The 288358-nt window shown below is 46.5% G+C and overlaps 4 protein-coding genes and 1 pseudogene across 8 annotated transcripts; 1 reads left to right on the top strand and 4 right to left on the bottom strand.

Moving 5' to 3' along the window:
- Window positions 1-24543: 24543 nt before the first annotated feature.
- Window positions 24544-25563, bottom strand: LOC136124877 (protein ARK2N-like; annotated as a pseudogene).
- Window positions 25564-66676: 41113 nt separating this feature from the next.
- STMN4 (stathmin 4) lies at window positions 66677-85567 on the bottom strand. Of its 4 annotated transcripts, none has more exons than XM_065878776.1 (6): window positions 85509-85567; window positions 73936-74014; window positions 72699-72794; window positions 71338-71546; window positions 70332-70523; window positions 66677-67287 (listed from the first exon to the last, which is right to left on the bottom strand). In XM_065878776.1, exons 2-6 carry the CDS (start codon window positions 73946-73948, stop codon window positions 67228-67230), a joined length of 570 nt encoding a protein of 189 aa, XP_065734848.1. In that variant the 5' UTR covers window positions 73949-74014; window positions 85509-85567; the 3' UTR covers window positions 66677-67227. The 4 variants fall into 4 exon arrangements, with proteins under 4 accessions (XP_065734848.1, XP_065734847.1, XP_065734849.1 ...); XM_065878775.1 differs by lacking the exon at window positions 85509-85567 and adding an exon at window positions 71963-72043 and having other exon boundaries at window positions 67228-67287; window positions 73936-73948; XM_065878777.1 differs by lacking the exon at window positions 85509-85567 and having other exon boundaries at window positions 67228-67287; window positions 71338-71543; window positions 73936-73948.
- Window positions 85568-113287: 27720 nt separating this feature from the next.
- TRIM35 (tripartite motif containing 35) lies at window positions 113288-132431 on the bottom strand. Its single transcript, XM_065879566.1, has 6 exons — window positions 131997-132431; window positions 120253-120348; window positions 117731-117961; window positions 116172-116194; window positions 115289-115407; window positions 113288-113865 (listed from the first exon to the last, which is right to left on the bottom strand). The coding sequence occupies exons 1-6, from the start codon at window positions 132429-132431 to the stop codon at window positions 113288-113290; spliced, it is 1482 nt and encodes a 493-aa protein (XP_065735638.1).
- An 11908-nt stretch (window positions 132432-144339) lies between these two features.
- Window positions 144340-272301, top strand: PTK2B (protein tyrosine kinase 2 beta). 2 transcript variants are annotated; one of them, XM_065879825.1, is made up of 31 exons: window positions 144340-144441; window positions 209800-210040; window positions 235426-235604; window positions 236160-236247; window positions 237430-237509; window positions 246299-246361; window positions 246566-246620; window positions 247058-247198; window positions 247620-247694; window positions 248299-248400; window positions 249139-249256; window positions 249803-249842; window positions 250271-250317; window positions 251220-251270; window positions 251827-251924; window positions 252660-252744; window positions 252973-253073; window positions 253317-253432; window positions 255085-255185; window positions 255365-255454; window positions 256585-256789; window positions 259653-259761; window positions 260965-261030; window positions 261669-261794; window positions 266347-266493; window positions 266716-266751; window positions 267120-267144; window positions 268497-268543; window positions 269116-269253; window positions 269512-269592; window positions 271238-272301. In XM_065879825.1, exons 2-31 carry the CDS (start codon window positions 209837-209839, stop codon window positions 271451-271453), a joined length of 3030 nt encoding a protein of 1009 aa, XP_065735897.1. In that variant the 5' UTR covers window positions 144340-144441; window positions 209800-209836; the 3' UTR covers window positions 271454-272301. The 2 variants fall into 2 exon arrangements, with proteins under 2 accessions (XP_065735897.1, XP_065735898.1); XM_065879826.1 differs by lacking the exons at window positions 144340-144441; window positions 261669-261794 and having other exon boundaries at window positions 209837-210040; window positions 271238-271453.
- A 1814-nt stretch (window positions 272302-274115) lies between these two features.
- Window positions 274116-283923, bottom strand: CHRNA2 (cholinergic receptor nicotinic alpha 2 subunit). Its single transcript, XM_065878588.1, has 6 exons — window positions 283851-283923; window positions 282718-282869; window positions 282236-282280; window positions 279470-279579; window positions 275413-276421; window positions 274116-274241 (listed from the first exon to the last, which is right to left on the bottom strand). Exons 1-6 carry the CDS (start codon window positions 283921-283923, stop codon window positions 274116-274118), a joined length of 1515 nt encoding a protein of 504 aa, XP_065734660.1.
- Window positions 283924-288358: the final 4435 nt, after the last annotated feature.

Raw genomic sequence — 288358 nt, 5'->3', positions numbered from 1 at the left:
TGATCTTATTGATAAGCTCCCAGTGGGGACCCTCAGCAGCTGGCCTACTGAGTGCGTATCAACAACCACATATGTGGATGATGACATACTGACACCCAATTTCACTTTTATATCAAAACAATAACTCCATTCTTGAAAACATTCTTCATTCTTAACAAAGTGACTTTGTTTTCTTCGTAAACAAGTGGGTTTGAAATCATATCAAACCACTACATAACATCTCTGCTGCATTGCTCCAATTCCAGCTGGAGATTTCTCTATCTTCAAGGGTTCCAGTGATTAGATTGGGTCCACCCAGACAATCCAAGATAACGTTCCCATTTTAAGGCCTATAACCTTAATGACATCTGCAAAGCCTCTTTGCCATGTTCACAGGTTCCAGGGGTTAGGATGTGGTGCATCTTTGGGAGGCCATTACTCAGCCTACCACACTGAATAGTTTAACTGGAAGGTATAAGAGTAATTTATGGGCTTCCCTAGTGGCGCTGTGGTTGAGAGTCCGCCTACTAATGCAGGGGACACGGGTTCATGCCCCAGTCTGGGAAGATCCCAGATGCCACGGAGCGGCTGGGCTCGTGAGCCGTGGCCACTGAGCCTGCACATCCGGAGCCTGTGTTCCGCAACGGGAGAGGCCACAACAGTGAGAGGTCGGCGTACCGCGAGTAGTTTATTAAGCCTATAAACAGCATTGGAATATTTAAGAGGAATTAAGGGTTCTCATAAATTGAACTTGCTAGATTTACAAGTGATATTTAAATAAATGCTTGCCAATTTTTTTAGGTCATAGAACACAAAGAAAATGATAATAGTTGCACAGTAACCTGTGATATAGGGATTTATAATAAATATATATATTTTGGTCTTCAGCCGTGGTTCCTGACTCACAGCTCCCAAAACCCTTGGAATTGCCTAGGCAGTAAGAGCAATGGGAGCATCTTTTGTTACAATATATATATATATGTATTTTTTGCCCTAAAATCGCTTCAGGGACTCAAAGATGAAATGAGTGTCTTATTATTCAAGTCCCTTTCGATCACAGCTGAGTTTAGGTTAATGAGATGGGTTTTGGAAATCCCCTCAAGTTGGAGGGATGGTTGCCAGGGGAATCAACCATGTGGTTAGAGGACTGGAACTTTCAGTTCCACCCCTAACTTCCACTGGAGGGTGAATCAATCACCAGTGGTCAATGATTTAATCAATTGTGCCTACATAATGGAGCTTCCATAAAAATTCCAAAAGACAGGGTTCAGAGAGTTTTCAGGCTGGTGAACCAGAATGCATTCGTATGTCAGACCCCAAACTCCATGGAGACAGAAGCTCCTGCATTCAGAGTCTCACCCCGTGTATCTCTTCATTTGGCTGTTCATTCGTATCCTTTAATATTCTTTGTAATAAACCAGTAATCTAGTGAGTAAACTGGTTCCCTGAGCTCCGTGAGCCTCTCTAGCAAGTTAATCAAACCCAAGATGGGGTCTTGGGAGCCTCTCATTTATAGCTGCTGGGTCAGAAACAAGGTAACAACCTGGACTTATGAGTGTTGTCTGAAGTGGGGCAGTCTTGTGGGATTGAGCCCTTAACCTGTGGGATCTAATGCTAACTCCAGATTAGTGGCAGAATTGAGTTAGATCTGCGGGACACCTTGTAAAGGTTCGTGCAGAACTGAGTGAATCGCTTGGTGGTGTGGGAAAAAACACACATTGGAAAACCCCAACCCAAGCAAATCCCCTTTGGTGTGTGGCTATGGTTGTTCCCATTTCAGCTCTTGCACTAAAATGATTCTGTTCACTTTTCTTATATTCAGTCTGTAAGTCCTTCCAATGTCAAAACCAACTCCTACCTTCTATGACCCCCCCTTTGCTTTCATTTTATTCAAGATTGAGATGATTTCTCTTCATTCCAAATAATCCAATTCTTAGCTGGGAAGCAGCTGACAACTTCCCGTAATAAGTAAAAGTCAATCCCACCCAAGTAAGTTTTCCGTGGGCTCCTCTCTCTCCAAATATCAGGGCTCCATGGTCACTGGATGGCCAAGACCGCCATGACAAACACATAAGTCATTCCCAGGGAGATTTAGTCATCCCTGGCTTTTAAAGGAAAAACGACTTCTCTTTTGTACTCTACTACCCTACCACACTCACAATATTCTGACACCAAAGGTGTGGGTTTTCTACACCAAGCAATCAGTGACACCAGCTGGGTGTGCTACAATTCAACTCAATTCTGACACTATATACATCAGATTCCACAGGTTAAGGGCTCAGTCCCACAAGACTGCCCCACCCCCCTTCAAATGCCAATCGTGAGTCCAGGTTGTCGCCTGTACTTCTGGTCAACAGCTATAAATCGGAGGTTCCCACGACCCTCTCCAGGTTCAATCATTTGCTAGAATGACTTATAGAACTCAGGAAAACAGTTTGCTTATGACATTCCTTGTTTATTATAAAAGGATATATCTCAGGAACAGCCAGATGGAAGAGATACAAGAAATGGGGGGGCAGAGCTTCCAGGACTTCTTCAAGTGTATCACCCTCCCAGCACCTCCCCATGTTCACCAACCTGGAAGGTCTCTGAACCTCCTGCTTCAGGAATTTTTTATGGAGGCTTCGTTACATAGGAGTGATTGATTGAATCATTGGACATCATTGATTAAACTCAATCTACTGCCTCTTTCCCCTCCCCAGAGGCTAGAAGTTCCAACTCTCTAATCATGTTTGGTTCCCCTCTGGCAACCAGCTTCCCCTCCTACTTGGGTGGTTATCTGGGGCCTTTCCAAAAATCATCTCATAAACCAACTCTGGTGTGGTTGATAGGGGCTTGCTGCGAATAACAGAAGATGGTCTTTTAGACTTTGCTACTCAATCTCATCACTTAAGAAATTAAAAGCATTCTAAGAGCTGTGTTCCAGAAGCAAAGGGAGGAAGACTAAATATATATTTCTTAATATAATATCAGAGGCGGAAATCCCAGTATGGTGAGTTCATAGCAAGGAAGGATAATAGAAGAAAAAGTACAGGGGAGATTTAGCTATTATTATACTTATTTAATTTATTTATTTAAAAAATAAATTTATTTGTTTTATTTTATTTATTTTTGGCTGCGTTGCGTCTTCCTTGCTGCAAACGGGCTTTATCTAGTTGTGGTGAGCGGGGCCTACTCTTTGCTGCGGTGCACTGGCTTTTCGTTGCGGTGACTTCTCTTGTTGCAGAGCATGGACTCTAGGCGCGCGGGCTCAGTAGTTGTGGTGCACGGGCTTAGCTGCTCCACGGCATGTGGGATCTTCCTGGACCAGGGCTCGAACCCGTGTACCCTGCATTGGCAGGCGGATTCTTAACCACTGAGCCACCAGGGAAGCCCTATACTTATTTTAGAGATGAGAAAACAAACTTAGAAACCTGCTCAAGATTATATATCCAAGATTACACCAGTAAGTGATGAGGGAACAATTCAGCTCTGGAGCTTAAGCCCTTCATACAACTGTACCTCTGGAGGGTGGAATGATATTGTAGAATTGTAAGACTAAAAACACAGGTTGAGACCATATCTGAAGGGCCTTGTGAAATGTGAAATAAAATGGAGTCACTTATGTCGAGTGGTTTTAAAGTGGACCTGGAAGGATATCAAAGAGTGGACCTTACACACGTCCTCTGAACTGGACCAAACCACAAATATTCCAAGGACTCTGCAAGAACACCTGCAACTTGTCACAGCAACAGACTTTTTTTTACCCCCCTCTAGTGGTAGCTTCAGCAATTGATCATATTTAGCCCAGACTAGCTTCTGCCTCCAACTCCAATTAAAATTCTTCATAATGCAAACCTCTCTTTTTCTTTCTTTCTTTCTTTCTTTTTTTTTTTGCGGTACGCGGGCCTCTCACTGTTGTGGCCTTTCCCGTTGCGGAACACAGGCTCCGGACGAACAGGCTCAGCGGCCATGGCTCACGGGCCTAGCCGTTCTGCGGCATGTGGGATCTTCCCGGACCGGGGCTCAAACCCTTGTTCCCTGCATCGGCAGGCGGATTCTCAACCACTGCGCCACCAGGGAAGCCCTGGGGTCTCTTTTATAAGAGCACTACTCCCATCCATCAGGGCTCCACCTTCATGGTGTAATCACCTCCCAAAGACCCCTCTTCCAAATACTATCACACTGAGAATGAGATTTCAACATATGAATTGGGGGAGGGGGGGACATAAAGTCTGTACCAGTTGGTTAATAAGCAGGACTAAAAAGAGTCATTCTTCTTATGCTTGTCACTTGGCCTTCATACCCTGGCTGTCAGCCATCAGTATCTGCCATGCTGAGGATCAATGGACTAAAAACTGCCATGAGGACATTATCTCCGTGAGAGAAACATCATTTTACTGTTCCACTATGCATATATATAATTTGATTCATCCACGGCAAACATGACACCAATGGCACTCAGTTCAAATGAGCCTTGATGAAAATCCAATGACTTATGCAGTGGAATCCTCTGCCAATAACATAAGATGCTGATAACTTCCTGTTGCTCATCAATTCCTTGTCTCCATATCTGACTAGTAATTAATGTGAAGATGGTTCTGCTCCCTGCTGAGAACACAGGATGCACATTTGCTAGAGGCTTCAGAACTATTCTAATAAGTTTCTGCTAATAGACAATAGCTATCTTAACATATTTAATTATATTTGCTATAAAAGCATGGGATGTGCAGTACTTAATGTGCACTATTTTAGTTTTCGCAAGCTTTCCCACGAACAGCAACCAAAATTAAACGCCTATCACATCAATTAGTAATCACTTGTCAGATCCACCAAAAATTGTATTTTTCCATAATGGTAGCCTGCTTCAGAACTCCTGCAGGGAGTTCCTATAAGACTATCTCCGTTCCCATCCTTTATTTCCTTCTGCAGAAAAAAAGCGTTGTGGGGTTTCTTTAATATTTTTTTTTACAGCAAATTAGCTTGCTTTCTCAATAACTGAATACTCATAACTGAGTTCCATGATAAAACAATTCTTGCTGTATGAAAGAACAAAGTCAAGGAAAAGAAAGAAAGAAACAAATGTGAGCAGAAATTAAAAGGAAGAGAGGGCTTCCCTGGTGGCGCAGTGGTTGAGAGTCCGCCTGCCAATGCAGGGGACGTGGGTTCGTGCCCTGGTCCAGGAGGATCCCACATGCCGCAGAGCGGCTGGGCCCGTGAGCCATGGCCGCTGAGCCTGCGCGTCTGGAGCATGTGCTCCGCAACGGGAGAAGCCACAACAGTGAGAGGCCCGCGTACCGCAAAAAAAAAAAAAAAAAAAAGAATTCCCCCTCAAGAGGGAACAAGAAGTGTGGGACAGGTGTATCCATGGAAAAGTTCTGAGAAGGTATCTGAATCCCTAACAGGGATAACAGAAGGTATTTCTCTCCTGAAGCAAATCAATGAAGACTGGAGGAGGTGAGTGTTTCTTCAAATGCAAAGACAGCAATGTGAGACTGCTAAAGAACATGAAAAATCAAAGAAACATGACACCAACAAAGCAACATAATAATTTTTCAATAACTGACCCCAAAGAAATGGAGATCTGGAATCTACCTGATAAGGAATTCAAAATAGTTGTTTGAAGGAAGCTGTGAGCTAGAAGAAAACACAGAAAGATAACTCAAAGGAATCAGGAAAACTATACTCAAATAAAATGAGTTTAACAGAGAGATAAAAATCATTAAAAGGAACCAAACAGAAATTCTAGAGCTGAAGAATACAATAACTGAAATGAAAAATGTAACATTAAATGCACCAACATTCAAATTATAGGGGTCCTGGAAGAAGAGAAAAAGAAAGGGACTGAGAAAATATTTGAAGATTATAGTTAAAAACTTCCCTAATATGGGAAAGGAAATAGTCAAGTCCAGGAAGTGCAGAGAGTCCCATACAGGATCAATCCTAGGAGAAACACGCCAAGACACATATTAATCAAACTATCAAAAAGGATCTCATTCAGATACGATGGAGAAATTATAACCTTTACAGGCAAGGAAAAGCTAAGAGAATTCAGCACTACCAAACCAGCTTTACAACAAATGCTAAAGGAACTTCTCTAGGCAGGAAACACAAGAGAAGGAAAAGACCTACAATAACAAACCCGAAACAGTTAAGAAAATGGTAATAGGAATATACATATTGATAACTACCTTAAATGTAAATGGATTAAATGCTCCAACCAAAAAACATAGACTGGCTGAATGGATACAAAAATGTAATACAGGACTTCCCTGGTGGCGCAGTGGTTTAGAATCTGCCTGCCAAGGCAGGGGACAAGGGTTCGAGTGCTGGTCCGGGAAGATCCCACATGCCGCAGAACAACAAAGCCCGTGAGCCACAAAACTACTGAAGCCTGTGCTCCTAGAGCCTGTGCTCTGCACCAAGAGAAGTCACCGCAATGAGAAGCCCATGCACCACAATGAAGAGTAGCCCCTGCTCACCTCGACAATGAAGACCCAATGCAGCCAAAAATAAAATAAATTAATTAATTTTAAAAAATGTAATACAGGAACATCAACAACAGACTGAATCAAGCAGAAAAAAAAATATGTGAAGCTGAAGACAGATCATTTGAAATTACCCAGTTTGAGGAGAACAAAGGAAAAGTCAATAAAAACTAGTGAAGTAAGCCTATGTGAATTACAGGACACCATTAGAGAAACAATCTACAGAATTATTGGAGAACCAGAAGGGAAAGAGAGGGAGAAAAGGATAGAAAGCTTATTTAAAGAAATAACGAATAAGAACGTCACAAAGCAGGGGAGAGATTTGGATATCCAAGTTCATGAAGCTCATAAGTCCCCCCCCCAATTTCACAATATTATATGTTAATCATATCATAATAAAGCTTGAAAAAAATTAGTCAAGAAAAATAGGGCAATATATTATAATTCTCCTGCAAAAATTAAAGCTTCACAATAAACATAAACACATTGCTGATTGGAAGGGATTCACTGAATCAGGTCTACAACAAGAACAGAAACAGGCAAGAACAGGAGTCAGAAGTTAAGGGCATCCTTTCCTGGAACTACTACAGTAGTATGCAGCAGGAAATCTGTCATAATTTAATCAATCCTTCAGGCTTGTAGTTATTGCCATGTTAAAGTGTGTGTTTGTGACCCTGTCTGCATCTTTGTAAATTAAATAAACATAAGTAAATGTACATTCATAGAATATTTTACAAATCCTATTAGTGGTGTTCCAAGAAACAAAAAATTTTAGAAGCAAAATAAGTGCTGACATTGGCAATATTGACGTGGAATTCTGTGTAGAGCTGTTAATCTTGCCAGGCCATCTGAATGTTAAACATTTCATATTGGACTTAGCAAAGTGAGGTCAGTGGTGACACTGACAAGAACATTGTTGGTGGGATAGCAGTGGGGGAAACCTCAAATGAAGGCAGTCTTATTGAGGAATTGTAGCTGTGATTATGGGCAACTTTTTTTTTTAGAGTTTGCTGGAAGGAGAGTCTAGAAAATGTATGGTAGCTGGAAAGGTATGTGGGGAGAAGAAAATACACAGTATTCGCCTTCATCTCTTTCCTCCTTTCTAACACAATTCTGGTTTTGCTGAGGACTATACTCCTCGCCCATCTCCAAAGATGGTCCTCATTAAGCTGACTCAGTAGTGATAATCCCATCATTCCTCTTGCCAGTGACTGGTTTAGGGACAAGAAGTCCTAAGCCATTGGAGGCTCATGAGAGTTGAGAAGAGGTATCCTGGTAGCTTCTGGGACAAAAGCTTCCTTACTCTTATTAAAGATCCACAGACAAGTCTCACACTAAAAAAAGACAAATGTCACAAACATAGCAAAGTATTTATATCCAGAATCAACTAGGAACTTCTATACGTCAGGCAAAAAAAAAAAGGCAAACAATCCCAAATGTGGACAATCGATAAAAGAGATGAACAGGTAATTCATAGAACAGGAAACACAAATAGTAAATACGTGAAAACTAAGTCTGACAATATCACGTATCACTGAGCAACAGTTACTAATGTTCTCATGTGAGGCTATAAGTAGGTACCATCAGTTTGTAGAAAAATTGGGCATTATCTTGTAAAGTTGAATTTGCATATTACCCAAAATTCCATCCCTGTGTAAATACTGAGACACTCTTGCACACATACAAAGGGAGATATATGCAAGAAGGAGGAACCGTGTGAAGGAAAATAATTTATTCTGCCTTAGAAAAATTGGGCAACAATTCATAGAAATGGTAAATGTTAACCAAACTGCTCAAGTCTCTGTTTCTCAGTTTCTTTAGTCTCCAAATAGTATAATTATTTACTCATCACTTACTGGAAAGAGCATGGACTTCAGAGGCAGACAATCCTTATTCTAAGCCCTGGTCCTAAGCCCATGTGACTTTAACAAATTATGTAATTATTTGTGCCACAGTTTCCTCATTTGTAAAGGCTAAAATAATAAAAAGTTTGTGTCTATGAGTGTAAGCTATAAAGGAGGCCCATAGCTTTCATCAAATTTCCAAAACGGCCCATCTCTAAAAATGTTACGGATTGTAGTCTTAGATAGTTGAGTATTTACTTAACAAACTGGGAAAATTCTCAGTGCAATGCATGGCATGCGAGCCTTCAAGATGCCTCTGCAGAATAGCCATAATTACTTTTATGTCAGAGGGATGCTCTGTTTTAGTGTGTGGGGATGTCTTTATTTCCACCTCACGCTGGCTCTATGAAATTAAAAAAAGAACAACCATAAATATTTTATTTAAAAGATAATCCCATTCTAGATTCACTTACAGGCAAAAAATTAGGTTTTATGATTGTACTCGATTTTATCACCCAGTTTTACTGTATGTCCTGCTGCTGAGCCCCCAGGGGGAAAGCCGTATGATCATTCAATGTTACAAGAGACATCAGGGGCATAGCAAGGAAGAGAGACTATTAATCATGTCATATTATAGAAAGAGATGGCTTGTTCCCCACCAAGAAGGCACACTGAGCAACAAACGAACAGCACAGGGATAAAGTACAGGCCTGACGAATATAAACCTCCCACCCCTGTGAACACAGCTGAGCCACAGACTTTCCTTTTCATTGACCTTTTTGGCCGAGACAAGAAGCAGATTAATTGGTGATCTGCTCCAGTTCATCAACCCATCACCCACAAGGGTCATCATCACCCGTAGCATCCTGCTGAATGACAGACAGACAGATGACCCACCTGTCAAGTGCATACGATGTAGTGTCCTTTAGTAATGTTACCTCTTATAAATCAGAACTCTAGGTTTCAAGTGACGTGAGATTAGCTATAGTAGAGACAACTGCAAAAGTTCCTCATGAGTGACTTCTTTCAAATCCTTGCACTGAAAGACTTGACCAAACTTCCCACGGCTTTCAGTAGCCTAGGACCATGTCCCTGGGATGACCTAGCCTCCTCCCCCTTGAGCCAGGTCAGGAAAAGCTCAAGGTGTAAACCCTTCCACCGTCCCTTCGAGATGTGTAGGCATCTCCTATGACACAGGAAAGTCTGCCTCAAGGACCTGAAAGCCATTCCTTTGAAATGTAGTCTTTAGAAAGGAAGGGGCCTCTGCCTCCCAGTCTCTATGGGAAGGTAGAAGCCTAACTTCCATAAATGTCAGTTAGCAGACACACACACTACCTACTCACATCCACGGTGGCCAGCCCTCTTACTCATTTTTTGTAACTTTTCACTTTCTTTTTTTTTTTTTTTTTTTTTGTGGTACGCGGGCCTCTCACTGTTGTGGCCTCTCCCGTTGCGGAGCACAGGCTCCGGACGCGCAGGCTCAGCGGCCATGGCTCATGGGCCCCGCAGCTCCGCAGCATGTGGGATCATCCCGGACCGGGGCACGAACCCGCGTCCCCTGCATCGGCAGGCGGACTCTCAACCACTGTGCCACCAGGGAAGCCCGTTTTTCACTTTCTTGACTGCTCAAGGCTCCTCCCCCTATCATTTCTCCTCCCTTCTCCCTCATTCTCCCTTTAAAATGCCCAGTCACCTCCTGCAAATCAGGGTGGAGCTCAGCTCTTCCCCTACTGCAGCAGTTACAGAATGAAATCATTTTTGATCGCCTCTCTAACTAACATCTAGTTTTATTCATCTTTGACAGTGGCTTGTGCAAAGTAGGAGCACACTGGATCACAGAATCCAAAGAGGGTGCTACTAGCCCTACCCCAGGAAGGATGAGGGTGTAAGACCTCATCTTCAGTGGGAACTGGAGTCCTCACATTCTGCCTCTTGTCTCTGCTTTGCCCAGCACGGGTTTCAACACTTTCTCACAGCTCACAGTGCCACGGTACCACTGTCCTTCATTTATTTAGCAGACCACGCTGAAAACCTATTTTGTCAAGCACTATGCATCAGGAATAGAAGATTCACTGAACAAGGTAGAAAAGGATCTGCCTTCAAGATCATACACCCTAAACCCTCATACACTATTGGTGGGAATATAAGTTGATGCAGCTACTATGGAAAACCGTATGGAGGTTCCTCAGAAAACTAAAAATAGAATTACTGTATGAGGAACCTCCATACTGTTTTCCATAGTAAACCGTTATATTCCCACCACTACTCACAAAGCAGAAATAGAGACACAAATGTGGGGAACAAACGTATGGATACCAAGGGGGAAAGAGGGGGTGGGATGAATTGGGAGATTGGGATTGACATATATACCCTATTGATACTCTGTATAAAATAGGCAACTAATGAGAACCTACTGTATAGCACAGGGAACTCTACTCAGGGCTCTGTGGTAACCTTAATGGGAAGGAAATCCAAAAAAGAGGGGATAGATGTACATGTATAGCTGATTCACTTTGATGTACAGTAGAAACTAACACAACATTGTAAAGCAACTATACTCCAATAAAAATAAAAAATAAATAATTATTACATAAACCAATGATAACAACAAAAAAAGAATTACTATATGATTCAGCAATCTCACTCCTGGGCATATATCCAGACATAACTCTAATCCAAAAAGATACACGCACCCCTATGTTCCTAGCAGTACTATTCACAATAGCCCAGCACGGAAACAACCTAAATGTCCATCGACAGATGAATGGATAAAGAAGATGTAGTACCTATATACAACGGAATATTACTCAGCTATAAAAAAAAAAGAAACAACGCCACTTGCAGTAGCATGGATGCAACTAGAGATTATCATACTAAATGAAGTAAGTCAGAAAGAGAGACAAATATCATATGATATCACTTATACGTGGAATCTGAAAGATGACACGAATGAACCTATCTACAAAATAGGAACAAACTCACGGACATAGAGAACAGACTGGCAGTTGCCAAGGGGGAGGGGCTTGGGGGAGGGATGGAGTGAGAGGTTGGGGTGAGCAGATGTAAGCTATTATATATAGAATGGATAAACAACAAGGTCCTCCTGTATAGCACAAAGAACTATATTCAGTATCCTATGATAAACCTTAATGGAAAAGAATATTTAAATAGATATACCGGAGTCACTTTGCTGTACAGCAGATATTAACACATTATAAAACAACTATGCTTCAATTAAAAAATAATTGTTAAAGAGGAAAAAAATCATACACTCTAGAAGAGGAAACGAGTTTTAAATAAGAAAACAGATAATTATAGGGTGTGGTAATTGTCATGAAAGAAATAAGTAGAATCAGATGACAGAGAGAAACTGAGTGAAACGGTGCCTATTACAGCTAGGTCAGGGAAGGTGTCTCTCTTATTTTTTATTTTAATTAAAATTTTTTTGTTGAAGTATAGTTGATTTAAAACATTTCAGGTGTACAGAAAGTGATTCAGTTTTAGAGGAAGGTGTCTTTTTGGGGGTCCCATGTAGACTGAAGCTTGAAGGAGAGATGCCCAGTAAGATGTGAGCAAGGGGAAAAGCCCTAAGACAAAAACATAGGTACAGCAAGGTGTCTGGAGTGCCTGGAACATGTGAGCAACGGAGATGTATTAGGTGAGCTTGGAGAACAGGCAGGAGCCCCGCTATGGATTCCGAAGAGTTTGTTTTTTATTCTGAATGTAATGAGGAGCCATTGAAGCTTTTTTTTCCCATATTAAGTTTTTCAATTGGGGTGAAATTCACACAACAAAATTCATCATTTTAAAGTCCACAGTTCAGTAACATTTAATACATTCACAATGCAACCACCACCTCTTGCTAGTTTCAAAACATTTTTACAACCCCAAAAGAAAACTCTGTACCCATTAAGCAGTCACTCCAAATTCTCTCCTATCCCCGGCCCCTGGCAACCACCAGTTTGCTTCCCGTCTCTATGGATTTGCCTAGTCTGGGTATTTCATAAAAATGGAATCATCCAATACAAGCCCTTTGTGTCTGGCTTCTTTTACTTAGCATAAATCTTTCAAAGTTCATCAAGGTTATAGTAGGTATCAGTACTTCATTCCTTTATAAGGCTGAATAATATTCCATTGTGAGGACATAATGTATTTGGTTTATCCATTCATCCGTTGATGACATCTGGGTTGTTTCCACCTACTGGTTATTGTGCATAGTGCTGCTATGAACCCTCATGTCCATGTAGGGAATAGCCATCCCTCAAAGTTCCTGCTTAACTAACTCCAGGAAATGTCTGTCCTGCCACTGCGTTTAATTCCAATAAGAGATTATCTCACGGGGGATAAAAAGCGATGAAACTGTATGTTGTTCCTAGTTGAACCCAAGCAGCCTCTGAGAATGTTCAGTTATTTATGGAAATTTGGAAGTACGTGGGCTTTTATAGCAAAACCAGCTTCATAGCTTTCTAGTATTTATTTGATATTTTTTTAGAGAGCGTTACTAAAAAGAGCTTTTTTGAATGTTCTCTGTGAAATGCTGTTCACAGGTTTAGGGGGGGAAATTTCATTCTCTCAGTGACAGATTGTGGACAAAATGGAGCTTTCTTTATTTCCCTATAAAGTTCTTACTTAAGAAACTTGTCTTCTAGTTATGCTTAATTATTGTTTCTCAAATCAGTTCTTCGATAAACTCTTTTATAGAAGTCATTTAAAAATTAAAAGATAAAATGGAAAAGATGAAGCCATAAAAATCATGGGTTAAATATAAGCAAGTCACTTTATTTCTTTAGGTTCTAGAGAGACTGCTCTAGTTTTCTAAAATAAGGGGCTGGATTTCCTATGAGCAAAGGATTGCTGCCTAAATGTTATGGCTTTTCTTAATCTATAACTGGCCTTTCTGGGCAGACGGGATCAAAATGTGAATGTTCTACCTGCTCCTCGCTGGAACCAACCCTGTGGAATTAGGACCTCGTTCCTAGCTAAGACCAATCTAGGACCATCACTTTAGGCTTCTCAAGGATCTTTCCAGCAGTTATTCCTTCTTTCTTTGCCATCATATTCCCCTCTATGTGGAATCCTCTGAATCTACTCTAAACTTCTATTTGTTCTATCTTAAAAACCATCCTAACTTTTACTTCCCTTCACCCTTTGGGTACCACTCTATTTATCACCTTCTCTTAGCGCTTAACACCTTGAAAGTGACTGCTATCTCCAATTTTTCTCTTTCCATTCTCTCTTGAAACTATTCTCATCAGATTTTTGCACTCCACTGAACTCTATCAAAATTGCTGTTATCAAGTTCATGGATGAACTTCATGCTGCTACATTCAGTAATCAATTCTCAATCTGCACCTTATTTGACAGAATTCATCACTTCCAACCCTTTGAAACACTTTCTTCACTTGGCTTCCAAGACAATACACACTCCTGGTTTCTTTCTACTTCAATAGTCATGAATACTTAGCTTTTTTTTTGGCTCCTTTTCATCTCCCTGACCTTTCAATGTTGGAGAATTCTAGGAACCAGTTCTTGGTCATCATCTCTGTATATTCCCTATTTTGATGTTTGCATCTACTCTCATGACCTATATGCTGACAGCTCCAAAATTTGTATCCTCAGCTTAGACCTCTTCCCAAAACTCTTTTGTATATGCCACTGCTTCCTCAAACTTACTATAAAATTATCGAATAGGCATCTCAACATGTACAAAATTGAAGTCTAATCTTTCTTCTCTAAACTACCAGCAGCTTTCCCCATCTCATAAATTATAACTGCATCCTTCTAATGGCTCTGGCCAAAAAGAACTTGGAGTTATCCTTCCTTCCTCTCTTTTGCTCACATCCCACATTCAGCCCTCCAGCAAATCTTTGGGCTTACCTTCAAATTATATGCAAAAGCTGGCCTCCTCTTATCACCACCACAGCTTCCACCTTGATCTAAGCCACCTTCGTCCTTGCCTGGATTGTTGTAAAAACTTCCTAACTCATTTCCCACGTCCAACCTTGTCCTCCTATAGTCTGCTCTTGACGCAATAGCCAGAGTGAGTTTGTTAAACTCTGTGAGACCTTTTTTTTTTTTTTTAGCTTGCTCAAAAATGCTCCAATTTCTTCCTGTCTTACATTAAGTAAAAGCCTAGGGTGTCACATTGGCAGCAAATTCTCTACATGATTGAGTCACCCAATTAACCTTCCAGATCTCATCTCCGACTATGCTTCACACATGCACGCTGGGCTCCGGCAGTACCAGTCCCCGTGTACTTAGAAATTGCTCTTAGAAATGCTGATGTGGGTGATAAAATATGGCCACAAATTCTTTCAGACTGTTCTGAAATGGCCCCTGAAAGATTTCCACATCCTAGTCTACGAATGAATATTATCCTCCACGGCAAAAGGGATTTTCCAGATGTAATTACGATCTTGAGATGGAGAGAATATTCAGGATTACCCCAGTGGGTCCAATGTAATCACAGGGGTCCTTATAAGAGGGATGCAAGTCAGAGTGAGAGAAGAAAATGTGACAACCCTCATACACCTCCAGTGGGAATGAAAATGGTCCAGCCAATTTGGAAAAGTGTTTGGACCTTTCTTAAAGTTAGATCCACACCTACCATATGACCCAGACATTCCACTTCATGTTACTCACCCAAGAGAAAATAACTCTTATTTTCATAAAAATGTTTATTTAAAAATGTGCATAGCAGATGTATTCATTCACAATAGCTAAAAACTTGAGTCTAACCAAATATTCCTCAATAGGCAAAAGGATAAAAAACTATTGATATATACAAAACCATGAATGAATCTCAAAATCATTTTTTAAAAATGTAATCTGACATATAGTGACCAAAAAGCATATCAGTAGATGCCTGGGGCCAGGTGTGGAGAAATAACATATGGCAGAGAGACCTAGGGGGGCTTTTGAGGGTAACAGGTATATTCTGTCTTGATCGTGGCAGTGGTTTTCCGAGTGCGTTCGTCTGTCAGAGCTCACTGAATTACATTTTAAATTGATAAAGTTTATTGTACGTAAATCATAGCTCAATAAAGTTGATTTTTGAAATATTCGTAGGAGGGAAGGAATGCAGAATGTGACAAAACAATCTAACTACATTACAAATGTATGAAACAACCTCACTGAAAGGGATGGGGGGAAAAGTGCTGATTTAAGTAACTTTGAAAATGAGTGTACTTAATAAGACTAAAGGTAAAAGAAACTGACATACCAACTAGCACTGCAGTCTAGTCGGTAAAGTTATTTCTCACAAGGGTATGGGTTAATATTTCTACTACTGCTATACATGTATACCAGAATTGAACATTTAAATAAATGAATGACGGTTGGAGCTGGCTTTCTCACTGTTGGAATGGAAGGTTACAGGTAAGCTAGGATAAAAGGCTAGAATGATCTACGTGATAATGGATTAAAGCTGGTGACATCAGTAGGAATTCATGTTTAGCTTAATGTAATTACAGACGGTTACACATAGAAATACTCATAGATATGTGCATGTATATGGCTAGTGTACACACATATATTTTCTTGCTCTATCAGCTGAGAGGAACTAGAAGGAATGACGCTCGGTATAGTGTCCAGATTTTGGTTTCTAATATCCTCCAATAAAAGGAACCAGGATTCCATGAAATGATTAATCCTATGGCTGTAGCAGAAGATATCCATGATAAGCCTGGAGCGTCTTGTAATGGCGGAAAGTGAGGAAGTGCTAAAATAAACAAACAAACAAAAGCCTACACTGAAGGGGGTACGTCAAAGGGCTCCCAAGCACCAGAGGTGGGACATTTTGAGTAACATAGAGTTATTTCTTTTTTCTTTTGGTCACGTCACCTGGCACGTGGGTTCTTAGTTCCCTGACCAGGGATCAAACCCACACCCCCTGCGTTGGAAGCACGGAGTCTTAACCACTAGACAGGCAGGGAAGTCCCTAGAGTTACACTTTAATCCGATGTATAAAATAATGAGTCCATACAGATATAAATACAAATAATGGAATAAATAAATAAATGGGGATGAATAGACAACCTTCCCGTGTAGAAGACTTTCAAATAATTTATGTAGATACTTTGCCCTCAAGGGGATGCAGCGTAACTCTCCTCAAGTGTGACCTGCACATAATGACTCCCTCTCAGAGAGTCCAGTGTCAAAAGAGGAGGAAAAGAGTAACTTTAAAAAGAAAACCGACAACACTACCTCAGCCAGGTGATCAAACTTCACATCAATGTGGTTAAGTCACACTCATAGTATGAAGCCGTGATATGATGAGAATGGCATTTTACCTCTGTGATTTTCCTCCCCAAAACCCACAGCCCCAGTCTAATCATGAGAAAAACATCAGACACATTCCAGTTGAGGGATCTTCTATAAAACACCTGACCAATGCTCCTCAAAATTGTCAAGGTCATTGGGACTCCAGTAGTTAAGAATCCACCTTCCAATGCAGGGGACACGGGTTCAGTCCCTGGTCTGGGAACTAACATCCCACATGCCGCAGGGCAACTAAGGCCGCATGCTCTGGAGCCCATGTGCCACAACTAGAGAGAAGCCCGCGCACCGCAAGGAAGAGCCCGCGTGCCACTATGAAAAATCCCGCGTGCTGCAACTAAGACCCGATGCAGCCAAATAAATAAATTTTTTAAAAAAACTGTCAAGGTCATCAAAACAAGGAACATCTGAGAAACTGCCACAGCCAAGAGGAGCCTCGGGAGATATGGTGACTAAATGTGATGTGGTGTCCTGAAGGGGATCCTGGACCAGAAAAAGGACATTAAGTAAAAATTAGGGAAGTCTGAATTAAGTATGGAACTTTAGTTAAAAGTAATTTATTACTATCAGTTCATCAGTCATAACAAATGTACCATAAAAATGTAAGATGTTATTAGTAGAGACATCTGCTAGGTGTAGGGGATATGTATGAGAATTCTGTACTGTCTTCCCCATTTTTTCATAAATCTGAGACTGTTGAAAAACAAAACGTTTATTTTTAAAAACTTCCCAGAAAAATATTAAAATGATAAGAGGGACACTACATCATAATAAGAGAACACGCCGTCAGAAAGATAAACATGAAGTTTTGTGATCATGTACATAACTCTGAAACACACACAGCAAAATCCCACCCAGCTGCAGGGAAATATTGACACGATCCAAACACAAGTGGGTGATTACACTGCATCTCAAGCAGAAACAGAGACAGTGGGCAGATGGAGTGACCTGAATGCTCGTGCCGAACTCTCTGGAAATGAGCTAGCTGAAGCCAGATGGGGTCTGCACCTGAACTCAATTTCCTTGGGAACTAATGGCTTTCTCATGGCCTGCCATGAGCGGGGGTCAGTGACAAGCTCTCCAGGTGCCTGGCCGCTAACACTGCTGACGGCACTGCCCCAAATCCAGACAGCCTGGCATCCAGCTACCTGTTTGTTTCCCCACCAAAAAGCTGCTTTCCCTCCTTCGCCTGATAACTGGGGAGGCCATGGCTGGAGGAGGTCCGTCCACTGGAGAGGAAGACACTCGCTGCAGGCCAGGAGCAGCTCACACATAGGCCTCTCTCTCTGGTTCATGGAGGGGAACCCTTGCCTTTTCTCCTGTTGATGCACCTTGACCTCTGTAAGTTTTCTCAGTGAAGCCTATTCCTGAATCCGTGTCTTCTAGCGGTGCTGTGGATTCATCCCACACCCTGGTGATGACAGGTGGAAACCCAGATAGGGACCCACCTGGTCTGACAGTATGGAATCTACAGGGGATTCACCTTGCAGGGCAGTCACCAAGACCAAAAGTCAGTACATAGAGAACAAACTAATAAAATAGATAAGACTAGTCAAGAAAAGCAGAGAAAAGACACAAAAATATATCAAGAACGAAAATGAGATCATAGTTTGAGATATTAACAATAAATTTATACCACGAAATTTTAAAGTTAGATGGGATGGATTTTTTCTGAAATATAAAAAAATTTAAATTGACTCAGTGATGGATAGGAAACATGAGTAAATCAACAACCTTTTAAAAAATTCAATCATTGCTCAAGTCTGCCCCACACTCATCCACCCACCAGACATCAGGCCCAGATGGGCTTATAAATTATTTTATCCAAACCCTTCAAAGAACAGATAAATAATCCATCTCTTATTAAACTGCTTCAGACACAAGAAAAAAACATCTACCCAACTAATTTTAAGTGCTAATTGATAAGGTAGTTCTATGCCCAAAATGCATGATTATAGAAAAGTAAATTTTACAGAAATCTCAGTTATATTCATAGATGCAAAATCTTAAATAAGATATTTACCTTTTTATCCCTTCCTGTACCTTACCTTATCACCCCAAGAGTCTTCCCTAGAAAGGCTCCTACTAGCTGGGTGGCGGGATCGGTAACATCTGGTCCCAAGGTCGGGTGCTGGGAATAAGAAAAGCACGAGAAGATCTTTGATCTTTAGTTTGTTCCTAAATTTCCCTGTTGTGCTAATAACTCATTCACCTTCTTCCTGGACCTGTTCTTATAGCAAGAGACCCCCGTATTAACATTAAATGAACCTTTCTGAGCCATACAGACAGATGACATCACCAGTGTGTACTTTTGCTTTCTCTATGAATTTTTCCTCTGAAAGCAGGAGATTTCAGTTCATCATGCCGAATTCAAAGTATTGGCCTTGTACTTCATAAAGAGACGGTATGTGGTCTATAAACCTATAAAGGTAGGTTTTAGGGACTTGGTCAAGCACCATTTAAAATGTATTGCTTTGCCATGTGTCCTCGAGAGATAGTATTTATTTGACGAAGATAATTCCCTCCCATAGAAGGGCAGCTGAGAAGTGTAGGGAAGGGAAACCCGGCTGAGCTGGGTGACGTATTCACCGGTAACTTTATAAAGTTTGTGTATGTGCAGAAACTCACCTAGAAGATAAGCTCACAGCTTGAGACTCTGAAAGTCAGCCACCCAAATATAAATTTGTTGAATATGCTATATATGTATTCTAGTCTGATAAACGTGTTTACCTATGTCCTTTTAGGCTTATTAGGACTGCTGTTGCCTAGAAGGTCGAATTTTTGGGTGGCTAAGGATACCTGGAAATAAGAGGACAGAGTACCTGGAAGGGGATTTTCTGGCCCTGAAGAACCAAGAGAGAATGAAGAACTTTGCTAAAACCTCCATGCTGCCTCACTATGTTTTCTGAACTAAGTAGACTAAAACCAGAAACCACGAACTGTGTCCTAAACTGTGAAACTGCAACCCTCCTGGGGGCTTATCGTCATCTTGCAACCCATTGATCAAGACCCCGACATCCCTATTTGAGGACACGAGGTAGACTTGTCTGCACTAGAGTTCTAACCGCGGTCCTAATCCACGCAGCCCCAGCCCAGCTTTAGACAAATAATTTCCGATAATGCCTCTCTTTATATGTGTGTTGCGTTTTACTTATTTACTTTGGCAAGGCAGGCTGAGATCTCAGCAACTCTGGACTAACAGAGAGATGAAAAAATCTGAACCAAATGGAGCAATAGTGGTGGAAAATGGTCTAGCTTCGAGGTTGGCTCGGAAAAGTCACTTAGTCCAGGCACATTTTCCCAAAACCAAAGGATATAAATGCTGTGATAGCAGGGCTTTTTTTTCTCCTCTTTCCTTCACTGCTGCATCCTCAAAGTCTAGAACTGTTCCTGACACACAGTAGTCATTTGTTAATGTTTGTTACATGAATTAAAGTTCTAATTCTGGAAGCAAACAAGACTGGGGTGTCCAATGAGATGTGTGAGAACAACACTGATGAAAGAGTGCTGTAGGCCAATGATTAAGCATCAGACCAATTTGCAGGTTTTCATCAGGGATCTTCTTCATCAGTGGTGGGAATCAACCACTGAATCTCTCCTGTGCCAAGGAAAACCTTGAATCTGCCAGGTTAAAAAACTACATTTAGGGCTTCCCTGGTGGCGCAGTGGTTGAGAGTCCGCCTGCCGGTGCAAGGGACGCGGGTTCGTGCCCCGGTCCGGGAAGATCCCACATGCCGTTGGAGCGGCTGGGCCCGTGAGCCATGGCCGCTGAGCCTGCGCGTCCGGTGCCTGTGCTCCGCAACGGAAGAGGCCACAGTGGTGAGAGGCCCGCGTACCGAAAAAAAAAAAACAAAAAAAACTACATTTAGACTTAACCTTATGAAATTGTTACATTTCGAGTGTAAACTTTCTAAAATCTCACAAATTCTATCAACACCGCTATAATTGTTTTTTAAAAGCCAGATTGACCTCAGACATCTCCACATTGTTAACTGTCATTAAGACAGTGACAGCAATGAGGCAATGTCTAGAGCAGTGTTTCTCGACTTCAGCACTATGGGCATTTGGGGCCAATGGGGAGGGGGTGTCCTGTACATCCTGGGATGTTTAGCAGTGCACCTGGTCTCTACCCTCTAGATATCAGGAACATTGCCTCCCAATTATAACAACCAAAACTGTCTCCAAACATTGTCAAGTGTCCCCAGGGGTAGGGGGAGGGTACTCGTCCCCTGTAGGGAACCACTGGTCTATAGATTTGAGAACAAAAATGATACCATCAACCAAGTTGCCACTTAATATGTGAAGGCAACTGCCATTTTCAGACTCCAAGTCATATAAAGGATACCACTCTTGAAAGAAAAAGAAAATGACTTAAGGATATATTACAGGCAACTGAGTCATGAACCAAAATTGAATATCAAGCATAGAAAAAAGAAAAGGGAGGCTGTGAGTCATAAAACTAATAAAAACGACCTTCATTTTCACTATAATGAGTCTAAGTGTGGATTTATTTTTATTTGTTTTGTGTAGGATTCAGAATTCCAAACATTTTCAATTTGAAGATTCACGTCTTTCATTAATTGTGGAAAATTCTCAGCTAATATCTCTTCAACTATCGCTTCTTCACCACCACTTCTTTCTCCTGGACACACAGACTACATCTCTCAGCCTTGCTTGCCATTAGGTGCTGGTATATGACTGGGCTCTGGCCAAAGGAACAAAATCTCCTACAGGCAATCCTCTCTCCTCTGCCTACAGGCTGGAAGCAAAATACGTAAAGACCCTAAAGGACAGCAAAATCACAAGACAAAGAGAGTCTGTGTACTCTTTTTTTTTTAATTTACCATCTTTTTTTAAATTATTATTTTACATGAAAGACTTCATTTATTTATTCTGGCCACACCACACAGCATGTGGGATCTTAGTTCCCCAACCAGGGATCAAACCCATGCCCCCCACATTGGAAGCACAGAGTCTTAACCACTGGACCACCAGCGAAGTCCTCAAAATAAACTTCTATTACTTTAAGCCAACAACTTTTGAGGTATGTTTATTATAGCAGCAAGCATCATCTTAAATGATAAAACAAGGAATAGAGACAGTAAGGGATCCAACGCAGGGGATGGGGCAATGGGAATGTCCAGGGGAATTGCAAAGAGTGTTCCCAGAATTACAGCTGGGCAGTGGCTGAGAGTGCAAACCTGGTCGAGATTAGAAACAGGCACAGAGGGATCCAGGAGGGATGGTGGGGGATTAGTTTGATTATGTGGAAAATTGATTGGTGGGTATTTTGATGTGCAAACAACAAGAAATTCTAAGGAAGCCCCAGAAAAGAAACATCTGAGGAAATGTACTTTGGGAAATTAGAGGTTGACACAGAAATGCAAACATAATAAGCTACTTGGCTCATCAGGGAACAATATTTATTTGCATACAGACAATACTGCACACACTTGGTAGGAATATAACCAAGAAAAGAGAATTCTGTGATGATACATATGTGAAACAAAGTAAGAATGCTAAATTCTTGGCTTCCATAGTGAGAAGCCACCAGGTAATACTGATAAGATACAAAACCAAAAAGTCAAGAAACAGTAATTTAAGTACCTATGTAGAAAAATCAAAGTAACTAGCAAGAGAAAAGAATGTACAGTGGTTACTTCTAGGAAGTAAAAATCTGGGATGGAAAAGGGTAGCTATTTGTCATTATAAATATTATACCACATTTGACTGAAAGTATGTACATTTATCACTTTGATAAACATGAATATATATATTTTTAAAAATCTGCTTACATCAGGCATTTCTAACCTTCAGCCTGGCTGTACCACACTTTTTAAATGGCTTATAATCAGGACAGAGATAAATTTACCTTGATGGCAGGGAATAAAAATCAATGTGCCCTCACATTGCCTTTCGCATAGTCAAATGATTCTTGAGGACTTTTTATTCTTTCCTTAAAAAGGAAATACTGCCAATATAATAAAAAGGGATTATTGGCTAAATGTTGGCTAAAATCATTTAAGATGGGATTTAGAGTCTAACAGCATGCATTCTTGTCAGGGAAATAATGCTTCAGTTATAATATCAAGCAACTAGATGGGTCTGTGATGCAACAATGTGATGCTTATTTCAGCCTATATTTTGAGGTATGAGAAACCTCTTTCTATAAGGACCTCTTCAGTGGGCACATTTTAGCTGATGCCAAATCCACATCTATAGTGAAAACCATAAATAATCTACACACACCTCATCCCACGTGTGAAGAGAGTAGAGGAAGCATGAACAGGAGAGTCAGAAGCATGGCAAGAATATACCCCCTATTTCCAAAAGATGCCCAAACAAAAGTATTCTATTCTCTTCCACTGTCAGACTATGGATTTGACTTTGTGGCCAGATTGTCAGCTGAGAAAACATGGCAATGAAGAGCCTATGGCAGAGAAAGGGGAGAATAGAAAAATCAGAATTAGTAGGGCTTTGATGGTATCTTCAGCCAGTCCTGCCCTGACTGAATGCTCCCCTATACCGTTCTTTCCTTCCTCCTTGGCTGTCCATCCTCTTCCCCCTCTTACAGCCTCCTCCCAGCTCCAATCCTCCGGCAAGGGAGCTCTGAGAAGGCTAAAGGTCATTCTGGACTCCTTCCTTCTCCCTCCTTCCTCTACCTATAGAGAGCTCCTGGAAGAAAATTTTGTGACTCTTACGTGAAGGTGAATACCTTCATTGCTTTCAACAAACAGTTGACCCCAGGCAATGCTTGGCAAATGCTTAATGCTGATTTTGAAACTGCACTGTGCTGGCACCCAAGCTAAGCAAAGTCAGTGGGGAGAGACAGAGAGATTTCACCAGTCTTTCATGAGGTGCTGACTGTGCTTTGCATGGGTTACCTCAAGGTCAAGAAGAAAATAGCAGCATTCCATCCCAGCCTGAGCCAGCACACCCTGGGAGAGAGATGTCGTCACCTGCCAGACAGGTGTTTGCCCATCAGATATTTGTCCCCGCTGAAACCTGAGAAGCTGCATTAATCCAGAGACACTGGAAAGCTGGCCTTCTGCTTGGGTTGTTTGTGTTTCTGTTGGCATTGTTGTTGCTGATTTTCTTCTTTTAATCTATAACAGTGAGTTAGTAAGAGGAGTGTGAGGACACCACACAGAGGGAGATTCTGTGAAATCTTGGGGGGCGGGGGTAGGAGAAATGATTGGAAGGAAGAGTGGAAATAGCTGACCCTGAGGGAAGAGGACAAGTCCCAGACAGGGAAGAGCCTTCCTATAGGATCTATTCAATTTGCCTGCCCGGACACCTCTCCCCTCTTTTGGGGGAAGCATGGCAGAATGGAGAAGAGCACAGGCTCTGGAGCCAGGCAGGCTGAGGTGGGATTTGGGCTCCCTACTTACTAGCTGTGTGACTTTAGGCAAGTTATTAAATCTTGGGGCCTCAGGTGCTTCATCTGTAAAATGGAGTACATTTTACAGATGAAGTACCTGTGTGGTTGAAAGGATTTAATGAGCTAATACCTGTAAATGCTTAGAACGCTGCCTGGTAGTGTAATGGTAGGTAATCAAATATTGGCTTTTTTTTTCAAGTCTACGTATTAATTTTATTACACAGAAAAATAAATACAAGATTCAAAAACTGAAATCCATTTCACCTGGTAATTAAAATATCATTCTAGAAGGAAGGCAGTTTCCTAAGATTGAAAGTCACCAAGTAAAATGAAGTCGTCTAATAAAATTCATCATTCTCAGATTCCTACTGAGGGAAAGAAGAAATTCTTTTCTCTGTGATGTTACTTTCCTAAGTGACTTCTTCTAACTTAAAAAAAAAGAGGGGGGGAAGGGAGCAATTTTCCATGAGTTTTGATTATACAAATGCCACAAACAGCTTCTGAGGCTGAAGCTATGACAATGAGCTTCCATGTCACAAAGAGGAAGAGAAGTAAGTGGAAGAGAACAGTGCAGAGGAAACACAGTGACACTGCATTACAGTAGGCATTTACATCTGCTATCCTCATCCAATGTAAGGTCAACAACTTCTGCAGGTGACGCCCAAGTCTGCTGGGGAGTCGCAGCAGTCCATGCATGACTGTGTTTGCCGGGTGCTAACATACTGCATGCCAGAGCCGTGCTTCCATGAAGAAACACTCTGAGTCACACCTCCTTGAGGATGAACCCACCTTGCATGTTGCTGGACTCTCACGATCTCCACTTCACTATGTGAAGAGGCGGTATTAATTTCTTCATTGAGTGGTGCATTGCCAGCAGATATTCTGTCACTTGCTAGGAATCTTGGCTCCAAATGACCTGGTATCTCTGCAGCGATCCCTGAAACCTCTTCAGCATCGTCCGATGAGCTCGTGCTTGAGTCACAAGTCAGGTCACTATCACTGGTACTACTGTCCTGCAACAGGTTATATTTCTTTCGTGCAGCAGCCTCCCGTTTCTGCCTCAGTAGCCTGATTCTCTCCTTGTGCTTTTGGGTCCGATGACCTTTAACCTTGGCAACTGGGCCATTCTGTTTATCACTGGATTGTCCGGTTTTCTTGGCAGCCATGGTGGATGTTTCACTTTCAGATCAGGACCGGTGAGACTTGCGCCCAACTGTGGCACCAGACACTCCAGAAGGATCTCCTTCTACCGCTGTTTCTGGCTGGGAGGGTTCATTCTCCTCTGCAGAAGACAGTGTATCTGAATCGGCCAGGTGACCAGTAGAGGAAGTGGAAAGCATGCAGTGGTTAGAGGAGTCTCCCTCATAGACTCGGCCAGTTGTCAGTTTGTCACCCTCCGTGGATGCTGAGACTCCAAAGAGTCCCTTCTCAGTTCCATCAACAAGCAGGGCATTGAAGAAAGAACTGTAGAATCCACCACACCATCTTTCAGAAACTGAGATTCCAGTTCCACAGATCCCTCTTCCTCCTTAGCTGACTCTTGTTCAGATGTTTTTGGTGGGACTTCAGACACAATGAGTTCTTCAACTTTTCCCACTGCTTCCTCCATCTTCATGTCAGACTTTCAAGTTAAATCATGGAGCAGAGTCTAGGAAACTACGTCAAAGATGCAACGGGAAAGCAACCCCTCCTGAAGCCTTCCCGAATGAAGCTCGTGGTGTTTGAATCCTTGAGTCACTCCAGGAGGGAGTCCACTCCCTTCTCTCCCCACCTTTTCGCAGATGCCAACAGCTCGGCTGAGGGAGATTTGACTGTGCTTCTCTCATGCAGTGGTATCAACATCCCATTCAAGTTTCTGGATGAACCTTGCACCCCTTGCAGACAGATCGCCACCTCCAAATATTGGCTTTTTCTAATGGCTTCCTAAGACTCTTTAGGGAGCTACTCTTAGGCTCTGTGTCTGGGATGGAACTGAACTTGCCTCTTCCAGCAGCAGGACTGACCAATTAAAGCACCACCCACTTGAGCATAATAATTACTTCCTAGAATGTGGAGCACCTTTAAGAAATATTACTCATGGGAATATAAAATTGTGCAGCAACTTTGTACAGTTTTGACAGTTTCTTTAAACACTGAACATGCCATGACCATGGACTCAGAAATTGCACCCTTGGACATTTTCTCAGAGAAATGAAAACTTATGTTCACATAAAAACCTGTACATGAACGTTTATAGCAGTTTTATTTGTAAATAGCCCCAAACTGGAAACAACCCATAAGTTCTTCAGTGGGTCAATAAACTGTGGTACCTCCATAACGACTACTACTTAGCGATAAAAGGGGACAAACTATTGATATATGTGACAAATCAGATGATTCTCCAGGGAATTATGCTGAGTGAAAAAGCCAATCACAAAGCTGTACTAGTCTATTTATAGAGCATTATTGAAATGACAGAATTATAGAAATGGAAATTAATGATTTCCAGGGGTTAAGGAGGGGGTGGAGGCAGCAAGGACATGAGTGTGACTATAAAAGGGCAACTTGAGGGGCTTCTGAGGTGATAAAAGTGCCCTGTATTTTAACTGCATCAGTGGTGATAACCTAGTTGTGATATTGTACTACAGTTTTGCAAGATGTTACCACTGGGGGGAACTGGGTGAAGGGTACACAGGATCTGTCTGTATTATTCCAAACAATTGTATGTGAATCTACAATTATCTCAAAATACAATGTTTAATTTAAAAAAACCTCCCCCAGGTGATTTTAACATGTAGCCAAGTTTGCAAACAACTTTCCTGGGTCTTCAGCTTGCAGATGGCAGATCGTGGGACTTCTCAGCCTCCATAATCACATAAGCCAATTCCTTAAAATAGATGTCTTATAATGTGTGTATATACATGCACATATATAATGTCATATATATATATATATATATATATATAAATATATATATACACACACAGACACACATCTTACTGGTATTGGTTCTGCTTCTCTGGATAAGTCTGGCTAATATACTCTATTTACTACCATCTCAACTTTTTGTGCTCTCGATGTCATGTTTTTATCTTACATATATTTCAGTCCCACAAGGAATTATTTTCATTGTCTTATAAGCAAATATTCATTTATATATACTTACATGTATACTCACATATTTTACTGCTATTTATTTCTTCCTTAATTTCCACACTTCCTGGAAAGCATTAAGACAACTTTTAGCTTTTCTTTCAATGCAATCCTGCTAGTGACAAATTCTTCTAGTCTTTGCTCATTTGAAATGTCTATTTTTCCTTCATTTTTGAAGGTATTTTTCCTGCATACGTAATTCCACGTAGGTCACTGATTTCTTTCAGCACTTTAACATGTTATTTCATTGTCTTTTGACTTGAATTGTTTGGATTGAAAAATCACCTGCTCCTTTGAAGTATACGTATCATTTTTCTCTGTCTCTTTTAAGATTTCATCTATCTTTGGACTTCAACAGTTTCACTGTTTGAGACCCAGGTGTGGATTTCTTTTATTCACAACTCTTTGGATTTGTTGCACTCATCAAATCTGTGATTTGTCTTTAATCAATTTTGGGAACATCTCTGCTAACATATCTTCAAATACTGCTTCTGCCATATTCTCTCTCTCCTCTCCATCTGGTTATCAAATGACATGTTAACCTCTTCTCCATGTTCCATATGTTTCTTACACCTTTTTTTCCTATTTTCTATCCTTTTGCTTCTGTCAAGGTTTTGGTCTGTATATTTTCTATTGATTTACCTTCCATTTCTGTAGATCTCTTTTTAGATATATCTAATCTGCTTTTAAACTCACTGATGACTTTCTACTGGTTATAGTATTTTTAAATTCTAGGTTCTTTTATAAGTTCCAGTTCTCTGGTGAAATTTTTGATCTTGTTATTTTTTTTGAATATATTAATCATGATCATTATAATGATCAATATATGATCTTTCCAATATTTGGGTTATCGGTGGGCTTGCATCTACTGTCTTTGTTCTCCTAGTTTTCAAATACATTGTCCTGTGTCCTGTGTCTTTGCCTGCCTAGTAATTTTTTTACTGCATGCTGGGCATTGTGTGTGAAAAACCGTAGAGACTGAGAATGATATTATCTTACTTCAGTGAAGATTTACTTTTCTTCTGGTGGGCAGGTAGGGTAAGGGGGTGGAGGTGTCATCTTAATCCAGTCAGGGACTGAGAGGATTCAAGACTGCTTTCAGTTTTGGTGAGGGCTGATCTGTTTCCACTTTGCCCCTACTTCCGGGGCATAACCCATCCTAGGCATGTCCTGAATGTTCAGTGTCCTTGTCTTTTGGAGGAGACCCCTGGCTCCATGCCACTCTCCCATAGATGCCCAGACCCTTCAGGGTGTGGCCCTTCACCTGGGCCTGTCCTCTCTGACCATTTTGTTTCCTGGACTTCAATGCCCTTGTCAGAACTATTTGTTTCAGCCCATCCTTCATGAGAAGCTCTCTCTTGGGTAGTTAAGTTAGTTTACTTTGAAAAATGAATATTTCAGTGGCTGAATGTAGTTTATTTTTAAAATATCTATATTTTACTAGAGAACTTTGAACTTCTAACCAAAAAAGACCTATCTTCTGCCTCTACTTTGCTGTGGGATGCTGGGCAAATCACTGTACTATGGGATTGAAAAAAGGGCTAGGTTTCCTCTAGCTCAGGCATTTTATAGCTCCCTGACCCTAATGGTACACACCAAAGGACAGTTTTGTTGTGATAACTAAGATTGGACAGAGCATAAAAGGGTTAGCATCAGCAAACAGATTCATAGTTTTTCAAAGGATTTTTAAAAATTCTGTAACTGTTTATTATCTGATAGTTATGGGCACAACTGAAAGTAGAGAGTGAGAGGAGCTTGACCCAATCATACCTGCTATAGAGGATTAGGTTCTGAAGTCTAAGGCAAAAAAAGACTTGTAGGTTGGTTAAGTTGTAAAAAAAAAAAAAAAAAAGAAGAAGAAGAAAAGAAAAGAAATCCTTGAAAAACTCTTAAGTAGCCCACAAAGTAGAATAAATATATTCATATCTCGAGCCACACAGAGGACTGACATTCCAACTTTCCATAGGTCCAAAAAAAGTCAGTTTTCCCTTCAACACTAAAAGTATTTCTTCAGTTGACAAAGTATTTGGTTTCTATTTAGAGATCATATTTTTAAATGTTTATTTAAACACTAAAATCACATTGGCGCTGCAAGAAGCGAATGGGAACTGAGATCTGCTAGGAAAGAGTAGATCACATCTTCCAGTGTATATTTTTGGGGCGAGTGGGCATCAGGTCATAAAGGAGGCATGACTGTGACAATTACCAACAGCACTCCCTCCCACCCCACCTGTGTACAATTACGTTCCCATGAGTTAAACATTCATGTTATGTGATTTTATTATAACAGATTATGGGAGAAGTTAGGAAAATATTTGAGGTTAAGTTAAGGGACAAATAATGGTCCACAAATTAAATTAGCCAGGGCACAGAGGTTACTAGCTATGCCACTATTTGCTCAAGAGATGGGGGGAAACCTTAGAGTCACATAATAAGGCTATGAAGAGTTGAAAAAGAAGTAACATGTTTTGTGCACCTGTTAGTATGACATATCTTAAACATGCAATCACACTTACATTCTTTTAACAATGAAAAGGTTTTTTACTAACAAGGAAATAGAGAATCTATGAGGGAACCCCGCTCATCTATGTGGACCTATTCTCTTAACCTAAGACGACCCAGCTACAAAGCACACATCTCCCATATGCTGAAAAGCTGTTAAATGTCTTAAATTTAGGGATCCCGATTATTATAAGCTCTCCATGGAGCTTTGCCCTCCACTTGGGCTTAAAGGAACAAATTAATTAATGAAATATGCAATAATAATGGGAGCATTACTTGCTGGCTGTGAAGATTTATGTATACATAAAACCATGATCCAGACGTCATTTTTGTGAAAAGTTCTTTACTTGAAATGAGAGAGTAACCCATCACCTTTATTACACTTCAGGCAAGGGCAGGTGTAATTAAATTGGAAATATGCTCTTGATTGATTTCTAAGCAGCTCTGTCAAAGGGAGCTGTGATTCTGAACACTGATCAACAGTCATACAATCAATAGAGCAATGAAGCAGGGACATGAGCCACCAGGAAGAGACCATCCTGAGAGGGATGATAACCGCTTCTCACTGAATCAGTGGAGGGGAATTTAGACACGTAATTATTGACAAGATCATATCTGAAGGTGACTGTGCTGTTTACACAGTGAATGCTTAAATGGAAGTAATTACACTTCATTGCAAGGCATCGACTGTCACTTCACTAGCCTTCACCCTGGCCCACCTGGACAGATGTGTTTACGCCTTGCTTAGCTTCATCTAAATTAGACTCCATTGTAGGAAACAAGATTTGAAAGCAGCAACGAGAAACAGAAGCAGCTACATTTTGTTATTGACGGGAAATATTAGCACAAATAAAATATAAAAATGTATATCCAGTGACTAATCTCTTGTAGGAACATTTCCATGGATAAACTTCCCACATTCTTTCTTTTAAACAGAGACTACAGCATCTTTCCCAGGAATCTTTGCCTGGGGGATTATGGTTGCTGAATCTATTTCCACATCATCATTTCGCAATAAGAAAGGTCTAAAGAAAGACTCTGAAGGATCACTACAAACCCACCAGGAGTGTCAGGTGGCCTGTATTAGTAGCACTTAATATTGTCGAATGATCATTAAAGTAACGAACTTAAAGCACATGACAGAGGTAAAGGCGTTAAGGAGAAACACACTCCTCTCATTACTTCCTCTTTAATTTTTCATTTATTCATTCTGTTGACCAAAGGTTGGCATGGTTACACTCCATCATACCATGATTGCATTCCACACACACAAAATGTGAATGATACTCTACCACACCCATCTTTTGGGCTCCTACCTTCCCTTTAAACATATATAATAGACTTTTTACTTCAATTAAATTCCAATTTATAAAAGTTCGCTCTAACACTTCCCACTTGAAGTGCAGACATAACTGGGGAAGAAAAATTCACACTAGGGTGTGGTCAGTTTGGCTCACTCACAGGCCAGCTCCACCTCACTCAGGATTTAGATCCCCACCTCTGCATGATGACAAGTCATGCTACGCACCACGCACTGCAGTAACTGTTAGACATAGAATGTCTCAGATCTACTGTCCCTGTGTGCTGGATTAGGATTGAAGACAAAAATAAAAGCCACACGATGTGCCTTCTGATACCCCTTGAAGGGAAAAGACAGAGGTCTCCTCTTTGTGCTGTGCTGGAGGTAAGGGCAGAGACAGAGGTACACAGTGTGCTGTGGATCCTTCCCCAGCGGTGGGAAGGGAGGGGGTGAGCAGAGACTGAAGGAGAGCCAACCTTGCCTGAGAGCATTTTCTCTCTTTTTTCTTTCTGTTTCTCCCAAGTCAACCAATCCTTCTTTCTCTCACTTTCTTTTTTCCTTTCTTCTCCATCTTCATCCACCTCTTCTTTTACTTTCTTTGGTCTCTTCTTATCATCTTTCCTTTCCTCCCCTGATTAGACCTCGGTTTTACTACCTGTCCCCACTACTCAAATAGACAATGCTGAACGAGGTTGCGTTTCTTGTTATTCCTACAAAATACCATGCCTTGTCATGGCTATGGGCTCCTGCACAGATGTCGCCAAGCACACCACATGTTCTGAAAATGCTAAAATGTGATCACACTGGGATGCTCACCAGCTAAACATCAATCCAATCAATCCCGAGTCTGAGGTTTAGTAAGAAATGAAATATGAGGAAGGGAAAAGAAGTTCACTTAAATCTGAACTATTCACTGCTGAGGAATATAAGCAAAGTCTTATATAGGACATTAGTGAGATTTGGGGAGAGGAAAGGACAAAATAGGCTTTTGTGGATTTAAAGATTTTTAGTAAGCATCAAGACTCTTGGTTTGAGACCAATATAAACCAACTGCCTTTTAGCCTGACCTTTGGCAGTGCTCACGTTATTGGCATGCTGGTGGAATAATTTATCGTGCAAAGACAGCTTTCACATCATCAAAATTAAACACATTTGTGCTTTAAAGGACGTCATCTGGAAAGTGACCAAACAACCCACAGAATGGGAGAAACAACTTGGTAAGCCATATGATAAGCCATATATGGTAAGCCATATAATTAATAAGGGACTTGTATCTAGAATATATAAAATTGTGTGTAAAATATATACAATTCAACAATAACAAGACAAAGAAGCCAATTTTAAAAATGAGCAAAGGACCTTAACAGACATTTCTCCAAAGAATACATACAAATGGCCAGTACGCACATGAAAAGATGTTTAACATCACTAGCCATCAGGGAAATGCAAATCAAACCCCACAATGAGATATTACTTTACACACACTAGTATAGCAATAGTCAAATAGGCAGATAATGACAAGTGTTGGCTAGAAGGTGGAGAAACTGGAATCCTCATGCACTGCTGGAGGGCATGTGAAGTGGTGGACCCACTTGAGAAAACAGTCTAGTAGTTCCTCAAAATATCAAACATAAAATTACAAAATGACCCAGCAATTGTACTCCTAAGTATATGCCCAAGAGAAGTAAAACCATGCGTCTACACAAAAACTTGCACACAAATGTTCATAGCAGACATAATCTTTATGATAGCTAAAAAGTAGAAAGTGCCCAAAAGTTCATTACCCAAAGGATGGATTTAAAAATGTGGTATATACATACGATAAAATATTATTCTGCAATAAAAAGAAATGAACATGCTGCAACATGGAAGAACTTTGAAAACGTTATGCTAAGGGAAACAAGCCAGTCACAAAGGACCACGTAGTGTACGACTCCATTTATATGAAATGTACACATAAGGCAAATTTATAGACACAGAAAGTAGGTTTGTGGTGGTCTAGAGCTGGGGCATGGGGGTGGTTGGGAAGTGACAGATAATGAGTACAGGGAATCTTTTCTTCGTAATAAAAATGTTCTAAAATTGATTGTGGTGGTGGTCTCACAGCTCTGTGAATTTGTATACTTTAAATAGATGATGTAAAGTATGTGGATTATGTTCTCAATAAAGTTTAAAAAAACATAAAAGGCTTCCTGGGCATTACAGAACTGGCTCCACAGCCAACCGCCCCCCCCCCTCCAGCTCTAAACGCTACTCGTACATCTTCTGTCATTGTGACAAACTACAAAATCCCCACAGAAATGTCTAAATTTCCCCTGACGGGAGAAACGTAACGTCCCAACCTATTGAGAACCATTGGAAAAGAATAATGCTGGAGGACGCAATTGAGCATTCAATCTGGAGATTTGCAACGCTCTTGACAACAGATACTCATGCAATCTAAATCTTCTCAAACAACACAAGTGTTCTCTGTCTTTTTGCTAACCTACATCAGATTCAAAAACAGGAAAAATAAGAGCAACTTTCTTTTACGATGTTCCTTTCAAAATGCATTGGCACTGTGCCATTGAAAACAATCTCTCTTTTCCTTCTTTGTAGGAAAATACACCAGGACAAGGGTTGTTGAGGAAGGCATGAAAGTGATTGCTTGTGCTTCTTTGTTCTCTTGAGGACCATTTCTGGCTGTAGCTGGGAGACAGTCTCATGAATGCCTAAGTCAGGAGGGATGTTAGTGATCTGAGCCCAAGTCACTCATTTGCAGATGAGGACAATGTACTCAGAGAGGTTCAATGAGTTGGCCAAAATCACACAGCTATTAGGGCAGAAATGGGGGAAGAACCTAGCTACTACTTTAATACCCTATCGTCATGATCTAGGGCTAGATCTGGATGATTCGACCTTCGACACAGAGGCCTTGTGGCACAAAGCTGGAGGGCAGGATGTGCAGTCTGAGGGAGTACCAGATTATTCTACAGCCTGGTTGGTTCGCCCCCTATATGTCCATTCATCAGCTCGAGATCTCCAGGAATGGCCCATCGATCACTGGGTACCTGAACGACTCAAGAAGACTCTGTAGCCTGCTTCTTCCCAAGATGTGAGTTTGGGGACACACGTACATCTCTGGGTTCAGGGCAAGCCCAATGAACCCCATCACCCATGTTTTTAGGAAAGCTCCAGCAACTCCAAGAATAGCACTAATGCATGTAAGAAAGGGAGACTACCTAGCAACAAAGAGATGTATACTCAGAGCAGCACTGCCTGCAGTGAGCCTCCGAGAGCTTCATGGTCAAGTCCCCCTCTCTTTGGTATTTCCCAGAAAGGATTCCACCCTCATAGTTCCATTTGTCACCTTGGCTACCACTGCATAGCAGGGCAAGCAGGACTGCTTTTTTTCCAGCCCTCAGGAGATACATTACACTTCTCTTTGGGGCCTCTCAAGCGACAGGACAATCTGAAAATACTTCTTTGCAAACTTCACAAGTGAGAGTCTACAGAAAGGCATGTCAGTAAGTGCCTGGGGATACTGTACTTTGGAAGTTTTTTAGGTGCCCTCTGGACTTAGGGTGAGTGGATTTCACGAACATTTGACAGACAGATCGTCAAGCCAAGATGGAGGGTCAAGTTTAAATTCGGAGCTTGCCATCTGATATTTTAAAGGCACTTTCACAGCAACAGAAGTTTTCCTCTTGCTAAAACAATTAGATACAGGAATTAAATGTTTCAATCTAATTCACATATCAAATTTAGCCCTAATTCCTGCTCTTCATCAGAAGGAACCATCTTCAGCCTGTAAATACATTTTATTTCAGGTCCTTTGGTTCAGGCACCCACGAGGGTATTGACAGTAACCCTGATTATAAAAAGAGCAAGTGATTGCGCGCCAGCTAAATTCCCACACAGCTGTGGCAGACTGTGATTCATCTGGTGACCAACAGATGCTTCTGAATTTAAGACCCATCTCTCTTAAATAGAGGCTTGAAAGGTCATGAAATATTTTGGTGCCTCCAAATTGGCATTTATTGACACTTCTTACACACAGAGGAGACATTATAAATGAAGAAATATTTTATTACTAGTTAGAGCTTTGGACCCAAACTGGACCCACACAATATATGCAGCCTAGACCAATGGTTCTCTAACTTTTTCGTCTCCAGACTTCTTTATATTTTTTAAAATGACTCATGGCTCCAAAAAGCTTTTTGTTTATGTGAGCTACTTTCCAGGATATTTACCAAACTAGAAACTGAGACTGAGAAAATTCTAACAAACTTATTAATTCATTTTTGAAAGAATAACAATAAACCTATCACACATAAACATATATAACATATTTTGAGGAAATATGACTATAGTTTCTCAAACAAAGACAACTAGTGGCATTATTTTACATTCTTTTTTGTTTGTTTGTTTGTTTGTTTTCCGGTATGCGGGCCTCTCGCCGCCGTGGCCTCTCCCGCCGCGGAGCACAGGCTCCGGACGCGCAGGCTCAGCGGCCATGGCTCACGGGCCCAGCCGCTCCGCGGTATGTGGGATCTTCCCCGACCAGGGCACGAACCCGTGTCCCCTGCATCAGCAGGCGGACTCTCAACCACCGCGCCACCAGGGAAGCCCATTATTTTACATTCTTGCAAATCTCTTTAATATCTGTCAAGAAGACAGCTGGATTCTCATGATCTACTTCTGCATTCAATTGCAACTTCTGTTGCAATACGTTGTTTTAGTTAAACTGTATGAAAAACACTCTCACCTCAAACGGATGTTTACTTGGAAATGGAAGGAGTATTTTAATGGTCTCTTCAGATAATTGTGGATATTCTCCTTAATGCTACACAAAAATTCAACAAATGGTAGTTTCCTAAAGCAAAGTAAGATCTTAAAATTTTGTTAATACACATTTTCTTCATGGATATGATTTAAAATCCATGGGTTTCTCTTACGTTGCCAATGGATCTTTTACTCGTGCGTGATTTTGTAACATCATGAAATGGTCGTTCGGAAAAAACTGGTTCACTCTTGTCTGCATATCTTCCAAATGTTGACACGTTTCAATAGTACAGTACCAAAAAATCACACTTATCAATATCACCACTCATCTCATTATAAATGCCTTTAAGGTTGAAGACTGTCCAGTTAACAAGTTGAATGCAAGTTTTTCAAAATTCTAATTTCCTAATGTCTAATATTTTTTAAGGGTTTGAAGTTTTAATCACAGGCCAAAAATCCACTCAGTCGTTTTCCTTGAAGTGACCTGAATGACTCATTTTCAAGAAAATGCCTGTAAATACCCAAATCTGGGTAATCATAGTTTGTCTGTCAGTCAGTCTTTCAAGTATAAATGACGTCCCATGAAATAAAGCAGTCAGTTCATTATGCAAAGATCTGCACAAGTGCCTTTCCTCAATACAATCATCATACTTCAGTATTCTGCAGAAGTGCTTTATATGTATTTCCCATTTCACCACACAGAACATTAAAAAGATGTATATTCGAGTCAATTTTTAATAAAATTCGTAATTTTTGCTGCTTCATCAAGGACATTCTTAATTAAAACTGGCTTTTCTTTTTCCTGGAGTATATGTAGTAGAGAATCCATATCTGTGAGTACAGTTTGGTGCCACTGTTTCAATTTGTGTTAAAGCCCTAGAATTTTACCCCCCACTATTTTTGTAACATCTGTGCAAATGTCAACACAGTGGAAAAGATAAAAAATATCTTGGTATTAAAATGAAAATAGTTTTGATCGGACAGAACCTCCTGAAATGATTTGGGGATGACCGGTGTTCTGTGGACCCCACTTTGAAAACTACTGACATTTTAAAGGCAGATCTAAGGGCTTCCCAATGACCCTCCTAACTTTTGTCCCACCTTGGTTCCCAAGTGGTTTAAATGGAGAAAGTGAAATGCTTCCTCCATGACGAAAAATGTCCCAGACAGTCCTATTACTTAACCATATGAAACGAATTTCAATAAAAGAAATAGCAATCCAAATGGGCAAAGAAATTCTAAAAGCCAAGAAAAAAAGTCATATGGAAGAAAGAACATTTAACCTCTTGGCTTCTCTCATGGAATACCCACCCAGGAGCATGGTGTCCCCAGACTCCTGACTGGTACAACCAAATCCTCCTGCGAGTGGAGTGAATTAGAGAGCCCCCAAGGTCAACCAATGGTGCTACCTTTACCGTTCAGTGAGTAATCAGCAAAGTTTCAGAAAATCTCTGCACATAAATGAGGCTATTTTCAATGTTTTTCCTTTGTCCTAAGACCAATATCTCAAGATAGTTTTCAAATGTCTCTTCAGTGCTTTCCCCAGAAGTTGTTTTAATATTTTATTTTCCAAAGTAATCTTTTGGTTTTAAAATTATATTATGTATTTTTAAAACATACTTAGAAGTTTAGAAAACAATGTAAAGAACCTCCATATAAATTTTACTTGGATTGACAATTATTAAGATTTTTGCCACACTTGGTTCATCTATTACTTTTTCTTTCTTTCTTTCTTTCTTTTTGCCACACTGCACAGGTGACTTGAACCTCTTGTTGAGGTTGTTTCTTTTTATTCACTGAGATGAGGGAGATTGAGAAAAACTGGGATTTTAGGACGATGGAGAGGGAATTGAACATTTGATTTCGTAGTAGGTTAAGTTTGAGGTGCATGTTTGAGATGTACAAGATGTGATCTGCGACCCTCCTGGAGTCTCTCTGAAATGCTCTGTGAATTCAATGGGGTCTGTTCACTCTATCTCAAGGGAATGTGAATGATTCCCGGCTCCGTATGAGCTCAGGAAAGTATTCTCCTTACAGCTCTTTGGCACCAGAGCTGCAGCCGAGGCTGCCAAGGAGCATGGCATACCGAATTTAAGGAGCAGAGCCTGAGGGCCAGGGAACGTAGCCCCCTCCTTCAAAATTGTTCAGCTCCGCGGGCCCTTGCACTCTGGCCTGTGATAGGAAGGGCAGCCCTTCCTTACCCATGGTCTCTGAAATGACCCGGGGTTATTCTTCCGTTGTCAGAGACAACAGGCTTCCATCAGGATGGCTGACTATACTCAGCAAACAGCGGTTTGGCCTCACCCTTCTCTCTGGAACACATTTTACTTCTTTCAGTATGGCTGGGCTAACACTTTTCCGAACTTTTAAGTTCTGCTTCCTTTTCGATTCACAATTGCACCTTTATCTTTTTATTTTGTAAAATTTATTTATTTATTTTTGGCTGCGTTGGGTCTTCATTGCCGCGTGCGGTCTTTCTCTAGTTGCGGCGAGCGGGGGCTACTCTTCATTGCGGTGCGCAGGCTTCTCACGGCGGTGGCTTCTCTTGTTGCGGAGCACGGGCTCTAGGCACGCCGGCTTCAGTAGTTTTGGCATGCAGGCTCAGTAGTTGTGGTGTGTGGGCTCAGTAGTTGTGGCTCACGGGCTCAAGAGCGCAGGCTCAGGAGTTGTGGCGCGCTGGCTTAGTTGCTCCACGGCATGTGGGATCTTCCCGGACCAGGGCACGAACCCGTGTCCCCTGCATTGGCTGGCGGATTCTTAACCACTGCGCCACCAGGGAAGCCCCACAATTGCACCTTTACATCATTTCTCTCACCTGGCCTTTTACCATAAGTATTCAAGAGAAAACAGACCTCTCCTTTAACACTTGTGCTTAGAAATTTCCTCAGCCAAATCCTGTGTCATTGCTCACAGGTTCTCCCACAAAACACTCAGATGGGAGCACAATTCAGCCAAGTTCCTTGCCACTTTGTACCAAAGATCGCCTTTCTCTAGTTTCCAGTAATACGCTCCTCATTTCCATCTGAGCCCTCATCAGAATGACCTTTACTATCCGTATTTCTACCAACATTCTGTTCACTACCGCTCAGTCATACTCTGAGAAGACTGAGGCTTTCTCTGACGCTCAGAGAGAGCTCTGTCCTCTCCTTTCAAACACTCAAGAGACTCACCCTTTACAGTTAATTCATGGCAATGGAGGCTTTTCCCAACATGCGCCCCTGGACTCTTCTAGCCTCTCCCCATCACCCAGTTCCAAAGCCACTTCCGCATTTTTAGGTGTTTATTGCAGCAACATCCCACTCTTGGCACCAATTTTTTTTGTCTTAGTCCATTCAGACTGCTATAATAAACTACCACAGGCTGAGTGCCTTATCAAAAACAGAAATTTATTTCTCACAGTTCTGGAGGCTGGAAGTCCACGACCAGGGTGCCAGCCAGCATGGTCAGATTCTGGTGAGAGTCCACTTCCGGGCTGCAGACTGCTGACTAGACTTCTTGCTGTGTCCTCAGCAAGGAGGAAGGGGTGAGCTAGCTCTCTGAGGCCTCATTTATAAGAGTACTAATCCCATTTATGAGATGTCTGCCTCCATGTCCTAATCACCTGGGAAGGTCTCACCCCCTAATACTGTCACCTTGGCATTAGATTTTCAACATATAAATTTGGGGGGGGGTACACAAACATTCAGAGCATTGTTGTATCTTCTGCCATTACTCTATCCCCACCCCGTATCCTCAGATTCCATCATTTTTTATTGCCAGTGCTAAGAAATGGAAAAAGTAAGTAGGCAATGGGAGAAGTGACATTTACTGAGTGCCTGCCTATATGAGACACTTGGCTGCTTCATTACATACATTATCACATTTGATTCTCAAAGTAACCCATTTGGTGGGGTTTGTTACCCACATTTCAGAGATAAGAAAACGAAGCCTCCAAGGTACCCCTCTCCCCAGTCTGGCACAACTTGTAAGAATAGAAAAAGTTTATTGAGCCTGGATACATTTAAATCCAGAGTCAAGAAGAGGCTACACTATTTGCAAAAGAACTTCTTTCAATGGACGCAGCATAGAGTTACTCAAAGGAAAGGAGTCAGGGAACCTTCTGTTTGGAGTCCTGATACAGGTTTCAACAAAGAGCATCCCCCCTTGTGTGCTCAGGGCTATTGACCTTTTTATGCTAGTGGGAGTTTAGACATGCACAACACTTCCAAAAAAGGCAAGAGACACAGGGACATGCACACAATAAAATGTTAGTGAGGATGACTCCTTGGGGAGACAAAGGACGTATGAGGAAACGTTCAGTGTTTTTGCATTTTTGTGGGGTTTTTTTATGGGTTATGTTTTATGATCAATCACAAATGATTATTCACAGGGGAAATGGTGTCTCTCTGAAAAATTGCTAGAAACATACTGATCTTAAAACGATGAGAAAAATTCAATAAGATGAAAAACAAATGGTGAGTAGAGGCAAAAGTGCTTCAATCCTTTGTCCTTTCACAAGGACATGGTAATGATTTGGTACTAAGTTACAAATGACTTATCACTAATGGTGTTGGCTATGTCTTGATGTTGGAATCCCACTGAAACTTATGGATAAATCTAAAAAAAATGATACAAGTGAATTTATTTACAAAACAGACACCGACTCAAAGACTTCAAAAACAAATTTATGGTTACCAAAGGGAAGGGGGATAGGGATAAATTAGGAGTTTGGGATTAACATATACACACTACTATTATAAAATAAATAATAACAAGGACCTACTGTGGAGCACAGGGAACTCTACTCATATTCTGTAATAACCTAGATGGGAAAAGAATCTGAAAAAGAATGGATATATGTACATGTATAACTGAATCACTTTGCCGTACACCTGAAACTAATACACCATTGTAAGTCAACTATACTCCAATATAAAATAAAAATTAAATTAAAAATTAAGGGGGCTTCCCTGGTGGCGTAGTGGTTGAGAGTCCACCTGCCGATGAAGGGTACATGGGTTCATGCCCCGGTCCGGGACGATCCCACATGCCGCGGAGTGGCTGGGCCCGTGAGCCATGGCCGCTGAGCCTGCGCGTCCGGAGCCTGTGCTCCGCAACGGGAGGGGCCACAACAGTGAGAGGCCCACGTACCGCAAAAAAAAAAAAAAAAAAATTAAGGGACTTCCCTGGTGGCACAGTAGTTAAGAATCCACCTGCCAATGCAGGGGACACGGGTTCGAGCCCTGCCCCAGGAAGATCCCACATGCCGCAAAGCAACTAAGCCCGTCCGCCACAACTACTGAGCCTATGCTCTAGAGCCCACAAGCCACAACTACTGAAGCCCACGTGCCTAGAGCCCATGCTCTGCAACAAGAGAAGCCACCGCAATGAGAAGCGTGCGAACTGCAATGAAAAGTAGCCCCCGCTCGCCGCAACGAGAGAAAGAGAGAAAGCCCGTGCAATGAAGACCCAATGCAGCCAAAAATAAATAAATAAATAAATATATTTTAAAATTAAAAAAGGATCGTTTATAAAGAGTAATTGCAACCAATAGTATCCATGGATAGATAATTCAATTCAAAAATATTTTTTAGGAGCCTGTAAACACCAATGTACATTTATTGAGCATCCACTAGACACTAAACCTGGGGAGACCCATATAAACATAATAAATTACTACAATCGAACCCTTTTTTTTTTTTTTCGAACCCATTTTTAACGGAATATTTATTAACATCTTAGGGACAAAATGAGGGAAGAATCCCTAAGTGTTCATGAATATTCCACTAAGATGGGTTCAATTGTCATGTGACCTTTTGGAAATGCAACAGGACTTCACATTGATTTTAATATGCTGGTAGGTATTGTGATCTCCAAGAGCAATTAACGTACTGTCTTTCCAGAACCTGTTCCTTCATGGAGTGTTTTTATGAAAAAAAAAAATTGAGAAATGCTAGTGATGGGGAAAAAACAAATACGGAAAATGTCAAAAATCCAAAGTGGAATAAGATAAACATGTTAAAACAAGTACATTCTGTCACTCTTGACACCCCAGTTATAGCCCACAAATCACAGAAGAACATAGAATAGCGACCATTGCCATGTGCACAATCTTAAAGGATTTTCATGACCTTGCTATGACAGCCATTATCATCAAAGGAAGCAAACTGATTGTTTATAGGCATTGGCTCATACAAAGCCATAAACATCCCAAGATGCCCCCCGCCATCACCATAGCAACCGTATCCCTAATTACCAATTGTGCCAGCTCTGGTGTAGCAACCTCTTTTGTTCAAGTCTATGTTTTTGCAGAACTACTGCTCAAGCTCCCAGAATGAAAGCAGTGAGACCCAAGAGCACCACCTGGTGGCTACCACTCTCTCCTGCACGCTCCAGCCGGTTTTGAGGTGCAAGGCCAGTCAATCAGAACGACAAAGTCTGCTCAACTGCATGAATCCTCCTGATTTCCAGAAAGAAATGCATCATGATCACACAGAATTTGCACAGTAATAAACTTCCACTCTTGGGACCTCCCTGGTGGCGCAGTGGTTAAGAATCTGCCTGCCGTTGCAGGGGACACAGGTTCGAGCCCTGCTCCGGGAAGATCCCACATGCCGTGGAGCAACTAAGCCCGTGCGCCACAACTACTGAGCCTGCGCTATAGCGCCCGCGAGCCACAACTACTGTGCCCATGTGCCACAATTACTGAAGCCGGCGCGCCTAGAGCCCCAGCTTCACAAGAGAAGCCACTGCAATGAGAAACCTGCGCACCGCAACGAAGAGGAGCCCCCGCTCGCCGCAACTAGAGAAAGACTGTGCGAAGCAATGAAGACCCAATGCAGCCATCAGTCAATCAGTAAATAAATTTATTTAAAAAACCAAAAAACTTCCATCCTTATGTCAATGAAGAAAGAAGTCCCAAACCCAGGGGCAAACTCTCAAAATGTAATAGGAAAGTAGGAACTAGAATGTGGAAATAGAATCACGTTTGGTCTTTAAGTTAATTTATAGAAAATAAGCCTCCCCATAGACTCTTTTCTGAGATCTACTGTAACAGCATTCACTATTGTCAGTAAATAATGCATAAATAAGTAAATAAATATTCCCTTTTAAATGAACAGTTAGCCCAATGTCATAAAGGAAAAAAGAAAAAAAGGGTGAAAGTGACTCTAGAACATTTTAGGATAGACAGTTATGGAACAGGAGCCTAGAGACACTCTTGAAGCCAAAAACCCTCTGAGACCTCCTGGTTCTGTGAGCCCGCAAATTCCCTTTGATGCCAAAATTTGTTTGAGATGAATTTCTATTATCTGTACCAAAAGAATGCATATTAATACAGTGTACCTTCTATTCATTTGTTGTTCACTTTAAATTTTTTATTTCTCTTTTTCCCTCTGTATTCTGGGAGAAATCTTTAAGCTTGTATTACACTTGGCTTAAATAATCTGTTTGTAATGAGTGATTTATTTATTTATTTTCCTGTTCTAATACATGTCTTAATTCTGGCACGCATCTTTCTTTTCCTTCAATATCTCTCAATATTGTATGCATCCGCATATTTCTTTCTCTTTCTTCTCAGTCCATTTCATATTAATGTGTTTCCTTATCATCTTTTAGCTTTGATTTGACCTGTAGCTTCTTGAAGTTTATTGAAAGACAAAGCACGTGCTATTTAAAATTTCTTTCTCTGTTCCGTGATAGTAAATATTTCTCAAAACAATACCAAGTATTCCTATACAACTTGAGTGCTATCAAAGCCTTATTTTGCACTTTCATCTCTTTTCACAGTCTCAGATTGGTTTTTCCCTGTTTACACATCCTTGAGCAAGGGCAATTCTAACTGGCTGAATCAGTAGATTCTATTTGTGCCCCTTCCATGTCCCTCTAATTTATGTAGAGTCCTTATCACAGATCATAAACTAAAAGACAGGTTGACAATAATCTACATTACCACTCAGGGATATAGTAGCTTAACGATGACAGAAGAGAAAAATCCATAGGGGACCCCAGGAGGCAAAATTATCCCTGTGCAGGTTCTTCTGCTTGCTATGGTGAAGCTGCAGCATTAAGAAGCAGCTTTCTCCAGGGAATTTTATCTTTGGTTTGACAGCACCCCAAGGTTCCCAGTTGGCTGCTCCTGGCTTTTTTCCTGGAGCACTTGTCCCCTGGGTCAGGGACCCCTAGGGCCCCTCTGGCTTTCTGCCTAGTAGAACAGGGCAGGGACACTGGCCTCCCAGTTCCTCCCACTGTTCTCTATTGTTTTTTCATAGCAACAGGAATCCTAAGATTCATCTATCTCTTGACCCTTTAAATTAGTGCGGATGGTAGGCAGAATTCTAAAGATGGACCCTGATATTCCCATGCCCTGGGAATGGGGTTCTTCAAAGACTGTGTAGGTGCTGCTATAAAGGAATTTTGCAGATATTTTTAAAGTCTCAGATCCATTGACCTTAAGATATGGAGATGTCCAAAATTTACAAGCAGCTCATGCAGCTCAATAACAAAAAAACAAACAACCCAATCCAAAAATGGGCAGAAGACCTAAATAGACATTTCTCCAAAGAAGATATACAGACTGCCAACAAACACATGAAAGAATGCTCAACATCATTAATCATTAGAGAAATGCAAATCAAAAATCATTAGAGAAATGCAAATCAAAACTACAATGAGATATCATCTCACACCAGTCAGAATGGCCATCATCAAAAAAATCTAGAAACAATAAATGCTGGAGAGGGTGTGGAGAAAAGGGAACCCTCTTGCACTGCTGGTGGGAATGTAAATTGATACAGCCACTATGGAGAACAGTATGGAGGTTCCTTAAAAAACTACAAATAGAACTACCACATGACCCAGCAATCCCACTACTGGGCATATACCCTGAGAAAACCATAATTCAAAAAGAGTCATGTACCAAAATGTTCATTGCAGCTCTATTTACAATAGCCCAGAGATGGAAACAACCTAAGTGCCCATCGTCGGATGAATGCATAAAGAAGATGTGGCACATGTATACAATGGAATATTACTCAGCCATAAAAAGAAACAAAATTGAGCTATTTGTAATGAGGTGGATAGACCCAGAGTCGGTCATACAGAGTGAAGTAAGTCAGAAAGAGAAAGACAAATACCGTATGCTAACACATATATATGGAATTTAAGAAAAAAAAATGTCATGAAGAACCTAGGGGTAAGACAGGAATAAAGACACAGACCTACTGGAGAATGGACTTGAGGATATGGGGAGGGGGAAGGGTGAGCTGTGACAAAGCGAGAGAGAGGCACGGACATATATACACTACCAAACGTAAGGTAGATAGCTAGTGGGAAGCAGCCGCAGAGCACAGGGGTATCAGCTCGGTGCTTTGTGACCACCTGGAGGGGTGGGATAGGGAGGGTAGGAGGCAGGGAGACACAAGAGGGAAGAGATATGGGAATATATGTATATGTATAACTGATTCACTTTGTTATAAAGCAGAAACTAATACACCATTGTAAAGCAATTATACCCCAATAAAGATGTTTAAAAAAAAAAAGATATGGAGATGATCCAGCTAGGTCTGACCTAATGATCTGAGCCTTTTAAAGGAAAAAAAAAAAAGAAGAAGTCAGAGGGACTTGAGGCATAAGAAGGATTTGCTGTGTTCTTATCAGTGTGAAGATAGAGGGGTCATGTGAGCAGGAATGTGGGTAGCCTCTAGGAGCAGAGAGCAGACCCCAGATGCAGCCAGCAAGGAAGTGGGGACCTCAGATATACAACAAGGAGCAACTGGATTCTGACAACCTGAATAAGCTTAGAAGTGGATTTTTCCCCATAACCTCCCAATCGGAGTCCAGCCTAGCCAACACCTTGATTTCAGTACTGTGAGACCCTAAACAGAGAACCCAGCAGAGCCCAGGCTGTACTTCTGACACACAAAACTATGAACTAGTAAGTGGGCACTGTTTGAAGCTGCTAAATCCAACAGCAATAGAAAACAAACACAGGGTATATTAGTGAGTTTCTTCTAGAATTTCCTCTGCTCTCTTCCTGAGATTCTGCCACTTTCCTGGGAAAAGAGCTTCAAGTCAGCCCTCAGCATCTACCTTCAAACTGGATGTAGCCCTAGATGTATCAAGAATTCCTTGAGATAATGTTTCTACTTTATGTATAAGTAAAGCTCAGAAATATTAATTTGCACGATATTATACAGTTATTCATTATAGAGCTAAGATTTGAAAGCAAGTCCAAAGATTTTTTTTTTTTTGCGGTACATGGGCCTCTCACTGTTGTGGCCTCTCCCGTTACAGAGCACAGGCTCTGGACGCGCAGGCTCAGCGGCCATGGCTCACGGGCCCAGCCGCTCCACAGCATGTGGGATCTTCCCGGACCGGGGCACGAACCCGCGTCCCCTGCGTCGGCAGGCGGACTCTCAACCACTGCGCCACCAGGGAAGCCCGATAACCCTTTGTTTTGTTTTGTTTTTTTGGCTGTACCACACGCATGCGGGATCTTCCCGACCAGGGATGGAACCTGTGCTCCCTGCACTGGAAGGTCAGAGTCTTAACCACTGGACCGCCAGGGAAGTCCCAGATACCCCATTTTCCAACTATTTCCTCTCTCTGCTTCAGGGTCCCCTCATCTGACAACAGAGCTTCATACTCATAATACTCTATTTCTACTTCTAAGTGAATGACAATTCCATGAAATAACAATGGAGAGAAAGAAGTAAGAAAACTAACCGCACATTACCATGACTGTGATATCCTGTTTGAGATATTCAAGACTTCTGAAACAAAATGCCTGAAATAGCGCAGTAATAAGATATTCCCATGTTCTTAAAGCTTCCCATATGGATACTCCTGACCTTTCATGGAATCATATGGTTTATATATAAAGAGATGCAGTGACCTAAAGTGTCTCAGAATTTCTCCGTTATTCCTCTTGTCTCACTGAGGTCAGAGCATTTCAAGTGGCTCCAGAAGAGTCTTTTCTGCATAGATTTAAGGGCTCCCAATAAAATTGCTAACAAGAAAAAAATGTATGAGTGCTATATTTGCTTCCCATGAGAAATTCAGACCAGAGTAACGTGTGTGCCTCATTTCAAGGTTCCCAGAAGCATCTCCTTTGGGAATTCAAACCATAATTTAGTTTATCTCATTAAGACCATACAACTTGCCCAGGTTCTCTTAGCCTAGGAAAGAGAGCCAGAATATTCTCAGTGTTTTAGAAAGAACATGGGTTCTGTTGTCAAGCTGAGTAGAATTTAAATCCTGGTTCTGCCATTTAGAAACAATCTGGACAGTAGCCTCAATCTCCGAGATGCTCAGTTCCTTCTGGAAAATAGATGTAATAATGCCTATCCGGTAGGGTTATAGTGATGATTAAAGTAAATGAGGTAATGCAGGCAAAGTTCCCATGAGATAAAAGGCACATTGTAGGGGCTACACGTCTGTTTTCTTCTCCTGTCCCCAGTACGAAATAAATATAGTTTTAAGGGTTTAACATTTCCCTTTGGTACTTATAAAGAATAAATCTGAAATTAAACAAATACCACATATAGTACTTCTAGAAACTCCATCAAAAAAGACATTTAGCATCTATTACCATGAGCCTGCAGAGAAGCCACAAAAATAGACCAAGGAAGAAATTGTGAAGATCTCATGACAAATAAATTTAGAGACAGTTTTCTCCTTCCCTAAGGCAGATGTGTTCCATGGTTTTAATTAAACTTTTCAAAATTCATCTCAATCCTTCCTTCCATTCCTTTGAAATCTTTTCTGATACAAGTCTTCAGGCTTTCTTCTCTCCCCTATCTCCCCTATCTGGAGCCTCTATTAAACATGGACACATACACATCTCTATTAAACATGCACCCATATACATGTACACACTCTCTCACTCGAACTTTCTCTCTGTCTCCGTCTCTCACTGTCTGTGTTTGTGTGTATGTGTGTCTCTCCCTCACTTCCTCCTTTCCTTCCTCCAATTCGCACCTCTTGCCCAAAAAGTTATTTCAATCCCTTGGAAGAAAATTGTAATTATATTGTATTTCCACAGGGAGTTCCTTCACTATTTGGTTGGCAACAAGCTGATGTTCTGAATATAGAACCGTGCGATTATTGTCATGGCAGGCTGTAAATAGACTTCTTTTCTTTGCAGATCATTTGATGACTCTTAATTACCTGTAGATTAAGTTCAAATTCCTTCACTTGACATTCAGGCCCCTTCCCAATGACCCAATCATGCCAGGTTTATCTTCTGCCAACCCCATTGCATATGGGGTTCTGATCACTCTGTATAACTTACTGTTCCTTAAACACACCAGCCTTCCAGAGAACACTGCCTAGAAGTTGTACATGCCCATCGCCTTTACTCATGCTGTATGATTCCTAAAATGCCCTCTTTCCACACCTTCCATACCTGGCGATAGCCTCCTTACACTACCTGGCGATACCTGGCGATAGCCTCCTTACGCTAAGGATTCAGCTCAAAGTCGCTCTTACTCGGCTTGGACTAAGGAGTCCCTCTTCTGTGTCCCCAGCAAACAACAGTGGACAGTGGAAGCTATCACCTACTGGTGGTGTATGATTCTTCCCCAATAGAATACTACAAGCTTTGGGGTCCTTTTATTCATATCTATCATTCCAGTGCTTTCAGTGCATTAGTACAATACCAGCATGTGGCTAGGACAAAAATTTTATATAAATTTTACTAATGAAACCAGAAAATAAATCCAATATGATTAGATCCAATTATGACTGACAGAAAAAAAAATTCCAAAAAAGGGTTTAGTTCTCTTTTATACATCTGAAGGAAGTTTGGTGCCCATGGTGTTAGGGATCCAGGCTTCTGTGACTCTGTTATACACCCATGCATACCTCAGGATCCAAAGTGGTTGCTCCTGTTCCAGTTATCACACTCACATTCAATCCAGCAGGGGAGAGGAAAGGGAAGAAAAAGGACATACTGCTCCAATTAAAAACACTTCCTGTACAAATGAACTTATTTACAAGACAGAAATAGACTCACAGATATTGAAAGCAAACTTACGGTTACCAAAGGGGAGGGAGGAGAGGGATAAATTAGGAGTTTGGGGTTAAAATATACACACTAATGTATATAAAATAGATAACCAACAAGGAACTACTGTATAGCACAGGGAACTATACTCAGTAACTTGTAATAACCAATAATGGAAGAGAATGTAAAAAAATATATGTATTTATATATATGTATAACTGAATCACTTTACTGTACACCTGAAACTAACACAATATTGTAAATCAACTCTATGTCAATAAAAAAAATTTTTAATAAAATAAAAAAATAAAAACACTTCCTGGAAATTGTATGTACTATTTTCACTTCCTTGTCAGAAATTAATAAACTGGGGGCTTCCCTGGTGGCGCAGTGGTTAAGAATCCGCCTGCCGATGCAGGGGACAAGGGTTCGGGCCCTGGGCCGGGACGATCCCACATGCCGTGGAGCAACCAAGCCCGTGCTCCACAACAAGAGAAGCCACCGCAATGAGAAGCCCATGCACCGCAACAAAGAGTAGCCCCCGCTTGCTCCAACTAGAGAAAGCCTGCGCGCAGCAACGAAGACCCAACGCAGCCAAAAATAAATAAATTTATTAAAAAAAAAAAGAAATTAATAAACCAACAACACCTAGAATAGGGGAGGTTGGGAAGTGTAAAGTCTTTAAAGTTTTACTATGCAAATTAAACATGTACTCATGAAACAGATTCCCCGCAACAGCAATGACTTATGATAATGTGAAGTTATGCTCAAGAAAAGTTCATGAGCAATGTATTTAGCATTAATTAGTTACTCTATATTCAAGCATACATTTTCATATGTATTTATAGCTCTAGCTTAACTTTATCTCAATCATGTGTTAGGATATTATTGCAGTCACTGATTCTGAGATTGCCTGGGTCAACTCTTAGCAAGATTACTCTCCCCAGCTTTGGTCATTAAACACAGAGACTCATTAATCCCTAACGGTGTTAATGAAAAACAGCTCATAAGCAAGTTATACAACTTAATTGTAATCAAGAAATCAGCTTAGTTATATTATTTAAAGAAATCACGGGGCTTCCCTGGTGGCGCGGTGGTTAAGAATCTGCCTGCCAATACCTGAGACACGGGTTCGAGCCCCGGTCCGGGAAGATCCCACATACTGCGGAACAACTAAGCCCGTGCGCCCCAACTAATAAGCCCGTGAGCCACAACTACTAAGCCTGTGCGCCTAGAGCCTGTGCTCTCAACAAGAGAAGCCACCACAATGAGAAGCCTGTGCACCGCAACGAAGAGTAGCCCCCGCTCGCCGTAACCAGGGAAAAGCCTGCGTGCAGCAACGAAGATCCAACGCAGCCAAAAATAAAATAAATGTATATAAAAAAGAAATCACATCTTGAATTCACCGTCCCCCAAACTGAATTCTTCCCTATGGAACCTTCCCCATCCTCAGATATTCATATTTTCATCTTAATGGTAGCATCACAATCTGCCCACCTGCTCAAGCCGGAAACCTGGAAATCTGTTAAGTCACTAAATTCCATTGATTCTTCCTGTTTCAATCCTTCCCTCCAGCACCTCCCCATGACACTCTTCGTTCAGGCTCTCACCCTCCCTGACCTCCTCCTCCTAAACTTTCCCCGCCAGACTCTAGAGGTGCTTCGGGTCAGAGCCCCTTCCTTTCTGCTGTCAGAATGACTTTCCTAATTACAAGTGCATTGCTCTCCTACTTTAAATCCTCTGGAACACTCAACAGGAAAGAGTCCACACTCTCAAACTCCTACCCCTTCCAGCTACATGAAGAATCTGGATCCTGCCAATCCTTGTAGCTCTTGCTCCTGGCACTTCCCTTATTATTACCAATCCTTGCTTTAGGGAAATACTTTTCACTTTCAGAATGCCATGTAGCATTCCTACCTTTGCAGGGGCTGTTCTCTCAGTCTGGAAGGCCCTCTGTTCTCTTCCCCCTACCCTCTGCTTCCCATCCTCTGCCTGCCTGACCTTCTCCTGGTTTTCCTCCAAAAATCAGCTCAGATATCTCTCCTCTGTGTAAACTTCTCTGTCCCCTCACCCTCCTCCCAGTCCACTGAAGAGGGAGGCTTTCCTATAAAACATACTTTTATTACATGACTTTTCTCAATACTTTGAAACTTAATCTCATCTAGATGACAGGACATTTCAGAGAAAGAATTTTTTAAAAAAAATCTTTATTGGAGTATAATTGCTTTACAATGGTGTGTTAGTTTCTGCTTTATAACAAAGTGAATCAGTTACACATATACATATATCCCCATATCTCTTCCCTCTTGTGTCTCCCTCCCGCCCTCCCTATCCCACCCCTCTAGGTGGTCACAAAGCACCGAGCTGATCTCCCTTTGCTATGCGGCTGCTTCCCACTAGCTATGTATTTTACATTTGGTAGTATTTATAAGTCCATGCCACTCTCTCACTTCGTCCCAGCTTACCCTTCCCTCTGCCAGTGTCCTCAACTCCATTCTCTACGTCTGCGTCTTTATTCCTGTCCTGCCCGTAGGTTCTTCATGACCTTTTCTTTATATTTTTCTTAGATTCCATATATATGCATTAGCATACAGTATTTGTTTTTCTCTTTCTGACTCCTTCACTCTGTATGACAGTCTCTAGGTCCTTCCACCTCACTACAAATAACTCAATTTCTTTTCTTTATATGGCTGAGTAATATTCCATTGTATAAATGTACCACATCTTCTTTATCCATTCATCTGTCTATGGACACTTAGGTTGCTTCCATGTCCTGGCTATTGTAAATAGAGCTGCAATGAACATTGTGATACATGATTCTTTTTGAATTATGGCTTTCTCAGGGTATATGCCCAGTAGTGGGATTGCTGGGTTGTATGTTAGTTCTATTTCTAATTTTTTAAGGAACCTCCATACTGTTCTCCATTGTCGCTGCATCAATTTACATTCCTACCAACAGTGCAAGAGGGTTCCCTTTTCTCCACACCCTCTCCAGCATTTATTGTTGGTAGATTTTTTGATGATGGCCATTCTGACCAGTATGAAGTGATACCTCATTGTAGTTTTGATTTGCATTTCTCTAATCATTAGTGATGTTGAGCATTCTTTCATGTGTTTGTTGGCAATCTGTATATCTTCTTTGGAAAGTCTATTAAGTGTTCTGCCCATTTTTGGATTGGGTTGTTTGCTTTTTTCATATGAGCTGCATGAGCTGCTTGTATATTTTGGAGATTAGTCCTTTGTCAGTTGCTTATTTTGAAAATATTTTCTCGCATTCTGAGGGTTGTCTTTTCATCTTGTTTATGGTTTCCCTTGCTGTGCAACAGCTTTTAAGTTTCATTAGATCCCATTTGTTTCTTTTTGTTTTTATTTCCATTTCTCTAGGAGGTGGGTCAAAAAGGATCTTGCTGTGATTTTTGTCATAGAGTGTTCAGCCTATGTTTTCCTCTAAGAGTGTTATAGTGTCTGCCCTTACATTTAAGTCTTTAATCCATTTTGACTTTATTTTTGTGTATGGTGTTAGGGAGTGTTCTAAGTTCATTCTTTTACATATAGCTGTCCAGTTTTCCCAGCACCACTTATTGAAGAGGCTGCCTTTTCTCCATTGTATATTCTTGCCTCTTTTATCAAAAATAAGCTGACAATATGTGCATGGGTTTATCCCTCTCTATCCTGTTCCGTTGATCTATATTTCTGTTTTTGTGCCAGAACCATATTTTCTTGATTACTATAGCTTTGTGGTAGCTTGATTCCTCCAGCTCTGTTTTTCTTTCGCAAGATTGCTTTGGCTATTTGGGGTCTTTTGTGTTTCCATACAAATTGTGAAATTTTTTGTTCTAGTTCTGTGAAAAATGCCATTGGTAGTTTGACAGGGATTGCACTGAATCTGTAGATTGCTTTGGTTAGTAGAGTCATTTTCACAATGTTGATTCTTCCAATCCAAGAACATGGTATATCTCTCCATCTGTTTGTATCATCTTTAATTTCTTTCATCAGTGTCTTATAGTTTTCTGCATACAGGTCTTTTGTCTCCTTAGGTAGGTTTATTCCTAGGTATTTTATTGTTGCAATGGTAAATGGGAGTGTTTCCTTAAATTTCTCTTTTAGATTTTTCATCATTAGTGTATAGGAATGCAAGAGATTTCTGTGCATTAATTTTGTATCCTGCAACATTACCAAATTCATTGATTAGCTCTAGTAGTTTTCTGGTAGCATCTTTAGGATTCTCTATGTATAGTATCATGTCATCTGCAAACAGTGACAGCTTTACTTCTTCTTTTCCGATTTGGATTCCTTTTATTTCTTTTTCTTCTCTGACTGCCGTGGCTAGGACTTCCAAAACTATGTTGAATAATAGTGGTGAGAGTGGGCAACCTTGTCTTGTTCCTGATCTTAGTGGAAATGGTTTCGGTTTTGCACAATTGAGAACAATGTTGGCTGTGTGTTTGTCATATATGGCCTTAATTATGTTGAGGTAAGTTCCCTCTATGCCTACTTTCTGGAGGGTTTTTACCATAAATGGTGTTTAATTTTGTTGAAAGCTTCTTCTGCATCTATTGAGATGATCACATGGTTTTTATCCTTCAATTTGTTAATATGGTGTATCACATTGATTGATTTGCATATATTGAAGAATCCTTGCATTCCTGGGATAAACCCCACTTGATCACGGTGTATGATCCTTTTAGTGTGCTTCTGGATTCTGTTTGCTAGTATTTCGTTGAGGATTTTTGCATCTATGTTCATCAGTGATATTGCCCTGTAGTTTTCTTTCTTTGTGACATCTTTGTCTGCTTTTGGTATCAGGGTGATGGTGGCCTCATAGAATGAGTTTGGGAGTGTTCCTCCCTCTGCTATATTTTGGAAGAGTTTGAGAAGGATAGGTGTTAGCTCTTCTCTAAATGTTTGATAGAATTCGCCTGTGAAGCCATCTGGTCCTGGGCTTTTGTTTGTTGGAAGTTTTTAATCACAGTCTCAATCTCAGTGCTTGTGATTGGTCTGTTTATATTTTCTGTTTCTTCCTGGTTCAGTCTTGGAAGGTTGTTCTTTTCAAAGAATTTGTCCATTTCTTCCAGGTTGTCCATTTTATTGGCATACAGTTGCTTGTAGTAATCTCCCATGATCCTTTGTATTTCTGCAATGTCAGTTGTTACTTCTTTTTCATTTCTAATTCTATTGATTTGAGTCTTCTCCCTTTTTTTCTTGATCAGTCTGGCTAATGGTTTATCAATTTTGTTTATCTTCTCAAATAACCAGCCTTTAGTGTTACTGATCTTTGCTATCGTTTCCTTCATTTCTTTTTCATTTATTTCTGATCTGATCTTTATGATTTCTTTTCTTCTGCTAACTTTGGGGGTCTTTTTGTTCTTCTTTCTCTAATTGCTTTAGGTGTAAGGTTAGGTTGTTTATTTGAGATGTTTCTTGTTTCTTGAGGTAGGATTGTATTGCTATAAACTTCCCCTTAGAACTGCTTTTGCTGCATCCCACAGGTTTGGGGTTGTCGTGTTTTCATTGTCATTTGTTTCTAGGTATTTTTTGATTTCCTTTTTGATTTCTTCAGTGATCTCTTGGTTATTAAGTAGTGTATTGTTTAGCCTCCATGTGTTTGTATTTTTTACAGATTTTTTCCTGTAATTGATATCTAGTCTCATATCAATTACGTCCATCTTGTTTAATGTATCATTTAAAGCTTGTGTTTCCTTACTTATTTTCATTTTGGATGATCTGTCCATTGGTGAAAGTGGGGTGTTAAAGTCCCCTACTGTGATTGTGTTACTGTCAATTTCCCCTTTTATGGCTGTTAGCATTTGTCTTATGTATTGAGGTGCTCCTATGTTTGGGTGCATAAATATTTACAATTGTTATATCTTCTTCTTGGATTGATCCCTTGATCATTATGTAGTGTCCTTCTTTGTCTCTTGTAATAGTCTTTATTTTAAAGACTTGTTTTTGTATCCATTCAGTCAGTATATGTCTTTGTTTGGAGCATTTAATCCATTTATATTTAAGGCAGTTATCGACATGTATGTTCCTATTACCAGTTTCTTAATTGTTTTGCGTTTGTTATTGTAGGTCTTTTCCTTCTCTTGTTTCCTGCCTAGAGAAGTTCCTTTAGCATTTGTTGTAAAGCTGGTTTGGTGGTGCTGATTTCTCTTAGCTTTTGCTTGTCTGTAAAGGTTTTAATTTCTCCGTCGAATCTGAATGAGATCCTTTCTGGGTAGAGTAATCTTGGTTGTAGGTTTTTCCTATTCATCACTTTAAATATGTCCTGCCAGTCCCTTCTAGCCTGCAGAGTTTCTGCTGAAAGATCAGCTGTTAAGCTTATGGGGATTCCCTTGTATGTTATTTTTCCCTTGCTGCTTTTAATATTTGTTCTTTGTATTTAATTTTTGATAGTTTCATTAATATGTGTCCTGGCATGTTTCTCCTTGGATTTATCCTGTATGGGACTCTCTGCACTTCCTGGACTTGGCTATTTCCTTTCCCATATTAGGGAAGTTTTCAACTACAATCTCTTCAAATATTTTCTGTCCCTTTCTTTTTCTCTTCTTCTTCTGGGACCCCTATAATTCGAATGTTGGTGCGTTTAATGTTGTCCCAGAGGTCTCTGAGACTGTCCTCAATTCTTTTCATTCTTTTTTCCTTATTCTGCTCTGCAGTAGTCATTTCCACTATTTTATCTTCCATGTCACTTATCCGTTCTTCTGCCTCAGTTATTCTGCTATTGATTCCTCCTAGAGAATTTTTTATTTCATTTATTGTGTTGTTCATCGTTGTTGTTTGTTCTTTAGTTCTTCTAGGTCCTTGTTAAACGTTTCTTGTATTTTCTCCATTCTATTTCCAAGATTTTGGATCATTTTTACTGTCATTACTCTGAATTCTTTTTCAGGTAGACTGCCTACTTCCTCTTCCTTTGTTTGGTCTGATGGGTTTTCACCTTGCTCCTTCATCTGCTGTGTGTTTTTCTGTCTTCTCATTTTGCTTAACTTACTGTGTTTGGGGTCTCCTTTTTGCAGGCTGCAGGTTCATAGTTCCCGTTGTTTTTGGTGTCTGCCCCCAGTGGCTATGGTTGGTTCAGTCGGTTGTGTAGGCTTCCTGGTGGAGGAGCCTGGTGCCTGTGTTCTGGTGGATGAGGCTGGATCTTGTCTTTCTGGTGAGCAGGACCATGGGTGAGCAGGACCATGTCCAGGTGTTTTTTGGGGGTGTGTTTTGGGGTGTCTGTGACCTTATTATGATTTTAGGCAGCCTATGTGCTAATGGGTGGGGTTGTGTTCCTGTCTTGCTAGTTGCTTGGCATAGGGTGTCCAGCACTGTAGCTTGCTGGTCATTGAGTGGAGCTGGGTCTTAGCATTGAGGTGGAGATCTCTGGGAGAGCTTTTGCCATTTGATATTACGTGGAGCCGGGAGGTCTCTGGTGGAGCAATGTCCTGAACTCGGCTCTCCCACCTCAGAGGCCCTGGCCTGACACCCAGCCGGAGCAGCAAGACCCTGTCAGCCACACAGCTCAGAAGAAAAGTGAGAAAAAAAGAAAGAAAGAAAGAAAGAGAAAGTTATTAAAATAAAAAATTATTAAACATAAAAAAATTAAAAAGTAATTTAAAAAATAGAAAGAAGAGAGCAACCAAACGAAAAAACAAATCCACCAAAGATAACAAGTGCTAAAAACTATATTAAAAAAAATGGACAGGCAGAACCCTAGTACAAATGGTAAAAGAAAAGGTATACAGACAAAATCACACAAAGAAGCGTACACATACACACTCACAAAAAGAGAAAAAGGAAAAAAATATATATATATCATTGCTCCCAAAGTCCACCACCTCAATTTTGGGATGATTCGTTGTCCAATCAGGTATTCCACAAATGCAGGGTGCATCAAAGTTGATTGTGGGGATTTAATCCGCTTTTCCTGAGGCTGCATGGAGAGATTTCCCTTTCTCTTCTTTGTTCTCACAGCTCCTGGGGCTCAGCTGTGGATTTGGCCCCGCCTCTGTGTGTAGGTCGCTGGAGGGCATCTGTTCTTCGCTCAGACAGGACGGGGTTAAAGGAGCCGTAGATGCGGGGGCTCTGGCTCACTCAGGCGCGCGCGGGGGGGGGGGGGGGGGGGAGGGGGGGGCATGGAGGGCGGGGCGAGCCTGAGGCGCTGTGCGTTCTCCCGGGAAAGTCGTTCCGGGATCCCGGGACCCTGGCAGTGGCGGGCTGCACAGGCTCCCGGGAAGGGGGGTGTGGATAGTGACCTGTGCTCGCACACAGGCTTCTTGGTGGCTGCAGCAGCGGCCTTAGCATCTCGTGCCCGTCTCTGGGGTCGGCGCTGATAGCCACGGTTTGCGCCTGTCTCTGGAGCTCCTTTAAGCGGCGCTCTTAATCCCCTCTCCTCGCGCACCAGGAAACAAAGAGGGAAGAAAAAGTCTCTTGCCTCTAAAGCAGCTCCAGACTTTTCCCCGGACTTCCTCCCGGCAGCGTGGCGCACTAACCCCTGCAGGCTGTGTTCACGCCGCCAACCCCAGTCCTCTCCTGGCGCTCTGACCGAAGCCCGCGCCTCAGCTCGCAGCCCCGCCTGCCCCGGCGGGGGAGCAGACAAGCCTCTCGGACTGGTGAGTGCCGGTCGGCCCTGATCCTCTGTGCGGGAATCTCTCCGCTTTGCCCTCCGCACCCCTGTTGCTGTGCTCTCCTCGTCTCCGAAGCTTCCCCCGTCCTCAGTCTGCGCCCGCGAAGGGGCTTCCTAGTCTGTAGAGACCTTTCCTCCTTCACAGCTCCCTCCCACTGGTGCAGGCCCCGTCCCTGTTCTTTTGTCTCTGTTTTTTCTTTTTTCTTTTGCCCTACACAGGTACGTGGGGAGTTACTTGCCTTTTGGGAGGTCTGAGGTCTTCTGCCAGCGTTCAGTAGGTGTTCTGTAGGAGTTGTTCCACGTGTAGATGTATTTCTGATGTATTTGTGGGGAGGAAGGTGATCTCCGCGTCTTACTCTTCCGCCATCTTGAAAGTCTCTACAGAAAAAGAATTTTTATTGTATCTATTTATATCCTCAGAAACTTGCGCAATAACTAAATCATAATAGGATTTCAGCAGAACGAAAAGCTAGACACATAAATTAGCATTCTGTGTGTTTATGCATGTATAATTTTATATGGTTAAGAATTACTAAATTATATAATTTGATGTCATGCTTTTTCCACTTAAAGTTATATAATTTTTTTTCACATGGTCTGCTGAATCAAGCTCCCTATAACATTTGAAAATTTTCCAGACATTCATTGTATAACTAACTGTCCCATACTTTTTAAATTATTTCCCTATTGACAGACAGTAACATTAGTTGCATTTTAATATTATATTTAATACCCTGATGAGCATTATTGTCCATAAACTTTGTATTTCAGAATATTTCTTTAGAATAGTTTCCTAGAAAGAAAGTAAATCAATGGTTATGGACAGTTTTTAAGGGTCATGTTATATATCACCAAATGGTTTGCTAAAATGGCCAAACCCATTTGGATTCACAAAAGTAGTACATGACAGGGAGCATCACACTTTAAGAGAGATATAGGCTCTCTAGAAAGCCTCTAGAGAAAATAAACGTTATATGCAAGTAATCATTGGAGATACATGGAAAGTTTACCTGAGGAGAAGGGTGGACATGTTAGATATTTTAAAATATCTATCACGAGGAAGATATTACGATAACAGTATCATGAGGAAGAGGCAGTAAACTTTGGAGTCATTTTAGAGAACAATGATGGAATATCACTAGTTACTATTCACTGAACATGAGCTGTGTGCCAGGCGCTGTGCTAAGCGTTTTAGCTATAGTAGTTATTGAATCTTTATTTTAGAGATAGATAACTAAAACTTCAAAAGGTTTAATCACTTAACAAGAGTCACAGAGCTAATTAACAGCAGATCCAGTATTCATAAACTCAGGTTGAAATGATTCTAATGGTCATTTTCAACCACTACACCAAGACTTCCCAAACTTTTCCACCAAAATGACCCTAATGGTAAAGAGAGCAAGCCGATCCTTGGGGTATGTGGAGTATAGTGAATCTCTAGAATCCTTTGTTTTTTCCTCACACTTTTGCAACTGCTATGGAAAACAGTGTGATAGTTCTTCCAGAAATTAAAAACAGAATTACCATGTGATCCAGCAATGCCATTTCTGGATGTATAGCCAAAAGAATTGAAGGAAGAGTCTTGAAGAGATACCTGTACACCCATATTCATATCAGCATTATTCCCATTAGCCAAGTGGTGGAAGTGACCCAAGTATACATCACTGGATGAATGGATAAACAAAATATGTACAATGGAATATTATTCAGCTTTAAAAAGGAAGGAAATCCTGTTACATGCTACAACATGGATGAAGCTTAAGGACATCATGCTAAGTGAAATAAGCCAGTCACAAAAAGACAAATACTGTCTGATTCCACTTATGTGAGGGTATCTAATGCAGTCAAACGTGTAGAAATAGAAAGTAGAATGTGGTTACCAGGGGCTGGAGGGTGGGGGGAAAGGGAAGTTGTTGTTTAATGGGTGCAGAGCTTCAGCCTTGCGAGATTACAAAGTTCTGGAAATCTGTTTCACAACAATGTGAACATAATGAATATTACTGAACTGTACACTGAAAAATGGTGAGGATGGTAAATTTTACATTATGTGTTTTTAATACAATAAAAATATCTAGGTGCATTTTTGTTTGGTATTTGATTTTTGTATTTTATCATCATAATATTTTCCCCCAACTTTCCAGTAAAAACCATCTGCTAGGAAGATGTACCATTTTTGTCTTGTAGCTTTGTATATCCCTGAATATCGTGTGCCAGTTTGAGAAGCATTCTGCATCACACTTCCAAGGAATCCAAACTCAACATTATCCATGAGGTATTGTAGTTTTCATATTTTCACCCAGAGAAACAAGTAGCTATTGTCTTTCTGTTTTGTTTTGGGTTTTTTTTTTGCAGGGGGAGGGTTGTTTGTTTGTTTTTGGAGGGTTAAGAGGGAAGAGAATATTGTATATGATAGTATTTTGTACTGAAGTATGGTTAATTTACAGTGTCGTGTTACTTTCAAATATACAGCAAAGTGATTCAGTTATACATATATATACATATATTCTTTTTCAGATTCTTTTCCATTATAGGTTATTACAAGACACTGAGTATAGTCCCCTGTGCTATACAGTAGGTCCTTGTTGTTTACATATTTTATGTATAGTAGTGTGTATATGTCAATCCCAAACTTCTAATTTATCTTCCCGCACCCCATGCTCTCTCCTCTGGTAACCGTAAGTTTGTTTTCTATGTCTGTGAGTCTATTTCTGTTTTGTAAATCAGTTCATTTTTTCATGTTTTTAGATTCCACATATAAGTGATATCATACGAAGTTTGTCTTTCTCTGTTTGACTAACTTCACTTAATATGATAATCTCCAGTTCCATCCACATTGCTGCAAATGGCATTATTACGTTCTTTTCTTTGGCTGAGTAATATTCCATTGTGTATATATACCACATCTTCTTTGTCCATTCCTCTGTCGATGGACATTTAGGTTGCTTCCATGTCTTGGCTATTGCAAATAGCGCTGCTATGATATTGGGGTGCATGTATCCTTTTGAATTACAGTTATGTCCAGATATATGCCCAGGAGTGGGATTGCAGGATCATATGATAACTCTATTTTTAGCTTTTTAAGGAATCTCCGTACTGGTCTTCATAGTGGCTGCACCAATTTACATTCCCACCAACAGTGTAAGAGGGTTCCCTTTTCTCGATACCCTCTCCAGCATTTATTGTTTGTAGACTTTTTAATGATGGCCATCCTGACTGGTGTGAGGTATGAGATGTTACCTCATTGTAGTTTTTATTTGCATTTCTCTAATAATTAGCAATATTGAGCATTTTTCATGTGCCTGTTGGCCATCTGTGTCTTTCTGTTTCTAATTTTATTGATTTCTGCTCTTATCTTTTTGCTTTCCTTCTGGCTACTTTGGGTTTATTTTGTTCTTGCTTTTCTAAATTCTTAAGGTGAAAACTTAGATGATTGATTTGAGATCTTCCCTCTTTTCTAATATAAGCATTTAAAGTTATAAATTTCTCTTTAAGCGTTTCTTTAGCTGCATCTCATAATTTATGATATATTGTGCTTTTTTCATTTCGTTCAAAGTATTTCTAATTTTCCTTGTGATTTATGCTTTCCCTCATGGGTTATTTAGAGTGTGTAGTTTAATTCCCAAATATTTTAGAGTTTTCCAAAGATCTTTCTGTTACTCATTTTCTGCTTTAATTCCCTAGAGTCAGAAAATTTATTTTGTATGATTTCCATCCTATTGAACTTTTTTTTTTTTTGGCGGTACGCGGGCCTCCCACTGCTGCGGCCTCTCCCGCCGTGGAGCACAGGCTCCAGACGCGCAGGCCCAGCAGCCACGGCTCACGGGCCCAGCCGCTCCGCAGCATGTAGGATCCTCCCGGACCGGGGCACGAACCCGCGTCCCCTGCATCGTCAGGCGGACCCCCAACCACTGCGCCACCAGGGAAGCCCTATTGAACTTTTTGAAACTTGTTTTATGGCCCAGAATTTAGTCCATCTTGATGAATTCCATGTGCACTTAAAAAAGGATGTATACTCTGCTTTTGTTGGATATAACGTGCTAGTTGGTCAACTATTTCTCCTTTCAGTTTTAAGTTTTGCCCCATGTATTCTGAAACTCTGTTATTAGATGCACATATATTTAGAATTGTTTTCTCTTGATAAATTGCCTCCTTTATCATTATATATTGTCCCTTTTTATGCCTGGTAGTAATTCTGAAATCTTACTTAGTCTGATAAGAATACGGTCACTCCAGCTTTCTTTTGATTAGTGCTTACATGATATATCTTTATCCTTTTACTTGTAACCTATCTTTGTATTTATATTGAAACTGGGTTACTTGTGTCTAGCACTCCATGCTTTGTAATTGGAGTGTTTAGACCATTTAAGTTTAATGTAATTATCAACATGGTATATTTGAAAGTTGTTAAGAGAGCAAATCTTATGCGTTCTCATCACTAGGGGAAAAAAAACAATTTTGTGTGTGTTTCTATACAAGATGATAAATGTTAACTAAATTTATCATGGTAATCATTTCACAATATATGTAAGTCAAAATCATTAGACTGTACACCTTAAACTTATACAGTGCTATAGGTTGATTATATCTCAATAAAACTGTAAAAGTAAAGAAAAATATCTATATGGTTAGATATAAATATACCATTTGCTATTTGCTTAACAATTGTCCCAGAGTTTTGTTCCTTTCTTCCTATCTTGTTTTGGATTGGATTGGACTTTTTTTAATATTACACCTTATCACCAGTCTTGGCTCGTTAGCTTTATCTCTTTGTTTTTGTGGTTGTCATCTTCTTTGTTGTCATCATCACTGTTTTAGTTGTAGCTCTCGGGCTAGTTTCTACTGTACAGTGAAGTGAAGTAGCGTTCCCTGTGCTATACAGCAGGTCCTCATTAGTTATCTATTTTATACATATTAGTCATATTAGTGTATATATGTCAATCCCAATCTCCCAATTCATCCCACCCCCTCTTTCCCCCCTTGGTGTCCATATGTTTGTTCTCTACATCTGTGTCTCTATTTCTGCCTTTCAAACTGGCTCATCTGTACCGTTTTTCTAGATTCCACATATATGTGTTAATATATAATATTTGTTTTTCTCTTTCTGACTTACTTCACTCTGTATGACAGTCTCTAGGTCCATCCACGTCTCTACAAATGACCCAATTTCATTCCTTTTTATGGCTGAGTAATATTCCATTGTATATGTGTACTACATCTTCTTTATCCATTTGTCTGTTGATGGACATTTAGGTTGCTTCCATGACCTGGCTATTGTAAATAGTGCTGCAATGAACTTTGGGGTGCATGTGTCTTTTTGCATTATGGTTTTCTCTGGATATGTGCCCAGCAGTGGGATTGCTGGGTCATGTAATAATCCTGTTTTTCGTTTTTTAAGGGACCTCCATACTGTTCTCCATAGTGACTCTATCGATTTACATTCCCACCAACGGTGCCAGAGGGTCCCTTTTCTAGTGGCTGTTTTTAAATCTTTGTCTATTAATTCCATCATAGCTGTCATTTCTATATTTGCTTCCATAGATTTTTCTCCTGATTATATGCAATATCATCGTGCTTCTTTGTATGCCTGTATGTAGATTCTTATTAGATGCCAGATATTTTTAATTTTACATCGTTGGACCCGGTTTGGACTTTGTTCTGGCATGCCTATAATTTACTTGAGAGCAGTATGATCCTTTCAAGGCTTGCTTTTAAGTTTTGTCAGAGTGGGTCCAAATTCGCTTTTTGTCTGTGAGAAGGTGCTGATCAGGAGAAAAGAATCAAGTCCAAGGACAAAGTGAATGGAGAGGAATAGGACTCAGGAGCCAAGGACAGAGCACAGAGGAATGGATAGATCAAGGAGCTGAGAGTGGCACAGCAGAGGAGTCACATTCCTGCAAAAGTCACTGGGGTGGAGTGGGAGGGAGTTTGTGTTCGTATGTAACACTGAGTTAGGTTCTGGGCTTGGATCATCATAAGCAAGTTTCTCACTTACATTCAGAGGCTGAGTGTGATGTGGACATTCTCTTGGTGAACATCTAGCATACTTTGTCTCCACCCACTCAAAGGAAGAGCTGAGCCGGCTCCACATCTTAACCGAAATTCTTGCCACACAATTACAAAATGACCTCTAGGGGGCATTGCAGACCCCGTTGAAAACCACTGGTTTGGGATCTCAGGATTTAAAATATGCCCTTACTCTGCCCTTTATTGGCACCAGTTTCTCAGCTTGCCACATCATGACAGGCCTCCCAAAAGCCCTTTCCTTCAGATACTCTTCCTGGATGAGGAATTCATTTACTTCTGTGGCTGCAGCTATTGCCCAAGGTTCATGGCTCCCACACCTATATCCCAAGCCTCGTCCTCCTGTGCCTGCCTCTTCCTGTCTGCTCAAAGTCAGCTCACTCATTAAACCTCAGCTTAAGTGCCACCTATGCCATGAAGTCTTCTCCAGTGCCTCCAGTTGTCGGTAACCTGTCCCTCCTCTCGCCCTCAGAGATGCTGCCAATGGTTTAGTTCTTAATTGTGCAGAACTCCTCAAGCTGTAGTCCTGATTCTCTCCCTAAAAACCTGGAGAATGGCTTGTTAAAATGGAAGTGCCAAGGCAACATCCTCAAAAGATAATAATTTCAATAATCCTGGTCAATTATTTTCATTTACAAACACCCACATCAAAGAAATGTATATCTCAACAAACTCTCAGGGATTTTGATACAAATTGAAATTGGAAGAAAAATTGCCTTGGGCGTTTCATGTATGTCCCACATGGTTGTCCCCATTGAAAGGTTTTGTAAACCTTTTCAATGTGAGAATTGTTTTTTAATGCTTGGAAGTGAGCTCCATGCTGGACATATAATTGGAATTTTTAGTTTTAAGCATCAGGAATTGGAGATTAATGGGACCCAGGGGGGTCTTGGTGATGGGTTTTAGTCTCCTGCATAATCTGGACCAACCACCTTTATTCCTTGATATGTGCAATTGATAGTGTTTTCTGAGTCCTACATACAGTGCTTCAGTGAAATTCAATACAAAGGAAGCTTCAAGGCAAGTACCCTGGCCTTTCTTTCAACCAGATTACTGCCTCTAATCCCATCCTCTACAGACATGCTGGAGCAACCATTGCCTGGGACCCAAAGATTAATAAAACTAGTTTCTGTTTTCAAGGAATTTCAAGTCTAACATCTGAGAAAGATAGGTAAATATAATCAAACAGTAATCAAAACATCTAAGAGGTAGAGAAGTATTGGCAGAATCAGGGAACTTAATATCTAAACTGAGTTTAAAAGAATGCATAGGAATTAATTCAACCAGGCAGGGAAGAGCAACTTAAGCAAGGGAACCGAAGTGTGCAAACAATGGAGGTGTGGATCAACAGGGTTTATCAGGGAATGAATGGGAAGTGCAGGAGTTTGGTGAAAGAGGGTGGTGGGAATGGACCTTCCTCTTGACCTTGGGTATTCCAATGGAAAGATGAAGAAGCTGGTGGGATAAATTTGTGGGAATAGACCCTTGAGGTCACTCTTGTCTCCTTTTACTCAGAAGCAGACAGTTCTTTTTTAAAAATTTTTTTTTATTAATTAGTTTATTTATTTATTTTTGGCTGCATTGGGTCTTCGTTGCTGCACGTGGGCTTTCTCTAGTTGCGGTGAGCAGGGGCTACTCTTTGTTACGGTGTGCAGGTTTCTCATTGCGGTGGCTTCTCTTGTTGCAGAGCATGGGCTCTAAGCACACGGCTTCAGTAGTTGTGGCACATGGGCCCAGTAGTTGTGGCTCGCAGCTCTAGAGCGCAGGCTCAGTAGTTGTGGCGCACGGGCTTAGTTGCTCTGCGGCATGTGGGATCTTCCCTCAGCAGGGCTCGAACCTGTGTCCCCTGCATTGGCGGGCGGATTCTTAACCACTGCGCCACCAGGGAAGTCCCCAGAAGCAGACAGTTCCTGATGGTATGGTCACAGCCTCTCACTTTCTCAAGCACAGCAGGTTTCCGAAGCCCCTGGGGTTACAGCTTTGGGCTCCTTATTCATTCTAGGGCAGTGACTTTCCAAAGGTTTGACTGCAACTTCTAGTAAGAAATACATCTTCTTTTCCCACTTAGGTTGTTACATAATATTAAGCAAAGAATTTGAAAAAGAATAGATAACATGTATATGTATAACTGAATCACTTTGCTGTACACCTGAAACTAACATGACATTGTTAATCGACTGTGCTCCAATATAAAATAAAAAGTTAAAAAAAATACATCTTATGCTATGACCGGGAACTTAACATACAAATATAAAATTGAAATACAATTTCCATAAAACAGTATCTCCATTACTGCCTGGAATCACTTTGATATGTTATTTTCTATTTCCGTTTCCATTTAAATTCTCTTCTGTTCATATTTTTAAAAAATTAACTTTGGGTGGCACACACTAAGTTGATTTCACAGTCCGATGAGTTACAACTCGCAGTCTGAGGAACACTGTCCTAAGACATATCCTAGTTCGAGAGTGTTGAGAAGCAGCACAGTGCAGGAGCTAAGAACTTGGACTCTGGAAGCAAAACACCAGAACTGACGTCTTTGTTCTCTCACTTACAACCTGTGTGGCCTTGGGCAAGTTACTTAACCTTTCTAAGCCTCAGTTGCCTTGTCTGCAAAATGGGATAATAGAGTTGTTGTGAGGATTAAGTGAGTATATATATATACTGACTCAGAAAATTGTCAGGCATCTAGTAAATGTTGCCTATGTGTTAGCTGCCACCACCACCATCATCATCATCATCATCTCTGATCCCTCCTGTTATCCTATTCTAAAATGAAGCTAAATTGCAGTACCACTAGTGGGGGCAGAGGGGATAGCAATACCAAACGATTTATTTACAAAGCTGTGCGAAACTACAGTGTGAGGGGCAGGGTGGGGAGGTGCCCTGGGATCCTGTTCACACAGGCTGCCCCCACCCCACTCCTGTTTGCAGGGATAGGAGGAGGGAGACTCCTTTCCCAACCGTGGTTTGGCGTTCTGGATAAAGGGATGACTGCTGGATCTGAAATGATCCCCTCTGCTTTCCACTAACAAACGTTTTATTTCCTCACTAGCTCGCTATTTGTGACCACCTAGCATCCCACACCCCTAAAGTGAGGACTTCCTTCTTACTCTGCATCTCGGGGACCACATTAGAATGTCAATCCATGCAAAGGAAATTGGATTTGTTTTCTTACCAATTCAGTGCACTCAGTCCAACACGGGGCAGCCCACAAGCGGGGGATGGGGGGCGGGGGGCAGGGTGGTAAAAGGAAGGCTGGCGTGTTTCAACCCTCCTCACCCAGCACCTCAGATACTCTGATGGTCCAACTAAGGAATAAAAGGGGCATCTGGCACCTGATGGGTAGAAACCAAATTCAAGAACATTCTATCAATTACACAAAGGACAAATTCAAGAAATAAAAAACCGGAGACTTGGAGTAAATGTTTCATTATTGGTCATGATGATCAAAAGATGATGGTTAAAACACACACACGCACACGCACACACACACACACTCAGACATCCCCCAGCCGCAGACCCCACCCCCACCCCCTGCTGGCGTCTCTGGTCACGCCCTGCAGCCCTCGCTCCACCCAGGACTCCGCCCTTCAGTCGGAATTCTACCGCCTGATTTTAACTTCCCTCAAGGCGGTGCCCGGATGCTCACTGTGAAGAGAAGCTGAGGACTTGCCCTGGGCTGGGTAGCAAATGCCCACGAGTCCTCCTCTATCTCCAATTCCAAACCTCGCTCCTTTTCTCCCCTCTCCCACCCCATCATTGTTCCCCTGAAACAAATAGGATGGCTTCACAGGTCAATTCTTAACACGTACAAACACCAAAAGCAGAGGAAACGCCCCTGGCCACCCCCCTCCCCCCAAACCCCAGTGCTGGGAGAGCAGCCAGCGGCGGGCGAGGCTGCCTCGGGAACTGCGGAGCCGCTGGAGCTGTCCGGCCGTTCTGGAAACTTCTTTGCCTCTGGGCTTTACCGGGAGGCCTCCTCCTTCAGCTCCTTGTTTTTCCGCACCTCCTCCGCGTGCTTGTCCTGGGAAGGAAGGGAGGGAGAAGGACAGGTCACACGGGCTTTCCCAGGATAAAGGAAGGCCGAGGGGCAGGAGAGCCAAAGCAAAGAGTGTGGCCACCACTGGCCACCACAGGAAGTGACGAGCAGGGTCTGCCAAGGCGTCCTGAGAAGGGGCAGAAGGTCGCAGGTGAACGAGCCTGCTGGTGGGGCCCCTGGATGCTCGTTGACTAGACACAGCCTCCCTGGGGGAACCCACCTGGCAGGGACCACCAGTCTCCACCGCCCTTACCTGGCCGTCTGGGGGCTGCACTGATTACACTGCTTGACCTAATGTAAGGAGTAGCGCCATGTAGCTTGTGCCGGAAGAGCAGGTAGAACTCACTGCCGGTCGCCCCTGCACATAGGCAACTGGACTCCCCTTGTGTTTCCTGTCCATCTCCTTAGTGAGGGTTGTCTTAAGCCCCCTGACGAAAGGTGAGGGCTTGTAAAGTATAAATCGACTAAAGAACTTCTGGAAATGTCCAGCTCCACAAAGTGGCTTTTTTGTAAGTGTGGTAAAAGAATCCTCTTTTGTGCGTCAGCATCATGAAACCAAATGATAGGATCTGACTTCAAACGCCCATCAGCTGTGTGTCTTTGACCAGCTCACTTCACCCGTCAGGCTCAGTTCTCTGGTATTAAAAGGGAGGGGCATGGATGGGAAGCTCTTTTACCTCTAGAATTCTGTGATTTTAGTGTTCACTTTTAGGGCTTATCTCGGTCTACCTTACATCCCTGCTCATGGTGAAGACGTCTGGGTCCTCCTTGTGGGCAGGGAGCGTGCCTTTTCCTCTTTGTATCTCTCAGTTCCTCATATGGTACCTTGTGCACGGTAGGTGCTCAGTAAATCCTCTCTCTGCCAGAGCCTGGCATCCACCCAGATATCATCACATCCAGGTATGGATCCGCCTGGGGGAGACCCACTGAGGCAGCCCAGGGTCCCAGGATGTACCTTAAACTACAGATCTGTCCCTGGAGAGGCCCTAGAACTTTCCACATCCCTGGGGAAAATGTGAGGAGTGGTATGTCTAGCAGTGGTTCTCAACCTTGCTGTTCGTCAGCATGACCTGAGAAGCTTGTTAAACTGAGGTCCTTAGGCACCATCCCTAGAGAGCCGGGATTGGTAGGTCTGGAGTAGGGTCCAGGTATCTGTAGTTTTAAACTTTACACCAAGTGAGTCTGGTGCGGATGGCCAGTGATTCACACAAGTACTGACAAAGAGACATCTTTATAGGTGTCCCTGGCCTGGGGCAGAGCACACACCTGTCTCTCATCCCACCTCCTGTCTTCATCGTTGGGCAAAGGTGAAGAGTGGTCAAGATTCCAGAGGAGTGATGCTCACGCAGATGTCTGCTCTGACATCTTGCTTCTTTAAGGCTTATCTCACTTCCAAAGCGCTTCCTCCAGACTGTGGACCTTCCCCATCTCTCTAGCTCAGAATCTACCTCTATTCCCAAGTGAGCTCACTGAACAGAACCCTAGGTTTCTGGACTCCCTTTCCTTGGCCTCCAGTGGCTCCCTGTCTGACAGAAAGCCGGCAGGATGATTGTGGGCTGGTCTCCCTGAAACAAGCATTGAAAGAGCCACCTGGGACTTCCCTGGTGGTCCAGTGGTTAAGATTCCGTGCTTCCAATGCAGGGACCGTAGGTTTGATACCTGGCCGGGGAACTAAGATCCCACAGGCCACATGGCATGGCCAAATTTTGAAAAAAAAGAAAGAAAAAAAGAGCCACCTGGCCTCATATCCAAAGAACTGGGCTGTAGTCCCAGCTGCACTGCTTAGTGGCTGTGTGACCCTGGACAAGTCATTTGACCTTCTCTAACATGGTTTCCTCATCAGTAAAATAAGGATAACACCCATCCTGCCTACCTCATTGTGAGGATAGGGGTATGATGAAATAAAAATGTTTTGCAATTTTTCAAATGCCATATCGTGGCTCTAGCCTCAATATTTCCCTTGGGTTTAGCCTAAGAACCCATGCCCCATCCTATCCCAATCCCTAATTTTTTTTTTTTTTCCTGCAAGAGTTTGCTCCTACCCATCCCTCAATAACTGGGGAAGCCTGAAATCAGACCCGGAACACTTCCCTCCCATGTGATACTTGATGGAGGCCTTGCTGCCCCTAGAAGGATGGAGAAAGAGAGCGGAGGACCTGCCACATGCTGGCCAGCTGCAGGGCCTACACAACATCCAGATCCCCTGTGAAGAAACCAGATCTTTCTAGTCGCTTTGCCAAGGGTCTGAGACTCTAGGTGGTTGGGCAGAAAGGAGCGGGGACCACGCAGCTCACCATGGGACGAGGCCACCGATCGGGTCCCGGGAGTCACCGCGCAGCAGGCGGCGCCTGGAAATAAAACACAGAGCTGGAGCTCTCCCAGGAGCCGCAGGAGAAACTGGGGCAGCCTTGGGACTCAGGAAACGAGGCCAGCATGTTCTCAGCAGAACGGGCTGTTATTCCACTGACACGTGGGACCAACCCCAGTCTCTCACGTTTCTCATCTTCAGGCGACACCATTTGGTTTATTGACAAGAGGCAGAATATTGGAAAGACCAGTGACTCACTCAGTCCATATCAAGAGACTTGGAGAGGATTGTGTTTCCTGCTCAGTGGGCAACTCAGCTCATCATGCCCTTGGCTTAGAGCCAAGAGCTCAAGTCAGCATCTTTCATTAAGTCAAATCGGTCCATTCAAGGATGAAGCCAGGAATGTATAACTGCTCGTTCATCCCTACTCCCCTGCATTAGGCAGGCTTTCTCTAGAAGATAAGAGGTCTGATCTCCCTCAGACAATAAGAAATTTCAGTTGTGTAGCTGGGCAGCATGTCACCCAAGGAACTCCAAATCTCGGTTCATTTTTCTTGCCTATGACTTCCCCAATCATCCCTTGGAACTCTCTAAGGATCCAGCCTAACAGAATTCTTGCTTGAGGCTGCCTGCTCCCTGAAATGGTCTGCGTGTCCATTATACTTGCCGTGGAAGGAGGAACAGGTCCCAAGAGTCTCCTCTCTGATCCAAGACCACTTACCTTCTCTTGCAGCCGTTCCAACATGGCGGCAAGGTGGGCCTCCCGGTTCTCCTTGTTGGACTCCATCTTCTGAGCCAGTTTTTCCTTTGCCATCTTGATGAAGTTGTTGTTTTCCTCAATGGCTTTTTGGATCACCTCCCGCTCATGTTCTCGCTTCTCTGCCAGGTGCTTCAGAAGCTCAGCTTCCTGGTACTAGTGGAGCATGGAGGGAGAAAGAGGCCCTTGAAGGTGAGCATGCCAGGGTGTGTTTTTAGCATCATGACTTAAGAGCTCCACACTCAGAACACACGCCTCCCTGAGCCTGGTTGCCTGGCCCATTGGCAGGAAGCAAGGACACTTCCTGGATTCTCCCACTGGACCCTTGGTCCTCTTTTTCATTCATTCACAAATATGGAGTGACCAGATACTAAGTACCAGGCACTATTCCAGCAACTTGGGAAAGAAAAAAGTCTACTAGAGACAAGAATGTATAAATAACTCTAACCCAGGCTAGCATGCGACATATGCCTTGAGAGATAGAAAAGAAGTGCTATAGGAATTCAAGAGTGATAATTTTCAGCTTCAAATATGAAGGAAAGCTTACACAGAAATGGCATAAGAGTTGGGCCATAAGAATCCGTAGAAAGCGAGGAAGGCACACCAAGGGGTGAAGGTATACCATGCCATGACCTTCTTCCCCCTCCCCCAATTAAGGACCCCTTTCCTTAATTGTCTAGCTTTCCCTAACTCCTTAGTGTTGGTCAATGTCTTACCTTGTCACAATAAGGTCACCTCTGGGAGTTATGTAATTCAGTGACTTATCCCCCTAACCAAACTCCTAGAGACCTGGGGCTTTTCCTTCTTTGTTTCCCTCAATGGTGTCTCATTCTCTGCCTGGTGCCTGGAAGAGCTGCCTAGATACCTATAGGTTGGTGGTGACCTGACCCCCAGCTCAGAGCCACCACCTGTCTTCCTCAACATCTTCCCCCTCGTGCTCAGACAGAGGGGAAAAAGGGACAGCACCGACCTTCCTTCGCTCCTCAGCCGCTTCCAGTTTCTTCTGGATTTCTTCCAGCGATGGGTCTCGCCTCCGGGGGAGGGAGGCATTGAACTCGGGCACCCCATCAAAGGAGGGTGGCTTCAGGATGACTTCAAAGGACTGGCCAGAGGTGCATTTGTTCAGCTCGATGACTTCCATGTCGGAAATTACACACCAGTTCAGGTCCACCGTGTCTGCTACAGAGAGCAGAAAAGGGGCTGCTCACCCCCTGAAGACCATATGGGGCCCCCCCTAAAGCATGCACACATACATGGGAGGTCTGAGGTCCCCAAGGCAGACCAATGACCAGGGTTCTGGGTCTGTCCTAAACATGGCACCAAATGTCGCTGGGCCTGATGGGGCTGAAGGAGTTGGTAGCCACAGGAAGGTCTCAGACTCTGCGAGCAGGGGCCCCAGGATAAGGGATTTCTAATAATGGCTGTAGCAACTGGCTTTGCTTCTGCTTCTGACAAGATTCCTCCAGTGGCTGAGCTCTTGCTTATATTGGCACACACTGAGGCGTTTACTTACCACCCACCTCCCATCCGCTCCTTGCCCCGCTACCAATCCAACGGCTCAGGCTTCGGACACCTCTCCCCTTGCCCCATCCTACCCTGCTCTCTTCTTTCTCTCCAGTCAGTACTGTCTCTCCGCTGGCTTTCATCTTTTCTCCTACACTCTCTCCCACACCAGCCTAAACAGAAAAAACAATCTCAGGTGACCCAAACACTCCCACCTGTCATTTCCAGACCAAATCCATCCTTTCCTTTGAAGCCCCAGGAAACTAAGAGGTGACCTATGCCCTGACCACCACCTCCAATCAGGACGTGGCCATTCAGTGCTCCCTGCCAGTGTCCTGGGACCTGTCACAGCGCTCAGGTGGCATAGCGATCCCAGAGCCTCCTTGGGTGGCTGAAGGGCGGAAGTCCCTTGCCACATCTGGACCTGCTCAGAGCATTCTCGACCCTTCACTGAGGAGACCTGTGGGCGGCTCATTTACACCATGACTGTCCCCCTTCTAGGCTAGGTGTCCCCGAGGGCAGACCCCCTGTCTACTCGGCCTCTGCGTCCTCCACGGCGCACGAACAAAAGCTGAGATCGAGGGCGCTCTGCAGAGGGTCTGACTCAGACCCCCAGCTGCTGTCTGGTCCCCCAGGCCGCAGCCCCACGCCCACCTTCGCGTGGGACTTAGACCCTCAGAATCAGCTGTGGTGATTTTACGGGCTCTGGGAAAGAGAATGCAGTGTAGGGGGGAGATTTTCAGGAAACTGCGGTGGAGGTGCTGGCCTCCTGGATGCAAGCTACGGGAAGCTTCCGTCTTTACTCTTCTGACTGTGACCCTCACGTACCTTCATATTTATAGGATGACTTATTCAGGGGGTCTGCCAGGAAACAGGAGCAGAACAGGGACACCAGCGGGAGTTCCTTCATCTTCTCTTTGTAGGCTGTGGAAACACCCGACAGGTGAAGAGGGCAACCCCCTTCCTAGGCTCAGAAGCCAGCACCCATGCAAGTGTGGGTGCCTGAGCAGTGGGGGGTCACCGAGCTCCACAGAGGCACCCAAACCACCCAAATCCACCCCTTGGTTGGAGACCCAGCCCCTTTTGCCCTGAGCAGCTCTGTTCAGGATCCCTGTGTGTGATTTGGACCCACTTCCGTCTACCTGCGCCTTCCGGGGCACCCGGAGGCCCCCATCTTCTCTCCAGCACATCATCTCCCTTTGTGGTACTGAACGCAAAATGCCTGCAGGTATGGACCTCAAGCACCAGTGCCCTCGCCCCCGCCGGCACCCTGGACCTCAATTTCTATGTCCCCGTACGTGCCCAGGATATTCTGTTCCTTTTGCTCCAGGACGGAGGAAACCCACACTCCATTCTCAGAGTACTTGGCAGTGCTTCCCTGAAGGTAAAGAAGGCCACTGCCATCCCTGTGGTCCTGCCTCTCCCTGGGTGACAAGGTCAGGCTGTGAGCTTTCCCTGACCATCCCAGTGCAGTGGTCAAAGCCAGTGAGGTTGGTGTCCATGAGGGCTGGAGGGGTCCCCCCACCCCCATTTGGTCTCTCAGTGTTTGGGAAGGATTTGGAAACTGCGAGGTCATGAGTTAGAGCTGATAACTGTTGGGTTTTTTTTTTGCCACATCGCACAGCTTGTGGGATCTTAGTTTCCTGGCTAGGGATCGAACCCAGGCCCTCAGCAGTGCAAGTGCCCAGTCTTAAACACCGGACCACCAGGGAATTCTCTAGAGTTGATTTGTTGGGTCCAGTCCAACCCACCTCCTCTGGGCCCCTCCCCCATCCCTACTGCCCTGAACTCTCCCCTCATTTCCTTTTACAAATTGAAAACAGGATTAACTGCAAAAATAATACATGGGCATTGTAAAGACTTTTTTAAAAACAAGTGCTGATGAGTAAAAGGAAGAAGAGCTCAGCTGTGATCCCACGCCTCATCCAAAGATAACCTCTTTTAACCCTTAGGTGTATTTCCTGTCAGCCTTTTATCTTTTCTATGCACATGTAAGTACATCTATGCGTTTACAGAAATACCCTATGCTGTAGTGCCCCATTACGTAAACGGTTTTTGTACCTACCCGCGAGGGTCATGTTTTCTGGAATGTGAGAGGTGAGTCCTAGTGAAAGTCAGGGTAGGTCTGCCACCAGCTCAGGACACTGTCACAAATCCGAAAAGCAGATCGTTTTAGCTGACAGGTTATTCGCATAAGGAAGGTCTTTACACAACTGGGGAGGAAATCCCAGGAGGTACGTCATCTGCCCCCACCTCCAGGCTGACTCTCCCTTCCCCAAACACCGGCCCCCCCCTTCCACGTCACTCAGTCAAGTTCAGTTTCCAAGCACTGAACTTGGAAAATTTCATAATTGAGAAGTTTATCATTTCATAATTGGTTTCCCAATCGCAAGACCCCCGAGACTCAAACATGGGTTTCCCCAAACTGAATGTATCAACGGATGTTGATCTGTCTCCCTATGCAGCTCAGTGGCCTGGTCCGAAGGAAAGGTCAAAGGTGAGAAACAAACCCTAAGTCAGAATCGCCTGGGAGGTATTTGCAGAATAACTCTGTGTCCTGAATTCCTCCCTACACCCGGCCCAGACCTTCCTGCCCAGAGCATTCTGACATTGGACAGAGGATGTCAAGATACCTCTTCAGTTCCCCCTCACTCTCCTGCCCCCTGCCTGCTCCGAACCAGTGTTCTAAGCACTGCTTGACCCCCTTTAAGACAACCCTGGAGTATGAGAATAAACAAATACTAAGGAATAAGGTAATCATTGTGTGATTCGTGCAGAGATGGAAATCCGCATTCGGGATTACTGTGGGAGCTCAGAGACAGGGCTCCAGACTCAGCACAAGGCCTGGGGAGCTAGGAAGGGCCCCCTGATGTTACCAGCCCTGGAACTTCTGAATGATGAGTGGAAATGAAGCAGGAGATGGCAGGGAGGGCGTTCTACTGGGGGAACAGCACGTGCAAATCAGGCTGAGAAAGCCCGGCGTCTATGGGGTCTCAAGCTGGTTGATGCCGGACCAGAAAGCGTGAAGGAGGCGTAACAGGAGAGGCAGGGAGGGAGCAGATTGGGGAGTGTCTGGGGACAGGAGGTGACAGGAATCTCCTGAAAGCTACTATCTGGAGTGAGGAATAGCCAGCTGTGAGTGGCCGTCATGGGGACCACTTGATCCTTGGCCGCTGTGATGGTTAATTTTTGTGTCAACTCGACTGGGCTGAGAGATGCCCAGATAGCTGGTCAGCATCACCCTTGGGTGTGTCTGTGAGGTTGTCTCTGGAAGAGATGAACGTTTGCGTGACAGACTGAGTAAAGAAAATAACCCTCCCCAGTGTGGGTGGGCATCACCCAATCCATTGAGGGAGTAGAACAAAAAGGCGGAGAAAGGGAGAATTTTCCCTGTCTGCTTGAAGCTGGGACGTCTGTCTTCTCCTGACCTCAGGCACGGGAGCTCCTGGCCCTGTGGCCTTCAGACTTGGACTAGATTTACACCACTGGCCTTCCTGGGCCTCCAGCTTGCAGCCAGCTCTGATGGTGAGACTTCTCAACCTCCATAATTGCATGAGCCAATCCTTCATAATAAATCTCTTTCTATGTGTATCCTATTGGTCCATTTCTCTGGAGAACCCCGACAAACACAGCCACTCTCAGTGGTCGCTGTGCCAGCAGAGGGTGGCATGAGCCCACAGTTTCCCTGCCTGCCGCGCCGTGAGCCAGAGGGACTCTGAGACTAACTGAGAAGCCCTTTCCCTGCTTACTGAGGTGTTTTCCCTCTGGGGACCAGGGTCTGTCCTGGCTGGGGATGGGCAGGGGAGCGGATGGGGGCAGCAGGCTCAGCTCTGGCTGTGGGGCTGGGCCAGTGTGGAGTCAGACAGACTTCATCTCTCTCGTAGATGTTACTGGTTACTTCACATGTCTAGCCTTGCTCGCCCCATCTTAATTCTGCACAGAGTTGTACAAATTAAATGAGAAAAGCGTCCAGCAAAAGGGAACGTTTCATAAATATTAGTTCCTTTTCCCCTGCTTTTTACAACAAGGTCGCTACCGGGTACCACACACCTGCTTCCGAGGCCTCACCAGCCCTGCAGGTAAGGACTGTGGTCCCCATTTGCAGGTGAGGAAACGGAGGCTCAGAGGGTTTGTATGGCTTGCTCAGGGTCACGCAGCTAAAAAGTGAAAGTGCAGAGATTTGAAACCAGGTCAGCTGACCTTGAAGGGCTCTGTTCCCTGCAGCGTCTCTGTGTTCTTCTCCTTGTGCTTTGGAGCCAGAGGCCCCTGTCGTGCCCCTCCCGATGCAGCACAATGGGCCCTCTCTCCTCGGAGTCAAGTTGATCCTGGCAGTACCAGCGAGTCCCCAAACAGGGATGCGGGCTAAGTGCCTGGATACGACAGTCCTGGTCATGAGCTCTGTTCCACACCATCTCCCATTCATGTCCAGGCTGATTGATGGGGTGACTGGCAGAGGGAGTGAGCCGTTGCCAGGGCAGGGCATGGCCTTGGACCTTAACCTGGGTAATGAATCAGAAGTGGGGGTCCAAATAGGAAAGAGGAGGCAGAGAAGGCACCCTGAGAAAGAAGGGGGACTGAGCTGGGCTTTTTCTGTAGGTGTGGGTATCTGGAGTCAGGGACCTCACCCTTTGGCTTGAGCTGGAAATGATAATTAAGACCCTACACTCATGGAGCACTTTACTGATTACGGTTCTGGTCGCTTACATTATCCCAGTTGATCTTTGCAGGAGGCTGGTCTGGGCTGTTAAGACAGGCATCATCAGCTTTGCTTTTCATAAAGAACCTGGGGCTCAGAGATGTTAAGACTCTTAGCTAAGGTCACACAGCTAGCTGGTGTAGAGCTGGCTGTAGGATCCAGGTCTTCTGACTTACAAGCTCTTCTCTTGTGGCCAGTGGAAGGACTGGATGCTAACTGCTGTCTCCTCCACGGTCCTGGGGACTCGGGGGGGAAAAACAGTCTAGCCTCAGGATATGATTGAATGAAAAATAGGTATTAAGTGCTCTCTCTACACGTCAATGGAAGATGTTATGCTAGGAATTTTAGGTGTAGGAGGAATCAAGTAGAGAACACAGGCCAGAGAGACAGAGAAAGAAGATGGGGCTGGGAAGAGGAGACATCCTAAAGATGGGCAGAGGGGACTTCCCTGGCGGCCCAGTGGTTAAGACTCCACGCTTCCAATGCAGGGGGCATTGATTTGATCCCTGGTTGGAGAACTAAGATCTCACAGGCCGTGCAGTGTGACCAAAAAATAAGGTTAAATAAATTAAAAAAAAAAAAGAAGATTTAAAAAAAAAAAAAGATGAGCAGAGGTATGCATGGCCAAGGGATTTGCAACTGAGATCTCTCAGCTTCACAGGGCTGGAATCTGCATCATTAAGCATGTGTATTTATAGAGCATCTACTATGTGACAAATGATTTCACTTTTTCATCATGACCTTGTGATGTAGGAATTACTATTCCTGTTTTATACAGGTGCGAATTGTGGCTCAGAGAGGCTAAGTGGCATTTCTAGGGTCACTCAGTGTAATGGGTTGAATGGTGTCCCCCAGTAAGGTATGTCCACATCCTAATCCCTGCAATTTGGGAATGTGACTTTCTTTGGAAAGGGTCTTTGCAGGTTTAAGTAAGTTAAGGATCTCAAGATGAGATCATTCTGTATTATCTGGGTGGCACCTCAATCCAATGACAAGTGTCCTTCTAAGAAACATGCAGGGGAGGGGCTTCCCTGGTGGCGCAGTGGTTGAGAGTCCGCCTGCCTATGCAGGGGCCCGGGTTCGTGCCCCGGTCCGGGGAGATCCCACATGCCACGGAGCAGCTGGGCCCATGAGCTGTGGCCGCTGAGCCTGTGCGTCCGGAGCCTGTGCTCCGCAACGGGAGAGACCACAACAGTGAGAAGCCCGTGTACCGCAAAAAAAAAAAAAAGAAAAAGAAAAAGAAAAAAGAAAAAAAAATAAAGAAAGAAACATGCAGGGGAGAGATACACAAAGAGAAGAAGACCATGTAAAGATGGAGACAGAGGTTGGAGTGAGCTGCCACAAGCCAAGGAATGCCTGGAACACTGGAAGCTGGCAGAAGCAGGAAGGACCCTCCCCTAGAGTTTTTGGGGGAGTGAGGCCCTACTGACACCTTCATTTCTGGACTTCTGGACACCAGAACGTCAAGAGAAGGATTTGTTGTTGATTTAAGCCTTTAAGTTTGTGATAATTTGTTACAGCGGCCGTAGGAAACTAATACACTCAATAAGTGACAGAGCCAGGGTTCAAATCCATGATTCGTTCATTGCATTTCAGCTCCCAGTGCTCACCGCAACAGTGAGAGGCCCGTGTACCGCAAAAAAAAAAAAAAAAAAAAAAAAAAAGGAAGAGAGGAAATGGTGATGCCGAGGATCATCTCAACAATAATAGCTATCACTTCTTGTGGCCAGTGGCTGACAGAGAAGAGCATCCAGCTCTCAGATGCCACGTGGCCTTTTACTGTGTGCACGCCTGGTCTCCGGAGGCATCTCTGACCGCCAACACAACCCAAGTGAGCGTTTTATTTGTCACTGCAAACACTGCCCAGATAATGCCATCAGGATGTGTCACATCTCGTGGACTGTTTTTGAGAGAAAATAAGCTAATGCACATCTAAATGGTTTGAATAGAGTGGACCTTAAGAGTGTTCAGAGACAGTAAAAGAACTGTGGTACAGAGTCAGGCCGTGGAAGCGCTGAGCTCTGACCCACGTGCTTTAGCCACAAGCAGTACAGGAAGCTGGCTCTTTAGGTTCATGCCAATTATCAGTCTTTTTAAAAGTCCTGTCGAAATTGTAATCACTGGAAGTAAGCTGCATGAGCTACTTAAATGTCAGAATCATATCCATACGTATCATGTCCACATAGTAACCTGGTTATTTCGCACTGATTGGCAGTCTTCTTTGGGTTTTTAAAAAAAAAAGGAGATAAATTATTTTTTCATGATTGTGGTTTTCATCCCTTCCACAATATTTATTGAATATTTAATTCTGTGCCAAGCCCTCAGCTACTTCCTAAAATAACCACAGGGGTTTTCAATAATGAAAGAATGACATGGGTCCCCTGGGTGGGAATTTGGAGCCTCTGGAAGTTTCTGCTAGCCTTTGGCAATTCTCTGGCAGTAACAAGGACCATGTTCTACAGGGAGAAAGAGTAGATTTTAGAGCACAGGCCAAGAAGGGACTATTGAGATTCACAGACGGACACTGGGCAAAGCAGAATATAGTCATCCCTCCAGATCCGCAGGGGATCTGTTCCAGGACCCCCACGGATACCAGAATCCATGGATGCTCAAGTCCCAGGCGTGGTACAGTCCGCCCTCCATGGCTGTGGATGTGGAACCTTCAGATACTGAGGGTTGACCGTCATTTGGCATTAACTGACCTTGGGAAACTGGTGCTTGTCTGATCACCGCCCCGCTCCCCCACCATTAGGTTTGCTTCCGAGGCTTCAAAGGGAAGAAATGGTGGGAGCCCCAGACAGTCGCTAACACGCTGAGAAATGCAGCTTCGTTTCCTAGAAATGGTGTTTCCAGGAAAGAAGGAGGTGTCACCTGTTGGCAAGTGCAGAGCTCTGGTGGCGTAAGTCTGAGGAGCCCCTCCTAATTGTAGGCAAGCCAGAGGAAGAAAATTAAGTCTGCAGAATGGACAACCCCAAATAATCCACAGTGATGGCACTTTCTGGGCTAATTTTATTTTCCATTCAATAGATGCAGAAGAGTCAATATATTAGAAGTAAAAGTCAGGGGCATGGGCTTCTGTGCAGGGTTGCTGGAGGGAGTGCAAGGGATTGGAACCCAGCTCTGTGTGAGGTCCTGGGGTCAAAGCACTTGGAAGCATCAACATATAGAACACGTCCCTGTAATCTAACTCCTAGTCACAAGAGGAATATTTTGTAGTGCTTTACAGTTTACCAGGCACTTTCAAGTGCATATATATATATGCATCTATTCCTTTTATCTATAATGTTTTAATTACAAACATATTAATATCATATTTCAGAACATCTATGTGACAGAGAAAAGGAAACAAATCCCTGTCATCTTACTGCTTTTTGGTATTGGCATTTCCTTCTAGTTTTCTTTTTATGTCTATTATTTTTACATAGTTGTAATCTGGGCATATATATTTTATCATTTCATTCTCTCCAAATCCTATCAAACAGATACTAATATACCCATTTTACAGATGATCAATTCAGGTTGGTGACTTGATTTGCTTAAAGTTGTATAAATAGAAAATGATAAAGATGGGATTTCAACCAGAGTCTTCTTATATCAAAGTTCCATTGTACTTCTTTAGACACAAGGCCAAGTGTAAATGTAAGCAAGATGAATGATTGCCTGGGGCATGTGGCTGAAGGATACACAAAGGCTTGCCTGTGCCAGATCGGCCCCCCAACCATGGGTGGCCCAGTCTCACCATTAAGCTCTCTTTTGTGTCAGGCATTGCCTCAGAAAGTCCCTGTTAAAATGCACACACATGACCTACCAAGTGTAGTAAATTAAATCATTTTCACATCAGCAGAGAAAAAGCAATAGATTTGTGATCATTTCCCGGGGTCAAGCTCTCTGCCCATAAGTGGGAGGAGCCATGGAGATCTTTAGCGTTTCCGGTTCACGCCCTTTTTCAGAGGGCCCAAGAGGTCCAGTGTCGTTCCCAAGATAAAATCGAAGGAGCAAAGCCTTGTTTCTGGCCCAACATTTAGCTACCTTAAAGCGAGACCCTTCTCTTTTGCAATATTACTCTTTCTTTGTTCTTTCATTCTTCTCCAGTGCTTTGTAAGTTTTACATCTTGCTTTTATCTTTAAGTTAAAATCATTTATGTCTACAGGCAGACCTTGAAGACATAGCGGATTCAGTTCCAGACCACCACAGCAAAGCGAATGTCGCAATAAAACAAGTCACATGAATTTTTTGGTTTCCCGGCGCATATAAAAGTTATGTTTACACTATCCTGTAGTCTATTAAATGTGCAACAGCATTATGTCTAAAAAATACTTATTGTTAAGTAATAATTATCCATCATCTGACAACACAGGCTTGCCACAAACCTTCAGTGTGTAAAAAAAAAGCAATATCTCTGAGGCACAATAAAGTGAGGTATGCCTGTAAATTTCATTACATGAAGAATAAAACAGTATCTAATAATCTTCTTTATGAGATAAGAGTTTTAGCATACTTTTGCTTCCTTTCCCTACAAACATGATTTTGTCACAATGACTTGGATTTTCAGTTCTGGAGTATCATTATTGATTTCTTTCTTGCATTATTCATTCAACAAATATTTATGAAGAACCTACTATATGCACTAGGCGAGGTACGAAGGAGAAATACAATGATGAATTTAATAGATCTATTCCCCAGCCTCAAGATATTTGACATTTGCATTCAGCTTTATGAACGTGTTGATTATAATTAGACAATGACTAAATTCTAGTGTTTTCTTTCTTGGTGATCATTATCAATAGCCTGTCTTTTTTGTACTTGAGTTCTTTAATTTGATAAAACTTTTTGATTAGCTAGACTACTTATGAAGTAGTTTTTTTTCCAGGAGGGACTCATGGAATCTTTGTTGAGTCCATACATATCTGGTTTCGTGGCAGGTTTAGGAAACAGACAGACCTGTCCTGGGACCTATAGCCCAGTTGTGTTTGGGCCATCAGCAGACCGAGTCTATCCACCTATTTCCACATACTCAGTCTGAACCTTGCTCCCTACCTGGTCTGGATTTCTGGGCACCGACACCCAAATGATCCACTGTTAACTCTGCACTCTGCCCATCCCCCTCCCCGCCAGGTCTTTTACCCCAGAGTCTGCGCTCAGCTCTTTTCTCTGTACTCACATTCACTTGTTTGTTCTCTGAACCCTCAGGTTGCCTGTGCCCTGTCATAAATTAGGCCACCCCGCCAGATGCCTGCCCCTTCTGTTCTGTCCTCTTGCCTCTCACCACCCACCATGGACAGCAGGACCCTGAGACAGTAGACACACAATGATCAGTCTGGATTGATGGAAAAAACCAGCGAGCTTTGCTGGGGAAGCAAGATAGGTGTGTGTGAGAAGGCAGGGGTGGTGTACCTTTATCTGTGTGTCTCCCTGTCTTCCTTGTGGGACCAGAAATGTAAAACGCTGAAAAATGCTTTTTAAAATGTCAGGGGAGATTTTTTTTTTCTTTGGTCCTTACACTTCCCCAAAGAAAAGCAGAAAAAGTAAACTTTTCCAAGACTATCACATCTCTAAATATAGCAAGTTCTAATTTAATAAGCAAATTAGATTATACATGATGTATGTTTATTTCTCAAGCCAAAATAAAAGGGGAGGGGTGTGGGATGGGGAAGGAGAGAGTTTGGTTCCCTACACGGCATTATAAAAATTACATATTGCATGTTTTAGAATTTTCCTCCAAATTTCTATCCTCCTTCCCACCCCACCCCCCAAACTGTCTACCTACTCATGATTTCAAAATCTCTGGGAATTCTGGATCTCCAAATGATACTCTCCAGGTAAGTAGGAAATAATACGGAGATATCAAGGGGGTCTGGAGAGAGGATCTTAGGGGTTCAGGAAAAATGAAGCCTTTCTTTGGTTATGCTCTTGATTTTTTAGATATCCAATTGTTTAAAATCAAGAACACAAAAGATCTGAATTTTCCCATTCGACATGGTTGGTTTCATGTAGACAGTCTCGCTTTAGCTCTCTCTTACCCTCCTTCTTTGCCATGTCCTTGTTTCCTGTTCCACGACCTCGCTCTCTGCATCTCAGTTTATGGCTTGATTGCTCTATTTTAAATCTTGTCAGTCAGCCTGCTTCCGTCCCACAGGGAAAATGTGGTTAAAGCGGCCTCGTTGTATGAGAGAAGGCAGCTAATCTCCCTTCGCCCTAGGATTTCTATGATTGAGCCATAATGAGATATACATAAGGAAGCAAAAAATGCAAAGACACTCCCGCTACCGCACCAGCAATAACATGTCTGTCCAAAAATCTGCTCAAGAGGGACGATATTAGACCAGACTTCTCTGACTTTGATGGGTCCTTTAGAACAAAGTCTCTCCTTAAAGAGACACAGTTTTCCATTTAAAACAACACTTGGACTCTGGGCACTTATTTTGTACATGGGACACTTATGAACAAAACAGTTCTCCTTGTAAGAAGTTCACAGTCTATGACATGGATGAACCTTGAGGACATTCAGCTAAGTGAAATGAGCCAGTCACAAAAAGACAAACACTATGATTCCACTTATATGAGGGACCTAGAGTAAGATTCATAGACAGAAAGTAGAATGGGGGTAGCCAGGGACTGCGGGGGTGAGAAGAATGGTGAGTTATTGTTTAGTGGGGGCAGAGTTTCAGTTTGGGAAAGTGAAAAAGTTCTGGAGATGAATGGTGGTGATGGTTGCACAGCAATGTGAAACACTTAATATCACTGAACGATACACTTAAAAGTGGCTAAACTGGTAAATTTCACATTATGTGTATTTTACCACAGTCAAAAATCTTTTTAAATTTTAAATGAACTTCACAGTCTAATAAGAGTTATCCATAGGCGTACAGTCTTATAGTTAGGAAAAGTAATTAGAGGTTACTTAGCCCAATGTCTCTCAATCCTTTTTCTTACTGAAATCCGCAATAAAGACCTACATTTTATATCATGATCCAGTAGGTATATGTCACGATACTGACATATATATGTATATGTGTATATATATGTACATACATATATACACACATATATAACTGTACATATATATATATACATATATATACATACACCTATATATAGCTGAAATATAAACATAAATATATTCATATTTATTTATAAATATAACACTTATTAAATATATTTATAAACATAATATATTTATATTTAACATTACTGAGAATATATAACTAAAAATGGTATAGGAAACATTACTATATGAGATGCATTTTGACTTTTTTCTTCTCTACTTTATCCCATTTTATCTAAAAAAAATACCAGTCACAACCCACAAAATTGATTTCACAATCCACTAACAGGTCTCAACCTGCAGTCTGAAAAACACTAATCCAGTCCAGTCTCCAATACAACACAGAAATCTCCTCTACAGCTACCCTGCTGGGTGGTCATCCAACTTCTGCTTGGACGGCTTCAGCGATGGGGAGCTCACTCCCTACAGTGCTCTGTGGCGGATCCATCCAGCAGTTGAGGATCCTTGCCCACTTCAAACCTGTTCCCCAAGCAGCCTAGGTGAAGCTGGGGATCCCAGAAGGGCCGGGACCTGCTGACAGGTGCTCTGGCTCTGGCAGTGATAAGTGGGCTTCAAGGAGGGGCGGAAGAATCATTCCCAGTGGCAAGGTGAGGGCGTGGTGCCAGCTGAGGAGAGGGGGTCTGGCTGACCCTAGAGGGTGGGGCAGGGTCTCCGGGCAACTCCAGCTCTGTTCTGTGGAGCTGTGGATCAGACCTTTCCCCTCTGCCCCCTCACGGCTGGCTCTAGCGCTTAGATTATCTCCTTATCTGAAAGATGATCTCATCCCCCCCGCCCCCCCCCCACCCCGGCACCCTGACTCCCTGTCTGTGGGAGAGGCTTCCTCCCCCTAGAGGGAGCCTCAGCCTCAGTGGAGACAGATTCCCCCACATCCCCTCTCAACCTCCCATCCACCCCGCAGGACTCCTGCAGGCCACCCTGCTGGCTGTCCCTCCCCCGCCCCCACTATTCTCTTGGTCTTGAGACACGGGGGTCCCTGCACAAAGTATTTCGACACGTGCTGCCTGGATATTTCTGAGCCACCCAAGAGGGTCCTGGAGACCTGCCCTTTTCAGGACAATGAGACTCCTTCACACCTGACCGTGCCTTCCAAGAGGAATAAAACAAAGGCAGCACCACCACGTGGGGACAGAGCTGGCCACTGGCTGTCAAATCCCTGGTTCCTGGGGATGAGGTGGGGACAATGCCTAAACTCCTGGCCAGGGTGGCGGGCTGAGCGCCAGGGGTGGGCGGCTGGGTCACAGGCAGGGACCAGGGTGTGGCAGGTGTGGGTTCCAGCAGTTCGCAGCATTACAGCCAGCCATCCCTGCCCAGGTAGGACCAGGTTGGCCTCAGGGTGGGGCGGAGCGAGAAGAGATGGTGATCTCATTGTACCCTTAGAACCAAGAGAAAAAAGTAACCCAGTGCAGACAGAGGAGAAAGCAAAGGATGATGCAAATGGGAAAAGGAGACAGAACAGCTGTGGCTGAGAAAGGCAACGTAAACCACAGGGCAGCTTCCAGCTTGAAAGAGCTCTGGTGGGCCTGAGCCGCTCTGGGGAAAGCCAGACTCTGAACAAAACCTTTCTGCCTCAGCAACAAAACGTTTTTATGCGGAAAGAACTCACCGTGGACATCCGATCTGATTCCCACCCATCCTCTGTCCCCTGAGCTCCAGGATAGAAGAAACACCTGGAGCCCACCCTCGCCCCTCTGCCAGGCACCATCCTTTTCACCTCGCCCCGTTTCCACCAGGATTTGACAAAGTTTAATCGAGTGAAACCGAAAGGCAACACAATAGGTGCCAGACTCCTTGCTTCTCCTCTCTGCAGCTGCTGGGTTGTTTTTGTTTTCTTTTGTCTGAAAAGCCTCAAATAATTTGCCTTCTATTTCTACTTACCTGCAGTCCAGTTAGAAGTGAGCTGCTCCCTTCTTCACTCCCTCAATTAGTGGTACCCTGGGCTTCTCTCCACATCAGCACCACTGCTCAGCTCTTGCCATGACATCACCTCCAAGCTCCGTGATTGGCCAACAGTGGGTTGCTTGGCAATTGGACAGTCTCCTCTGGCGGAGCAGGGATTGCCTGAGTGAGTAACTCTTAGCAGGCCGGGGAGTAGAAGATGATGTCAGACAAATAGCTTGCTTTCTGTGCTGCCTCTGGAGCTGGTGAACCAGAGGGTGAGGGTGGTGATGAAGAAAGAAAGAGGGAGTGGTACGGGAAGGTGAGGGTGAGAGCCCAGCTTGCAAACCGAGCTGCCCAGTGAAGAAAGAGCACCTAGACAGAGGGAATGATGAATGATTGCCAGATTCTTTAGCTTTTTTGGATCTGGGGGTGGGAGAATATGGAATCTAGAGGAGAAATCAGAAAGAACAGATGAACCCTAAAAATAGCTCCCTGGAGGGCTTGGTGTCTGCTTCTAGCTCTGTCAGAAGGGCTGGTGGGTTTGAACAGTGAATCAGAAGGCAAGGAGGGGCTGCAGGTACCCTGGGCCCTGGAGCTGGTGTGGGCATGGCACGGGGGTCCCACGAGAACAACGCTTCCTTCTCGTCACCTGGCTGGCACATGGCCCACACATTTGCTGTGGCCACTTGGCCAGCACTGGTGGGTCCTCACAGCCCACCTTGCCCACCTGCATCTTCCAGAGGAAGGGAGACCATGACTGAAGCTCAAAGTCATCACCACCCTGGTGATTCCTAAATGAGATGGAACCCTACAGGGAGATGACAGGTCATCCGTTGTGGCTTCAGCAAACGGGGGCAGGGAGCCCAGGACACAAACCTCTCAACCTGCCCACCCTCAGCCAGTTGGCTGAAGGTGGCAGAGTGAGGCAGTTCGGGGCGTAGAGGTCTGTGGAGCGCTGCAGAACACTGCTCCCCATCAAAGCCTTCTTAAGGGGGCCCTGCGTCCCCCCACCTCCACGGCAGGAATAGCCAGCCACCTGGCCACCAACCAGCCTCGCCTCTCCCCTTTTTTTGCGGGGGGTGATTTTTGTTATTGTGGTAAAATACACATAACATAAAATTTACCATTTCGACCATTTTTTAAAATAAATTTATTTATGGCTGTGTTGGGTCTTCATTGCTGCGTGCAGGCTTTCTCTAGTTGTGGCGAGCAAGGGCCACTCTTCGTTGCAGTGCGCGGGCCTCTCGTTGTGGTGACTTCTCTTGTTGTGGAGCACGGGCTCTAGGCACGGGGGCTTCAGTAGTTGTGGCATGTGGGCTCCGTAGTTGTGGCTCGCGGGCTCTAGAGCGCAGGCTCAGTAGTTGTGGCGCACGGGCTTAGTTGCTCCACGGCATGTGGGATCTTCCCGGACTGGGGCACGAACCCGTGTCCCCTGCATTGGCAGGCGGACTCTCAACCGCTGCGCCACCAGGGAAATCCCTTTTCACATTTTTAAGTGTGCCGTTCAGTGGCATTAAGTACATTCACAGTGCTGTGCTACCATCACCCTGCCCCCCATCTTAGGAATTTTTTCATCTTCCCGAACTGAAACTCCGTCTCCATTAAACACTAACTCCCCTTTCCCTCTCCTCACAACCTCCAGTAAGCTCTAATCTATTTTTTGTCTCAGTGAATCTGCCTATTCCAGCAAACTCATTACCTCATGTATTACCTCATGTAGGTGGAATCATACGGTATTTGTCCTTTTGTGTCTGGCTTGCTTCACTCAGCAGAATGTCCTCAAGGTCCATCCACCTTGTAGCCTGGGTCCAAATTCCATGCCCTCACCCTTTTAAAGGAGGGTTTGTTCAACCGCCATCAATTTCACCGACCCTCACCTTCTACCACCACAGCCCTGCTGACTGAGGACGCACATCATGACAAAAAGTTACCTCGAATTCAGCCCATGCTTTGAAATTATTTTTTCTAACTACAATAGCACCAATGAGCATTTATCTACATGTCGCAGGTCCTGCATGTATAAGACGTGGATGTGTTGATTCTGCAGGTGAGCTGGGGAAAAGGTAGGTTCTCGAGATCTGGCGCTGACCCCCGGGTTGCACCCCACAGCTGGGACTCACTGGTTAGCATCTTGTGCCCACTGCCCCTGTGTTGTCCTCCAGGAGGTCCCATGTGGACATGTATCACCAAGCCCCCCACTTCACTTCAGGAGGGGAGACCTTTCATTAGGCTGCTCCGCTCTGGCCAGCCACACTGGGAGTGGCCAGAATAACGAACGCCCCCCGACAGCCTTTGGCATTTGCAAAGCTCATCGCCACTGGTCCTATCGTGTAATCGTAGATAGAACCAGCAGTGCTGCAAGAGCAGCAGAAGAGACCCATCTTCTGTTTGAACATCACGCTTACCTACCGTGCATGCCACACGCCACTAGCCCATCACCCTCGGGCCCCACTAGCCCATCACCCTCGGGCCCCACACTGGCCCATCTCAGAGGGAATCGGGAGTGCCTAGGGATACCTAAAAGGTTTCCTCAACAGGCGGGGACAACAGAGGCCACACTGCATACCTGGCTGGGATCGGGTTTCCAAGCCAACCTGAACCCTGTGGCTACCTCTGCAGTCAAGGGAGCTTCTCTCCCCTCCCCCAGTCTCTTTCTTCTTCCCTCCCAGCCCTGAGAAGTCTGGAACTCCACAAATCTGTCGGCTCTGGAAAGTGAGGGGAGGGGGGGGAGGAGGCAGTGAGTTGCCATGGTGATGGCAGCCAGTGAGCGGTCCTCCGCTGCTGGGGAAGCCGAGTGCTCTGTGAGTCCCCCTGACTGACTGATAAGAGGGTGGGGCTGGGACAAGGGGGTGGGGGACAGGTCGTCACGACCTGCGATTAGAGACCAAGATGGGGGACAGAAAGGGGGAGGGCTGCCCATTTCTAGAATTAGCTAGTTGCGATCTGAGTACTAAGATGTGATGGGATATATAAATATATTTACAATGATGTGCTGCCATCCATCTCCAGAACGTTTCATCTTCCCAAACTGAACATTTGTGCCCATTAAACAAGAATTCCCCTTTCCCTCTCCTCACAACCCCTGGTGTAACATAATCCATAAATCTCACAACAGCCTTGTGAGAAAGGGACTCACAAAAAAGGACCCCATTTATAAAAGAAACAGAATCAGGGGCTTCTCTGGTGGTGCAGTGGTTGAGAGTCCGCCTGCCGATGCAGGGAACACGGGTTCGTGCCCCGGTCCGGGAAGATCCCACATGCCGCGGAGCGGCTGGGCCCGTGAGCCATGGCCGCTGAGCCTGTGCGTCCGGAGCCTGTGCTCCGCAACGGGAGAGGCCACAACAGTGAGAGGCCCGCGTACCGCAAAAAAAAAAAAAAAAAGAAACAGAGTCAGATGGGAAAGGTAACTTGCAAACAGCCTAGCTGGTAAGTGGTGAGGCCTGGAGTTGAACTGGGGGGAGGGGGAGAGAAAAGAATATTGGGAAGAGGGAGAGTGGGTAGAACCACCCCTGGAACCTTACTGGAAGGGAGAGTCCCAGGGCTGCTCCCCTGACGTGGCATAAGGCAACATGGTGATGGAACAAAGAAAGAAACATGGTTTGTAAGAAAATGGACCAAGCATCAAGTCCAAAGGACAAAGGGTGAGGCGAGAAAAGAGCAAGGTCAAAGCTGGGAGGCTCAGAGGGCTGGTGCGGGGGGGTGCCCAGGGAACAGATGGAGGGGAGGGAGGGTGGGCTGCATGCACCTCACACCTCAGTGTCCAAAGCTGCTGTGAACTTCGCTGAGAAAGACGGGCAGGGAAGAGGATGTTCCTGGACCTGCTGGGTCTGCTGGCGGTTGGGACAGCTGATTGTGATCAATCCATCGAAACACAGCAGCTGGATGTTGGTCAAAGTGACTTGGGTCCACGATGTGCAGATCTGCAGCTTCACTCTGCTGACACCACCCTCCACTCCCTGAATCCCATGTGCTGCCCGGCTGCGCCATGGGGACCCCATTCATTTGCCTCTTCCAAGGGTGAAACGTGACTGTCTAACATGTGGGAATGGGCTCTGCGCCCTCCTGTTGATTGGAAGTGTGGAAAGAAGCAGCAGCACAGATGATGGATCACCCAGAAGCCAGGTGCCCAAGGGCAATCCTGCTCAATGACTCACCAGTAACTCACACTGACAGCCCCGGGGGCACAGAGGAGCGTGTCCAGTCCCCAAAGGGGCCCTGCCCCTCACGGGGTGGTTCTACTGTTCGGCCAACTGTGCAGTCGTCTTGGGGACCCTGAACAAACTTCCCATCTCTTTCCAAACCTCAGGAAATACGGTCCCAACCTCATCCAGGAACTCAGAATATCTAATCACTGCATGTGTATCTGCTTCACTCACACCAATGTGGGTTTTTAAAAACTGTGTAATGGGGGAGGGTAGGAGGGAGGCTCAAGAGGGAGGGGATACATGTATACATATAGCTGACTCACTTTGTTGTACAGTAGAAACTAACACAACATTGTAAAACAATTATAATCCAATAAAGACGTTAAAAAATAAAAATAAAACATAAAAAAAGAAACTATGTAATGTAAATGGGCATTTATTTTCTGCCCTTGTTTTAGAAGGAAACTAAAGTTTGGGGGATTTTTTTTTTGGAGAATGAGCTGAACTGAACATGGTCAGATATTTACTTAAAACAAATACAAAGGTGTGTACTATGTGATATGTTTTAACTGTGAGCACTGTTATTCCACTTGAAGAGCGGCTATCCTGACTTGTGTATCAGTGGCTTAGAATTTTTTCAATCAACTGGAACACAAATAAACTCAGCCAATTTGAATTTAGGCAATGCCAGAGCTGTTTGTTGAGGCTGACAGTTATTTGTAAACTAAATTGTAACAGCGGGTAATGTTTAGAACAACAATATATGATGTTTGTAAACAACGAATATCCAGTGAGCTAAAACCTGGGAGTCACTGAGACAATGCCTGACACAGTGTGTGCTCAGTAAATATTAGATGTTATTATGATTGTCACTAAATACAAAGTAGACTACCTCTAAGTTTGCAAGTAACAACAGCCCATTTCAAACTTGTTAACAAAACAAGATAATTTATATCAAAACTTGATAGTACTGGGATTGACATATATACACTAATATGTGTAAAGTAGATAACTAGTAAGAACCTGCTATATAGCACAAGGAACTCCACTTCACTGTACAGTAGAAACTAACACAACATTGTAAAACAACTATACCCCAATAATAAAATAAATAAATAAATTCAATGATAAAATACTAAAAATAAAAAGATGTTGGAGGAGATGCACCCCCATCCAAAACAAACAAACAAACAAACAAACTTGATAGTAAACACACACACATATCAGTTAGAAATGGGCAGGGCTTCCCTGGTGGCGCAGTGGTTAAGAATCCGCCTGCCAATGCGGGGGTCACGGGTTCAATCCCTGGTCGGGAAGATCCCACAAGCAGTGGAGCAACTAAGCCTGTGCGCCACACCTACTGAGCCTGCGCTCTAGAGCCCGTCAGCCACAACCACTGAGCCCATGTGCCACATCTACTGAAGCCCACGCACCTAGAGCCCGTGCTCTGCAACAAGAGAAGCCACCGCAATGAGAAGCCCATGCACCGCAATGAAGAGTAGCCCCCGCTCGCTACAACTAGAGAAAGCCCGCGCACAGCAATGAAGACCCAATGCAGCCAAAAATAAATAAATAAAATAAATAAATTTTTAAAAAAAGAAAATGGGCAAAAGATATGAAGAGACATTTCATCAATTAGGGCATGCAGACAACAAACATACCTGTGAAAAAATGTTCAACATTACTAGCAATAAAGGAAATAAAATTTAAGACCACCAGGAGATATCACTCTACACCTATTAGAGCAGGTAAAATAAAAAATGATGATACCAAGTGCTGGCAAGGATGCAGAGAAATTGGAACTCTCGTGCATAGCTGCTGTGAACATAAAATGGTAAGTCACTCCAGAAAATAGTCAGTTTCTTAAAAAAAACAAAACGTACGCTCACCATAATTGCACTCCTGGCATTATTCCCAGAGAAATGAATACAAGTTCACACGAAAACCTGTACACAAATGCTCACAGCAGCTTTATTTATAATAGCCCCAAACTGGAAACAACCAAAATGTCCCTCCCTGGGTGAATGGTTCAAAAAACCCTGGTCCATCCGTGCCATGGGCTACTAGTCATCAATAACGTGAGTGGACTAGTGATACACACCCTAACTTGGACGGATCTCAAGGGATTTATGCTGAGGAAAAGAAGCCAGTCTCAGAAAGTCACAAACTGTGATTCCACTCATAGAATATTCTCAAAATAATGAAATTATAGAGATGAAAAACAGATTGGTAGTTGCTGGGGATTAGGAATGGTGGGAGGAGGGGTGACTGTATCGAGGTAGCGGTAAGATCTTTATGGGATGCATAGTTCTGTATCTTGACTGCAGTGGTGGTTACACAAATCCACACATGATAAAATAGCACACATTATACTGATGTCAACTTCCTGCTTTGATATTATATTACAGTTATGTAAATTGTAACCGTGGGCGGAACACTGATGGACACATGGGACCTCCCTGTCCTATCTTGCAACTTCCTCTGGATCTTTCACAACTAAGTTTGGTTTTATGTTTTTTTGTTTGTTTTTTTTTTTGCGGTACACGGGCCTCTCACTGTTGTGGCCTCTCCCGTTGCGGAGCACAGGCTCCGGACGCGCAGGCTCAGCGGCCATGGCTCACGGGACCAGCCGCTCCGCGGCATGTGGTATCTTCCTGGACCGGGGCACGAACCCGCGTCCCCTGCATCGGCAGGCGGACTCTCAACCATTGCGCCACCAGGGAAGCCCTAAAAGTTTGTTTTTAAGGCGGAGGGAGTATCAGGGATGGAGTCCAAGGCAGGGTGCAACACCTCCCCCCAGGAAACGAACAGCAGGAAAGCAATCATGAATCAGTCTGTCTCCCTGTCTCTCTCTTTCTGTATCTCTCTATCTTTATCTCTGTCTCTGTCTCTCCTCTTTGCAGAGGTGCTTCCTTCTCTCTTTGTAGACTACTGTCTCTGCTGCTCTGTGCGTGTTGCTGCTTCACGGCCATGAGGGACCCCATTGCCTTCTGGCCTTGCTGGTATACTTTGTAGTTGGGCCACACAGAGAAATCCATTAGCTGTCTTCGATGCAATTCAAAATTTCCAGGAAAACGAAATGAACCAGGCCTGTCTGGGCCTGGAGTCCTGCCTCATCCCATGGCAGGGGGTCACACAGCACTGATGTGCCTGCCAATGTCAACACCTTCACCTCTCCCACTGAGGCCCTATTCCCAGACAACGCCTCCTTCTCCAAGTCAGCCCGAAGCCTGTTCAGTCTGTAGAGGACATGACAAAAACCTGCCATCTATATCCCATCTGATACAGAATGCAGGAAGAGAGACCAGACAATAACCACAAAGCCTCCACTTAAAAATGAAGACGGAGGGGGCCTCCAAGACAGCAGCCCCAAGTCAGTCGCTGGTTATCTGATGAAGTACATGGCCATCACCTGTTGAATCCTGAAGGATGAGCTCCTTGGTTCTCCAGTAGAGCCACTCCAGGTTCCTCCCCCGAGGACCTGGTCTTTGTCCTGGGTCCTCCAGGGCCACCCCTGGAAGGAGACTGGGAAGGAGCTAGCTGTGGGGCGTGTGACACCTTCTGAATGGAGCCGGCAGCCTCTGAGCTTGAGCCTGGGTTTGCCTGAGGGATCAAAAAGCCCTGTGGTGTGGATTTGTGTCCCTCCAAAGACCCTGTTCTCCAGGCTTGAGGTTTCCTGGCAGTGTAATGCCTGTAAGACCTTAACTGGCAGCCCGTTAAGTTAGAGAGATTCAACTTGTAGGATGCCTTTTCTAGACGTCTTGTTCAGCTGGGCAGTCAGAGGTGGGCCATGCATGGTGGGCTTCAGTTTCTTAGAAGGGCTGTGCCCAGTTCTCTGCTTAATGGGTTTCACCTCAGGGTGCAAGAGGGCAGCAGAGAGCCTGTTTCACCTCTAGCTCAACAGAGCATCCAAAACCTGTCCTAAGGAGTGCTTCACAGTGGCAGGTGTCAGCACCTCTGTCCTGCAAGAGGTTGCAGCAGACAGACTTGGAAGAAGCGTTGAGAGATCAGGAGTCCCCACCAGCCCTGGCACATCCCAGACGTCCTCTTTCCAAGTGCTAGGACATCACTGTTTCGTAACTGATTCGCCACGTTCAGCTCTCAGTGTAGGTTGCCCCACAGAGTGGAAGTGCTGCTTCTCAGTAAGTCCTACGATGAATTTTGAAAACGGACCAAAAGTGGTCTCAGCTCCTATACTATAAGCAGAAAGGACTTCCAGGAGCAGAGTTGCGTAACTGACCTGTTTTCCCCCATCCATTTTAAGCCAGGCAGCCTCAGACTGGTACATGTCTCCCATGCACCATACCGAAGTCCCAAGGAGTCGCCAGCACGGTCAGACATCCTTCAAGGTGGCCTCCTAAAGTCTCAGCCTCAAAAGGAAAATTATTGAAGTCCCTGAAACAACTGACACTAATTTCACTGGCTGCTTTAGTCTCTGTTCCACTAACATTCCTCCGTGTCCCGGGATGGAGGAATCCTTACCGTTCCCAAGCCCTGAAATGGGCCAGTTCTGTGGTTATGTGCAACTTCGTTTCCTGATACCAGATTGCATTTTATTCAGAGTCTTTTGGCTTTAAATTAACAGGAAACTACTCCAAATTACCATAGGCAAAAACAGGAAGTTCATTCACGTTTACCGGGCTATCGTATAGAAGCTAACACAAAAGAACAGCTGGGCTGGAACTAGGAAACCAACAGAATCTGAGCAGTGGATTTCTCTCTCCCTCTCCCCCTCTTTCCCTCTCTCCCAGCCTCTCTCCTTCTTTCTGGATGTGGATGTGCTTCCCTCCCACATCATCACGCGGTCACTCATGTCCACATCTGCACCATCTAAAGGCGATTTCCTTCCATCTCCGTGAGAAACTCTCTCTGCTCTCTGAGCACTGGCCATCCCATGTTTCTTGTGGTGACAGAGAAACAGACTAGCCCTCTTTCAATCCTAATTTCAAATGTCCAGGCAAGAGAATCCATCTGGCCCAATTTCACTAAGGTGTGCGTGTCTGATGTCAAGAATTGGGGCCAGGGGCTGGGCTGCAATAGTGTGAAGCTGCAGGAAGTAAGGGTTCTGTTCTCAGAGTGGGACATCATGGAGACCGGAGCAGACATCCCACATGGGTACCCCACCAGGGTTAGTGACTCACAGTAAAACAGCAATATTGTGCTCACTGCAAAAACGTCTTTGAAAAATAGGCAATTGCCAATGGCAAAACGCTTGAATCAGGATAGGTAAAAAAAGAGAAATGCTGGGAATGAGAAGAATATTTGCCTTCTGCATATCTTGGCCTCTAGCACTAGAGCTATCTCCTTCCCCAGGGCAGAATTCCAGGGAGAAGGGGGCTGAACCCCCCAGAGAGATACCTCTTCTGGCTGGTATCAGAGCTCGGAGCTAAGAAGTGATGCTTTGAATACAGGGTGTCAGGCCCGCGAACTGCAAAGGAAAGAAAAAGAAAAAAATCATCCAACAAACAAAAGCCTAGGACCAGATGGCTCCACAGGTGAATTCTATCAAACATTTAGAGAAGAGTTAACACCCATCCTTCTCAAACTCTTCCAAAAAATTGCAGAGGAAGGAACACTCCCAAACTCATTCTGAGGCCACCATCACCCCGATACCAAAACCAGACAATGATACTACAAAAAAAGAAAATTACAGACCAATATCACTGATGAATATAGATGCAAAAATTCTCAACAAAATACTAACAAACAGAATCCAACAACACATTAAAAGGATCATACACCATGATTCAGTGGGATTTACCCCAGAGATGCAAGGATTCTTCAATATATGCAAATCAATCAATGTGATACACCATAGTAACAAACTGAAGAATAAAAACCAAATGATCATCTCAATAGATGCAGGAAAACCTTGTGACAAAATTCAACACCCATTTATGGTAAAAACTCTCCAGAAAGTGGGCATAGAGGGAACCTACCTCAACATAATAAAGGCCATATATGACAAACCCACAGTAAACATCATTCTCAAAGGTGAAAAACGGAAAGCATTTCCTCTAAGATCAGGAACAAGACAAGGTTGTCCACTCTCACCATTATTACTCAACATAGCTTTGGAAGTCCTAGCCACGGCAATCAGAGAAGAAAAAGAAATAAAAGGAATACAAACTGGAAAAGAAGAAGTAAAACTGTCACTGTTTGCAGATGACATGATACTATACATAGAGAATCCTAAAAATGCCACCGGAAAACTACTAGAGCTAATCAATGAATTTGGTAAAGTAGCAGGATACAAAATTAATGCACAGAAATCTCTTGCATTCCTATACACTAATGATGAAAAATCTGAAAGAGAAATTAAGGAAACACTCCCATTTACCATTGCAACAAAAAGAATAAAATACCTAGGAATAAACCTATCGAAGGAGACAAAAGACCTGTATGCAGAAAACTATAAGACACTGATGAAAGAAATTAAAGATGATACCAACAGATGGAGAGATATACCATGTTCTTGGATTGGAAGAATCAATATTGTGAAAATGACTATACTACCTAAAGCAATCTACAGATTCAATGCAATCCCTACCAAATTACCAATGGCATTTTTTACAGAACTAGAACAAATAATCTTAAAATTTGTATGTAGACACAAAAGACCCCGAATAGCCAAAGCAGTCTTGAGGGAAAAAAACGGAGCTCGAGGAATCAGACTCCTAGTAATCAAGACAATATGGTACTGGCACAAAAAGAGAAACATAGATCAATGAAACAAGATAGAAAGCCCAGAGATAAACCCACACACCTGTGGTCAACTAATCTATGACAAAGGAGGCAAAGATATACAATGGAGAAAAGACAGTCTCTTCAATAAGTGGTGCTGGGAAAACTGGACAGCTACATGTAAAAGAATGAAATTTGAACACTCCCTAACACCATACACAAAAATAAACTCAAAATGGATTTGAGACCTAAATGTAAGACCGGACACTATAAAACTCTTAGAGGAAAACATAGGAAGAACACTCTTTTACATAGACCACAGCAAGATCTTTTTTGATTCACCTCCTAGAGTAACGGAAATAAAAACAAAAATAAACAAATGGGACCTAATGAAACTTCAAAGCTTTTGCACAGCAAAGGAAACCATAAACAAGACAAAAAGACAACCCTCAGAATGGGAGAAAATATTTGCAAATGAATCAACGGACAAAGGATTAATCTCCAAAATATATAAACAGCTCATGCAGCTCAATATTAAAAAAACAAACAACCCAATCCAAAAATGGGCAGAAGACCTAAATAGACATTTCTCCAAAGAAGACATACAGATGGCGAAGAAGCACATGAAAAGCTGCTCAACATCACTAATTATTAGAGAAATGCAAATCAAAACTACAATGAGGTATCACCTCACACCAGTTAGAATGGGCATCATCAGAAAATCTACAAACAACAAATGCTGGAGAGGGTGTGGAGAAAAGGGAACCCTCTTGCACTGTTGGTGGGAATGTAAACTGATACAGCCACTATGGAGAACAGTATGGAGGTTCCTTAAAAAACTAAAAATAGAATTACCATATGATCTAGCAATCCCACTACTCTGGGCATATACCCAGAGAAAACCAGAATTCAAATAGACATGCACCCCATGTTCATTGCAGCACTATTTACAATAGCCAGGTCATGGAAGCAACCTAAATGCCCATCGACAGACGAATAGATAAAGAAGTTGTGGTGCATATATACAATGGAATATTATTCAGCCATAAAAAGGAATGAAGTTGAGTAATTTGTTGAGACGTGGATGGATCTACAGACTGTCATACAGAGTGAAGTAAGTCAGAAAGAGAAAAACAAATATCGTATATTAACACATGTGTGTGGAACCTAGAAAAATGGTACAGATGAACCGGTTTGCAGGGCAGAAGTTGAGACACAGATGTAGAGAACAAACGTATGGACACCAAGTGGGGAAAACCACGGGGGTGTGGGGATGGTGGTGTGCTGAATTGGGCGATTGGGCTTGACATGTATACACTGAGGTGTATAAGATTGATGACTAGTAAGAACCTACTGTATAAAAAAAAATTCAGAATGTAAAAACAGAATTCATACTATTACTTTGATGACAGGATTAAGTTAAGCTCATCTGTCACACTAATTATTACAAATGAGCTAACCTTGCTTAATAAAAGGAAAAAACTCACAGATTTGATAGTTATGTGTAAGGGTAGTTATTGTAGCATAATTTGTAATATCAAATATTAGCGATAACCTTAATTTCTCTCAAAATTGAGGTGGCTAAGTAAATTATAAGTTTCATACAATGAGACCACACAGCTTTTAAAAAGAATGGAGTGGGCTTCCCTGGCGGCGCAATGGTTGAGAGTCCGCCTGCCGATGCAGGGGACACGGGTTCGTGCCCCGGTCCGGGAAGATCCCACATGCTGCGGAGCGGCTGGGCCCGTGAGCCATGGCTACTGAGCCTGCGCGTCCGGAGCCTGTGCTCCGCAACGGGAGAGGCCGCAACGGTGAGAGGCCCGCGTACCGGAAAAAAAAAAAAAAAAAAAGAATGGAGCACCTCTATGTGTATATATAAGATATAATCTTCAAAGTATATTATGTTTTTAAAAAGCAAGATAAAGATACTTACAGTCTGTGACTATTCTGTGGTTAAAAAAAGTAAAGCAATGTGCCTGTTTTTAGTATATCTATGGAAAGATCCATAATAAACCAGTAATAATGGTTTTTTATGGGAATAGGAAGTAGATGGTTGGGGGCAGAGAAGAGAGAGAAATTTAACTTGTAATGTCTTCCTTTTGAAGTTGCATTTGTTCCCAAGTGAATATTATTAATTAAAAATATTTTAAAAAATTTTTCATTTAATTTAATTTTTATACAGCATAATTTTAAAATTAATAAAGATATTGTAATAAAATTTTAATTGTAGCTTTAACTTTTTGAACTAAAAATAATTAAAAATTTTAATACTTAGTAAAGCATAGATTAATTGAATTGAATTGACTAATAATTATGTAAAATATTTTAAAAGTAGTCAAAGAATTACCTCCAATAGTGACTCTGGTTCTTTAAACTTTCCAGGAACATACCACATAAACTATTCCATGGCACAGAAAAAAAAATAGAAAAGCTGTCCAATTACACTACAAAAGTAACTGAACACTGAAACAAAAGCTCAACAAAAAATAGCATATTAAAAGAAAACCATACACCCACTTATGTATCTATTAAAAAAGAGTCAAGGGGCTTCCCTGGCAGTCCAGGGGTTAAAATTCCGTACTTCCACAGCAGAGGATGCAGGTTTAATCCCTCCCTGGTCAAGTAACTAAGATCCCGCATGCCATGTGGCTCAGCCAATAAGTAAATAAATAAATAGGAGTCAAGAAAACAGTGTCAAGTTGGATTAAAGGTCTTGCAAATAGATTAGAAACAAACAAACATCCTGATATAAAAATGGGCAAAGAAGACACAGAACTCAGAATAGAAATATGAGGCCATTGAATACATGGAAACATGGTCAACATCACTAGTAATGAGAAAATGAATTTCGAAAAAGATTCATGAGCTACCTATCATTCTGTACTAGATTATCAGTGACGTAAAAGATTGAAAACACCCATGTTTGTTTAGGATGTTGAGAATTGAACACTCTCATGGACTGTTGGCACCTTGTCTGTAAAGCAGTTTGGGAACATGTATTTTAATCTTTGACACAGGAATTTCACTTCCAGGAATTTATCCTAAGGAGTTAATTGGACAAGGTATATATCAAAATATACAATGTATATAAAACGGTGTTCGTTGCAGTATTATTTTCAATCGTGATCAGGGCACTTTAAAAATAAATTGTGATATATCCATACAATACAATTCCTTGCAGCCAGTAAAAATGATAGCATTGATTTATATACTGGAAAATGGGGCACTTACGGAGTGCCCATTTAGTTGAAAAGTTTTGCAGCCATTAAGTACTACCGCATTTGAAGACTATTAATTATCCACAGTAAATGGATGAAAAATGCTACAAAAATTATAGTGTGAGTTAATTTCAGTAAAAATCTCTCCCTTTTGAGTTTAAAAATGTAGGAAGAAACTCCATTGAAATGTTTAATATTATTAACTCTAGGTGGTGGAATACGAGTGATTCTTTTTACAGTTTTCTGAACGAACATACATTACTTTTATACGTTAAAAGATCATAGCTATACCTATATCTACAAAACCTGGCACTATCTGGTCTTCCGTTTATTTCCAACCCCACCTGCTCACTCTCCTGGCAAAGAGAAGCCAAAAAAGATGACGTGCACTGGTTTTGCCTGCCCCTATGGTTTAGGAAGAGTTAATTAATTCCTAATTAACTCCTTTTCCTGGGAGGAGCTGCTGACTTCAGATTGGCTGATGGTGACATCATGCCAGGAGCAGGAACCAACAGCTGCGTCCCTGCTTAGGAAGCGTCCTTAAGACCCGGATGCTTTACAGAGGCTTCTGGACCCACTTGGTGGCTGGCCGTTTCCACCCTAGACGTGGCCGGCTGAGCACTGTGGACCCGACCTGCGGATCTAGGCCCCCCCGCCCCCCGTCCCCCGCCACCTAGTGCCCTGACGGGGCTTGTTCTGCAGGCACACGCCAGCCTAGGGTCTCCTATGAGTCCGTGGTGCGGGCCCTTGCACGGCAGCTCTTTGAAGGGCTCTGGCTTCCTCTCCCAGCCCCTCTGTCCAGAGCTTCACTACTTTTTTTCCGGACACCTCAGCTGCTTGCTTTTTCAGCAGACGGCTGAAAACAATAGAAGATTCACGAGTCAATGCGACTGCTTCAGTTTGTCCGCATATTGTCACTCATCTTCTCTGGGAGGACCCAGTTCAGCGTTGATGCCCCCTCTCCCTTGCCTGTTCAGGCGTCCCCCTCCTACAGTCATAGTTCTGGAAATAAAACCCGGCGTCACTGGCACCAGTAACCACCTAATAGCTGCATCTAACAGACTCTCATTTTCTTAAAGTTACTTTTTTCTGATTTTTCAGTGTAATGCTTTCTCTTTTTAGAAAACAAAGGAGGAAGAGGAATGAGGGAGGTGGAGGAGGAAGAAAACAAGTCCTGTGTAAAAGCATCATCCAAAGATAGCCATGGTTGACAATATCAGATGTTCACGTCAAAAATATGATACATTTGCAAATTTGGAAATGCACTGATTATAGTATGTTCATGCCCCCCTCCCCTTTGGCTTTTCTCATGTGAGCATTTCCTCATGTCCTTAAATATTCTTAGTGGTTTTGTTTTGTTTTTTTTAGTGGCTTCATAGTTTTGCAGCATACGGAATAATGTAACTATACCCCTATTCTTAAATATTTAGATGATTTCCAACTATTCCCTGTTTTAAATCTGTGATGAACAGGAGCCTTTGTACATAATTTCTAGTCCCAAGACTTCAGATGCAATCTTAGTGATAGGATTATCTTAAAGACTTTTTACCCCCAAATATTTTGATTAATCTTCCTTTCTTGTTATCCCAAATTAAATTTAAATCACTTTGTCTAATTTCAAAATCAAACCTTAGTTATTTTGATCTATGGTTGCTTAGTCTAGTGAATTTTTTTTTTATTTCGGTAAAGTTTTCTAGTTCAGTTTTAGAATTTAATTCAAGGTAGTTTTATATTTTAGTTTATTTTGTGAATGGAATCTTATTTCTATCATATTTTCTAGCTGGATATTGCTGACATAAAAATGTTGATTTTTATAAACTAATGTCATTTGGATTCACTTTACCAAATCTCTTGTTCTGTTTTCGGTTGATTTTCTTGGGTTTGTAGGCAAATACTACAGCAGCCACATTGCAGTGTATGTCTAACAACTTGCCTTATATTTTTTGATGCTTTTGTCAGTATGATATATCCCTTTAAATTCCACTTTGTGCTTTCTACCTCATTAGAGCCCAAAGGACCAACAGCAGAACCTCTGTAGCATCTGGTCCACACAATACAGATAGAGGAGAGATGGGAGAAGACAAAGTAGCTTTTGATGTCTCCTGGGTGGGCATTTCAAGAGGCAAAGTCTGAGTGGGTGCTAAAATTGCAGCTCCCCTGGGGGGCGTTCCTCCTAATGTCTGCCAACAGGTTGGTCACCCATCACTTCTTGTGGATGACGTGCGTTTTCATCTTTTCTTTTGTCTTCACTAATATTGGGAGAAGCTGTGCCAGGGCCCATGAGTAAACTAGAGTCGGTGAATTATTTTCCATCTTCATTTCACCTGACTTTCTGGGCCTTTTGATGCTGTTGCACCCTCCCTTCTACCTTTAACATGTTGTGTTTGCTTCTGCCACACTACCTTGCCCTGGTTCGGCTTCTGCTTCTCTATTCCCTCGTGTCTCGAACCTGGAATCCTAGGCCCACCTCTAACGTGTGTCAGTACCCCCAGGACTCTGTCCCTGCCTCCTTCTATTCCAGACACTCTCCACGCGAGAGCTCAGACTCCAATAGCTCCAATGAGACAACTCTGCCGACGACTCCTGACTCTGTATTTCCCATCCCATCCAGATCCTGGGCTACAGAACTGTATCAGCAGCCTTCTCTATACTTCCACCCAGTGCCCCACACACAATACTGAAGCCACCTGCTCTCCTATGGTTCACAGCTCAGTGACCAGCACATCACTCGAGCCAGGAACTCGGCAGCCATAAGACTCCTGATTTTCCTCACCTGGGATATTCCTCCAGGACACTTCCTGACCATCTTACCTCCTTCGGTATATCTAATGCCCATTTCTCTTTATCCTCACTCCCCATCCCTTAGTTCAGGCCTCACAAACTGAACTGCCTCAGTTATGCCACATTTGATGCTGGGAACCCCAGGAGATGTTTTGGGATTTGGGGATGGTAACTCCAGGGGACCTGGGATTGAGGTCTGGCTCTGCTACAGATTAGTCACATGACCATTGGACAAGTCTCCTGACCTGGTGAATCTGTCTCATAGGTTGGACAAATGAGAGTGGGGATTAAAATGAGAGGGCACAATATAATTTTCTGAAAGGACATAGAAGAATATAACTGCGATTAACACTGAGGTTAAGATAAGGAAGAAAACACAACAATGTGAATACACTTAACACTATCGAACCGTACACTTAAAAGTAAGTGAGATGGTAATTTTTTTTAACATCTTTATTGGAGTATAATTGCTTTACAATGGCGTGTTAGTTTCTGCTTTATAACAAAGTGAATCGGCTATACATATACATATATCCCCATATCTCCTCCCTCTTGCGTCTCCCTCCCACCCTCTCTATCCCACCCCTCTAGGTGGTCACAAAGCACCGAGCTGATCTCCCTTTGCTATGTGGTTGCTTCCCACGAGCTATCTAGTTTACATTTGGTAGTGTATATATGTCAATGCTACTCTCTCACTTCGTCCCAGCTTACCCTTCCCACTCCCCGTGTCCTCAAGTCCATTCTCTATGTCTGCGTCTTTATTCCTGTCCTGCCTCTAGTTCCTTCGGAACACTTTTTTTTTTTTTTTAGATGCCATATATATGTGCTAGCATACAGTATTTGTTTTTCTTTCTGAATTACTTCACTCTGTATGACAGATTCTAGGTCCACCCACCTCACTACAAATAACTCAATTTCGTTTCTTTTTATGGCTGAGTAGTATTCCATTGTATATATGTGCCACATCTTCTTTATCCATTCATCTGTCGATGGACACTTAGGTTGCTTCTGTGTCCTGGCTATTGTAAATAGAGCTGCAATGAACATTGTGGTATGTGACTCTTTTTGAATTATGTTTTTCTCAGGGTATATGCCCAGTAGTGGGATTGCTGGGTCGTATGGTAGTTCTATTTTTAGTGTTTTAAGGAACCTCCATACTGTTCTCCATAGTGGCTGTATCAATTTACATTCCCACCAACAGTGCAAGAGGGTTCCCTTTTCTCCACACCCTCTCCAGCATTTGTTATTTGTAGATTTTTTAATGATGGCCATTCAGACTGGTGTGAGGTGATACCTCATTGTAGTTTTGATTTGCATTTCTCTAATGATTAGTGATGATGAGCATCCTTTCATGTGTTTGTTTGCCATCTGTATATCTTCTTTGGAGAAAAGTCTATTAAGTTTTCTGCCCATTTTTGGATTGGGTTGTTTGTTTTATTGATATTGAGCTGCATGAGCTGCTTATAAATTTTGGAGATTAATCCTTTGTCAGTTGCTTCATTTGCAAATATTTTCTCCCATTCGGAGGGTTGTCTTTTTGTCCTGTTTATGTCTTCCTTTGCTGTGCAAAAGCTTTTAGGTTTCATTAGGTCCCATTTGTTTCTTTTTGTTTTTATTTCCATTTCCCTAGGAGATGGGTCAAAGAGGATAAGGATCTTGCTGTAATTTATGTCACAGAGTGTTCTGCCTATGTTTTCCTCTAAGAGTTTTAAAGTGTCCGGTCTTACATTTAGGTCTTTAATCCATTTTGAGTTTATTTTTGTGTATGGTTTTAGGGAGTGTTCTAAGTTCATTCTTTTACATGTAGCTGTCCAGTTTTCCCAGCACCACTTATTGAAGAGGCTGTCCATTGTATATTCTTGCCTCCTTTACCAACAATAAGGTGACCATATGTGCATGGGTTTATCTCTGGGCTTTCTATCTTGGTCCATTGATCTATATTTCTGTTTTTGTGCCAGTACCATACTGTCTTGATTACTGTAGCTTTGTACAGTAATATATTCTAGAAGTCTAGAAGTCTAGACTGAAGTCTAGAAGCCTGATTCCTCCAGCTCCGTTTTTCTTTCTCAAGATTGCTTTGGCTATTGGGGGTATTTTGTGTTTCCATACAAATTGTGAAATTTTTTGTTCTAGTTCTGTGGAAAATGCCATTGGTAGTTTGATAGGGATTGCATTCGATCTGTAGATTGCTTTGGGTAGTACAGGCATTTTCACAATGTTGATTCTTCCTATCCAAGAACATGGCATATCTCTCCATCTGTTGGTATCATCTTTAATTTCTTTCATCAGTGTCTTACAGTTTTCTGCATACAGGTCTTTTGTCTCCTTAGGTAGGTTTATTCCTAGGTATTTTATTGTTTTTGTTGCAATGGTAAATGGAAGTGTTTCCTTAATTTCTTTTTCAGATTTTTCATCATTAGTGTATAGGAATGTAAGAGATTTCTGTTCATTAATTTTGTATCCTGCTACTTTACCGAATTCATTGATTAGCTCTAGTAGTTTTCTGGTAGCATCTTTAGGATTCTCTATGTGTAGTATCATCATGTCATCTGCAAACAGTGACAGCTTTACTTCTTCTTTTCCGATTTGGATTCCTTTTATTTCTTTTTCTTCTCTGATTGCTGTGGCTAAAACTTCCAAAACTATGTTGAATAATAGTGGTGAGAATGGACAACCTTGTCTTGTTCCTGATCTTAGAGGAAATGCTTTCAGTTTTTCACCATTGAGAACAATGTTGGCTGTGAGTTTGTCATATATGGCCTAAATTATGTTGAGGTAAGTTCCCTCTATGCCTACTTTCTGGAGGGTTTTTATCATAAAAATGGGTGTTGAATTTTCTCAAAAGGTTTTTCTGCATCTATTGATACGATCATATGGTTTTTATTCTTCAATTTGTTAATATGGTTTATCACATTGATTGATTTGCATATATTTAAGAATGCTTGCCTTCCTGGGATAAACCCCACTTGATCATGGTGTATGATTCTTTTAATGTGCTGTAAGATTCTGTTTGCTAGTTGTTGAGGATTTTTGCATCTATGTTTATCAGTGATATTGGCCTGTAGTTTTCTTTCTTTCTTACATTCTTGTCTGGTTTTGGTATCAGGATGATGGTGGCCTCACAGAATGAGTTTGGGAGTGTTCCTCCCTTGTTATATTTTGGAAGAGTTTGAGAAGGATAGGTGTTAGCTCTTCTCTAAATGTTTGATAGAATTCACCTGTGAAGCCATCTGGTCCTGGGCTTTTGTATGTTGGAAGATTTTAAATCACAGTTTCAATTTCAGTGCTTGTGTTTGATCTGTTTATATTTTCTATTTCTTCCACGTTCAGTCTCGGAAGGCTGTGCTTTTCTAAGAATTTGTCCATTTCTTCCAGGTTGTCCATTTTATTGGCATATAGTTGCTTGTACTAGTCTCTCATGATCCTTTGTATTTCTGCAATGTCACTTGTTACTTCTTTTTCATTTCTAATTCTGTGGATTTGAGTCTTCTCCCTTTTTTCTTGAGGAGTCTGGCTAATGGTTTATCAATTTTGTTTACCTTTCCAGAGAACCAGCTTTTAGTTTTATTGATCTTTGCTATCATTTCCTTCATTTCTTTTTCATTAATTTCTGATCTGATCTTTATGATTTCTTTTCTTCTGCTAACTTTGGGGTTTTTTTGTTCTTCTTTCTCTAATTGCTTTAGGTGTAAGGTTAGGTTGTTTATTTGAGATGTTTCTTGTTTCTTGAGGTAGGATTGTATTGCTATAAACTTCCCTCTTAGAACTGCTTTTGCTGCATCCCATAGGTTTTGGGTCGTTATGTTTTCATTGTCATTTGTTTCTAAGTATTTTTTATTTCTTCAGTGATCTCTTCGTTATTTAGTAGTGTATTATTCAGCCTCCATGTGTTTGTATTTTTTACACATTTTTTCCTGTAATTGATATCTAGTCTCATAGCATTGTGGTCGGAAATGATACTTGATACGATTTCAATTTTCTTAAATTTACCAAGGCTTAATTTGTGACCCAAGATGTGATCTATCCTGGAGAATGTTCCATAAGCACTTGAGAAGAAAGTGTAGTCTGTTGTTTTTGGATGGAATGTCCTATAAATATCAATTAAGTCCATCTTGTTTAATGTACCATTTAAAGCTTGTGTTTCCTCATTTATTTTCATTTTGGATGATCTGTCCATTGGTGAAAGTGGGGTGTTAAAGTCCCCTACTATGATTGTGTTACTGTCCATTCCCCTTTTATGGCTGTTAGCATTTGCCTTATATATTGAAGCGCTCCTATGTTGGGTGCATAAATATCAATCTTCTTGGATTGATCCCTTGATCATTATGTAGTGTCCTTCTTTGTCTCTTGTAATAGTCTTTATTTTAAAGTCTACTTTGTCTGATATGAGAATTGCTACTCCAGCTTTCCTTTGATTTCCATTTGCATGGAATATCTTTTTCCATCCGCTCACTTTCAGTCTGTGTGTGTCCCTAGGTGTGAAGTGGGTCTCTTGTAGACACCATATATACGGGCCTTGTTTTTGTATCCATTCAACCAGTCTGTGTCTTTTGGTTTGAGCACTTAATCCATTTACATCTAAGGTAGTTATCGATATGTATGTTCCTATTACAATTTTCTAAATTGTTTTGGGTTTGTTATTGTAGGTGTTTTCCTTCTCTTGTGTTTCCTGCCTAGTGGAGTTCCTTTAGCATTTGCTGTAAAGCTGGTTTGGTGGTGCTGAAGTCTCTTAGCTTTTGCTTGTCTGTAAAGGTTTTAATTTCTCCTTCGAATCTGAATAGATCCCTGCTGGGTAGAGTAATCTTTGTTGTAGGTTTGTCTCTTTCATCACTTTAAATATGTCCTGCCACTCTCTTCTCGCTTGCAGAGTTTCTCTGAAAGATCAGCTGTTAAGCTTATGGGGATTCCTTTGTTTGTTATTTGTTGTTTTTCCTTTGCTGCTTTTAATATTTTTTGTTTGTGTTTAATTTTTGATAGTTTGATTAATATGTGTCTAGGCGTTTTTTTCCATGGATTTATCCTGTATGGGACTCTCTGTGCCTCCTGGACTTGATTATTTCCTTTCCCATATTAGGGAAGTTTTCAACTATAATCTCTTCAAATATTTCCTAGTCACTTTCTTTTTCTCTTCTTCTTCTGGGACCCCTATAATTCGAATGTTGGTGCGTTTAATGTTGTCCCAGGCGATTGTAATTTTTATGTTATGTGTATTTTTACCACAATAAAAATAAAAAATACGATTAACGGAGAAGGGAAAAACGAGGGGCATGATGGAATGCTTTGTAAATAAACAAGGGAGGATTCACACGCTAAACCTATTTATTGATGGATCCTCTTAGTCCATTGCTGAGACAAAAGGGGAAGCGAAAGAGTGGGAGTATTTGTTGAGCCCCCCAGTACATGCCATGCCCTGTAGGGGGCGCCATTCACGCACTACATCCTTGGATCCTTGGGGCTCCAAGTTGCCAGCTTTCCAGAAGGTAGGGGAGGATCCCAGACCCGCATCTCCAGAGGACGGCTGAAATGGAGCCTGACTACCCAGACCCTCCAACCTGTTTCCATGTGCCTCTACATTCCTCCTGGGCCCAGTGTCCCCAGACTGTCTGTCTCTGAAATACATTATGCAAATCCCAGCTAGCCCAGTATCCATAGAAACCAAAATCTCCCATCTTCCTCGGCCTGTTCCCCAGCGAAAGAAACCCACCCAAGAGACACCCATAAAAGAGGACTGACAGCGCCCATAGGAGCACTTCCCCTGTGCTGAGGAATCAGGCTTTCACAGCCAGTGATCCATCTTGCTCAGTCCACCAGTCGTGGCTGGGGAAGGAATGGGTGACACAGGCGCATGTGAGAAGATGCAGTTTCTTTTTGAAAACTGAAGTGACCTGCTTCAGTCCTCACCACGAACAATCAACAGTCATCTTCTGCCCAATCCAACAGCTCTGCCGCCACAGAGATCATATGCACAGTGCATGCGAGTCAATATTTTTTTTTTTTTATGCGTTACGCGGGCCTCTCACTGTTGTGGCCTCTCCCGCTGCGGAGGACAGGCTCCGGACACACAGGCTCAGCGGCCATGGCTCACGGGCCCAGCCGCTCCGCGGCATGCGGGATCCTCCCGGACCGGGGCACGAACCCGTGTCCCCTGCATCGGCAGGCGGACTCTCAACCACTGCGCCACCAGGGAAGCCCCGAGTCAATATTTGGTATCATTTTATTTTATTATTTTTGGCTGCACAGCATGTGGGATCTTAGTTCCCCAACCAGGGATCCAACCTGTGCCCCCTGCATTGGAAGCGTGGAGTCTTAACCACTGGACTGCCAGGGAAGTCCACTGACATCATCTTTAACCTCCCACAAACAAGCACATGAGCCATCTGTGGAACATGACAGTACAATTTTATTGTGCATGATTGATTACTAATCTTAGGAACAAAGTTTCAAGACCTGCTGCTCTCTGGAATAACTTTTCTATCCTTCACACATTACGACTCATTCGTTTTCTTTTTCTCCAGACTCAAACATGAGGCAAGCCTTCTGGTACCACTTGCAGGGTCTTGGATACTGGTCGACAGCAGCACCCTAAATCAGCAGCCCCTACTGCGTGCAGGATCCCAGCCTTCGCTAGGGACACAAATTATGAATCACAGGACATTAGAACTGGAAAAGACCTTGAAAAAATCATGCCCGCGTCTTCGTTTCCCCGTTTATAGAAGAGAAGTCGAATGGCTTTATCTGAAGTCACAGAGCTATGGAGTAGCAGAGCCAGGGGAAACAACGGTAAACTATCAATGGCAAAGTATATGCCAGACCCTAACCTAAGTGCTTTACACATTTGCTCACTTAATCTCATAACCACCTTATGGAGTAGGTTATTATCTCCATTAATCTTAAGATATTATCTCCATCCTTTCACATGATGAAACTAAGGCACTGAGAAGTTAAATAACTCTCCCAAGGTGACACAGTGGCTGAGGCAGAGTTTGAATCCAGGTTGCCCATCCTATAGCCCAGCCTCTTAACCACTAGCTATGTAGGTCACTGGACACCTTGGTGAGGATTGAGATTTTAAAAACATATGTTGAGGTCTCAAGTGTAAGTTTTGTCTTCCAATGTCAGGAGCAACTAAATTCCACTTTGTTTTTCCCTGTTTTAAAAGCCTAGGGTGAAATAAACAATGAAAAGGTGAATCCACCAGTGAACTGACTGCATGAAAACATCCATAACAAACCTCCCCCTGGAGGGGAGGAAATTATTTGAATAACATCCTTTATTTTGAGTGTGCTCCTCTTGTTGGGTTGCTTAGAGATACAGATCTAGAGTATCTGCTTTTAAATTACAGTGTATTGGGGGAACCAGAATATACTCATAAAACAAGAGTATTGCTGTACATAAAATCTCTGTGGAAGGATTTTTTTAATGGTAATGACTGCCCATAAGGAAGGGAGCTGAGTGTTTGGGCAGAAGTGGGAGACTGTTCTAGAACCTTTTGTACCTTTGGATTTTACAGCCACATAAATGGATGATCTAATCAAACAACACACACAAATTAGAGACAAACTGTCTTTCTGTGTGTGTTGCATGTCTATACATATAAAATCCTAGTCTTCTCGGTCATCACAACATAACCATTTTCCCATGTTACTGAAATTTGTCATAAACATAAGTTTTGTGTATACATTCTTGTTAAAAGTCTCAAGAAATCTGAGCGCTCCCAATATTGGATAACTTACATTTCTCAGGTTCCTTTGGGATTTTTCATTAACATGATTCGTAAGGTCAACATTCAAAACCTCCCATTTTCAGAAGAATTAGCCAACAGGTATTACATCTATACTATGTTTAGGATATACCACATGGCATTTGTACACCAAAATCCCCACAACAGCCTGAGGTAGGTATCCTAATCCTCATTTAGATGAGGGAGCAGAGGCTCAAAAGGCTCAGGTAGCTCATGAATCATTAAGTCAACCTTCCAGTCTTGATGTCACATTGAGCAGGATAGTGAAATGGGGGCTAGTGAGAGAGGGAGGCGGCAGTAGGAGGGCTCAAGCGAAGAAGGAACGGGCTCTTGGACTAGGGCTCCTTGTCAGCAGGACAAATGCCCAAGCCGGAGCCAAAATCCAGAATCTGGAGTCTCTGAGCTTAAGGGCAGTGTCAAAGGTAAGAGATCTAGGATACACAAGCAACGAAAGGAAAAATAAACTGGACATCATCAAAATTAAAATTTTTGTGTTTCAAAGGACATCTTCCAGCAAGTGAAAAGACAACCCACAGAGTGGCAGAAAATTTCTGCAAATCATGTATGTGATAAGGGACTTGTATCTAGAATGTATATAAAGAAGTCTTGCAACTCAATAGTAAGAAGACAAAAAACTCAGTTAAAAATGGGCAAAGGATCTGAAGTCAGTTCTCCTAAGAAGATAAACAAATGGGAGAATAAGCACATGAAAAGAGGCTTGATACCATTAAGCATCAGGGAAATCCAAGAAAAAACTACAGTGAGATACCACTTCACACCCACTGTGTTAAAATACAGACAATAACAAGTGTTGATGAGGATATAGAGCAATTGGAACCCCCATACCCTGCTGGTAAGACTATAAAATGGTGCAGCCACACTGGAAAGTCCCTGGCAATCCCTCAGAAGGTTAAACAGAGTTACCATATGATCCAGCAAGTCTACACCTAGATACATATCCAAGAGGATGAAAAACCTATGTCCACACAAAATCTTGTACTCAGTACACAGTAGTGTTATTCATAACGGCAAAAAGTGGAAACAATCGAAATGTTGCCACCAACTGAAGAATAAATAAAATGCAGAATATCCATACAATAGATTATCCAATAATAAAAACAAAAAAAGTAGAATACAAGGTGAATGAACTTTTGTTTACAACAACACTGAAAGGAAAATGTCAAAAGACAAAGTGGGCTTTAGCTCAAATATCGTTTTTCATTTTGGTAAAAAGGGCCCTAGGCTATGCAAATTATCCTCTAAGAAAACCTCTTCCAACACCTAAGGTGGAAAGGAAAAACATTTTTTATAAGTTTATTACAACTAACAAAATAATTTCAGGTCAAGATTATTATGTAGAAATTATATTTGATGGGCTAGATAAATACTTTATGGTAGAAAGTGCACACAGGACTCAGATGTGTTGGCTGCAAAGTGCCTTGACCTTGGCTGAGTCTGAGAGCCTTTAGCAGGGCCCTGCTCAGCTCACACCTGTTTGCCTCACCCCCTCGCCCACGCCTACTCTTCCTTCACTCAGTGGCATCTCCTACCACGTCCCTCCCCATGGCCGCCAATGATGTACACATCCCATTTATAACCAATTTTTAGTTTTGAATCATCATTTCTGCTTAAAATGTCCATTTCTGTGAACCAGGGGACACAAGCAGGAGAAAGTCTGTGAGCCCTTGGTCAGGAAAGCACCCCATTAGAACACTGCTCCAGTGGGAAAACATTTCCTTTTACAGTACTGTCCCAGGACACGGTGAATTGACAATTAAAAACTCTCTGCGGGCAGGTATGAGGAAGGAAAGGTGGAGGTAGGAGTCTGTAGGCATGGCAGAGGGAGAAGAAATCAGGATGAGAATACAAAAGCCAGGAGAACAAGGACGAGGAGCAGGCTGAGGTCAGCAAAGACACGAGTCCTGGAGCTCCCCCCCTCCTTGTACTTCCCCCGGACCGCGTCCCCTTCCTTCCTTCCTAACTGAAAGGGCCCCTCTCTCCCTCCCTTCTGTACCTTTGTGAGAAGAATCAGAGGAAGATGCTCCACACAATTACAGAAGGGCCCCACCTTCCAGGCCTACAATCTCACGGCAGATGAGGAAAGTGAGGCCCACAGAGGGAACACGTCTAAACCATGGTTTTTAAATTGTGTGTTTTTAAGTGCTCTGGAACCTCTGTTCACAGGAAATCATCCAAGAAGTGTAAATCAATAAATCAGAGCCGAGCTGATGGGCAGCCTTGCCCCCAACCTCACCCTGAAGGGCCCCAGGGAGGCCCCTGGAGCAGTTTTAAATACTGGTATAAAGTGACAGACAAGCCTAGCCATGGGTCCTCCCCAAAGCCATGGCAATGGTCCTGTATTAACTATATTTTCTTCTTTTCTGTAATCTTGACACTTCGGCATCTGGGGCTTCTCCGGCTAGCCAATTCCTAGATACAGCAAACAACTCCCCTATGAGCACGCCTTTCAAATGCAGCCAACCTTCTACATGCAGAGCTATACCCCCCAACCACCTCCTGTATCAGGCTCTCACAGGGCTCCTCCACTCCAGGCCAATATCCCCCTGTCCTAATCATCCCTAGGGGCGGCCCCTGTGCCCTAGCACCGGTCAAAAGTATTCCAACTTGCCAATCATAAACCCACTTACCCTGCCTGGCCTGTTCCTTCCCTTGAAAAGCACAATAAGTCTCCCACCCAAGCTTTCCCCTCACGCCCCCTGCCTCCTAAGGACCCTGGTGCTTCCCAAACCCCACCCCACCCCCACCATGGCAGGACTCTCCTCCTGGAGACTGTGAGTAACAAACTCTTCTCAACAGCAGTCCTCTTCCAGTCTGCTGGCCTCACCACTCTTGGAAAATGATGAAACTTACATTTTTAAACAGACCCATTCTTAGAAGCAAACATTATCCCCAGCAATCTTAGAATGTGAATCAGAAAATTCACGTCCAGAGGATGCCACAACTTTGGAAAAAGCCTAATCAGGGAGGTGTCTCCTGGATAACTTTCAAAGGTAGGTAGAGAAGGGACCAAAAATGAGGGAGGAGGTACATGGCCTGGAGCCACAGAAAAGGACACGATGGCCAGTAGGAAGATCCTGGCAAGAAGGCGGGAGGCAGAGAGGTACCAAGGCAAGTGTGCCTTTGGGAAGAGACAGAAAGAAAACGGGACCGGGGCGCGAGACCCGGCGGCATCAGGCAGGGCAGGCTTCAGCCATCCAGCTCCTCCTTGACGGTGATGCGCAGGGGGCAGATGCGCAGCGGCTCGGGGGGCCCGTCCCCCCGCGAGCCGCCCAGGTAGAAGTAGGGCCGTACCTCCCCGAAGCGGGCGTGGAAGGTGTACAGGTGGCAGTGGCGCTCCGCGTCGTAGAAGGACAGCTCACCCTCCTCGCACTCCAACTCCACGCGCAGGCGGCGCGGGATGGCGGGGACCAGGGGCGATGTGGCGGGGTCCGAGGTCACGCAGTGGTCGCCGTCCACGCCCTGTGTGCGGCACACGTACCAGAAGCCCGAGCGCGTGTCGTGGTAGCAGCTGTGCGAGTGGCCCTCGGCGCCCGCGTCCTGGCGCGTCCGCACCACGCCCACGCGCCAGCTCGGCAGTGCCCCCAGGTCCACCTCCCAGGCATGTGAGCCCTGCGACAAGACGCAGGAGCCCAGCAGGCAGGGTGCCGATGAGAAGCGCTCCGGATTCTCTACCTGGACCCGGTAGCCGTGGTTGGTGACACTGGTGAGGTCGTCTGACACGGACAGCCAGCCAGCCGCAGTGCTGGGATCAAAGCTGAAAGGCACTGGGTGGGCAGTGGGAAGAGAGTGGGTGAAATCAGCAAACCTTACAGCCCGCCCTGCTGTCAGGCCAGCCTGATGCCTCCAGTCCCCCTAAACTGACAGACTGTGTCCCATTGGGCCCAGTGCATGGAGGCGGCTGCCCTGGGCTGAGGGGTGGTGTTATGGGTTGAAATGTGCCCTGCAAAAAAGCTGTGTTCAAATCTTAACCCCCAGTATCTCAGGAGGTGACCTTATTTGAGAATGGGGTTGTTGCAGATATAAGTATTTAAGATGAGATCAGACTGGAGTAGAGGGGGCCTTTAATCCAATATGAATGTTGTCCTTATAAAAGAGGAGAAGAGACATAGACACATAATGGGGAAAAGCCCTGTGATAGTGCAGGCACAGGTCAATGTGCTGCAGCCACCAGCCAAGGTCTGACAGCAAATACCAAAGGTAGGAAGCGGCAGAGAAGGATCCTCCCCTACAGGTTTCAGAGGGAGCATGGCCCTGCTGACACCTTGGCTTTGGACTTCAAGCCTCCAGAAGAATAAATTTCTGCCATTTTAAAGCGTCTAGTCTTTGTCCCTTGTTCGGACAGCCACAGGAAGCCAATGAAGGCAGGGATCCTGACCCTGACACAATGCCTGTGACATCTAACAAAAGCACGTAACGTGCCCCTGGGTTACTGACATTTCTCCCTGTAAAATTACGTTCAGACTGCTACTCCAAAAGTATCAAGAGACTGGGTGGCTTAAACAACAGAACTATATTTCTCACAGTTCTGGAGGCTGGAATTCAGAGACCAGGGTACCAGCATGCTCAGTTGCTGGTGAGGGCCCTCTTTGGTTTATAGATGGCTACCTTCTTGCTGTGTCCTCACACGGGGGAGGGAGAGAGAGAGAGGAAGCCAACTCTCTTGTGTCTCTTCTTAAAAGGGCACTAACCCCATCATAGGGCCCCACCCTCATGACCTCTTCTAACCCTAATCACCTCCCAAAGGCCCTGCTTGCAAATTCCATCACATGGAGGTTAGGGCTTCAACATATGAATTTGGAGGGCAGGGGGGACATATAAACATTCAGTCCACAGCACATGATATAGTGACTCATGTGGGCTGGAATCACCTTGGAGAGGCACCCCTGAACTGAGGAACTCTTTCATTATATTATATATACAATATGTTTCAGAATAGAAAGGGAAGTCAGTTGCTCTTTCTGAAGAGGTGGCCAAGAGTCAGGACCCAAAAAGGTAGGGTTCGGCCAGGAGGGGTTTGAGCAGTGGGGCAAGAAGGGGAGCAGGGCATGGGGGCTTGAATGAAAGAGGCTGGAGAAGGGACCAGTGGGGGGAGGAGGAGGAGGGGTGGGAAGCTGAAAGGAGTGAGTTCAGCTGGCTCTCTGCCTTGCATGACCTCCCCACTCTTACACCCGCCTGGGCCCCTCTCACCAGATTCAACACACACGAGCATCTTCCTCCAGACTCGGTACTGCAGGGAGTCCAGGTATTTGCAAACGTCGATGAGCATACCAGGCTGGACAGGCTCCGGCTCCATCGTGCAGAAGAGGCTGGGAAAGGAAAATTGGGCCTGGTGTGCTGGGCCAGGGCCATGCATCCTGGGGCCTAACTGGGTCAGCTGGAAATAGGATCCCTTGCCTCAGGCCTAGACTCCCTGGCCATCTTACTCAATACAAGAGGAACCAACTGGGCAGCTCACACCCCTTCAGGACTCAGTACTTGAGCCCATCCTGCCCCCACTGGGATAAATATAAATAGGAGGTTCTCAGACATGCATGTGGGCAGAAATCACACGTACACATCAGCTCGCAGGGTATATGAGTTGGAAGGCACCTTAAGGGTCCTCTAGTCCCACATTTTGAAGGTGTCACTGGCCTTTGCTTCAACACCTCCAGTGACAGGGAACTCACTACTGCCCAAAGCACTTTCTTCCATCTTTGTACAGCTCTGATGGGGACACAGTTCTTCCGTATTCATCCCTGTGAACTCTACAACCATCAACACAAACCAGCATGTCCCGAGGCTCTCAGAGGCAGGGGGCCGGCCCCCAGAGAACTACAGTCCCCGTGCACGATGGCACTCTCTCCCCACACAGGGAATGGTCACGTTGCACACTCAGGAAAACAACACTGCACCAGTGCAAATCGGAAGTGGGTGCCTTGAAAGAGGGCTCTCCACCTGGTCAGTCCCCCTGCTCCCTCCGTATTGCACCCAGCCAGCCTCATTACATGCCTGGCCCTGGAGCCATGGGAGTCTGCACCCCTGGTATTTCTGCTGACTCCTCCCCTCCCCTCTACCAGCCTTGGCAACTTACCGGCGTTTTCGGCTCTTGTGTTTCTGAAAAAGAAAAAAACAGAGACGCAGAGAAAACATGAGTTTCTGACCTCAAAAGGAGCCATACGTCCCATGTTCATGGATCAGAAGACTTAATACTGTTAAGATGGCAATACCCCCCCAAACTGATCTACAGATTCAATGCAATTCCTAGCAAAATACAGCTGGCTTCTTTGCAGAAACTGATAAGCTGATACTACAAATGATATGAAATTCAAGGAACTCAGAATAGCCAAAACAATCTTGGAAAAGAAGGACAAAGTTGGTGGCTCACACTTTCTGGTTTCAAAACTTATTAAAAGTTACTACTCGGCTATAAAAAAAGAATAAAATTTTGGCATTTGCAAGAACAATATTATGCTAAGTGAAATAAGTCAGGGAAAGACAAATACTGTATGTTACTACTTATATGTGGGATATAAAAAAAATTAAACAAACAGATGAATATAATAAAACAGAAACAGACTCACAGATATAGAGAACAAGCTAGTGGTTATCAGTAGGGAAGGGGAAGAGGGGAGGGGCAAGATAAGGAGAGGGGATGAAGAGACACAAACTCCTATGTACAAAATAAACAGGCTACAAGGATATATTTACAGCACAGGGAATATAGCCAATATTTTATAATAACTTTAAATGGAATATAAATCTATAAAAATTTTGAATCACTATGCTGAACAGCTGAAACTAATATTGTATATCAACTATACCTCAATTAAAAAAAAACCTCATTAGAAGAACACTAAACAAGATGGTGTGGTACTAACATAAGGACATATAGATCAATGGACGCTGAAAGTCTAGAAATAAACTCTCATATTTACTGTCGGCTGGTTATCAACAAGGGTGCCAAGACCATTCAATGAGAAAAGAAAGGTCTTTAACAAATGGTGCTGGGACAATTGGGTATCCACATGCAAAAGGCTGGATTCCCACCTTGTACCATATACAAAAATTAACTCAAAATGGATCAGACTTAAATGCAGAGACAAGACTATAAAACTCATGACCTTGGATCAGGCTATGGTTTCTTAGATATGACACCAAAAGCGCAAACAGCAAAAGAAAACAGATAAATAGGACTTCAGCAAAATGGAAAACTTTTGTGCTTCAAAGGATGTCATCAAGAAAGTGAAAGGATAACTTACAGAATGGCAACTTTCCATAAATCTAGAGAAGCCGCACATAAAAAATTATTTAAAAAGCACTCCACTGTATCAAGAAGGAGTCAAGAGAGAAGAAACAAAAAATGAGAGAGGAAGAATAAGTGCAAGAGAGGAAGGGAGAGGGAGGAGGAGGGAAGGAGAGAGGCAGAGAGGAGTGGAGAGGCCCTCAAGGTCTTGATTAAAAGCTCCTACGAAAAAAAAAAAAGCTCCTACGCCTCCTGACACAAGCCAAGCACCTCATCTGGAAGCTCCTCCAACCTGGGGTCCAGAAGCTACAGGAAGGCTGGGTCGGCCAGGGCTGCTGGCCTCAGGCTCCCCGCTGGCCCCTGAACGTCTGGTCCCTGTCACTGACTCTGGACGTTGAGCTCCTCACCATGAGAAAGGAAACGTCATCCTCCTTCATCTCCAACTGCAGCCGCTCAATCTCATGGGCCAGGGCCTCCGTGTCTTCCGCCAGCCGTTTCATCTTCTCCTCGGCCAGAAGCTGCTTCTGCCTGGCCTCCTCGGCCATGGCATCCAGGATGGCCTGCTCCTCCACTCTCAAGAACTCTCGAAGCTTGTCAAACTCCTGCCGGATTCGCCCTTCCAGCCAGGAAGCCTCCACCTGCAGCAGAGGGCAGGAGGGGGCCTCAGCCATCACCGAGCCCGGTGGCTCCCAGATGTTTAGCAAAGGAACTCCATTTTTCAGGAGAAATCACATGCAAAACCTCGAAAGACAAAATATACATGCAGCTTTCTTAGCACGAATTTATAAGTTTAAAATAAGTCAAACAGCCTAATGAGGTTGTTTTGATACATGAAAAATAAAATCACTGCTTATAGATGACAACTGTAGTCCTAAAAATTCCTCAGCAATACTCTGTACCTGTATAGGTTGTGCAATAGTGAGGGAAGCCCTGAATCACAGAAGTGAACTGTTGCAAACAGCAAAGATTTAAAAAAATTATTTGCCTTCCAGGGAGTTCCCTGGATGTCCAGTGGTTAAGACTCTGTACTTCCACTGCAGGGGGCAGGGGTTCAATCCCTGGTCAGGGAACTAAGATCCTGCCTGCAGCACCGCATGGCCAAAATAAGTAAATAAATAAAATAAAATCCAATGTCTAATCGTTTAAAACAAATTATTTGCCTTCCAATATTAGGACCTCAAATTTGATAGAGAGGCTTACCAAAAAAATAGTAGGAAGTTTTAATTTTAAAACTGGATCATTAATAATATGCACACCCCTAATCATAGCTATGAAAACCATTGAAAATAAGTTAAAACAAAACCATAAATATACTCAAAGAAAAAGCAGAGACCTGTTTCTCATCTTGGAATGAGAAAGACCTTCCTTATCATGATATGAAATTGAGAAGCCTCAAAGGAAGAATGAGATAATTGGATACATATAAAAATAAGAAGTTTTACATGGCAAGAGACTAGTAATGCATTTAAATACATAAGTACAATTCCATGACAAATTTTGGAAAAACAACTCGAATTGTGTGCTCTAGCAATGGCAGGTTAGTAACCCACATCTTTGAACTGAAAATTCAATATATGTTTATGGCTCTGATAATACGATGACAAAATGATTCATTGAAAAAGGGAGAATGACCAAAAAAAGGGGGGAAATGATTTTTTTTTTTTGTGGTACGCGGGCCTCTCTCTGTTGTGGCCTTTCCCGTTGCGGAGCACAGGCTCCGGACGCGCAGGCTCAGCGGCCATGGCTCACGGGCCCAGCCGCTCCGCGGCATGTGGGATCTTCCCGGACCGGGGCAGGAACCCGTGTCCCCTGCGTCGGCAGGCGGACTCTCAACCACTGCGCCACCAGGGAAGCCCGGGAAATGATTTTTTGAAAAAGGACGAACTAGGAAAAACACTTCCAACCTATATGGTAGATTCTTCTTCTTCATAATGTTCTTATGAACGTGCAAGGAGAAAAGAATGTGAACTTCACAGAAGAAATGCAAATGGCTGTTATACTTGTGAAAGGATGTACACACTTATTAATAAACAAAGAAATGCATATGAGGAGAGATGGCGCTGTTGGAATATCAGGTAAAAAGACTGATAACGTATAGAGGGAAAGAGTGAAATCTGGGATGATTCTTATCACACCAGAAGATAAAAAACAGAGTAGACAGGAAAAACCAGCCAGTGTAAATTCAGCTCCAGCCACTCCCATGCTGGCAGTGGCAGCCCCTCAATAAAGAGGTAAACACAAAACTCATTTTTCATCCACCTGGATTGACTGACTTTAGAGGAAAAGCATTAATAAGCTGGAATCCTGGACTTTTCACACCTGACCACCTGAGAATTCCACAGTGCCTGGGATGGACAGACAGCAGCTGTCACTTGGACACATGGACTGTGCCATGGGTGCCATGGAAACCACTGGACAGTTTTAAGCAGAGGAGTGACACAATCGATCTATTTTTAGAAAAGATCAGCCCACTCCAGGGAGTGTGGACTGCAGGACAAGAGTGGAAGTACGGGGCCCGGGTAGGAGGCCAGGGAAAAAACAATGGGGACCTGGACCAGGATGGTGGCAGTGCAGCACGACTGTCAACGGACGGATGCATTCTGGAGACCATGGACATGGGGAGTGACAATGAGGGTGCCGCTGGCTTGAGCGGCTGGGCAAGTGGTGCAGCGTGGCACGTGCTGTCAGCCTGAAACCACAGGCCAGGTGGTACAGGGGGCTGTTGAAGCTGCTCCATGGCTGCTGGCATGGTGTTTAAAGAGGCCACACAGCCCCAACCGGCGTCCGAGGGCAAGGCTGTGCGAGGCCATCAGGGCTGGCAAAGGCCGACCCTGTGGGCAGCAGCATGGCCAGGGCTGGCCCACCTGCACCTCTCCCTGCAGCAACCCCGGGTGTCCCCGTCGCCCCGTTCAGCCCCAGCGTCACTCACCTGATTGTGCTTGGCGATGGCCTCGTAGGAGCGCCGCATGGCCCAGAAGGCCTTGGCTTTCTCCCGCAGCGCGTGTTCCATGTTCCTGCACTTGGCCTGCCGTGAGGGGCGAGAAGGAGGCAAGGAGGCAGGTTAGGGCGGAGGCCGGGCAGGGATGCAGCACGCCACATCACAGCGGGAGTTGCACATCACCGTGGGTACCACTCGACCACATTTACTGAAGCCGGTCCGGCCACGTGCTGTGGGACACAGCTGGAAAAGCACAGCCCTGACCTTGAACTGGATGGGGTACAGCATAAAGGGCCTCAGATAGCCTCTAACCCAGCCCCTTCGTTTATACCTGATACAGATGGAGAGACAGGGTGAGGAGGTAAAGGGACCTGTTCCCTCCCACCCTGGTCACGGGACAGCACAGAAGGCATCCCGCTTGGCCTAAAGCTGGTGCAGGCTGGGCCATGAACCTGAGCTGTGGGCCCGACGGTAAAGACAATGTGCTCACAGGCTCCCTTGGTGACTTTCTGAACTGGACTGGTCTGCAGTCACGAACGAATAGGCCTGATAGTGGGGATGACCCAGTTCTTCCCACAGGGCCTTATCTAAACTGCAGTCTTCCCTTGGTATCCATAGGGGACTGGTTCCAGGATCCCTACGGATACTGAAATCCAAGGATGTTCAAGTCCCTTATATAAAAATGGTGTCGTATTTGTATAAAACGCTATGTAAGTAGTTGCCAGAGTGGCAAATTCAAGTTGTGTTTTTTGGAATTTTCTGGATTTTCCCCCCCGAATATCTCTGATCTCCCATTGGTTGAATCCACAGATGTGGAACCTGCAACTACAGAGGGGCTACTGTACACGTCTCCCCGCATCCCTGCCTTATCCTGATAGTCTAGTAGTGCTTGGATCGTGTGAAAGACTTTAATCAGCAGATTCAAATACTTCTTGCTTAGTTTTTGTTTTATAAATTTAACCTCTGCTCTGATCTCCCTGGGCTCCTAGAGGAACCACTGCTGGTTTTAGGTTGGATTCTGACCTTTTGTATCCCAGGCCTAGCATTTTCTCTCCATCTTTATCCTTTTCCCTCTACATTCTGAAAAAGCCTCACAAGTTTTCTCTTTGGAAAAGTAACAATTCTAACAACAATAATTATAAATGACTACCATTTATTGAGCATTTACTATGTGCCAGGGACTTTGCTAATTACTTTACACATTACGTCACTCAATCCTCACATTACTCCTATTAGTAATTTTATCAGTCCGCTTTTACCGATGAAAAAACTGAAGCACAGAAAGGGAAGTGACTAGCCCAAGGGCACACGGCTAGTTCATGGCAGAGCAAGGATGAGAACCTAAACAGTGGTGGCAGGCAGCCTCTAAGATCGTTCCCAGTGATCCCTCCTGTGAGATAAGAAAGTTTGTTGTTTTAAGATGCCAAATTTGGGGCTAATTTGTTACGAGTGATAAATACAGATTTGTCCTCAAAAGCCTCATCCCCACCTGGGCCTGATGTAGATGGCGAGATTCTGGACTTCAAGCTGATGCTGTAATGGGACAAGATGCTTGGGAATCTTGGGAGGGGGTGAACATACTCTGCATGTGGGAGGGACATCCATCATTGGAGCCAGAGCACAGATTGAAGGAGACAGCCTCTAAAATGGCCCCAATGATCCCACCTCCCTGTACTCATGCCCTGGTGGAATCCCCTCCCTGTGGGCTGGATCTAGTGACTTGTTTCTAACCAACAGAATATGGCAAAAGTGATGGGACATGAACTGAGGTGACAAAAAGCCGGCACACACCCCTTTCTTGCCCTCGCGTGCTTGCTCCCTCGCATGGAAGTGATCCACCCTCTGGAGCAGCCCATGGGGCTAGGAACTGAGGGTATCCAACCAACAGCCGCAAGGACCCGAATCTTGCCACCAACCACACAAGTGAGCCTGAGTGGGGATCCTGGCTTTCTTGGGCCTTCAGATGAGACTGTAGCCCCGATCAACATTGCAGTATCATGAGACCCTGAGGCAGAAACAACCAGCCAGGTCATGCCAGGTTCCTGACCTACAGAAACCATGACATAATAGACATTTTTGTTTTAAGCCACTATGACTGGGGTAATTTGTTACACAGTACTAGATAACTAGCCCATCTGTCCTGCTCCACAGTCCATTCTTTTAACCACTCTTCTACAGAAAATAAACAATGATTTCTTTTTCTGCAGCTTTTGTTTTCTATTCATTCAGGTCATGTTTATGTTCCTCTTGACAATATTTAACAGATTTTAAAAAAATACTGTATTCCGCAGTATATCACCTCTAAGGTGTGTCTCGTCAACAGCAAAATAACATTAGCATAAGCGTCCCACAAAACCACTGAAATATCATCCCAATGTGTCATTTTGTGGGACGAGATGTTTTGTTGCAAAGTTATGTAATAGGGTCCCCAAAGACAATTCCACGATTTGCCAAAGAAGTGTGAATGACAGGAGTGAAGCAAGTCACATTACCCAGGGGCGTGCTGGCCCCAAACAACACGGCCCAACCTTCTGCCCTTCAACCTTCAGTCCGGGATTTACGGGGTAATGAAGATGGGAGGGGGGTGACAGTCCCTTGTCCTTCCCAAACTTTTCAATCACTTGGAGAGTTTTGCTTTAATTCAGCAAATCCCAACCCTAAATAAAATGTGCCCTTCTCTGAGAGGCTAGCTGGTGAGACGCACCAATGATTATATTACCACCAGCAAGCAGTTATTATTGAGCACGTACTATGCACGAGGCACTAAATTAGGTACTTTACAAACATCATTCTATTGAATTCTTACATTTCTGCAAGGTAGGCGCTATATTGCTAATATACAGAAGAGACAAGAAGGCCCAGGAAAGTTAAGTAAATTGCCAAAATTACCACGATCTGTCTGCAGAACTGACCAAGAATAAAGGCCACAGTCTTAACCACAAGACTACCCACGCTATTTCATTCAGGGAGCTACTACTATGTTGTCTAGTTGTCTTTTGTGTTTCCAAAAGTGTCACCTGATTTCTAAATCTGTTGACATCAAACATGTCAATTTCTTTAGTTCTGGAGAATAAAAGCTTACAGTTCTGGCCATACTTTGCCCAATTCCTTAAACAACCTAGCATGTGAATGAAATTTTTCTCCCATAAATGTCAAATTAAACAACGCATCTTTAAAACTTATGGAAAATCAAAAACTGGAAATGACCCAAATGTCCATCAGCAAGAGATGGGTGAGTAAATTATGGTATATTCATACAATGGAAAGCTACTTAGCAGTAAAAAAAGGAGCGAACTACTGACACATATAACATAGGTGAATCAAAAATTGTATGTATATACTACTTGGAGGAGAGTACATACAGCATCATTCCATTTATGTGAAGTTCAAATCAGGCAACACTAATCCAAGGTGATAAATCAGAAAATGGTTGCCTCTTGGTGGAAGACTGACTGGGAAGAAGGAGGGACCCCTCCAGGGTGATGGAGATGTTCTCTACTTCGTTTGCAGTGGCAGGTATAGGGTGTGTGTAATAGAACTCATCCAACTGAACACTTAAGATCTATGCATCTAACTGTATATAAGTTATACCTCAAATTTTTAAAAGCCTATAAAATGAAAACTTTAGAAGTTTTAACTTTTTCTTATAACTTACCAAGAGCTTAATGAGAGGAAATTCCTTCCTTTTCACTCCAATTTTTTTTTTTTTTTTTTTGGCCCTGCTGCACAGCTTGCGGGATCTTAGTTCCCCTACCAGGGATGGAACCCTGACCCACAGCAGTGAAAGCGCCGAGTCCTAACCCCTGGACTGCCAGGGAATTAATTCCCTTTTCTCTCCAATTTAATGAGTTACTTTGTACCTTTCAATCTCCTTTGTTGTTGTCACCAATTTATTTTCTTTGCATACGAGCTAAACGTGCCATCTCTTAAATAATTATAAATTGAACACCCCTGTAACCACCACCCAGAACATGTCCCTTCTGAACCTTAATCCCTTTTTTCTGTCAGAGGAAACTCCTAATTTCTATGGTACTTCCTTGCTTTTCTTTAGAGTTATATCCGCTATGTATGATCCCTAACCTAAATAATACACTTTAGTTTTGCCTGGTTTTGAGCTTTATATTAATGGAATAAAACTACATATATTCTTTTGTGTCTTGCTTCCTCTACGTAACATAAAGTTTGTAGGATTCAAATACATAACTGTATGTAAGTTTACCTGTTCATCGTTGCATTGTAATTTATTTCATGAATACACCACAATCAGGTATCCATTCTGTTGTCAATGGATAGCTGGGTCATTTACAACTTCGAGTAATACAAATAGGATGAACATTCTTGTACAGGTCTCCTAGGGCACAGGTACATTGGTTCTTCTACAAAATATTTCCTGGTGGTAGAATTGCTGGGCCACTGGTACGTGTATCTTCAACTTTCGTAGATAAACGCTAAACGTTTTTCCAAAGCAGGTGTACCAATTTATACCACATGAGCAATGTGAATGAAAAATGTTTATTAACCATTTGGATCTTTATTTTTAAATACCTGTTATTAAAATCTTTGACCCTTTTTCTATTGAGTTGCCTGCCATTTTCCTACTGGCATGTAAGAATTTATTATAAATACACAGTGTATGTCTTTTATGGGTTAAATGCATAACTAGTATCTCCTATTGTACCACTTATATTTCTTAATTTCAGTGTGATCCAATGTATCAGTGTTTTCCTCTGGAATTAGTGCTCGTTGGTTTTAAGAAATACCTCCCTACTCTGAGGTCATAAAGGTAATCTCCTATATTATTTAAAGTTATAGCTTTCCTTTCACATTTGGGTCTAATGTGGATACCTGAAGTTTACTTTGTGAATGGTGTGACCCAGTAGCTTGTTTGCTCCAAAAGCATTATTTAAGAATAAACTGGAAACTAATACAACATTGTAAATCAATTATATTTCAATAATTTTTTTTTTAATTTAAAAAAGAATACTACCATTCCCCTACTGGTCTGAAGGCCACCTCTGTCATACATCACACACAGATCTGTTTCTAGGTTCCCCAGTCTGTTTCCCTGGCCATCTGTTTATCCTTGTGCCAGTAACACAATCTTAACTTCTACAGCTACAACATAAACTGACATCTAATAAATATTTCCTAAGAATGCGTTGGCAATTCTGGGCCCTTTGAGCTTGCATGTAAATTTTAAAATCAGCTTGTCAAATTCCACAAAATGATCATGTTGGGATTTTGATTGGGATAGAATTGACTCTACAGATCAGTTTGAGAATAACTGACATCTTTAAATACTGTCTTCTAATCTATGAATATGGTATATCTTCCCACTTAGTCTTCTTTGATGTCCCTCAACAAAGTTTTCTATTTTTCCCTGCCAGAGTTCTGCACACTTCTCGTTACATTTATTCCCAGATATCTGATTTTTTAAAAATATTATTGTAAATGGTTTTCTAAATTTTCTATTTGCTACTGATATAAAGACAACTGTTAATCTTTATTTTACAAACCAGCATTCTGTCTAAACTCATTTACATATTTATAATTTATCTATAGCACCTTTTTATTTTCTATGCAACAGAAATTTCTATGCAGATTCAATCATATTATCTGCATATAATGCCAGTGTTGTTTCCCTCTTTCCAAACCTTATGCCTTTATTCCTGACTTTATTTGCTAGGCTCTCCAATACAAACTTGGATAAAATTGGTCATAATAGGCATTCCTGCCTTCCTCTTGTTCTCAGTAAGAAAACTCTAAGTGTTTCACCATTAAATATGATATTTGCTATAAGTTTTTTGGTATTCTTAAGCAGTTTAATAAAGTTCCTTCTATTCCTAGTTTGCTAATTTTTTTTTCAATCACAAAAGGATACTGAATTTAAGCAAATGCAATATTTTCATTTAATGACTTCATCATATTTAAGTGGCCCAGAACTGGATTTTGTTTTCTTATCCAGACAGCTTTTGTCATTTAACTGGAATACTTAACATAATTACCAACATAATTGCATTTAAGTCCACCTTCTCGTTCTGTGCTATCTGTCCTGCGTGCTCGATACGTCTTTTTCTTCTCTTCCTTGTCTTTTTTTAGATTGTAGATTTTTTTATTCCACTTTTTCCCCCTATATACATTTAGTGGTTAACCTACAAAATACTACAGGGAGAAAGTGCGATTCCAAATGAATCTAAACAATACACTTTTCATGTTTGCTTCTGATATTCTGATTTTAACACTAAACACACTTGGATCACAATTGGACCCACCATTCAGGGACCCGCATGTAGTCCAAGGAGTGCCTGAAATGACAGAGACTAGTGGGGGCTCTGGTGCAAAGGCTGATCAGGACCAATAAGGGTCATCACTGCCCTGTGTGGAGCTAAGTGGCCCATGACACATCTGGAACATCAGCCAGGGCTCAAGTCCAGCAAGAGCTCTGATTTTGGCTTCAATTATAACATTCAAGATGACTTAAATTATAAATACACACAAAATAGGAAGTTTCTATTTACACTAAAGGATTCAGAATGTGATTATATAGTCTACAAGGTGTTTTTAAAAATTACAATTTGATACCTTAAGCAGCAAATTTCAACAGCATATTTAATATCCTAAGGATTTTACAATATTGTTTTACCCAAAATATCCATTAACACAGGTGCTGTGTGATATAAAAGAAAAGGGGAAGGGTGCCAGTAAGAGAATATTATTTCCTGTCACAGCACCCTTTCAAGTACTTATCAAAGTGCTAGAGCCAGGGTTGTCCAGCACAAGCCAGGTTCTCTGTCCTCTGAGGCCCTACATATACTGCTGCTTCTGACCGATTCCCACCTGCTTCACCCAGCTATCCCAACGTGGCCTTGAAAACTAGGCTCAGGCCCTCTTCATTTCCTCCAGAAAGCCACCTTGGCCTCCCCAGTAGAGTTTAGTTGCCTCTCTGTGGACACCTCTGCCACTGAACTTCCTATTCAGCATCACCACTTCACTTTCCTGTAAAGGCTGCAGGCTTCCTGGGGGCAGGTCCTCTTGCCTGGTCCTCTCACCGAGCACAGTAGTGCTCCATAAACTGCAGACGGAATGAAGGCTTGCTCTGAAAAGGTAGAGACTGTTTCAACCACTGCACATCTCCAGGTCTCAGCACAAACTAGATGCTCAACTAACCACTTGCCTAGTTGACAAGTACACTCGGTGTTGACGGTCTCTCCACTACACCCCATGGCCTCCTGGATGGAGAGCTCGGAGGCCTGATCTGTACCTTGTCCTTTTCACTGACCACTGGTGAGAACTTTGGCAAAAGCTCTTTCTCGGGCAGTCAGGCTCCAACCCTGAAAGATAAAGGCAAGAAAGTGCCCATGGTCTCTCAAATGCCACCATAAAAATGAAGAATGCAGTTTTCTCTGTACATATGCTCACCTAGCCCATCACCAGGATGTCCTGGCATCTGTCTCCAGGTAGTGTCATTTTTCCTATGTATTTCAAACATTTGTTTTTCAGGCAGATTGAAATAGCAGCTAAGAGCTCTGGCACTTGGCCACCCAGGTTCAAATCCCAGCTCCTCCACTTAGTAGCGGGTGATCTTGAGCACGTTCCTTAACTTCTCGGCGCCTCAGTTTCCTCATCCGGATAGGAGGGATGAGAACACTACCGAGCTCAGAGGATGGCTGTGAGGATCCACGTTCAGTACTTATAAGAGTGCACCAGGCATGTGTTAGCTCGTTACTACTGAGTGTCACTTGGTCCCAGGTAACTTAACTCTCCTCCTGGTTTATTTTCCGGGTTTCTTAAATGGACTGCAGAGATGCATCTGGGACAACCTGATCTCACTCAGATGCCCTTCTTCTCCAACTCCAATCCAGGCTCCCATTCTTCCTTTCCCTTGGTGGTCAGTCCTCCTTAAGAAGCAGGTGTCTACCATGGCAACTAGAGCTAGGCCCCCTAACTCAGGAGCCTCAATGGGCGGTGCTCAGTAAGACCCCATCCTGCCCCTGGTCACAGGCCTTGCCAGGAGGCAATTAAACATCCTCCAGTACAACTTGGATCTGGGAAGGCCTGGTCCATAAGGAGAGATCCAGGATGAGGCTGAGCAGTTGGGAAAAGGGGGAAGGATTGGAAGGGGAAGACTTAAGAGGTGCCTGGAATAAACCTCAATTAGGCTTGGCTAGACTGATTCTAAGACGGTAACCCCAGAAGGGGAAGAGGCTGGGTCTGGGGCAGGAAGAAGCTGGAGGGCAGAGAATGGCCGTCATATCAGTCCAGTGAGATGGAGAAGAAAGGGGTCTAGACAAGGAAGTTCTGAGGCCTGGGACCTGGTGGAGGTTCAGGGCTGGTTTGCTCTGAAGATGCAAGCCGGGCCAAACGTCAGACTGGGAGTCAGGAGACCTGCGTTCTAATCCTAGAGGTACCGCTTTCACTGCCCGTGACTGACCATTGATTGGTGTGATCAGTATTCGATCAGGCCCACCTGACTCCAAGAAGGCAGGGGCTTGAACCACCCTGTCCTTTTCTGCACACACTGTGCCCGGCACAGAGCAGGCACTCACTCCACACCTGTCGGCCCACTGACGATGGTTCTCATCCACACAAGCCTCTAAGGACCCACAACACAGAGGCAGCTGCCCTCACGGCTCCGGAACAGAGGGCCAGCAGGGACCAGAGAAGCTTCTATCAAAGTCCATGACCAGGGCCTCCCTGGTGGCGCTGTGGTTGAGAGTCCGCCTGCCGATGCAGGGGACGCGGGTTCGTGTCCCGGTCCGGGAAGATCCCACATGCCGCGGAGCTGCTGGGCCCTTGAGCCATGGCCGCTGAGCCTGCGGGTCCGGAGCCTGCGCTCCGCAACGGGAGCGGCCACGACAGTGAGAGGCTCGTGTACCGCAAAAAAAAAAAAAGTCCATGACCAGAGTAAGAGCAGAGCAAGGCTCCAGGTGAACTGTACAGTAAACGCTCTAACTCTGGACAAGTTGCTTAACCTCTGTAAGACTCAGTGTCATTGCCTGTAAAATGGGGAGAACAGTACCCACCTGTAGCAAGCTGAATAGCAGCCCCTCCAAAGATGTCCACATCCTAATCCCCAGAACCTGGGAACGTGTTACCTTACACGGCAAAAGGGATTCCGTAGATGTGATTAAAATATGGATTTTAAGATGGGGAGATTATCCTGGATTGTCTGCAGGGGCCCCCTGTAATCACAAGGGTCCTTACGATAGGGTGGCAGGGGGGTTAGAGAAGACAATGGGACAACAGAAGTTGGAATGATGCACTTCAGAGATGAAGGAAGGGGCCTCCAAAAGCTGGACAAGGTAATGAAATAAATCCTCTCCTAGCCTCCAAAAGGCATGGAGCCAACACCTTGATGTAGGGACTTCTGACCTCCAGAGCCGTAAGCTAATAAATCTGTGCTGTGTTAAACCACAAAGTTTGTGGCAATTTATTACAACAGCAAGAGGAAACTAATACACAACCTCATAGGGTTTTTGTGAGGATTAAGCGTGTTGACAAGTAAACACTTAAGAGCACATGGTACCTAGTTTAGTGGTCAAAAAGTGTTGGCTGCTATGATTATTTTTGCTGGAGTCCCTGATACGGTTGCCGAAGTAATCTTTCGAATGTACACATCTTATCGCAAAGCCCCTATGGAACAGCTTTCAGGGCTCCCCATCAGCCCCTTCTCACCTGTCCAGCCTTCCCACACTGTCCCCACCACCACCGCCTATCCACACATGCGGAATGACAACTTGTCTATTTGCTGGCTGACGTCCCCACGCTACAGTGCAAGCTCCATGGGCCAGGGGCTCTGGCTTACTGACCTCTGCAGCCTCAGCACCCAGGATAGGTCCTGGTGCACAACTATCTAACGCATGAGTGATGCCACCCAGCACCAGGCTGAGCACACTCCTCAGATCTTTCCCGACTGGACTCCTCACCCCCTCAGACATAGCCCTGAGTGCCCACTGGTCTGTCAGCATCATTCCTCTGTTTAAAACCCTCCAACTGCTCCCTACAGCCTTTAGAACAAAGGCCAAGACTGGGACCTCCTGGCTCCTTCTGCATCTCCATCCTCATTCTCTCAGTGCCTGGAAAGTCACTGCTTCTGGACCCTTACACATGCTGCTGCCTCTGCCTGAAATACCCTCCCTGACCCCCCTTCACCTGGCTAATACTTCCTAACCCCTCAGTCTCTGCTTGAAGCTCCCTGAAGGTAGGAATTACTGTTTAGCTCGTGTCCTGCGGTATCCCTAGGGCCTAGCAGTACAAGGCATCTGCTGAATAAACAGAAAGGTGTCATTAGACCATATGCACTTCGGGGCACCTGGCTCACTGATCTTGAATCCTGGCTTAGCTCAGCCCTGGGTTCTGCCTTAGTGCTCTTGGCCTTGACCCCTGCCCATCTTCCTGATCTATACTTCTGGCGGTCCCACGGTGATTCGTCATGACTCAATCCATGGTGGCCCCCTACCTCAACCCCAGCCCGCAGAATGCCCAGCACTTACTTCAGCTATCCCAAATCAGGACCTGGCACTTCTACCAAGGGAAATGAATGAGAAAAAGCACTGCTGTGGACCACTGTGACAGCAGTTACAGGCTTATCCCATTGCCGAGCTACTGTAGGGTTCAAACAAGCATACTGATGACATTCCCCTTCACTTGAACTTTGTCAAAATGTGTATGGAACTGTCAACTTTTGATATTTCTTAAGAAAAGCATTAAAGCAAACAAACTAAAACAGTGTCTGGAGACAGGCATTCTTATAGTGCCTCCTTTTCAATACACTCAGCTTCAGCCTAGCAGAGCTGGGTTCTCCAAACTGTGGGTCTGACCTATGTATTAGTAGGTTTTAGTTGGTGATGAAATAAATTAATATTTTACACCCTGTGCAGTTTTTAAAATAAAACGACAGAAAATACCTGAGTACAATAGACATTTTCACAGAACTTTTGTTTCAGCTGATACAGACACCATACATGCATGTGGCAGTTCTGGGTCTCAATGGAAAAAACATGTCTTACCATGTGCTAGCTGAGGTCAAAAAAACCTGAAAACCCCTGAGATGGCTAATCTTATTTCCTGATCATTCTTCCTTCCTCTGCCAAAAACTTCTCCATGTTAGTTTGCCCTAAAATTGTTCCTTACCTTATTTATAGCCACTGGAACTCTAGGGGGATGCTGAGAGTGATCCAGAAGGGAACAGCTGGCCAGGGCCAGAGGCCTCCCCACAGCTACACAATACAGGGCTCCAGCCCGGGAAGGAGGGGAAAGATGTGCTAAGATCTAAAAGGCTCCACATCTTTGGCCAGGTCTTGGGGTCCTGCACCTCCACTCTGAGTGTGCCAAGTTCCAGGGTTGTGGGCTTACCCACACCTGTGCTTCTAAAAGGGGCATGGGCCACACACCTGTGGTAGAAAGGGTGCATGGCCTCAGCCCTTCAGAGGTGGTGGGGCAGGGGAGCTGTCTTGAGAACATCCTGTAACCCCAGTTCTCACACTTCCTGTTGACATTCTCTCTCCTTCCATCTCAGGCCCCTGGGCCGGCCTTGATGAAGAAGGCAGCCTCTGTATGTTACCAGCGGCAGGGAGTGGGGGTCCCGAGGAGGCACCAGCAAGCTGGCAGGGGGAAGAGGGGCGGGACCGGGCACACCAGCTCTGGCAGGCTGGAGTGCAGGAGCAGCGGGGTCAGGGTGCTGGGTTCCAGTCCAGGTGCGCGCTCGGCCACCTCCAGCACGCGGCCGCGCTTACCCGAAAGTCGTGGGCAGTGTCCTTCACCGGCTGCACGCGGTGCCCCTGGTGCCGGGGGTCGGTCTGGCACGAGCAGCACAGCAGCTCCTTGTCGTCGAGACAGAAGAGGTTGAACTGGCCGCGGTGCAGGCGGCAGAGGCGCGGAGAACGGTGGCCGGTCCAGCGCGCGCCCTCGGCCTCCTCGCGCAGCAGCTTCTCCACGAGGTTATTGAGGGTGTGGTTGGTGCGCAGGTCGGCGGGGGCCGCGCGGTCCTTGCACACCGGGCAGGTGGGTGCCACCTGCACCTCCCAGCAGCGGGTCACGCACCCGCGGCAGAAGTTGTGGCCGCAGCGCAGAGTCACGGCGTCACGGAAGGGGTCGTAGCAGACGGCGCAGAGCAGCTCCTCCTTGAAGGAGCGGGAAGGCCCGGGGGACAAGGCGGGCCCCGCTTCCATCGCCCCGGATCCCGGATCCCTCGCCCGCAACTTTCGCTCCAGCCCCTCCCATCCGCCGCGCGGCTCCCGCGACCCCGCGGAGGCCGGCGGTCAGCCCCTTCCACTCGGAGCACTGAGCGACAGCGGTGCCGGCCAATCGCGCTGGGCGCGCTCGGGAGGCTCCGCCCCAGTTCCGGTCGGCTCGGGAAACCCCGGAAGAGCGAGGTGGGTCCCGTATGCTCCGCAATCCCGGTCAGTCCTAGGCGAGCCAGTATAGCCGGGAAGAAACACCCCAGCAGTGTTCTAGGGCCTCCGTGCCACTGCAACGTACTTCCGATTTCAAATGGGAAATGAAGTCTAGGAGCCCCTTCCTTAAGCGGTCCCCGGAAATCTCAGGCCCGTGAGGTGGGAGAAGCCAGAGCTCCTTACTTCGTGGTTCCGAAGTGAAGTCTCATCTTAACGGCGTCGTTAGCTTTTTCACCGCTTAAGAGTTTGCAGTGCCCTTTCAAAGATCTGTGCCCGCTCTTGCATTAGTTGCTTACTTATTTTGGGCAGTCTTGTGCCTGCCCCCTGGGGTAAGGCGGGAACAAATGAGAGAAAGGGGCAGTGGAAGACCGCTGAGAAGATCCGATTCTTGTCCCGTGGTTGGATAGGCGGGCAAGTCACCATCTTTCCAAAATCTATTTCCTCGTGAGTGAAACAGAGATCAAGGACGTCTGCAAAGTTAGCTGTGGGAACTGAAATCCAGGCTAAATTCCTGCCAGGTACAGCAGGCCTGAGTCTCTTCAACCTGTGTCACGTTGATCACTTTACAACGTTCAGATGTGGGATTCCTTTCCCGTGGAACACTTTCATTTCCGGCTTCCGTTGGAAGACAAGTCTCCACAGGTCTCATGTTTCTGTATGCCACCCAGAGACACTGCCTTTTTTGTACTGTCTTTTCAAGGACGTTTCTATGATGAACAGCCTCAGAAGGCAGAGATAATGTCTCCCTCCAGACAAAGATCTGGCGCTCTTACTCTTCATTATAAAAGATTTGGGTTCCCTAAGCTTCCTCCTGTGGCCCACATCATGTAGGCTTTTGGGAATTAAGGCTCAGGAAACTGGCCCAGATGACTATAATCTGACTATTGCCATTGCTGTTAGTAATAAACTGTCCGTTGACTCAAGAGTTTCATCTACCAGCATTCCTGAAACTGTGGCATGCTAACATGTGTTGACTAGAAAAAAAAAAAAAAAAAAAGCACAACTTAAAAGTTGAGAATTACGTCTTATTTGGCGGACAAAACAGAGGACTTAAGCCCTGAGGGACTGCTTGCTCCAAAGAGGTAGGAGAGGATCCAGGATACACAGTTTTTGCAACAAAGACCAGGTAGTCGGAACTTGAAAAGATTACTGTTAATTAAAGAAAACCAGATATCTCAAGTTAGGGAATTCAGCACTTTTCTATGTATGGGAAGATGCAAGAGTCTGGGCTCACTAATTGATGTGCACCTTGGCTATCTGAGGTCAGTATCCTGTGCTTTCTCATCCTGAGTCTCTTCGGGGTGCATCACTGGGGGGGAGGGGGGCAGTGGCTGCAGCAGTTGACTGCTAGGTCGGGGTAGCGTTAATGTGATGGCTTGATGGCTGCAACATCCTTTGTTTACTGATAAGGCAGGCAGCATTTTTTCCATTGATACTTGTTAGCTTGCAAGTAGGCTAAAATCTAGACAATTTCCTTCCAAACTTTTACTCAGAATAGGCCTTTCCCCACAATGCCATGCCAATGGATGCCACTAAGTGTTATTGCTTTCTGGAGTGTTTCTTATACATGATCAGTGGTCCTCCTGCAGTTACCGGAGGAGCTTTCTAAATAAAAGCACAGATTCTTGAGTCCAGATTCTTTGATCTACTTGCCTCTTTGGGAGGAAAGGCCCAGGAATCTGCGTTTTTCACACGCTCTCCAGGTGATTCTCAGGTACAGTAAAGTTTGAGGCCCATCGTGCTAGGTCTACTCACCCAGCACGTAGGTCTCCAGTTAGGCTTACTGGTCCAAAAATTAACCTTCGAGACAATATCTGAAAAGGCCACAAGATGGGGCTAATAACCCCATGTGCCAGGCACCTCCCTGGAAAATCTTGTCTCTTCTAGTCTTTCTTTCACTGTTTTATCTATGTGTCCCGGTTGCCCTGCAAATCTGTTTTGCTGTATGTGTGTTTCATTCTGTTCTTATGATGTCCCTTGTTTGTTTTGTTGTTGGTTCTTTTCTCAACTCTCTGAGTAGGGCCGCAAATCAAAACAAGGGTAAAGAGTAGAAATTAACAGGTGGATCTTTTTTTTCCTTTAAGGAGAATACAAAGGTTAACATTAAACCAGTAAGGTCCTCCAGTCTTTCTGGAAATCTGGAAAGGACTTGGTCCTATTCCAAGCACCATCATTAGCCAGGGGCAAGACCTGGGGCATAATATTTCACTTTCTTTACTTCCTTTTTCTCAACTGTAAAAGGAAGGTTTGGACTAATTGTTCCAAATTCTTACCAGCTCAGACACTCTGAACTTTTTTTATTCTTTGCATAATTTCAGGAAAGAGGGTGATTAAGATGCAGAGACCAGGAAAGAGAAGTCTTGGTGATTGTAACTAACGTGTCACCAGCTCCTGTTTCTTCTTCCAGTAGAAAGGACCTTCTTCAGAGGCCCTGAAGTTCAGGTCCTCTGTATACCAGCTAAACTATTGCAAAACTCAACTGGCAGTTCTCACTACTATAACTCGCCCCATCCCATCCCATCCCCAGGCATCTTTGCCGGGCACTGCCACATTTCCACCCCCCCTGCTATCACCATGTACATTTATGTAAGGAATGACAACTCTTTATTAAATGTCGTGTTAGGAAAAATACTATTCCTAGGTGCAGAAAGAAGAACAGCTTTTTTTTTTTCTTTTTAAAGCAGATGACTAGAAAGTGACTACTGCAAATAAAAAGCAGAGATTGTTAGATTAGATAAAAAAGCAAGACCCTAAATGCTACCTAAAAGGAACCCACTTAAATATAAGCCTACAAGTAAGTTAAAAGGATGGAAAAAGATATACCATGCTAACACGAATCAAAGAAAGTTGGTGTGGCCCTATTAATATCAGAAAAAGCAGATTTAATATCAAAGAATATTATAGGGATAAGGAGGATGACTGCTGTATTTGACAGTCACAGGGCTGGCAGTAGCAAGAACCATTTTCAGAAACGGGCAACCAGAGATGCAGATGTACTTGAACTTGTTCAGCAACATGACCAAGGACATCTTAGAGGAAATCACTGTAGTCTGATGCTTGATGTTGGACACAGTGATGGCTTAGGCCTTCTCTGAGGCCTCTGCCGTGGAGAAAGGAGGGTAGGGGCTCTGAGTTTGACTTGCAGGGGGAACTCCCATAAGAATTAGTGCTTAATACAAGTGATTAGGGAAACACCTGGGGTAGTAAATCGCCTGCCTCTGGATCAGATTCAGTCTCAGACTTCTTTTATTTGATCCGTATGCTTTTTTTCCTCTGTATCACTTACGATCTTCTAAGCTGCAACTTGTAAATTGCAACTCACAATGATTAAACAATAAGGGCATGGAAGATCTCACATAACAGAAAGTCTGGAGGCAAGAAGGCTGTGTCCAGCCCTGTGACACTGAGACCCCAGATTCTGTCCATCTTTCTGGTCTGCCTATGGCTGCCTTTGGGTTAGAAAATTACCGCAGCTGCTCCAGATATCTTATGCTGATGTAAATCAATGTCCAGAAATGGAATAGGACCATTTCTCCCTAGTATGCTTCATTTTCAGAGCCACGAAACCTTTCCTACAAACCTCCAGAAGATTTCCCCTCACACCTTATCAGTCAGAACTGGGTCACATGCCCACCTCTGAATCCATCACCAGCGAGGAGGATGAGGCTGCTATGATTGACTTAAACCGATTAGGCTTTACCTGAGTCATGTGCTGGAGGGCTGGTCACTGAGATACCTTTGGGGCTCCGCTATTTGTTATGAAAGATGGGGAGATCGCCATAAGATAGGCAACTACAGGATCAAAACAGTTGCCAACATATGCAAATTGGGAGATTTACCATAAAAAAATTTTTTTTTACCTCTGCTTTTTTGTTGTTTAAAAAAAATTAATTGTGCTAAAATGAGCATAAAACTGACCATCCTAGGCGTTTTTAAGTGTACAATTCAGTAGTATTGAGCATATTCCCATTATTGTGCAACAAATATGCAGAACTTTTCATCTTGTAGAACTGAAACTCTGAACCCTTTAAACAAATGCCCTCTTCCTCCTCTCCCCAGGCCCTAGCAACCACCCGTCTACTTTATGTCTCTAAGAATTTGACTATGCTAGGTACCACAAATAAGTGGAATCACTTGTTTGTGACTGTCTTATCTCACTAAGCATAATGTCCTCAAAGTTCATCCATGTTGTAGCATATTTTAGAGTTTCCTTCCTTTTTTTTTAAAGCTGAGTAATATTCCATTGTATGTGTATACCACATTTTTGTTTACCCATTCATCCATTGATGGACATTTGGATTGCTCCCACCCCATGGCTATTGTGAATGATGCTGCTGTGAACATGAGTGTACAAATATCTCTTCGGGACCCTGCTTTCAGTTCTTTCGAGTATTGAATATATGCCCAGAAGTGGAATCTCGGGATTTATTTTTACTTTTTTGAGGAACTGGCATACTGTTTTCTACAACAGATTCACCATCTTACATTCCCACCAACAGTGCACAAGGATTCCAATTTCTTCACATCCTGACCAACATTCGTTATTTTCTTTCTTTAATAGTAGGCATCCTAATGGATATGAGGTGATATCTCCATGTGGTTTTGGTCTGCATTTCCCTAATGATTAGTGATGTTGAATATTGTCTCATGCTTTTTGGCCATCTGGATATCATCTTCAGAGAAATGTCTATTTAAGTCCTTTGCCCCGTTTTTAATCGGGTTATTTTTTGTTGTTGTTGAGTTGTACGAGTTCTTTATATATTCTGGATATTAGCCCCTTACCAGATATATAATTTGCAAATATTTTCTCCCACTCTGTAGGTTGCATTTTCATTTTGTTGCACAAAATTTTTTTTATTTTAATGTAGTCCTTCTCTCTTTTTACTTTTGTTGCCTGTGTTTTGATGTCATATCCAAGAAATTATTGCCAATGTCATGGTTTTAGGTCATATGTGTAGGTCTTCAGTCTGTTTTGAATTAATTTTTATATATGGTGCAATGGAAGGATCCAACTTCATCCTTTGCATGTGGATATCCAGTTTTCCCACCACCATTTGTTGAAGAAACTGTCCTTTCCCCATTGAGTGGTCTCAGCACCCTTGTTGAAGATCAAATGACAAGAGTTCATTTCTGGATGCTCTATTGCATTGCTCTATATGTCTGTCTTTATGCCAGTACCACACTGTTTTGATTACTGCAGCTTTGTAATAAGTTTTGAAATCTGGAAGTGTGAGACCTTCAACTCTGTTTTTCTTTTTAAAGATTATTTTGACCGTTGGAATTTGTTGAGATTCCATATGAATTTTAGGATGGGTTTTTTTTCTATTTCTGCATTAAATGGTGCTTGGATTTTCATAGGGATTGCATTAAATCTGTAGATCACTCGGATTTTCATAGGGATTGCATTAAATCTGTAGATTTAATGGGGTAGTACTGCCATCTTAACAATACTGTCTTCCAATCCATGAATGCAGGATAGCTTTCCATTTATTTGTGTCCTATTATCTCTTTCAGCAATGTTTTACAGTTTTTGGTGTACAAGTCTTTCACCTCCATTTTATTCTTTTTGATACTATTGTAAATGGAAATATTTTCTTAATTTCCTTTTCAGATAGTCATTGTCTGCCTTTGCTTTTTTTTTTAAGATTTTTTTTTTGATGTGGACAATTTTTAAAGTCTTTATTGAAATTGTTACAACATTGCTTCTCTTTTATGTTTTGGTTTTTTGGCCCTGAGGCATGTGGGATCTTAGCTCCTTGACCAGGGATCAAACACGCACCCTCTGCATTGGAAGGCAAAGTCCAAACCACTGGACCGCCATGGAAGTTGCTGTCTGCCTTTGCTTTTTTTTTTTTTTTTTTTTTTTGTGGTACGTGGGCCTCTCACTGTTGTGGCCTCTCCCGTTGCAGAGCACAGGCTCCGGTTGCACAGGCTCAGTGGCCATGGCTCACGGGCCCAGCCGCTCCGGGTCATGTGGGATCCTCCTGGACCGGGGCACGAACCCGTGTCCCCTGCATCAGCAGGCGGACTCTCAACCACTGTGCCACCAGGGAAGCCCTGCCTTTGCTTTTAAAGAAAGAAAGATCTGCCTACATTGCTACATTAAGCTCCCTCTCCTGCGTGGCAAGAGACTTGAGCTGAATAGCAGCTGCTCCCTATAGGAGGGACATTTGTTCCTGTTTGCCACAGCCCCTATCCAGCCAGCCTCCCTCACACTCTCTACCCTGTCTCTGTCAGCATTTGGGGTTTTGACCCCTTGTTTGGAGGTCCCCAGTGAAGCCTACGCACTGCTGCTACTCATTGTGAAGGATCGAGGGTGGTAAAATACTCTGGTACAGACTGGCAACTTGACCACTTGACAAAATGAAATCTAAACTGCTGTTCCATGTTCCTGAAATTTAAGCCCCCAATTATTTGATGGCAAACATTTTTAACAGAAAAATTTCTGAAATACATCGTGTGCTTTTTTTCTCTCTAAAATAGAGGATGCAGAACAGAATTTAAGCTTTTCTTCACGACTTACCAAAATAGACAATAATTACTGGGCTGGGCTGGGTAATAACGGGGTGCCCTCAGGAGTTAATGAAGTGTGTGGGGTTCTTTGTCTCTGTCCCTTAAATGGCCACAGATGCCTGTGATCTGTGGGTTCTTGCATTGGCTAGGCATTTGTTCTTTCTTAGAGGTTCTTCTTGCTACTAACAATGAATCTGCCTGCAGCAACCTGCTCTCCCTTCCTAGTTGATGCTTCTAGCATAGTGTGGGCTGGGACCTGATAGCCATGTGTGTTAGAATCGCTGGCATCAACAGTGGCAAGAGTCTTGCAGTCACTCTGTTGCTTCAGAGGTTTTCCATAGGCAGTAGGGGACCTGGTGAGCTCACTCACAGGTGGGGGTAAAGGACTGAGAACCAAGAAGGTCAAAGTCACAGGAGTCATGGAGCTGACCCGGAGTGAGCGGGGCGGGCTGGGCTCTATCCGCTTCCATGCAGGCACTTTCCAAGAGCGTCCCACAGCCCACTGTCCTGAGGCCACTTTGGGGAGCTACAGAAGGGCTGGCAGCAGTGCCCTAGGCTGTGGAAACTGCTGAAAATAAAAACACTCTTCGGCCTGATCCATCTGCCCTCCCTCTTGGGTACCCAAATTAATTTCTCACTACATTTAATATGGTTTCATTTTTCCCAAGGAGACACTTTGGATTATGTCCAGGAATTCCTTTTCTTTTCTCTGTGGAATGATTTTATTTATTTTGACCTTTTCACTATGAATATTTTCAAACACGGTATTAGAGAGAGCAGTGTAATTAACCCCCACATACCCATCTTTCATCTTACATCAGTTCTCAATTTTGTTGTTTTTGTTCCTCCTCTCCCCTACACTATTGCAGGGGGTGGCGTGTGTGGAATATTTTAAAGCAACCATGACTTTTATTTCAGGAATGCATCGTTTAAAGTTACAACAGGTTATAATATTGTTGTATTATATTATTGTCCACTGTGAACCACAGCACTAGCAAGAAAACTTACATGTAATTATCTCTAGTCTTCCCAAAACCCTGTCAATTATTCCCATTTTATAGATGGGGATGTTGAGGTTCTGCCTTAATTTGTATATAAAAGAAAATGGGCTAAATGATGGTATATTAGTTAGAACTCAGTTTAGGCTTTGGTTTTCAACAGAAAAGCCTCAAGTTCAGTAATGTGAACAATTGAAGTGTTTCTTTCTCTCTTGTATAAAAGTTCTCCCAGGTCCAGACCATGTCTGGGGCTAGCATAGTGGCTTGATGGTGTTCATTAGGGACCCAGGCTTCATCTCTGCTCTGCTCTTCAATGTTGCTCTGCTGTTCTCAACGCCACAGACCAAGATGACTGTTCCAGGTCCCATCATCAGGTGGTATTGGAAAAGGGACTAGCGGAGGGCATACCCATTCCCTTGAAGGACTTGGTCCTGAAGCTGCACACATAACGTCTACTCACCAGCCACTGCCCAGAATTTAATCACACAGTCACACCTGCAAGGGAGACTGGGAAGGGTAGTCTTTATTTTGGGCAGCCTCTGGCCAACTAAAATTCAGGGATTCTCTATAAGTGAAGAAAGGGTGACAACCAGTAATGCTTTCGTGGATAGAATAAAGGGTTCTTTAGAAGTCAAGGGTGTGGCTTTGAGTCCTCCATTTTGGCCTCAACTGTGGTCCATTTAGTATGCCTAGTGGTGCCTGGTTAAATTAGAGACAGATGTCCTTTGGTCGTGAGCAACTTCAATTATTTAGTCCTTGTGCCCATAAGTTTTTTCTTTGTTAATTTTTTTTTGTTCTGAACACTTATAACCATACTGTCCTTTTAAAATGAAATTTATTGAAATAGTAAATTTATATTATGTGATTTAATTCCATTGTCCATAATGGAGAGACTCTAATTACATACCATCACGGCCCTGCTATTAATGAGTTTGGATTCAGCTTTGCTCTTTACCACCTGGGTGGTGGACAAATTTTTTGTTTACCTTCTCCAAGCCTCCTTTTCCTTTCTATAAAATAGGAATATTATTATCAACCTCAACTGTTGTGAAGATTAGATGATGGATGAAAGTTCTGGTCACAGTGAACACTTGACAAACTACCTATATAACAGATACATATGTACTATCTCCCCACTAATCCTATCCTATTTAATTCCTATCACTTCTAAAAATAATAACTATAGCATTTTATAGCATCTTCATACTTATTAATTTGGGCATCACAAAACCTTGTGAAATAGGCAGAGTGGGTAGTCCTTAGTCTTCTATGCTAGATTAGGAGATATGAGCTCAGAGAGAGGGATTCACCTGCCCAAGGTCACGTATTCCCTCTAGACTGGATCCTTCCCATGTGCATTTAAACCTGCATCTTAAACAAATGATTAAACAGCCCTCTTTCAACCCACAGCCCCCTCAATCACCCGCATCTCTCAAGTCCTCCTTCAGCCAAGACATGCTGCCTCCATGATTTCACTTCCAATTCACTCATCAGCCCGCCCCATCCAACTTTTGCCTCTTCATTAAGTTTGCTCCTGGCAAGAGCCTGACCTTAAGATCTCTGCTCCCTCTTACTCCACCCCAGACCATCTCATCCATTCTTGTGGTTTCAGATGCCAACCAGAAGCTCATCACCAGCTCAGACCACTTTACCGAGCTCCAGTCCCAGCTCCTTTTGGGATGGGAGTGGGGGTCAGGTTAGGAGAACCCTTTTCACAAGTCTGGGCATAAGACAAACAGACCATGAACCATGGTAGGGGCAATAGGACTTGAAAGAAAATGATGAATAGGAAAAATGATTGGAAGAATTCCCAGAACCTAGAGATAGAATGGCTGTGGGGTAATAAAGGAGAGTCAAAGGTGATTCGGGATTTAACACTTGGTTCCTGGGATAATGTTACTGACACTCATGGGGAAAACTGGAAAGGACTGTGTTGGGGGAGCTATGTGATGCAGGGTTGAAGACTTGAACCTGGGGTGAGGGTGGAACACTTAAATGGAAAATTCTAAGTGTTTTTTTCGTATAGTTTCCTTCTCCTGCTGAACCAGCCCCACATTTCTCCCCCCACCTCCAACCAGGGCTTCCCACAATTGCACTGTCTCGGCTTGAGTTAGACAGAAGTAGATAGAAGGGAAATTTTTTCTTCTTCACTGGCATAGGTCACTATCCCAACCCACAAAGAGCCATGGGTAGAATTTTTAAGAGCCTTCATATAGAGTTCTAGGCTCCCGAAAGTGTTTCTGATAGGTTTTCCTTAGAGGCAAGTAACAGGCAGAGATGTTTGACCTTGTCACCTTAGCCTTTCACATGTACAACTGGACAGAGCATAAGAAGACCTGAAGACGGAGTCATCCACTGCAGGGAGTTTCTCAAGCTTCTTTCATAAATAAAACCTATGATGCTACGATTCTAGGAGCTAGATATTTGGAGCTTCAAAAAGATTGCTGAAGACTTCAACAAACTCAAAATTTTGAATATCTGAAAACTTTTCTTTCCCTGAATTAGGACCCAGTGAGAGTGTAGTTCATGGATCTGGCCACATGAAGGCAGCATACACAAACTCACCTTTCCTTAAACCAGTCTGGAGTCGCCTTGCTCTTGAGTTCCCACTGTCATCACGGGGCACCAGACTCTCCACAATTCACGCAGGTCCCCAACCTTCACACTGCTGGACCTTCATCACCTCACTCCCATGCACAGGAAGACGGATGGGCCACCTGCTTGCTGACACCCTCTGACAATCTTCCTCACAGAGTGGTCGGTTGGTGCCTCATCTTCCCCCATATGTCCCCTGCTAACTCCAGTTCACCCCATCTGACTTGCCTTGTCGCCCAAGCCCTAGCCAAGGTCTCCCTCGATACCTACTTGTATGTCTTCTCACTGCTTTGCAGACCCTGGCATTACCTGGTGCTGAGAACCCGGCTGATCGGTGGACGGGATGAACAAGTCAGAGCTCCAGCAGTCCTGTTCGTGAGCTCCGTCAGGTGGGTTGTAAGTTACCCTGAGTGAGTGAGTGAGCCCCAGGCACAGAGATTCTGATTTTCAGTAGACCTGGAGGGGCATCCAGGTATCTGCTTTTGTTTTTTTTTTTTGGCCGCGTTGCATGTGGGATTTTACCATTGGACTGCCAGGGAAGTCCCAGGTATCTGCATTTTAAAAGCTACAGGTAGTCCACTGATCATACTTGGATGAACACTGATTTTCTGATTTTGTGGCCTTGGACATGTTAATCTTTTAATCTCGGTTTTCTTTTCAGAAAATGGGAAGAATTAAAGGAAACGTAAACATAGATGAAATGTAAACTGAGTGCTTCCTTAGCACAGTGGTTGGCATTTAGACATGCTCACCAAATGCTGGCTTTTCTCCTGGGGTGACCCGTCTGCTGAGTTTGGGGTGGGGGTGAGAGAGTCTGGGGGTGAGTATAATGTATGCAGGGCTGTCACATGTGGCTGCACAACGCCAGGGGGCACCACCCTCAGAGATGTCTCTGTGAATAGCATCCTCTAGAACTGTGGGAGACCCCAACCCTTCACAGGATACAGAATGAAGAAGTTTGGGGTGAGGGCTCTGGAGAGGAGCCCTGAGGGTGTGGGGCAACAGTGTGACACACCAGCTTTTGGACCTTATGCTAAGCCTGGTTCACCTCCTCCTACTCAGGAGAAAGTCTGGAATCTTTCTAGTGATAGGGAAAGGGGTTGCTAAGTGCCTTGACTCTCACTGCCGTGCTGGCCTGAGTGAAGAGGTAAACCAGCCTCTTGATTTAGGCAACAAACCAAGTGGCCTGATGTAGAGATGGGGTGAGAAAGGCTGCCCAGTTTCTATGCCTAATCTTGTGCCTCTTGTCCTGGCTGGTACAGCGCAGGAACCTGGTCCGTGGTGTTCAGGCCCCTCGACCAGTTCTGCTAAAGCTCCTGGTGATATTCACCTGATTTCTGGCGCCCCCAAAAGGGCCTGGGCACTTTAGGGCTTGAAGAGACCGGGAGGGACACTGATGCTGAGAGCGCGACAGGCAGGTGAGTCTCCAGCTCTGAAACATACCTGGGGGCAAAGAGGAAACGCCAGCCTCTAAGTGTGGCCTCCCAAAGTTTCCAAGTGGACAGGAAGAAAGAGGGAGGGGTGGTAGGAATGGGGGGCTCAACTGCTCACGGGGGGCGGGGGCGGGCACAGAACAGCAGAAGACCCCACCTAGGGTCGGGGCGTGGCAGAGATGGTCCCCCATCTCTGGGCACGTGCAGCTCCGGAAACTGGCGGCGGCGTCTATTTCAGAGTTTATGGTAAGAGGCTGGAGCGGCACACGCTCGGTACCGCAGACAACACACCCCACCCCTTAAGGAAGTGGGGAGGAGAGCAGCAGGGGTGTGGTTAAGTCGGAGAAGGAGAGGGGAAAACACAAACCTGTCAGCGCTGTTTCTCAGCGGAGGCCTCCGGAGCCGCCGCGCACCCCTTAAGAAGAGCTCCTCACCTGCCGCCGCCCCGCCGCACCTGGCCGAGCCGAGGAGCCGCCGCCGGAGTCGGCGCTTCGCTCCGTGTGAGTCTCCTCCCGCGATCGCAATCGGGGCTGAGCGCCCAGCCAGAAGGTGGAGGCTGGACGAGGCGGGAGGGTCGGGGTGACTCCGGGATTGCGGGGACCCGGACGGGACCGGGAGCCGCGGACCCAGAAGTGGGCGCTGCGGCGTGGGGCGCTCCCGAGGCCGGCGAGCCCTCCGCGAAGGGAGAGGGATTCCATTTTTGGAGTTAATTTGAGACGAAAGGGTGTTTTTCCCTCTTAGTTCTCTTATCAGACAGGGGAGGATGGGTGGGTGGGGGGGGGGGTGATGGGAGGGCACAGAAAGGCCGCCTGCCTCTAAAGGTCAGGCCAGAGAGCTTTCAGAATCCAACTTCTTCAACTCCTGCCTTAGAGCCTCTGACGCCTCCTGCTTTGCCCCCTGCCGTGCCCTTCAGCTCGCCCACCCTGCTCACATTCCCACGCACACCCCACTGCGCTCCCCGCCCCCCATAGGGCATCTTCTGAATCAAGCGCCGACTGGAAGCAAGCAGGGCTCTGCAGGGGGGCAGAAGCAGAACTCTGTGCGTGCGTGTGTGCGCGTGCGTGTGTATGCGTGTGTGTGTGTGTGTGTGTGTGTGAGTGCCTGTGTGTTGTGGGGACTAAAGTTAACGCTCGCTGCCACCCCGGGTCTTTGTGACATTACTTCGGAATGCCCCTAAAGGGTTAAGTTCTGTGCCGCCTTCTCCTGTCAGGCTGTGCGTGGGCAAAGCCTTGGGTGGGTGAACAGGCAACATATGGGTGCTGTTCTGAGCCCACCGAGCCCCACCACCTGCCCTAAACGTCAGCCATCTGACACTTGCGTCTCCCCACACGCCAAGCTTGGAGCTCAATCCAATTAGGCTTCTCCAAGGGGTCAGGGCGGGGAGAAAGAGCCGAATTTTGGACACACAGGGGGCATTCTCCAGGGGTGCTCAGAAACCAGAAGAGGAAGAGCTTTCCCCCGACCCACAGCTGGACGTGAGCCCTCGGGGCAGTTGGTTCGAAAAGATCAGGGAAGGGACACAAGGAGGTTCCTCCCTTGAGGGCAAGGAATGCAGGTGTGGACCTAACCCCAGCCTTTCACAACTCCTCTGGGGGAGGGCGAAGAGGAAGCAGAGATAAAAAAGTGTGTGAAAATGGAAGGAGGGAGGGAAGTAGTCACATGGAGAGAGCAGCTCTGGCACGACACTCTGCTCTCATTCCTTCATTCAGTAAGCATTGGCTGACTTCCTACCTGAGGCCAGGTGTTGGCGCTGGGCATGGGAGACCAGGGTGCGTGGGACCCAGCCCTGCGCCCCGAGCAGTGCCTGCCGTGGGGAGGGAGGGAACAGGTGCTGACCAGCCCAGTGCTGGGGGCTGTGGGTGGAGCCGGTCAGTGTGTCCAGGAAGGCTTCCTGGCAGAAGTGACTCTTAAGTGGAGACCTGAAGGATTGGTAGAATTAGCCTGGGAGGGAAAGAGGGGCATGAACGGCATAGGGCACAGCAAGTACTGAGACCTGAGGCCAGAAGCAGCGGGATGAACCCAGGAAACTGAAAGTAGCTCGGGGTGTTCAGCACGTGGAGAGTGCAGGGGTGAGTTGAAGCTGGAGAGGTGGGAGAGACAGCTCCAGAAGGGCCTGCTCTGGCTGCCATGGCAACTCCTGTCACTTGGGCCAGCAGCCTCCGACTTGACTCAAGGGTGCGGGGCCACCAGATTTAGCAAATGACAAAGTGAGAGAGTGGCATGGACAAGTATACACTACCAAACGTAAAATAGATAGCTAGTGGGAAGCAGCCGCATAGCACAGGGAGATCAGCTCGGTGCTTTGTGACCACCTAGAGGGTGGGATAGGGAGGGTGGGAGGGAGAGAGACACAAGAAGGAAGGGATATAGGAACATATGTATATGTATAACTGATTGACTTTGTTATAAAGCGGAAACTAGCACACCATTGTAAAGCAATTATACTCCAATAAAGATGTAAAAAAAAAAGAAAATACAGGACACTCAGATTTGAATTTCAGATAAGCAATGAATATTTGTCAAGTATAACTATGTCCCATGCAATCTTTGGGGCATACTTATGCCAAGACATTATTCACTGTTTATGTGAAATTCAAATTCAGCTGGACATCTGGTATTTTATCTGGCACCTGTCCTCTAGGGGGAAGCTGAGGATGCTACAGTGCTGGGAAGTGAAGGGTAGGTAGTGCCCAGGCACCAAGGGAACAGTCTCAGGACATATTATCTTTTTTTTCTTTTTTTATTATTTTTAAAAATTTATTAATTTTTATTGGAGTATAGTTGCTTTACAATGTTGTGTCCGTTTCTGCTGTACAGCAAAGTGAATCAGCTATACATATACTTATATCCCCTCTTTTTTGGATTTCCTTCCCACTTAGGTCACCACAGAGCACTGAGTAGAGTTCCCTGGGCTATACAGTAGGTTCTCATTAGTTATCCATTTTATGCATAGTATCAATAGTGTATATATGTGAATCCCAATCTCCCACTTCATCCCACACCCGCCGCCCAGGACATATTATCTTGTAACCAATCCTCCTAGATTCCACTTTGGGGCTCCTTCACTGATTGAGCATGTTATTTCTTAAAATCAAAAGAAAGACAATTCCTTGTCTTTGGAGCCCCATGAACCTGGATTCAAATACCAGCTTTGCCACTTGCCTGCTGTGAGGCCTTACGTAAACCACTTCACTCCTTGGAACCCCAGAATCTCTTTTCAGAAATGAGGATAAGAGTATCTGTTCGTTCAGGTTGTGGGGTGGATCCATGGTAATGTATGTAAATTGCCCAGGGAGTGCTGAAGAAAAAGTGGTAGATGTTAATCTTCATAGCGCTTTCACAGGGATAACCAAAGTAGCATCCCTGAAGTGCTTGGGGCTCGTTTATTTGTTTATATTTATTGAGCACTCAGAGGTTGCAGGGGAAGTACGTGGTGGAGGTCCTTCTCCTAGTGAGACAGTGGGTTGGCTCCTGAGCAGAAAGGGAGAGCTTGGGTCAGTTTTTCAGCTTTGTCAATGACTTCCTTCCCAGATGCCCTGGAAGACCCTGGGGAAGGGGTGGCCATAGCTCAAAGTTGAATTAACTGAAAGGAAATGTGAATGAATTAGAAGGGAGAATCCAGGTAACACACTAAGCACGACGGACACAGACAAATGCACCATAAAATTTAGCTGTCAATATTCCCATTTTTATAAGGAGTACCTTATTAGAAAAATAGAGCTCAGGGGTAGAAGAAGTAAGGATGCCTTGTTTTGACTTTAATGGGGGCATTTATAAGAGCGAATTAGGGGGCCTCCTCGAAGGGAACCTGGAGGGAGTTAAGAATTTGTTAAGAGAAAGAGGAAATGGAAAGTGTGTTTCCCTTGTGGAAACCACTGGGTTACAAATGGTCCCTCTTTCCAGTGGCTAAATCTCCCCACCCCCCTGCCCAGTGGTAAGCATTTTGTCCCCAGTTCTTTAGAGCAGCATTTGCCACACAGTGTTCGGAGAAACTCTCTGCCATGAGATAGTTACAGGTGTTGCACTGGTGAAACGCTCCAATGAGCCCACTCTCGGAGATTCGTCCTGCGTATTTGTATGATCAAGGCTATGGTCAGTTCCTCAGAAAAGACACCTGTATCGCTGGACTTACTAGCATCCCCTAAATTTGACTGTAGACCCCTTGTAGTGGGTTTGGGGGAGACCTACTACTGTCTCAATGGAAATGGCACTCCACTCCTACTGACTGTTGATGTAGGTGCAGTTCTGGAACCAAAAAGATCTTTCTGCGGACATTATTCATCCCATAACTCTAGCCTGGACTTAGTAGTGTCCAATTTACAGAAGATCTTCAGGGACCGAAGCCCCTGTCCCAGCATCGCTCATCCCTCACAGACACAAACCCCCACTTGTGTCAGCCTAAATCTTCCTACCACAGTTCACACCCATTTCCCATTGTTCGGGGGACCCTGGAAGAGTATGTCCCTCAGCATGTAGCCCTCCAGGGTATGGCAGTCATTCCATATGTTCTTAATATTGTTAAGGAAAGTACAATTGAGGCAGGGGAGGGGAGGAAGCGTCCCTTGGGTGAACCCCAAGTGGTAGGTGTCCTGTTCCTACTTTTCTCCCTGCCCAGAAAGCTCATAGGCTCGGGACTCTGTGGCCCTGGCCTCCCAGATGAATGGATCTCTGAGGTGGCCGGAATAAAGATGGACAATTGCTGAGGTCCTTGGGCAGAAAGGGTGGTAATTAACAGAAGTTCTTGCTGGCTCCCCAATCAAGAATTTCTCTTAGACTCTGGGCCAGTTCTAGGGTAAAGGGGGAGGAGCAGGGAGAGTGGTGAGAGTCTCCAAAACATTAGCGTGGTTGGTGGTCCAATGGTCCAGCGCCCGGACTTGGTCAGTCAGCCTGGGTTCCAGCTCTGGCTCTGGGACTCATTGTATGACCTTGGCTAAGTCGTGTAGCCCTCTTTTCCTCGTCTCTGAGATGATGACAGGGCTTTTTGTGAAGGTATACCAGGAGTAATATTCCAAATATCAACAGCCACTAAGGCGTGGGCAGGGATCTAACAGAACTGAGCCTGCTGTGCCAGTGGTCACAGGGAACCTGGGAGGTGGACGAGGCAGGCAGGCAGTCAGGGCCCTGGCGGCGGGGGTGGGGGGGTGACATTTACAAGCTTGGATGGACTAGTCCAGCATTTTAATGTCCCAGATGGCCCTATGCACCAGCTTAATAACCTTGGCTGTACATAACACATTCAGTCCTTTTTCAGGCACACAGTAGGCACGCAATGAATGTAGCTCTCCTTGGCATTCTATTTCATACTTTGAGTTGATCTGAGCTGGTGGGGAAGGGCCATTTTTCCCCCCGCCTGGGGAAAAAGGCCGTGTTTTGAGGGGCAGAAGTGGGCTTCTCCTGTGCATCACGTACAAGACAGAATTTGCTTCTTGCCCCCAACCTGCATCCCCACACCCCACCCGCAGTGCACTGTGTCTGTGACAGCCTGACCTGATTAGCTCTGTAGCCAGCAAAGAGACTTTCTACTGCTGCCCACCAGACACTGGAGTCCGCATGGCCACTGAAGGCGCTCAGAGGGCTGACAGGCAGGGGAAAATGGTGGCTTCGGTTTCCGGGGTTCTAGGCACCCAGCACGAAGCTCTGAGCCATGTGAGGGGGCGGCAGTGGGGCAGGGCGCAGCTCTTTTGAGTCACTCTGCCATTTCCCAAGGTATAATTATTACTCACGATGACGGTTTGATTAAGAGAGCAGGCTGGAGACTGCGTATTCCGATGCACTTTTTACCTAGACACGAGGCGTGGGTTGATAGGAGTGCAGGATTTTGTCTCCAGGTGACCCGCTAGGTGGGCTGCGGATGGGCCGCAGACCCCACCCAGCTCTTACCTTGCCCAGCACTAAAGGCAGTGGTCAACGTGATTAGAGCTGAGATCAACCACCACCAAGGCCGTGGAAGGGGAGCCTTCCCCTTTTCTTTCCTGGTGACAGCTCACTAACATTTTCCTCCTCTCCCATCACCTTCTTCCCTTTTTACGTCCTGAAATCCACCCATGCAGAACCTGGCGCCATCGCTCACTGGACAGGAGCTCAAAGGAATGTTCTCGCCCGGAGTTTAGTGCTTGCTGCTGGGTTTAGTTCTTGACTCGTGGACTAGTGTCCCCTTCAATAGGCCAATTCTCCCAACAACTTTGAGGGCCCCAGGACCGCAGTCCCCCTGTTTCATGCCCTCTCCTTCTCTAAGGGTCTTCCAGCTGCCTCTCAGACTCCCCAGTTGTTGCAGTCCCACTGGGACACATGTGGGCCCATTGGGAATTCTGCCCTGAGTTCGGGTTTTGCTCTTCTAGGGGAGGGGTACCATTTCCCACCGGTGAGGGAACCGTCCTTCCTCTGGTCCCTGCCACTTGGAGCATCACGTGTTTTTCTGGTTTCTAAATAAGTGTCAACTGTCTCATCCTCCCCCGCACCTAGCCTCAAGCACTCTCTTTGTTCTTCCGGAGCTTTGGGGGTGAGAACCCAGCTCCTCTCCCTGGCTCAGGTGTACACTCTCCCCACCCCCAGTTCCAGCTCCAGGCAGGTTACCAGAGATCTGATACTCCAGCACCTTCGAAGATGCTCTTACCGCATCGGTTTACCTTTGGTCTGCTATGTACACAGATGCGGGGCACGGAAACATGGCCATGTCCATTTAGGCAGCTGTCCCGAGCTGAAGTTCTCAAGCCCCCAGCTCAGTGCTGGCAGACTGTCAGCCTGGGTGAGTGGACAGACGGTCAGGGGTCAGGAGACACGGCTTTGGTCTAGATTCTTCCAGTTGCTAACTGTGTGACTTTGGGTAAGTCGCTTCACTTTTCTCATTTGAAAATGAAGAAATAGTACCGCAACCCTGATAGGGTCGTTGAGAGAAACACTTGGCTTTTGTGAAAATGCCTCATAAAGCACTGCCGGGCAGGATCCCTGGAAGGATGAAGAGTTTGGGTCAGAATGACGTGGGTTGAATCTTGATCTGTCACTTTCTCCTTGGTTGACACTGCCTAGTTATGTAACCCCTCGGAGCCTGAGTTTTCTCACCTGTGACTCATTCTTGGCATTTGTTCAATATTTCTCCCCTCCTTCAGCCCCCTCGTCACTCAGAGTATATAATCTTTCCCCGCGTTTGAGGGACTGTATCTGTCCTCAACGAGTTTACAGTCTGCTTGGGGATGTAATACATAAAGATAAATAACGGTAAGACAAGATGGGGACTTTTGGTGCCATAAAAGAGGCACCAATAAAGTGCTATATGAGGTCAGAGAACAGAGAGAGTTCTTCTTTCTGGGTTGTCTTGGAATGCTTCTTGGAGGAAGGGGCATTTGGAAAAGCTCCCAAAGGATATCTAGTGTATGGCCACGGAAACTTGGAACAGTGGTTGTGGTCAAAGAGTGTAAATAAAAGGGAGGTGGTGAGGCGTGATTTGAATGACTCATTCTGGCTGGAGCCAAGAGTACCAAAGGGCGATTAAGTTAAGGGTGGAAACTTACATAAGGCGCAAACATGGTGGCTGAAGGGATTGGACATCGTTCTGAAGGCTGTAGGGAGCCACTGGACTTTATTCTAAAGGCTGCAGAGAGCTCTTGAGATATGAACTTGGGTGAAGGGGGCATGATCCGATTTGGGCAGCAGTGTATAAAGTGGATCAGAGAGTAAAGAGCTTGACCTCAAAGGAGGGGCATGTGGGAGTCTCAAGAGTCTGGATGAATTCTGTAATCTGGGATGATTTGTGGGTCCTGGAGAATATCTGCTGGTCAGTCAGAGGCTTCTATGTTCTCTGAGTTGAAATTGGTCCTTACATGGATTTAAAAGATGTAGGGTTTATGGGAGCATCAGATTGTTTAGGTTATGTAAGTAATGTCATTCCCCTTAATCTTCTCCTTCCTCTGTGTTCTCAGTTCATATGTAAGCCCTTTCCCATGGACCTCATCTTTGGTAGCAGTGCACTAAGTGTCAGCCTGTCTAGAGGTCTCATGGCAGCCTCTGTATAGCAGCCTCCTGGAGAGTCACGCACTTGAGTCTGCTGCGCCCTTATCCACCGTCATCAGTTCAGACAACTCCTGGTCTCCCCCTCCTGTCTGACCCTCCTCCCTTGCTTCAGCGCTCCACTTCCAAGAATCTGTAAGAGTAACTCTAAGAGTTTCCACTTGAGTAACTCACCTTCAGTGTTACAAGTTGAAAACTAAACTCATCGTTTTCTTACAACAAACTGTCTCCTTCTGGCATCCCTCCTGTTCATGAAGTTGTAGTTCTCCCAGACACTCAGGTCAAAAACCTTGGAATTATCTTCCCTTTCTCCGCTGCTTTTATCTTACCCATCACTAATCCTGCAAATTCTTTCTTCACGCCTCTCTTTCCTTCCCTCCCTTTTCCATGCCCCTACCCTAGTCTGACCCATATTACTCAATATCACCTGATGTTCCCTAAGAGCCTCTCCTTATTTCTAGTTCCCTCAGAAGCTCCTGTGCCTCTAGGCAAATCCAGATCCCTTGGATTTACTGTTTAACGCCCTCTGTAATCTGACCTTCATTTACCTTCTCTTCTTACTTCCCCATACTTTCCAAACCAAGCCCTTCACCCCAGCTAGCCTGGTCTGCCCACTGGTCTTCATCAAACCTCTGCCCAAGTCCTCTGTCCTGCCTGGACCACCTTCTACCTTCTTCAATCAGACTCCTCCCCCAGGCTCAGATCAAGCCCCTCCCACTCTTTTGTTCTTCTCCCAAACTCCCTCAGATTCCAAGGATTGGGGATTCCTTGTGCCTCCTTCTTTACATGCTCGTGCCTGGCTCCCCAGGGCCAAATGTGATCTTCCTCATTCCCTGTGCCGGGCTTCACAACAGCCAGTTGCAACAGAGCAGGACCGCATTCTCCCCCAGGTTCAGGATGCTATCCTGGCCTCTTGAGGCGTGTGGAGGTTTCCTAGAGCCCAGAGAGAGGGAGTGGGTGATTTAGAGCGGGAGCTTCATACTCCCTTTGCTGAGCTACTCCTGTTTCTAACCCATTGGATCCTTGCCTTCTTTTCCCCCCTCATTCTTCTGCTTCTGGAGCCCCTTCTGGCCAGGCTGAATGACAGGAGAAAAACAGGGAGTAGGAAAAAAGGCAGGGAGCCTTGGTAGAGGGTGAAGTCGCTTTTGGGATACAGGAGAGAGATTTGCAAGGCAGAGGTTGGCAGTTTTTAGTGACCTGGACTTCCACCCACCTGTGCACAGGCCTGGGGCTTGCCGTGGTGGCTGTACTCTGAGCTGTCCGGAGGGTGGCCCTCCGTTGTCCCCAGAGTGGCCTCTGAACCTTCTCCCTCTTTCTTTACCTGATTCTCTGTCTAGTAAAACCCTTCCTGTACCTGTTCGCTAAACGCTTAGCTGCCAACCTGTGTTCAGTCCCAGGGAGAGGTGTGGCGACAGAGAGAGCTCTACCCAGGGAGCAGACCCAGGAAGTCACTGCTCTGTCACCTTCCTGCCGTGTAACCTTGGGTGAGTCACCTGGGTGGGCCAGTTCAAGCCTCAGGGTTTTCATTTGTACTTAGCATAACGGGGTTTGGGACTTCTTAACTAGAGGAGAACTTTCTTCAACATGGATCTTAGGTTAAAGCCCAGTGTGTAAACCAGGTTAAAGTAGATCTTGCCAGGGTTGAAGCAGGGAGGGCAGGTGCCTGCCAGGCCCTCTGCCCTTTCCACAGTGACCCCTGGACCCTCCTGCCTCGCGGGGGGACCAGATCATCTGGGATCCTCTCCAGGCCTCCAATTCTTGAAGCCCTCATTGTTTATGTGTCTAAACACACATACACTGGAGAATGGATCTAGATGCAAGTGGATTCAGTAAAGAATGATATCGAAATAAGGAATACAACCTGGGGCATGGCGTGTGTATGTGCCAGGGGTGAGGGGGGATTGCATACATGAGTGCCCTGGGAGAAGATGCATAACTTTCACCTCTGAGCAAATGCACATGTTTACGGGAAGAAAGTCCAAAGCTTTCATCTGAGCTCCAAGGAACTTATGGCCCCACCAAATATTAAGGACGACCCACAGGTTTCATAATCAATTTTACAAACTTTTCATAGAAATGACCTCAAACTTAAGCTCCGTTTTAACTCAGTTGAACTAGGCTGTAAGCTCTGTTGAGGTCAGAACCGTGTCTGTACTGAGAGTCAGAGGGACAGATGGTGCCTGACAGTCGACATCTGATATACACACGTGTGCCTCCTGATAAGGAGGATTGTGTAAAAAACAGCTAATGTAAATCTGTAAACATTTCAAAATATTTAATATGATTTTAGCGACGCATGTTTTAAATCACATACGATATAAAATAATACATTACATTTAAAATATGGCTTTTCCCCAACTCTCCCTGTTTATGAAACAGCCAACGCCTGACTCACATCTTGACATCAGTGCCCTTCTCATCACTAGAACCCCTTTTTGAATCATCTGTGTTCTGGCTTATATCATCGTCCCTACAGTCTAAAGAGAGTTCGCTATTTCTTATTAACCCAGCAAGTGTTTATTTATATTTTTTAATAACAGCTTTTTGGAGATAGAATTCACGTACCATAAAATTCATCCTTTAAAAATGTACGGTCCTGTGAATTTTGGTATCTTCACAGAGTTGTACAACCATCACCACTATCTAATTGCAGGATTTTTTTTTAATCACTCCGTCACTCCGTAAGAAACCTCGGCGCATTAGCCGTCACTCCTCATTCTCCCCTCCCCCCAGTCCCTGGCAACCACTAATCTACTTTCTGTTTTTTTGGATTTGTTTATTCTAGACACTTCATATAAATGGAATCACGCAACATTGTGGGTCTTTTTGGGACTGGCTTCTTAACGCAACGTTGTTAAAGTTTATCCATGTCGTAGCATGTACTGGTCCTTCATTCCTTTATATTGCCAATTAATATTCCATTGTATGTATATTCCACATTTTGTTTAACCATTCATTAGTTGACGAACACTTGAGTTGTTTCTACTTTTTGACCATTATGAGTAATGCTGCTAGGAATATTCATGTACCAGTTTTTGCCCAGACATATGTTTTCATTTCTCTTAGTTACATACCTAGCAGTAGAATTGCTGGCTTATGTGATAACCATGTTTACCATTTTGAGTAATGGCCAAACTGCTTTCCATAGCAGCTGCACCCGTCGGCGATGTGTGATCGTTCCCATTCTCGTTAACACTGGTGATTGTCTGTAATTTTGATTTTAGCCATCCTAGTGGCCATGAAGTGGTACCTTGTCGTGGTTTTCACTTGTATTTCCCTAATGACTGATGATATTGAGCATCTTTTCATGTACTTATTGGCCATTCATATGTCACTTTGGAAAAATGTTTAATCAAATCCTTTAGAAGGTATTTCCTTTTGATGTCTACAGTATAACTACTTAATGCATTGCTTTTTGAAAAATGATCTTTTACAAAATTCAGCACTTATAATTGTGAGGCTATGCCCCCAAGCAAAGTTACTGAATCTATATTATAGTACCGTGCTTCCTTTCTTAAAAAAACAGTTCTATCAGGTGACGTTTGTAAGCAGCCCAAACTAGCATTTATTGTAGCGATGTCGGGCTAATATTTTTTCCCAGGCCGTATATTTTTGTTCAAAATAGGGTAATCATGAGAGCAGCCCATAAAATGAAAGATTCTAAAAGGGCTAGAATATAAACTTCCTGTTCTTGTGGCAGATAATTTGGGGAGGGGAAGAGCATACATGATATTGAAAATAGATGGATGGACAAATAACTTTAGGAATAAATGAATGAATGAATGAACAAAGGAAGGAGTGCAAGCTGGTGAAACCGTCAATCAAGCAACCACACCAATCTGTCCCTTTTTATTTCGTCTTTATTCCCATGGAGAAAACCAGCTAATTAATAAAGACTCTTTATTAGTCTTCTCTAAAATGGGAGAACCAGAGTCTGCCCAGTCTCTCGAAGTGGTTGAGAAACGCAAAGACCACATAACATGACTGAATGGTTGAGGGTTATAAATTGCTGGAGCAGGACCTTTAGGGATATGATGTGGTACAAGGCTTTTCTTGGGTTTGCCCCATTCAGGCCTCGAGTCCACTGCTGCCCTTCCCACTAGCGTGAGGACTCGGGGTATCCGGCGCTGGAGGCCTTTCCCCCTCCCTTCTCGGGAGTGGGACAGTCTGACCATCTCAGAAATCACACTCCCTAGGGATTCACCAGCAGATTCCTCCAAGAGGGACTGCCCCGTCCATACTTCCCCTCCAGTCTTCTCTTAAGAAGACACATGTGAGCTGGAGAACTCTTACCCCTGAGTCTGGGGTAAGAGTGAGGAAAGGAAAGATGAAGATTGGCGGGCAAGAGGACCAGAGTGGAAGCTGTGGCCAGACGTGTGAAGAAGTGACAGGCATGGACAAGAGCTTGGGAGGTGGCTTTTCGAGGCCCAGACCCTGGAGGGGGCATAAGTGACAGATGAGACTGCTCTTTAAAAAGACCTTCACTGCAGTCACAGAGGGGGGAGCCACACTGTGGCCTGTTTGGGAAGCTGTGAACAGCTCAGGGAGGCTGGACCCAGCACGATCATCCCGGTTCCGCTGGAGCATGTATGTTTGGAGTTGGGGGTCGGGGAGCGAGGGACAGTGAAGGGAAGCCTTGGTGGGGGCCGGACCCCTTCCTTCATGGGTGGTGGTCCGTAAGGGAAGTAGGGGGGCACGTCTGGTATATCAGGCAAAGTCTGAGTCCCTTCCCACCACTTGAGTGCGTTCCTAGGCGGGGTCCCAGCGTTCTCCAGTGACAGTAACAGCTAGTCCTTCCTCCTGTGCCATGACAGCACTGAGTCTAAGCTGTCCCCACCACCACTCATGCGAATGTTTCTCTTGGTATTAAACCTCTTCAGGGAAGGAGAGTCTGTATTCTTCCTCTTTGAAGTGTTGTTTCCTTCTTTAAGGATGTTGGAGCAGTGGCTGTGATGTGTGAATCTGAAGTCCAGCTCTGCATCATTTAGCACCTCCCTTGGGCCAGGTGCTGGGCGAGGTGCTGGGGATACTAAAGTGAACAAGAGACCATCCTCAAGATGAAAGAGCCACAGTAAAACCAGATGGGCTGCGAGAGGATGGCCAAACACCGTACAGGCACAAAGCCCAGAGCTACCAACGTTACCGGGGGAGGCTGACAAGGCTTTACTGACGAGCTGATGCTGGGAAGGGTTTTGAAGAATGGGTAGGAGTGTGCTATGCAGAGAAAGGGCAGGGAGGTGCCCTGCCAGGCACAGAGCACAGCATATTTAAAGATAAGGCATCAAAGAGTGTGGCCTGTTTGGGAAGTTGTGAACAGCTCAGGGAGGCTGGATCTGGCAGCATGGTTGTGGGAATAAAGCTGGAAGGATGCAGAGAGGCCCTTCATCATGGTCTCTTGGCACTGGACTTTGTTCTCTACCAACAGGAAGTGACAGGATAGATAAGAGAGCATATCTATAGGATGTGTAGCTATAGGAGTATTTAAGCAGGGAAGCGAGTCAGATTTTTGTTTTGGAAAAGAGAACTCTGGCCCCGGGTCAGAGCAGCTTTTGTGCCAAGCACAGAGAGGGGTTTGGCTTGGAGACCCCGTTGACAGGTGTTTCTGGGGTGTGGCCAAGAGCTGCCAGCATTGTCATGCCAAAGGCCCGGAGTTCCTGTCGTCAGCTTGGGTGTCGCAGCTACCCACACTGCTGGCTGGCCAGAGAGGGGTGTGGCGAGGGCTGGCCCCGAGGAACAGCCTACTTCCTGTTTCCTTCCCCTGGACATCCACGTGCAGTGAGGGGGGGCAGAGAGGACAGAGAGGGGCTTGGCCAGCAACGAGAACTGGCCTGCCTTCAGTGGGGAAGTACGGTGGGGGAGACAGCATTCAAGCTACAGGAACGGGGAATCTAGGGAGAGGACGCCTGCTGCAAAGCAGGGGGCCAGCCAGGCATCCTTTTTTGCCCCACCAGTTGGAATAGGTTATCCCACAGGTATTACGGGGTGTATAAGACATTCAGGACCAGAAGACTCTGGTGGAGGGAAAGGGACTTGGTACAGGACAGAAGCTCACACCCTGCCTTCCCCGAGCCCCCCTCCTCCCAGAGCTCTTGGCTGTACCATCCACTTATGCCAAGCACATGTTATCGTGAGATAAATTTATTTTTCACAAGTACATGCCTTGCTCAATGGACTGGGGTGAGGCGGGGACCTTGTCTCATGCACCTATGTCTCCCGATCCTATTCCAGCAAATGTCAGGATATGAAACTTGTGCTCAGTAGACATTTGTTCGGATGGAGGAGGTTTTGGGGAAAAGAGCTGAGGAAAAAGTGCAAATTTAGAGATGGTCTCCAGTGCCTGTGAAAATGAGGGGCACCGGAAGGATTCAAATAAAACAAGATATAAAAATCTCATCAGCTGCTGAAAGAGACGAGTGGGCAGAGGTGACTTCCTGACCCTGGGACGCATGCACTTTGGAGAACTTTCAGGGCAGAAGCAATCTAGATCCTCCAGCATAGCTGACAGTGGTGCTTCTCCACTGTCAGTGCCTTCAGAATCAGCTGGACAGCTTTCCAAAGCACAGATTACTGGACTCCAACTTCCTTTGCATTTCTGACAGGTTTACAGGTGATGGCAATGCAGGCGGTCCAAGGACCACACTTTGTGTAGCACCGATTCCATTACTTGGGGTGTGTATTAGAGACCGTGGGAGCTCCTTTGTCTGTCTGCAGTCAGACCCAGGCAGGCATCTCTTCCTTTTCTGCCTTTGCTCTGTTTTGTCCTTAATGCTCCCAGAACGGTTCTGATGCCCTCCCTGGTTGAAATACCCGCCGTGTCTCCATGGACTTCGACATGGAGCCCTTCCCCTCCGCACCCTCAGGCTGGCTTCCTCTCACCATCCTCTCTGTCCCCAAAGCTGTCTTCCTGACCCTGATAGCACTTTCCTCCTGCCTTATTTTGTCATTTATTATGTGTGTGCCCTCTGAGTCAGCACAGGCTGCCATAACAAAGTTGACTGGGTGGCTTAAACAGCAGTCATTTATTTTCTCACACGTCTGGAGGCTGGGAATCTGAAGTCAGGCTGCCAGCACGGTCAGTTTCTGGTGAGGGCTCTCTTCCTGGCTTGGAGACGGTCACCTTCTTGCCGTGTGCTCTCACGCCTTTTCTTTGGTGGGTGGGGAGAGAGGGGGAGAGAGAGAGAGAGAGAGAGAGAGAGAGAGAGAGAGGGAGGGAGAGAGAGGGAGAAGGGAGGGGTGGGGAGAGGGAGAGAGGGAGCACACTCTGGTTTCTCTTCCTCTTCTTATAAGGACATTAACTCTATCCAATCAGGGCCCACACTTATGACCTCATTTAACCTTAAGTACTTCCTTAAAAGCCTTATTTCCATGTACAGTCCCATTAGTGATTAGGGCTTCCACATATGGATGGGGGAGGCACAAAAACATTGAGACCATAACATCATCTTTCCCAATTAGACTATAAACCTTGGAGGTCACAGGCATGGTGCCCGTGTCCCCTTCAGTGGGTCTGTGGAGGACCAGTTCAATCCATGTCTGCTGAATCTCAATGAGTGTCTGAAAGAAACCAAAACAAACCAAGACCTGTTTACTTTGGCCCTCGCTGGCCCCCGGTTCTTGAAATGTATCCACAAAGGCTGAGGCGATGGAGAAGAGAAGGCGTTTGCTGAACCCCATCCGTGAGATGATGGGGCCGAGTGCCAGCATTGTTGATGGGCTTATCAGCCTCAAAAATAATTTGATTACTAATCTGTATCACTCAGGGAGCTACCATCCCCAGAGCTGTATTAAGAATGTTTTCCTCGGGCAAAAAAATGTGCCGTCTTTGGCATCCAAGTCAGCCTCAGGAATTTCATTTTATGATTGATCCTTCTTCTTCTCTCTCTCTCTCTCTCTCTCTCTCTCTCTCTCTCTCTCTCTCTTTTTTTCCGGCTCTTTCCTGTACTTCCTCCAGATCTATCACTTGACATATAGCCAACCCTCACTCTGCCCTCTCAACACTCAGAAAACTTGCAAACATAATTGCTTTCCCCCAACACTGTCTTGCAGTTCTTGCTAAGAGAACTCATTCCTCTCAAATGAGGCCACTGAGGTTCCCCAGGCCGATGGTCTCCCTGACCTGAGGACCCCACGAGAATCACAGAAGCCCCAGGTGACCCAGATACATCTCTGATGACCACTGCCCTTCGCTGTTTATTTCCAACTGTCTGATGACAAGGCGAGCAGGAGGAGACCGCAGTCTGCAGGACGCGCTCTCGGTAACCGCTTCCCAAGCTCAGTTTTCATCAACCTCGTCCCCTGCCTTCTGGCCTCCTCTCCTCTTTTTTTTTTTGCTCCTCTGAGTGCTGTGACTAAGGGAAAATGTCCTAAGTTTGGAGAATGGGCTCCTGGACTCTGTTCTCGACCCAGTCTTTCCCTTCTCAGGAAAATGGCAAGCACATCAGCTGCCTTGTTTGTGTGCCATCCCGCCCCCCGCCCCCCGCTTCCACATCCTCCCCTCCCCGGTACAAGCTTGGGCCTGACATTATTGCTCCTTAAATATGGAGCAATCGAGTCTCCCGGAGGAGGCAGCAGTACAGCCAGCTCGCACACAAACAATGACAGTCCATCAGCCGGCAGCAAGGTCAACGGGGAGAAGCAGTGCTTAGGATCCTGCGCCCAAGCTGTGGCTCCTTATTCCCCAGCCACGTGACCTCAAGCACTTTCTCAATCCAGTAATCCTTAGCTTTCCTACCAGCCAAACAGTGATAATGGTAGTGCTTTCCTTAAAGAGATACTGCAGAGACTAAAGAGAGATAATATGTCTACGTATGTAAAGCATTTAACATGGGTGCAGTGCACAAAATAAGTACTTGATTTATTCAGCAGTTACTCTTATCAATGGCATCTATTATTAGAAGACAGAAGTATGTGTAACTGAAGTGTCACCTGGGGCCTCTGCCCCTCATCTGTGTGGTCACGCTTGGCAGAAATCCCAGCTCCACGGCTTATGGCAGCTGCATGCTCTGCCCTGTGACCTCTGCCAGTTCTAGACTCACTTCCTTGCGCTTCTGGTCACATCTGTGCTGTCAGATCTCGTTCTGTCACATCACCCCAAGGCACAGAACTCAGCCTCTTCCCCAGTTCCCTACACACAGATCCTACAACATTCTGTTCATTCTCTGGTCTACCCCCACCCCTTGCTTTCCTTTTCTCCCTCCTTTCCCAGGGCAATGAACAAATTGTACCAGCCCAATTTCCTTGAGCCTCATCTCCTAGCTGCTTTGATTTAGTGGAGTGTTATGTTCGTCCATTTGGGCTGCTATAACAAAACACCGTAGATTGAATGGCTTATCAACAGCAGAAATTTCTTTCTCACAGTTCTGTTGGCTGGAAGTCCAAGGTCAATACACCAGCAGATTCTGTGTCTCGTGAGGACCTGCTTTCTGGTTCATAAACAAACTTCTCACTGTGTCCTCACATGGTGGAAGGGTCAAGGGATCTCTCTGGGGTTTTTTTAATGAGGGCACTAACCCCATTCATGAAGGCCCCACCTTCATAAGCTAATCACCTCCCACCTCCTCCTAATACCATCATCTTGGGTGTTAGGATTTCAACATATGAATTTGGGAGGACACAAACATTCAGACCATAGCAGGCATCTTTCTAAATAACTACAGTTTTATTCCTGGAGGAATTCTGTTACCCTCTCCTAAGGGAGTAGAGATCTCATCATTCTTTACACGTGTTTAAACAAAGATGTTGCTACATCCTGGGGGCAGAACCGCCCAAGTTAACATCTGGGGAGCCCGAATGGTGAACAAGACCAAGGTGGGGCAGCTGCCCACAACTGGGAGCAAAGCAGCTGGAGAACAGAGGTTGTGGGAACAGTTTGCCCCTGTGAAGGCAAACTGAGCCAGGTTGGGGTTTTTACTACTCGTGAATGGGAAGCAGCTGCTTTCCTCAGACTGCAGACCCTACGTTCTGGTGATGGAACTTGTTTAACCACTACAGTGACTTCCTGATCAAACAAGTTGTCGAGAGATAAACTCTATTATATATGGTTGAGTCAGACATGAAAGAAAACCAAAACCTAAGACAGGGTTGATGCATCCATGGGTAGGTGAGTCAAATGAAAGTGTACAAACAGCTATCATGGAGGGTCCAGGAGCTCATGACCCTGGAGGCCTCAGCGAGTGTTCTGGGCTGTGTGGTGTGGAAGTTTGAGAAGCAGAAGAAGCTCAGACCACTGGCTCCCGAGGGTCTGAGCCTGTCCCCCTCACCCTGCCAGGGTGGGTCCAAACTCCTAGTCCCCCAAAGTGCTATTCGCTTCTCACACCTTTGCCAGAAGCACTGTTTCATCTACCCAGAAGCCCCTCACCCTCTCTTACCTCATCACCCTTCTCCTTCTTCTCTTTTAATGGCATATTTATTTTATTTATTTATTTTTCAGGTTTTTAAAAAGTATTTGTTTATTTAACTTATTTTATTGGCTGCGTTGTCTCTTAGTTGCAGCACGCGGGATCTTTTTGTTGTGGCACGGGCTCTTCGTCGTGGCGCTTGGGCTTCTCTCTAGTTGTGGCATGTGGGCTCCAGGGCGCGTGGGCTCTGTAGTTTGCAGCATGCGGGCTCTCAAGTTGAGGCTCCCGCGGGCTCAGTTGCCCCGCGGCATGTGGATCTTAGTTCCCCGACCAGGGATCGAACCCGTGTTCCCTGCATTGCAAGGCAGATTCTTTACCACTGGACCACCAGGGAAGTCCCACCTCATCACTCTTCTTATTTGCCCTTTAAAATCCTCCTCAGCTTTCTACACCACCAACCCCGAGAGGCCTTCCTGATTTCCCCTTGCCTGTAGTCAGAGTGAGCAGCCCTGTTCTTGCTGGCCTCCCAGCTCATGGCCTTGGGTGACAACGGTCAACCCCTTCCTTCCGACTCTCAGCGAACCCTGTAAAACAGTCTCACCTGTTTTCAAATCCACTCTCTGCCCTGCCTAGTGGCTTCAAGTGTCTGGAACACAGGAAGTTCTCCACATATCTTTTAGAAATCCATTCAGTGCGATTCTGAAATTCAGGAGGACCTGCTCCAGCTGCAAGTCTGGTCACTCAAGACCATGGTTTGTATCACAGGTAGTTTGCCCTCTTGGAGTTTCCATTTCCCATTCGTGGATGGGGAAGAAAGAGCTCAAGAAGGAGGTTCTGTGGATCGTTATTTTTACTCTACTCTTATAGCACTGCTTGCTTTCCAATCACCATGCTGCTCTGAGTAATGGGGAAAGTGGCAGAAAAGTGGAGCATCCTAAAGACCAGAGATGGCCCCACTGAACAGAGCATTATTTCGGGAAGGAGCGGGTAGAGTGCTGAAGTCTTGTCAGCGAAGCTCGTGGAGAAAGCTCTTCTTTCCTTGAGCACCTGTGGGAAATGCCTCACCCAGAGAACTCATCATTGTTGGAAAACTCTTATTGCTAGAAGGTTCTTCCTTTCATTGAGCTGAACTCTCTCTGAAACTCGCCCCCACCAGTGCTCGAACTGCTCTCTGCAACAGCCGCAAATAATGACTGTTTTTCCATATGACAGCCCTGAAAGATAGGGGCCACCCATCCCATGATTCTCTGATCTAGGCTTCACATAAAGAACTGTTTCCCCTCTTCCTCTCGTGTCCTGCCTTTCTGGCTCTCCACTTCTGCATAAATGATTTTGTTGCCATCTTGAAACGTCGAGGCCAGCAGTAGACGCTAACACTCCACAAGGAACAAGACCTTTCAGCTGATTCCAGCCTCTTCATCACTGTGGGCTGCTGTCCTTCCCCTCTCCAAGTGGGCCTTCTGTTTTGAAATATCCTAATTAAAGTTATTGAGTAAAACCTATCTACAGTCCCATTAAGTTTGAATTTCTCAGCCTGGCTTTCCCAGAACTCCTCTCAGTTTGCCTCTGGTCCACTCTCACAGCCTTGCTTCTCATCATCCTTATATTAGTCAGCTCGGCTGCTGTAACAAACACCGCTGACTGGGTACTCTCTCACAGTTCTGGAGGCTGAAAGTCTAAGATCAAGTGTTGGCAAGATTGGTTTCTTCTGAGGCCTCCCTCCTTGACTTATAGATGACCACCTTCTCCTGTATCCTCACATGGTCCTCCCTCTGTTCATGTCCTTGTCCTAATTTTCTCTTCTTATAGGGACACCAGTCATATTGATGAGGGCCCACCCTGATGACCTCATTTTACCTTAATTACCTCTTTAAAGGTCCTCGCTCCAAATACAGTCACATTCTGAAGTACTAGGGGTTAGGACAGTAACATGTGAATTTGGGGGGGGACACAATTCAGCCCATAACATTCCATCGTACTGTCTTCTAGTTAAGCTGGTTTGACCCAGTCTTCTCAGAGCACATCCTTTATTTTCATCTCTCCTGCCTTTGTTCCTACTGCCTCTTGCCCTGCCTCCCCTGCTTCTCTTTCAAGGCCACTTTTCCAAGAAGCTCTCATGCCAAGTGGTTGTTCAGTCTGTGTAGACACCCCCAGAGATGGAGAACTCCCTTTCTCCTCTGAGCCAGCCCACTCTGCTCGCTTCAGCAGCTTTCCACACTAGCAACGTGGACCTAGAAAGGCCTCAAGCTTCACAAATGGAAGGTGCTTTTCCTTCCAATTCAGAAAAGATGTTCTCCAACTGAGTAGCATATGGGGAAAAAGTCTGAAGTATTCCAGGAGTTGGAAACTATTGAGACTAGATGCCTGAGAGCTGTCTACTCTGAGATACTGTCCTTGAGGTAAGACTTAAACAGAATTCGGGCCTCTTCCTGTGTGGTGAGTACCCAAGTCTCTTATTTAGTTCCCCACAATTCAGAATCTTGCAGCCTCTCCCATGTTCCCTCTGCAAGACAGGGCTCTCCCAAACTTCACCTGCCAAGATGCCTCAGTCAAAGCAAAATCCACAGAGCCCGCTCCTCTTTCCACCCCACTCCGCAGCTCTTCCCCAGCATGTACACCCTCCAACACACACCTCCTAGAGCTTCAGCCTTGCACATCGTCTTAATGCTGTTGCTTAGCAACCAGTAGGGGAAGTGTGATCACACCTCCCAGCACTGTCCACGGAGCACTGCAGACAATACAAACAGTTCCCTGGTTTCTCTCTGCAACTAGAGGAAGGTAACTGTCAGGGGTGGCCAGCATCATGCTCCAGAGATATTGGCTCGTCCCCCGGGGGCCCAAATTGGTTGCTACTTCGCTCTTACTTGGCATTGGGTAATGTCTCCGTGGGGGCGGCTGGGTAGGTGGTTCTTGAAGGGCCGGATCTCTCTGCTTGCACTTGTTCTCAGGATGCCTGTGATGCAGTTAGGGCAGCTTGCAGAATCCTCTCTGTTCCCACGCAACCCTGCCCTGCACCAAGCCTGCGTCCTCCCGCCCCCAGCCTCTGCGTTCCCCTCACTCTCTTCCATTTGGAGGTTGTTCTTCAATGTTCTGGCACTGCCCTGTCCCCACCCCACCCCCTTGCAGCCCTCTTGTTCTTCTAGTCCCTGGTCCCTCTGCCTCTCAGATGCTCCTCCGTGTGACTGGACAGCCCCCAGGTCCTCAGGTCAGCCATGCCCCTCCCCTTCCTGATGTTCTTTACATCCCAGCCTCAGGCCACTGGGCCAGACACCACACAGTGGACTGAGATCCACCTCCTGCCCTCTATCGGTGTCCCGATCAGAAACCAGATCGTTGTGACTTGGAATTCCCAGGTATCGTGTAGCATGAAAGAGTAGAGAAGGCAAGAGAGTCTGGAGTCTGAAGACGTATATTCCAATGCCAGATTCCTTTTTTCCCCCTTGATGCTATGATTTAGGTCAAGTTTCTTTAGCCACTCTAAGCCTTTGTTTTCTAAGGGGATTGGAATCTTTACCTCACTGGGCTTTGATGCCAGTCCTACGAAGTAACATAGGAAGAGCGCAGCAAGATACATCGCATACAGCTGGAGAAGTCTGACTACTTCCTTCCTCTCCTTCCATCTCTACCTGTTTATTCATCTTTTGGAAGCTGCTCTTCCTCAAGTGAAAACCGGTTTTCTGGTTGGATTCTCAAGAGGTGGTGCTATGCAATGACAAGGACACGGGACTGGGAGGGAAAGGACCAACTCCAGGGCTCCCAGGCAGTTCCTCTGATCTTGGGTCTTGCGCTAGACAGCCCTGAGGTTCCTTCGGTTCACTTGCAAAATGGAGCTGAGAACACCTGTGTTGTTGAACGCACAGAGCTGCTGTTAAGCTCAAGGAAATAATATGTGTCATTAGCCTCCACACATTTCAAAGTCTTTTACAAATTTTAGAGATAAGAATTATCTTGGACAACCTTGGTCCCATTTCCCTCCCTGTAGAATGAAAGAGTTAGATTCAAAAATGTCTAAAGCCCCCCTTAAGTGCGAAAATTGTAGCAAACTGAGAGATGACAGTCACTTGCCCTCCAAAGGCCTCTGTAGAGAGAACCGAATCCTTCTTCAGAGAGTGTATTTGTCTTGTGGCCCAAAGAATAGATTCCACTCCCTCATCCCTGGGCCCCATGGCCAAGATGGCTGGTTATTATCTAGTACCAGAGGCTTTTTCTAGTTCTGGTTTGGAAGTGTATAGAGCTCTGTCCTTTCAATAAGGAAAACAAATGAGTCAGAACATGCCTGATCACTGGGGAAGTGATCACTGGTGGAGGTGTTTGGATGGATGTCATGGAGACTTCTGTGGTGGTTCTGTGTTTAATAGTGGACTGAAAAAGTGGAATTTGCAAATGGAGTATACCTGAAGCCAGAGATACTAAAGTAGTCTAATATCAGTAGTTTACAGTAAGTTAAATAAATAAAAGTGTGACCAACCAGTAGAATTTGGATGTTATTGAAATCTTGAAGCTTGGGAGCCTGGCCTAGGATGAACGAACATTCCAGAGCATTTGTATTCTCTTCCTTGAGACTTCCCCCCAGGCAGGTACAGGGACTCCATATAAGGAGGATCCCAACAGGAAATATGGACACTGTGGGCAGCTCTCAAAGCTCTGGCCTTGTTTGGAAGATCTATTTCCAAGCCCTTCACTCAGGTCCTTTACTGCTACCCATCCTCCAATCCCATGGCTTCAGGGGAGAGATGAATAAATACATTAAAAAGTTGGGAACTCCTGCTTTGTAATAAAGTTGCAAGGGGTTGGATACAGCACAAGTGTCAATGGTTAATCACATTACCACTAACTTTTCAAAAACATAGGTATTTGGTGGGGGAGTTTCAGGGGGACACTTAATCTCTGTTATGACTGGACGCATGGAATAATTAGTCATAGAATCAGAGAATGTTAATCTGGAAGGCACCTTGGCCATCACCCAGTGCAACCCTTTTGTTAGTAAACGAGGCGAGTCTCCAACGTGTAAACAGTGCTTAACTTGGAAATGTGAAAATGTGGGTGACTGCCATTTTCTAGTTTTTTACTTTTCAAATAAAAATATTAAAATGAGAAAACAGGAAAGTGACTTGCCTGAGGCCCCGTAGCAGTGTAGGGACATAAGCTGCCGAGCCCCCAAATCTGTTGACTTTGTGCCTCTGCTTGTCCCTGGGGGATTCCATCCGGGTCTAGACTTGGGTTTGCAAAAAGATCTTTTACGATAAGAGTGGAATCATGCTGCCAATGGGTCTTCACAGTTTAAAACTTTTAATTACCAGCATTTTCCAATTTCTAGGTGAATCTCATAAACATTTTCTTTTGAATACAACGGGGCCTTACTGTAGGAGGAATGTTAAAAGTAACATGTCAGTTTTAAGCAAATCTCTCGAAACACACCTTTTTTGTTGTTTTTTTTGTATTTTTTATTAGAGTATAGTTGCTTTACAATGTTGTGTCCGTTTCTGCTGTACAGCAAAGTGAATCAGCTATACGTTTACATATATCCCCTCTTTTTTGGATTTCCTTCCCGTTTAGGTCACCACAGAGCACTGAGTATAGTTCCCTGCGCTATACAGTAGGTTCTCACTAGTTATCTATTTTATACGTAGTATCAATAGTGTGTATATGTCAGTCCCAATCTCCCAATTCCTCCCACCCTCCCCCCTCTTTCCCCCTTCGTGTCCATATGTTTGTTCTCTAGGTCTGAGTTTCTATTCCTGCCCCGGATATAAGATCACCTGTACCGTCTTTCTAGATTCCACATACACGCGTTAATATACGATATTTGCTTTTCTCTTTCTGACTTACTTCACAAACACACCTGGTTCCACAGGGTTAAACCTGCCCGCTGAAGGATGATGTGCAAAATGGAGCCTGTGTTTGATGTTCTTAACTCACATCCCACGTCGCCCATGCACTTGAGGAAAGAGAACCGCTGCGAATGGGTGGTAAAAGCAGTGTGAATGCTGGCCCCCGCACAGGCTCCTGACTACAGCTTTTGTTCCCATGGTCTCTTCAATAAGTATGACTCAGTCTGCTGTTTGGGCCCCACTTCCCCTGGGCAGGGAGCTGACTGCAGCGCATGCTGTGCTGGGCCCGTCGTGCGTAACTCAGGGGGCACGCTCCCTCCCACCCCCGGCCCTGGCCTCCCCTCACCCCTGCTGACCAAGCTCCCTTCTGCTCTTCTGAGCACTGAGATCCCCACCCTCCCCAGCTTCCAAAACGCTCACCAATTAATACAAATGGGGTCGCCCCACCACCCCATTAAATAAAAAAAGAATGTGCTGTGCGCGTACCTTGACAAACTGCCAAGGTGCTTTTTCTCACCCACCTAACTCATCCACAGAATTTGTTGTCTCCAGCATATGCATGATACCCACAAGGCCAAGTAAAGGTCAAAATGCGTTCCTGTGAACAATGAAAACAAAAGACAGGAAAAGCCTCCTTACCAGCTCACCTCTTGTAAACACTTGTTAGAGCAAAAGAACATTCTATCCTCACTGTGTAGAAGGGACCTGTCATCTGGGCCAGCCCACACTTGTGAACTTGTTTTGGCTACACGAGTCAAAAGAGGAACTTTAATTAATTGGGAGGCACTGTGATTTTGAACCCAAGGGGATGGTACCGTGTCCCAGCATTTTCTATCCCAAGAACAGCAAAAAGCATGGGATGAGAAGCATGTCTCCTTCCCCTAAGCCAGCTGAGGCCACAGCCCCCTGAAGGATACAGAGAGGCAGAGAACTACGTGCTCATGGGACTGGCTGTCTAGTCTCAGTATTGAAGGAGATTCATTCCAAACATACTGAGTTAGCACCCACTCCAAAAGAGACCCAGAAAGTTTAGAGCACAGATTTGCAGTGAGCTACACATGGATGGAGCTGGTAATGTTGGAGGCTTGTTCTATCAGATGCTCAAGGTAAAGGCAGTGGGGTAGATAGACAGCCACCAGGCCGAGCCAGTGGGTCACCCTTAGTCTGGGGGATGGCCTGCCTGTCCAAGAAAGTGCTGTTGTTTGCCCGGACAACTCCGTGGCAGTGCCCGTTACTTGCTAATCCGCTGTTGAGATTTTCTCCCTCCTCATTGTCTTTTCTCGCAGGATAGGAAGGGCCCAGCCTGGCCTACTTGTACAGGTTGACCTATGAGTGTGAGTAAGCAGTCCCTAATGCATTCATTCACACATTAACACACACACACTCTCTCTCTCTCTCTCTCTCTCTCTCACACACACACACACACACACACGCACACAGTCATGCTTTGGTTTCTACAACACGATCCCCATATGTTCCCTGTAATGGCAGCGCAGACCAAGACCAGTGCTTAAATAAATGAGGCACTTTGGCGATAGGATTATTCTAAGGCAGTGCTGCTTTGGGGATGTGATCTCCCACTGTTCCTCTGCTTGAGGATGAGTAGTCTGGGAGTGCCAACTCATTAAACCTTATCTGTCACTTAGACCTCACCAAGGGTGGCTTTGGAATAAGTTTCCCAAGAGCAGGAAAAATAAAAGCATCCCCAGAAAAGAACCTACTATTGAGGATAAAGCAAGAAAAGGAAGGCATCACACACCTGCCATCGTCACAGTCAATAGCCTTGTAGATGCAGATGACACAAACCCCAAAGACGGGATCCGCTGCATACCCAAACTAAGGGAAGATTCGGGAAGCAGCTGAACTCGGGGATGACTGGAACCAGGCGCTTAGACACAGCCAGGGGCTGCCCTTCTGCCTCTCTGGCTCTCATTGCATGTTGGCTTCATTCTTTCAGAACAATTTCTGTAAAAGCAGGGGACATCATTGCTAATTGAGTCCATGCTCTCGTCTACAGCCTTCTCACCCACAGCGGAAAACCTCTTTCCCTAAGCCAAAGTTTGAAAAATGCCAAAGAAGAACTCTGGTTTGCTTAAGATCACGTGTCCATTTCTGGACCAGATCCTCTGGCCAGGAACGTGGGTGCCACGTTTGCGCCAGCTTGGGTAATGCATCCCATCCTGTAGTCCAGACAGGGGGAGGAGATAGAAGAGATGGTCTCCCATGACAGGAGGCCTCCACTAGAACTACCTGGTTGCCACGGAAGGAGGACTAGCTCCCCACAAAGAAAGTGAGAGAAATTCTCTGAAGAAGGGGAAGGAGGTGTGGCAGGCAGACAAAATCAAGGTCCCCTGCAGTAAATTTGCAAGTTTTGGTCCTGTAGGAAATTCACATCTGCTGGCAGGTATGTCTGTTGGGGGGACCATTCAACTTGAGAAACAGTGACATTGAAAGTGCTTGGGAATTGGCAATGTAGAATTATGTTATAGCTAAGAACTAAATACAACTTTGCAGAAAGAATGGACGGCAAGTTCATAAATTATACGTCAACAAATCATGTACATACTGTTGAACTGTTTGACAACAGTTGTTATATGAAAGAGATAACTGTGTTTGACTTCCTGGTCATGTCGCCCTGCTTGTAGGATTTAACAGACCAAGTCACGTGCTCACTGGTTGGTCTTTCTTTCCTGGGCTTGAGCGTGATGTCACTATTAGTGACGGTCCTCCAACAGAATCATCCCTGATTTTTAAGAATGATATTTTTATTGTACTGCCTGTGACTGAAATTGAAAAACCAGTGTGCCCTCCAGTCTCAAGTGAAAGGCATTCTTAGAGTAAATGACTATTTTTGATTCTGCCTCTTCCGTCTCCAGATTATACTTCACTCTTGTTCAAAAGGAGTCTTAATGTTTTAATATTCTGTAGCTGAGGTAGAATCAGGACCTCCCAAAGATGGCCAGGTCCTAATCTGAAAACCTGTGAATAAGTTAATGTACACAGCAAAGGAGACACCGCAGATGTGATTAGGTTAAGGACCTTGTGATGGGGGGATTATCCTGGGTTACCTGGGTGCACATCACAAGGGGCCTTTTAAGAGGGGGATAGGAGGATCCGAGTCAGAGAAGGTGATGTGACGACAGAAAGAAATGTGACAGCAGAAGCACAGGTCACAGGGAGAGAGAGTTGAAGATGCTGTTCTGCGGGCTTTGCAGATGAAGGAAGGGACCAGTGAGCCAGCAAATGCACACTGTTTCTAGAAGCTGGAAAAGATAAGGAAAAGACTTCTCCCTAGAGCTTCCAGAAAGAATGCAGCCCTGCTGGCACCTTAATTTTAGGACTTCTGACTTCCTGAACCATGTTGTAAATTTGTGTTGCTTTAAGCCACAAAGCGTGTGGTGATTTGTTACAGTAGAAAACAAATACAACTGCCTTTCTGGAAAGCAACTTGGCAACAAGTTCTAAGAGATACAAAAGAGTGTAGGCCTTCTGACTCAGTCATTCTACCTCTAGGACTCTCTCCTAATGAAACAGTCAGATATGCAGAAATGTACTTCTTATATACTAAGATGTTCATTATGGTATTATCTATAATAGCAAAACCTTCTGAGGGCCCTGCTGGTTGTCTTTATTACAGTTACAACTTGACAAGTAAGAAAACGTGACCCATGGGGTGATGGCCATCCTTCTCTATCATGTTGCTTCAAGAATGTGTCGTGATCACGGGTGGGGATGGCCTTGTGGTAGCGTTGCTGTCAGTCTTGTGATTCAACAAATGCTCTTTGAGCATGTGGGGTCCTGCGCCAGAGCCAGGGGTGCAGAGGCAGAGGACACATAGATTCTGGGGAGCTACAGGAGCCCGGCCAGGGAGATGATCATTAACACAAAGACTTCTCAGAAAAGGCGATGTGCCACTTAAAACCTGAGGGATCACTAGGAGTGAGCCTCAGCTGAAAAGCCAATTCATGGCATGCAATCCTTTCCCCACTCTGTGGGTGCATAGTAACTGAGAGTGGAGAGAGATCCTGGCTGCTCATCAAGAATTCTGAAGGCTCTGCAGTCTGAGGCAGGACTAGCCACCCTTTGGTCAAAGAGATGCAATCAATAGCCCCAAACTGGACATGACCCAGATGTCCTTCCGTGGGTGACTGGTATATCCACACAATAAAATACTACTCAGCAATAGCAAGGAATGGACTATTGAGACACACAACAACCTGGATGGATCTCAAGGGCATTATACACAGTGAAAAAAAAGAGTCAGTGCCAAAACGTTTCATGTATGATCCCAATAGGTAACATTCTTAAAAAAACAAAACTATAGAGCTGGAGAACAAAGTAGTAGTTGAAGAGTTGGAGGGTAACACAAGGAAGTTCCTTCTTGATGGTGGAACAATTCTGTATCTTGATTGAGGAGATAGTTACACAATCATACACATAGGATGAGAGGGCATAGAACTACACGCGCAAATCCACGTGGAAAGAGCTTCCCTGGTGGCGCAGTGCTTGAGAGTCCGCCTGCCGATGCAGGGGACACAGGTTCGTGCCCCGGTCTGGGAAGATCCCACATGCCATGGAGCAGCTGGGCCCGTGAGCCATGGCCGCTGAGCCTGGGCGTCCGGAGCCTGTGCTCCGCAACGGGAGAGGCCACGGCAGTGAGAGGCCCGCGTACCGCAAAAGAAAAAATAAAATCCATGTGGAAAAAGGTGAAAATGGAATTAGATCTGTTGTCTCATCGTCGTAGTATACAAATGACAGTTTTCTGGTTTTGATATTATACTACAAGATGTCAGCATTAGGGGAAAATGGATCGAGGGTACATGGAACTCTGTACTACTTTTGCAACTTCCTATGAGTCTATACTCATTTCAAAATAAAACGTTTTTAAAAAGCTACAGACTAAAATTCATCTGTCTGCTGATAATATTTCTTCTGTCCCCAAGAACTTTCTCACCACTGAAATAGTTCCAGATCCATTTCAATTGGTGTTTAAACACCTCATGTTTCCCGCATCACTTCTAGACATCCGCTCAGGGCCAAATAGGGTGGGGAGATGATGTTAGCAACTGATAGCAGAGGAGAATGGAAAACTCACTTCCTCCCAAACTTCCAGTGCACTGGACCACCCTGTGCCTGCCCTGTCTCTCAATAGCCATCAGGAGCATCATTTCCCAACCAGCAGCCTGTAAGGAGACTGGCTGTGTTTGTGAGACACCCTGGACATATGAGAGCCTGGCTTTCTCCTCTTTCCTTTGCCAAGTCTGGATGAGGGAGGGAAAATGGCCAGTAAACAGACTGGAGAGAGGAGAAGCCTTTGTTGGGGGGGAGATTTGGGGTGAAGTGAAGAGACAGAAAACTAAGATTAAAAGAGATACAATAGGTGCTCTGGCTTAATAGAAAAAGCACGGGTTTGGAGTATTATCTGAATTCATTCATTTATTCAGCAGGCATCCTTGTCTGTTCAGGCTGCTGTAACAAAAGTACCATACACTGGGTGGCTTAAACATCAAACATTTATTTCTCACAGCTGTGGAGGTTGGGAAGTCTGAGATCAAGGCGCTGGCAGATTCGGTGTCTGGATAGAGCCTGCTATGTGGTTCACGGCTGTCTTCTAGCTGTGTCCGCACGTGGTGAAGGAGCAAGGAATTCCTCGAAGGTCTCTTTTATAAGGTCACTAATCCCATTACTGGGGGCTCCATCTTCATGACCTAATCACCTCCCAGAGGACTCAGCTTCTGATAGCATCACCTTGGGAGTTAGGATTTAACGTATGCATTTGGGGAGCATACAGACATTTAGTCTAGAGCAATATGTATTTATCAAGTGCCTAATCTGTGTTAGGCATAGTTTTCTGCACTGGGGATACAGGGTAAAAACGGTCCCTGGCCTCATAGAGCTTATATTGAATAGTCTGAACTCAAGGTGTATTGCTCACCAGTCTTGTGACATCTGGAAAGTTACTTAATATCCTTGAATGTCAGTTTCTTCACTGTAAATTGAGGTTACTAATCCAACCTCATTAGATTTCCGTGAGGTTGCATCAAATGGTGTGTAATAGGGGTTCCACTTTTTCCCATTAGCTCTCACTGTCCTTTCTTTTGGCTCCCCTTCTGTAGAGATTGCTTATAATCATCTGAGTTCCATCGGGGGAGCACAGGGCTGTAGACAGAGCTCAGTATTGGAGGTCCTGCTGGATAGGATGCAGGGCATCTGCACAGTTCTGTAGAGCTCAGGCCAAATGAAGTGCAGAAGGAGAAATTTCTTTATGTATTTCTGTTATATTTTGCTTTATGTTTTTACTTCTTTGTGTTTGGATGTGTTCATTATTGTAATCTTCTTGGTGATTTTTTTCTTTCCAAAATCACTCTTCCTCATAATCACATTTTTAATTTTTTCTTCAAATCGAGCTAGTTTATTTTTATATATCTGTATCAACTTTCGTTCATTAAGTAATGGTCTGATTTATAGTTTTGCCCTTATTTTGAACTTTTCTAATGTCTTAACGTTTTAGGTTTCTTTCTTGTAGACTGCATACAGCTGGATCTTTAAAAGATTGAATCTAAAGGTCTTTGTCTTTTAACAGGGAATTAAGCTTTTTAAAAAAATTAAGATGTCTAACGTATTCAGTACGTTTCTACTGTCAATATATTATTTTATACTTGCAAGTGCAACTTTCCCTTTGCCTTTCTCCTGCTTATTGCCTTTCATTGGATTACGTTTCTTTAATTCCTTCCTTTTTCACCCTCCTGGTTTAGAAGTTATATGTTACAATTCTCATATGGCTTTGCTCTTAATGGCTTTGCTCATCTTTAACACGTTACTTGACTTGGAAGTCTAACATTAGCCAATAGCATCATCATCCTCCCCAAAGTGGAAGGATACGGCACTTCAGCTCCAGTCTTTGGACTCCCATCTTCCAAGCTATTACAGACAAGTATTTTAATGTTACCTTGTTTTTAAAATTCTCCCTCCCAAGTTTAGCCATTAGGATTATCATCTTGAATTTCTCATGCCTTTCTTTTCCCCTCTATTTAAATATTTCAAAAGACTCTTTATGGTCCTGGAATTCTTCTATTAACTCCAGGCCTTGATTTTCTAATCGATGATTTTTGTCTACTGGGCCTTCTTCACGGTGTGTTGTTAGTCTGAATGGTTTGTAATTTTGAATTGTGTGTTTGTGTATGTGAGGGGTGGGGATTCCTGGTTCATTTGCGATTGTGGAACTGGTCCCCCGAGCTTTGCTTTTTCCTCTGCCTGAATCAGTTGTCACCATTTCTGGAGATTGATTGATTGATTGATTGATTGCCGTGCCACAGTGGCACGTGAGATCTTAATTCCCCTGACCAGGGATCGAACCCACCCCCCTGCAGTGAAAGCTCAGAGTCCTAACCACTGGACTGCCAGGGAAGTCCCTGGCTTTGTTTTTGTTTTAATTACTTGGATTAGGATTCAGGTGCACATATGTAGAATTGCACAGGCTTTGGTTTCTAAATTCTTCCTTCCTTCCTTCCTTCCTTCCTTCCTCTGTCTGTCTGTCTCTCTCTCTCTCTCTCTCTCTCTCTTTCTTTCTTTCCCCCAGGCAGAGGTCAAGCTTCCTCACCTCTGTGGGCTGGTGAACAGTGTTTATTCTCTGTGCTCCATCCCTGCCTCACAAGGATCTGAACCTGGATAACACCCTGCTGCGTGAACATTAACCCCCAGCCCCTGGGGTCTCCACAGCGTCAGCCCCCACTCACTGCTCTGGCTGTGAGTCCCTTTGTTTCGGATACCTGAGAATTTTCTCTCTCCAGCTTGGCTGTGATAAGATTTTTCTGTTGTTATGTTTTGTCCAGCATTTCTACATATTTGAAGGGGGCGGGCCTCTTCTACACTAGGTCAGTCTCTCAGGATGACTGTAAATCATCCGACTTCATGTTCTTACATTGGCGGAAGCTCACTTTCATTTTTTTCAGTGAGCAAACATAACTGAGTCAACGAGATCCGAGGGCTACAGTGCCTGCCCTGCCCTCCCAGAAGGTGACACCCAAAGAGGGAGACAGCCTTGAGTCAGGTAGCCTGAGGAATAAATGTAAACTTGCAGCCCTAGCTAAGGAAAGGCACATTATTCGGAGGCCGTGGTTGTTCCAAGTGGGGCCTGACTCAGCCAGCGGTCAGGAAAGAAGCAGCCCAGATGTCACAAAGGCCAGAGGACAGCCTAAGGCGGCGGAGTTGTTCCCAGGGCCCTCCCTCATGCCCGCCCTCCCCCTTCACTGTGTGAGCTCGGCTGACCTGGGAGCTAACTTTCTCCCCACCAGGTAGCAGGCTCCCTGGGTGATGAAACCCTACAGATGTGAGGGTGGGTGGCAGGGGCAGGATTTCCCCCGGCACGATGCCCTAGAATGCTGCGCAATACCCCCAAGTATGAGGCCATACCTGCTGTGAACGAGACAAAAAAGGGATGTGAAAGACTCGTCTGTGGAGCGTTGCACCTGGTATATTTTGACTAGCAGCATGGAGAAAAAAAAGCCAGAACTGTATTTCTTTTGTCCTCTGGGTCTAGAGTTGGGGATCTCTTCTCCTTCCAGAAGATGACCAGAAATAAAAGGGTCCTTGATTATCCTCTAAGTAAAACTTTCTGGTCATCCAAGTAGCCCGTGGAGTGATGAAGGAAGGATACGGGGAGGATCTGGCTTTTTAAAGGAAGGGCCCTGGGAGAACCACGGCCCAGCTCTCCCTGATTTCCTGGTGGGACCGCGGGTCAGGGGCGCCTGGAGCCAGGCCCCTTCCCTGTAAGGTGAGGAGGCTGCCCTGGGGCTGGAAGGACCCTTCTGCCTCTGCTATTCAAGATGCCTCCCCAGGGGAAGTGCTGGTGAGGCCCAGCTGCCCTGCACCCCCACGGTCCCCAGTGAGCTGTGGTCCCTGGGGCCTCTGTACCCATATCCACGGGGCTGTGGAGCAGCCTCCCTGCTCACCTCCACGGCCCCCCACTTCCATCACTCATAGCCCCGTGATCCAGCGCCCTCCCTCAGGAATTTTTCTCCTCCTCAAATCCATCTTGGCAGCCAGAGAAGCCCCGTTGTGCTACGGAAATGCAATCTCTCCCGCATGAGCGTGACTGTGCGTCTCCTCTGCGTTTATTAACCTGCCCGGGTCAGGTGGTGGGAAGCGGAAGCTTCCTTTTATGGACACAGATTGCTGACCAATCCCTTGCAGGCCTGTGCTAATCTGTTGCTGGCTCAGTTTATAACCTGGAGGCAGGGCCGAGTTGAAAAGTTAGAGCCTGAGGCAGGGCAGGAGCCTGAGCTTCCCAGGGCCTCATTCCCCTCCCCTTTCCCCCACCCTACACTCCTCTGGGCCAATGTTTTCTCCCCGTTCCACTTCCCGGGCGTGATTCACCCAGTGGCTCCCTCTCAGCATGGCAGCTATGTATCATTTCCTTACGCTGGTGAGACCCAGGCTATGAGTGTGTCCCCCGCTTCCCTGCCCCCGTGTCTCCTCTAATCTGATTGAATAGGGCTGAAAGGGTTGGACCCTCAAGCCCAGGGTAGCATCCTGGTAGGGATTTATCTTTGCAGTGAATTTATCTATCACCTGTGGGAGGCCGTCTGTGTTTTTCACTGGGAGGTGTTTGGGAGACGCAGGGGCCTGGGGCAGTCAGCTTCATCCTGTTCTCTGCCAGCCGCCCGTCCATCCCCACCCAGGCCCCAGAACTGTCGGGCTTTCCCCTCACCTTCCCCTCAGCAATGCGCCCTTTGGGCCTGCTGCTCCCTGGGGAGGCCAGTGGGGTGACACCGAGCCCTGTGATTGGGAAGGAGGGGCCCAGCCTCACAAGTCCAACCCCGGCCGTCCCCGGGTAGTGCTCCTCTATCAGACCAGGGAGAGACCAGCCCACAGGCAGAGAGCCATTCCCGTGTGAAACCTAGAACCGCTAGCTGGAAATGAGGTTCAGGAATGCGGGCATGTCGCTGCTCTGTAGGCACTGTCCCACTGCTTTGTGACAAGGGACAGCCGTGACCCCCACACGGCTCGAGTCAGCTGGGAATTCTTGTGATATGGGTTCCAGAGTCAGGTCTTCCAAGGAGAGCAGCCAGCCTGTTGCTCAGGGTGGGAAACGGGGAAAAGCGCATGCTTCCCCCTGACCCCGGGAAAGTCTCCCTGTTGGGGGAGGGACCAGGATAGGGCCAGCTCAGTCTAGAAGGCCATGGTACTTCTGTGGTCTTGGACCCAGTTCTGAGGGCCCCATCTTGAACTAGCAGTAAAGAGCTTGCTGGAAGGATCTAGGGAGACGAAGGATCGGAAGGTCTTATCTCGTGAGAACTATTTGAAGGGCTGCAGACAGCCTGGAGGAGCAGATGAGCTGTTTTCTGCTGTTGAAAGGCTGTTTGGTGAAAGTGAGATGTGCTTTGCTACGTGCACGTCCAGGACACAGACTCTGAAGGTTACAGAAAAGCATGTCTAGGCTGAATAGAAACGACAGCTTGCCTCTAATGAGAGCTCTGAACAATGGAACAGGCTGCTAACATTTTGAGATAGAGAGTTTCTTATCACTAGAAGAATTCCAGCAGAAGCTGGCCAAGATGGAACTTCTGCACAGGGCTGAAGGTCGGGCTGGCCTGTGCCTGTGCCTGGGGCGGGCCCGTGTGATGGCTCTCAGCCGAGGCCCCAGAAAAGTCTGCCATGTGCTGAGCTGGTCCAGTTACTGAGTGTTTCTGTGACGCGTTTCTGTGAATTCTTACTGCTCATCTTACCCACCCCCAGTCCTGTGGGTCAAGATTACTCTCCCTCGGGAGGCAGATGAGGAAGTAAGGAAATACCCAGGCTACTGCAGGGCTAAGATTAGGCCCCGAGCCTGCCCTGCTGTTCCTGACGCCGTTCGGGGAGTGGCTGTGTGCCCTACGTACATCCTACACACAGCCTCGAGTTAAATCCTTAGGGCAACTCTGAAACAGCTGCGTTATCATCCCATTGTACAGAGGAGGAGAGCAAGGCTCAGAATAGTCGGGACTGTGTCTGGGACACAACTAGTAAGGGACAGAGCTGTGCTACTGGCACCTCCACCAGGAGCTGTGAGGGGCATCCCGTGGACGTGCAGGAGGGAGCTCCGTGCAGCTGCCTGCATGTACTCCAGGGGATTGGGCCAGAGCCGTTCAATTCCACACTCCTGGGGGATATGACCTACTCCATATCCTGTGCTAAATACAATGGGGGGAAAGTGCACAAGGTCCTATTCCCAACTTCTGAGAAACCTGTGGTCCCAGAGAGTGAACATAGCGTGTTCACAGTAAGCCAGGTGTCCCTCATCAGGCACAAGAGGTCAACTTACTGAAGGACAGGAGGGAAAACTTCATAACAGAGACGGAGCTTGAAATGGCCTTTGCGAACAGGAGCCTCAGGTAACGGAATCGTGCCCATGAAGTCTCGAGCAGTTGTCAGGCAAGCGTAACTGACCCTCCCATTTTGTCTACCCACCCGTGGGTGGCCCCAGCCCCCAAGAGAACTGTCCAACCCAAGCTTCTCGTCCTCTGACTTGATGAAGAGCCTCACCAGGCTCCCAGCAACTGGAGAAGCTTGTGGGCGACATCACCTCCTCCTCCAATCCGCTCCCCATTCCTGTGGCTTCTACCGTGGACATCTCCCTCTACCTACCCCTTACTGCTACCTCCCATCCTGGGTAAGACTCTCATGCTTCTTGCCTAAATCAATGCATCAGGCACCAAGTTGCTGCCCCCAGGGTCTTTCCTCATGCATAGCTGTGGGTAGAGTCACCTTTATAAACCTTGGCACTTGGACCGAATCCTCAGCAAGCCCTTCCCTTTCCTGCCGTCTCGCCCACATTCGTTCTAACCTTTGCTGACGGCCTTCCCCACCCACCTCCTTTGTTTACAAACCTGTCCATCCTTGAAGTCCCCTCTCACCGCCCCCCTCCGCCCCCATCCCACATGCTGCCATGCCCCATCAGGTGAAGTTAACTCCTTCTCTTTCCTTGCTCCCGGGTATGATTTGATTTACGCCCCTCTGGTAGCACATTCCACACTTTGCCACGTGAAGTTAATTTGTGGACACATCTGTCTGCCCAACTTGGCTGTACGTTCCCACATCACGCTTTGCTTGCCTTTGTCGTCCCTGTCCTGTCCGCCCTCTCAGTGGCTACTCAGTGATGTTTATGGAGTTGATTGTAATCACAGCACCTGCGGTCCGGCCCCAGGCTGAGGGGGCGCAGACGGAGACCCTGGGAAATCGGCTGCGCACAGGACTTAACCTTGACCCAGCGCAACGCAGGCTTTCTATGGAAAAAGAAACAATTTAGCAAGAACAGGTACCTGCCAAAGCCCTGGTTGTTTTCCTCCACAATGTGACAAAGTCCTAAATGTTTCCCTAAGAGACGTGTGATGTACCGGTGAAGGAAATAGGAGCCTGATCTGCCATTTCCAAGCTCCGTGACCCTGGGAAAGTTCATTTAACCTCTCTATACCTCACGTGTACCATGGCAGGAGAATAACAGTACCAACCTCTTTGCTTTGTTTTTGAGAATTAAGTTAATATTAGTAACTGGCAAAATATACGTTAAAAATACCCAATATACATCATTATTTTAAGGTTATTATACTAACTTTATAATCATAGTTCTACTATAACCAAAATCATATAATAATAATATGTTGCTAAAAACCTGGCCTCCTCCTAGCAGGCAAGACGAGCACATCTGAAAACTAGGGAGCTGTGAGGGGCCCCAAGTGATGGGGACTGTTGAGGGTAGTTGTTTGAAATGTACCTTCCTGTCCAAGGCCACAAAACAGACCCTCGGAGGGTTCAGACGTGCAATGAGGTGATGAGGGACTGCAGACTGAGCAGTCCTGAGAGAAGGGTTCCGAACAGCTCCGTTCAGACCTTACGTTTTCACAGTGTTCCCCGTCGACGCTACCCCAGAAATAAGAGACCTCTGGCTGTCAGCTCTGGCAACACCCTATCATCTCTTCTTTGCTCAGCTTCTTTTTCAAATAGGACAGTAACCTACCTGATATTCCACTTCCTGTGCTCAGCAGGAAATCTGAAACCCAAAGAGGCCAATCATGGTTAGGAACTTAAGTCTCAGGGTGACCAAGCACATTCTAGAAAGTCTCAGGGGGTGCTATCCCATCCCCGACCCCAGAATCAATTCAATGTCCCTGAGGACAGGTGCCCCTTGAGCACTCCCACCTCCTCAATCTCTCCATCTGCTGGGATCTGAAGGTGTGTCCCTCCCCCACCCCCCACCACCCCCCCACCCCCCACCACCCCCCCACCCCCCACCACCCTCCCACCCCCCCACCCCCCACCCCCCCCACCCCCCCACCCCCCACACAAATTCATGTGGTGAAATCTACCCCCACCTCCCTATCAGGAGGTGGGGCCTTTGGGGGGTGATTAGGTCTTGAGGATGGAGCCCTCGTGAATGGGATTAGTGCCCTTATAAATGAGACGCCTCAGAGTTCCCTAGCTTCTTCCACCATATGCGGGCACAATGAGAAATCTGTCAGCCCAACCGGAAGAGGACAGTGGCACCCTGATCTCAGACTCCCAGCCTCCAGAACTGTGAGAAATAAATGTCTGTCACGTATAAGTCACCCAGCCTGTGGTATCCTGTGATAGCAGCCCTAACAGGCAAAGATAACATCTCAGGGGTTCTGCTAGTACACAGTCACCCTCCCCCAACCCAGGAGGCTGTGGACTTATTTCGGGGCTTTGGACTAACTCTGAAGTTAGTCCCCTCCCCCTTTCCCACGCCATAGGTTTTCCAATAACCCAGTTTGTTTCCTATGTAAACGTCACAGTCTGTCCAAGCAAAACCAGCTTCTAGTTGAGGGTGCCCAGGGTCTCGTGGAGGTGGGCAGCCTTTGCCTCGCTCAGTTCAGGAGGTCTTTCAGCTGCCCGATCATCATCTGCCCAAAATCCTGCAGAGACTGTCCCAGGCCAAGATCAGAGTGCCGTCTGGGGATGGCAGAGCCCTCCGGCCTCCTTCTTGTCCCCCTTGCTTCCTAACCTCCGCCTCTTGGGCGGGAGGCAGTGCCCCGAGCAGGACTCCTGTATTGGCCGGACTGCACAATATACAAATTGCTTGTGAAGGAGCCCAGAGAGGGGCAGGAAGCCCCGTTAGAAACTTCTGGGCCTGTAGAGCAGAAGCTGGGAGAGGACAGCTCAGGGGCTCCAGCTCACGTTTGTCAGGGGTGTTTGTGATTGTGGGTCTGTGTGTGGGGCGAGGAGAGGGCGCTGCGGGGCGGGGGTGGGGTGGGCGCTGGGCAGAGGGGAGTGGGGAGCAGCAGCCTAGGAAACAGCACGGGGGGTGAGGAGGGGTGAGGAGGGGGAGGGAGGGAGCGGGAGGCTGTACTCTGGCTTAGCTGGTATTTGAATCTTCGATTTGAAGAAGTAGAAGTTCTCTGAAATTGGGGTCTCTCAGGTTCTAGAGAGATCTGAACCTCTTCCATTTTTGGAGACTCTCTGTATTAAAAAAGAAGAAGAAATATCAAAAGAGGACAACAAATACCACGATGTATTTTAAATGTTTAGTTTCACCAACCAGTAGTTTTAAACACACACACACACACACACACACACACACAGATACACAGTGACTTTACGAAGGGACTCACTGAGCAATAATGTCCTGTGAAGCCTGAGCCAGCAGCCCTCTTAGGCTTTGGGGCAGCCCAGCCCTTCCTGAGAGATCCTTTTGGGGGCTTCGGGAGGAAGATGGAGGCCTTGGCATTCTGGGCAGTTAAATAAAAAGTCCAGAACGTGTGTCCCGGAAGAGACCTGGTTGCACTTGGTCCTGCTGGAGGTGGTGAGGGGCTGAACACGCCAGGCATGTGAGTGTCTGGACCTGTCCATTCTCAGCCAAGTGTCCAGCTAGGCAGGGAAGCAGACCATGGGCTGCTGGGGTGGGGGAACCAAGAAATTCTCCTCTCCCCCTCATATCCGTGCTCTGCGAGGGTAGTAGGCGTCAATGGGAAACTCCTGTCAGGCCCCTTTGACGCCTCATCCAGAGCCGGGGGACAAGGAGAACTCCATGGATCGGAACGTGGTGGGCTCAGGCCTAGACTGGGCCTGCTCTTTCAGGGAGGATGGTCCTTCTGTGGGTCCAAACCCACACCGCCTGTGTGAGCAGTTCCAGGTAGCCGAGGGCCATCCTTTCACTCTGCCATGGGGTGAGTGGGTGACCGTCTGGTGGCCCTTATCAGAGCTGATGTTCATATTGGGTTGTTTCTGAGGAAGCCATTGCCTTCCACGAGGGGAGGCAATGGGTCTCTCCTCAAACTACTCATCTCTCTGCTTCCCTTCTGCTTGCTAGGACCCTCTTCTTCACCACACTTTAGTCAGGAGCCCTTTTCTCAACTAGGCCCCATCCGGGGCCTGACAAGCTCAATTCAGCAGGAATACCGCCACCCTTGATACCTAACCAAGTTCCTCTTAGTACTTTTCCATCCTCTGATTCCCTCGACTGCCTGTTTGCTGTAAACCCCCAGCTGCCCCTGTCGTATCTGGAGATGAGCTCAGTCTCTCTCCCCTGTTGCAGTGATCTCGAATACAGTCCTCCTTGCCTGTTGAATTCCCTCTGGTGCAGTTTTCCTCTGTGCCTGTATGTGTATCCACACAAGCTCTGAACAAACTCTCTGGTTCTGTTGCGTTGTCTCATTATCTGTCCTGAGCTCCGAAAAGCTGCTGGGAACGGATATTCAGGTCTGGGGAGAGGAAAGCCATCTGTCACACCTGGCCATGGGACCCCTATCAGGGAAGAGTTGATCACTGTCACCAGGGCCTGCAAGCAGAGGCAGGGCCATCTCAGCTCCATGCCCTGGAGACTCTGGAAAGAACCACTACTGCCTTGGACCAGAGGGAGGAGGAGGGAGCCGTCAGGGCACCCAGGAGTGTCCCCTTCTAGGCTCTTCCGCTTGAAAAGAGCTGTTCTAACCTTGCTTCCCTCAGAAGCATTCTGTCATTAGAGGCGTTTCTCGGCGTATCTATTTTGGAGCTGCAGCTGGTTACTTCTTAGAATAAATAGAGCTGTGATATTGGGATAAAAGAAGAAAGGAATATCATCTCCTCTTTATGCCCTCCCTCCTCCCAATGTTTTCCAAACGCCACTGTCCTCTTTTTAAAGGCTTTCCCCTAAACCCCTTCCACCTCCTTCCCTGCCCTGTAGCTCTCCTTCAACCATCTGATAATCACAGAATCCCCTCCCAGACATGTATGGCCCCCTGCTGTATAGCCAGCCTGTGCTAGGCTTAGAGGCTCCAGGGCCTGCAAAGAACTCAGTCAAGTGACACAAGAGTTCATATAATAAGGACTGAAGCCAAAGAATGTTAGAGGTGGCCCAGCCTCTCCTGCTTAGACGAAGCAACCGAGGTCCTGCTGGGGATGTGCCATGCGCAGGGCCTCAGTGCTCCCGGGAGTTAAGGTAGGAGCTGTAACACCCTGACCTGCAATTGTCCTCAGTCCTTCCTGTGTCGTTACCAGAATGGCTGTGCTGTACTGAAATCATTGAAGTGGAACACGATGCTTCCGGGACAAAAAGAGAAATCAGACCATTGTTTGTTGTAGACAAAACACATGTGGGGTACCCAGTGTATTTGTGGACTGAAATGGCTTTCCTGAGGGATCAAGGCTTTCCAGATACAAGGGGGTGGGAGGGGCTGGTCATTAAGGAGCAAATGAAGAGACCTATGTATGTGGCCACATTCGAGATCAAGTTATTAACCACCCTTTGCTGTGCCTTCTTCTCCAAGTGGGTCCGACAGCGCAACCATGATCGTGCAGACTTCCCACCTCCCTGTGGTCCACCTGGAGCCCCTCCTTCATTTCCCTCTCCTGCCTCTTTCCCGTGCTTGCTGTGTTTTCCCTTTCATGAGCTTTACTTAACTCCACTCTCCATCCTCTCTTCATCTGCTGGCCTGCTGTGTGGCTTGACCCACATGGGGTTACAGAGGCAGAAAGTAAGGAGGTGGTAGTTTCTAGAAATTGTGCACAATTTCCTCAAAACCTTCTTCCTACCCAGGGCCAAGAGTGGCCAGCCTCTCCGCAGTGCCCTGTGTCTGGCCTGTCAGCCTGGGCGTCTGCCTGCTCCGTCTCCTCTGTTCCCTGAGGCAGCTCTGAGAAAAGAGGGTGAGCCCTTTTCTCACCCAAGACCTCTGTGGCGAGTTTTCTCTCTTGCTTTTGTCTTATTTTTAAAGATGAAACTGTGGTTAGACTCCCAAATTAGTCTTTAGAAACCTCAGTGGATGGCTTGGTAACAGAGCTATCTATTTGGGGGTGGGTGAGGGGTGCTGAGCTGTGAAGGAGCTCACTCTGGGCATCCCCGTTGGCTGGGAGGGTTGTAGGCGTGAATGTCAAGGTCTGGCCCTGGAGAGGGGCCTGACTCTTCCATGTGCACCGGGAGGGGGCGGAGGGTCAGGAATGTGGGATCCTAACTCAAGTGAACTCGGCGTTGTGTCTCAGCTCCACCATTCCTTAGTCTTGTGACCTCAGTTATTTAGTGTCTCTGAGATGCCATTTCCTCATCTGTAATATGGGGATATTAATCGTATCTATTTTAAAAAACATTTAAATCAACGCATAATTTATTGAGCACCTCCTCCTTGCCAAGTGCTTGCCAGGCATGAGCGTCAGTGGTGGGAAGGACTGATATGGCTCCTGTCCTCGTGACACTCATGTGTTCTGATAAGGGGAACAGGTGGTGTTCAGATTCAATAATAAGGTATATGTATATGTACGTATGCATATATATGTGTGTGTATGTTACCTAACACCATGCCTGATGCACAAGAAGTGCTTGATAAGTGGTGGTTGTTACTGTTATTTTATATATATATATTTTTTAAATTAATTTATTTTTGGCTGCATTCGGTCTTCATTGCTGAGCACGGTCTTTCTCTAGTTGCAGTGAGTGGGGGCTATTCTTTGTTGCCGTGCGCAGGTTTCTCACTGCGGTGGCTTCTCTTTGTTGCAGAGCACGGGCTTTAGGTGCGCGGGCTTCAGTAGTCGTGGCACGTGGGCTCAGTAGTTGTGGCCCGTGGATTCTAGAGCACAGGCTCAGTAGTTGTGGCACACGGGCTTAGTTGCTCCATGGCATGTGGGATCTTCCCGGACCAGGGCTCCAACCCATGTCCCCTGCATTGTCAGGAGGATTCTTAACCACTGCGCCACCAGGGAAGTCCCACTGTTATTATACTTAACACTAAAAATATGGTAAAAATGGTCAGGCAGAGAACCAGAAAGGGTGTTTTCATTCCATAAAATGTTTAGCTTTTTCAGATTTGTAGATCTCTTTGGTTAAGGAGAGAGTGTATTAGTCAGAGTTTCCCAGAGAAACAGACCAATAGGAGATGGATATATATATATATATCTCTCTCATACATATGATGTATATATATGTGTGTGTGTGTGTGTGTGTGTGTATGTATATGTAAATGTATAAAGAGCTTTTTTGTAAGGAATTGGCTTATGCGATATGGAGGTTGACAAGTCCCAAGATCTGCAGTAGGCAGCCTGGAAACCCAGGAGAGACAATGGTGTAGTTGGAGCCAGCAGCCTCAAGACTCAGGAAGAGCCAGTGTTTCAGTTCAAGTTCGAAAGACAGGAAAAATCCAATGTCCTACTTCAAAGGCCATCAGGCAGGGCGAATTCTCTCTTATTCAGGGGAAATTCAGCCTTTTTTTTTTTTTTTAAACATTAGGACTTCACCTGATTGGATGAGGCCCACCCACATTAAGGAGGGCAATCTGCTTTACTCAGTTTACCAATTCAAATTAACCTCAATCTAAAACACCCTTACAGAAATACCCAGAATTATCTTTGACGAAATATCTAGGCACCCTGTGGCCCATTCAAATTGGCACATAAAATCAGCCAGCAAAGGGACCCATGGCTGGAGGATGTTGTAGCTGAGAAAACCCTTGGGGAATTACTGAGCGACCACCCAGTCCTGAAGGGGAGGGTAACCCTGGCTGAGATCAGGACAGGATGCAAACTAGTTTTCCTGGGGCTCTGTGAAGATGTGTTGTTGATAGTTTATACTGTGTTTTGTAAGTTTTTGCCAATATTTTAAAGAGTTCACATTAAAAGTCTGAATTTCTAGCTTCTCATGAAAAAATAGAAGTGGTCATGTATAGGTTAGGCAACTGAGCCAGGGCTGCCCCCCAGCCTGCTGGCTTAGCCTCCACCACCCGTATCTGACCCACTGCACTCATTATCTGTTACTACCACTCCTGCTGTAGGAGAAAAGACACCTGACCTGAACATCAGGGCTCCCCCGCTGCCCCCAGCAGAGAGCCCGTGCCGACAGACAGCATGCTATGTCATCTCCTTGTGAGAGCAGAGGGGGAGGCAAAGCACACACCCGAGATCTTGCCCCGTTCCCTCACAAGCTTCTCTCCAAAGTGTCCCTGTGACCACAGACCTTCCATAGCTGTTTGACTGGGAGGGGCCTTAGGTGGCAGTGGGAAAACTCAAGATCCCCTTCAACCAGGGAGTAGCCAAGCCATCCAGAGGGAATTGGCTTTGAGCGAGTGTCTGGGAAAGGACCAGCAGCTCCACGCTGCTGCCATGTTTTATAAGTTTGTATCAACATTTAAAAATTAGACTTCACATTCAAAATCTTGTGAAAAACTAGAAGAAGTGGTCACAGGGAGGTCGGGCATCTTTAAGGTCAGGGTATCTTTTCTTCTTCAAGCTTGATGCTCAGAGATGGGCCCTAGGATGGAATCTTCTAGAGTCACAGAATCATGAAAAACATGACTTTCCACTAATGAGGCACAAGGAAGGAACCGGGGGTATTTAGCTGGAAGAAGAAATGCCTGTAGGGGAACCAAGAGCTGCTTTTAAGAAGCTGAAGGGATGTCGTATGGAAGCAGCATTGCACCAACTCTCTACATCCCCAGAGGGCAGGAATCCAACCAGGGGCCAACAGCCATGAGAAGGCAGGTTTGTGGCGAGCATAATACAGACTTTTCTAGCAAGGAGGACTGCTTAGAAGTAGAAAGGCCTAGTGCATAAGGCAGTAAGGGCCCATGGCTGAGGGGGCAGTGGAGGCTACAGAGGGGATTTGATGGTTAGACTGGAGGTTGGCTGGATCAGTGGTCCCAAACCTCCTTCGTGGGTGGTACATGTAGACAGTGAAAATATTTGTATGACACATGGGAGGTTAACTAGTGGGGATTTTAACCCCAAAAGGGGTTGCATACAGGCCTAGAGTTCCAGGCCATGGCAGTTTTGAGGAGACCAGGGATTAATTTTAGGCGGGTCTGGAAAGACAAGCAGACACGGAGGTGACTGTCCTGCAGGAAGAAGTTGACACTCACGGGTCCCAGAGAATGCCATGTGGGGGGTTCACATAGGGAAGCACCAGGGAGCGTCAGGAGGCAGAGGGAGTAAGGGGAAAACGTGGGCAAAAGCCTTCCATGTTACAGACTTCCCTGCTGGTCCAGTGGTTAAGACTTCACTTTCCAATGCAGGGGGTGCAGGTTCGATCCCTGGTCAGGGAGCTAAGATTTCACATGCCTCGCGGCCAAAGTACCAAAACATAAAACAGAAGCAATATTGTAACAAATTCAATAAAGACTTTAAAAATGGTCCACATCAAAAAAAAAAAAAAAAAGATCCTAAACAAATCCTTTTATGTGATTTCCCTGGAAAGGAACAAGTAAAACCGGGTAAGCAAGTTTAGAATTAGCTATTTTGAATAATTTCAGCAGGCCCTGGGACATGGGGAGTGTCCCTGGTTGTCTGGTACCTGGCTCTGGGGTGATTAGGGCAGGGGGGTAGTGACCAGGGCGTGAGAGCCCAGTAAATGAGGCGATTACGGGGTGATTAGGGGCTCTGGGTTGGTTGGGTTGTACAGGAAAGGCACCTTCTCAAGAATTTGCTAACAGAGGGAGGAGCAGTCCCTTCAGGGTCAGCAAGGCCCCAGGGCTCAGAGCACCAAATACAGAAACCTGGAAGCCCAGCTATTAACAAGGCTCTGCCCATGTGCCCGAGGGCTGAGGAGATGGGTTTCTCCAGGTGCACCAGGAGGGGAGTGCCAGGCGAGGCGTTGCCTGTTTCCTTCCAGCCCAGAGGTGCTGGCTATCAGATAGCACCTCCGTGCAAGAAGTGACCCAAGAGTCCAGCCTTAGTCTCTTTGTTCATAGGGGACCCTGGACCCAAAGAGGTGAATGGACTTGGTCAAAGTCTCAGGTTCATTGCAGAGCAGGGCCCGGAACCCAGTGCTCTTTGGGCCACTCTCTGAGGTTGGAAGGGGCTGGAGGGAGCGGGCACAGAGTCCTCATCCATGAGAGTCCACGACAGGAGAACACGGACCTGGAAACGCCTCCAGCCTGCAGCACCTGGGGTCCCCAGGGCAGGTCAGAAGTGCAGTTCCTGCCAGCACAGCAAACATCCTGACTCCCCCTCCTCTGCCCTGGATGCATGAGGAAGACCTAGGACCGGGATCTCAGAGCAGATGCAGCCTGGGACGGGGAGCCCCTACGCAGGTCCCAGCTTTGTTGGCCCTGCTCTGAGTGTCTGACTTGGGCAGCTTTTCTCCCTCCCTGGTATCAGGCATATCAACTATGATCCAGTCATTCCCAACCTGCTGTATGTCATCCTTCCTGTTAAAATAAAGGTTCCTCTTCCTTTGCCCCACCCGCTCATTCTACCCGATAGATCTAGAGTGAGCCACCTGTATTTGTCACAGTCCCCCCCCCCCCCGAGGAGCATCCGGACTGGGGAATCTTAGAGACCGTCTCTGATGCTAAACTCCACAGTGTTCTGGTCTGTCCAGGCTGGTCCATGTGGGGAGGGGAGGGCTGGGAACCGGAACCCACATCTCCTGCCTGTGTTAGTCTGCTCGAGCCGCCAGAAATAGACACCACAGACTGGGGGTGCTTACCTTTATTCCTCAGAGCTCTGGAGGCTGGAAGTCCAAGATCAAGGTATCAGCAGTGCCGGTTTCTTCTGAGGCCTCTTTTTTGGCTTAGAGACGGCTGCCTTCTCTCGTAGGCTTGTTTCTCTGCGCGCAGCTGTATCTCTTTGTATGCCCAAATTTCCTCTTTTTATAAGGACACCAATCAGATTGGATTAGGGCCCACCATGATGGCTTCATTTTACCTTAATTTCTTCTTTAAAGGCCCTAAGTCCAAATGCAGTCACATTCTGAGGACCTGGGTGTCAGCTAGGGTTTCAGCATAGGAAGCACATGGCCCTGCCTCCTGGGGCTGAGTTCTTCCCTCTGCCCCACATGTCTCACCCATAGTGAGCCTCTCCCCACCCCCGCCCCACCCCCAGTTATGCACTTAGCCCTGCTCCCCACTTTCGGTGAGCCCAGAGTATATAACAAGTGCACCGTGTCCATCCACGTCTGCTGCAGCTTCTGCCCTTACGACCTGCTTGCTCTCAGAAGGGCCGTGGGCTGCAGCAGCATGCAGGGCAGCCCATGCTCTGGGTCCTTTATTCCCCTCACCTGGCACACAGCCACGTGCAATTAGACACTTGACAGACGATGGCGATGGTGATGGCGATGTTGACAGCCGAGAATAGAACCCGCGAGTGGGAGGTTGTTTGCTCAGCCAGTGCTGTGGGGACGAAGGAGGGTGTGGTTATCACCTCGGCTCGAGGATGAGCAGGGACCAGTGTTCACAGTGGACTGAGTGTTCCCACTCAGTCCCGTCGGTGACTGCAAGGCCGTGGGAGAAGGTCCGGGCATGTATGGTCTTCAAAGCCCATATGCGGCTCTGAAATCTTAAGAACCTAAGTCTAGACCCAGAGAGCTGGGAGCTGGGGCAGGCTCAAGCCACGCACGTCTGGGCAGGCCCTGGGGGCCTTGACCGCTGGACGTTGAGTGGCCTCTGCAAGCAGCCGGTTACCATCACTGGTGTTGGCATAGCTCATCCAAACGATTTCTACGGGCTTCTTGAGGTTGGCATTAAAGTGTGTACGCGCAGCGGCGTGGTCCTGGTGTAGAATGATCTGTGAGTCCCCCAAACCCGCATGTTTCTCTGCAGCCTTGTGTTTAGACCAGGACTGGCTGTGCGAAGCAGGGGTGAGGGGGCAGGGATTATGCCTGGTAGCTCCTGAGGCAGATCTAGCACCTACTGGTCGAAGCTGCAGAAAAACTCCTTTAACACAGCATAGGAAAGACCTCTCCAGTACTGAAAATGGCCCCAAAATGGGACAAATGAGTTTCTTTGACAGGAATGAGCGCCTGTCATGGAAGTGTTTGCGTAAACACTTGAAGGAACCAGAGGATCACGGATGAGGTATGATTATGACTGATGCTTGATGTTGAGGGTTTGGAGTTTACCAAGTGTTTTTATATTCACAACAGTTCAGGGAAGATAGGATTAACATACCCGACTCCTGTGGGTGAGAACAGTGAGCTTCAGGGAGGTGATAGGATTTGTCCCGGCTGAATTGCCTGGGCGGGGGCAGACCTCCAAATACATGCTTCTTCCGTGCCCAGTATGATATGAAACTTCGCTCTCCCGGAAGGCCTCCTTTGGCTGCTGGTTGGGAGGCCTCAGTTCTGGCCCCTCTTCTGCCTCCTGCTGAGCGTGGGCCTTACCCTTTCTGAGCCAGTCTCCCCTCCCTTGTAAAGGGGCCCATACCACCTCCAGAGAGAGGAGGAAGGAGAAGGACAGGTGGTCTGTGGACTGTCGCTTGCTACTACACGTGTGAGGGGAGAGGACTTCTACCTTAGGCCGCCATTAAAATGTAGACTCCCTTTCTGGGCAGGAAGAAACCTCTCCCAAGAGGGCAGTCCACCATGGGCAGGGTGAGGTAAAGACCTCCGAAGTGCTGGATGCAGATGCAGAAAGTTCTAGAAGGCAGAAGTCTCCTCTGTTTAACTCTGTGCCCGGCTGGCATCACCTGAGTAGTCAGTCCATATGGGGTCACCAGGACTCCAGCACCCACAGGGGATTTCGTTTGGGTGAGGTGGACCTCCTGACAAAAACTCAGGTCCTCCAGTCCTGTGGTTGATGCATCAAAGGGTCCCTGCTCTGCTCCCCGCATCAAGATTTCAGCTCTGTGTCTTTGGGAAAGTGACTTGACATCTCTGACCTCAGTTTCCTCACCTATAAGACAAAGGAGGTAAAAATACATCATTTATGAGTCCCTTCAGCTCTGGTTCTCACCACCAATGAATTTATAATTGGAGTTGTTATGTTTTCTCCCTCATCAATATCCCAGATTGTTCCTTTTCTTTTTGTCCTAATGACTTACCCCTCCCTGCTCCTGTTTCAATGACCCAGGGTCTCTCCTTGGGGCTAATGGTCTTAGCTCCAAGACTTTTATATCCAACAGGGCATTTTGGGAAGCATCTAATCTGGTCCAGCAGCTTTAGCCTGGAATTCAGGGCCACTGAAAGGTGTTTTGGGGGGTTTATAAACATGGAAGCATTTCAGCCAAACAATGAATTAAGCCACCGCAGGAACCACTTGTAGAGTTTGAAACATTTGTGCTCAAGACTTTGTTGGAAAAAACATTCCTCTCACTCAATCCCCTCACTTTTTAGATGAGAAAATTGAGGTCCCAGGAAGCGAGGTGACTTGACTGAGTTATCTAAGTATCTTTCTGACATTTAGGTTAGATGTCATTCGAAAGATTTTAAATGCTATAGCTTTTGTGGGTGTACGTGTGGTAACCGGAAAATTCTCAGCGTCTGTGTCTCTATTTCTGCATAGAGAGCAAACGTATGGATGTCAGGGTGGCAAGGGGGTGTGTGGGATGAATTAGGAGGTTGGGATTGACATATACGCACTACTATGTATAAAACAGAAAACTAATGAGAACGTCCTGTACAGCACAGGGCACTCTACTCAATGCTCTGTGGTGACCTAAATGGTGACCTAAATGGGGAAGGAAATCCAAAAAAGAGGGGATATATGAATACGTATGGCTGATTCACTTTGCTACACAGCAGAAGCTCACACAGCATTGTGAAGCAACTATACTCCAATAAAAAATTAATTAAAAAAAGAGAAAATTCTCAGTCAACAGAAGGAGAGAAGTACTAGAACTGGGTTCCTCTGGGGACTCTGGAAGGCCCGGCTGTGAACATGACCCTCGCCGCCCTCCCTCCCATTTCTTCCGGCTCCCACCCCTGCCCTGTGGTGTGAGGAGGGCCCACCGATGGCTCTTGCCCCCCCCCCAGCCCCTCCTCTGACGCAGGGCCTTTTCTGGGTTCTGCTGTGCCCTGTCCCTCCAGGTCTGTGGTGAAGCTGTGGAGAAGTGGGTTGGCTGTTGTTTTTTCTGACTTCCTGTGTGCTTTGGAAACATCAAAGAAAGAACAGCTAAAGGAAGAAAGGGCTGAGGACCGTTATGCCAAACATAGACTTACATCCGACCTGGGGGGGAGCTAGGTTCATGATTGCTATGGAACGAGAGCCCAGGATTCTGACTGCCCCCTGCCATTTCCTACCTGGGGCTGGAAGTAGGTAGGGGGGTCCTGGATATTTTCAGGTTTGGATCAGCTGTACCTTGGGAGGTAGCCTAAGTGATTCTTGAGAAGCATTTATCACTGAAACCAAACCCATTAAAATGGAATGCTTAATTACCTCTCTACCACAACTGTTTTCATTTCTCTGTCTCCTTTTCTTCACACACCTAGCTGTAACCATGGGCACATATTTGTGTAGCAAATATGCATAGAATCTTTGGGGTTTTTTATTTTACTTTAATTGTGTATGCCTAAGTAGTCTCCTAACCCTAACCCTAACCTTTTAGAACACGACAGGAATTAATTTATGAGTGAAGCTCTGTACCTGGGTGAGAAAGACAGAACTATGGGAAAATGCCAGGTTCGCTCTTTTTCTTTCTTCCTTCCTCCCTCCCTCCCTTCTTTCCTTCCTTTCCTTCCTTCTCTTTTTCTTTTCTCCTGATGGCACATTGTGAGCTACCTGCCCATAAACCCCCATTCTCAGGGCCTCCTACTCAAATTGTGACCCACAGATGGGTCCCTAAGGGTCATTTCTTCCCCAGCCTAGCCTAGCCACCTGGCTCCAAGTTTGTATGCCTGCCTTTGGGTCCATGAGATCTTTTTCTTCCATAGCTCTTGTAAAAGGATAACAGCAATTTTGCTACCGTTCGGGCTCAGAAAATTTTGGCTTGGGATTTCCCTTTGTATTTTATTTTGTTTTTCTAACCAGGGGAGAAAAAATTCCTACCACACTTTGAGAAGTGGTTGAGAACATTGTGAGAGAAGGGCTACAAGCTGGGGGATTTCTTGCCACCGTACTCAGGTTTTCCCTCCCTTGGAACTCCTGTGGCTAGAGTTTGAAAAGGCCAGAGTTCCCCCCAATTTTTTGATTTTTCTGAGCTCTGAATAATTAAAGCTACCTATTTCTGCTCTTTCTGTCCATTTCTCAACAATAGGCTTGGGTAACAGTAAGAAACTAAAACAGAAACCACCACTGTGCTCTGGACTCAGTCTCAGAGACAGCCAGGAATGTCCCACACTTAAGAATCGTAACTCACTGAGGTCTGTCACTGCACCAAGTGTTTGTCAGACTCCACCCTGCCAGTGGGAGCCTGCAGCCTGGGCATGGGGAGACCTGGGTTCCAGCCGAGAGTCCTTGCATTTTAGTCTCTCTGAAACTCAGTGCTCACCAGCAAGACAAGGGCCAAACCAGCTATTCTGCACCCTCACTGGTATGTATCAGAATCACCTGGGATGTGATTAAAAAATACAGATGACTGGGCCTCAGCCCAGAGGTCTCCATTCATGGAGATGAAGACAGGGCTAAGGATTGGGATATATATACGTATACATACGTATATATTGTTAAAACAAAATTATTCAGATGCTTGCTAAAGAATGGTAAGGCAGGCTTTATTCAGGGAAACTACTATAGTGGAGTTTTGCAGTAGGGGAAAGAAATTGAAATAAAACAAGGAAAAGTGGAAATGATTGCCAAGGACCAGGGTGGTGGTGCTGGTGGGGTGGCCAGTGGATGGACAGGGTGAGAGGGCAGGGTTTTCCTTTTCTAAGTTCACCTAGCAGGATTCTTGCTGAAGACAGGCTACAGTGACCAGATGTTACCTGGGGGGTGGGGATGGGCAACAATAGAAGGTGGGGAATTCTGGCTAAACCCACTTAGTGGGATTCTTGCTAAAGCTGGGACTCTACAAAGACAGAGATGGAAGCCGACGTCCAGGCCTAGTAGAGCAGAGGGCTCAGAGGAGCCTGACTGAAGTTTGGTCATGGAGAGACTCTTTGTCTATGTGTGTATTAACACGTGTACCCACAGCCAGGTGAGGAAGGCCGGGTCCAAGTGCTGTTAGGGGTGATGTATCAGGTCAAATAGTCCACTGTTCTCACCGTTAGAATCCGGAGCCCTCGGGTTGTCTGTGGGCGGAGGCCTTCTTCTCCGGCAGTCCCGGACCCATTACTGCAGGGTGTGGCAGTAAAGAGCCCACACCCGGAGCCCTCGGGACAACATGGGAATCCCAGTCTAGTCTCTACCTGCCCTGTGATCTTCAGGAAGTCATTTTGCTCAGCCTCAGCTGCCCCATCCTTGAGATGGGTGATTAACAGTACCTACCTTTTCAATTTCTTCTTAGGATTAAACGGGCTCTAGGTTAACCACTGTCAGTTCTCAGAAGTGAGCCTGCTGCAGGCGTGCAGGGGAGGAGAAAGGAAGGGGACACGGGCTCAGGGGCTCAGGGCTGGAGATGGAATCAAGGTCACAGTGTGGCAAAGACCCCCCAGGCCTTGGCAGGTGCTCTGGTCTCTTGGAGGACTGTCTAGGGTTAAGGATAACTTCCTGTAGTCCCAGGTTCTCTTGACAGATTTTATTGAGCTTTCTCTCTGCCTTATTCACCCCAATTCCTATTTTTATTTTTTTCTTCCTGTTTGGCCAGGTGGCCTGCGGGATCTTAGTTCCCTGACCAGGGATCGAACCCATGACCCCTGCAGCGGAAGCGTGGAATCTTAACCACTGGACCGCCAGGGAAGTCCTGACATCTAGATTTGGGGCCTATTTGCTCTCTAGCCTAACTCTGGGGTAAGAGGATTGGCCACTGTGGGCTACGTGGAGCGTGCAGAAAGTAAGAAAGTCAGGCTGTCAGAGGAGGAGCTAGAGGTTGAAAGGAGAAAGAGGGCCAGCATCTGGCCTCGTGGAAGCCGCTTAATGTTTACATATATTTAACCAACATAACAGCAAAACTTAAGGTCTATTAACTGTATGTAATTCTAAACGTACGTGCATTTTTATGTAGTTATAATCAGTATGTGAACTTCATTCCCTGTCACTTAACATTTTTAATATAAATATTTTCACGAATCACCACTGTTCATGTTTTTAAATGGCGTGTATCGTTAACGATATTGCTTAGAATTCCCCCCCTCAGCATTTCCCTGAGCATTTTGTTCTGATTTCACTTTCTCTCTATTATAAATAGTACAGCTATGAACATCTTTGTGCATGTGATCCTTGCTTCCTCTTTAGTTATGTGGGGTGTGCATTTCCCACAGTTGGGTGGCCAAGTCAATACATGTGAGTTATTTGTTTTTTATTGAAGTGTAGTTGATTTACAATGTTGTATTTGTTTCTGGTGTACAGCAAAGTAATTCAGTTATACACATATGTGTGTGTGTGTGTGTGAATTTTGTTTTCAGATTCTTTTCCATTATAAGTTATTACAGGATATTGAATATGGTTCCCTGTGCTATACAGTAAATCCTTGTTGTTTATCTATTTTATATATAGTAGCATGTACCTCTTAATCCCAAACCCCTAATTTATCCCTCCCTCCCCCCCTTTCCCCTTTGGTACCCATAAGTTTGTTTTCTATGTCTGTGAGTCTGTTTCTGTTTTGTAGATAAATTCATTTGCACTGTTTTTTAGATTCCACATATAAGTGATATCATATATTTGCCTTTCTCTGTCTGACTTACTTCACTTAGTACGATACTCTCTAGGTCCGTGCATGTTGTTGCAGATGGCATTATTTTTTACGGCTGAGTAGTATTCCATTGTATATATATGTACCACATCTTTATCCATTTATCTGTCAATGGACACTTAGGTTGCTTCCACGTCTTGGCTATTGTAAATAGTGTTGCTATGAACATTGGGGTGCATGTGTCTTTTCGAATTACAGTTTTTGTCTTTTCTGGATATATGCCAGGGAGTGGGATTGCTGGATCATATGGTAGCTCTATTTTTAGTTTTTTAAGGAACCTCCTTACTGTTCTCCATAGTGGCTGTATCAATTTACATTCCCACCAACAGTGTAGGAAGGTTCCCTTTTCTCCACACCCTCTCCAGCAATTATTGTTTGTAGATTTTTTGATGATGGCCATTCTGACCGGTGTGAGGTGATACCTCATTGTAGTTTTGATTTGCATTTCTCTGTTAGTGATGCTGAGCATATTTTCATGTGCCTGTTGGCCATCCGTGTGTCTTCTTTGGCGGAATGTCTATCTAGGTCTTCTGTCCCACGTGAGTCGTTTTCTATTCAACTAGCTTGCTCTTCAGGAAGCCGGTTCTGAATCAACAGGCAATTGTACCAGTTTCATTTCAAGCCCATAAACATAAGATTTTATTATTTTTCTCCAGGTATCTTGGCTGTTTAAAAGGTTTGTAGTGATACCTCAAAGTGGTTTTTATTAGCATTTTTGACTGCTGAGGATTTTCCCATCTATTTTTAATTTTCCCAAGTCTTTTCACACACAGGTGGCATCCTGTTTGCTGGACGGAGCATCTAAATTTGCACTAAAGTGAAAGCTGATCACTGCAGTGTACAGATTGGGGACACCGTCATACTTAATGGTTTGAGTATCTGTTTACAGAAAGCAAATTTGTAGTGTCTACTGGAGTTGCAAAGAGTCGCAGATTGGGGGTTGGTAGGTGGAGAAGCTTGTTCAGGAGGATGTTTTCGTTGTTTTTAAGGTGGTACTGGATGAGGGGACTATACCTCTACTGTCAGACCTGGCTTTGTACTTTCTGGTTGAAAAAAAAAAGTACTTGAGTTTTCATTTCATTGTCAATTTTTTTCCTGTTTATTAAATGTATCATCAAAGATAACAAAATTCTACATCGTCATGATTATTACACATATTAATATGTAAAAGGCCAGTATTCCTTTTAGCGCTGCAGGGCTGGAAACTGATGTTTATGTGTAAGTTTTTGTGTGAGCAGAATTCTGGGGCTATATCAGAAAAGCAGTGTTCATCTGGAACCACCTTGCTGTGCGGAGACAAAGCCCCTAGTGGTGGGACTTGGGCTGTGGGCTGTGTTTGTTGGGCTAAAATGGGAAATCTGAGTGCTGGTCCTGCCTCTGCCACTTAAGAAAAGTGACCCCAGGCAAAGTGCTTGGTCACTTTTCCTCATCCTCCAAATGGGAGTGGAGTCTGCCTTGGGAGATAGTAGCAAGATAGCGAGTGTTCAAACACTCTAGAAAGGGGTGCACGGTGGGTGTTCTGAGCATGTAAAGACCACCGCTCTTCTTTTATATCGTTTTTTGAAACTCTTTATTTTATATTGGAGCATAGCCAATTAACAATGTTGTGATAGCTTCAGGTGCATAGCAAAGTGACTCAGTCATACATAGACATGTATCCATTCTCCCAGACTCCCCTCCCATCCAGGCTGCCGTATAACATTGAGCAGAGTTCCCCGTGCTATACAGTAGGTCCTTATTGGTTATCCATTTTATTTATTTATTTATTTTTAAAATTTTATTTATTGGCTGCATTGGGTCTTCGTTGCTACACGCGGGCTTTCTCTAGTTGCAGCGAGCGGAGGCTACTCTTTGTTGTGGTGCGGGGGCTTCTCATTGTGGTGGCTTCTCTTGTTGTGGAGCACGGGCTCTAGGCGCACAGACTTCAGTAGTTGTGGCACACGGGCTCAGTAGTTGTGGCTCGCAGGCTCTAGAGTGCAGGCCCAGTAGTTGTGGCGCACGGGCTTAGCTGCTCCGTGACATGTGGGATCTTCCTGGACAAGGGCTCGAACCCACGTCCCCTGCATTGGCAGGCAGATTCTTAACCACTGCGCCACCAGGGAAGCCCCTAGTTATCCGTTTTAAATATAGCAGTGTGTACATGTCGATCCCAAACTCCTTGACCATCCCTTCCTTCCACCCTTCCCCCTGGTAACCATAAGTTCGTTCTCTAAGTCTGTGAGTCTATTTATGTTTTGTAAATAACTTGATGTGTATCATTTCTTTTTAGATTCCACATATAAGGGATATCATACAATATTTCTCTTTCTCTGTCTGACTTACTTCACTCAGTATGACAATCTCTAGGTCCATCCATGTTGCTGCAACTGGCATTATTTCATTCTTTTTAATGTCTGAGTAATATTCCATTGTGTATATGTACCACATCTTCTTTATCCATTCCTCTGTCCATGGACATTTAGGTTGCTTCCATGTCTTGGCTGTTGTAAACAGTGCTGCAGTGAACATCAGCGTGCACGTATCCTTTCGAACCATCGCTTTCTCTGGATATATGCCCAGGAGTGGGATGGCAGGGTCATATAGTAACTCTATTTTCAGTTTTTAAAGGAACTTCCATACTGTTCTCCATAGTGGTTGTACCAGTTTACATTCCCACCAACAGTGTAGGAGGGTTCCCTTCTCTCCACACCCTCTCCAGCATTTATTGTTTGCAGATTTTTCAATGATAGCCATTTTGACTGGTGTGAGGTGATATCTTATTGTAGTTTTGCACAAAAGTCTGTTGCACTTTTTTTAAAACCTTGACTTGGATGAAGGAGTGGGGTCCATCTCTTGCATGGCAGCCCTGCAGCCATTTGAAACCAACAGTCCCGTCCTCATTTCCCAGGACTCCCATCCCCCTTTAGCCTAAGGGTCTGCCTCCCAGGCTCCCCACTCTCTGAAAGTCCTGGGATGTTCACCACAGAACACAGTCTCTCAAACCTCGGGGCTGTGGGCCACCAGTTCTGTAGATGAAGTTGTCTCAATGCCCCGGGGGAAATCACCGTCCTTATTTTAGGGATTTTCTAGTAACCCCAAAACCACGTTAAAGTTTTTGGCAACTATTTCATAGTGACTAACAGTGACTTCACAGCTTAAACCCCATTTTTTAAATCCATGCTGTTGCTAAACCACGTCTTCCTCATCCCAGACTGGGGAAGATTCTTTTTTTTTTTTTTAAGTCTACATGAAGAACTTCACATTTATCCCATCTCACTGGCTGCGTTCTGTTCCCCTTGGTGTGTTTTGCCTGCCTGTGCAGATGTCAGGGGCCCTTTGTGGTCTTCAACCTAATCCTGTGTTCAACATGGTGCTTTTTGTCTAATAACCACAAACTCCTAAATGCCAAATAAAGAGGCGTGAACAAGGACCCATTCAAAAAGCCGTCGGTCCTCAGGTTAATACAGACACTTGATCAGCAGTTGTTGGGAAAAACCATCTGGCCAGTTATGAGTTCACCTCCTTGTCACTTGGCCTCCTCATCTTCCTCTCAAGAAAATGGGGAAGAATTCAAAATACTCAACTGTAGCGTTGATTCATTATGGTACCGAATTTCCCAGCCCAACAACCAATTCTGTATCACATGCAGAGAGGCAAATGGGATTTTGCCTGGAGCTGCAGGCTGGGAGAGAAGGAAGAGGCTGAGCTTGGGACTCTAAGCGGAGGAGAATTTAGTTTGAGCTTAACAAGGACAGAATGTGGCTTTGAAAATTACAACTTTTTAGGAAATTGGAAAGTAACAGGAGCTCCTCGGAGGAAGGAGTGCATCTTAAAATTCTGTACTGCCTTGCACCTTGTAGATTGCTATCTTGAGGTGCTGGGTGGTGATACCACTGCCGGGACCAGGCAACATCAAGGGTCAGAGGCAGGCTTGAAGCAAGTGACTATAGAATCTGCCCCCATCCTACTCCCAGGTCACTCACTGTTCAGGCCGTGCGGTGCTGGAATCAGCTCTCACAACATGCATTTCTCCCCAAGTCTGCCGTCAGTGAGATCATGTTGGTAGCTTGAAATCAGCGATGACAGAAGTATTGACACAAGAGAAATCGGCAAATGCTGCAGACCAGGCCATCTTTGCCCTGGATTACTGGTGAAACTCATGCCAAGGCCTTATGTGAGCCACTCTTCTGCCTCCTAGCTCATGCCTGGCTTCATCCTATGGCCAAAATTATATTTTTTAAGTGAAAATCTGCTTCTCCATGGGGTCTTATATTGTCACCATCTCCTCTCATTTCCCGGCAACCCTTCAGCACCCTCCTGACCAGCCCTATATCATAGCACGTGATTTCCCGAGCTTGCTGTGTCACCTTTTCCTGAGATCCAGGCGCCCCAGAGGCAAGTCCTCTCCTGTGATCAACTAATACCCAGCAGAGACCCTTATTAGATCCCATACCATATGGTGGCTGCTTTGCTCGAATCCTTTTCCTTTTTACGGTATTGTGAATCTCTGCTGGACGGGGACCCTCTTCCCACTTTTGCTTATCTTCATACCTCCGGAGTCTGGTGTGTCTCCTGAAACATAGCAAGGCAGAGAGAGAGAGAGAGAGGGAGAGAGAGAGAGAGAGAAGTGGAGGGCTGGGGGAAGAGGGAAAGGGGAGAAGAGGAAAAAGAAGAAAGGCGGCGATGGGGGGAGAAAAACGGGCCAGTCCGAATCACTCATGAGCTGGCCGACTAGGACCAAGGGGAGTGGGATTTCTTGAAGGGCTGGGGAGCTAGCGGCGCTCAGAAGTCACACAGGAGGTAAGAAAACTCTGCCCAGCTGCAGGGATCAAAGTCCTTGAACCAGTGGGAGAACAGAGGTTCTGTTAACGAGGAAGGACGGGTAATGCGTCTCTGTTGCCCCCCTCCCAGCGCCCTGAGAGCCAGCTACGAGTCAGGTGACCTCTGGGTCACAAAGTGCTGGCAACAGAATGATCTGGAGTGGGTCGTGTGTGCGGGGGTGACGACCTGAAAATGTGGGAGACTCTCAATAAATGTTTTTTGAATTACATTGAATTATAGCTGGTGCTAATCACAGCCTTCCTGGCTCCTTCCTTTGCAAGGTGATGGGGAGGGACGTTCGGAGAGGAGGGGAGGGGATTAACCAAGTGATGGATTGGGTGGCCCTGGAGCGGGCAGAATGCCGGCCCTCATGGGAACTGGGGTTTGAAAGGGCCCAGGGCTGGGGAGGGAGCGCTGTGTGGAGACAGTAGGGCCCATCTTCCCAGACACGGCAGGCCTGGCTCCCCAAGACGGCAAGGTCATTGCCAATTCGTTAAGTGGCTGCTCTCAGCAGGCCTTTGCAGAGGAAAGGCATGTGTTCCCCATTTTGTTGATGGGGAAATGGCAAGAGGAAGTGACTCAGAGACAGAGTGGAAATAAAATGTGTGTCTCATGACATTCTGGCTTCTGCTAGATCCAAAGGGCTGGCGTTTTGACTGTGTCCTGTGTGGCCTCGGTCCACGATTCTGTGGGTTCGCAGGACAGACGACGGCCCTCCATGTGAGCAGAGAGTAGGAGGTAGAGGTGTTCTTTTCAGGTGCCCAGGCAGGTGGAGAAGGTGGGTCTTGGAGGAAAGGCAGCCTCAGAGCCTGGAGACAGGAGGGGCTACCACCACCCCCTGAGCCTCGACTTACTGGGCCAGTTTAATTTTTTTAAGTGGGCGCTGGTTTTAAGTGGTTTCTGGTTCTTTCTTCTGCCAAGTCACAGGCGTTTTAAAAATACATGTGCCAGGGAGTTTACATAGGTAATCTCTGATTTTCTAGAAAGTTCTGCAGGATAGGTAATGTTAGCCTCCTATCCCAAGAGAGAAAACTGAGGTCTAGAGAGGTGACACAACTGGTAAGTGGCAGACACTTAAGGCCACCACCACGTTGCCTAGCTCTGAAATCCTTCGTGAGTAACGGCCTAGACTTCTGCAGCATGGCAGCCCCGAGGACATGAGTTTTAAACCCAGGTTCGAATGAGTCAGATGTGTGTGCCTTCTCCCTGACATCATGCCACCTTCCTGACGAATGGTGCCCTTTCTGTGCTCCCTGAAGTCATGGGCAGAACTTTCAGTCCTCAAGACATTGCCTTTTACCCTTGGAACTCCCAGCGTCACTCTCAAGTCTGGTTCCCGAAGAGGCCAAGCTTCCAGGCCAATTGGTAAAGGCTATCGTTGTCGTTTCATAAATGAATTAACATTGAAAAACCAAAAAACAAAAAAAAACAAAAAAAACAAAGGTGGAAAGACAAAGTTAGAATAAAAGACTGCCTCTCAAATGGAATACATTCAGCTTTATGATGGATTCTTTACAGTGTTCTTATTTTTCTCATTTTGCCATGGACACGGCGAAACATCACCAAAGGCCATCATCCACCTGCCAACTGCTGTTTGGGAACTCTGTCCCATCCCAGCTTGACGTCTCAAGGCATCAGAGCCAGTTGGTGGCAGAGCCGGACGCTAAGTCCTAAGCATGGTGGCAGGACGTGACACCAGCAGCCCTCTCGCCATTGGCAACACGGTGGCCTTAATTCTCTGCCGCTTACCAAGTTGTATGCTCTGGAGAGTCACCTCGCTAGACCTCTCTAACATTACCTATCCTGCAGAATCCTCCTAGAGAATTAGAGGTTACTTACATAAACTCCCTGGCACACAGTATGTGTTCAATAAGACGTAACATTACCTTGCAGTGTCTTCAAGATCGAGTGTATTTTTCTGTGATGTTGACCCCTATAACCCTGACATCTTCCCCACACCAGTAACACAGCCCTGGGGACAGTGACAACCCAGAGGATCTGAAGGGACTTCAATCCTGCTTCAGTCTCCCCTCCCCCTTCAGGCAGGTGAATGTCTTGCCGTTCAGGAAGAGTGTCATTTATTTTCTTCCTGAAGACTTCAGGGACTCAGAGATTGTACCGCTTCCCTTAGTGCCCTTGGCAGGTCTTGGCCAAGACGTTCTTATAGCCAATCAAAACTTTTCCTGTTTTAATTTGAGCCCATTTCCTTGTGTTTGTTATTCTTTGGCTTTGCCTTGGGCAGATCTGGGGGTTGGGAGACAGCCGGAGCCCACGGTGGCTCTGAGCCAGGGTTTTCTCCAGTGCCGTGGGACGGTCTCTCCTCTGACAGTGCCCATAGGGTCTAGGGCAGGCCAGGATGCAGGGAGGAAGGATTGCCAGGCTGGGGTCCAGGTCTGGACTACAGGAAGGAGCAGGGGTTTTGGCTCACACACTTAGAGTCAGAGGATTTTGTGATCAACAAAATCCAGAGACAAGCTACTGATGAGAAATTCAAGTAATCAGGCAAAGTCTGGAGGAACAGGCAAGTTCTGTTGTCCAGAAACAGGAGCTAGAGTCAGCAGGTCGTTCTCATGTCTTCCTTACTGCACCCGGTGCCATATGTTGGTAGCTTGAAATCAGCCATGGTGGGCCTGGAGAGAAGACCATGCGTGACGTTGAGGGCTGTGTTCTCCAAGACCCCCAAGGCAGGTGACTGAGGCTTTCCTTATATTAACACCTTTCAGTTACTCTTCTTCAGAGAGTTTTGGGGGACCCCTTGGCAGTTCACTGCAGATCTGTACTGGCAGTTGGGAGTTTTGGATGCCACGTGTCAGCAGAGACGTGGGCACCACCTTTCTGGGCTGAGGTCTTTCGGCCAAACACCTCCAGGACCTCTCATGACCAAGTCCTAGCTTGGGGAGGGGTGATGCTCTCTAAGCCAGGCGGACTCTGGATTCTTCACAGACTGGGGTGTTCCATGCTGCGTTGACACATTTCTTCTTGCATGGAGTTTGTGCCCACGTCTGTGGTATCAAGAGATACTACTTTCCTCAAAGGCAGATGGGAAGGTGGGAAAAACTTTGAACTTGGATTCAAATCTGCTTTGGGATCCGAGTTTGCTACTCAACAAGCATGATCCCTTGACCAGATGGCTTAAAGTTTCTTGAGTATGTTTTCTCATTTGTAAAATGGTCATAATCATCTCTGCACATCTCCCAGGATTGTTGTGCAAAACACATATGTTTCTTTTAAAGTTTTTTAATTGTAATTGTTTTTGGAATAGATAGCCCAAGGTTACCACTACAAAGGACTAAGGGCAGACCTGAGGGACTAGCATTGGTCTGAAGGCAAAGGTAGATCCCGGGTGACTGAAATAATTTTGCTAAGATATTTCAATGGGATCCACGTTGACTACTATGAGTGATGGCTCCTGAACCAAAGGCCAGGAAAAAACTGGTGACGATAAGAAACCAGTGTCATCCGAATGTGTTGATGATGGCCAACGTATCCATCTAGGTTGGATGTAGAATATGAATATTGCTCTTTGATCAGGGTCTGGCGGGGGCTGGCTCCTGCGTGGGCCAGGCGCTGCCCAGTTAGGCTGGGAAAGGGGAGTCAACTGTCAGGCTGTGGTTTCTCATCATCACATTTTTGAACCTACAGTGATGCATTAGTGTCACCCAAAGTCCATAGTTTACATCAGGGTTCAGTGTCGGTGTTGTGCATTCCATGAGCTCTGACAAATGTATGATGACATGTACCCATCCCTATAATATCATGGAGAGTATTTTCACTGCCCTCAAAATCCTCCATGCTCCTCCGCTTCATCTCTCCTTTCCCCCAAACCCTGGCAACCACTGATCTTTTTACTGTCTCCATAGTTTTGCCTTTTCCAGAATGTCATATAGTTGAAACCATACAGTTTGTAGCCTTTTCAGATTGGCTCCTTTCACTCAGTCATATGCATTTAAGGTTCCTCCATGCCTTTTCATGGCTTGCTAGAGCATATCTTTTGGGCATCGAATCATATTCCGTCGTCTGGGTGTACCCATAGTAAGGTAAGATGTTAAGAATAGGGGAAACTGAGTGAGGGGTCTATGAGAACTCTCTGTATTATCTTTGCAACTTTTCTGTAAATCTAAAACTCGTTTAAAATAAAAAGTTTATTAAACAAACGAAAAAGTATTCCGCTGTCTGGATGTACCACAGCTTATTTATCTGTTCGCCTACTGAAGGACATCTTGATTGCTTCTAAGTTTCGGTAATTATGAATGAAGTTGCTATAGACATCCATGTGCAGGTTTTCGTGTGGACATAAGTTTTCAGCTCCTTTGGGTAAATACCAAGGAGCATGACTGATAAATCATGTAAGAGTCTGTTTAGTTTTGTAAGAAACCATACAACTGTCTTCCAAAGTTTGCACCAGCGATAACTGAGCATTCCTGCTGCCCCACATCCTCGTTACATGTTTACATCCTCTTGGCCCCTCAAGTTTAAAAGTACCGCATCTCATTGCACCACTGGCTGTAACTGCAAGGTTAAAAGCACCGTGGGGGCCTAACCCCCTCTCCCTGCAGACTCTGCCCTGACCTCTGTCCTGGCGAAGCTTTCTGACTTGCTCTGCCTCTGATACTGGGCTCTGCCTTTCAGAGAGGGCTTCTCTCCTTCACTCTTCTCTTCAGCCAATGACACACATCACAGGTGAAAGTGGAGCTTCCAAGATCGTAACAGCCAGATCTCTTGTATTTTACTGACATATTATTCCTACTTAACTGTTCTCTTTCAAACTCTCCCCTAGTATTTCAGGGAGTCCCCAGGGCGTCTCTGTGTGCTCACCAGCACCAGTACCCTTTGGGTGGGAATGCTGCCTGGGCTGGGGGGTATCTTCTGAATGGCACCCCATCCCCTTCACTGTGGATGTCCAGAAGCCACACGGTGTGACCTGCAGTTGTGGGTATAACGGCCTCCTTCCAGCTCTGAGTCCACGTTCCCACTGGCCAACATGATGACACTGCTTGCACCCCTATTTTCCAAATGGTCTTTGGGGTGTAGGCCCTTTGGCTTCCATTGGCATGATCTAGTCCCTGGGGACAGACACCATATGCTACTCCATTTCCTTCCTACGCAGATGCCTGTTTCACAAAACTGTGTCATGAGACCCCTGCCTGGAAATTAGTTTATACAAACAGATGCCCAGGGGTCATGGGGCCCCTGGCTCAGTAGACATAGGAGATCCTGAATCTAGGACCAGATGTGTGTGTGTTATTGATGGTTTTATATATATATATATATATATATATATATATATATATATATATATATATATGCGGTTTGTCTGTATGACTAGAGTGTACGCTCTTTAGGGGCAAGACATCCTTCCCTCTTTTTCACATCCTATAGCAGATTTGTCATGGTCCCTTCTGATGTCCCCTTGGACCTTGCCATTTCAGTATTCTGCTTACTTTTACCTGCCAGCATCTGCTTCTTTTTGCCTGGGGACTTCCTCTGGCTCTGAGTCCACTCAGCCCTTGTGCAGAACTGGCTGGAAATGCTGAGACGATGGCTGTTAAGAAGTGGTGTGGCTCTGTCGCTCACTGGCTGGAGTGGCTGTACAGTGTGTGTTCTGTCCTTGCTCCCAGGGCTCCCAGCAGGGTTCCTCTGCAGTTGTCCAAGCGATCGCTCCGTTGATAACAGGCTGCCTTCCTTTCCCTGTCCCACATGTCCCACTCCCTGGTAGGTTTCCTGGGGTTGCCTTTACTTCCCTGGTTTCCTTATTGAAGGTCTGGGGAAACCGAGACACACACCCAGTACATAGCAGAGGATTGGCACACGGGACAGGTCCAGTAGACATTGAAAAAAGGCATGGATGCTTCTAGAATACACATACTAGTCTCTAAAATAAAGCAGACTGGGTAGTCTTTTCTCCATCTGTCTTGTCCCAAATTCTGCCTGCCCAGGTGGACTCAGGCTGGCGCTCTGCTCCTTGTCTGCCTGCCCTGATGGAAAGGACACATCCTGCTTCTTTCCTTGTCCTCATAGCATCTCTTTCATGTCTTCATAATACACACTGGCTTTTTAAAGGAATGACTCCTTGCAGCTAGTGACTGTCTATGTCTCCCTTCTAGTGCCCAGCCAGTGTGATTGAATGAACATAGACTTTGCTGCCACATCTAAAATATTTGACTCCACATTTGTATTTTTAACGTAATTTTTATTGGAGTCTAGTTGATTTACAATGTTGTGTTAGTTTCTGCTGTACTAACACACAGCAGTTGTGTGTATAAGTGAATCAGTTATACATATACATATATCCAGTCTTTTTTAGATTCTTTTCCCATATAGGTCATTACAGAGTATTGAGTAGAGTTCCCTGTGCTATATGGTAGGTCCTTAATAGTTACCTGTTTTATATGTAGTTGTGTGTATATGTCAATCCCAATCTCCCAGTTTATCCCTCCCCCCCATTCCCTCTTGGTAACCATAAGTTTGTTTTCTACATCTGTGACTCTATTTCTGTTTTGTAAATAAGTTCATTTGTCCCATTTGTGTTTTAACTTTGCCAGCTCTGTCCTTCAGCCCCCAACTTCCAGTCTGAGGAATGTCCGCCTAAAATCACAGTCTCCTATTAGAAGGGAGAGATTCTTCTGTAAGAGCGGGTTCCATATGAGAGCTAAGCTTAGTCTGGAAGAGGTTCTCAACCCAGCCTGGATGTTAGAAACATCCTTAGAAACGTAAAAATACCAATGCCAGGCCTCCCACGGACAACCTCAGTGGCAATCTCTGGGCACAGGGTCTGCATTTAGACTTTCTTGACAGCTTCCCAGGGGCTCCTGATGTGGAGCCAAGATCGACACCTCCAGTCTGGAGCTAGAACTTCCATTGCTTCCTTTGGGTATCTCTGCTTTAGACCAGTGGGAATAAACCCTACAGAGCTGTTTGTTGTGGGATCCAGAGGCCAGGACCAATCTGGCTGAGATTTGGGGTGATCTAAAGACTCCTAGGATTCTTACAGGCTATATAGATGTCAACCAAACTGTCATCAGAACTGGGCTGGATCTGGAGGCCCAGCCCCACCTCTTCGCCCTGCAGCAGAAAGACCTCGCAGATTGGGCTGCCGGGGTGCTGTCCCTCTGTATGCGGTGCGTGATGCTCTGGGAGATGACTTCCTGTGGGACTGAGGCTTCAAGCCCTGAAAGCCCAGGTTGGCGGCTACAGGTGCGGGTGGGCGGAGCCCTCAGCTACTAGGCTGGCCCCCCAACCTGGACCCTTCCCTATCTTTCCCATTCCAGTGCCCTCCAGGCCACCCATTCTCCACTTCGATTCCTTCCCGGCTTCTCTCCCCTTGTCCCTGTTTCTCTCCTGCTATTTTCTACTGTCTCGCTCTTCGCTTTTTCTGCTCAGCTGTGCCTTGGAACCAGGCTGGGGCCGCCTCCTCTCAGAGCTGCGTTTGCAACGTGTGGGGCCCTTGCCTGGGAGCCAGTGTGGGAGGAGAAAAGTGCTGGCGAGAGGGGGCTTCTAGCAGAGAGCTCACAGCCTGCGAGCTCTGGGTCCAGGTCGATACCTGGACGTTTAGGCAAACTGCTCCTTTATTTGTGTTTCCGCTTCCCCATCCATGAAGCCGGATGCCTTTAAGGGGAGTTTTCGGGAGTGGGTGGATGTGTGCTTTGCACAGGTCTCAGAGCTTGTTGGGTGCTGTCCCAGGGGGATGAGGCGTGTGGGCCCACACCACTCATTTCAGGGTTGTCCCTCTGCTGTCTCCACAGGACTGCGATGTGCCGGTCCTAGCTGCCGTCTGAGAGGATGTCCGGGGTTTCTGAGACCCTGAGCCGAGTGAAGGTGGGCACGTTACGTCGGCCTGAAGGCCCCCCAGAGCCCATGGTGGCAGTGCCAGTAGACGTGGAAAAGGAAGACGTGCGGATCCTCAAGGTCTGCTTCTATAGCAACAGCTTCAACCCCGGGAAGAACTTCAAACTAGTTAAATGCACTGTGCAGACCGAGATTCGGGTGAGTGTGGTGGGTGCTGCCTGCTCCGTCCATTTGTCTGTCTCTCCCTCATCTTCCTGGGCAGCTGAGCATCCCTCCTTCAGCCTAGCAGGCTCTCCTGTATCCACCACGTGGGCTGGGGGCCCTGGAGGGATGTTCTCAGCCTGTGGCTCCAGGCCTCCTCTCCAGGGCTCTGCAGCCTGAGGCACAGATTGTGTAGCCTTTGTTTGAACCCCAGATCGTTTGCTCAAGCTTTGATTTATCTCATTTCAACTCATTCAATATTTATGACATTTGAGGCTCTGCAAGGGATGTAAGCTCCCCCCACCCTCAGAGGGTTTACACTCTCATGGAATTGGAATACACAAGTGATTGCATTGAAAATAGAACAAAAGTGGTTTAGGACATGCGCTGCGTGCTTACAGAAGGGAGCTGTGAGGCGTTTAGAGGATGCTAATGAACTAGAGATGCCCTCGACCAGGGACATGGTTGCCAGGCCCTTTCTGAGGCAGTACTTCAGCTGGCTCACTTTCACCCAGGGCCTCGGAATCTGTTTTGCAAATCCAGGTACCCACAGTCATCAGGGCACCTAGACACCAGGAAGCCAGTTCTCTTTAGCCAAACGTGTAAGAACTTGTCATCAGAAGCAGAGTCACAATACACTGATTGATTTTAAATGCCTACGTTTATTGAATAATTACTATGTACATGCCTGACTCAATCCCTTTACATTATCTCATTGAATCCTCCCCACAGTGCCACGAGGTAGATACAATGAGGATATCCCTTTCCACTCTCAGAATATTCCTTTCTGATGATGCAAAAGAAAGCCAAATCGATTCTCCAGAGTTTGCTTAGTGGGTTTGTAATTTGAACAAAGGAAGCAGGAGAACCTTGGGAAAACTCCGCAGGTCTGAGAAAGCTGGATGAACCATCTCCAATCCTCTCATCACTAACCCTTCCGTGTCCTGGAAGTCAGCATCCCCCAAACTCAGTCAGCGTCTTTTCTGCTCGGTGCTGGCAGCAGCCTCTCCACGTCTGTCCCTTTGGCTGCCTTCAGTCTGTAACAGCACACGCTGTACTTCAGTACACCCGAGCAGAATGTAATTGATTAGGTCACTGTCTTAGCCAGTTGTCACAACTGATTATGGTTTGGTTCTTCCCTGTTTCCTATAACTGATTTGATTAGGGCCTTGTTTGCATCTTATGGTTCCAGATCTGTAGGTACAGTTGTGTCCCGAGAGCAAGCCCTAGGCACCTTCCTCCAGGAGGATGTTTTCATGTCTCCTTAACTATCTACTTCTTGAGTCTTCCTTTGGCTGTATCATCTTTGCAGATAGCTGATGCCATCTACCGTGGGATTTTCGAGTTTAATTTTCAGAAGGCAACCTGATTCCCATGTTCGGAGCACCTCCCTGCTTTTTTGTGCTGAAACCCAAAGAGCATCTGGTTAGACCAGATTAGAGCATGTTCTGTGGCATTATGGTGCAAAGGGACCCTAAAGGATTGGTAGATTGGAAGAGGCAGTGCTGAGGAGAGCAGGGGGCTTTCCAAGAGGAAGGGACAGCAAGAACAAAGGCAGGGAGGCTGCTCATGGGAGCCTCCAGGGAGGCTGGAGCATGGGTTATATTTAGAAAAGTATCTAAAGTCAAGATCAGAAAGGAAATTTGATGGCCAATAAGGGAGGGCCTAGCATATCAAGCTAAGGAATTTGTACTTGGACAGGTATTAGAAACACACAGCTTTTAAACAGGGGAGAAGCTTTCCTGGAGCTGTCTGATGTCTTGCTAGGTGTCTAAGGGGAAAAAATACAATAGCCTACAGAAAGGGCAGTGAGACCCAAGCTTAAGAAGAATGGCTAGCTCTTGAGGCATTACCTGGAGGGGTGTGAGAACAGAGGTGGAAAAAGAACAAAGAAAGAAGCGATAGCCTTCTAGGCGTTTATGTCCCAGCCTTGTGGTTCTGCCTGTTTCCAATCTGTCCTATAGGCAACATGTCACCTGCTTATTGCAAACAGTCATGGCTTTCAAATCACCTAGACTTTGAGCCCGATACTGCTCCACCCTTGCTGGGTTTATGGCCTTAGACCCAACACAACTAACCTGGCTCAGTCCCTTCACTTGGGGATTATGCCCACCCGTAACCTTGTTGTAAGGATCAGAGGTGATAGATGGGAAGCGTCCAGCATATGGCAGGAGCTCAATCATTGGAAGCTATTGACTGTGTGGGTCATTACCCTGCTCAAGAATCTCCAAGGGTCTCTAATCACCCATAGAATAAAGTTCAAATCATCTTCTTTCAGTGTTTATCCACTTATCTGTCATATTTTCAAATAAAGTAAGATGATCAGATTTGTATTTTGAAACAGTATGTAGTGTCCTGCAAGATGTTAAGACATGCATGCTGGAGAAGGGTTTTTATGGTCAAAGAAGTTTGGGAAATGCTTGGTTAAGCAATCCTGAACCAATTCCTTTGTGACAGCACTTCTCAGAATCTTAAATATGCTGTCATGCATGGTGGGTCACCAAGAAAGAGCCACAGAGGGTGATGTTTTCTTAAGTCAGCCATTCCTTATTTGCCTAAGAAACCCTTCTCTTAAAAGTTGGACAACCAGCTCTCTAGGAAATCATTTAGGGATCCGTTTTTCCTAAACTCTGACCAAAGTACAAAAAGGGTAGGAGAGAGGAAAAGCTGGTGAAAGGGAGATGGATTAGGAAGCTGTGGCCGTAGTGTGGGCGGGAAATGATGAACTAGGGAAGTGGCATTGGGAACAAAGACAAGTCAACAGATCTGAGCGCATCTAAATAGGCAGAGTCAACAGAAGTTGATGATTAACTAGACGTAGGGAGGAAGAGAAAGGAGGAAGACAAGGATGACTCAAGCTTTTGCTTGGGCAGCTGAATGGGTGTTGATGCCATTCATTGAGATACCAACAGAGAAAGGAAGGGTGTTGTGAGATTTCAGCTTTACATGTGTTGTGTCTGAAGTGTTTACGAAACACACTCGTAGAGGAATGTGGGCCTGGAGCTGAGGAGGGAGAAAGGACCTAGAGGCGAGGATTTGGGAGTCATTCTGCAATGGATACCATGCGAATAGGTAGGATCACCCATGGAGAATGAGCAGAGCAGGAGAAGGAGTTCCAGTCAGGAAACCTTGGGAAACCAACCTCGAAGTGGCTGGTAAAGAGGGGCAAATGAAGGGAGAAAGAAGAGTCATCCAGAGACAGGTGAAAAGAACTGAGAGAACAGGAAGGAGACAGAAGCAGAGGAAACTTTGAGGAAAGAGTGGTTAACAGCTCAGACACTCAGAAAGCTCAAATCAGATAAGGCTAAAAATAGGTTCATTGACTTCAGCAACAGGTGCTATGATGATCTTTTACTGGGCAGTTTCAGTGAAGAGATGGGGGCAGAAGCCATCGTGCAGTCAGTCGGAGAGTGGAGACAGTGAATGTTACCATTTCGGAAAGGTTTTGCTCATGAAGGGAAGGAAGGAGGAAAAGGCAAGAGGAACAGTGTTACCGGCAGAGGAAATAGCACGTGCTAAGATCCTGAAGTGACCAACACACATGTCAGGTTTGAGGCTAAAGGATGTCCAAAGTTGACTAGTTAGACCATGCTATTGATTTTGGATTTTACCCCATCTTCCGTGGGAAGCCACTGCTATAGTTTAAACATGCGAGTGATATGAGATTGCATTTTTAAAAGGTCACTTGGGTTACATAGTGGAAAATAGACTGGAGAAGGCAAGAATGGATGTGAGGAGATGTTAGGTGGCTATTGGAGTGATCCAGATAAGAGATGATGATAGCTTAGATTAGGGTTGTGATGATGGTGTAGTGACGATGATGATGGTGGTGCCGCTTATGGTGGTGGTGGTGGTGATAATAGCAGCTACCGTTTTGAAAGCACATCATATGCATTATCTCCTCGACTTCTCAGAAGAACCCTATGAAGCACATACTATTATTATCTCCATTTTATATATAAGGAAACAAGGCTCAGAAGAGTTAAGCAAATTGCTAGTAAGTGGTGGAGACTGTTTTCAGACCCAGGCAATTCACCTCCAGAGCCTGCACTCTTAACCACCATGGTCTATGGAGAGAAAATTTGTAATTAGATTGTAATCTAGAAAATTTAAGAGAGGAAAATGAAAGGTTTTGCTGATGGACCAGAGATGCAGGAATAAAGAAGAGGGAGGTGTCAAGAACAACAGCCCTAGGAATTCCCTGGAAGTCCAGTCATTAGGACTGCACGCTTTCACTGCCGAGGGCCCGGGTTTGATCCGTGGTCGGGGAACTAAGATACTTCAAGCCACACGGCATGGCCAAAAAAAAAAAAAAAAAAAAAAAAAAAAAATGGAAAAAAGAACAGCAACCCTAGTTCAGGTGGAGAAAGTCCCACTCCCCAAGACGAAGAACACTTAGGAGAAACTGGTTGGGGAGTGGGGAACTCACAGGTTCAGTTTCGGACCTGTCAAGTGCAATTGGGATGCTCTAACATTTTCACGTTACTTTAAATATGTGAAAATGTTGAGTAGGCTTTTTGATATATCATTCTGGAGGAAAGAACTGGGCTGGAGAGAGACATCTGAACCTTCTCAGCCTCTGGGTGGTGGTTAGAGCCATGGCTATGGGTCAGTTCATTAATGGAGGAATCCTGAATAATTTCACCATCCATTTCACAAGTATGTGTTGAAAGGGAGAAAGAACGCTCTGGAGAAAGAAAAGGGAAATCATCACGCTCCTACTCAAGTGAAAGAAGAGCTAGAGAAAGGGAGAGAGAACGACAGAAGAAGGGATTGCCTCCAATTAGATCTAAAACATTAAGTGTATGTAGTACTACTCTGTGGGTAGACAAGACGGCAATGCAGCAAGATTTACCCAACCTGTTTGAAGAGTTTGGACAGATTGAATCCATTAATATGATTCCTCCCAGAAGCTGTGCTTATGTATGCATGGTTCATTGACAAGATGCATTTCAGGCTCTTCAGAAACTTAGTTCCGTGTCATATAAAATTGAGTCCAAGGTCATTAAGAGAGCTTGGGCTTTAAACAAAGCTGTAAAAACAGAATACAAACAATTCTGGGATGTGGACCTTGGAGTTACATGTATACCGTGGGGAAAAGTACCTGACACCAGGCTGGTTATGACCTGGAAGTATCATCAAATCCCAAAACCCAGAGGCACTCCCTGCTTTCAATGGGTTTTGAGTTCAAGGGCTCACACTAATGAATGACATTGACCCCCACTAATGAATAAACCTTTACAAATGGAGGCAAGAGCTCTGACAAGAAGGCAGAGATTCTGTGAGAGCACAGAAGACAAAAGAGCTTGGTCCAGACATCAAGGAACTGCTTTGCTATTCTGGGCCTGTTTGTAGACGCTGTGTCCGGTCGTGTAGGTCCAGACCAGCTTCCCTGCCTGAGAATCTCCTGGACCGGCCCCTCCCACCCGCTGCTTCCACAGAGCATTTCTTGCAGTCTCCTTGCCTAGCTGGGTTTGCATCCTCTAATGGATTTTTCTACTTCCAGCTCTCTATCTTCTTTCACCATCTTCTCTGTGTCAAAGTACTGCCATCCCTTTCAAGCTGGCCAAGCACTTGTCCTTCCATAAGAACACTCCTAAAACTCTGACACCTCCGTACAGCTGTGTCTGATCGAATGGAAGCAACGGAGAATCGCCCTGGCACAGTCCATGTGGTAAAACATTTCCAAAACATGGTTACTCCATGCATCCTTGCTGATTTCATGTTTTCCTTTTTACTCTCAGCTTCTTTCTATACAAATGTAATCTCCTCAGATGCTTTCTCTGGGTTGTTAAAAGCTATGTAAGTAAGCTCTGGCCCTTGTGCTTAGGACCCAACAGAAATTAGACAGGTGTTGGAGGGAAGGGAGCAACGTGCCGAATGAGAAATGGATTTTGTTCGTCTTGATTTTCCGTTTCCCCTTTGTTTGATATTCATAGGAAATTGTGTTTGTTTGGGAGCTCTGGAGCTCTGGAGCAAGTGGAGTCTTCTATCATTATGTATTTTTCTAACATTTGCTTGTCTGGGAAAGGGGTTAAGATAACACTTTGTAAACAACCAGCAGAGTGCCACGCAGACGTGCCCACACAGGACGTCTCTCTTTGACTCTTACAGCCTCTCCTTCATTTCTCTCTCTCTCTCTCCCTCTCCCTGCTCCTTTTCCCATCTCCTCTCTTACTCTCTTCGGGGTAGGTTGACCATATGTCCCAGTTGTATCAGACAGTCCTAGTTTACACACACTGTTCAGGGATGACTATGAACAGTGCCCCTGCCAATCTCAAGAGCGTCATGATTCGGAGGATAAATGGTCACCTACTGCTAATTGCCGTTCTCACTCCTCTCTGCCTGGCACACTGACTTGCTGGCTCGTGGTGTTTTTCCCTCCCCTGCTGACCCCAGCTGACCCACCCCCTGCATGGGCCCATCTGTATCCATCAGTGGACCATCTGTGTCTCATACAGGAGGGCCTTAAGCAGAAAATGAGGCAGTTGTGTGTGATATGGTGTGCTTCCAAGGATGCCAGCAGAGCACCCACGTTCAAAAACCCTCTCCCTCGGCCAGCCTCTATCGTGCTGAAAAGCCACGATCAAGACCCACCTTTGTTTTGTCCCGAAGCATCACCCCACTTAGCACCCACATTTACATCCCTGGGAGGGTTAGAGACGGAGCCATCCTGTGCCCTTCCCGCTGGTCCAGTGGTGTCCCCTCCGCTCTACAGCAGGGATTCCAGGCTGTGGGATGGCCAGCAGGTGCCGCTCACCTGGTGTGTGAGGAGAGCACAGTCCAGTCCCAAAGGCAGCCTGCTCTACACATGCCTGGACTAACTGCCTTCCCTGTAGATTCGGCGGTCATACAATACATTCCAGAATATTCCCAGATAAGGAGATTTCAGATACTGCGACCCACTGTCCCTGCCCTAGACTCATCAGACATTCATCCCAGTTACTTTCAAGTTTAAACCCATCACTTAACCAGACACAGGGTGTTATGGATTGAATGTGTGTTCCCCCCGATCCCCCCCCCCAAAATCCGTATGTTGAAGCCCTAACCCCCAATGCAATGGTATTAGGAGGTCGGCTTGAGGTCATGACAGTTGGGCTCCCACGATGGCTTAGTGTCCTGAGAGGAAGGTGAAGAGACCAGAGCTCTCTCCCCTGCTGTGTGAGGGCACAGCCAGAGGGTGGCTGTCTGCAAACCAGGAAGAGAGCGCCCACCAAGAACCCAGTCTCCTGGCCCCTTGATCTTGGACTTCTCAGCCTCTAGAACACTGAGGGATAAATGTTGTCATGTAAGCCACCCAGTCTGTGGTCACCTGTTGTAGCAGCCCGAGCAGACACAGGGGTAGCAGCTGCTTGTGGTCAGAGGAGAGTCTCCAGGCCACAGTTCGTGGGCCCACGTCCTCTGTTTCCAGAGCAATCCCCGCTGCCCTCTTCGCATGTCTCCGCGGGCAAGACCATGAGGTTGAGGTGCACGAGGAAGGGAATTCGTGACTCCTCGTCCCAGGAAGCTGCTGTCGCTAAAAGAAAGGTTACCCTAAAGCGAATAACGGAGCCACACAAGGCCAGCCCCCGACACATGAGAACAGCCCTGGGAAACCTGAGGCTGTTTTCATCCAGGAAACCACGGACCGACACCACAGAGACACTCACAGTGCTATAAAAAGAGGCACATTCACAAGGACCCCCTCCTTTCTGTACCCCGTCCCCATTTCCTGTATGTGCGCAGCAGGCCCGCCCACCCAGCCCTGACACCTGCAGAGGCAAGCTCGAGGCGGACGTGCAGCATCCTGGGCCCCTTTATTCACTGTGCGCCCAGATTCATTCCGTCCACAAATTAGCAGCCAGGTGCCTATGCTTACGTTTCTATTTTTAAACAGCAGTAGCATTGCTGAATGTCCTTGTTAGGTACAGGCTCTTTTAGCACATCCAAATGAAAGCTTTCACAGTAAGTTATGTTAACTTTTACTATTTTGCTCTTCAATCATTTTTTTTTGAATTCTGTTTTATTTATTTTTTTATACAGCAGGCTCTTATTCGTTATCCATTTTATACATATTAGTGTATATATAATTCTTTTAAAATTATCCCTTAGGTATATGAAGAAAGCAGAATTCGTGTTGCTGTTGTTATTTGTTTCCTAGGGCTGCTGTAACAAATTACCATGATCCTCATGGCCTAAAACAACAGAAGTGTGTTCTCTCGCAGTGCCAAAGGCCAGACTGTATCAAGGGGTCGCAGGACTGGGCTCCCTCCAAGGCTTTCGGGTGGAATCCTTCCTTGCTTCCTTCAGCTTTTGGTGGCTCCAGGCTTCCTTGGCTTATGGCTGCATCACTCCAATCTCAGCCTCGTCTTCGCATTCCTTTCTCTTCCTTTCTCTTCCTTCTGTGCATCTCTCCTCTGTGTGTCTTTTATAAGGACACTTGTCATTGGATTTAAGAGCCCGTCAGATAGTCCAGAATGATCTCATCTTGAGGTCCTGAACGTAATGACATCTGCAAAGACTCTTTTTCCAAATGAGTTCACATTCACAGGTTCCAGGCCTTGGACTCATCTTCTGGGGACCACCATTCAAGCCACGACAGCCACCAGTTGGGATCACTATGGCAGTTGCTGGCACCCCCATTCAGGGGCACACAGACACGTACACAGCACACAGGGGAGTATGAGCATTTTGCACACGTATGCACACCCACAGTGACGCAAGGCTGAGTGTCGGAAAGCGACCACAGGCTGATGAAAGCTTATCACTTTTCCTTGCCCTTTCCAGGGATTCTCAGTTGCCGGCCGGCTGTGGGTTGTCCCCTCCCTGGCCTGATTCCCGTGACACTGACAGGCTGTATGTCGCCACAGGCTGGTCCCTTGTCACTCCTCGGGTGATCTCATCCAGTCACATAGCTTGAAATTCTCATTTTACCCATTGGTGCCCAAATCTGAAACGCTGGCTCCAGCCTCCTCCCATAACTCCCGGCCACATGTCCACCTGCCTGCCTGCCATCTCTGCTGGCCGCCCAGCCTCCGTGCGAAGAATCAGCTCAGAATCCTCGCCTGAAACTCTGCTTCTCCTCCAGTCTGTCCAGCTCCACTAACTGCAGCTCTCTTCTTTCAGTTATTGTGTCTCAGGCTTTCGACCTAGGAGTCTTCCTTGAATTCTTTCTTCCTCTCACACTCTGTACTTCATCCATCAGGAAATCCTGTCTGCTCTACCAGCAAAACATATCCGGATTCTGACCATTTCCTTCTCGCCACTTCCGTTGCCTCTTCCCTGGTCCAGGCGGTCAGCATCTCTTACCTGGAATAACGCATTCACCTCCGAACTGCCTCTGCCCTTATCCCCCTGTGATCCATTCCACAGGTAGCGGCCATGGTGAATTTTTAAAACACAGGTCAGTTGGAGGGATATATTTAAGGTATAGCTTCGAGCATATCACTGCTCTACTTTAAACTCTCTGATGACTACCTTCCTCGCCCAAAATAAGATCCAGAGTCCTTACCCTGGCCTGCAACAGGGGTCAGCAAGCAAGGCCTGCAGGCCAAATACGGCCCACCACCCATTTTTGTAAATAAAGCTTTATTGAGACAAAACCCCACTCAGTTGTTTACTATTGTTTATGGTGCTTTTGAGCACAAGGGCAGAGTTGAGTAGTTGCAGCAGAGACCATCTGGCCCACAAAGCCTAAAATATTTACTTCCTGACCGTTTATAGAAAAAGTTTGCCGAGCCCTGGCCTGGCCCTTCTGACCTTTTCCCCCATCACTTTCCTCCGTTCCCTCCCCACCTCAGCCCCACTGGCCTCTTCACAGTCACCCAGATGTGCCAAGCACACAGGGCCTCGTAGATGCCCACCTCGGGGTCTCTGTGCAATCTGGTCCCTTTGCCTGGAAGGGTCTTCCCCCACGAGGCCACCCCTCTCGCCCTGACTTCCTTCAGGGATCCATTCAAACGCCGCCTTATCAGAGAGGACTTTGCTGGCCACTCCATGTAAAACAGCAACCCCACCCGACCCCTCCCCTGGCATCATTCTTGTGCCCTTACCTGTTTTGTTTGTCTTCCTGGCACTTATCAGAACCTGAGATATTATTATGCTTATCTGTTTATTGTTAACCCCCAAGAGAAAATAAGCTCCATGAGAGAGGGACGTTTTGTTTCCCCAGTTTGCTGAATTAATTAATGAGTAGTTATTTAATGATGGATGGATGGATAGATGGATTCCAGTTATGAAGCCCGCAGAGACTGGTTAGAATTCCACGTCTCAACTCCAGATTCCAGTAAGGGAGAGGGAGCTTCAGGCTGACCTGGTGTGTACAGGGGGCGGTGTCTGGGGTCAGTGGCATTAAATGTCAAGAGGTGCTGTGAATGGGGTGTGGGCAGAGGGGTTCATATAACCACTGCTACAGTCTTCCCAGATGAGGCAAGCAATCTGAAGTCACCAGGGGGGTTGAAATGTATCAGTTGTCCAAGTTGCATCCAAATTCACTGAATCAGAAGCTCAGGGGTGCTGGGACTGGCCGCTGCCCTGAAGTACCCACTTCTGCCTGCAGGATGCCTGCCTGGCTCACATGCCCCCGGGAAGGATTCTCAACCATCCCCCAGGTGGGACGGAACCCTAGGATAAGAAGTCATGGTAGAGGATCTGAGAACTCACAAGATAGATACTCAGAGTCTTGGAGGGTCTGTGAAAGGATGACAGGAGCAGGCTTGATGGGGCGGAATTGAAGACGAGGAGTGTAGGTGGGCATCAGGGGCTTGGAGGTGGTACATTGTGCTCCCGTTTCCCTCATTCAAGCACTTGACAGGTTGTATCGTAATTGCCTCTTGTCAGTCTCTAAACGGAGGTGGCCCCCTGGAAAGCAGGGATTATATATTGCTCACCATTATCCCGCCAGTGCCTACTTATAGCCTAACACAAAGTAGGCGCTCAGTAGATGTCTGTATAATGAATGAATGAACAAGCGGAAGAGCTGAGCCTACAGAGCACAAATGAGACTAGGAACCTCCTACATCACTTGATATAAAGACCAAATAGGAAGTTGACTGGAAGGAAGTTCAGCCTTCATAAATGATAAAGTGTAGGAGGGTTAATAGAATTTCAGCTGGTTTCAAATAGAATTTCCTGTATACTCCTGGGCAAGTCACTTGCCCTCCTTGGGTCTCAGTATCTTCATTTAAAATCAGAATCAAATTAAGAGATCTCTAAATTTACGTAAGGCTCTAAAATTCTGGTCTAAGTTTTATGAGCTTATTAAAGTCTGAATAGTTGAATATCTGTGGAGTTGTAGATTTTATTCTTATGGCTGCATCAGTGAGGTTTGCTCTCACATATGAGCTTCTAGGATCTGGAAGGCAAAATAGCCATTCAGCTTAACTTCCATCAAGACCTGAGTGAATCTGGGCCATTCTTTTTCTCTAGCCCTGTGACATTTACTGTCTAGTCAGCATTTTTATTTTATTTACTTATTTATTTATTGGCCGCACCGTGCAGCACTCGGGATCTTAGTTCCCCGACCAGGGATCGAACCCTTGCCCCCTGCAGTGGAAGGGCGGTGTCCTAACCATGGGACCGCCAGGGAATTCCCAGCATTTTAATTCTAGAGTTTTATATTTTACAAGGAGTTTATTCATCTCTTAAAAGCTGAGCCTATAAGCAGGGGAGGAGGTCTCCACTGGGTAGCACGTGAACCAAGCTCGTGGGCATAAGCTTATGGCATTTGTCTCAAGTTGCAAGCTTGTATCTTCTCCTGTCATTTAACTGTGGATTTGTTATGCCTAATCTGCGAAACCAAGCCCCATACAATAGCTAAACTTAGACATTTATTTTTGAAGAGATTTTTTTACAAGTATAAAATAAATACATGAGAGACAAACATGAGAGGAAAACTATAAATCATTATCTCTCATGAATGTATATGCAAAAATCCTCAACAAAATATTAGAAAATTGAATCCAACAATATGTAGAATGAATACGTGTTCACTCAATAACAATAATAATAATAGCATTTTATTTAGCACTATTATGGGCAAGGCATTTTGCTGACCTCTTTACTTATATCATTTCATTAAATCCTCACAAGAACCCTATGAAACAGGAAAATGTTTACATTTTACAAATGAGGAAACCAAAGCAGCAACACTGTTAACATTGTGATATGTTTCATTCTAGACTTGTTTATTTCTACTTCTATCCCTATCATGCCTTGTATATGATTTTATATACTACAACTCCCACTAATTGTAACAGGGAGTTAACAAGCTCTTTATACAATTTTACAAACTAGCACATAAACCCTGTGTGGTCCCCCCATCATTTTCATGGTCCTTTTCAAACTATTTGGATTGGTTGTCTATTGTGGGGCTTTTGCTGTTTTTGAAATTGCTACAGTGAGTTTCTTTGTATACAGAGTATTTCTGTATTTTAAATCGTTTCTTCAATTTATGCTTTGCCTGCCATAACAAAATGTCACGGGCCTGGGGGCTTAAACAAGAGAAATTTATTTCTCCTAGTTCTGGAGGCTGGAAGTCCAAGATCAGGGTGCCAGGATGGCTGGGTTCTGGTGCGAGCCCTCTTCCTGGCTTGCAGATGGCTATTTCTTGCTGTCCTCACATGGCAGAGAGAGAGAGCTCATCGCTCTTGTGTCTCTTCTTATAAGGGCACTAATCTTATTCATGAGGGCTCCACTCTCATGACGTAATCACCTCTCAAAGGCTTCACTTCTAGATACCATCACATTGAGTATTAGGGCTTCAGCATATGAATTTGGGGGTGACACCAACATTCAGTCCACAGCATGCTTCCAGGCATAGAACTAAGGCCAAGATATAGACACATTTCAGGCTCTTGATACAAAACATATACTCCTTTGGTATCTGTCCTTGCAGTAGGATGGGAGCTCTCCGGGGCCAGGACTTTGTCTCATTCTCTGCTGTATCCATAGCACCTAGAAGGGGGCCTGATACGGGGAATGTGCCCAGTATGTAATTGTTGAATGCGTAGGTAAGAATCATTGAGAGGTTTTCTTGTGTAATTCTTGGTATATGCAGAAGAAAATAGGTACCAAATAGACGAGTTGGTGGTTCTCCCTGGGGGCTGTTCCACATCTCCTGGAAAGTGGTGTTTGGAAACGTGTACGGGCCTACTTTATTTTGCTAGTCACGTTGTCATCATTGTCAGGATGACCAGGGCCAGGGGCAAGGCATTCAGTGGGCTGCAGCCATGGGTGCTGAATAGCACCACACAACAAAGAATCATCTGGCCCCAAATGCCAACGGCGCCCGTTGGGACTCACTAATGTGAGTTATGGAGCATTATGGTGAAATGAACACCCCAAACCCATCGCCCTGTGTGAGAATAAAACCTCACTAGTCATGCTGAAGTGACTCGCTCTGAGGCAGACACTACACGCCACACAAACAAATCAGTCATTACTTTAAGAGATACTTTGGTAGGAAGAGTTTTTCAAAGAAGTTCCTGAAGTCCTCCTGATTCTGTCCTAATGGACCTATCACATTCTTCATCCCTTCTAAATGTCAGCTTGGCATCCAGAGCCTTTCCTTGTAGGTTATTAGTGAATCCAAACATTTGACATAATAGTGTTATTTTTAACAGAATATTTTTCAGAGACGCCTCTTATGTTCGGTTCAAGTCATTTAAAAAGAAGGCCTCTTGTTGCCTTTTCCACCTGTTTTTGCACTTTCTTAGACCCTCACTTCCTGTCTGCCCGTGTAGCAGAAGGGGAAAGGAAGGAGCCTGCTATCGTGAGCTTCGCCCTAGGAACATAAAGCCCTTCGTGGCTTTCTTGCTCCAAGCAGAAGGAAGTCATTTTTCTCTGCATTTTTTCTTCTCCGTGGCCACAACCTGACATCCTTCAAGGTTCATTCATCACGCGTCAGCCTCCTGCTGCTGCCAGCACCAGCTTAAGCTTGGAAACGGTCTCAGGTCCCTTTTCCAGAGATGGCTTTACTCAGCCACCTGCACCTCTTCTGTGGATCTGAAGGGCTGTTGGAAGTTACCAGCAACCGTGGCTCCCTCCTTGACCACTGCTCAGCCAATTACTCCGTGGGAGTGGATCCCGGTCCCAGGGCACCAGCTCCCACTCAGGCTGGGAGAGTCTAAGGAGCCTCTCTGCCCAGGGACCCTTAGACTCCATTTCAGGCTCTCAAATGTATGTCTCAGTTATAGACTTCTTGAGTTAATTATTCCCCAGGATGGCTTGAGCCTGAGCCACGCTTATCCTTTCTTCTTTGTCCACCCATCATGACCATGGCCAGCATTTATTTAGCACTTACTGTGTGCTACCATTAGGCTAAGCTCTGTACGTGTCTGGAACCCACATAAACCTGGCCAGCTTCCTTTTCCCTTGAAGCCAGTCTCAGTGGTATCACATTTCCAAAAAACTATTAGTCTGTCATGTAAAACTAATTGGAAATCAATTTAAATCTTTACTGAAATCTCTTTGGGGAAAAATATCATTGAGGGATCACTTTCAAGATAAACAGAAAATTTTCTTAAATTTTTAATCACCATTTCTTAATATCCAATAGGGTTGGCTCCCGTCCAAAAATATCTTTACTTGCATTTTTAAAAATTCCTGAAATCTAGTCCACGAAGGCTGTTATCTTTCTCCCCTCTATTGCTCATGGCAAAATCCATTCTTTTTTTTTCCCTCAGTCATTCTTTGCTTCTTCCAGTGTGTAAGTCAAGTTCAACTGGATTGGAACCTCTCTGCTTCACGCTCCCCCATTACCAAGTTCACACGATGGAAGTTCAAGAGTTGCGTGGTACATGGAAACCTCCTTAGATAATGGAGGGGGGCAGTGTCACATGTTTATAATTTTATATCTGCTCCTTTTATTTACATCACATGTTATCTTATCCAATCCCACCCAAAAATCTCACGATGGAAGAGATATGTTCCCCATTTTACAGGTGAGGAAATGGAGATTAAGTGACACGGCCACGACCACACAGTCTTGGCCAGATCCAGTAGACACCAAAGTCTTGGTGATGTCATTAATCACCACACTCCTGATCTCTTGAACATTTTTGAATGTGGGTCACTGTCCCTCGTAACCCCAACTTGTTATCCAGAGAGCTGGCTCCTATTCATTTAATCATTCATTCATTCCTCAGGTATTTGAGGATCTACTTTGGGCCAAGGACTGGGCTTGTAGAGGATAATATTGTACCTAAGGTTTGGCTTTTGACCTTGCATTTGAGAGGTTAAAAAGGCAAACATCAGTAATTGTCTTAGTTCTAATTGGTAAATGTCTGTATTCATTTCTTAGGGCTGCTATAACAAAGTATCACAAATGGGGTGACTCGGAACAACAAAAGTTCATTGTATCACAGACCTGGAGGCTAGAAGTCCAAGATCAAGGTGTCGGCAGGGCCATGGTCCCTCTGAAACCTGTAGGAGAACAATCTTTCCTTGCATCTTCCTAGCCTCCGGTGGGTTGCTGGCAATCATTAGTGCTCCTGGGCTCATAGAGTTATAACTCAAATCCCCCATCTTTACATGGCATTCTCCCTGTGTACATGTCTCCCTCTGTGTCCGAATTTCCCTTTTTTATAAAGACGTCAGTCATATTGGATTAGGGCCCGCCTTAACTACCTCATTTTAACTTGGTTAGTCTGTAAAGACCCTGTTTCCAAATAAGGTCACATTCTAAGGTACTGGTGGTTAGGATTTCAACCTACCTTTTGGGGGAGACAAAATTCAACCCATAACAGCATCTTGTAAGATGTGTGTGCAAACTTCTTTGGGAACCCAGGGGCGGAAACAAACCCTGTCTAGGCGAGTCAGGGAGGGATTCCCAGGGGACCTCACAGTGCTAATGGGCCTTAAAAAGGATAACTTGCAGCTAAGTGAGGGGGAGGACAGGAGGGGAGGGCACCAGGTGACCTCCAGGTGGGACATGCTGGGCTTGGAGAAGAGAGTAGTCCTGGGAGGCGGGCACTTGGAGTGCGTCATGGGTGAGCGTGGGAGATGAGGCTGGAAAAAACATACAGAGGAAAATTCCATAGGGCCTTTTATGCCTCACGCTAAAGAGTCTGGATCTCATCACATAGAAATGAGGACCCAGTGACAAAAGTCACCTGTTTAAATTTGCCTTCCATCTCAAAGGGATATCTTTTTAAAGAGAATTTAAGCAGGACTTTATAAAACTAAGGCTTCAAGTTATTAAAATTTTAAGTTCCATCATTTTTAAAAAGAGGAGCATTTTGCCTTCATAAACCAAAGAGTAAAGAGGGTGAGTCAAATCAAGCCTGGAAAATGAAGGCCAGATCCTCAGATGGGCTCCCGCGAAGCAGACCCCGAGATGCCCTTTGCAGGCAGGAAGCATCAGTAAGCCCCCGTGAACCTCACCTGCAGGGAATGACAGGGCAGGAATGGGCAGAGAGAAAAGTTGGGCTGTGACACGGCCGCATCACAGGGAGCACGGGAGCTGGGATGGCCCAGCAGAGCTGTTCCAAATTAGGATGAAAGGACAGGGCCTTTAAACCCCCAGTGTAACCAGTCAGTGGATACAGGCTGCCCCCAGTAAGGGGTGTGACCTCAGGCAAAGTGCAGGCACTTCTGGGGGAGGGAGTGGGGGATACAGCTGTCAGGCTGTTCCTAAAAACCCAGCGACTAACATGAAGTATGTTTCATAAGCTCAAGAGAGAAAAACCAAAAAGCTTAGGTATTTTACAAAAAGAAAAATTAGGTGAACCTGAGAAAATCACGAGAAAACAGAGATTACTACAGAAGTTATAAAATGTGACCAAGGTACAAGGACTATTAGATCAAAGCAACAGAGAAAGAGGCAAGAAACAGTCCCACACATATAGGCCCTGAATGTTAGATATCCTGCTGAAATCAAATTCATTTTCAGCCATACCTCATGCTATATACAAAAATCAATTTCAGATTTAAAAAATGTGACTCAGGGGCTTCCCTGGTGGCACAGTGGTTGAGAGTCCGCCTGCCGATGCAGGGGACGCGGGTTCGTGCCCCGGTCCGGGAAGATCCCACATGCCGCGGAGCGGCTGGGCCCGTGAGCCATGGCCGCTGAGCCTGTGCGTCCGGAGCCTGTGCTCCGCAACGGGAGAGGCCACAACAGTGAGAGGCCCGCGTACCGCAAAAAAAAAAAAAAAAAAAGTGTGGCTCTGCTCCAACAAAAGAGTGAGAAAGTGGATTGAGTAATTAATTGCTTGGGTGACCTTTTTCTCTTTGGAAATAAATTGTTCTGGGCTTGGGGACAAGCATCTAGTCCCGTTCCTTCTTTGTTTCTGGCCGGCAAGAGGAAATACCAGAGAATAGGGAGAGAGGTGAAGGCAGTTTGGGGTCTTCACGCTATTTGATAAAGCCAATAAATCAACGTCAGCCAAGCAGGAAGAAAAGCCATAGAAACCCCACTGTTTGCAAGAAAGCCTCAGAAGCTGTGAGCCATGGGCTGTCCGGGGGCCTGCTTTTCAGTAGCCCTCAACGTGGGTGGAAGGAAAGGTTTTTCCTGTAGCAAAATAGAATCCTGGGCTTAGTTAAATAACAATTGATAAAATGAAGACAGCTTTTTTTTTCTTTTCTGTCACGTTACATATGGCAATTTTGTGAGTAGGTAAATATCTTATACTGTTGTTTTTAAAAGTGATTTATTCATAGAAAAAGAAATATGGAACTCATTAATGACAAATTGTGAGCCGTGGGCGGAGGGCTGGTTTTGCTGCTCCCACCATTTGCGTGAGAAGCTGTGTGAGTATGAGAGAAGAGGCAATGAAGGGTGAGGGAAAGCCAGGGCTGATGCAGAAGCCTCCACGGGGAGATCATGTAAAACCTCAAAGTTTTTTCTTTTAAACTGATTTCCCAGCCCACTCTGGGGCCCCCACCACTTAAGCTGCTTTCCTCCTCTCACCCCCTGAATTGAAGCTTCTTGAGGCGGGGGCTCTGTGTGAGCTCTGGGGCTCCTGCTACACTTTGCAGAACGCATACGTCATAGATAGTTCTGATGGTTGGAATGAAGGAACCGTCTGCAACTTCACAGGACAAGGGCAGGGAACAGCAGGAAGGAGGCTGTGGCTCGGGGAGCTTGTCATCCTACTAGAAGTACATGTCAGAAGGGGGTTCACAGCCTGGGCTTGGGTGACCCCAAAGTTAGTGCTCTTTGTATGTCACCTGTGGTTGTCAACTTTGTCTCTCCCCAGGTATGCCTGGAGGATGGACACACTTTGCAGTGCAGTTCTGACCCAGTGCAATTGGGGAGCTACCACAGACTTCACAGGTTGAGGGCACAGTCCTCCACAAGACACCCTTCCTCAGAGTTCCCAGGCCACCCACACTTCTGACCAACTGGCTACAAATTTAGGGCTTCCCACTACCTCAGTTTCAAAATTTGCTAGAATGACTCACAAAACTCAGGACAATTAAAATTTTATTATAAAGGATACAAATAGGAACCAGCCAAATGAAGAGACACATAGGGTGAGTTCTAGGAGGGTCCCAAACATAAGTTTCTGTGTTCTTAGGACATGTCACCCTCCAGCTAGCATTACCAACCAGGTAGCTTCCCCCAGCTTCAGTGTCTAGAGTTTTTATTGGGGTTTAGTGATGTAGACATAATTGATTGATTGATTGATTGTTGATTGATTGGGTCATTGGCCGTGTAATTTGACTCAATCTCCAGCCCTCCTTGTCTCCCTGGAGGCCAGGCTGATATCATGTGACTCAAAGCTCCAAACCTCTAACCACATGGTTGATCTTTCCAACAAGGCGAGCCCCCATCCTGAGACTACCTAAGGGCCCACCATGAGTTACCTCATCACCATAAACCTCGGTGGTGAGGTTTGGTCCAAGGTACCCATCAGGAACAATAAAGGCACTCTTATCGCTTAGGAAATTCCAAGCATTCAGAGGCTCCCTTCCCAGAAGCAAGGACAAGACCAGCCAAGTTCTTTCCTATACAACATCCTGTCATCAGTAACCAGCAGGGTGATGGCGATGGTGGGTGGAGTAGCCATTTGGTAAAGCTCCAGCTCCCCAGGAACTTCAGGTTTGCTTCTCCAGGAGGAAGCTCCCCTACAACCCAATAAAAAGTCCTTTCAGTACCAGGCAGCCTCCCAAGAATGCATTTCATGGTTAGAAAATCCCCAGGTTCTTCCTTACCTGAAACTGAAATCAATCTTCCTTTGAAAATCTGTTGGATGAAGAGTCTCTTAATGCATTTCCACCCCAAGGATCTAGAGTTAACCTTATCCCAACATCCCTACAACAGAAATTGGTTGCTTTTTAGCAGGAAACCTAGAAAAAATTTTGCATAAATTATGCCCTGGAGAGTTTCACAAACCACAGAGCAAAGAGCTGGATTCAGTCAGGCCCCTCTCAGAGGCTCTGAGTGGAAGAGAAGCTGAAAAGCCCCATCTAGCCTGGCAAAAATTACTTCTCATATGGCTGGGAGTCTCCCTCACCAGAATCTCTCTTCATTTTGAAATTATTTCAAACTTATAAAAAAAAGTTGAAAAAACAGTCCAAAGAACTCCCATATCACCTTCACCCAGATTCCCCAATTGTTCAAATGTACCATTTGCCGTATGTAGTAGCTCTATCTCTTGATAAACACACATACGGTATGCCCACTATCATTATTCTCTTTCTGAATTATTTGAAAGCAAGTGGCAGCAATACTGCTCCATCACTGAAAAGACTCCAGTGTTTATTTCCCCACACAAGGACACTCTTCTACAGAGCTATACTGTGACCATCTAAATCAGGAAATCACCATTGCTACAAACAGCTCTACCATCCAAAACATAGAGCCCATTCAGATTTTACCAACTGTACCTACAATGTCTCTTTTTCCTGTCTGGTCCAGGAACACACATTGCATTGCGTTGTCATATCTCTTTGGTCTCCTCCAATCTGGAAGAGTTTCTCAGTCTGAAAGAGTACAGGCCTTTTATTCTATCAATCTCTGAGGAGACCCGTCACCCAGGTCTCATGACTAGACTCATCATGAACTCTTAGCAGGGATATCTCAGAAATGATGCTATACCCTTCTCAGTGTATCAAGGTGGGAGGCATGTCCTGTTTACCTTGTTCTAATGCTGGTGATGTTAACTTTGATGACCTGGTCATTTGTGTCTGCCAGGTTTTCCTTTGTATTTGATTAGTGTCTGAAAGGAGATACACTAAGACCGTGTCAATGTCCTATTCATCATCAGACCTCCACCCTCCAGTTTTATCATCCATTGATGAACCAACTGACACTGAGTTTGTTGCCAAATGGTGGTTTTCTATTTCCATCCTTTCTTCTACATTTACTAGTTAGCAATCTCCTGGAAAGAAGAGCATCCTCTTCTCCCCCATTTATTTATCTATCTGTCCTAGATTCTGTCTTATTCAGTGGATGCAATCCATTCCTACCATTATAGACTTCAATGCTTAGGTTCTCCCAGACTTGGCCCGTGCCAGCCCCTGTAAGCTGATACTGCTTCCTTGTTATATGTCTCCTACATTCTCTAAACACTTCCTTTTTTCTAGCACAAAAAGATATTCCAGACTCATCTTGTACCTTCTTTGCCCCAGCCCCGGAATTAGCCATTTCTCCAAGGAACCCTAGATCCGTTTAGTGGAGAAGGGTATTTGGAAAGTAAGACTGGGTGCTTGGTATGCACTTGACTATCAGGGTGTCATTGGTCCCAGGCTTTCTCAGTAAACAAACCTCTCTCTCTCTCTCTCTCTCTCACACACTCTCTCTCTCACCAGGAGCTCTCACCAATGCTTTTAATTCCACTTCCTCACCTAAGGTTCCTCTCTATTCTTCCTTTCTCTATATTTCAAATACTTTCTCCAACAGTAAGAAACCTATTTCCCATTATCCTCAATATATTGACTCCTTTGCTCAAGCCACCTGTATGTAACCAATTTCCTAACCACTCCAGACCTCTCCGCCCCTGGCCCCACCTTCTCCTTTGATCCGCTGCTGGCTCTGCAGCCACTGCCAACCCCTTAGCCTCACTAATTTGACCCCTGTGCAAACCACCACCTCCAAGGGAAGGAAAAAAGAAAAGGAGATAAAAAGCAGAGTTTTATTTTGTATTTCCACTCTTTCTTTGTTTTTACAAAAGCACCAGAATCTATAAGAGATTGCTGTGTTAAAATAATGCTAAGGTTTTTTGAGTATTTACCTTGTGCCAAGTTCTGTCTTAAGGGGTTTTATCTAATTTAATCCTCGTAAGACCATTCAAAATAGACACTGCTATTTCCTCCATGTCACAGATGAGAAAACTGAATGCAGAGAGCTTAAATATGTTGTCCAAGGAAAACTAGCTACGTGGTGGTGGGTGGATGGAGCACTTGTAGAAGTTTGACACCAGGGCTTGTACTTCTGGCTATTGCTGTGTTGCATGATGTCTGCCTGTGACTTGAAGGGAGCTCTCTGCTCCCCAACCCTCTCCCATCTGCAGAGAAGACAGATTTGTTCATTAACATACCACATAGATTTCAAAACTGGTGTAGCTTGGCTGGACTAATCTTCCCACATAGAATAATGATAAAATCTGGACAAAATAAAAAATCAAATTCTCTTGAAGATCCTGGAGAGAGACCACAGCAAAACAGAAGGAAAATCTGCTCTTGAGAGCTGAACTGAAAAGAACGAAATCTGCAAATTTGTGGCTTTTGCCTAATGGCACTTTCCAATCTGGGAGGGGCTAGAGGGGCAGAAAGCAGCAGCCTTACAGGTTTGAGGTGTAAGAGGATAGAACTTGGGGCTGGCAGAGTAGCCAGAAGATTGAGGAAAGTCTTGGAAAGCAGGGATCCACAAAGAGGGTGAATACCAAAATAGAAAATTTAATTTAATTTTAATTTACAGAAGTATCAAATAAATTTAACAAAAGAATAAATTAGGAATAAATTTAACAAAAGACCTGTACAACGTATACACTAGAAACTACAAATCATTGCTGACAAACATTAAAGACGAGCAAAATAAGTGGAAAGATATACCATGTGTGAGGATTGGAAGACTCAGTGCTGTTAAGATGCCAATTCTCCCTCGCTAAGCTATAGATGTAACACAGTCTCAATCATAATTCAGCAAACATTTTAAATAGAAAGTGACAAACTGATTCAAAAATGTATATGGAAATGCAGAGACCCAGAATAGCACAATAATCTTGGGGAGGAAATGGTGGAAGGCTTACGCTGTTTCACTTCAAGATCTCCTCGAAAGCTACAGTAATGCAGACAGCGTGGTGCTGGCATAGTGCAGACACAGATCAATAGAACAGAACTGAGAGTCCAGAAATAGAGCTAAACTTATATGGCCAATTGACTTTGACAAAGACAACAAAATAATTCAATTGGGAAATGAAGGTCAACAACCAATGTTGAATAACCATAGATCTTTATGAGAAAAAAAATGTATTTTGACCCCTACCTCACACCATACACAAAAGTTAATTCAAGATCAATCACAGAGCTAAAGGTGAAAGTTAAAACTATGAAGCTTATAAAAGAAAAGAGAATATCTTCATGATTTGGAGGCAGGCAAAGATTTCTTAGACAGGATGCAAAAAGCACTAACCCTAAAATAACATTTTGATAAATGAGACTTTATCAAAAGATGCAGTTAAGGAAATAAATAACAGGCACAGTACAGACCTAGAGAAGATATTCATAAAACATATACAAAGTACTTTTAGCTAGAATGTATAAGGATCTCCTACTTCAATAAACACACGCACACACACTCACACCCAAACACAAAGTGGGCAAAGAAGTTAAACAAGTACTTCACAAAGGAAGACATATTAATGGTCAATAAGCAGATGAAAAAGTGCTCAATGTTGTTAGGTACCAGGAAGATGCAAATTAAAAGCTCAATGAGATTCCATGCATACCCACTAAAATGACTAATATTAAAAAGACTTGTATAACACCAAATGTTGGTAAGGAGGTGGTGTAATGGAAATCTCATATATCACAGTGGAAATATAAAATAGAATAATCTTGGCAATTTCTTATAAAGTTAAACACTTATCTACCTTTGACCTAGTCATTCCTCTCCTAGGTATTTGTCCAAAGGAAATGACAACATACATACACAAAAAGACCTGTACATTAATGTTCATAGTAATTTTATTTACAATAGCCAAAAATGAGAAATAGCCCAGGTATTTAGCAACAGGGGAATGAAAAATATATACTAAATGATTCCATTTATAGGAAGTTCTACAACAGGTGAAACTAAGTAAAAGTGCGAGGAAAAAATCATTGCCTAGAATTGGAGGTGGGAATGTGCATGAAGTTTGACTGAAAAGGGATATGAGGGAACTTTCTGGGGATCTGGAAATCTCTTAATTGGTATGTGGGTTGCACAGGTGTATTCATGTGTCAAATTGTATAGCTAAAATTTGCGTGTTTAAATTAATATAAATTTCACTGTAAAAGAAGAACTGTAAGAATTGATAATAGTTGAGTGATGGTTAGGGAGTAGATGGTGTTGTAGAAGAAGCAAGAATGGCAGAATGTTTAGTAATTGTTGAAGCTGGGCGATGTGTACATGGGGGGTTATTATACTATTCTACTGACTTCTGTTTTCTTCATATATATTTGAAACTTTCAATAATCACAGGGGTCCCAGTTCTGGGGAAATTAGACTTTAGTTCTATAAGTTTCAACTTGGGTAGGGAAGTCTCTAAGTTTAAAAACACCAGAGCCTGGGACTCCAGTTTGGGCGTCTATATGGAACTGACATGGGGGCTCTGGATGGCCAAGTGGACAGAGAAGTATAGAGGGTGAGTGGCAAGAGAAATGGGTGGAAATAATGACAAAATGGTCAACTTCACAGTCTTGAACTCTTCCTATTGTCTGTGTCGCTCTCACTGTAGGTACCATTGATCACAGCCTTCTTCCTCATTCCAGGACCGAAGTTCTGATTCCTGTGCTGATTTGTTACCGCAGTTAACATCTGCATCTTGTGCCTCACTTTCCATCTCAGAGCAATACTTGACTTCTCTGATGGGCATTGGCTTTCCTAATGGGGAAGGGATTTTTCAAGCTTAGAGTCTTTTAGCTTCACAACTCCATAGAGTTAAAGAGGGCTGACAGGAGGCAGAACTGGACTAAGACATGTGAGTGCACAGGCTGAAGAAGAATTTGGTGTTCTAAATATTAGTTGGACATCTTATTAGTGAAAATAAGAAGAAACTGATTTTCTCCTAAGAAAAATGGTATACCTTTCTTTTTGTTCCAATTAAGGAATTGATTATATTTGATTTACTACATTGGACAACTTCTTGGGAGATGTAACAAAAACATAAAATTTAAATAATCCGGGGTCACTGTTCTTCCTGATCAGACAGCAACCCACCCTGCATTGTTCTGCCTTTGGGCTGGTTGTATATAGGCTAGGTGGCATGTGTTGCAAAGATACTCAACAGAGATTAGACAGTGCTTGTGAGTTTTTAAACTTGCCTTTGAGGGTACTTTTTGCCCCATCAGGAGTGGGCTTGATTCACCAGTTACACATGGAACCACATGAGAAACCTGAGTTAAAGTGAAACCAATGTGATTTCAGAACTAGACAGGACCTTATAGATGATGGGTTTCCAGGCAGCTGCCAATGGACCCCCTCTTAATCCAGCTCTGGCGCTAGGCCAGGAAGCTATGGCATCAGGTTGTGGGGCAGGTTGGCTTCTGGTCAAGAAAGCAGGAATAAGGAGAGCACCTAATTTCTTGTCAACACTCTATTTCCAGTGGCCATGCTTCTTGTGTGGGAGTTGTGCCATTTAATCCTTAATGCAAGTCCTGTCCTTCTATCTTGCCCAGCCCACCTTCCCATTAAGCAGCTTGTTCTACTACAAGTCCTCAGAGTCCAGTGGCTCAGGGTTCAAAATCCCAGCTTAATTCCAATGAGCTGTGTGACCTCCCTCAGTTTCCTCATCTGCCAAATGGTGATGTGACACCTGCTCCCCTGTGTTGCACAGATTCAATGAAACAATGCATGCACGGTGCCCAGAAGTGCCTACTGCAGATGTTCAATAATGCTGGCTGAATTGGGAACCATTCAGAGGGTCCTCCTTACACAGAGGATGCTGGGTTTGATTGGTTTGGTTGGAATGAAATACAGAAGCACAGAATCCATGTTCTTTGCCTTACTGCGTTTTCCCCTTGGCTTCTCCTGTCTCCTCTCAGTTCCTCTATCTCTGTGTCATTTTGCCAACTTGTCCATTCATCACGTAGAGCCTACTGTGTACCACGCCTTGCACTAAGTGCTAGCGAATCAGTGATGAATACAACGTTAAGTCAGAATCCCACCCTAGAGAATCACACCTCCAGGGCCTGCGTGAGGACTGTGGGGGCCCAGCAGGTGCACCCCTGAGTCATGCCCCCTCTCTTCTCCTCTGTAGGAGGTCATCACCTCCATCCTGCTGAGCGGGCGGATCGGGCCCAACATCCAGCTGGCGGACTGCTACGGGCTGAGGCTGAAGCACATGAAGTCGGATGAGATCCACTGGCTGCACCCGCAGATGACGGTGGGCGAGGTGCAGGACAAGTACGAGTGTCTACACATGGAAGCTGAGTGGAGGTAGGAGAGGAGCCCTGTGCTCTCAAATTGGGGGGGGGGGGGGCGGGGCGGGGCGGTAAGTGTGGAGTGAGAGGAGACCCTGGGAGGTCCTTTCTTGGAGCACTTCCCAACCTCTGAGAATATTCTAGAACGTCGCAGTGGCATTTTAGGTTGGTCCGTCTGCAGTGTCCAATGCATCTGTTTGCTAAGAGCTAATATGGGCTCACAGCACATCCCCATCCCAAGACAGATATCTAGGCACAGCCCTAAACAGGATGCCGTTGGCACTATGGAGAAGGAAGAACAGAAGTGCGGGGAAGAGGGAGAGCCAGGCCAAGGGCTGGTCTGTGAACCGAAGGTAAACAGCTACCATCAGAGGGAGAAGATGGAGAGTCAGAACTAGCACTGACCACCGTGTGCTGGCCAGCCACCCCTCTGTCCTTCATGGTCTTCCAGCCAACCACAGAGGAAGGAAAGAGGAGCAAGTCCCCAGTGGGAGGCCAGGAGCTCCACGGGCAGCTCCTGGCATGACCAGTTTCCCTGTGTCAACCAGAGAGTCTGAATTTCCTGTCCCAGGTATGACCTTCAAATCCGCTACCTGCCAGAGGACTTCATGGAGAGCCTGAAAGAAGACAGGACCACACTGCTTTATTTTTACCAACAGGTAAAAGCATTTTATCTTATGGTCCCCATGGTCATATGACCATCCTCTCCTGGGGAGATGGAAAGACAAAGCTTAGATTTTGGAGGTCCCATTCCAGGAAACTTCTCTCGGGGACATTCCTTTGTCCCTGGTCAGCTGTCCAACCCTGCTTCCCTCACAGCTAAGGGTTGGCTAACCCCACCCCATGGGCACAGCTCCTCTTGGACTTTCCTAGTTGCTTTTTCTAGTGCCCAGGAGACCTGGCTGGGGAAGCGGGCAGAGCAGGTCCAAAGAGGAGGCAATAGTCTTAGCAGGCAGGCTCAGCCGTCTGACACACCTGGTATCTACCCAGCTCTACCGCTTCCTAACCTGGTATCCCTCGGGACTTAGTTTACCTGCACGAGGCTGTTTCTTCTTCTGTGAAACTGGGATGATAGTAAGAATACCTACTTTACAGGGTTCATGTGAAGACCTAATGATAGCATTAGCTGGTGCTGGTAAACCAGCTCTCTGATTTGTAGCACTTGCCAATTTCCATGGTGTAAATACTCCCATCGTGGTCTATTTCAAAGTACCAATATTTCAACCAGCTTGCGAAATTTTGGAAAACTTAAATAACTAGCTTCCATGAGCTGATTAGAGCTGCTCACCACACCCCTGGCTATAATGCACGTGCCCAGAACGGGACCCGGCAGGGAGTGAGTGCCGGGTACAGGGAGTTGCCATCGTTGTTTCCTGCCTGGCCTTAACCCCCTCCTACACCTCCCTCCTGGTTCACTAGAGACCAAGCCAGACTTTTCTTCTACAGTGGATGACATCTGTCACCACTTACCAACAAGGCTTTGGATAAATTACTGAGTCCTCCCCAAATTCCCAGCATCCTTATCTCCAAAATGAGGAGTGGGGGAGGGGAGCCTAAACTTCCTGCCTCCTGGATCCATGAAAGAATGTGCCGTGAAAGTGCTTCAGAAACTCGAGGGCCTCAGCCTGAACGGGATCACCACTGCCCAGGACTCTTCCTGAGCCTCCCCTCCTGCCCTTCATCTCCTGCTACGCATTTGTGCATGGCTGGGGGAGGGGGTGAGAGACAGCTCAGGGCGGCAGGATGGTGATCAAAGCACCCACCGTCTCCTGGGGCCCTGCTCATCTCAGGGAAACAGGGAACAGGGCGGGAATCTGAACTTTGGCCTTTCTCCCTGCCAGCTCCGCAATGACTACATGCAACGCTATGCCAGCAAAGTCAGCGAGGGCATGGCCCTGCAGCTGGGCTGTCTGGAGCTCAGGTATGTGGCCTCAAGGCCTCTCCAGAGTGGGTGCCTGCACCTCCCCTCCTGTACTGGGCACTTGGCCAGCTTGGACTTTCCTCCAGCGTGGGAAGCAAGAGTGGGTATGTGACAGCTGGAAAGGGACGAGCTGTGGCCGACAGAGGGTAAGCCCCCGAGGTGCTCAGCGTCTGGTCCTCGGGAGAGAAGTGCCAGCTCCCTCTCTGGCTGGTGCCCCCTATCTTCCTTTGGCTGCCATCCAAGTGATCCAGTAAATGTTTCTTGGAGCACTGGGCAAGTTTCTGGGAGATATTCGAATGCTGGGATTCCGTCTGTATTCTTCACTGCTGCACCCCCTGCTCCAGTAGGTGCTAATAGATATGGACAAAGTTAGTAAATCATCCGGGGAGGCCTGTAAACTTACAGTGTTTGGGAGGTGACAAGTGTGTCTACAACTGATCATAATGCAGCAGAGTGAAATAAGCACCACATAGACACACATATAGGAGCCAGTAATCCCGCCCGAGGACGTCAGGAAGAGGGAATGTGAACTGGTCCAGGAAGCAAGAGAACGATTTCCATCGGTAGATACTGGGGGGAGCTGGGAGGTGGGGGAGGGTGCACTCTGGGCTCAGGGACCAGTGGAAGGAAAAGAGCAGACTGGAGGACCGTGGGAGATGAGCTTAGGGAGGTGAGTTGGCGTCGATGGTGGAAGACTTTGAATGACAGTCTAAGAAATAAACCTTATTCTTGGCCGTTGGGAGCACTGTGGACAGAGGAGGAGGATGTTAAGGCCATGCTCTAGCACTTTCTCAGCCAAAGCAGCACCGTTCACTTTCACCATCCACCAGGATCCATGACCCATTCTGCCCTCTCATCACCTTTTCTGTACCCCTTGTCTGTCCTAGAACATAGTTCTGAAATCTGGTTGCAAATCATAATCACCTGGGAGCTCATTAAATTAGAGATTCCCTAACCCCACCCTTGGAAACTCTGGTTTAGTAGATGTGGGTGGGACTTTGGGACATGCTTTTTTAAAAAATTTTCATTCATTCATTCATTCATTCATTCATTCATTTGGCTGCGTTGGGTCTTCGTTGCTGTGCGCAGGCTTTTCATTGCAGTGGCTCCTCTTGTTGAGGAACACGGGCTCTAGGCACACGGGCTTCAGTAGTTGTGGCTCACGGGCTCAGTAGTTGTGGCTCGCAGGCTCTAGAACGCAGGCTCAGTAGTTGTGGCGCACGGGCTTAGTTGCTCCGTGGCACGTGGGATCTTCCAGGAGCAGGGCTCGAACCTGTGTCTCCTGCATTGGCAGGCAGATCCTTAACCACTGCACCACCAGGGAAGTCCCAGGACATGCATTTTTGACAAGTCTTCCAGATGATTCAGAGACAGTTAGCCTCGTATGAGGTGATGGTTCCAGGGTGAGTCTTGCCCTATTTGTGACCTTAAAGGTATAGAGAATAGGACTCTGCTGCTACTTCTGCTAAGCTGGGGGGCATTGAGGAATTCTGGCTCCCATCCTCGATCTCAGAGAGAGTGCTGAGGGGTCCCCCAGGGAGAGCCATGGGATGGGAAGGGGGGGCTTCTGAAACTGCTGGCATCTGTGACAGAGTAGGTCAAGGACAGCCTTGGAGGGCTCCTCCTTGCTTTCCTACTTGGTGGCTGTCTCAACAAGCCAGGGGACACAAGGGTTCCCTGCACAGAGGAAGTCTGCACCCCTGATGCCAGTTGGAAGACAGACCACCTCGCCGCAGTTGGCAGTGGTCCTGGGAGTTGCGTGCTGCTGGTTCGGGGGCTCTCCGTGAAGTTTACCTTATCACATGTGCCATTTATGCCTTCCAAGACCATCATAGCATTGCAACTTACTCACGCCTATCTTCTCCTCTGAAATTAGACAACTCAGAGAAGCCCACCTTTACCTTTTTGTTTGTGGATCTCATACCCAGAACTCCAGTGTCACTTTGAGACTCTGATCACTGAAGTCACTATCAAAATACCATCACTTAGTAGTAAAATAGCAACATAGAGAAGACCCATAAGCATCCTAGTTCATGTTCTTCTTTCCTCGAATCACTCCCAAACTATCATTGGTTGTAATAATAATGACTTATTATTTAGCACCGGGCACTGGGCTAAATACACTGGAGGACAAAGTGCGCCAACTGACCTGGCTCCATTTATAGTCTTAAAAGGAGTGGATAGTCTCTTGGTGTTGACTGTCTTATCAACTCAGGATTATTCCAAAACTCATGCTTGTTTTACGACAGGGATGTATTATTTCACATCTCCCCTAGCCTGATGAGCAGAGACAGATAAATGTTCCTATTCTTACGGGCTGACCTTTGAGATAAAACTTATATATTCAGGAAAGGATATGGAAAACACCTATTTTGTAAACTTCATAGATTTTCAAGCCTATAATTTTTTAAAGTTGAATACAAAGCTATCCATTATCATGGACTATTTTAAAGTCAAGTTATGACTATTTCTAACCAAGAGAGACAGATACATTTCTGAAAATCAGGCCGTAATGCAGAATTTTCCAAGGCTGTGATTTTTTTTCCTGAAGAGGTTCCAGAGTGCAGTCTACCTACAGATTATGGGGAAAAGTCCTGTTAACATTGTTGTGTCTGCCTACCGATAATATGGTGTCACCAGAAAAAAGAAAATATATTCTTTCCTAGCTTAAGAAAGAAGTATGGTATATGCACAAGATATGAGATTACCAAGATGAAACCTCAGTGGACTCAAGTCATAGCGAGGCGCCATTGGGCATAATGATGAAGAGCAAAGGGTCTGAAGCTGGGCTGCCTAATTTGCATCCTGGGTCTTCCACTTACTGGGCAAGTTACTTCATCTCTCTGTGTCTCAGTTCCTTCATCTGTAAAATGGGAAGCATGATCATGGTAGCAACCCTACAGGCTTGTTATGAGGAATAAATGAGTTAACATATTTAAAGTAATTAGAACAGTGATAGAGACAGTATTCACTTGTTATTCATCATTTGTACTAATTAATTTTTTCTCTTTACCTTTATTTTGTTGTTTATTTACTTTAGTTGACTTTATTTTTTAGAACAGTTTTAGGTTCACAGCAAAATTGAGTGGAGGGTACAGAGATTTCCCATAAACCCCTGTCCCCATCAACATCCGCCACCAGCATGGTTCATTCATTACAACTGATGAACCTACATTTACACATAGCGATTACTCGAAGCCCATAGTTTACCCTAGGGTTCACTCTTGGTACTGTACATTCTATGGGTTTTGACAAGTGTACAGTGACAATGTATCTACCATTACGGTATCTTAAAGAACAGTTTCACTGCCCTAAAGCTCCCCTGTGCTCCACCTATTCCTCCCTCCCTCCCCTCCCAACCCCTGAAAACCACTCATCTTTTACTGTCGTCATATTTGGCCTTTTCCGGGATGTCATATGGTTGGAATCATAATTAATTTTTTTTGTTGATTTACTGGAAGTGCTTTATTTTTTATTTTTTGCGGTACACGGGCCTCTACTGTTGTGGCCTCTCCCATTGCAGAGTACAGGCTCCGGGCGCGCAGGCTCAGCGGCCATGGCTCACGGGCCCAGCTGCTCCGTGGCATGTGGGATCTTCCCGGACCGGGGCACGAACCCGTGTCCCCTGCATTGGCAGGCGGACTCTCAACTACTGCGCCACCAGGGAAGCCCCTTACTGGAAGTGCTTTATAAATGCCAAGTATTTTCTCTAAATATCCCCCTATGAATTAAAGTGTGAAATTCATGGCCCACATGCTAGAGCACCCTCCCAGTCTGAGGAACCAAATAGCCTCCCCCTCACCAGAGACATCCAGGACTATTGTCCACTCCCAGCAGAGCTCCAGAACACTCTGACCTAAAAACTCAGAACGAATGTGTAACCCAACAGTAGTTATCTAGTAACGGATAATAAGAAAAGATTAGAGAAAGAACACTCAGCTTGTTTCAAAAGGCATTTTATCTCACAGTTGATTTATAAATGTTCGTGATAAGTTAATACTTGTATTGCTTTTCTTTACTTTCTGCTGTCCTTACCTGAGTATCAGTCAGGGGCCTGTGCCTGCCCAGAGGCCCCGCTGTCCACCTGGTGTTTGCCAGTCACAGTGGCGGACCAGGCTGCGGAGGACCAGCCAGGCACTTAGAGGGTACTCCGAGCAGGTGCAGTCTCATTCAATGATGGCAGTCGGGGCAGGTTGGGGATCGCTGACAGCAGCTGAGACGGGGCTCAGCACAGAAGACTGGGAAGATGAGTCTCAGGCGAGAGGGTCCATCTGATGAGGAGGGCGGGACTGCTTCTCCCAGACATCTCAGTGATGTTCAACCGCTCCAAACATTAGGGAGGGCTTCCCTGGTGGCACAGTGGTTGGGAGTCCGCCTGCCGATGCAGGGGACACGGGTTCGTGTCCTGGTCAGGGAGGATCCCATGTGCCGCGGAGCGGCTGGGCCCGTGAGCCATGGCCGCTGAGCCTGCGCCATCCGGAGCCTGTGCTCCACAACGGGAGAGGTCACAGCAGTGAGAGGCCCACGTACCGCAAACAAACAAACAAACAAACAAACAAACAAACACATTAGGGACACAGATCACAGCACACTTGAGTGACTGGGCACCTTTGTCAAAAGTTACACCATGCATGATCTTTAGTGCATGAGAGAAGGGCCATCAGTGATATAGGCAGTAAGCTGGATTTCTAGAGATTGGGATGGTGTAGATGTGTTATCTTCCTTTTTCCTAATAAAAAATTTTTCCACTCACCACCTCCTTAATCATTCTAAAACTGCTGTTATTTTTCATGCCTTTTAATTCCTCGGTGTTCATTTCCAAATTTGTTCACCTTTCCACTTAGCCAACCCCAATTTTTTTTTTTTTTTACTAAGGCTTATTTAAATACCCTAGTCCTCAGAATTCTTTCATCCATCCCTAGTATCAAAACTCATTCATTCATTCATTCGTTATTGTAAACCAGGAGTGACATTAACAGACCGCTGTCACCTGGGACTGGGAAGCAGATGTCACCCCCTCAGTGGGTAGTGCCTCCCCTCTGTGTGGAATACTCGCCTAGTACCCCTTTTCAGCCTGATAAACTCTTCTTTGTTCTGGCAGCTTTAGAAAATGCACTGAGCCAGGGTTGCCTGCTTGCCCTCTACATTCATAGAAAACCTCAGAGGACACCTGTGAAATGTTGGCAATAAGCAGGGTGGCCCTGGGCTCTTCCTGCAGAGCAGCCTCAAGGGTCTTTCCACCTCGAAACCTTCCCCTTCCCTGTGCCCATCCCACCCGTCCTACCCTGCAGGGATCTGCCGTACTTATGCGGCAGGCACCCAGTGGTTCACATCCACTAGTCTGAAATCTATCAAACCTTGGAACTCAGGGTTGGTACCGCCTTCACCTGGCACGTGATGAGAGCACAGTTTGCATTTGAATGAATGGATAACCCTGAAAGATCTCAATTCCTCTTCTCTGGTGGACACGTGCTAACATTTATTCTGTTAGAATCACATAACTGCGTGCAGCAAGCCAGTTCGTTCAGTTACCTGGGAGTACATTTTGCAGCTCACTCAACCCAGGAGGAAATGCGGGTGGCCGTGCCGCCTGTTGTGGAAGCTGCACGGGCGTGCTCTGAGGTTTCCTATGAATACGGAGAGCCGCAGGGAACACTGGCTCAGAAAACGTTCTAAAGCTGCCATGATTGACTGGAAATTTTGGATCTTAACTGCAAGTGCCTTCGGGTGGAAGTAGGAGGAAAACGATCTTCCATCCAGGGAAGAACCTGGATAAGTTCCTCGTGGCCTATAACTGAATGTCACCCCTGCTCACCTGTTGTCTGATTTCCGGAGTGCAGATCTACCCTTATTCAGCTAGAACAGTCCTCCAGCATCTGCAGTCCCGCTCTGTCAGGCACCCGGCAGCAAGAAGTGGGGTTAGGGAAGAGCCACTCTTTCTAGTTTCCCAAGTTCTCCCCTTGGATCAGGTTCCCAGGGGTTCCCAGCCTCAGCAAGAGGGACATTTGGGGCTGGATAATTCCTTGTTGTAGGGGCCATCCTATGCATTGTAGTATATTTAGCTGCATCCCCGGCTTTTACACATTAGATGCTGGTAGGACCACCCCTCATCCCAACCAGCTGTGACTAAAAAAAGATCTCCAGACATTGACAAATGTTTCCAGGCTGGGGAGAGGGTGCAAAATTGCCTCTGGTTGAAAACCACTGAATTAGACCATTGGAAGGTCATACACTCAGACCACATTTAGTCAGGCCCTCCTACTCTCACATTTACTGAATTGTGCTTTAATGTTATACGATTGGTATTTACCAAAATTGCAGCAGGAGGAAAAAAACCATGAAATTGGCTTCACATTTTTTTGGTAGAATGAGTGTTACGACTATTAGTTTTCTTTCAGTCAGTGGTTTTTCACACTTTTTAATTTAAGAAATGCAGTCCTTGTTTTATGATTAATATTATCTCCTGATGAGCTAGGCACTTGGTGAGGTTTTCTGTCCACTACCCTGGCTGCCAGGACAACCAGCCCAAGGCACAGATTGGCACATTTTTTATCTCATTTACCTCATTGCCTGGTTTCTTTCTAACTCTATTTTGTTTAAATATGTTTCAAAACTGTATCTTAGGGACTTCCCTGGTGGTCCAGCGGTTAAGACTCTGGGCTCCCAATGCAGGGGGCACGGGTTCCATCCCTGGTCGGGGAACTGAGATGCTGCATGCTGCACAGCATAGCCAAAAAAAACCCAAAAAGAACAACAGCAACAAAAAACGAAAAAAAAAAAAAAAACTGTATCCTTGCATCTTTTCTTAGAAGGAGATAGACTTAGAAATACATTTCAATATTGTGAAATATAATTCAACAGTATTTACTGAGCTGTCATTAAATATTATTACTCCTTGAAACTCATTTTAATGTACTCATCTTTGATTCTATAAGAGAAATTTTATGTGAAACTTTTTATCTTTTGCTTTCCCTCCATTCCAACTGCTGGCATTTGAAATAACTGGCCCTGCCCCAACTGGAAAGAACTACTTGTCTTCCTGTGGCCCTCTCACCACAGAGCCAATTTTTCTTTCTCATTCTTACTTTGCATCACTTTTTGTCATCTGAGTGAAGCAGTTGAAGTAATTGAGGACAATGCCCTGGTGTGTGTGTGTGTGTGTATGTGTGTGTGTGCGTGCGTGCGCGTGTGTGTGTGTGTTGGGGACCATAAGAAGAGAACGGACCATAATGAAGAGAGAAGTGATGATAAAAGAATTGCCTTCAAGTATATGGCATCTAAGAAAGGATTAAAGTTAGTCTCTGTAGCTCCAGGAGCCTAATGAGAGGACAGGAAACGAAAGAAGAACTTTCTACATAGGGGAAACGTGTAGCCATGGAGGAGGCCATCTCAGCAGGGAGTGAACCCAGAAAACTCGTGCATTATGATGGTTTGACTAATCTCACTGCCTTAAATTTTTTTCAGGTAAAAAGGGTAATACCTGTTCAGTGTGGAGTATTTGGGACATGTAGAAAGGGGGAAAAAATGACTAAAATCATTTGAAATTTCATTAACCAGAGATAACCTCCATTAGCAGGGTAGATCCAGTCAGGTTTTTTCCAATGCATTTTTTTCTCTAAAATTGAGACCATAGTTATTAAAAGATAACTACTTATCTTGATTGACAATATATTCAAAAATACCATTTATTAAAAATTGTTAAGGACATAGCACTACATGTTTTAAGTTTTTATTGGAGATCTCTTCTGTGATTTCATGCTTTAGATATTCTTCTCAATCCCATGATTTGGGAATACTTCCCTAGCTTTTCTTCTAGTTTTAAAATAGTTTCATTATTAACATTTTCCCCTTTAATCCATTTAGAATAAATATTTAGAATAAAGTACGAGGTGAGGATCTAACCGTACTCTTTTCTAAACACTGTGAATTATGTAAATTTATTGCTTTTGAATCATAAGTTGCTTGCCCCTCTCTGCTTATGGTATCTGTAACTTAAAACTATTCCCAGATGTGCACAAGGATACCCGTAACACTGAGCTACTCTAATGTACAATCAAGAGTGGGACAATGTCTGCAACAGTTGAAGAAATTACTAGACACAGTGATCCAAGCAGGGAAGGGAGGATAACACAAATGGGGACATTGGCTATTTGATCTCCACTTAATTGTTATAAATACATAATACATTAAAAAAATCTTCATCAAGACATACATTTTAAGAGAAAATGGGACTTAAAGAATATGTAAAACAAATTAATAGATGTCACCCCTGGTGGTAGGATTATGGATTATTTTTATTTTCATATTCTGTTCCATAAGTTCTAAAGCTTTTCTGTGTACTATTAATACATTTAACAATTATTTACATACACACATATACAGAGATAGCAAATGAGGGAAAAGGAAATCACAAAGGGAACCCAAAGCCTAAAGGTGGAGGTAGGTGTTCCTTAGCTGCTAAGTCAAGTGTTGGCAGCCTTGGGTCATTTATTTTTAGAGGCCACTGGTAGAAGCACCATCTTCCTCCTCTGCCCAACAACTGTGTTGTCCCAGAGCTGGGCCCCCCAGAGCACAGCTGGAGTCTTTTCTAGGAAGGAAACTTGTGGGTTTTCCTTTTCTTCATGGTTTTCTAAATATCGAATTTTTCGACTCTCCTAACTTTTCCCTCCCAGTGGTTCCCAATGGAACAGGGGAGGGGGCTTCTAGGCCAACGTGTGGGCATTGGGTGACCCGGCTCCGATGGCCCCATTCCCCAGCCATCAGCCTCTCCATGGCTTCTCTCTCTCCAGGCGGTTCTTCAAGGACATGCCCCACAACGCACTGGACAAAAAGTCCAACTTCGAGCTCCTGGAGTAAGTCCTGGGACCGGCCCCAGCCTCTCCTCCCTTCCTTTCCTGCTGCCCTGCTCTTTCTGCCACCCCATACGCCCCCTTATCCCCAGACCACAGCCAGGAAGGACCTGTCTCCCTGGTCCTCCCGCCTTTCCCTGATTGGCCAGAAGTCCTGGGTTGGGGATGAAGGGGAGTCAAATGGTGCTTTTCTCCCCCTTCTTTCAGGAAAGAAGTGGGGCTGGACCTGTTTTTCCCAAAGCAGATGCAGGAGAACTTAAAGGTGAGGAAACCAGTGGGTGAGGAGCTCAGAAAGACTCCCTGCGTGTCTCATTTGTGTACACCCTAGGACTAGAGCTAAAGGGATGGGGCTGGGGGTAGTCAGGGAAGCCAGGGGTCTGCACTGCCTTGAGCCATCTGGACACAGGACCGCTCCATCCAGCGGGCCCTTTCTGTGGCTGGGAATCAGGAAACACGGCTCTAGTTCCACATCAGAGGCCAATTAGCTTCGTGGCCTAAGCACCGGGGATGTCATCTCCCCTGCCTCCCTCCCAGGGCCATGGTGAGCTCTCTTGAGACAACAGATGTGCACTTTGGGTAAGACATCACCACTGCCCTCGTGGCAGAGGCCTGGGGACCATCCTACAGCAGCAGGCAGGCTTGCGGTGAGATCGTAAGGGAAGGAATCAGGCCCCGCTCACCCCTGCCCCTCTCCCCCAGCCCAAGCAATTCCGAAAGATGATCCAGCAGACGTTCCAGCAGTATGCCTCGCTCCGGGAGGAGGAGTGCGTCATGAAGTTCTTCAACACCCTCGCAGGCTTTGCCAACATCGACCAGGAGACCTTTCGCTGTGAACTCATTGTAATGCCACGCTCTCTTTATTCTCTCCCTGACCTGAATTCCAGGCCTCTCAGGCAAGGGGGCCATGAAGGCAACTCGGTGGGGGGGGGGGGGGGGGGGCGCGGGGCGTGCCGAGAAGAGGCTTTGCTTGCTTGTAAGTTCCGTAGCATCAGGGCCTCCCTAATGTATCCGAAAATGCAACTAACGCTAAGCCACTTGCCTGACGAAGGGAACTGAAATCTTGGCTCCAACTCTGGGAGGTGGGCAGTACTGGCAGGGTGCTGGGAGGGGGGTAATCTGTATGGCGGGGTGCGGTTAGGATGGAAGGAGCTGGAGGGCCCGGGAGACAATGGCTCGTGTCTAGCTTAGTGAGCTGTTTTCAGATTTCTGAAATATGGGCGGGCAGAGCTGGGGCAACAGCCCATCTCTCCTTTGATTCCAGCAAGGATGGAACATTACTGTGGACCTGGTCATCGGCCCTAAAGGCATCCGCCAGCTGACAAGTCAAGATGCAAAGGTAGAGACAGGTGGGGGGCAGGCCCCACCCAGCCCCAGGCAGAGCCGTCTTCCCCTTTCTGCTGCCTTGTACCCTGGCCTGCCCCATGGGTTCTTCCTCCCCCACTGCTGAGAGCAGAGAGGCCCTTGGTTATCAGTAGCTGTGGAGACGCTGTTTGGGATAACAGCATGGGGCAGATGGTTCTTTACATCCCTGTGACTGTCCCCTGCACAGAGGAGGGGGTCAGGGGTGGTTTGGGGGGGAGGGGAAGAGGGAAGGACACTACTGTTGTTCTTCTGGCTCAGATGAAAGAGTTGCTCTTTCAATGGCAAAATGGGGTAACCATGCCCCGGGGAGTCAGAAGGCCTGGGTCCAGCCCTGGCTCTACCACCCCCTTGGCGTACGACCTTGGGCAAGCCCTGGCTCTCTCCAGGCTAATTGTTTTCTTCTGCAAGGGGCTTGGGCTAGATGATCCTCCTTAATCATCGTTGATTCCCTCTTCATCCCCGTGAGAGACTCCGGTTCTCAGTTCTCTCTTAGGCCCCATCCCCACACCATACTGACCCATCTGCATGGCCTGATCCCAGGAATGGGATGGTCTGAAGGACCCCCTCCTTTCCCACAGCCCACCTGCCTGGCCCAGTTCAAGCACATCAAGTCCATCAGGTGCCTCCCGCTGGAGGAGGGCCAGGCGGTACTGCAGATAGGCATTGAAGGCGCCCCGCAGGTGAGCATCTCTGGGCACCCGGAAGCTTGGAGACATTGGGAACGGCTTCAGGCTGGGAGCCCCTGCTCAGGCCAGCCTGGCCGGGGCTTCCCTGACTGCTGAGATCTTGTTAAGAAAATGGCACCTGGTTCTTAGACAAGGCAGCAGGATGATGATAAATTAAAGAAACTATCTCAGGAAGCAACGTTATTGTTAAAAATGTCAAGAAAGAAGCTGTAGGAGATTGGGGGGGCGGGGAGCGGGGGTAAAGTGATCAGAAATCAAGGTGTGGGTCAGAGGTCTAACTTTGAACAAGTGACAACGACTCAGAATCAAGAGCTTGGGGCCCCAGGGCTTTTTGTGGGTGGGAGAATCAGAGAGCCCTCAGGCTGTGAACAGTTTGTCTCTCTCTCCTTTCATCCGTCTGTCCCCTGCCCCACTCCCTCCCTCTTCCCTTCTCTCAGTTTCTGCTCTTGCATACTGAGCACCTCCTAGATACAAGGCATGTGCTGTGCCCTGAAGAGCCAGAATAAGCCAACCTGGAGCGGCCTTCCTAGAGTGTAGGGTGGTCAGTTGGGAGAGGTGATGAGAGCGCCCTCTGGTGGCGGTGGGAAATGCAAGCTGAGCCCCAGGAGAAGGGCTGATGGCGTCCAGGCCCGGGGGTGGGCAACAGAGTCCTGCAGTTTCTTCTCCAGTCCCTTGGGGTAGACTCTAGCCAAGGGTCTGGGGTCTCATCCTTGGCTGGTCTCTTCCCTGCAGTCCTTGTCCATCAAAACCTCCTCTCTGGCAGAGGCCGAGAACATGGCTGACCTCGTAGACGGTTACTGCCGGCTGCAGGGGGAGCACAAAGGCTCTCTCATCATTCGACCCAAGACAGGTGTGTTTCCACTTGAAGGTAAATTGGACCAACGGGCAGATGGCGGCACAGCTGAGCCAAGCCCCCCCAGAGGCAGAGCGGGAGAAGCTAAACCATTGACTGATGTGTGAATGAAGAGGCTTTGGAGGTGTGGGGTTGGGGCTCACCCAGCCCTGTTGGTTGCGCCCCGTGGTCCCATCCTGGGTCCTTGGCTACAGCCTTGGCCCCGCTGGCCAAGGGCGGCATGGGGGCTGGCTTCTAGAGGAGAGGATTTGTAGCCCCGGGAAAATCAAAGCTATTGCCAGAACATGGCTGGTCCCTCCTCTTTGGGGATGGAGTCAGAAAGCAGAGGTCAGGCTGGAACGATTGACAGTGGCAGAGGAAGCCTGAGAGTTTCTTCTACTAAAAAGATTCCAATTCAGGCCAGACGCCTACCCAGCTTCCACTCCGACTTTCAGGGGCCACAGAAAGGCGGGAGGGGTGTCCCTTGTGTTGGCCCCTAGGAGCAGTGCACCCAGGACCCTGTGGCTCTGACTCCAGCTCCCCCTTCTCCTCCCCTCTCCCCAGATGGTGAGAAGCGGAACAGCCTGCCCCAGATCCCCACACTGTGAGTACACCCAGAAGGTGGGGAACTAGCCCCGCACTCAGCCTGTGTCTTCCCAGGAAAGGCAGAACAAACAGGGAGCCTCCCCGCCATGGTTTCTGGTTTCTGGACCCCAGGAGAAAATGCTGGAATCCCAGCATTTCACAAGTGGTGATTTTTCACCAGTAAATTTCTCCCAGAAAATTCATGCAGGGATATCCCTGTGCCCTAATGCCACCTGGCATCATCTTTAGTGGGGGGAGGGGGTGGTATTGTTGCTGTTCCCTCCCTCCTGCCCCCTGGCTGCCTGGGCCATGCTCCCAGGTTACTGCCATAAGGACAGGCTGCTTCTCCAGGCAGGGTGGGTGGGAGAGAGGGGGCTGAGGCTACCCTGGGGGAGCATTGCCAGGCTCTGAGCTCACTTGGCTTCTGCCCTCCCATCTCCCCCATAGAAACCTGGAGACTCGGCGACCCCACCTCTCAGAAAGCTGCAGCATAGGTAAGCCTGCCCATCTGCTGTCCTCTGCCTGCGCCCAGAGCCTTTCTTCTGCCTGCTCTTGTGACATCATCAAGTATTCCCTCAAAGTTGTAGAAAAATGAACTTCCCCCATGACTGCTCAATGACGGCTTAAAATGTCATTAATCATAACAGTTAACCTATGTTGGGCAGCTAGTATGGGGCACCGTGTTTGTCTTGGTCAGCTCAGTCTCCATAACAAAAACCACAGGCCCAGGGGCTTAAACAACAGGTACTGGTTTCTCACAGCTCTGGAGGCTGGAAGTCTAAGGTCAAGGTGCCAGCATGGCTGGGTCCTGGTGAGGGCTCTCTTCCTGGCTTGCAGACAGCCACCTTCTGTGTGTCCTCACATGGTGGAGAGATGGAGAGATCTGGTCTCTCTTCCTCTTCTTCTAAGGACACTAATGCCATCATGGGGTCTCCACCCTCATGACCTCATCTAAACCTAATCACCCCCCAAAGGCCCCAGCTCCAAATACCATCACACGGGATCAGAGCTTCAACATTAGCATTTGGAGGTGGGGACACAACATTCAGTTCATGACAGCATTAAATACATAATAGGTATTATTTTATTTAATCTTTGCATTCCCCAGAAACATTCATTTCACAGAAAAGGAAACAGATTAAAGGAGACAAACCAACTTGCCCCAAATAACAGCTGTGAGCAGCAGTGAGCAAAGACTTAGGCCGAGGTCCCTGAGCCCTATGGCCACACTGAAATGCCAGACAGCAGCCCAGTTCTTGTTTGGCTCCTCCCCACACCCCTCCCGGTGATGTCAGCTTGGTTCCACTGGCCTGTATGGGGGGAGCCCCACACCTGGTTCCTGGTGGTACCCCCTGAAGCATCTTGCCCATGGGGTGTCCTCCTTCTGTCATTCCAGAATCAGACATCTATGCAGAGATTCCCGACGAGACCCTGCGAAGACCAGGAGGTAGATCCCTGACTGCCCCACCTCACCCCTGCACGTCAACCACAGCCAGGGCGCTGGGAAGTGACATTTGGGGAAACATGTGACACCAAAGGGGGACTTTCTTTCCTTCCTTTGTCCTCTCCCACGTGTGCCTCAGACAAGTACAAAGCTGAGTGAGGCATCTTTGATTTTGAAAGCGGAAATCATTGTTTATATCCCCACACCATCGAACTTTTGTGTGCCCTGGGGAGGGGGGCGGAAGGAACCTAAGCCTGTGGATATGGGACCCAGCCTTCAGAGGGAACAACTCTTCCTCTGTCAGAGACAATGAAACCTTCTAGATCCCCTTTCCCAGCCCAGCCCCTGGATCCTGGCTGAGGGGTTGACTGGGTGGGGGGAGGGGCAGGTCTGGTAACGCCTGGGCAGGAGGGTGTGGAGCCTCGTGTTAGAGCCTGCAGGTGCTCAGATGCCCAAGGATGCAGGTGTGCAGATTCCCGGGGATGCAGATACTCAGATTCCCAGGGGTGCCAGCTGGTTTCTGCACTCCAGGACTGTCTTGCTTTCTCCACCTGTGCAGGCCCACAGTATGGCATTGCCCGGGAAGATGTGGTCCTGAATCGTATTCTTGGTGAAGGCTTTTTTGGGGAGGTCTATGAAGGTGTCTACACGAGTCACGTGAGTTCCAGCCTCTTCCCTGACACTCCTCCTCTGCTTTTCTGTAGAATGAGAAAGGAGCTTGAATACTCTAGAGTTGGAGGTGGCTGCCGTGGTGTGTGGATCTTCCCCAACTTGGTCTTTGCAGTATTTATGAAATACACAGGGAGTGATGAAAACAAGAGTCATTTCCAGAAAGGCAGCATAGCAGGGATCCAAAGAGAGGCAGCACCTGCCGGGGGGTGACTGACTCTTGGTGGGAGAGCTCGACGGGGAGGCGCCATGTAATGCGGTTGTGAGAAAAGGAAGGGTGGGATCTGAGGCCGCCGAGGGGGCGGGACAAGGTTTGCCTTTGTGGTTGTGCTTCTACCAGGCCTGGGGGAAAAGCCAGAGCAGAGGAAAGGGGCAGCAAAAATGTCAAAACCAATGATAAAGGGAAAGAGACAAGGACGCCATGTCTGACAATGACCTTGCACGTGCCCCAAACAAGCCCACTGACTTTGGGCAGATCACGTGGCCCCTCAGGCTCCATGTCTTCATCTGGACAGCCCAGGGCTCGAGGGATCTGATCTCGAAAGTTCTTCCAGTCCTGATCAGGAAGAAGGGGGTGGGGAGGGGAGGAGGGGAAGAGACAGAGGAAGAGCAGGCTTTGTGGAGACCCAGACATCACCTGTTTCCCTGTGGGAAGACCGTGGGAACGCCGGGGAGGGAAGTGCTGGGCGGGACTGAGGGGCCCTGGACACACTCTCGTTGCAGAAAGGGGAGAAAATCAACGTGGCTGTAAAGACCTGCAAGAAAGACTGCACTCTGGACAGCAAGGAGAAGTTCGTGAGTGAGGCAGGTAGGCGTCCCCCGAGGAGGCCCCCAGACCAGGAGCTGGAAGAGGCCCGAGACTGTGCAGACCCAGAGACAGGGAGGGCCCGGAGCGAGGGCCGGGAGGCCACGGACAGCACTGGCGCCCACAGGGGAGGAGGGTTGCGCCGCTGTCTCCAGGTTAGACCAGCCAAGCCCGATTCTCACCTTGGACCTTAGAAGGGCTCGGGCCCGTCTCTCTCGCCGCCACTTTCAGTGATCATGAGGAACCTGGATCACCCGCACATCGTGAAGCTGATCGGCATAATTGAAGAGGAGCCCACCTGGATCATCATGGAACTGTACCCCTACGGGGAGGTGAGCTGGAGGGGCCCGAGGAGGACCCTTGCGATGACAGCTGGGCTGCAGTGGAGCAGGGCCTCGGGGGGCGGGGGATGCGCTCAGAGCCAGGGGGCCCTTAACTCCCAGCTGAAAGAGCCCAGAGGCCATTTGCAGAGGAAGTTGCCAGATAGTCCTGCCACCTGGGTGTGCCCTCCCCCTCCCCCCAGCTCCATGCCCTGGCCCGGGCAGGGTCCTCAGGGCATCTTCCCCTTCCTGCAGCTGGGCCACTACCTGGAGCGAAACAAGAGCTGCCTGAAGGTGCTCACTCTTGTCCTGTACTCGCTGCAGATCTGCAAGGCCATGGCCTACCTGGAGAGCATCAACTGTGTCCACAGGTGGGGCTGGGGGTGGGGGAGCCTGGAGAGGTTGGGGTCAAGCAGGGCTTTGTAGCCGCACAGAACAGGGGTGAAGGCCTGGCTTTGGTCCTGCCTGTGTGACAGTGTGATCACCTTCTCTGAGCCCATCTCCTCCTCTGAAGAGTAGGACAGCAATATGTTCCTCCCAGGATTGCCATTAAGAGGAGATCTGAAGTCCAAGGTGTCCGCCTGTAACTCAGTGCTGTCTAGGCCGCCTCCCTGGGGGTCCAGGAAGTCACTTCCCTGCTTGCTCCTCGCTTGCTGTCCTCCAGCAGTTCCATTTGGTGGCACCTGCCAGGCAGGAGAGACTGGGTCCTGGCAGCGCTGGTATGATCTTGGGGTCTGGGTCCTACCATCCCAAGTGGCTGGCACTGCCCTGGTCCCCGGCACCTCCAGGCTGCCAAGACCAATCCTCCATCTGGCTGTGGAGCTGGCCCCTTCTCCACCTGGCTTTGTCCCCATTCCCTGAAAGGAGGTCCCCACCATTGGGAACATGATCCCCTGGAGGAGACAGACGGGGTGCTCTCAGAGCCCTGGGGTGAGCGGGTGAATTCTTCAATCCAACCCCATCGACCTCAGATATGTGGCCGTATGGATGACACTACACAAAGCTATGTCGGGGGATATGAACATTCATTCACTCACTCATGCAACTAATATTATCGAACTCCTCCCGTGGGCCTCCAGCCACTGTCCTAGGCTCCGGGATGAAGTAATAATCAAAACAGACAAGAATTCCTTTCCTTGTGAAGCTCACATTCTAGCATCTTCTAGGGTGAATAGTCATGGGGCAAAGGTGGTAGGATACCAGATTTGCAGCTTTGTGTGAAGTTGTCGTGCTTTGAAGTCATCTTTTCAATAATTCAAAGAAAAACGGTAGGGAGTGGAGCCTGCCTGGGAGAAGCAAGAGACAAGCCAGTTTGGGGCTAGAAGTGATGCTGGGAGCATGAGGTAACTGAGTCAGCGAGGGCTCCTGGGGGTGGTGAGAGCTCGGCTCTGGGCTGATGCCTTTCCCAACCGGCCAGCTGCTGGGCACGTTCCACCAGCTCTCTGCCCCAGTCTCCTCCTCTGTACCGGGGTTCTGAGGGTCTCTGTGTCATGGCTCAGGTGTGTGTAGTCTTTGGAGGGTCCTGGCTAGCCCAGGGCTCCCTGGAAGTGAGATGTGAGCGGCTGCTGGAATCACAGAACGAGAAGAGGTTGTTAATTGTGACCAGGAGAGCGGTTGGGCTTCTTCCCTGAAGCGTCAGCAGGGTGATGGCATCCCTGGCAGAGGGGACAATACAGGCTGCAGGGCGGTGACTGGAGCAAGTCTGGGGAACCGAGACAGGCTTGGAGGTGGAGACGCGGGAGAAGGGGTGATGGGGACAGGACTCAGCAACGAGATGGAGGGAGACGACAGGCATGTGTGTGGCAGGGACGGTGGGCCAGCCGAGGCTCCCACCTGAGCTGGGCTCCAGCCAGACGGCTCGTGGGTCCAGGAAGGACCGACCGACAGAAGCTGCCCGATTCTGCTCCGGAGGCCAGGGCCCTGAAGCTCTCTTCTCTTTTGCTTCTCTGTCCATCTGTCTGTCTGTCTGTCCCCCTGAAGCATTCTCAGCTGACTCACCTGTGTCTTTGCCTCTTCCCTCCAGGGACATCGCTGTCCGGAACATCCTGGTGGCCTCCCCTGAGTGTGTGAAGCTGGGGGACTTTGGCCTTTCCCGGTACATTGAGGATGAGGAGTATTACAAAGGTGAGGAGCAGGTGGTGTTACGGCTTTGTCCCCTCGAGGGGTCGCTGAAGCCAAAATTCCCTCAAAATGTGACTGTTAGGCAAGCCCAGGCCAACAGTCTCTGGAGACTAGGCTGCATTTCTGCATAAATCTGGATCTCCTTCTCTAATAATTACTGTAAACCCTCTGTCCACCCAAAGCTTCTGTGACGCGTCTCCCTATCAAATGGATGTCCCCCGAGTCCATTAACTTCCGCCGCTTCACGACAGCCAGTGACGTCTGGATGTTTGGTGAGTGGACTTCCTGGAGGGCGTGGAAAAGTGTTCGATTCTCACCTCTGTGGCCAGGTTAAGAGGGGGCACAGGAAGCAGGGGTCTGGACCCCCAGGTTCTGTTCTGCTACAGCCACTGAGAAGTCCCAGAAGTGGGCAGGCCAGTGGTGGGTCGGGGGTGACATGGGCTAAGGGCCAGCCTGGGTTCATCTTCCCAGAAAAGGCTCTTGAGATGAGCATGTGCTCCACCAACCAGCCCCGGGACTAAGGTGGGCCACCCTGGAGGGGATCCTCAAAGGCAAAGCTGAGGTTTTCTCCGAGAACGAGGTGCAGGGTGAGGTGAAAGCAAAACCAGGTGACAGATGGACAGCCGCTTACAGAGCACACAGCTGTGTAGATTCTCCCTCTCAGATCCCCAGAGCCAGCCCAGTAAAATCTCATTATTATTCTTCCCATTTTCCAGATGAGGAAACTGAGGCTCAGGCAAGTCAGGGGATTGCCCGTGATCACATAGGCAGCAAGCATTGGTGCTAGGCTTTGAACACCAGCTTTCTTTCTTTCTTTCTTTCTTTCTTTTAATTAATTTCTACTGGAGTCTAACTGCTTTACAGTGTTGTGTCCGTTTCTGCTGTACAGCAAAGTGAATCAGTTATACATCTACATCTATCCCCTCTTTTTTAGTTTCCCTTCCCATTTAGGTCACCACAGAGCCCTGAGTAGCGTTCCCTGTGCTATACAGTAGGTTCTCATTAGTTATCTATTTTATACATAGTAGTGTATATACGTCCCAACTGACATATATACCAGCTTTCTGTTGGAGGTTCCACCCATTCCTAAGAGAAGGCACCAGTGGTCCCAATGATGTGCCTTTGATGGTCCCCTCCACATCCCACAGACCCTAACAGCTCCGTGTGGAAGGGGCCGGGGGTGGGGGGATTAGTTCGCTTATGGATGCAGGTGATTGGTCCCTTGGTGGACCGCCATAGTGATCAAGATTCCAGGGATGCTATAGGGGGAACGAAGGAAGGCAGGGCGGTCCCTGGCAGGCGCTGAGTGCGGACTGCCCGGTTGTTCCTGGGGAGGGTGGGCTGCCTCTCTCGGTAAGAGTCCCCTCAGCAGGGGCCCTGAGACGTCTCCTCCCGCCCTCAGCCGTATGCATGTGGGAAATCCTGAGCTTTGGGAAGCAGCCCTTCTTCTGGCTGGAGAACAAGGATGTCATCGGGGTGCTCGAGAAGGGGGACCGGCTGCCCAAGCCTGACCTCTGCCCACCTGTTCTCTACACCCTCATGACCCGCTGCTGGGACTACGACCCCAGTGAGCGGCCCCGCTTCACTGAGCTTGTGTGCAGCCTCAGGTGAGCAAGGAGGCCGGAGGGGGCTGCAGGCCCAGGGCCTCTGCAAAGGAGGCCTCCTCTTCAATAGCGCTTACAGGTTTACAACAGCCTTCCTTAAACAAGATGCAGCCGGCGTCCTGGTCCCCTCCGAGGGAGGAGGGAATTCAGGCTCAGCTGGTGACTCAGTGCCCAAGGCATGGCAGGTGGGGCTGGGACTTGCCCTGGGACCGCCCCCACCTCATCCCACCCCCTGGCCAGCACAGCGCCATGTGTCCAAGTGGAGTTAGCCCATCCTCCCAGTGGAGGAGGCCTTACAGAGGCTCAGTGCTGTGTCAAAGGCAGGAGGCTGAAGCCGAGTTCACTGTCAGATATATGAACTCAGAGACGCAGAGTGGGGTCAGCCGCACCATCTCTGCATCTCTTAACCGCGAGCACAGGGCGTTGCTCCTAGTGTGTGCCCAGAAGATATATTTTAGGTTTGAATTCAAAGGCTGCATCGGACTTTCACTGCAGTGCCTGTGCTCTTTGCTGAGGTTTGGGGTGCATCTTACAGGCAACCAGCCTGGGCACGGGACCTGCTTCCCTGGCAGCACCCCTGTGCCTTTCCTCTGCCTCTGATTGTTCCCCCCAGACAGCAGGGAAAGGAGTGATTTTTGGCTGTGAAGACAGTGACAAGGCATCCCCTGTCCCTTCTGAATGAAGCACTGGTGGCCTGAGGGTCTGATCCTTCTCAGGTGCCCAAGAGCCATTACCCCCGGGTGCTGGGAGGTCCTTGGTGAAGGTTGCTGTTGGAGAGCCTTTTAGAGGGTAATCCTGTTTCCTTGGTGGCCCGCCTGCCACCAGTGCCCCCTTGGGGGGGTCTGACTTCTTTTGTCATCCTTTTTAGGACAAGGGTCAGCAAACTTTTTCTACAAAAGGTCAGACAATAAATATTTGTGGTTTTGCAAGCTATACAGTCTCTGTTGAAACTACTCAACTCTACCGTAGCTCGGAAGCAACCGAAGACGATACATAAAATGAATGAGTGTAGCTGGGTTTCAGTGACACGTTACTTGTGGACACTGAAATTGGAATTTCATGTAATTTTGACATGTCCTAAAATAGTTTTCTTTTAATTTTTTTGAATCATTCAAACATGTGAAAACCATACTTAGTTTAAAGCTACACAAAAATAGGTAGGGGACCGTATTTGGCCTGTGGGCCTAGTTTGCTGGCTCCTACGTTAGGGAACCTAGTGTTTAATTAATGTTAAATACTGCAACTTTAAACACTGTTGTCAACATGTGGACCTTTTTTCGGAGAAAGAAAATAGCCCCCAGAAACTGCCTTGTGGGGAGGAGCCCCAGGGGGAGGCTGGGAACCCCAGGTCCAGGCAATGGGAGATATGCTGCATTTGTTTGCAGGCAGGGCTCCAACACAGTCTGCAAGACCTCCAGCTTAGAAGGCCTCTCTGTTCCTGACTCTCTCTTCTTTGACGCTCCTGATTAATTCTAGACTCATCTGTTGGTCCCTTATAAGGGAGATTTGAGAAGCCAAAGGGTTCCGGCAGAAAAATGTTTGAAAGACGTAACTTGAGGGTGTCAGAAGCTCTGGGGTCACGGGGTCTTCATTCATTCTGGAGGCTTGAGACACATGGGGAGCCTCTCAGATGACCCTGTTGACCCCAGGATACCTCCCTCAGGCCCCAGCCTGGTGGTCCTCCACTGGAGCTAAGAAAGGATTTCATGAGGGCTTCCAATCTTTGGGGGTAGGAAGAACCCTCTCAATGTTGAATTTTGAGAACTCTTCCATGTAACGTACACTTTTAGAATCCACTGATTGACAGAATGCAGTAAGCCGTATAATGAAGTTTTTATTTCACACAATGTAATGCATATACATCTGAAAACACAATACCAAACATTATATATTTAGTAGTACTGTTAAAAATTATTAAAGGAGACAATTTAAGTAACACAGACAAACTTTATTTAACACTCCATGAAGTGGCAGTCTCCGTGCCCAAGGGCCAGGGTGCAAAATGGGGTGGAAGTCAGGACACTTATAAGATAAAGAATAAGGAACAAGGAAGAGAAAAATAGAGGATGAATAGAGAACAGGAAGTACGTATAAAGCGCAGAGCTGGTCTGGCATTTGGGTTGGCCAACTGGGTGGTACTTTGTTTCTGGTCAAGCAGAGCATTTAGAGGGACACGAAAGTTATCTGCATTTTGGCTTGCTGACGTGACCCCCTGGGCAGTAGCGGCTCCATCCTGGGCTTAGACATTTATTTCAATAGCACATAATACTTGTCTACAGACGGTGCTTGGTACACGTGTGAACATGTGGATTCACGGACCCCCTGTAATTATTCGAGTCCTCTGAGGTCTGTGATTCCCAGGTTGGGAACCACCGGATTGGGTTAAAAAGGCAAGAAGCATGCACTTAGCTAATCTGGGAGGGAATCCACCACCCTTTCCCATTAGCACACACCAGGAATGCATGGGTGGGAGGTTTAATGAAAAATAGGAGACGTAGAGCACGGGCCTCTGTCGTGAGGTTGTCTGGGACATCAGAAATCTATACAGGTGATCAGTGCCAGTAGGAGGGACAGGAGGGCAAGAGGCATGGGGACATGGGCAGGAGACACACTCGCACTGTCCGGTTGGGCTAGGACTCGTTCTCCGAGGACCTTTCCCCACCCTGGACCCATTCCGTGATCCTCCCAGCCTCGGTGAGGGGGGCTGCAGCATCCATTATTGCAGCCTGTCTCCGAGGGGTCTCCCCAGTGCATTCTGCAGAGGACTTGGGAATGGGGTCCGGACTGTGGTGGAACACAGAGAGGAGCCCCCAGTAGCATTTTTGACCCTGTTTCTCTCTCCTTATCTGACCTGACTCCCCGGCAGTGACATTTATCAGATGGAGAAGGACGTCGCCATAGAGCAGGAGAGGAACGCTCGCTACCGACCTCCCAAAATCTTGGAGCCCACGGCCTTCCACGAACCCCCACCCAAGGTGAGCCAAGCCCTGGCCTCACTGGCCCCATGAATCACAGCAGAGCTGGGCCCCTGTGCGGCCCCTCCCAGGCCTCGCTGCATAACTCCCCTCACAGCATAGGTAGGATCGCACCCTATGGTCCTCTCAGCCCTTCGACCCAACCATCCATCAGCACATCGGCAGGTGGAATCTGAGACAGCAAGAGAGCAGGCACCTTGTGGGATGGCTGCAGCAGGGGATCACCCCGGAAATGTTTCCCTTGAGAGACTGGAGCACTTTTCCTTTTCGTGTTTTTACCCTTGAGGGTACATGATGGGGAGCATCCTTGGGCCCCTGAGGTGCAGCCTCCCATGTCCGTGGCATCTCTGGGCACAGGAGCCAGTGCCCCGCTGCCCCGCTATTAGGTGGGTGGGTTGCGAGGGACCATGACTGTAGTAGTCAGCTTGGGGTGCCATACAAAACACCACGGACTGGGCGGCTTAAAAAACAGACAGTGTGGAGGCTGGGAAGTCCAAGACCAAGGTGCTGGCGGATTCCCGCCTGGTGAGGGCTCTCTTCCTGGCTGGCAGATGGCCACCTTGTCGCCAGCGAGCTCTGGTGTCTATTATTATCATTATTGTTGTTGTTGTTGTTATTAGGACACTAATCCCATCATAGGGGCCCTACCCTTGTTACATCATCTGACCCTGATTACCTCCCAAAGGCCCCATCTCCAAATACCTTCACACTGGGGGTTAGGACTTCAGCATATGAGTGGGGGGGAGGGGCGACACTCGGTCCATAACAAATCCCTATGGATGCAGGGCCTTTTTCACTGTCCCCCTTGCCTGCTGTCAGGCCCAGCTCAGTTTTCATCCCCTCCGTGAAGCTGCTGTGGGTGCCTGAGCCTTCCATGACCTACCTCTGGATGTCTGTGGCTCTTGAGTGCTAATTTGGCAGGCACTCCCACCTCCGTGGAGGCTACACACAGAGATCAGTAACCCCTCCAATTAGCGGTAGCCCCCAGGAGGGCAGAGAGGCTGGCCTCTTTGTACCCTCCCATCACTCAGTAGTAACAGATGCGCAGTTAGTGGACGCATACGATTTTAATGATAACTTTGTTTCTCATCTTCTTCATCCTGAACGAGCCCGACCTGTTTCCTACCTGATATTCCCCTTGGTGAGCTGTGCTCACTCAAGGAGAGAGACAGGGACTGACTCATTTCTGTGTTCTCTCTCCAGCCCAGCCGGCCCAAGTACAGACCCCCTCCACAAACCAACCTTCTAGCACCCAAGCTGCAATTCCAGGTAAACATGTAACCAGAGGGCTGGGGCGGTTCAGGGCTATTCCTCATCTCGGTCCTTCCTGAAATTCCATCCTCGTGCCTTAGAGGAGCAGTAGTCAGCTGTTTGGGCAATGGAGACGGCCTGCATTGGCTCTTCTCGGGTACCCAGAAAAGAATTAACATACCCTTTACGATGTTTAAACATACCCTTTTGCGATGTTTAAAATAGTGGGGTTTTTTTTAAGGTGTGTATTATATATACACATACCTGTGGGTTAATCATATCTGTCAAATTTGTAACATGATGATGGAATATAACTCCTTTCTGAAGAGTCCTGAAGGAGGAGACGTACTCAGTAGGTCAGTAACACACATGGACCCATGGTATGCACCACGTCACAGGGAGGGCTGTTGGATGGAAGAGAGACCACCGTGTCTGTGCTGACTTCTAGCCGAGAGCCGTGTATGTCGCTCCGCCGTGTCTCCCAAACGGGGCCAATGAAATGCCCACACCTTGTTCTTTATTACCTCCTGGAGAGCGAGTCCTGTTTCTCCCATGGAGCTCTCGTATCGTTTCTTTGTGCTCGTGTTTGTAGCAGCTAATTATCCACCTTCTTGCCTTGTCCCTGTGCCTGGTGCTTCTTTGCTTCTCCTGAATAGGTCCCTGAGGGTCTGTGTGCCAGCTCGCCCACGCTCACCAGCCCTATGGAGTATCCATCTCCCGTAAACTCTCTGCACACCCCACCTCTCCACCGGCACAATGTCTTCAAGCGCCACAGCATGCGGGTAAGAGGGCTCTGCATGCTGGGTCCCAGCCAGGACCGAAGAGACTGCTAGAGGGAGGTACCTGGGATACCGGGAACCGCACATCCTTGGGCTCAGGAGGTGCCCTCCATGTACCAGTCAGGCCACTGAGGTGCTCTGTGACTCCCTCTCCTCTGCAAGCACATCAGAGTTAAGGGGCCAAGCCAGGTGCTGCTCTTGAGGACACCAGCTGGACCCAGACCCGCCCCATCCCTACTCTGGTACTGTGGCGAAGGATGTAAAATCTGCCCCCCCTCCTTCAGCCCTGGCGATAGTGTGATAGCTCATGGGAAGAGGGCAATCAAGCCTGATGGTGCCGGAAAAGTGAAAGATGCTGGAGGTCCGCCCTGCTCTGCCCTTCCTGTCTGATTGCTGTGGTTGTTCAATCTCTCCTCAGTCAAAGGAAAGGCTTCCTTGTGGCTGCCATTCCTGCTGCTTTGCAAAAGTTGCTGCTGTACGAGAAGGGGCTTGGGGGCTAGTGTGGGGCTAAGCCACACCCTCCCCAGTCACCTCTTTATTTTCAGCTGCCAATGAGGCCCTGAGTATTTTGTGGACTAGCTTCTAATTGTCTTGTTAAAACAAACAAACAAACAAAAGCACCTCTGCCTGTCCACTTGTAACTCGTCCTCACCCATCTTCTCCTTCAGTGCAAATGGTCCCCGTGGTCAGTTGCCATGAACACTTGATATATTTTACTAAACGGAGTCTTGATATGTGACATAACAGACTAAAACCCTTATTATTTTAGCTCTAACTCCATTACCATGCATGATATTTCAGGCTCACCATATAAGACTCTAAAAATTGAGGGGAAACTACATTTCTATTATAATACATTTACAAAATGTGGGAAAGTATGTTGAGATATCCTATATGCCATTATTCTTAATTTAGTAAAACTTTGAAATGATTAAGATAACTTCGAATTCTAGGCAGCGAGATCTTAGTGGAATCAATATCTCCCTGACCTAGCTCATTTTTCTCTTTTACATTAATTTAACCAATTTATATCTTAGCATATACTTAATGATAATAAAACTGCATTTTTAAGCACGCACTATCATTTAGGCAGTGTTCAATTCCTCCACTCTCCTGCCCTTGACTCTTTATTCATAATTAATTGAGCTTTAGTGAGATTGGCTTTAAAATGCATCCTTTCAGTAAGAAGGTATTTTGTACATTTGAGGGATGGCACTGCCTTTGTCTAATCCCTGACTCACCGTAAGGACTTTGTTCAGTTCCGTGAAGACAGACTGTGCGGCAGGAAAAAAAGACCTTTTCTGTCAGGGGTTTAGAAGTACTTGCCACGAGGAAAGTCTGCCTAAAATAACACAATGCGCATTTCTTAAAATAAGCAAAAAAAAAAAAAAAAGTTAAAAACATAAACTCCATTTCATGGTATACATCAGAAACATCGAGAAAGCCTCTTCCAGGCAGAATGCTGAAAAGGTATAATAGGCTCCCTGCAAAGCATTTGAAAGCATTTAACAAAAGTCAGAGATTTCTGTTCCCACAAAACAATTTTTCTACCGACTAACTCTATTGCCTGACTCATCTGAGAATCTGTGGGATTCCATACCAGAGTCAGGATGGCAGCAATCTCCCTCCTGAAGACCTCACAATTGAGGTTGAAAATAATAGAATTCAATAAACAGCACCTTTTTAAAGGGACACTTTGCTGGGATCTGTCCTAGGTTCTGAAGGGAGAACTGCCTTTAGTGAGCTTACCATCAGCCAGAAGGAACAGGGCAAGTGCATACTTGCCTGAAATGCAAACCAGAAAGCTGTGAGTGGCACATAGAGGTACAGCGAAAGTGCAGTGGGAGCTCAGAAGGAAAAACAACTCTTTCCGGCTTCTTTTCTGCAGCTGGGCGTCAGTGGATGGGGAAGATTCGGAGGGGAAAATACTGGGATGCAGGGGATGAAAGAGGCAGAGCATCGGTTGGAGCCAAGATTGAGTGATGGGAAACCATAGGATGAGTGCAGGAGCTGTTTTTCTAAAACAAGGCAGGTGCGTGTGGAGGTAGAAATAAGACTGGCAGGATGGGGGGTAGCCAATTTATAAAAGGTGTCAAAGCTTATCAGAGTCTTTTTAAAACACCCCAAGGACCTGATTTCTCTTAAAAATGACCAGCAATGTAAGCATTCATTGCCTGATAAGAACACCTGAGGTATACTTCAGACAAGTAAGCCCTGAAGAGGTCCAATTCAAAATAATAATAATAATAATAATTTGCTCCTTGAGTGTTATGAGACAACTGGAAGACATAGGAACACATCTACCGATGCATGTTAAAATATTTGGTAAGGTGGTGATCAGGCCTGGCGCATGCTAGACATTTGAGCGGTAGGAATCTTCTTTTGGCAATTACAAAACTACATACTGTTTTCTTGAGTCTGGCAACTCCTTCTACCGGTATTTACTCTAGTCTTCCTCAGTCCGTACATTTTTCTTATACCTGGAGATTCCCAACTCTATCTTCAGAATGTTTGACACTTAGTTTCTATTTGTCACTATTTGTCACTAGCCTACGGTAACATGCCATTGTGTTTGCAGGTGTTGGCATTTAACTGAGGACATTTACAGCCTTAAAATCCCCTCATTTGGGGGCATCAGCTGTTGTAAAGTAAATCTTATTTATTTTTATCAATTCTATGGTTATGAACTACTCTTATGTTCTGAAATTTGTTTTACTAAAATAAGATCTAACTCAGTAGCTCTCAACTCCAAGGGGACATTTGGTGACATCTGGAGACATTTTTCTTAAACAACTGGGGAGGTGCTGTAGGCGTCTAGTGGGTGGAGTTGCTGTAAGCATCCTCCAGGGTATAGGAAATCTTACCCCCCGATAGTGAATTATCTGGCCCCAATGTTAATTGTGCTGAGGTTGAGAAACCCCATTCTATTATTGGTTACTTGGACCCATGAGAACAGGGACACTGCATATTTAACCATCACTGCCCTCCCAGCACCCAGCTCCATCCCTGCCACATAGTAGCTGCTTAATAAACAGTTACTGAATAGAGTAACGAACAAAGACTATTTCAGCAAGAAAATAAACTTAAGATGAGAAGTATTGTTAGAAACTGAGAGCAGTAATTGTAGCTGAACAAGCCTAGGAGAAACATACCAGTGTAACTATTTTCAAACTGTGTGTTATATTCAAGTGTGTTTTAGAGACTTTGGTGGGAAAATCTTTTTTAGAGGCTTGGCAGAGACTATGCCTTGCTAAAGTAGAGTGAGAATAATTTTTAGCATTTTATGTAAGTGACTTGTATGTAAACTGGCCAGTTCAAAGGAAAGGATCTGAGTGGCTTGCCAACCTGAATGTCATGGAAAGGTCACATGCCCCTGGCAAAGGCCGCCCCAGGATATATGCAATCTAAAGAATGCCAATAACACTCCTATGTCCAGGAGACCCAAGTAATCTTGTGTAGCAGAAAAAATGCAAGCCAGTTTAAAGGGACTGAGCAGATATTTATATAAATGAACCCTGGGGAAGATTGAGGGAAGAGAACTAATAGGAAAACATGCAACACCTTGTGTTTAAGAAATAGCAGGTAGAACTATGAATAGATCCAAAGCCCCACAAATGAGTTAAAACAGGGTTAGATTAATAAAGGTAGGGAGAGGGCTTCGCTGGTGGCGCAGTGGTTGAGAGTCCGCCTGCCGATGCAGGGGACGCGGGTTCGTGCCCTGGTCCGGGAAGATCCCACATGCCGCGGAGCGGCTGGGCCCGTGAGCCATGGCCGCTGAGCCTGCGCGTCCGGAGCCTGTGCTCCGCAACGGGAGAGGCCACAGCAGTGAGAGGCCCGCGTACCGCAAAATAAATAAATAAAAATAAAATAAAAAATAAAGCTAGGGAGAGGAAGCATTTATTGCTTATCTATAGATCCTTATTTCTTTAAATTGTGTTCTTCACTTTATCTCTTAGCTCATGCATTTGTTTTAACCTCTGGTTAAATAACCCAAGCTGCTTTCTTAATAAAGAGTATGTTGTAATAAAGAGGCATGATCAGATGGGTGCATGCTGTCGCTCCTCCTCTCGGGCCCCACCCCACTGTGGACAGCTTTGGGGGAAAACACACCACTGTTCCTCGAAGCTTCCAGACCCGCCACCGCGGTCTTAGGTGGCCATAAGGTCCCAAGGCTTCCCAGAGGGCTGGCTTTGCATTTCCAACTGTACTAAGTGACAGTAGCCATGACAAATGCCAACTGAGAAAATACTATTAGGACAGTTATTTGAAAATAAAATGGTAGTGACAGATCACGTGATCGTTTGAAAACAATGCCTGTTAAACTATGCGCTTGGGTTCGGCATTTCACTGACACACAGGCATGTGTTTGCGGCTGACGGACCCACAAATAACTGTCTGCATAGATGGCTGCAGATTTAAGGACAACTTTACAAGAAAAAAGCAGCCGGTGAGGCCAAGGCGTGTGGCTCCCGCAAAGCTCTCCGGAGGGTTGTCCCTCCTGGGTGTGGGGACTGGACTTACTGTGTCCTCTCCTGTCTCCCTGCTGTCCTCCCAGGAGGAGGACTTCATCCGACCCAGCAGCCGAGAGGAGGCCCAGCAGCTGTGGGAGGCCGAGAGGGTCAGGATGCGGCAGCTCCAGGAGAAGCAGCAGAAACAGATGGTGGAAGATTACCAGTGGCTGAGGCAGGAGGAGAGATCCCTGGTGAGCAGCCGCTGAGCCCCGGGGCGGGAAGGGACGCATTCCCTGCGGTGCTGCTGGGCACGTTCTGATAACCGTGCTCCCCTGGGAGAGATGTCCAGGCCGCCGTGTCACTTTGTGTCCCCTTTCGCCTCCCCAGCTGACTAGAGTGAGCGCTCTCCATGCATCCTTGGGGGTTTTAGTTCTAGACTCCTAAGTCCTCTGCTTTGGTTTCCTCCTCTGCAGGACCCCATGGTTTACATGAATGACAAGTCCCCGTTGGTAAGTCACCGCGAGAGGTCTCTGCCTTAGGGGGAAGGCCTGGGAGGGCATGGCAGTCAGCGGGGGCACCCTGGCTCCAGGCCTGTCCATCTCTTCCTTTCTGCCTCTCACCTCAGGAGCACATCTTTCCCCTTCACTCTGATCTCCACAGGCTCCTTCCCTGAGCTCACACTTGAACTGCACCCTTAGCGCCGCCTTCCTTGGCCACAGGGCCCCCAGGTCACTTCCGGTCAGGAGGTCCCCAGGTCCTCCTAGAGCTAAGATCTCTAAACCTCTAAATGGACCCCTGGGGGTGGGGAACAGGCCAAGGAGGGATGTGGGTGGTCCCAGGGCCGCATCAGTGACCTGTTCTCTTTCCTTCCTTCCAGACCCCAGAGAAGGAGGTCGGCTACAGTAAGTGCGAGCGCCCTTCCTCTTGGCGGGAGTTTCCTCTTGACATCTTGTGAGCAGCCGCCACCCCTGCCCAGGGCAGAGAGCGGCAAAGGGAGTGTGTTTGCAATTGGAAGAAACGTCTGCCCTGTCTGAGCTCAGAGTGTGCAGAGAAGCACGGTTTGGGAGTTGATATCCACCACCTCCCACCCTCCACCCCACCCCATCCCCCTCCGTCTGCCGCCCGTTCCCACCTCTCTGGGTGGCTGCATTTATTTTGAGGAGTTGGTGATCCTATCTCCCACCCACTCCGTTGGAGGCTCTAAAGTAGCTCCACCCATCTCTCCCAGGTGACTGCTCCTCCCCAGGCCCCAGGGACAGAAGAGAGAAAGAGGGTGGGGCCCACTGAGCCCCCAGGGTCTTTCCTGGAGCCTAAAGGCCCTCTGCTGCAGGCTGGCTGGTGGAGCTGGCAGTGAGCCAGGCTCTTCCTCACCGTGGGGTGGGGGGACTGATGACTGTGGTCATGGTGACAAGCACTGGCCCAAGGTGCTGAAAAATGTCAACTCGTTTAATCCCACAGCAGTCCTTCCTATATGACAGGTACAATTTCTTATGATGCCCATTTTACAAAGGACGTGAAACAAGCGCAGGAAGGTCAAGTGACTTACCCACAGTGATTAGCAGAGCTCAGATCTGCTCAGATTTGAGCCCAGGCAGTAGTCTGGCTCCTGCAGGGTCCCTTGTGAGCGAACCGTCCATTTGACAGAAGACAGTTAAGGGCCTGGGACCGTCAGTAAGTTGCCCCGGGGCACCCAGCTCCCTGGTGGCAGAGGTGAGAGTGGACCCAGGTCTTTTGACGTCTACTTCAGGCAGCTGCATGGGGCTTGTGTGTGCCTTTGCTCATCAGAGTGGGGAGAAAATAGCATGCTGCTTCTACCAGTTCACTTCCTTGACCCCACCCACCCCGAATGGTCAAAGCAGACAAGAGGGAAGCCTCGCAGATCTGCACAGCAGCTGTTGCACCTGGGCGGGGCTCCACGGACACCTGCTGCCTGCAGAGTGGGCTTCTCCCTCATGACTGTCGAGGTCAGGGTGTCAGGGCCCAGGGTGCAGCAGCCCCGAGGCTGGAACAGCCCCTGCCATCACTCCATCTCTGCGTGACTTTGGCTTTTTCTGTCTTTGAAATCCCTGACTACAGAGGACCAGGGAGGCCAGAGGTTATTTTCCCCACCATCGTCCTGGAATTCGGGTTTCATTTCCCCGGGTCTCCTCGTAGTAGTGGAGAGGGGCTTTGCTGGGTTAGCAGCAGGTACGAAGGGAGGGGTCGGGGTGCTGAGAACACCCTGCGCTCATTGTCTCCCCCTCCCCCCTTGCAGCGGAGTTCACGGGCCCCCCAGAGAAGCCACCGAGGCTGGGCGCGCAGGTACGTGCTGGCTCTGCTGAAGCTGGCCTTGTCTAAGGCCGCACAGCTAATTCATAAAAAAGCAAAGGGAAGGCCAGTGCCCAGTCTCCCGGGGCCCCTCCCTGACCTGGAGGAAAGCTCACTGGTCCAGCCCGAGGAGCAGGGGGTGTGGCCCGCCTCCCTTTCTCCAGCCGCGCTTTGGCTCCCGGCACCCACGTGGCTGTGGGGCCGATGCTGGTTGCTTCACTCTGGAACAGCGGTTCTCAGCCTTGGTTACCCGTTAGAATCCTCTGACAAGCTCTGAAACCACGTGGCCCCCAGGCCCAGGGGATGGTTCAGTTGGTCTGGTGTGAGGCCGGCCAGCAGTATTTTTTTAAGACTCCCCGGCAGACTCTAATGTGAGAACCACTGCCCTGGAAGCAGAAGGGAGGGAGGCACCCCCAGGACAGGGCGCTACTATTTCGGAGAAGAGGCTTCAGCAGTTGGGCTGACGCCTGAGTGGGCAGTGCCTGCCCAGGAAAGAATGGCTTGTGTGCCCCTGACTCGCCGCCCTCCCATCGGGCCCTCTGCTTCTCTTCCCCCGACCCACACAGTCCATCCAGCCCACAGCCAACCTGGACCGGACCCACGACCTGGTGTACCTCAACGTCATGGAGCTGGTGCGGGCTGTGCTGGACCTCAAGAATGAGCTCTGCCAGCTGCCCCCCGAGGGCTACGTGGTGGTGGTGAAGGTGAGAGGCAGGGCGGAGCCGTGGCCTGGGGAGGCGGGCTGCTCAGCCCTGGAAGGAAGGGGGAGGGGCCGAGCATCCCAGGCTGCCGGCTAGGTGCCTCTCCCAGGAAGACCCCCATTAGAGCCAGGTGGTCAAAGGGAATCTAGTCCCAGGTACCCTCGGCAGGCAGGCACCATCCCAGGAGGGCTCTTCCCCAGGGAGACGTGGCTTTCTCAAAAGAAGCCAAGCTGACGGTCGCCCCGCCCCTTTCTCTCCCAGAACGTGGGCCTGACGCTGCGGAAGCTCATCGCGAGTGTGGACGACCTCCTGCCGTCCTTGCCGTCGTCTTCGCGGACAGAGGTGAGTGTCCTTGTGCCAGTCGGTGACATCAGCTGTCACATGCCCCCTTCACCTGCCCCAGCTGTGTTTCACACAGGAGACTCAGAAGGGCCACCTGGGGCAGCCTCCTCTCTGCTGGGAGCCGCCAGCGGATGGCTCTGTACGGCATATCTGGGAAGGCACCACAAGGGGGCCGAGTTGGCACCCGGGGACCCGGCCGGCTTCCTAGGGCGAATTTCCTAGTTTAGGTCTCAGATGGTTGTGATGACTTCTTATTGCGTGAGGACATGCAAAGGATGACACACCCTTCTTTTTACCGCCCCCTGTGATTCTTTGTCTAGTACCCTCCATACTAAGGTCAAGGTGAGTGTGTCACAGAAATAGCCGTTAAGCTTTCTTCAATTGATCATTTGATCGATTTTCTCTATTTAAGTGAGAAACAATCACTGAAAACCAAAATGGGAGTGTTGGTGCTCTAACTTGAGATGGTCCCAGTGGTAGGCAGAGTGATGCCCCCCTAAGATGTCTACATCCTCAGAACCTGTGACGTGACCTTACATGACAAAAGGGACTTTGCAGATGGGATTAAGCGAAGCATCTTGAGATTATCCATGTGGGTCCAATGTAGTCACAAGGGTCCTTGTAAGAGGGAGGTGGAAGCAGAGGTCTTATGAGTCAGAGAAGGAGATTGATGATAGAAGCAGAGGTTGGAATGATGCCACTGCTGGAAGGATCCGCAAGCCAAGGAAGGCAGCAGCCTTTCAAGGCGGCAAAACGCAGGGAACAGATTCTTCCCTTGAGCCTGCGGAAGGAACGCAGCCCAGCCGTCACCTTGACATTAGCCCCATGGGACCCATTCCAGACTTCTGACCTCCAGAACTGTAAGAGAATGAACCTGCGTTGTTTTAAGCCACAGCGTTTGTGGTAATTCGTTACCGCAGAACTGGAGACTGAGGCTGTGCCTCTGAACGTGTGTTGGTTTTCTGTCTGGAAACCAACCACAGGCTCCAGCAGAACACCGCACCCCCTGCCAGGCTGTAGCTTTCCATCCACCATCTCCCGGTGGTCAGCAATGTGACACAGGCGACCACTGCAGCCCACCACTGTCCCCACTGTGACCACGCATAGGGCAGGAGGGTCTGGGCATTTCCCGCACCCCCTCTGGGTGGCAGCAAGAACCCAGAGGAGCCCCCGTCCGGCTTGAGAGTGGCAGTCATTCATTTCACTTGGTAAATATCTCTTGAGCGCCAAGTATATGTTCCGCAGTGCACTAGGCATGGGGGTATGGTGGTAAACAAAACCCTACAGCCCAGACCGCTGTCGCTGATCTCTTGATTTGATGGTACACAGTTAACCAATGAGTGAATGCACTTGACCCCTGACCATTCACCCACGTCGGGCCAGCACGAGGGTGTGATGGCACAAAGGGAGGGTCTCTGGGGCTGGATCGGAGGGGGCTGGCGTAGGCGGGCTGGGGCCTGGGGTGCCTGCAGTGTCTGTTCTTGCCGACCTGGCCCCCAGCCCGCACTGGCCTTGGATTCAACCCAAGCCTGGGTCAGACCCACCCCCCAGCGCCAGGTGGACTCCCGTGTGGCTTCCCCATCCTCCCGGCCTGCACGTTGCGGCCCCTCAGGGTCCCAGCCCCTCCCGTGTGCTCTTCCTACAGATCGAGGGGACCCAGAAACTGCTCAACAAGGACCTGGCGGAGCTCATCAATAAGATGCGACTGGCGCAGCAAAACGCCGTGACCTCCCTGAGTGACGAGTGCAAACGGCAGATGCTCACCGCCTCCCACACGCTGGCTGTGGATGCCAAGAACCTGCTGGACGCCGTGGACCAGGCCAAGGTTCTGGCCAACCTGGCCCAGCCGCTGGCAGAGTGAAGAGGGCAACGCCTCCCGCCTGCGTCTCCGCCCCCGCCCGCCGTGTCCCTCCCTGCCCCGGCCCCTGCCTGACCTTCGGTCCTATGGGTCCCCCCGGGGGGGGGGGGCAGGCGAGGAGAGTCCTCCTTCCCCTGCCATTTTGCACGTCCCCTCTCCCCACCCCGCCCCCAGACTGTGCTGCTCAGGCCGCAGCTGGACAGAGGTGACTCAGGGCTGCAGACGGCAGGGGGTGACAAAGAGGGCTCAGAGGGAGCGTGGCTGCTGTCCGCCAGCCACTGCTGCCTGGCCTGAGGGGGCCACGCTGGGGCCCCTTGCGGCCACGATGGCTTTACGCGTCCTGTGAAGGGCGGGCTGACTGGAGAACCAAGCTCTTCCTTCTCTTTCCTCCCCCGCCCACGGAGCCCCGCCCCACGCCGTGCACAGAGGGAGGGGCCGGGAGGGGCTCGCTCTGGGTAGGCGGGCGGCTGGTGCCATGAGGGATGGACCTGGCTTTCTTGTACAGTGTATAGTGGAATTTATTTAATGTGAGTTTGGTCTGGACTGACAGCCGTATGTGCCCCTGAGGGGAGACCTGGGACAGTCCAGGGACAAGCTACTGGGAGTCGGGACACAGGAGGCTGTGTTGTCCACGCGCCAAGAGGGGAGAAGGGGAGAGACGAGGCCAAACTGGACCCGCATTCCTCGCCCCCTTTCCGTTCTTCCCTCCCTGGCCCCTTCCTTCTCTTTTCTTACTTGTCTTCTCTCCCCCTTTCTCATCCACTCCCTCCCTCCCGTTCTTGTGTTTGTGCAGAACACTCTTTTACCTTCTTTCTATTTGACTTGTGGAGGAATTAAAATTGTACCATTTGCTTTGTGGTTTGATTGTTTTGTTTGACCTTCGGGACGGGTAACGATGACCTCGGGCCTTGGCCCTGGAAGGAATCGATTGTGCTTACTTTGGGCGAAGATCAAAGGCTGAAGCCAGGGCTCAACCCCCCCAGGGCTCGAGGTGATGCCAGGGCTCTCGGTGATGCCAGGGCGGCAGGGTCAGGCGCTTGCCCCAGGCCTTTGCCCCCCGCACCTGAGCCAAGGGCGACTTTCCAGTGGGGTCCCAGGCAGCCCCTCCGGGGCCACACAGGGATGCCAATGGCACTCTCCCAGCTGCCATCAAATAGCCAGGGCTCTGAGGGGGTGCGGTGGTCCCAGGGGTGCTGGGGAGGGGTCTCACAGCTGACTGAGCAGACCTTCAGCTTTATTTGATCTCTTGACTCACTTGCCAGTTGGGTGAGAAACGGAATAACGAGAGGGAACATCGCTGCACCAGGAGGTCAAGTCTGGGAGCACCACTGCTCCAGGAGAGCCAGCGGGGAGGACGGCGGAGGTCGCAGCTGCATCGGCAGAGCAGAAGGAACCAGAGTGGCCTCTGAGTGGGGGGGTCTTGCAGAGAACTGAGGCAGGAGGACTGGGCCCGCCGTGGCAGGGTCCCCCGGGGTCTGTCAGGGAGAGCAAGAGGAGCTTAGAAGGAGGGGACTCCGAAGGTCAAAGAGAACTAGGTGCTTGCCCCGCTTGGCTGCTCGTCCAGAGTCCCCACCCTGTCCGGAGGACCCAGTGCCGCATCTGTTAGGGCCGAGGTTCTGCCCTCAGGCTGGACGGCGCTGGGGCGAGGGACTGTGGGATTCCAGGGGGCAAGACAGGCTGCACAGAGCCGGTCAGAAGACATCGCGGGGCTTCGGGTAAGAAGGGCGGGCAGGCTGGGAAGGGAAGGGGTCCTGCAACATCTCGGGGTGCAAAGCCATCCAGCTCATTCCTCTCAGCTCCTCCGAGCAAAAGTCCTGGATGCCTGGGGCTTGACCACCACTCGTCCTGTGTGTGGGGGTGGGGGGTGGGGGAGGGAGCGCACCGCGGGCCTGAGTTGGGTCAGGAATGGCTGGGGGTGTCCTTCTGGTTTGTCCACGCGCATTGAAGGACAGATAGCGCCCCTGCAGACGGGGACTCTCAGTGCGGCCACACCTCTCGGAGGGCCGGCTGGTGCTGGCTGAGCAGGTCTGCACGGGGAAGGCCGGGGCTAAAGGTAGGGGAAGTCTGGGCTGTCACAAGAGCTTCCAGGTGGATGGGACGGCCTAGCTACCTGCATCCGCCCCACTTGTGGCCCTCCTCCTTCTCTTCCCCTTCCAACCTCCTCCCTCTGTTCCCCATCCTCAAGCCCACCTCAGCCTGGCTGTCCCCCCTGCCTTTTCGGGCTGTTCCTGAATCCCAAATGCTGTTCATAGCCCTTCCATGCCCCCGAGGCGCTCTCTCCCTACGCACCCCTCCTTTGCGGTCTGAGCCTCCTCTCATGGCCCTTCCCCAACCCCTGGGTTCCCCCCACCCGCATCCCTCAGAGTCTGCATCCCAGGAGCATCTTATACGTCTTCACGTTGTCATCACCACGTCGTAACCTTCTGCAGAGCAAGTTCCTTTTGGCCCAGCTCTTCAGCATCCAAACAGGGCTCCGTGCCCGGCAGATTCTCAGCACAAAGTACAATACTGCCAAGTGAATCATCCCAAGAAGCCTTCCGTGTCCGGACGCCACGGAAAGGCACCTGTAGTTGGATGGCGTTGACCCCGAAGGCATACTGCAGAGGCGGCAGCCGTTAAAGACGGTCAGCTATGCCACATCTGGGCCAAAGCAGGCGATGTGGCATCAGATCATTCCAGCTAGGAACGGAGGGAGAAAGAGTCCGACGGTCCCCAGGAAGCAAACGAGGATAAACAACCAGAGGAATATCCTATCGATGACCATGGCCACATACCTCCAGTCTTCCTTCACCTGCAGGGGAGATGGGTGCACAGTGACCGAGGACTTGGGAAAGGGGAGGTGTCCCGCCCGTGCTCAGCCCCTGTAAGAATGGCACTGGGGACAGCGGTGACGCCACTGAGACCTTGGGAGCTAAGGAGCGGGGTGGGAGGGAGGCGGGTGAACAGGGCTATCTCAAGACTCAAGCAGCCCTCTCCTAGCTATTTCCGTCCTATACCACCCCTGTGATAGTAGCCCAGAGCCTTTCCATAGGCTCTCAACTTGCCGGTAAGGGAGGCTGGAGGGACACAGAAGGTTCTAGAGTCACCCAGGGGCATGGACCCTCCCAGGGGGGCGCTGCAGTGATTTAAACGCAACGCTCAGAAGTTACAAAATGGTGAAGACTTTGTGCCCGCAAGTTGCCTCCCGACCCACTCACCCACCTGCTGGGGGGATAGGTGAGGGTAGGTGTGGCCCAGGGAAGGGCTGGGTGGTGTTTGCAGCGGGGTAGGGGCTTTGTGGAATTGGGGCTTACAGCCCAGGCAAGTGGATCTGGAGTCCTAGCTGCTCCTGGATTAGATAACAATTAATTTGTCTTATCTACTCAGCAAGGCCACCCAGTAATAACCTCCTGGCCTTTCATCCTTCCCTAAGTTGATAAGAAGGATCCTGTGACCCTGGGCAGTGGCTTCCTTACCTAATAATGCAGGACACAGCAGGGGGCAGGGGAGGGGAGCCCATAGGCCCATCCAAGCTTCCTCAGTGTTCGTGAGTGAACAGTGAAGTTCACAAAATGCCCAGAGGCCAGGACAAGAAGGAGGGGCCCGTCAGGACAAAGGGGGAGGCTGGATTGTTCGGGGTCTCCTGATGAGTTCCCCCCCACCCCGCCTACGGGCAATGGTGGGAAATGGCCTGTGTGAGGATGGCGTGGGGAGACCCCCTCCAGCTCTGTCCTGTGTCTCCCAGTTAGGCTGAGCGGGGACATTCTTACTGCTGTTCTGCCTCCTACACAAGAAACGTCTTCAGAGCTGCCAGCTAGACATTCTCCACCACAATTCATTCCAGACTCCAAGGCCATGACTAAGGGAGATGGGTCCTCATGGAGGAGCCTGGGTTGACCCAAGCTAACACCCTGGAGGGATGGCTCCCTACGAGGCCGGTGGAGTCACCCAGGGGACGGGCCCCTCCCCCAGCCCCCACTCACTGAGGTGTCAGCATCCTCGGCCCGCAGGTGGTCGGCAATGTAGCACACGCCCTCCAGTGCTTTCTGTATGCGAGGTGACAGCAGGGGCCCACCCTCCGGCAACTGGGTCCCCGCTTTGGGACCCGAGGCCCCTGGGCGCAGACTCCCATGGCTGTAAGGGACGCCTGTGAAGGGGGACGAGTGACCCGCGTGTGCCCATCTGCCTTCCTTCTCCTCGTCCGTCCCCTCCGCATCCACGTTGGTCTCCAGCCAGCAGTAGGAGGGGCAGAGCTTCAGATCTGGGGGGTCGCGGAGCTCCAAGGGTGGCAGGGGCCGGCTTATCAGAAGCCACCGGGACACGCAGCCCAGAAAGGCCACCCGCACCCAGTGGGGCATGTTGTGGGTGCTGGCGGAGCGGTGGTGCACGTTGAGGACGAAGACGGTGATGACGATGGACAGGGTGACGAAGATCATGGTGAAGAGCAGGTACTCGCTGATGAGCGGGATGACCAGCGAGGTGGACGGGATGATCTCGGTGATGAGCAGCATGAAGACGGTGAGCGAGAGCAGCACGGAGATGCAGAGCGTGATCTTCTCGCCGCACTCGGAGGGCAGGTGGAAGACCAGCACCGTGAGGCAGGAGATGAGCAGGCAGGGGGTGACGAGGTTGATGGTGTAGAAGAGCGGCAGGCGCCGGATGACAAAGTCGTAGGTGACGTCGGGGTAGATCTCGGCACAGCAGTCATACTTCTTGGTGTTGTAGGTGCCCGTGGCGTTGACGATGGCCCACTCGCCGCTCTCCCAGTAGTCCTTGAGGTCTACCGTCTGCTGCATCGGCACCAGGTCGATCTTGGCCTTGTCGTACGACCAGGAGCCGAACTTCATCTTGCAGTTCTGCTGGTCGAAGGGGAAGAAAGTGACGTCAATGCTGCAGGAGCTCTTGTAGATGGCGGGCGGTACCCAGTGCACGGTGCCCGAGGCGTAGAGGTGGGCCTTGGTCATGTGGGTCACCACGAACTCCCCATCTGCACTGCGGAGAGGAGAGGCGTTGGGGGGACCCTGCGCACCCCAGGCACCCAAGCCAGACTGCCCCAGATAACACTCGGCAGGGGGACCCCAATAACACAGCCGGACCGGGCCAAGTTGTGGGGATTTGTGCAGGTAAGACTCCCCGGCACACAGACATCTAGAGCTACCTGAGTTGTCTTTCAGACACCATTTTTTAATTACAAAAGTAGGAATTTTTAAGAGTATAGGAAAGTACCAAGAATTTTAAAAATAACCACTATTAACGCTTTGATGTCATAGATCTATATCTATACATATATGAGATATATCTATATCTCATGTATATCTGATTGTCATCTAGATAACACATACAGCATTTTTACGTTTTTGTGATCATGTGGTATATTTGTAGTTTGATGGCCTGTTTGTATTCATTTAACATTTTAAAGTGATTGTTTACATGAGTATTTTTTCTCTCCTCCACCCCCCACCCCTGCAGATGGTGAGTAAGCCCCTCTGCTGGGGGTCATGTCATTTACACCTGAGGTTTTTACTTCCCTCCTCAGAAGACACCTGACACCTTTGCTGGTGAAGGAAGACACCATCCGTCTTCCTTCAACATGCATTTCTGAGCCAGCCGCACCCACTGGGGCCTCTGCAGGAGCTGTTGGTGGCGGGGAGACTCATGCCTGCCCTTAGGGAACCACGAGGAACTGAGAAGCAGGCCTGAACACCTACAACGCCAGGCAGGCGGTTTGGCAACAGCATTATAACTACTGGGGGGAACCCGCTTCCCGTGAGCAGGGTCACCATGCACACTGCCATTTTAGCAAAGCCTTGATGGATGGTAGGATTTGGCAGAAAGCTGGGGGTGGAGAGCAGACCAGCAGAGTATCCGCAGAACAAAGAACAGAGGAGGGAAAGGATAAAACTTACAGTGTGTGCATGGACTGGAGGAGCTGCTGGGCCGAGCTGGGGGCAGGGCGTGAGTGAGGGCGGGGCCCGAGTGGGCGTCATGAGGGCCCTTAAGGCATCTAAGGGCCCATGAGGATACAGGGGACACTGGAACAGCGGTGACCACTCGGGTCTGAGTCTGGTTTCCCCCTGCGAGGTGGCGCAGTGAGCTCTTAGCCCCCGCCTTCCCTCCCTTTCCAGTTCCCACGATCAATCCTAAAGACTGGGGAACCAGAAGAATACACAGGAAGAGGGACTTCCCTCGTGGCGCAGTGGTTAAGAATCCACCTGCCAATGCAAGGGACACAGGTTCAAGCCCTGGTCCGGGAAGATCCCACATGCCAGGGAGCAACTAAGCCTGTGAGCCACATCTACTGAGCCCATGTGCCACGACTACTGAAGCCTGCGTGCCTGGACCCCGTGCTCCCCAACAAGAGAAACCACCGCAGTGAGAAGTCCCTGCTCACTGCATCTAGAGAAGGCCCACGCACAGCAACGAAGACCCAACGCAACCAAAAATAAAAAAAAAAAAAAAAAAAAAAGAATACACAGGAAGAGAGACTTCTTTCCCTTGAAGTAGTTCCAGGATAGAGAGTTAGGCACGTTTGAAACCAGAACTGTGAAAGGGAGTTACAAACAGATCAGGGCAAAAGTTAAAAAAAAAAAATTTTTTAAGGCATTTTTGTCATCATACAGAAGCACCACTAGATGGCAACATGTGCCCCCATTTTGAGGAAGGAAAGAAGCAATTCCCCGGGTCTTCTTAACCTGAAGTGGAGTGGGTGGAGGAGATACCCTTCTTTAAATGTCTGCAAGAATTTGGTTTGAACTTTTGTCCTATCAAAAGAATTTCCTGTTATAATCAAGTAACACTGGACAAAGCCTTATTGGCAATCCTAAAACTCTGGGTCCTATCTGATGCTAGGACTTTGTTTCTGCTCTCTGCCAGGTGCACAGGAAGCAGAAACTAGAGGGATCCTGGGTGCAGATACGGGGTGAGGAGTCCGTGAGTCCAGTGGCAATGTTAGACCTTGCAGGTAATTCATGCTGAATGTGTGTTTACAGAGATGGCTCAGATGACAGGGCTTTGGGCCTGACCAGGACAGGGCAGTGTAAAGGGATCACTGTCACCCGCCTCTGACCTATCTGGAGACACCTAACTTCAGAAGTGGATCTGTTTCCCTTTATTCTATTGTTTAAAAATAGCTTTTCTAAATGTGGGTCAAATGAATTGGGAAATGCTGGGCTAAAGGGGTTTCTGGTCTGTACAAGTTCTAACAACATTTAAAATGACATTTTCCAAAGGACTGGGGTTGGGGTGCAGAAAGGGTTTTAACGACATACAATGTTATTTAAAATTATTTGACCACAGAACTATTTTTCATACCTATTCATATCCCCAGGAACTAGTGGTCCCTAGAGTCCCACTTCAGAAAATATTTTTAGACAAACATCATGCCAAATATCTTTTAAGTTCTTCATTTCTAAATGAAGAATTACCTGATGCCAAACATGAATGAAATTATAGCTCTTTATATCTTCTATTTAAAAAAAAACCGACTTGGTCCTCTGGGGCTCTCTTTAGTTTCCCCTGCCTTTTACTAACTTCTAGTCATTATGTTCAAAGATTGGTCCTCTTTGGTTTTGAATACAGGGCAACTATAAATAATACTTTTTAAAACACCCATGCTTGATCCCTTCAAAGTTGTAACCCTGGGATGCTGCTTACCTGTTCCAACAATAATGCCATCCTGCAAAACTCCAACACTTAGGCACTTTTTTCACAGCCTGCACCAATCATATTTTTCAAATAATGCTCAGTGTTGGCACAGCTGTGTCCCAGTAGCACAGCGCAGGCACTGATATGCAGTAGGTGCTCAATAAATTTTGGGTGTATGAGTGAGAGAACAAGATGAAAGAAATAAGGGAATCAAGAGAAAATGTGGTGAGGTGAGGATGAGCAAAGCAGGAGTTGAAAGGAAGGCCACGCAGCTTGGACACAAGGGGGCGCACTTCCCAAGTCCAACCCAGCCTAGCCTCAAGTTACCCGCCCTTCGCAGGGAACCCCCTGTCTCAGGGGTCCCAAGGGGCCTCCACAACCCCAGCCGTTTCCTACTTGTTGTAGAGGACGATGTCGGGGATCCAGATCATTTCCGAAGGGACCCGGAGGGATGTGATGTTGCCGAACTCGGCCGGGTTCCAGCGCAGCTTGTAGTCGTTCCACTCCTGTGCGTGGGGAGGGGAGTCAGGTCAGCAGCCCTGCCGGGAGAGGGAGCCTCGGGGCAAACCTAGGGCAGTCTGGGGACGCCCAGCAGCCGGATTCTGGAGCACCCGGAGCTCCTCACCTAGCCCCACAGAATAGAAAGGGCCGCGATGCCGGGAAAGGGCCCTGAGATGGGAACGGGGAGTCCAGTCTAAAATAATCTAGCCCTCGCTTTGCCCCCTCTCTTGTACTCAAAGTCCCGGGCACATCTGGAGGACGGGTCACCCTAGTCCCGCCTCTGTTCTGTCACTCCCTAGCTGGACGACCCCGGCAAGCAGCCTCACTCATTCGTAGTAACATTTTTTAGTGCATCGCAGTTTACAAAGGTTTTTCACACCCTCTGTCTAGGAAGACCCTCAATGGGACAGCCGGGCAAAGAGTGCAGAACAGGTGGAAGTATTTCCCCATCTAACAGATAAGGAAACTGAGGACAAGAGGGGTAAAACAACGCCTTTATCAGAGTTACACAGCTGAGAAAGGGGAGTCACCCAGTGGATTTCCAGCTGTGCGCTAGAGCGCCCCCTAGGAGCCCTGTTTCCACCGGCTGGCCCAAGCGAATCTGTTTTCTCAAGTGAGGCTTAGAGGGTACGCTGTCAATAAGTGGCAGCACTGGGGCTTGAACCCAGCCTTGCCTGTCTCCAAACTTGCCCTAATTCTAGGGGCCATTTTGCTTTTGTGCATTTGCACTAAAATAGGGCAGTGATGTGCCCTTGAAAAGTCTCCCATGCGTGGTGCCTTTTCCCCTCTAAGGATAGTCATGTAACATTTACACAAACACATCAACTGGCTAGGGATCCGGGAAGAAGTAAGGGAAACAGGAGTGTTTGCAGGAAGCAGGCACATGAGAGGAAAAGCACTGATCCAGCTCAATGGTTCACAAACTTCAAGCACTCAAGTCCCAGTTTCATAATTTTTGCCAATATATTTGCACTGCCTATATTAGCATTTACTTAGTACTTTCCTTTAAATTAGTTCATTATTTTTAAACCTACATAAATTTTTGAATTTTACATCACTGAAATAACTGGAAAACCCACAGCACTTGAAACCATCCACTAAAATATAAGTATATGACTATTTAAAAAAAGGGTTTGCGAGCCAATTAAAATCATCTCACAAAACTGCCGTTGGTACCGAAACTACACCTGGGAAGATGCTGGCGCAGCAGTGGTGCTGATTGCTTTTCTGTAGGGGAAGGCTTAGGCAGAGAGAGGGGCCAGACTTGCAAAGTAGGAAAGATAAAAGTGTTGCTAAAATTGTCAGGATTTCTCAGGACATTGAGGAATAATTTTGAAAGGGGTTGGTCTTCATAAATGTACCCCCTCCTCCCAGTCCATTGTCTGTTAAGTTTTCAGGCTCAACCCACATTTGGGGGGCATCTACACCAAGTTGTGTTATATTAATCGGCAATAGATTATATTAGCCCCATTTTACAGATGAGCAAAGTGAGGTTCTGAGACTAACTTGCATGGTATCACAGGCTAATCAGAGGCGGTGCTGGTTGGCCTGACTCCTGCTCCAGGGCTCCTTCCTCTCCTCCCTACTCCAGTCCCTGAAGCCTAGGTAACTGGCCTATGGGGACAATTATGGCCACCCAGGTTCTAGGTCTGACCCTTGCACTGCTATGGCTTCCCAAGTCCCTTCATGGCTCTGCACCTCACCTGTAAAGAGGAGAGAATATATTCAGGCTGTTATAAAGCCTGTGTCCCCAAGTTCTGCCCCGAGAATGGCACATCAAAGAGGGCTACCCATCCACTGGCCAGGATTGATGCTGAGCCAGTTTCTGGTTAAGAGACAACAACTTCATTTCCTGTCTCTTGGGACCCTCGCTCTGGGGTCCCTGGGCCATCAGGTGAGGAGTCCGAACTCTCCTACTGGAGAGAACAGGCAGAGAGACCCTGAAAGTGCCTGGAGAAGAGCCCAGCTGGGCCTGGCTTACAGAACCTTCCAGAGCCTTCCAGACATCTCTGCTGAGGGATGAACCTGTGAGTGAAACCATCTTGGACCCTCCAGAGCAGACCAGCCACCAGCCAAATGCCACCAAGTAACCCCAGGGGTCCCCGTGCAAAGCAGAAGAAACCACTAAAACTCCTAGCCATAAAAACTAAAGATGTAATAAACTGTCCGTTGTTTTAAGCCAGTGAGTTTTGGGGTAGCTCGTTAGGCAGCGTAGACACAGAGAGAGCACTGAGCATTCGTCTGCAGAAGGAGCCTGGGGCTCTGAGTGGGGCACACCTGGGCCGCCCTTGTCCAGCCCAGCTGCCCTCTGCTTCTGCCCTTAGCTATAAAATGGCAGAACTAAACCTTGCATGGCTTTCGGTGATGACTCAGTGAGCTGATCTGCAAACGGTAGCAGGGACGTAGGCAATGCCCAGTCCCAAAGGGGACCACGTGGCTCTTGTAGGTGGCATTCTCAGGTGCTGGGCAGAGCCTGGCCACACAAGAGCATAGCCCCTCACGAGAAGCAGTCTGCAGTCGGCTGGCCTCGGGAACATCCCGAGTGGCAACTCAGGCAAAAGGTAAATTCAGAATCATGCTTCTAGTGGAAGAGTCCTGGGAGGCACTGGGGTCTGTGGCTTCCCACCCCGCTCCTGTCTTGCCCAGGGGAGGGGCCTTCACCTGCTTTAGCCAGACGTTGGTGGTCATCATTTGATTCTTCTCATCCTGGCCAGTAGCGGGAAAGAAAGCAATGAGAGTGATGAACGAGCCCCAGAAAACAAGGTAGAGTGGGAGGGGCTTATTCAGGCCCCCCACTCACCAGAGAACCTGTTAGGTGACACCGCAAGCCCAGCCAACCCACCACCCCTCCTGACACTGCCACCCTTACTCAGATTATCTCCACGGGGTCCTCTGGGCTTATGTCAGGCGGAACAAGCAGGGCAGGGCATTTAGAAAACCCAACGCTGCCGGTGAGCGCCCTCCCAGGAGGGGTTTCAGGGCTGAGAGCGGGAGGGAGATGCAGCATCCCCAGGGTCTGAGGGGTGATGCTCTGACTGAGGTGGGCTGGGAGGGCTGGGGCTGGGGAGGGACGAGGAGCCCCAGAAAGGGACCCATGTCTGGGTCCAATCCCAAGGGGGCAAAGGATGGTAGGACAGACGCACCACGTCGATGAGCTGGGCGATGGACAGCCCGAAGTGCACGATCACCACGTCCGAGGTGTTGGGCACCGGCCTCGCCCAGCGGTTGTAGCCCCTAAAGAGGTGTTGGAAGAGGCGGTCCTCGGCTTGGGTGGGGGAGGCCTGCTGCACGGATGCTGTGGGACAGGAGGGGAGAGAGGGGTCTCCGGGAGTCTGTGGTGCTGGGCGCTTGGCTCCCTCTCCTGCCCAGTCAGAGCCACTTAACCTCACTGAGCCTCAGTTTCCTCATCTGCAAAATGGGCGCACTAATCCAGAACCTATTTCAAAACACTATCGAGGAGGAAATATAATCATGTGTGTTAGAGCTTACAAAGCAACCAGCACATGGTTGGTGCTCAAGAAATGTCAGTTACTCTGTGACTGATGGATAAGGGGTGAAAACCAGTGCTGAGAGGGGTGCAGAGCAGTGAGAAGTCAGACAGGGGATGAGATCCAGCCTGGAACTGGGGAGCCCCAAGGGACAGCAACGTGGGGGAGAAGCCCGATTGTGTGGGGTGAGCTGCAGGGGGAAGGGCTTCACGTGTCATCGTGAACCTGGCCCCGGGAACTTTCACTCCCGTCCTGTTGTAATGAACCACTAATGCCAACCATGAGATTCTCTTCCGTTTGGAGCATCTCGCCTGTTTATCCTCAAAGCACAGGCATTTGCTCCTTCTCATCAGCTGGGCAGAGTGTCCCCAGTCGTCTGATGGGATCACCCGTGTCTGATTTCACCGTGTTCTGCAAACAGCTTCACCTCTTCAGGGTTCTCCTGCCTGAGCAGGTCGAGAACTACTGCTCTAAAATTCAGAACATCGGTAAGAACAGCTGCCGTGTGCCAGCGGTATCCCAGGCGCTAGTCACAGGCTCTCATTCCAGGTCACCACACAATAGCGCTGGGAGGGTCACAGTGCAGTTGGCATTTTGCAGACAGGGAGCACTGCGACTCGGGGAGGTTCAGGCGACGCAGCGATCGCCCCCCCACCTTCCCACGGTGGAACAGCTCCATCCCCTGCGGCTGTGGCGGTTGCCACCAGCCCACTGGCAGGAGTTTCCTCCCTGAGGCATGTGTGAGCTCACAGGTGTGACAGGATGCCCTAGGGACCATCCCCACTCACCTGCCAGGATCAGAAGAAGCCACCACAGCCCGAGCTTGGTCGTGGACGGGAGTGCAGGGCGGGAGGGGCCCATGGCTTCCGAGGAGGGGTCCGGCTGCCTCTGGACATCAGAAGGAGGGCAGGCCAGGCCTTGGCTGTGGGTTGAACCTCGGACCGCTTCCCCAGCAGGGCCTGGGGAGCTGGCACTGCGGAGCTCCCTGGGGATTCCGCGTGGCTCCCTCTGACTGCCAAGCCTGAGTGAGCCCAGGAAAGGGTTCTTAGGATGTTGTATCTTTGACACAAGTGAACCTTCGTGCCTCACGCCTTTGACCTCATTTGCGCCTCCCATCACCCCTAGGAAGGTATGGGGAAGGGTTATTATTATCTCTTTTATTTAAATTTAAAAAATGCTGATGTTCACAAAAGTTGACTGATTTGCCCAAGCCACATAGTTAAAAAGCTATGAAGTCGGGATTCAAGCTCACATCTTCAGCTTCTAAACTATAACATGTTCAAGTGCTACTCAGTGGTGGCAACTAGAAGGATAACTTTGTATGGGCAACTCAGCCAGTACTCGACTATGTTTTGTAGATCTTAGCACCACGATTGTCTTTGCTCAGCCACGATCACGACTGAGGTCCGTGGCAGACAGGTGGCGACAAGGTACAGGTGCCCTACCACAAAGCCAGGCTCACCTCTTAGATCCAAGGTTCTAAGAGGTCCCTCTGTGTGCGGCTTCGCTCACCTCTCCTTCCAACTGATATCACATGCACAGATCCCAAGGTTATAATCTGTTTCACCTTTCAACCAAGGGCAGTAAATAAAAGCATGTTTTTTTTTCCCCATTAGTGAGAACAGGGGGAAAAGAAATAGAAGTCCAGGCATGCTGAACTTGTATCGTACAAAGATCCAACCAGAGACGTCCTGGACCCTCTGGAAGAATGTGCAAATGAGACTGAATTGACTCCAGTGGACAAATTTCTGCAAGATGCCTCAAATTTGCATCCCTTGTAATTAGCCCACTATGATAATTTCATTAATTTGTCACCAGAAACCAAAGGAGAAATTCCTCCAGGTATTTGACAGTGATTAAACTTCCACCTCTTGTTAGAAGGCTATTGAAAGAGAAAGAGTCCTGGACCCTTTGATCCTCTAAGTGGCCAGATTGGCAGGTTCGGGGGTGGGGGTGGGTGTCTGCGGGCTGAGGTCCCTGTTTGTCAAGTGGGTCTGGGTGAATGGAGTTCACAGGGAAACCGGTACAAAAAATATTGCATATGTAAAGGGCTCAGACGCCAATATCGTCGCTGTGCTTGTATCGCTGCAATGTACCAGTGTGTCCAGACCATCCTGCGCCCCATACCCCAACTCAAGTCAGCCTCTTCTGCACACATCCTGAATCCTGGTTCCATTGAAGTCAAGGTGATGTGGGCTGATTTCTTTGTCCATCTTCCTACTGCAGCTGGTTTTCAACTTCTCACCCCCATTCTATTCTTTTCACAAGCCCCACCTTCTCCATAAAACCTGCTTCGATTTCACCCCACACTTCTCCACCAACTGGCACAATCCCAAGCGGAGTCATTGCACTCCCATAACTGTCAACACCCCAAAGAAAGTCTCTTGATTGAGGAAATGAAAGTGTCTTTTCTTCCAAATCATTTCATCAGAGATGCTTAGGGAAGAGAGAGCCTATTTCTACCTTTTATATTTGATCTGCTCAATACATCAGTTAATCGCAGAAGCTTGCCATCTCAAGGTCGGGTGGCATCTTAAAGGTCATTTGGATTACCACACCAGCTGATCATTTTCTTCCACAAATTCCAGCCTCAGAAAAAAACCCAGCAATGAAGAACTTGCTATCTTCCAAGTCAGTGAATAACACTGATGTCTGTTAGCCTTTGTTAAAGCGTATAGAGTATTTACTGAGTGAATAAATAAATGACCAAAGAGGAATAGTGGTAATAAAGACATAGAAGCAGATTCAACAAAGTAAAGCCAATAAGTCCTGAGATGGAGCCACCCTCACCAGTGGGAGGGGGTGACTGTCACTGGGCTCTGAACAGCCCCAGCAGGGACAACCAAAAGACTAAAATTTTTCTAGAAGCAGGCGACTTCCAGCATTCTGACATCCCTCCCTCCTAAGTGCCCAGAAGCTGCTAATCTGCTCATATCACTTTGAACCGCCCTCACAATGTCCCCAACACAAGCTCGGGGGCACCTTTCTTACCTGTGACCACAGAAGACAAGCCATTCAAAGAACAGAGTACCAGCCTGGCTTGGAGGTCCTGGTCAGCCGGCCAAAGTCCCCCCAGAATGGAAAGGCAGGTGCAGAGCACAGCTGGGTGTCTTCATTTCCTTGTCAAAAAGATGCTGAGACAGGACATGCGTTGGCGGATGAGGGAGACCTGACACTGAGAGTCAGATTGGCTTCCTGGGGAGGGCTGGACAAGTTCTGAAGACAGGCTGCTGTGCCCAGGCTCCCAGCTCTGGTGACCAGAGAAGCTGCATGCAGGTCCTGCTGAGGAGGACAGCACGGAGAGCCTGGCACGGATGCTTCTGCAGGTAAGAGCCAGGCGGGTCCACAGGAGGGACCGCCAGCTTGGCAGGCACACAGACGTATGCTCATTCCCTCTCTCTCTCTCTCTCTCTCTCTCTCTCTCTCTCTCTCTCACACACACACACACACACACACCCTCTCTGGAGGGAAGGGGGAGGAGCCTGTGATTATCTAGTCCTTGTCCAGTGGGGACCAACAGCAGATTACTTGCCGTCAGGTTACGAAGATGCTTCGTTCTTTGCTCTGAAGGATCCTGTGCTCCAGGATCACTTCCTGGGGTCCCCCAACCTCACCCATAGATGGGGAATCTCCTGGGTCTGTCTGTCAATAGAGCAGTACAGCTCGGAGTAAAATAGGACCAAGGACAGAGCCGCCAGTCTGCAGCCTGCGGTTCTCTTCTTCCCCTTCTCCCCTGCAGGACCCCGGCTCCCTCGTGCTGCCACCTGGTTTGGCTGCAGCTTGCCTGTTTCCTCCTCGGCCTCCTTGCTGGTGACCTTGCCTTCAATTTCCCAGATAAGGAAGTTCACCTTCCTTCAAACCATAAATTGACCCTTTGCCTCCTTCTCGCCCGCATCAAATCAGGAGTCCTTTTCCTCCTGCCGTGCGTGGCGAAGCGTGGCCCTGTGATCCTGGCGGTGGCCCCATCTATCAAATGTCGCCCGGCTCTCTCGTATCTCTCTCTCCCTCTCGTTTGTTCCTTCCCCTCAGCCCATAAGGAAGCTCATCCTCCATCCTAAAAACACTCTGGGGTCTGCACCTTGTTATCTCATCTCCCACGTGTTGTTAAAAGCCAAGGACGCAGGACATGACTGCCAGGGTTTAACTTCTGGCTCTGCTCCTTTAAAGTTGTGCGGTTTGGGACAGGTCTCTAGAGCCTTCTGTGCCTCAGTCTCCTCATATGTAAAAGGAGGTTATGAATACTGGCTCCACTTCATAAGCTTGTAATGAGGAGTAAATGAGTTAGTATAAATAAAGGGCTTAGAAAACTGAAATAATACATGATATATATGTGTACGTATGTAAATATCGGTTGGCCAAAAAGATCGTCCGGGTTTTTGTAAGATCTTCAGAAAACCCAAACGCACTTTTTGGCCAACCCAATATATATGTGATATATACAAATATGATATATACGTGCATATATTTACACATGTGTCTATGATTGCTAGTATTATCTTTTGAGAATATTAAAACACATAAAAGTAACCACCAACATTCCCACTATCCAGAATTAACAAATGTTAGTATTTTACCATAAGTACTTTCATATTGATATATATGTATATCTGTGTGTATATAAAGTTATGCAAGTATTAAATGCATATAGAGAGACAGCTAGGAGGAAGGAAGGAAGGAAGGAAGGAAGGAAGAAAAGAGGGAAGGAAAAGGGAAAATAATAGATTGTAACAGGGTCTTTGGTTTGAGCAATAAAAATCTATTGATTAATTTAAGCAGAAAATGATTTTATTAAAGGGCAATAGGAAGTTCACAGGTGTACTTACAAAGCTGGAGAACCCCCCTGGAGCACAGGTGAGAGCGAGGGAGACACCAGCCGGACTAAAGCCCAAATCACAAGCTATTACCAGCATAGTGGGCCCTGCTGCTGCAGAAATGGATGCAAAACCTTGCACCGTCTGTCACTGGTACTGCTGTCACTGCTGTCCCTGGAAACCAGCCACTCCTGCTGCTGCCAGAATTAATTCTCCTCCATCCCTACTTCACTGTGGCACTAGCTCCCAATACAAAGGTCAGGATAAACGCATCTGATTAATCAAGTGCTCGTGAACTAAATGCATGGAAGGCTGAGGAAGCAGGAATCTGGTGTTTTGAGCTTCTATGTGAAAGGTGGCTTCTGCCACATTCAAGGTGGGAACTTTCCCAGAATATTTGAAAGGAGTTTAAATGCTGGGAAACTCCCGCAAATCTTGCTCTTTGCCTCCTCCCACCAATGCACACTCAACTTTCCATAATTACA

The sequence above is a fragment of the Phocoena phocoena genome, chromosome 6, assembly GCF_963924675.1.
Source record: "Phocoena phocoena chromosome 6, mPhoPho1.1, whole genome shotgun sequence".
NCBI classification, from domain to species: domain Eukaryota; kingdom Metazoa; phylum Chordata; class Mammalia; order Artiodactyla; family Phocoenidae; genus Phocoena; species Phocoena phocoena.
This window is presented reverse-complemented; position numbering and strand designations above follow the sequence as displayed.

Bases quoted from the DNA above. Each gene is read 5' to 3' on its own strand.
- TRIM35 (XM_065879566.1), bottom strand. From the start codon at position 132,431: ATGGAAGCGGGGCCCGCCTTGTCCCCCGGGCCTTCCCGCTCCTTCAAG. The intron at 116,195-117,730 runs GTGAGGAGCTCA...TTTCTTTTTCAG, and splicing joins ATGACGTTTCCTTTCTCATG to AAACACAAGAGCCGAAAACG. The intron at 115,408-116,171 runs GTAAGTTGCCAA...TTCCTTTCCCAG, and splicing joins CACAAGAGCCGAAAACGCCG to CCTCTTCTGCACGATGGAGC.
- CHRNA2 (XM_065878588.1), bottom strand. From the start codon at position 283,923: ATGGGCCCCTCCCGCCCTGCACTCCCGTCCACGACCAAGCTCGGGCTG. The intron at 282,281-282,717 runs GTGCGTCTGTCC...GCTACTGGCCAG, and splicing joins TCGCCCAGCTCATCGACGTG to GATGAGAAGAATCAAATGAT. The intron at 274,242-275,412 runs GTGAGTGGGGGC...TCTCCCCTGCAG, and splicing joins CCGAGGATGCTGACACCTCA to GTGAAGGAAGACTGGAGGTA.
- PTK2B (XM_065879825.1), top strand. From the start codon at position 209,837: ATGTCCGGGGTTTCTGAGACCCTGAGCCGAGTGAAGGTGGGCACGTTA. The intron at 237,510-246,298 runs GTATGTGGCCTC...CTCTCTCTCCAG, and splicing joins CTGGGCTGTCTGGAGCTCAG to GCGGTTCTTCAAGGACATGC. The intron at 255,455-256,584 runs GTGAGTGGACTT...TCCCGCCCTCAG, and splicing joins CAGTGACGTCTGGATGTTTG to CCGTATGCATGTGGGAAATC.
- STMN4 (XM_065878775.1), bottom strand. The intron at 71,547-71,962 runs GTAGGATGGGGC...TGCTCTCTGTAG, and splicing joins GAGAGAAAGAAGAGAGCAGG to CAGACACGGTGGACCTGAAC. The intron at 70,524-71,337 runs GTCGGTGCTGTC...ATGCTCCACTAG, and splicing joins CGGCTGAGGAGCGAAGGAAG to TACCAGGAAGCTGAGCTTCT.